Here is a 215,232-nt window from a genome sequence, read left to right on the forward strand (position 1 = left end):
TCTGAATGTTTAAGGCAGAACAGCCAAAGTAAAGACCATTTACTTTTAGCCACAGTCAGCACTCAGCCGTGTGTGCAATACATGGGTCTGAGCTTGATTAATGGTAGGAAATTGCATTTATTTACACTGTAAATCCATGCGGCCCAACTGAAATAGGATGTGAAACATGTATGTAATTTAAAATCTTCCAATTTTAGAAAGTGAAAAGAAACCAGTGATATTTATTTTAATAGTATTTTATGTAACATAATATATCCAACATATTGTCATTTCCACAATCAATATAAAAATATGAGATATTTTATATTCTTTTGTTCGCATTGTGAATTTTACATTTAAAGCACATCTCAATTCCTACTAGTGATATTTCAAGTGCTCTGTAAGCACATGCAGCAAGTGACTTCTTATTGTTGACAGCACAGCCAATAAACCCTGGAATCAAAAATACCACTTTTAACGACTTATATTAAATAGCAAACGTTGTTTCACTATATATTCTTTGCAACTGCGAAGCTTGTTATGAATTATGTTAATATCAGTTGAAGGGCATGTATTTCAATATATATGGTATACAAACATATATATTCATACATAGTATTATATACATTGTATGTATATGGTTATTTTATGTTCATGTTTTTAATGTAGAATAATGACTTAATCTAAATTTCATATTTATATCAAGTATATCATTGGCTTAGCTATGTAAGAAAGCAAATGAGAATTAATTTAAGAAATATTATGGGGGCGCCTGGGTGGCTCAGTTGGTTGGATGACTGCCTTCAGCTCAGGTCATGATCCTGGAGTCCCTGGATCGGGTCCTGCATCGGGCTCCCAGCTCTGTGGTGAGTCTGCTTCTCCCTCTGACCTTCTCCTCGCTCATGCTCTCTCTCACTGTCTCTCTATCAAATAAATAAATAAAATCTTAAAAAAAAAAAGAAATATTATGATTATCCACTAGAACTAACCATAATCAAAGCAAGCAGTTAAAGTTAATACCAGAAGCATACCTATAGTAATACATGAGTTTATTAAAACCATGTTTTTGTTTAGAATAAATTTCTTTACACATTGTTAGACATAATGAGTAATAGAATAATCTAGCCAGATGACTGAATGGAATAAAAATGGGGACTTTCTCCCAAACCTCTTATTTATATTTTGATTTTAATTAATTCTCTTGCATCCAAGGCAGCTTCTACTAGTGTCAATTAGGTAAGTCTGAAGCTATATAAGGGCCCACCCCTACTTCAATCTACTTCCTTTAATTAACCACTTTTATTTAATATTAATCTTTACTTCTTTGCCACTTGGTACAAACATGCTTCTTTCCCCATCACGTTTTTTTGCCTGTAGGTTTACCCTTCCTCTTAATTCCTTTTTTCTCTCCATAGTCTACTGTCTTGCTGGTTACAACTGTAGAATATTTTCACCTCACTTTTTTGAATAAGGGCAAAAATACTGCCTTCCCTGTTCTTATCCAGGATCTCAATCATCTCTCCCTAAGGTGTGGATACTACATTAATTCTACCTATGTATGTATATTTAACAAGTATCTTCTTTATAAGCTCATGTCATTTCTACCCATTATAGAGGAGAGACTTTTCAAATAGGCTCAAACTAGGTGTGATTTCTTGTATAAAATGCACCTAATAAACCTTTAATTACTTGATGGTGCCTTTTTAAAATTTATTACCGGTGCACTTACAGATATAATTGCTTTAGACCTGGTTAGGGAAGGGCATCAGAAAGATGTTGTGAAAACATTTTGAGAATTTTAAGGTTCACAAAGCATAGAAATGATCACCTCTTTCAGTTCATTTTACAAAAGAAGCTGAGATCCGAATAGCTAAATGACTTGTCCAAGACTACATAAAAAGGGAGAAATTTTACGTGAATCTCAACATCTTCCAATTAATTTAGAAAGTAATTTCAGTGGGATTCACTCCATCTCAAAAACATGTTTGAACCTCTTTTTAAAATGTAAGCCACAAGCAAATGCTATGAATTTATGGAAATACTGATTGACTTGTGAAAAGATAAGACAAGTGGAATCTTAAGTGTAGTGCATGTTTGCTTCAATATGTTCTTTTGAATTTATTATATACGTGGATGTATTGTGTTATATAATATACAAAAATAATGTTATATATATATATATATATATATATATATATATAACCTTTTTATGTGGTTTAAAAAAACATAAAATTTACCTCTTAACCACTTTTAAGGGCACTGTGTGATAATGTTAAGTATTATTTACATTGTGTGAAACATATTTCTAGAACTTTTTCGTTTTTCAAAACTTAGACTCTATACCCATCAAATAACATCACCCTTCTTCCCCTTTGCCCCAGTTCCTCATAACCACCATTCTATTTTCTGTTTCTATAGATTTGACTACTTTAAATACCTCATATAAGTGGAATCGTATAGCATCCATCTTTTCATGACTAGCTTATTTTACTTAACAGAATGATAAATCTTACTTTTTAAAAGTTCAAAGTTGGATAACTGAGAGATTTCTATACAAAACATCTTACCTCTCACTACCATCTAAAAAGAAATTTTTATTTAGGAAATCATTTATCATCAATCCAATTTCAGGAGATAATAAAGAGATATGGAACCAAGAGCAATTTCACTTGAAAAGTAATGAATATGACACAGGAGAGTTTAGACTGCAGCTCTGATTATTTGGGCAAAGGCAGATGAATTCGTACAGTATATTTCATATACATATATCTTCAATATCTAATCAGTGTTTTTATCTCACACAATCATCGAAATCAGCATTCCAGTGTGAGATAGCTAAAAGACTAAACCAATTTTTCAATGTCATGTTTCCGTTATAGGCAAACAGGTCTGTGTTTGTGTCTGAGGTAAAAGCCCATTCTACAGCTACCCAAGTTTATATCACTTTTCATTGCAGATAAATTAACTTGACTTCTGATACTTACTCTTCAAAGATATGTGAGAAGCATCCTAATGTATTTCTTCAGGTTGTAGTAAATATAAATACGGTATTTGAAAATTAACTTTATTCAGTGACCAGCAGATGGAGCTGTTGAAAAATGTTGACGTTACTTTAAAGTTTTTGTTTTGTTTTGTTTTTTTAGTTTGCTGAAATAAAACCAGTTTCAGTATATTCTCTTCTTTATATATGTAAATATGGTGCTTATTATAGAGAAATCTGGAAATGCAGGTAAGGTTAAAAGGGAAAGGGGCGTCTGGGCAACTCACTAGGTTGAGCACCCCACTCTTGGTTTCGGCTCAGGTCATCATCTCATGGGTCCTTGGATCTAGCCCCACATAGGTCTCCTATTTCAGCCGAGAGTCTGCTTCAAGATTCTTTCCCTCTGCCCTTCCTCCTGTATGTGCATGTGCACATACACTCTCTCTCTTTCTCAGATAAACATAAATATGTTTTTTTAAAAAGGAAAAATACCCATCATAATCATGCCACTATAGAAAGTTACTTTTAATGCTTTGTTGTATGTCAGTCCAGAATATACCTTATCCATATGTTTACATTTTATAAAAATGTAATGTTTTATGATATTAATAGACTATATATTAAATACATATTTATAATGTTTTATAATGTGCCTTATCTTCTTAAAAATGTAAGATGTATTTGCTTGTATGGATCTCTCCAGGGAGAATATTTTAAAAATTTGCAACTGTACAGAATAGACAGGGACAAATCAGAATGGGTATTGGATATAGCTTACGCAGGATGCTGAATGTTGCCTGGGTGTGCCAGGCATTCATCCTTTAGTTGATGGGTGGTGAGCACCGTCTAGGGGGTGAAAGAAAGAGATTGGAGTGCCCAAGGAGAAAGGAGAGTACTCAAGAGGTGAGGGAAGCAACTATGTAACAGCCTTATGGAATTCCTTCATTATTTTAGCAACTAATACAGTCACACCAATGCACAGCAGTTGAACTATCAGCTCTAAACCATCTGAAAGTATATGTAAGGATACACAAACTCAATGTACTCCTAGGAGGGGACCTGGGTAGCTTGGGAACCATTGTAGAAGAGAAAACTTTCACCCTTGGCACCATGATTATGTATTTAGCATCAAAAATAATTTTTGAATATCCCAAATAACTTTCAGGTGAATAAATATGCGCTTATATGATTATTTTTAGCAACTATATGCTACCAATCTATCATGTCTATGTATCATAATTTATTTAACAAACCCTCATTGTTTAAGTTCAGTAATGAATTGTAAAATAAAATGTTTAAATCCTTAAGTTCATGAAATATCTTTTAAATAAAAGCACTTAGCCACTGTAGGAGATTGCTAATGAACCAACTCATTATTTTGAAATCTGGCAAATAAAGGGAAATAACACATCATTTATCCTACCTGTCTATACAAACTGTGCCAATGGATAATCATATAGTTTTCCTTGAACAGAAGAAATCTAGCTAATAAAGAAGGAAGGGTAGAATTAGAATATCATCATTTTTTTAAAAAACTTGGATAAAAATAACAGATGGAGACACTGTGCATAAAAACCTGCTGACATCACACAGAAGAACAAACGTTGGACGCTCTCTGATGGAAGAACCTAGCAGCACCCATGGCAGTAATAGTGCCATAATGGTCTAGACTAAACCTGATCAGGCCTCTTGATGCAAGTACCAAGTTTCAAAAAATATAGAAAAACATATCCTGGTTTCTAAATTAAATTCCAAAGCTTGACACCAAAAGCAAAAGAAACAAAAACAAAAATAAGTGGGACTACATCAAACTAAAAAACTTCTGCACAGCAAAGGAACTGATCAATAAAATGAAAAGGCAACCTACTCAATGGGAAAGATATTTGCAAATCATATCTCTGATAAGGAGTTAATATCTGAAAGAAGCTTACAACCCAATAGCAAACAAATAAACAATCTGATTTTTTAAATGGGCAAAGGAGGGGTGCCTGTGTTCCTCAGTTGGTTAAGTGACAACCTGAAATAAATGATAAAGAAGCCTAATTAAAAATGAGTTAACTCCTCAAAATCAAACCTACCTAAAGTGTATAAGTACACACACAACACATCTGCACAGAGAGACATCATAAGACTGTGTAAAGAGAGTAGATTTTGCTTTCCAATGAAACTAAGTTAGATCCCAACCCCACATTGTGAATTTTGGGCAATGATACTAAACTTTTCAAATACTCAATTAAATGATTTGGAAAATCTAAATAATAATACCAGCCACCTTTCAGAGATGTTGTGATAATTGAAAATATTGTATATGAAGCTGCAAATACAATTCTTGGGATATTGTATTTACTTAATAAGTAGAAATTATTATTAAATTCTACAGGTAAGTAATTCTATGTTTTATAAGAAAACTCTTAAATTAAAATGGGCATATTGCTATCATTTTTTTGCATATTTTATAAACATGATAAATAACAAGACTTGGTAACCTTTCAAAGATGGTGTGGCAAATCTTCACCATTCAGTTCCTTGGCAGGGAAATTGAAGTTCTTTTTTATGACTTGGGAGCATCACCAGGCTGCTGAAGTCACTGCTAGCATTTCAAAGGTATCTCCTTTAAAAACACAAAGCTTGCAGTAGAGGGGATGCTGGGGATGAGGAGGCCAGGTCTAAGTCAGCAGATAGCTTGTCAGTTGCTGGGGAGAAAAAAAAAAAAAAAAAGAGGGATGAATTGACTGTCAGTGGAAAGGAGAGATAACTGAATCAGAGGCTAGGCACCAGGGAGAAAGTCAAATACACAATCTACTTTACATAAGACCCCTAGTTCTATGGCTTTACCTCATCAAGGCAATAGTCCCCTCTTCCTAATCCTGTCCTCTTCATAACCAAACCCTCACAGATTTCTACAAAGCAATTCTAATCTTGCCATTTCTCTGATTCCTTTCCTTATAATCATAGCCCAAAATCCTTTGTATGTTTTACACAGTTCTTTGCAACCCTTCCTCTGGCTTATCTTCCTAATACATTACACAGTATATGCTCTGGCTGTACACAATTATTTGAAAGGTTCTCCGTCTTGCCTCCTTGACTTTGAATATTTTGTGCCTTTTTTCCCCCCCAGAAAAGTCCCTAGACACTCTTCCAGACTCGACTCAACTTCGCCCACCCTGAGAAGCCCATCATAATACCCAGGTAGATTTGGGCAGTCCTTTATCCATCTTATTCATGATCCCTGCCTAGTATAACTTTATTCTTGCTCTAATTACTTTGTAATTTTGTTGCTTATATATCTAAATCCCCACGAAACCATGAGCTCCTTGGAGATAACCATAATTTATATTTGTTTTCTCAACTGTTAAGCCAGAGAGGCCTTCCTGTATGTTGCATGAACTAATGTTAATGGCTATAGAATATTAAAGAAGACCATGGTGATATTTGTGTGCTGGAGGAACAGTCAGAGGCAGAACAACAGAAGCTAGATAAAACTGAGTTAGCAATTGGACTCCAGATTTAGTAGCTATCTATATGATCTTGGGAGATATCCTTAACCTTTTTGAACCTTACATTTCCTCACTTGTAAAATGTTTTACAGCCCTCCACTACAGACCTCTATCATTTCTCTCTACACTGAGTGCATTCTAAAATGGAAATCGGACTAAGTCACTTCCTGGATGTAATGGCATCCAATGCCCTCATGATGAAGACCCACTTAGAATCACTACAAGATCCTTAACCATCTAGCTTCTGCTAAGTGGCCCAGCCTCGTATTTCTCCCTAAGCCCGGATGGGGCTTCAAGTCCTTTGAAAGGCCAGGACACTTGACAGTCACTGTCAACTAGTTCCAATGGTTTCTTTGAGATGAAATCTTCTCACCAGCCTGGATTGAGATGTTGCCTTCTCTGATCCATCAAGACTGAGTTAGGTTCCCCTCACACAGGTTTCCATAATTCATGGTCAGATTTACTTTTTAGAAAAATCTTGTCAAAAGAATCGAAATCTTGCCATTTGCAATGACATGGATGGAACTTGATGGTATTACACTGAGCAAAGTAAGTTGATCAGAGAAAGACAATTATCATATGATCTCTCTGATATGAGGAATTTGAGAGGCAGGGTGGAGGGTTGGGGGGGTAGGGAAGGAAAAAATGAAATAAGATGGGATCAGGAGGGAGACAAACCATAAGATACTCTTAATCTCATGAAACAAACTGAGGATTGCTGTGGGGAGGGGGGTTGGGAGAAGGGGGGTGGGGTTATGGACATTGGGGAAGGTATGTGCTATGGTGAGTGCTGTGAAGTGTGTAAGCCTGGTGATTCACAGACCTGTACCCCTGGGGCAAATAATACATTATATGTTAACTTTAAAAACTGGGGAAAAAAAAAAAAAGAAAAAAGAAAAAGAAGCCTGAAACAAAACAAATCCGGGGGGGGGGGACTTGCAAGAAGAATGAGCCTTGTAGTGGGGAATAGGTATCAATGAATTCAAACATGGCACTTTTGGTTTGCCTGGAAGATCTCCAAATGGTGGTATTGAATTGATACATTTGGCTGGATTCAGGAGTGAGGTTAGAGATGAAGATAAGGGGAATTTTCAATAAGCAAGAACTATTTGAAGTATTAGGACCTGGATGAACTCATTTAAAGAGAATATGTAGACTAATAGTGAAATAAAACTGTGAGGTCAAAATCTTCAAGATCACTGGTATTGGATAAGCAAGAAGGAAGAGGAGCCTGCAAAAGCAGAACAGAGAGCTAGGAAAAGAACGTATCAAAAAGAAAATCACAGTCGACAATGCCACAAGGAGAGAAGGGCAAAGAAGAATCCATGGATCCGGAAATTAGGATCCCACAGGAGATATTAATGCTGACAGTTTTCATGGCACAGTGGGAGATGGAAGTCAGGTTGCAGCAGGGCTGAATTGTGTATGGGAAGTGAGAATGCTTTCTTTCTTTCTTTTTTTTTTTTTTAAGATTTTATTTATTTATTTGAGAGAGAGAGAATGAGAGAGAGAGAGAACCAGCATGAGAGGAGAGAGGTCAGCGGAAGAAGCAGACTTCCTGCTTAGCAGGGAGCCCAATGTGGGACTCGATCCTGGGACTCCAGGATCATGACCTGTGTTGAAGTCAGTTGCCCAACCAAATGAGCTACCCAGGCACCCAAGAATGCTTTCTTTTTATAGCGTAGCTATGAGATTGTTGTGACAACTGTAATTTACTTTAAAATACTTCCCATAGACAATGTGAACAATGTGAGCACACATAAGTGTGTGTTCAAGCCACACTCAAGATGCAGCTAGCGTTCTAATTAGTCATTCATAAGGTAAGGGAAGTGAGTCAACTAGCCATGTCCCAGAGGGTGTTATCACCACCCTTCAGCTGGTCATATCTCCATCAACACCACTTTGCTTACTAAAGTCAGAAATGAATTTTCACAATTAATGGACTTATAAATATTGTGAAGGATATTAAAAATGGATTTTCACTAGTTGAGATTTAAAGTATTCAAACTAAAATATTCTGGGGATCCTGTCCACCTGTACAGAAACAAGTGATAAGCATAGACCCCTATTGTCTCTGGTATCTCTGGTGTATGGTTGAATACCTTTGAGGTGGTATTCAACCATAAGTCAGTAGGGTTTCTAGTTCACCAATGCCAACTACAAAGAGTAAAAGAATTTTTCTTTGGAATACTATTCCACCTGCCTCAAAAGAAGCTTTCATGCAAGGTGGTGGTCGGAGCACCAAAGGAACAAAGAACAAGCTACAGTAAAGGCTCTATGAACTCTTTTGTGTTCACGTTTAAACACAAATGTTTGCACGTAAATGTCTGTTAGGTGAAAAAGAAACTTGCTTTCAAGGTGATGGGGCAAGGGAGCAGGAAGTAATCCTTACTCAGTTCTAGCTATTGAAGGCAATTATTACCTATCAAAAAAGAAGCTAAGAGCTGGTTATTACTAAATGGGCTGAGCTCAGCTCAAAACAGAAATGAAAAAAGAAAGATAGGGACCCCCCAAAAGAGGAATGGAGAGCACGGAGAATTTTATTTTCTCTGTCCATGGTACCAGCTGTTTTGCTTCATCAAAGCTGTAGTGGCTTTGGAGCATCTGGGTGGCTCAGTTGGTTGAGCATCAAATTCTTGGTTTTAGCTCAGGTCATAATCTCAGGGCCATGATCTCAAGACTGTGAGAGTGAGCCCCATGAACTCCAGGTTCAGTGAGGAGTCCGCTTCTCTCCTTCTCCCTTACCCTCTGCCTTCTGCACCATGGCCCACGCACCCCCACCCTGGCTCATGCACACCTGCCCTTTCTCTCTTATAAAAACAAAACAAAACAGTAGTGTCTTCACCATTCTCAAAGGCATAACCTTTATTACATGAGACAGATGATTGATTTTATCATTGCTTAGATGGCAGACTTAATTAAAATTCTGTCACTTAGTCCTCCAAGGAAGAGATCCCAAGAGTTAAAAAGTGAGAGTGATAGCTGCTTTTTATACCTATGAATAGTTTAAATGATCAATAATATAATTTTATTTTGCCATAATGAAAATCATGATAGTGACAGGGAGACTGAGTAGTAGAAAGAATAGAGGTTTTCAGGTTCCTGGATAGAAAAAAACTATTCTTCGTAAAAAATAAAATGCAAAAATGGGATTAAACTATTCTTACTTAAAAGTACCAGAAAAATATAGCTGCAGAGACAATAGACAACTTTTTTGGTGACATTTTGTCCTGTTCCTCCATTAACTTTTCCAAATAAGAGAATACAGCTGCGAGATCTAGGAAATCTTGGAATTTCACTGTTTTTGAGGCAATGGAGTTATACCATTTTGAGATCTCCCTTCTGATGTTTCACTGCACTTGATGTTCCCAGGATGTAATCCCTTCTGATAGCAGCGAATAAGACATAACGCTTTCAGAGGGGAGCTTTGCCTTGATGCATGAATTACACTGAAGAATAAAAATTTCACACTTTCCCTTAAATGGCAATAGAATGAAAAATTTTAAAAATCAGCTTTCTGTAAAAAATCAAAAGGAAGTATTTATCATTTGACCAAAAGGCAAGCTCCTGAAAGTTTCCTTCCACCCCACTATTGGATACCACAAGCAGGGTACTGGCTGCATGGACATGATACCTGGGCAGTGGAACAGGGGATAACACTCAGAAGGGCCAGAATTTGATTTAATGCTCTGCCATCACTATCCTGAATAATTAATAATTCTTTAACAAAAGATCCCTCAATGTATGAGCATCCTATAGTTAAATCTCTGACCAATTGGCTGTCCTTTGGCTATCCTAGGCTCCATTTGGGGCCTGCCACGGACTGATTAATGTCAGCCAGTGTCAACTGACCCAATCTATCCCTCTGCATCAGAATGAGGAACTCCCCAGCTACCCCTATCTCCCAGGAAAATACAGAAATGCGTTTTGTTTTCTGGATTTTCCTATTAACAATTGTAAGGAGAACACAATTACCAAAGGAATGATTCCAAAGTCTTCACAGTAACACGGTGTCACAGTGTTCGGTTACAGTATCCCTTCTACCATGGCTACAGGATCATCTCAGGCTTGTTAGAATTCCACTCACAGACCCAGGCTGTTAGATGGGCAGGACTCTTTTTTCTCCAAAGGTCCTTCTGCCCAACACAGTTATCAGAAGAGAGAATTTCCACAGAGTAATGGGGTATGATATCAAAGTGAAATGTTTCCCAGCAAAGGACTGGAAAAAAGCAAGTTGTAAGAACAGGTGGAGAGAACAAACTCAGAAAGAAGAGAAAGAAGCAAGGAGAAAACCCGATATATGCATGCATATATTTGTATAAACATGGAGAATGATGTTGAAGGAGACATGCCATGATGTTAATACTGGGTACCTCAGAGGAGTTGGGTGGAGTGAGGGCTGGTGGGGAGATGAGTATCTTTTCCTTTACATACATGTCTTTTCTACTTGTTATAATGAGTATGTATTATGTACATTTTTATAAGTTCAATGACATTTTATAACACTCTTTTCTAGATCAAACTTAGAAGTTTTATAATAATTTTAACAGGAACACATTCAAATTCTCCTAAAGTTAAATTTATTTTCCACAAGACATAATTTCTACTTTAAGTTTAAAGTAGATAGAGTTATGGCTAAGAGTGTGGACCCAGGAGGTAGATTACAGAGTTTCAAATTCTGGTTCTGCCTCTTACCAGCTCTGTGACCTTAAGCAAGTTCCAGTTACAAAACCCTTCTGAGCCTGTTTCTTGGTTTGTAAAATACAGATCATAATAGTGTCTACTTCATAGGACTATTCAGAGATTCAATGATTCAAATATGTAATGCATTTAGAAAAATGTCTGGCACTATTTGTTACTTACTTTAAAGCTCTCTGGATTGAGAACCCATCATTTATGAATATAGATTATAGAAGCTGAAGCTTTTGAAATAAAGTAGTTTTTATTGCCACAGTACTAGTAATGTATTTGGGCAAATGCAAGTAAAACTGCTGTGTACTATGAATTTTAGGTAATATGCTATCTATAAAAATTACACTAAGATGTTCTATTTACTAGGATGTTTAAATTAGAATGAAAGAAGTTGCTCAGGTTAAACTACATGAGTAATAAACATTGAGTAAAGGAGGAAGCAAGAACACTTTCACATGAAAATCCAATCTATTACAAGAAAACATCAATGGGTGTTTAAGGATTGAAAAATGACCCAGTACTGTGGGCTGAGCTGTGGGAGGACCTTAGCTAGCGCTGAGCTATGGATGTACTTACTGAGGATGCAGTAGTAGGTAGGGTTAGTACTACCTTGTGGAACACTTCACCAGAACAACAAAAACTGTGGAAACAGGCCTTGTACACAACCAGGCAAGAGACATTGCCTGTAGACTGAATTTCCTCCATAAGTAAATAAGTCTTCTCCATTTTAGATGATGTCCTAAAGAACATGATCTTTCTCTTCTTTACCCCTTGCCTCCTCCCCATGACCTTCTCTCCATCTGCCCCACGCCTGACTCTATAGGGCATTCATCTTTCCCAACAACAGTGTCAGATTCAGTTATCCACCTCCCTAATGCTCCCTTCTGGGGCACTTCAGTACTCTTTTCGCTCTATTCCTTACACAATGCAGTCGCTCTTTAGATCCTAAATCTCTGAACAGAGGCACTCAGAAGCTCAAACTTTTCTTTCAAAAAAGTTGATTTATTTAATAGTAAAATAAATGCACATTCACATCTTTTAAAATTCAAAGTTACAAAAGGGTATTCTGTGAAATAACCCTTCTCATCCCCCAACCCCTCTCCAAAAGCAACCAACGTGCTTCATGTGTTCCTTCCACAGACATTTTATACACACACGTGTGTGGCCATATTTTCATATTTTTATACATAGTATGATATAGTACATGCTCTTAAGCATTTTGCTTTCCTCAAATAACAATTTAACTCAAAGATCATTCTATATAAATACAGAAAGAACTTTCTCATCTTTTCTGCTACATAGCATTCCATTGTAAGAAAGTACCATAATTGTTTAATTAATCCTCTATTGATGGACATTAAGCTGTTTCCAATCTTTTCTTCTTCTTTTTTTTAAAGATTTTATTTATTTATCTGACAGACAGAGATCACAAGCAGGCAGAGAGGCAGGCAGAGAGAGAGAGAGAGAGAGGAGGAAGCAGGCTCGCCGCTGAGCAGAGGGCCAGACGTGGTGCTCGATCCCAGGACCCTGGGACCATGACCTGAGCCGAAGGCAGAGGCTTTAACTCACTGAGCCACCCAGGCGCCCCATTCAATCTTTTCTTCTTAATGTCAAGATCCAGTTCTGAACTTCTTGTTTTCTAATTCTATATTTTTTTCCCCTGAAGCATCGCATTCAGTTATGGCTTTACTGATTATTAAGCACTAGGCAGCTGACAACCAAGTTTTTTCCTACTCTGGTTTGGGGGTGTTGTTATTGTTGTTGTTGTTGTTGTTCTAGTGAAATTAAGTCACACATTCCCAACTGCCTACTAGGAATCTTTAGAAGGATCTACTCTCTCAAACTAAGCATATCTAAAATAGAGAATAATCTCCTCTTCCCACCCATTCTGCTGGGTTAATTTTATCTGAGATGCATGACATTTATTCCCAATTCCACTCACTTACCCCACACATCCATGCTGCTGTCACTCAGTGCACAACCAACTGCCATCACAGAGACGGAAAAACCAGAGTTGTATGGTTGCATAGCTAGATGGAGATATCCAAGAGACTGTCAGATTGAATGTGTGAGTACCTGATCTTGAAATGACATTGGAGCTATACCCCCATCTCATCATTGAAAACCTTCAGGAAGTGTTGTTTCATTTCAGTAAGTTTGTCTTTCATCTCCTTTAGTTTTAGAGACCTTTTAGCCAATCTGAGGGGAATCAAAGTCAATTGGTAACAAAGGGTGGGGTTTCTGAAACTGAAACAGCTTGCTCATATAAGGTAGTGCCAGCTTATGAGAACAACAGGAGGAAGCCTCCTTGTCTTTAGGTCTAAGGCGTGACACCTGTGATGTGTAGTGGCACAGCTCTCTACCTCCTCCCTCCACCCCTGTGAAATGAAGAGAACGCCTGTTCAGGGAAAAGATGGCAGTCACTCCAATGGCATATTATGAGAAAGTAAACCAGTGCAAGAACCCTACAGTACAATGAAGCAGAGGCACTGGTAGCATCTTACCAAGGGAAACATCAAAGCAGCATAGAAACACTTCCCAAAGTAAACAGGGAAGGTAACCATAGATGTAGGAGTCACATGAGAGCCTCAAGATGTGGGACAGGAGAGAGTACTGGGAGCCTAATGCTCTTTAAGTTTTATATCATAGACACACCTACATTTATAAGTGGGTATCTAATTTTCTATCTCTTACCTTTTCATCATTTGTTTAAGATTTTAGTTTCTGAAGAGAATCCTGTAATGGAATGTCTATGGCTTAGTTGAATAATATACCAGAGCCTATCTGGTTTAAAATGTTTCCAGTTTAAAATAGAAGCTATGAAGAATGCCACAAATAAACCAGACATTTTAAGGAATTTTTTGGAAGATATAATGTTGATAACATTGACTAAATAGAGTTTAAAAAAACCTATACAGTAAAATGCATATATTTGAAGTGCACAATTTTGGTGTTTTGACATATTCACCCATGAAAACAACAACACAATCAAATTAAAGAACATATCCACTACTCCTGAAAGTTTTTGTCCCCTTTTGAATTCCTTCCCTTCTACTTTTTTTTTTTAAGATTTTATTTATTTATTTGACAGAGAGATCACAAGTAAGCAGAGAGACAGGCAGTGAGAGAGGAGGAAGCAGGCTCCCTGCTGAGCAGAGAGCCCAATGTGGGGCTCGATCCCAGGACCCTGGGATTATGACCTGAGGCTTTAACCCACTGAGCCACCCAGGCACCCCCCCCTTCTACCTTTTGACTCCTAACCATCTCACCCTCCCCTCATCCCTATGTTAATTTGCTTTTTGTCACTATATATTAGTTTACATTTTCTAGAACTTTAAATTAAGGGAATCATACTATAACTGCACTCTTTTTTGCCTGGCTTCTTTCATTCAACAATATAATTTTGAGAGTCAGCCATGTTTTGTATACCAACAGTCCTTTTTTTGCTGAGAAGTCTTCCATTGTATGGCATGCCAATTTACTTATCCATATTGACGTATAATGGTCATTGGATATGAATATTTTCCAATATTCATTGTTTCCAATCATGGACTATTAGAGTTGTTATAAACATTTTTTCATGTGTGTACAAATATTCATTGGGATATATGTTTTCATTTCTCCTGGGTAAATGCCTAATATTGGGATGGCTAGATCATATGGTGGTGGATATTAAACTTTGAAGGAACTACAAAAATATTTTCTAAGTGGTGGTACCATTTTACACCACTAGCAATGTATGAGAATTCCATAGGTTACACATCCTTGTCAATATTGTTATGGTTGTTTTTAAATTTTGGACATTTTTAATAGCTGTGTACACACACACACACACACACACACACACAAAAATATATATAATTGACTTAATTTTCACTTTTCTCTTGACTGATGATGTTGAGCATCTTTTCATGTACTTATCTTCTTTGGTGGCGTGTCTATTCAAATTTTTAAATATAAAAAATTTGGGTTTTATTATTTTTGGGTTTAGAGAATTACTTATATTCAGGATATACATCCCTTAGCAGATATGTGATTGCAAATATTTTGTGCCAGTCTATGGCTTGTCTTTTTATTCTGTTAATAGTGCCTTTCAAAGAACATGAGCTCTTAATTTTCTTGGAATTATAATTTGTCAACCACTTCTATTGTTTTCTTTTATGGATCATGCTTTTGATGTTGAATCTAAGAAATCTACTTAAACAAAGGCAAAAAATAAGTTCTCCTAACTTTTCATTGAGAAATTTTTAGAGATATTTTAAAGGCCTTTATAGATTTTGTGCTATTTTTGTATCTGATACAAATCAGGGATCTTAGTTCTTTTTCTTTTTAAAAAATATGGATACCCAATTGCTTCAGCTGATATATTTGATATATCAAATATATTGAACTGATATATTTATTCAGTATTTATATAACTGAACTTATTTTTGATATATAGTTTCACTGGGTATAGAACTCTAAATTGGCCACTTTTTCTTTCATTATTTTAAAGACATTGCTCCATGGGTGTCTGGCTAGCTCCGTCAGTAAAGCATAAGACTCTTTCTCTCGGGTTTGGGAATTCAAGTCACACATCAAGAAAAGCTTACTTAAAAAAAAAATTGTTGCTTCACTACATTTCACTTTCATTTCTTATTTTATGCTAATTTTCCCTTCTTTCTGACCAGATTAGAAGACCCTAGAATGAAATACCACATGACCTCATGATTTAAACAGAGCAGACCTTGGGCGCCTGGATGGCTCAGTGGTTTAAGCCTCTACCTTCAGCTCAGGTCATGATCTCAGGGTCCTGGGATCGAGCCCCACATCGGCCTCTCTGCTCAGCAGGGAGCCTGCTTCCCCCTCTCTCTCTGCCTGCCTTCTGCCTACTTGTGATCTCTCTCTGTCTATCAAATAAATAAATAAAAATCTTTAAAAAAAATAAATAAACAGAGCAGAGCTTTTAAAAATGTTTGCTGATTTGCCTTGCACACTATTTCACATAACCAGGTCTATCTTCTTTCAATCCTCTGGTCACCTGGTCTTTCTTAAGTCTTAGTGTTTCTTGTAACTTCCCCAGTCATTTTTTCCTCTTCCTCTCAACTTCCTCGTTAAGTGATAAAATAATGACCTATCTTTCATTCACTCAACAAACATTAATTGAACACCTATTATGTTCCAGGAAATATGCCAGTTGCTAGAGATGAAGCAACAAATAAGACCGACCAGCCATTTTCCTCATGGGGACTAAAATTCATAGGGGGAAAGAGACAATGACTAAGTAAACAAATAAATAATTACATATTGTAATTTGTACAATTAAAAAAACTAGAGGCCATTCTATGATAGAGAATAACAAAGAAATATAGTATAAATAAAAAGGTCAGGAAAGTCTCTATGACAAGGCAACAATTTCAGCATAGACTGGATGATGAATGCTGATGAATAAATTGCATATTTGGGGATGTGGGAGGAGTCAGAGAAATCTGGAAAGTCTGGTTCCAATTCAGGCTTAAGTATTAGGAATTTGGTCAGGACTGGCTAATAATTTCAGGTCTCTGTGTAAAATGAAAATGCCAATCCCTTGTTCAAAATGCAGAAAAAATGCAACATTAAAGGTACAAAGATAGATAACTTTTTCTTGTCTTGGTGATTTTTATTTGCCATTTAATGTCATGTGCTCTTGGATGTGGGGATACTCACAAAATAAGTGTAGACCCTCACAGGTACCAGATACACTTCCCCTTGACTTGATATGTCTGTGCATTCATGCTGGGTTCCTTCTCCTACCAGCCTCAGAAGGAAGCTTTGTATCCCAGCTCAGGATCAGGAAGTCAGTCTCCCTTTCCCAAGGGCTCATCTCCCCATCCTGCCACAGATAGGCAACCTTCAAAGGATTTTCATTTTCTGTGCTCATTTGTATACCTGGATTAAGGACAGGCAAGAGGCTCCTTCCTGTTGAGTTGCCGGCCAAACATCCTGTGGTGCTACCAACCCAGGATGGAGACAGCTGCCAACATGCCCCATCCAGAGATAACACTGGAGGGGCACGAAGGCCCGTCTCCCAACTTTCCTATAACCTCATCCAGGACTCCTCTGGAGTCAGAGGGTATCAGTGGAATGCAGACCTTCCCACTTCAGTGTGACTGGGTCACCACCCCAGGTAGACAGTATTTGTGGTCATAGTGAGATGGGGGGTTGCTACAGGTGCAGGTCCTAAGATGGAAGTAAGCAGCCAAGAACTCATCCTACAGAGGTGGGGAGTTGACAGGATGCTCCAACTTTCTGAAGCATGTTCCATATCCCATTTGCCTTATAAAACACAAATACAAAGATTTAATTATTAAGAATTTTAAGATGGCAACCACAGAATACTAATCCTATGAGGGGTGCCATTCTGATCACAGGCCCGGTGCAACCACATTGATTGCACAGTCATGCACTGAATGTCTCTGTCCCCCTAGAATTCATATGTGGAAATCCTAACCCCTAATGTGATCATATTAGGTGGTTGGGCCTCATGAATTAGGCTCCATGAGTATGGAGCCCTCAAGAATGAAATTAGTGCCTTTATAGGAAGGAATATCAGAGAGATTTCTCTCTCTGTCATGTGAGCACACAATGAAAGAACAGGGTCTGCAAGCCAGAGACCAGGTCCTCATCAGATGCTGGATTTTCCAGTGCCCTGACTTTGGACTTCCCAGCCTCTAGAACCATGAGATATAAATGTTTAAACAATCCAATCTCTAGTACTTTGTTAGAACATCCTGAATGGACTAAGACACATTCCCATGAAGCTGTCCCTGAATATGGTTCATCAGTCAATAGATAATGAGATTGAAATATTTGGTCTATAATTCTTGTTTTATAGAATTATCTTACCCTCAGAAATAATCTCAATTTCCAACAGTAGGGAAATATTTAAGTACACTACAACATGTGTGTTTTGGATAATTATTTGACCATTACCAATGGCTATAAGCATTTTAATCATGGAAAAAGTGCCTATGCTCTGTAGGTAATTAAAAGAAATAGGATATTTGAAAATTATATTCTGATTCTGTGAGCCAAATTATGTAAAGAGAAGAAAAATGCATTAAAAAAGCCTGAAGGGAGAGAGATACCAAAATGTTAAGTTTTCTCTGGATTGCAAGCTTATGTGTAATACTTTTTAACATTTCTCTAGGGGATTTTTGTCTTTTTTTTTTTGGTTATGTAGTACCCAATCCCAGCCTTTCCAATGTATTAGCCAGCCACCTGGCAGAGAATACCACATTGTATATAGTCTTGGTGACAGGCAGAGACGCAAGGAGAGTTGAACTGGCCAGGCTTACCATTTCCCCTCTTCTGGTATAGTCAGTATATAGGCACATGACCTAGGATTTGAATAAATGTTTCTCCTGGGATTTTGAATCTTAAACTAATGTTAAAACTGTATGGAGGGACACATGGGTTGCTCAGTTGGTTAAGCATCTGACTCTTGATTTTGGTTCAGATCATGACACTGGGGTCCCGGGATTGAGCCTGATGTTGGGGTGGGGGGGGGCAGTCCGTTCTCAGTGTGGAGTCTGCTTGAGATTCTCACCCTCTCTCTCTGCTCCGCCACCCACTCCCGGCTCAGGTGCGCATGCTCTCTCTCTCAAATACATAAATATTTTTTTAAAAATTTATTTAAAGATTTATTTTTATTTATGTGACAGACAGAAATCACAAGTAGGCAGAGAGGCAGGCAGAGAGAAAGGGGGGAAGCAGGTTCCCCACCGAGCAGAGAACCTGATGCGGGGCTTGATCCCAAGACCCCAAGATCATGACCCGAGCCAAAGGCAGAGGCATCAACCCACTGAGCCACCCAGGCGCCCCTCAAATACATAAATCTTAATAAAAAAAAAAAGAAAAAGGAGTATGGAGATGGCCAAAGGTTGATGACAAGCAACGTTCACTGTAGTGCTGACAAGACTTTTCTGCAGATATACTTACTGCTTACACAGTTCTTCTAGTGAGCCATTCCTGAAAACCCTTGCACCTGTTCGTTCATTCATTTCCATGCTGGGTTCCCAGCTGATCCTGAGCTTTTTATCCTCTGATCTCTTTCCCCTAAATTCCCTTCTGCTTAATCTAGTCAGAGTTGGTATCTATGACTAGTACCACATAATAGAACTTCTTTATCCTTTCAGTATTTCCACATTTTCTATGACAACAATCCATCACTTTAATAGAATAGAGGGAAAATTTTTAAATAGGAAAAACATCACTAACCCATCCCCCAATCACTCTCCTCTCAGCAGTCTTAAACAATGATTGAGTTAAAAAATAAATTTGGGGGTACCTGGGTGGCTCAGTGGATTAAAGCCTCTGTCTTTGGCTCAGGTCATGCTTCCAGGGTCCTGGGATTGAGCCCCACATCAGGCTCTCTGCTCAGTGGGGAGCCTGCTTCCCTTCCTCTCTCTCTCTGCCTGCCTCTCTGCCTACTTGTGATCTCTGTCAAATAAATAAATAAAATCTTAATAAATAAATAAATAAATAACATGAAAAATTTGGCTTTTGCATCTGTAGGTTCTAAAAATAATATCATCCTTATGTAACGAAATGTCAGTATTTTTAAAAATAAATTTTACTGCAGGTAACTACAAATATTTATAATGGAAAAATCAATAAATCATACCACTGATGGTAAATAAGTGAAGCCCTGGAAGTCATATATGAGGTTTTATTGAAGCTACATATTTTTTTAAAAAGCAAATATATTGACTAGTTGCTCTGAAAAATTGCCTATAAGGTATACTTTCCAATGACCTTAGCACTAAAGAGCCAGGAAAGATGTTATTTCTGCAACTCCTGATTAGAAACATAAATGGTTTCATGTCCAGATCCATAAAAATTTGTGGGAATTAATTATATTCCATGAAATAAAACTATAAAATATTTTACTGCATACATTTTTTTTACCCTCAACCCCCTGAAATATCCTGTTGAAGATATAGAAACTGTCAAATGTAGATTTTCTTTATGAATAGGATAAAAATTTATGTAGTTTCATTGAAAGATAGTTTTAAGAAGAGCTTCCTTAGAGATCATTTGAAAATGATTGCTTATTTCTTCTTCCATTTCTTTGTATCATCCTATTTGTGTGAAGTCTGGTATAGCATATCCTTTATAAAGTTTGGTTTTTCTGTAAGGACAGACCTGAAAGATGAGTGGGGGTAATAATGCCCATCACTAGAGAACATACTTGTTAGAAGACTAAATGGTGGGCATTGTAAGGCCCAGACCAACTGGAGAAGCTAGCTGGCCCCTGCTTTGGCCTCATTACACTTGTGTTGTTACCACCTTCCTTGCTATCACCACTGCCAGGAAAAAAAATGCTCTCTCTTGCTTCTCTGTTTAGGATTTACTGACCCTGTCACTTTCCGGGACAAGTGCACCAAGCACAGTAAGTAAATAAATGTATTGTTTTCTTATTTACAAAATACCTCCTAGTGTCATTTTGGGAGTAGGGCAATACATGTGAGGCAGGTAGAACAAATGAACTGGGACTTGGCTTGTGACCTGTTGTAAGCTGTCTATAGTTTAAGCGTAAATAATGTGGCTACATGCAAAAGTTCAAAGATGGTGCACACCAAGGGTAGTCCTCACTCATAAAAATATTAATGGGAAAGTTGAGGCCCACAAGAACCAAAAAATATGGACAACAAAATATGGCTTATTAAAGTACATTCAGAGAAAGAAGATCAAAGGAGACTAGAAAAGTAGAACTCTCAACTATTTTGTCTATTTTATTTCTAATTTCTCCATCAGTGACTAGTCTTTGATACCTAAACCTGATTATGATATGGCTAAAAAAAATCACAAACCAAAATCACTTATAAATACCAATGCAAAAATCCTATCGTGAACAACCTCCAGTAATACATTAAGAAAATAATATATTATGACCAAGTGGGACTTATATCAAGTATGAAAGTATGGTTTAATATTAGGAAATATTAATATAATTCACCATATTAATATGTCCAGTTGCTGAAAAACACTAACAAAATTCAACACTTACTCCTAATTTAAAATTCCTGAGAAAATAGGAACAGATGGATACTTTCTTCTTTTTTTTTTTCTTTAAGATTTTACTTATTTATTTGAGAGAGAGAGAGAGAGCACAAGCAGGGGGAGTGGCAGAGGATGAGGAAGAAACAGACTCCCCATTGACTGGGAAGCCTGATGCGGAGCTTGATTTCAGGACCCTGAGATCACAACCTGAGCCGAAGGCAGACACTTAATGGACTGAGCCACCCAGGCACTCCTGGATGGATACTTTCTAATATGAAAAAAATATATATATATGTATATATATGCGTGTCTTATTTAATGGCGGAAAATTAAAGACATTTCCGCTAAAGTCAGGAATAAGGCAAAGATGATTACTATCTTCATTACTATATTGTGCTAGAAGTATTAGTCAATGTAATTAGATAAGAGAAATTGATTAGATGCATAAAAATTGTAAAATAAGGAGGAAAAAACTACCTCTGTTTACAGATAACATGATATCATACCTGTTAAATCCTAGGAATCAGTACTAAACTATCCCAAATAACAAAATAATTCAGTAAGGTAGCAGGATACAAAATTAATATGAAAAATAACAGCCTTAACTTCCACAAATAATAACCAGTCAGAAGAAAAAAAAAAGAATGTATCATTTACAATAGTAACTAAAAAGATAAAACACTTGGGAATTAACTTAATAAATGTTCAAAACCTGTGTGAAGGAAACTATAAATTCCTGACACAAAAATTGAGTTGAAAACATAGAGAGATAGCTGTTCTCAGGTTGTGTCAGTATTATCCATGTATTAGTTCTTCATTAAGCTAATTTATGAATAGAGTGCAATCCCAACTTAAAAAATACCAACAGACTTTTTCTTAGAGCTAGTTAAGTTGATACTATTAGCTTACATGGAAAAATAAACACTTAAGAATAGCTAGGAAATTACTAGAAAGAGTTACTGGGGAGTGCGGTGGATAAACCCAACTATATACAATTAAAAGCAGAGTACTGGTACATGAATAGACTGAAAGGCTAACTGAATAAAACAGAAAATTCATGCTTATGTGGACATTTAATATATGATAAAAGTGGTATCTCAAACCACTGAAACAAAGATTAACTATTTAATAAATCATGTTAGGGAAAAATTAGAAATTCATTTCCTATACCATATATAACTATAAACTCCAAATGGATTGAGATCTAGCAAAAGGCATAAGTAAATTCGTCTTAACCTGCATGTCTATAGGTTTTCTGGCTATGACTTAAAGTCCAGATGTAATAAAGGCATGATGAGTTCTGCAAAAAAAAAAAAAAAAAAAAAAAAAAAAAAAAAAAAAATTACATGGAGGGGGGAACCCAAGCACACATGAACACACACAGAAATGAGGAGAAATTATTGTGAGTAATATGCCAGATAAAGGGCTAATATCGCTAATATGTAAAGACATTTTGAAATTGAGTGAAAAAAGACTAAAAAATACAATAAAACATGAACCAAAGCCAATTGTCCATAGAAAAGACACAAAAATCTCCCCAACTTATAATAAGAAAAATGTAAATTAAAACTACACTGACATACCATTTCTCACTCATTATGTTGTCAAAAGTTCAGGTAAACTGGCATATTCATAAATTGTTGATGGGCATGGAAAATGATATAATCTCTATGTAAGAAAACTTGACAATATGTAGTATATTTTGATTTACCTTTTGATCTAACAATCCCACTTTTGGGAGTTTACTCTAAAGATAGTTCTCTCTTAAAATATAAATACACAGGCTTACTTATTGTAGCATTATTTATATTTGCAAAATGTTGGATACTACCTAAATATTCTAAGCATCAGATTTTAAGTAAATAAGTATAGCACATCTACATAATGGAGTGCTACATACTGTTTAAAAAAAAAAAAAGAATGAAGATTATCTCTATAAATTGATGCAAAGCAATCTCCAGAAGATACTGTTAATTGAAAAAAGCAAAATGCAAAACAGCATATATGGTAACCCTTTGGAGTAAGAAACAAAAAAGAAGAAAACATACATTTATCCACCTTATTTTTACAAAAAGAAACACAGGAAGGATACATCAAAAATCAATAAAATTGCATACATATAAAAGATGGTAGCAAGAAGGGTTCAAGAGATACAGGAGAGTGTGGTATTTCTCTGATTATACTTTTTTGTATGATTTAAATTTTTTAGAAGCACATAATCCTACATATTCCAATAGTAAAATGAAATTATCAATAATGGAATGAAAAATAAACTAAAACTAGAAATAGAAACAAGTGAATTCATGTGTATTCGAAATGACTAACAGAAACCCACTGAAGTAGGATAGTGTAGGGTGAAAGAACTAATTCAAGTTATTTTTGCACATAGTATCTTGACTTTCAACCCCCAATCTAGGGGGAAGAAACTACAAACAAGGCTTGAACCCCTTCTAGTAGTTGATTTTGTAATAATATGAATGTAACAATTCTGAAACTATTTTATGTGCAATGTAGGATTAGGCAAATAAGTAAACATTGCTGTTAGGAAACAAGGATCTCACTGTTAACGAAGGTAAATACAAATATGAAATTGGGGAGACAACAGAATAGTGATTCTAAGTATCAATATTCATGATTTCTTAAGTGGAAATTATATATATATGTATTTAAATACATAAATACATATATATAAATTTTATATATAAAATACATATATATTTATATATAAAATAAATATATTATATATTTTATATATTATGTATTTATTTTATATATAAATAATATATATACAATAAAAAGGTGAGGGAAAAGGAATATATATATATATATATACAATAAAATATATACAATTTAAAAAGGTGAGGGAAAAGGAATATATTATATACATTCCTTTTCCCTCACCTTTTTAAATTTAAATTCCTTTATATATATAATATATTCCTTTTCCCTCACCTTTTTAAATTGTATATATTTTATTGTATATATATATATACAGCTATATACCTATATACTATATATATAGCATATATATATATTGAATATATTGGTATATATATATACAATATATATTGTATATATACATATATATACAATAAAATATATATAAAAATATATATATATTCCTTTTCCCTCATCCTTTTTAATTGTGAGGGCCTAAAAGAAGTATCAATAAGTACATTTAGTTTTAAGGTCTTAGCTTCTAAATACCATTCTCCAGTAAAAAACAAAAGAAACCAAGGCTTTTGGAGAAACTGTTGACTCCAGGATAGGAGTAACAAATGTACAAGATAAGCCTGAAAAATTATTGTGCCACAAAGGTAAGAAAGTGTTCAACATGCAGGTCAAAGGGAACCAAACTAAAGCCAGCCAAATCTGATGATTTGAGCAACAAAATAAAAATGGGGAAGAAGAGAACAATATCCCATGTGGAAGAATTCCAAATAAATTATATAAATACTCTAAGGGAGAGAGAGAGATTAACAACAAGAAATGTGCACTGTGCACAGTGACTTCCTTCCAAGGGGTACAGTATGGAAAGGGGGAAAAAAGAGTCACTTTACAATGGAGAAATCTGAAAAACTGCTTTATCCAGGTGATCAAGTTTAACATAAACAATCATAAATTGGGTTGATAGTATGTACTCCTGCTACTATGTGATGAAAGTGACACTTTACCTCTGTGGTCTTCCCCTCAAAAACATAACCCCAGTCTAATCATGGGAAAATATCAGATAAATGAATTACAGTAAAAGGGCAGCCTACAAGATATCCACCAGTTCTCCCAAAATTGTTGAGGTCCTCAAAAACAGAGTCTGAAGAACTGTCAGAGCCAAGAAGAGCCTAAAGAGAAATGCCAACTCATGTAATATGTTATCCTGGAAGGGATACTGGAACAGAAAGGAGACTGGGTAAAAATTAAAGAAATCTAAATAACTATGGACTGTAATTTATGTGAATGCATTAATATTTGGTTCACTAATTGTAACAATGTATCATAATAAAGAGGTTAATAATAGGGGAAATAGGGGTAGGTGTGGTAAATGGGAACTGTGTACTACATCTACTCAGTTTTTCCGTGAATCTAAAACTATTCTCAAAATAGTCTAATATAACTAAATAAATAAATAATAAGACAGTAAAGGATTTTTTGATGGACATCTTGAACAAAAAGGAAAACATAAATTCATGCTGATAGTAAATAAGGATAGCTCTTCTTTATAGTAGCATTACCACTAATAAATGTGGAGGGCTTGAAGGAAATGGGAGGGGAAAAGCTAGCTTGTAACTCTCATTGTAAAGCTCGGTTGCAGCAAGGATCATCCAATGGAGATTGAACTACAAAGTAGAGTTTGATCAGGAGCAAGGTATTTGCTTGGTTTCAAAGTAGCTCTTCATAGATTGTGATTGTGAGTTGCACGGGATAAAATAAACAGTGGAGAAACTGGAAAGCACCTTGATAAAGTGATAAAGATTAATATCACCTTATAGTGGATTATAGTGGACAGACATCCTGAACCTCCAAATATAGATACCCTGAGAAAGACACAACTTCACTCACACGGTTGTTTCCACCGAGGAAGCATAACTTGGATCTAAGTACGAGGAAACATCAGAAAAGGTTGATGTGGGAATTTGTATTTGAGGAAGAGTCCTTCTTTATAAGAGGATGCATTGCTTTGGTCATAAGCCTAAAACCCTCTTGGTCACAAAGCTGTTCAATAATCAAATGCAAATATTCCAGACAGTTATTTTAACTGTTAAATTTATAACTGTTAAATTTATAACTGTTAAATTTATAACCTCAACAGAAAGATTCATTCCAATACCAAGACGTTAGCCGTTTACTTGTAGTGGCAAGAAAGAATGCAGAGGAGGGAGCGGACTTAGTACGGGGAGGTGGTGGAGGGATGGGACTCTGAGGTGAGGACCGTCGAGTTGTTTTTTTGGTTTTGCTTTGTTTTGTTTTAATCAGCTGCTGTTCTAAGTGCTTGTCATAAATTGACTCTTTAAGTGGGAAAGTTCAGTAGCTGGTCCTTGTTTCTCAAAACAAAACAACACAAATACGATAAGAAATAACTTTCTCTTAGTACCTAAGGCTCTGCTGCAGTGATTGCTTCCATGGACAGAAGAGACTGGAATTACTTAGTGGTTTTTTTGGAGAAACGCCAGCAACCCTACGTGGCGATACCAAATGCCGAGACCCCGTTGAAAAGCACGATTCTTTGTATCCTAGAAAGTCTTAAAAGCATGCACCGACAGCGGCTTATGTCTTTAGGGTGCCAGGCACTCACGTTCTCTTTCCTTTACGGATGAATCCCAGAGCAGGTCGCTGCCTTTTTTAGCCAAAGTTAACAGTTCTAAATAACTTCCCAGCTCCAAATCTAGGAACTAGTTAGGGTATACGTTGGTTAACGCTGCTGCGTCTTTCACGAAATGGATTCTGGGAGACCCAGTCTCCGAGCGCGGAGATTACCAGGCCCAGCGTGAACGCGGGACTTCAGTTCCCACAATGCCGAGCGCAAATCTGTAATTCCTGCCGGGGTAGCCGCGAGGTGGCAGCCATCTTGCGTACGGCGGTGCTGTTTCCCAGATGCCGAGGGTTTTGGTTTTTAGTTCCTCTGTGCTTTGGGGTGGTGTTTGTGCGTTGCTTTCACCTTTTCAGATGTTCGTGTCTTTCTAGACCACGATTTTATTGGGAGGTAGAAGCGAATGTAGTGTAAGGTGAGTACAGCTCCCATTTTAAGTAAGGGTGGGGTAGTGGTGGTGACGTTTTTCGGCTTCTCGTCTGTTCTTGGCTGGACCCTTTTGATGAGCCGTAAACGTGGAAGGCTGGAGTGAACCTTTGAGTCTAGGATATCTCTTGAATTCCTACACAGAACCTGAACGTGTCTCCGTTGGGAGAAAGGAGCTGGGTGACGCACTTTTGCCCGGGCCACCTTTGGAGGTCAGGAAGCCAGGGAACTAAGGCTGTGTATAGGCCACGCTCTGTTAATGCAGCCGTCTTGCGGTTCCTTGAGACTTTAATCGTATTCCGAATGAGGAAATGAGGAACCGAGAGGTGGTCGGAGGCGGGGTGGGGCGTTTCCGATAGGGCGGTGTTCTTTACAGTTGTGTTCCCCTCCCTCCAGTTTCTGTGGGCCTACCTGTATCATTGTCGGCTTCGTCTTTTTTGCCCTTTCCTTGTTCTGTCCTGTTGGAGGAGTTCCAGAGAGCGGGCAAAATGAAGTATTGAGTAAAACCGCATTTGGGATTGCACTTTTGAGGGCCCCTAAGAAATTTCAAGGGAAGCAGAATTTGTCTTTGAGATTGGCCAAGCATGTGGAAAAGATGAACGCGTTGATTTGGGGAGGTGTCAGATTTCTAAACATAATAGGACATATTTGAGTCATTCTTAGTGCAACTGAAGTTATTTTTTTCCTTTTAAATGAACGCAGTACACCCATTTGGAAACCACTTTTACTCTATTCACAGGAGTGGGGTCTGTAAAGTTTGGCATTTCAGTATCTAACGTTTGATTGGTAAGGAGATGCTGAGATTGGGAGCTGGGTGCATTTACTCGAAGGATATAGTGGTTTTAAACAAGAGTTTATGAAGACATTTATCACAACCAGTTTGGATAAGTGTCAGTTTGGCTGGCAGGTTTACTCTCCATATTAGTATAAAGTTGTGTATCTGTATCGTCAGAGTATATATTATTGATTCAATTTCCCAAGCTTAACTTAAATTCTTCAAGTTTCAGAAATGCGTCAGTCATTCAGGGATGCCTGGATGGCTTAGTTGGTTAAGCATCTGCCTTTGTTGGAGGTCTTGATCAGATCCTGGGTTGGAGTCCAGCATGGGCTCCTTGCTCAGAAGGAACCCTGCTTCTTCCTCTGCCTGCCACTCCCCCTGCTTGTGGTCTCTCTGACAAAAAAAATCTATTAAAAAATGCATCATTTGGAATAAATGTGAGATACATCTTTTTTTTTTTAAAGTGAGGTCCCACCCTTGAATCATCATAATAATACTTAAATAGTAAGTGGTTATAATAATTTTTGTATTTTGGGAAAATTTGCCATTTAAATGTCTTTTCTGTTTTCTTGTTTCTGAAAAACTTTTGTTTAGATTTTTAAAGTATTAGCTATTAATTACATGATTTATTTGGTCCTCAGATGCCTTATGGTGAAATTGAAGCGAAATCCTTGGATCATTGTGAAGAACTAACAGGTGAACCATGCTATAAAAAATTGAAGTCAGCTGAAGAGGCTTATGTTTTTTCTCATCATGGTACTGCTGATTTTCACAGAATCCAAGAGAAAGCTGGGAATGATTGGGTCCCTGTGACCATTGTTGATGTCAACGAACACAGTTATCTTCAGGAGGACAAAACCAAAATTACAAACTCGGTGAAACCTGTGCATGATGAGATGCCTGGCAATAATAGATCAGATGTTATTGAATCCATTGATACACAAATTTTACAGGATGCCAGTCCTGCATTGGTATCCAAAGATGATGAGATATATAGCACAAGTAAAGCATTTATAGGACCGATTTACAATCCCCCTGAGAAGAAGAAATACAGTGAAAGGAGAAATCATTCAGAAGCAGTCAGTGGTATAGATGGCAAAGGAGGACGAGAACAGAAACAGAACTTCAACTCTAAAAAATCAAAGCTTGACAACGAATTATTCCAGTTTTACAAGGAAATTGAAGAGCTTGAAAATGAAAAAGATGATCTGGAAGGCAGTTGTGAAGAACCTGAGCTCTCTGAAGAAAAACTTACTGTGTATTATCAGGACCATAATAATGAGCTGTTAAAATCTGAAGAAGTAAAGGAAGGAGATATTAGTAATGTTTTTCAGTCGCATTGTAGTTACCGACAGCATGGGGAGAACGAGCCAGGCAAATATCCTTGTAATGGACAAGTAATACCTGCATTTTGTGATGATTCCTTAACTTCCTTCAGGCCTGAATGGCAATCAGTGCATTCTTTTATAGTACCCCAAGGTCCTCCTCCTCCCAGTTTTAACTATCATTTAAATCTGCAAAGATTCAGTGCTTCACCAAATCCACCATCAAATATTTTCCATGTTCCAGATGGGTCTCAGCATCAAAATGGGTATTATGTAAATAGTTGTCACATTAACTGGGATTGTTTGACTTTTGATCAGAACAATGACTATATTGACTATAGTGAGAATACCAGTAGAGATCATTCCTTTTTTAATGGCTACATTGTGCAAGATGGATATGTGAGTAATGGTTTCTGTGAAACCAGGGAAGGATGCTGGGAAGATCCTTCTATGGACAAGCATAATGGAATAGACAGGCTTAAGAACCAGCAGTTTCAAGAGGAAAAGTTAAATAAATTGCAGAAGTTACTTATTCTTTTAAGAGGTTTGCCTGGTTCTGGGAAAACAACGTTGTCTCGGTGAGTCTTTAAAGGATACCAAGTTAATGCTTGGTAGTTCATTACTTAAAAATCATAGATGATAGTAGTTATCAGTGACAAATGCTTTCATGTTTCTAGTAGAAAATCTTTAATTTGTTACACTTGAGAATGATATCCGACAGTAAATACTTAAAAAGATATTTTCTTAAGAGAATAAGCTCAGGTTAAAAAGACTTGGGAGAAGTTAAAGGAGAATTGGCATATAAAGATTCTGCTAAGGGTTTTAAAAATAGATACACTAGGTATAATTATGACAGTGATGTTAGTAAATGCTATTTGAGGACTGTACTGGCCTTCCCTTTTTAAGTCAGCTGTCCAAGAAGAGCTGACTCAGGGTTGGAAGATGTGGGCTTTTGACCCAGTTATTTCAAACTTTATGGCCTTGGACAAGTTTTGCTGTCTGTTACTGTAAAGAGTAATACTTCTTTTTCTGGAATAATTAAGAGAAACAAGTGAGATATACCACGGAAAAGGGGTGTCAGTTTGTTTTCAGCACTGTGGCGTGTTCATACCTTTGATTGGCAGAGGAAGCTTTTTTTATTTCTTTAAGGAGTCTGAAGTGAGCAGTACCTGAGTTATTAAATGGAGTTTGAACTGGTTATGTTTTATTGCATGACAAAATGTTTAAAATTCCTGTTGTAGTTTGCACTTTTTAAAAAAGAATATTGATGCCCTTGAATTCATTTGTGCAGATGTGTAAAAGAGTACAAAGAAAATACAGATTCTTTGCAGTTTTTGTAGGATGGCTCAAGATTAATGCCAGATCAGGAGAAAAAGAAAATTGTTTGATGTCTTCCAGTGAGAATAAAAAAGTCCAAAGAACTGTTACAGTCTAAACAGGTTTCTCTAGAAGCAAAACAGTCTAAACAGGTTTCTCCAGAAAGCAGTAAGATTAAAGAAAGATTAAATTTATGATACATTTCAAGCTAGATTGTAAGCTGTGATCTCTGTAAATGAATTTAAATTTAGGTCTTTGCATTTTTATTCTTATTATTTTTTTAGAGATTTTTTTTTCTTTTTTATTTGGGACACCTGGGTGGCTCGGTTTGTTAAGCATCTGCCTTCTGCTCGGGTCATGATCCCAGAGTTGTGGGATCGAGTCCCACTTTGGGCTCCTTGCTCAACAGGGAGCCTGCTATTCCCTCTGCCTGCTGCTCCCCGTGCCTGTGTGTGTGCTCGCGCTCTCTTTCTGACAAATAAAATCTTACAAAATATTTTTTGTTTGTTTAGTTAGAGAGTGCGCTACCGACCAAGCACGAGCACGGGTAGGGAGAAGCAGATTCCCTGCTGAGCAGAGGGCCTGACAAGGTGGGATGGGGGACAGGCTTATCATGACCCGAGTTAAAAGCCAGCTGATTAACCAACCAAGCTGCCCAGGTGTCCCATTCTTATTTTAATGAAGATTTTGTAGAGAGGTGAAATTGCAACTCTTCAGAAGGGATGGAAATCAAGAGTGAAGTCGCACATACAGGGGCAGTCTCCTAGATTTAGAATATAATATCAGAGAAAAGAAATAGTTGAAATTTGGAAATTGTGTGAAGGAAATCTCCTAGCTAGGATCATCTGACTATGCATGGATTTAGAAAAATGTAAGAAAGAAAGATTAGATTTGGAGCAACATTGAGGTATGTTGAAATTGAAGATGAATAAAGTAGTGGTATTGCAATAGAATTTCAGGGAGGCCTAATTGTAGTGGGAGATGACAGAGGTGATTATATATAGTACATATGTTTGAGGAATCAGATATTTAAGAAGCTATAGTAATAACTATATTACTATACAGAAGCTATATACTGTATATAGCTATATACTGTATATACTATACAGAACCTATAGTGATAACTATATTACTATACAGATGGTAGTAATAACTACCATTTGTATCATGATTTCAGTTTACAGAGTACTTTCATATATAAAAATCCTATAAGATGGGTTGTGTTATTTTCATTTCATAGAAGGAGCAGGGGCATAAGAGAATAAGCTCAGGTTAAAGGACTTGGGAGAAGTTAGAAGAACTGGTAGGAGGTCAAACTGGAGATAGATCTGATAGCGTGTTTCTACCCTGCTCCTTCATTTTAATATCTATCACATGTATGGCCCTATACCTGTCTCCGAACTTTCAGGAGCTTGTTTAAAGAAGCAGGAATATCTCTTTAAGTCACCACATTTTGAATGAAGTAAGATTGGTCGGTTGAGACTGGATAGAAAGCCAGACATTCTGTGGTGGGGAATGGTTTTATATAGGAGTTAGCTTTCAAAATGAGCTGAGCTTTGAAGAAAGAAAGGAGTAAAGATTTGGTAGATCAAAGTTGGGCTGATTTGGGGCACTAAATTAAAAGTTAGCATTGTTTAGTATTGCTGGGTGTAATGAGCACAGGAGGTTATAAAGTTCGAATTCTTTGGGGGTAATATTCAAGTCCTCTTCTTCCTTAGTTTAGTCCTTACCCCCCCTCTTTGTCTTCGTGTTCTTCTGCGGTTGGACTAGCACCTATCCTCCCCTGCAGGAGACATTAATACTTGTTCATTCATTGTTCTCAGGACTTTACTTATTCAGAGGTTCTCTCAAATGCCTCTGCTTTTTGAGGTTTTGGTTTATCATCTCAGTCCTCCGTAATCCTTCTCAACTCGTATAGTACTTGTCATTACTAAGTTTTTACTTAACTGTTTACCCACAAATTTGCTTACAGATTTTAATGAGAAAAGTTTTAGGTTAAATTCTAATACAAGTACAGACTTGAAATATTTATGAGTAAACTAAGGCAAAACAGTTTCATACACCTTTGTAGGTATGTGAAAGTGCTAGCTCTTTGTCCTTTTAGACAAACCGACAGCACTTTGATGAAAAGGTTCATTTCAGGCAGAATTCAACAATGTCTAGCTGCGGAATTTTGTTACCATTTGTTATTGGTGTTAGATAAACAGAATCCTCTGAGTCTGTGATTGGTCACAGGACCAAACAGGGATCAAGCCTGGGGTGTCATTCCTGGGGGGTCTGGACTATGGATTTTGCTAGATTCATACACCCTGTTCATATGAGGAGAACGGGTGAACCTAAAATATTTTAGTTAATATGCATTTCTTCTACTGTATTGATTTCATCAATAAATGAATGTATTTTCAGAAACAGGCCATTAATTTCATTATATTAGCAAAATGTTGAGAGTTGATCAAGAAGCACTTTTGGAGAGGAGAGAAGATAGAACATGTGTACATTGCTGGTTCTGAAAATGGAAGAAGGGCCCATGAGCCCAGATACACAGGTGGCTTTTAGAAGCTGGAAAATTTGGCAAGGAATCAGATTCTCCTTTGGAGCTTCCAGAAGGAATGCCAGCCTACCCATACCTTGATTTTAGTGCAGTGGAACTGATTTCAGACTTCTGACCTTCAGAACTATAATACAATAAATGCATGTTGTTTGTTTTTAAGATCTTATTTATTTATTTATTTGACAGACGTAGATCACAAGTAGGCAGAGAGGCAGGCGGGGGTGGGGGTGGGGGAGGGAAGCAGGCTCCCCCCTGAGCAGAGAGCCTAATGTGGGGCTCCATGCCTGGACCCTGAGATCATGACCTGAGCTGAAGGTAGAGGCCTTAACCCGCTGGTCCACCCAAGCGCTCCTAAATGCATGTTGTTTTAAGCCACCAAATTTGTGGTAATTTGTTACAGCAACTGTAAGAAATTACAGTTTAAAGAGAGATGGAGAGATTTTTTTTCCCCTCCTGCTTTTGGAGAATATCTCACTTTAAACTCCAGAGGAAAGATTGACCTTTCCTTATGGAGATCTCTGTTCTTAATTAAAGGAATGTTTAGAGAGTGAACTGTCCCAGTAAAGGTGGTTTTGGGTTGGGGTATTCAGGGCCACTCAGTAAATAAGGAGGTAAATAAAGGTTCATGAAGTGTTGGTTCCTGTCAGATTGTTTTGGGAAAATCACTTCTCTTTAATACGTGGATGTATTAAAATAACGTACAGTTCCTAGAAATTGTAAAAGTATGAAAAAATAAAAATAAATCGTGCAAATTAAGTCATAATAGGCCATTTGGGGAAATAGGGTTCTCAAAACAGGGTTAAGGAACAGGATTCACTTGTTTCTTCAGTGAAGAATTATAAGCTCAGACTCCATTAGTTATCTGGCTGTGTAACAAATTACTTTATTAAAAACTGGGTTAAAGCAACAAACATTTATCATCTCACAGTTTCTGAAGGACAGATGTCTCTATGCAGTTATCTGGCTGCCTCTGGGTTAAGGTCTTTAACAATGATGTGATTAAGGTGTTGGCTAAGGCTATGCTCTCTGGTCTGAAGGTTTGTTTTGGGGTGGATCTCTTGACGTTGTCAACAAAACTTAGTTCTTTGTGTAGTCACTACTCCTACCCACACTCAAGGGGAAGGGATTATTTAAGGGTGTGAATACCGGGAGGCAGGGATCATTTAAGTCATTGGTTTTGGCTCTCCCACGCAGCTATATAACTCTGGTGGCCTGATTTCTGAAATCATTTTCTTTTTTTTGGATTTGTAAATATCAAATTAGCAGGGTTGCTACGAATATTAAATGGGGTCATAGATATATATATAGAAAGTGCTTGTCATATAGTAAGTTTCCAAAAAGGTAGACATTCTGAAAAAATACAAATCAGGTATCGAGTGGGCCCATATCTGATTTTTTTTATTAGATATTTCATTTTTCAGAGTTAAAAGTTTTGATATTTGGAGAATTCAACCTAATACCTTAATTAATTTTTGAGAGTTTCAATAGAATCTGACTACATGATTTTGAAAATACTGATACTCCTAAGTAATTTATCTTTGATTCAGATGGTTGGTATGGCATCAGATATCCAAATTGATTGTAAGTATTTTTTTAATATAAGTCTCCAAAATAAAGCTTTATAGTTTGAGATAATTCAGGGAATTTAAAAAGCTGCATGAACAGCCTGGAAGGAGAAAGTCTCTCTCCAAGCTAAAATTATTTGCTGTAATTATGATATATATGTATTTAATATTTAAGGTGTTCTTCATAGAGGTTTATTCATGTTTGATGTTTACTTGGTTTGATGATGTAAATTGATGGGCTTCCTCCCCTCTTGCTCCATGCCTCCTCCATCCCTACCTTTTTTGAGGTTAAAGCATTCCTTGGATGCAAAAGCTCTACTCTTGTAGTATATTACTATCATCTGAAAAATCATGGCTAATAAAGTAATAGAATGGAAAAAATGAAACAAGGTATCTAAGAAGATGTTGTCAGTGTTCTGGTACTGTTAGATATAATTAGGTATCATAAGGTTGATTATGATCAGAATCATTTTAGGTGATTGAACTTTGGTCTGGAATGCTAATACTGTAGCATTTTTTTTTCCAGTGCATGGCTTGAACTCACAACCCTGAGATCAAGCCTGAGCTGAGATCAAGACTCAAATGCTTAACTGGCTGACCCATCCAGGTGCCTCATGTTGTAGCAGTTTTATATTCTAGGTTATCTGTGTAAACAAAATATGGTGCCAAATATGTTAGGTGGCATATTTTTGAAAAATTATGTCGGCTTAAGGAAGAAATCCAGCTCTAGCCTCGCAAACAAATAACCATTTAATTTCATTTGCTTTGCTTGAAATAATTGGAACTATACTTCTGTAAATGGAATTGCATGTTTAAATCTTTTTTTATTTTTTTGCAATTTTATTTTTATTATAAAATATATGGGCATAACTTTTTTAATTGCACTTCATAGATACTGAACATTTTACAGATTGAAGGTTTGTGGTATCCCTGTGTCGAGCAAGTTTTCGGCTCCTTTCTTCCAATAACATTTGCTCACTTAGTGTCCTTATGTCACTTGGTTATTCTCACAATATTTCAGACAATTTTATTAGTATATTTGTTATGGTGATCCATGATCAGTCATCTTTCATGTTACTTTTGTAGTCATTCTGGGGTGCCATAAACTACGCCCATATAATGAGGTGGCAAACTTAATTGATAAGCATTAGGTATATTCTGATTGCCCCACAAACCTCCTATTCTACCATCTCTCCTTGTTTTCAGGCCTACCTATTCCTTGAGACACAACAGTATTGAAATTAGACCAATAAATAACCCTGCAGTGGCCTCAAAGTGTTCAAGTGGAAGGGAGATTTGCACATCTCTCACTTTAAATCACAGGCTGGAAGTGATTAAACTTAGTGAGGAAGGCATGGCAAAGTCAGGATGGGCTTCTTAAGCCAAGCAGGCAGCCCAGTTGTGAGTGCAAGGAAAGGTTCTTGAAGGAGATAAGAAGTGCTACTCCTAGTGAACACACAGATGATAGGAAAGCAAAACAGCCTTGCTAGTATAGAGAAAGTTGTAATAGTCTGGATTGTAGATCAAATCAGCTACAGCATTCCCTTAAACCAAAGCCCAACCCAGAGTCCTAATTCTGCAGTTCTCTGAAGACTGAGAGGTGAGGAAGCAACCGAAGAAAAGTTTGAAGCTGGCAGAAATTTGTTCATGAGGTTTAAGGGAAGAAGCTGTTTCCATAACATAGAAGTACAAGGAAAAGCAGCAAGTGCTGATGTAGAAACTGCAGCAAGATCTAGCTGAAATAATAAATAGAAGATCAAGCTGAGATCATCAACAAAAGTACCTACACTAAGTGATAGATTTGCAATGTGGACAAATGGCCTTCTGGAATAAGTTACTGTGTAGGATTTTCATAGCTAGAGAGGAGAAGTCAGTGCTTTAGCGTCAGTAGAGGCTGACTCTTCTCAGGGGCTGATGCAGCTGTTGACTAAGTTGAAGCCTGTGCTCATTTACCATTCTGAAAACCCTAGGGCTCTTAAGAATTATGCTAAATGTACTCTGCCTGTGTTCTATAAATGGGACAAAAAGGCCCAAATGACAGATATTTATTTACAGCATGGTACACTGAATATTGGAAGCCCACTGTTGAGACCTGTGGCTTAGAAAAAAGATTCTTTTCAAAATATTACTGCTCACTGACAATGCACCTGATCACCCAAAAGCTCTGGTGGGGATGTAGAACAAGATTAATGTTTTCATGCCTGCTACCACAACATTCATTCTTCAGCCCATGTTTCAAGGAGTAATTTTGAATTTCAGGTCTTATTACTAAGAAATATACTTTGTGGGGCACCTGGGTGGCTCAGTGGGTTAAAGCCTCTGCCTACAGCTCAGGTCATGATCCCAGGATGCTGGGATCGAGCCCCACATCTGGCTCTCTGCTCGGCAGGGAGCCTGCTCGCTCTGTCTGCCTCTCTGCCTACTTGTGATCTATGTCTGTCAAATCAATAAAATCTTAAAAAAAAAAAATGCACTTTGTAAGGCTATAAATACATAGTGATTCTTTGATGTATCTGGGCAAAATAAATTGAAAACTTTCTGGAAAGGATTCACCATTCTAGATGCCCTTAAGAATATTCATGGATTTGGGCGCCTGGGTGGCTCAGTGGGTTAAAGCCTCTGCCTTCGGCTCAGGTCATGATCCCAGGGTCCTGGGATCGAGCTCCGCATCAGGCTCTCTGCTCGGCAGGGAGCCTGCTTCCTCCTCTCTCTCTGCCTGTCTCTCTGCCTCCTTGTGATCTCTGTCTGTCAAATAAATAAATAAAATCTTTAAAAAAAAAAAAGAATATTCATGGATTCATAGGATGAGGGCAAAATACTAATACGAAGAGGAGTTTGGAGATTGATGCCAGCCTCATGGATGACTTTGAAGGGTTCAAGACTTCAGTGGAGGAGACAACTGCAGATGTGATGGAAACAGCAAGGAAACTAAAATTATAAGGGGAGCCTGAAGGTGGGACTGCATTACTGTAATCTCATGATCAGACTCGGACAGGTGAAGAGTTGATAATGGATAGCAAAGAAAGTGGTTTCTTGAGATGAAGTCCACTAGTGAAGATGCTGTAAAGACTGTTGAAATGACAACAAAAGATTAAGAATATTCCATAAACTTAGTTGTTAAAGCAGTGGCAGGGTTTGAGAAGATAAACTCTGATTTTCAAAGAAATTCTCTGAGTAAAATGCTTTCAAACAGTATTACATGTTACAGAGAAATTGTTTAGGAAAGGAAGAGTCAGTGGATGGGGTAAACTTCATTGTCCTACTATTTTAGGGAATTACCACAACCACCGCAGCCTCCAGCAACCACCACCCTGATCAGTCAGCCTTCATCAACACGGCAGCAAGACCCTCCACCAGCAAAAAGATTACAACTCATTGAAAGCTCAGATGATAGTTAGCATTTCTTAGCAATAAAATATTTTTGAATTAAGGTGTATACTTTTTAGTAATAACTTTTATGCACTGGGAAAACAAAAAATTAATTTTGACTTCTTTTATTGTGCTTTGCCGCCTTCTGACGGCGCAGGGAAGAAGAATGAGGCACAAACAAGTCAGCTGCAAGAGAAGGGGAGCAGGGGGCAACAGTTGAAAAGACTGTCACCCCAAACAACTTCACAGTCTCATATTTATTAGAAAGTGAGTAACCAACAAAGAAGCCAGAGTAGATTACACATTGACCATGAGTCTTGTAGATACGTAAGAAGAAAAGCAAAATATATCTGGTCACATAGTACGTGACCTATAGTCAAATGAAAGGATTGTCTCACTGACTGTTGATGCTCTGTGGGGAAGGGGAGATAACGGAAAAAAGAAGCAGGCAGTGTTCTGCCCTGAGCAAGCCCTGAGCGAGCCGGGCATCTCCAGCTGCTGGGCTTCAAGGACGCATATCGTCCTTTCCCCCAGAGGCCTGTTGCCAGTACATGTTTTTCTTAAGGCTATATCTAAGCATGCTTGATGACTAGTGTAATTTCTCATAGGTTATATTTTAAGTATTATGTTCTGAGGGACAGTTACAGTGCTGCTTTGTTGTGGTGGTCTGAAACTGAACCTGCAATATCTCTGAGCTATGCCTGTATACAATTTTATAATAAGCTGAGGAAAGGAGAGCTATGTTTATTTAATAGTCGAAGTCCTTCTTACTCCTTTGATTTAGGAGCTATGTATTCTTGAATCATTCCATGACGGTACTCTTGGATTCACAGTCCCTTCTACCACTTTCTGTTCCCTTCCCCTCTTCAAAAATTATAGAATGATATCCAGTTGCCTAATAGCTGAGGAGGGAGGAGAGAAACAACAAAATATTTCTGTTATTGTTAGATACAGATTATTTTACTGTGTTTTACCTTATACCCCAGCCTCATTCATGAGTCACTGGTTTGGGAAATTCTCTGACAATCTGAACACTAGTTAATCTTTGCTTAGAAATTCTTTAAATATGTCATGGCCATTTCTCCATGACATAAAGGTTTGTTGTGGTTTTTTGTTTTTGTTTTTGTTTTTTTTTTATTTGACAGACACTGAGAGAGAGGGAACACAGGCAGGGGGAGTGGGAGAGGAAGAAGTAGGCTCCCCACTGGGCAGGGAGCTGGATACAGGGCTTGATTCCAGAACCTTGGGATCATGACCTGAGCTGAAGGCAGATGCTTAATAACTGAGTCACTTAGGCATCCCCATGCTTAGAAATTTAAGGTGGTATTATATTGTGAGAATGAAGTTTGATTATCATTGACTTATGGTGAAGAGTGTGTTCTTTATTAAGTGTTTAACAATTTACTTCATTTAGTAATTTAATCTCTTAGTTTTAAAGTTTGATTATACTTTGAAGGATCACAGGTTATTTCAAAACTTTAAGTCTCAAGCTATTTGTGACTTCCACTTTTAGGTCATGTAGGTTTGTGCTTTGTGGAAATGGGTTTAGTAAAGCTATCTTAGGTCAAATAGAGTTTTCCCCCTCTGAATTGCTTGGTTAGGCTTATTCATTTGCCTTTTAGGTTACTTATTGCACTAAATTTATTATTATTTGTTATTTATAAAGATTTTATTTATTTATTTGAAAGAGTTGAGACAGTGAGAGAGAGCATGAAAGGGGAGAAGATCATAGGGAGATCCCTGTGGAGCTGGGAGCCCAATGCGGGACTTGATCTTGGGACTCTGGAATCATGACCTGAGCTGAAGGCAGTTGCTTAACCAACTGAGCCACCCAGGTGCCCAATTTAGGGAATTTTAGATACCACATACAAATTCACTAAAGTTAAACATGGATAATAGTTGACATGATTTTGGGATTGGTTGAAGAATGTTTTTAAAAGTGGCAGTACAAATGCCAGTTAGTACAATTGCCACCTAAAAATCTTTTTTTACTGATTGTAATTCTATAGATTTAAGTGTGAAGTGGTATTTGAAATCTGAAAACTTTTTAAGTTTCTGCTCCTGTTCTGTTTTGTTTGCAATATATTTACAGGTAAGTACCAGAGATTCATTTAATAACCTTTCCTGTGTGGCTTATCTTTGATGGTTATAGATTTTATAAATGGCACCTTATGATTTCTTTCATTAACAGAATTCTGCTTGGTCAAAGTCGGGATGGCATTGTGTTCAGCACTGATGACTATTTTCACCATCAAGATGGGTACAGGTATAATGTTAATCAACTTGGTGATGCTCATGACTGGAACCAGAACAGAGGTTTGTTTTGGGCCAAGTCTTTGGGATGGAATATTTGGCTAGGAGTTAGTTTTTATTCTCAACTTGACTTTTACCAGCGGAGTGATTTGGGCAAGCTATTTAAATAGCTTTGAGAGTAGCTTGTTCATCTGTTAGAAGCCATGATATTTATACTTGCCTTACTTGATCAAGGTTGTTGTTAAATTAGAGGATTTAGATAGGTATATTTTATAAATTGTAAATAGTATACCGATATGAGCTGGTAAAATAGAGATGTGGGATATTTTGATAGCCTTTATTTTATACCTCATAAATAAATTCAAAGAACTCTTCATACTGTTGTATATTCTCAAAAGTTATTTCCTTGAGAGTAATGCTAATGTTTTCTAAGGCTTAATATAATGCCTGTGAATATTAAACTTTTTCCTGTTGACATTACTCTACAAAAGTCTACTTTAAATACATTTTTTAGAAGCATATCACTGAGTTTTTTTCCCATTCTGGGATAGACTGCACATTTGAGTCACCTGGGGGCCTTTTAAAAAAACTTACGCCTGAATCTTAGCCCCAGAGATTCTCATTTAGTTGGTCTGGAGTGGATCTAAACAACAGTATTTTTTGTGAAAGTTACCCAGATATTCTAATGTTGCAGTCAGGATTGAAAATTTTTGATCTAGAACTAAGTAGGTAACTTGGTTTCTTTTTTAAAAGATGAAGAATATATTAATGATTAAACAAATTTTTTTTCTTATGAAAAATTTAAATCTAACTTAGGTTACAGTGACTATCATACCTCCCATCACTCAGAATTATTATCATTTATCAAGATTTTGCCTTATTGGCTTTATCTTTTTTGTTTGAATCCCCCCCTTTTTTAATTGCTAGGGTACTTAAAGCAGATTTTAGACATCAGGCATCTTGCATTTAAATTTTTCTTACTTAATGGCATTTTATTTAATTGCAGTACCATCATCACACCTTTAAAAAAAAAAAAATCCTTAACATCATAGAATACCCAGCCTGTAATGAAATTTCTCCTTGTCTTAAATATTTCTTTATAGTTGTTCTCTTTGAATCAGGATACATGCCAGGTCCTGGTAGTACATTTAGTTTGTTACCTTTAAGTTTATTAATCTCTTTCCTCTTTTTATCCCCCTTTTGCCTTTTTAACATTAATTTGTTGCAGAAGTTGGTTGTCTATAGAATGTTCCATATTTTGTAGTTTTCTCTTTGCTTCCTTGTAACTATTTATCTTGTTCTTCTCCTGTATTTCCTTAAATAGAAATTAGTTCTAGACAGGAGGATTTATTAGGTTCAGCTTTTTTTTTTGGTAAGCATAATTCTGGTTGTCCCAGTTCTAGTGATACTAAGATAGATTAATAACTTCAAAGAAACAGCTTACTCTTTCCATTATCAAATTCCTGATCAACCTTACGTCTGATGGTTTTATCCAACAGTGAATTGTTAACTGAATGAGAGTGTTCATTAGAGGTAGCTAAATGGTGATTTTCTAGATCTAACATTCCTTCCATTGCTAGAATTCTTCTGTAATGAAGAACTTTTCACCTAGAAATAGCAACTAGGTTTGTCCTAAAGTACAGTATTTACAGGAAAAACAGAATGAATGTTTTTTTTTTAATTGTCAGTTTTCACAGTAAGAAATTTCAGTGAGGATATTTTTGAGTAAAAAATTTAATGTGAAATAAGTTTGATTATAAGATTGTTTCTTAGTATTGGTTCTGTAACACTGTGGGATTCTCCACAGAACATTATGCCACAGAACATTACTGCGTAAATCAAGTAATGATGGTATTGCAATTCCAAAAAATTTGGGGGGTTACTGGACTGAGGTTAAAGAGAATAGTAGTAGGTGATGAATGGAATGAATAAAGGCAGTGGGCAGAGATAGTGTATCTTTAGTGGACTGTGAAATTTGTTTGTATGGGACTTTTTTTCTCTTTGTAATACCAGTCTGAATAGTACATTAAAATGTTTATGCTACACTTTCTGAATAAAAAGCTACACTTTTTATTTGAGTTACACTTTCTGAATAAAAAGCTGTTTAGATACACTACTAGTTTTACTATCAGTATAGCCTAAATTTTTTCAAGGGAATGGTAACTAGCAATCATTGGACATTTTGAAAATTATAAGCATGACTTACTTAAGACTAAATTTCTTTTAAAAGATGTTTATTGAACACTTTCAAATGCCAGTTACCATTCTGGGAATCTCTCTCTGCTTCATGTATATTATTAGAAGAATCTAAATTCATCTTAGACCACCTGTAAATTAAAAAGCTCCCCAAGTTGTCATTTTGTTTCTTAAGAGCATGGTAGTAATTTTAAGAAATGACTCTTGTTATCAGGGTATTCAAACATTATTTACTTAGGAACCCTTCCCTCCTGGAATATATTAGAATGTGGTATTGCATGATGATTTTTCATGGAAAGAGGATAATCTCCCCATTCCTGCAGATCAGATATTTAATTTGATTATTAAGCTTCTCTTCTAGAATATAACTTCTTGGAGGTGCCAGCCTAACTATTAGACATTAAGAGGTTTAGCTTAGTAAGTTTTTTTTTTTTAAATGGAAGATTGGTTTACCATTTGATTGGGGATAGAACAATGTAAGATGATGGCATCTTGATATCCTATGTGTGACCCAAATTCTAAAATTCTGTTGGTATTTAGAGACATCTTCTTCCAAATATGTATTCTACCATAGTCATTATTACTTAACTAACCATTAGAATTCTGTCTGCCCTTAGACATCTGTGTGTTTTCATTATGTAAAATTTAGTGTTTTGAATTCTAAGTCCCAACAATACTTCCATATCATTGCCTTTTGCCTCAGCCTTTTAAATTTTATTGTAGGTTCTTAATTATGTTTCTTGTCTATTTCCATTTAGGGGTACACACACTCCTGTTGTTAACAGTGGCTCACTGTGGCAGTGATTCTTACCTCATGGGGGAAGAGATGGCAAAGGGATAGGAAGATGTAGGTTAGAAAATTTCCATGTGATCCCAGCTCCTACTTTGAGAATTCTAGTCCTAAAAAATACTTACAAAGTCATTTGAACTGTGTTACTTAGTTTACTTAAGTTTCTTATTTCAGAAGCATTATTTATAATTGTAGAATATTGGCAAATACAGATAAGCATAGATGGCTGATATTCCTGTTACCTTCAGATGACCACTTTTGATATTTAGTAACTCTTCCCAGATCTCTGTATTTTGACCAAAGTAAGGTCATACTTAGTATACTGCGGTATAATTTTCCGTTTTCAGGTAACAGTCTTCATCTTTCCATGTCAATAAATGCTCACCTCTTTTCATACTCAGACTGTATTCAGAGTAACTTGATCTTGTATTTCCTGTAATTCAAAGTTAGCTGTATTCTGAAGGCTTCCTTAGTTTGAATTCAAGAAAATATTTTTCCCCAAATGTCATTATCAAAACCAGCATCTGATCCAGAGAATACACATTGCCTGTGATTATGTTTCTTAATTCCCTTTTACTCTAGTGAGGTCCTTTTTCTTCCCACCCCACTAACTCAAGTGATTGCATAGTTCTAGTTTTAAGTACAGATGTAGAAAATTTCATAATAATGAATGTTTAAATTTTATTTTTTATATTTTAATCTAATAGTTCTCTGGTTTTTGTTTTTGTTTTTTAAATATATTTTTTATTTCAGCAAAACAAGCTATCAATCAGGGGAGATCTCCAGTTATAATAGACAACACTAATACACAAGCTTGGGAAATGAAACCATATGTGGAAATGGTAAATATGTGATATGAGAAAGTTTTTTAATATTTTATTCTTACCAGTTTTTTCATACTCTGAAATTTTGGTTACTTTGATCTTCATTACATAAACATTTGTCCCTGTTTTCTAAAGAGGTGTGTTCATTAACTTAGTTTCTAAAAAACTGGGAATGATATTTACTAAGAAATATGCTCATCTTGTTAGTTTTGCCTGGACTTGAAGACAGTAATTCAAAATTGTCCAGTTATGTGGTCTTAATATTTTTGTGAACAATATTATTTAAAAGTAAAATGTTTCTTGGTCGAACAAATTTAGATGTATTGTCTAAATGGAACTTCTATTTATCTGCCTTCTTTTTTACTTTAAGAAGTATTCTCTGGGTTTTTGTTTTCTTCCTTTCCTTTGTGTAGGCCATAGGAAAAGGATACAGAGTAGAGTTTCATGAACCTGAAACTTGGTGGAAATTTGATCCTGAAGAATTAGAAAAGTAAGGCACTCAAATTTTTTTGAATCCTTATCTTTGAAAAGTTTTTTTGAGTCTTCATCTTTTTTTTCTTTTCTCCTTTACACGATCAGTTTCTTTACTATATACTAGCTTTTGCTTGTTGAATGTTTGCTCTTTGTGAATGGGGACTCTACTTACTTTCTGTCAAGAGGAACATTGACTTAAATTCAGAGTTTCTTGGGGCACATTCCCATGGTCAGTTTTATTAAATTTTCCTTGTTAAGTGTGTGTGTTACTTTTTCCTCTTGTTAATTCCTACATTGTTTCATAGTTTATTGAACGCTAGTGGAGATCCAGAACACTTTGAGGGAAAAGTTAGAACTTTTCCTTCTGGTTTTAAGTAGCCCACTTACCTGCATTGCCCTTCAAACTTTTCTTCCCATTTTAGGTCTCATCACCTGTTTTCCTGGGGCTTTCATCTTCTTTCTCTTTTCCATCTTTACTACTACAGATTCATAGTCCAAGACCCTTGTAATCAGTGTGTTTTAGAATTCAGGGTTTGTTTTTGTTTGTTTGTTTTCTAAATAGAAAGGTAATATAGTACATACACATAATCATAATACCCCTAATAAAGCTTGGGGTAGCATGCCATAATCACACACATCTTATTTTTCCTGTAGCAAGTCACTACTAATCCTCTGATTAGATAAGAAAGATTCTGCATAATCTAATGTTTGTTCTGAGTAGATTGTGCTGCCAAAAGAGTACAGATTTGGTTAGATTTTGTGCCGTATGAGTCAACAAAATCTGAAAACAATTTTCAGACCATTTTAGATTTCAAACTTAGTGGTGAGCGGTTGAGGACTTCTATTACTTTCAGTCCTGGCTTTCTATTTGTTTTCACCTTTATCCCTTTCCCCTCATGCACTGGGTTTCCTATGACTTTTTTTCTTTCTTTGTTTTTATTCTCCCTCTCTTCTTTTCTGTAACAACTTTGAAATGTAATTCACATACCTTACATTTTATACATTAAAAGTGTACAATTATGATTTTCGGTGCAGTCGGCTCTTGAGCAGTGTAGGGGTTAGGAGTGCTGACTTTTGGGACAGTCAAAAATCCACAGATAATGGATTTTTGAGTCTGTTTTTGATGATGACTTTTGATTTCCCCCAAATCTTGACTACTAATAGCCTACTGTTGACCAGAAGCCTTACTGAAAACATAAACAGTTGATTAACACCTGTTTCACATGTTACCTGTATTATATACTGTATTCTTACAGTAAAGTAAGCTAAAGAAAAGAAAATGTTATTAGGAAAATCATAAGGAAGAGAAAGTACATTTATAGTACTATACTATGTTTACTTCTTATTTTTTATTTAAATTCAGTCCAATAAATACAGTATTTTATTAGTTTCAGAGGCAGAGTTTAGTGATTCATCAGTTACATATAATACCCAGTGCTCATTATATCACGTGCCCTCCTAGGTCCACTTACATATGGCTTTTTTACTGTGCTGTATTTATTGAAAAAAGCCACATGTAAGTGGACCTGCCACTGTTCAAACCTTTGTTGTTCAACGGTCAACCATATATGCACAGAGTTGTGCAGCCATCACTTCCTTTTTTTAAAGACCAGTTTTTTCCTTCACCTCAGCTTGCCCTCTTTCATCTTAAATGTTATTCTGTGTGTGATGTTCAACTAATTTCTTTTTCCCCCACCTTTTATTCATTTTGTTACCCTTTTTTCCCTTTCTGATTTGCACACCATGTGTTCATATTGAGTAAAACAGATAGATTTATGAGTGACTAGTATTACTCATCTGCTTCTGTGTGTATAATACACCTCAGTTAGAAGAGATGGAAGTTTAAAAACTAAAGCTGTTTGAGTTATGCAGAATAAATGAATTGATGAAATACAGTTAGGCTTCATTAACATTTGAGGGACTGTTGAAGTTTATTAGAATTCTTTAATATAATTGACTTTACAAAATAAAGTCAGTTTAACTGATAATGCAGAATAGTTTGACAGATTATTTTTTTGGTAAATTGATGGAATTTACCAATTTTGACATCTTGTGGATTTAGTCATATCTTGTCAATTTCAACTTCAGATCCCTCTTTTTCTTTTTTTTATCTTCTAGTCCTTTTTGCTTTTTCTTCTTATTTTGAACATAAACAAAAACAGTTTAAAAAGTAAACATTTTCTTTGTCTCTCTTTTCTGGGAAAAATTAATTAGCATTAGTAAATCTAGAACTATAATATTAAATGTAAAATATGTTGCTATGTGTTTTGCCATGTCCAAGTCAAGTTATAGAAAATTACAAGGGTAAAATAAATTGAAAAATGTTTTTGAGGGTCAAAAATAATTTTAAACCACTTTTTGTTGTTACAATTAAACTCACAGAAAATGACATAAAATATAAATACACAGCTTAACAAATTTCTTGTAAAGGCAGATACTCACTTAACCATTATATAGGAATGTTACCAACACCTCAGAAGTTATATGAATTCCTTTTCCCAGTAATAATTCCCTGGTAATTACTTCCTTCTCTTTAATGTACATTTTTTCTTTATATGTTTTAAATGTCTTTTTTTCTAAAACATGTTTTGCCTAACACCATAGGTTTTTTTTCAAACTTCATATAAGTAAAATACAGTATGTGTTCACTGTGCCTAGTTTCTGTCACTCAACATTATGTTTGTGAAATATGTCCAAGTTGTTATATTTCTAATAATCATTTGGTATTGGTAATAAATTTTAAAAATGCAAAAGGAAGTGTCCTAACATAACTTTGAAAAGTAATAAATATTTCATACTGATTTTTGTAATCTTAGAAGTTCACTCACGTCCTCTATAATTCCCAGTACACTGTCTCATAGTCTTTGATTTTGTTATTAAAAGAGGGGGAAGATTAACTCTGTGGTTCAGTGAATTGGTAGTTAGTTTTATGTGACAAAGATATTACCAGTTAACATTTTGCTGTGATTTGTGGTATCTTTAAATCTTTAAAAAATATTATATTGTTCAAATTTTTGAGAGCCAGTGTAAATTTTTTTTTGTTTAAAATGTGGGTGAATGAGTTGTATCTTTTAGTATTTATTTGTAAATACAATTTAGAATCTGTACTCTAAAACAGCTTAGTCTCTAAACCTAGACATTCTAAAGAATTAAAATCCTTTTCTTTTTTGGTAGGAGGAATAAACATGGTGTATCTCGAAAGAAGATTGCTCAGATGTTGGATCGTTATGAATATGAAATGTCCATCTCTATTGTAATGAATTCAGTGGAACCGCCACACAAAAGCACACAAAGACCTCCTCCTTCACAGGGGACACAGAGGTGGGGAGGCTCTCTAGGCTCACATAATCAAGTCTCTGTTACAAATAATCATTAAACTGGCTATTTTCAGCTAACACATTTGTTGCTTGCCCTTGAAAAAAATTAGTGAGCCTGTCTTGGAGTTTAAATAGTTTAAACTTAAAAAAAAAAAAAAAAAAAAAGACTATGTTGCCTCACAAAGGATGTTCCCCACAAGTTGTTTAAATCCTAAAGTGTAAATAAAAATTATATAAAATTGTTTTTTAAATGCTTTTATAATTTCTTGTTGTAATTCCCTTGGGTTATTATGAGAACACCTTAGTGGAGTGGGTAGGACCTAGAATAGTTTTTCTACAACCGAGTTTTTAAACTAATTGTATCTATTTTGTAAATAATGTTGAGTAGTTTTACAGCTCTTACCTAAATCTAACTTTTCATAAAATATTAGTATTTTTTCTTAACTACCTTAAATATATAAGAAATACTTGATGTAGGCACCTCAGTTGATTCATTATACCGGTAAAAGTATGTTTGTGCAAATTCATCTGTATGACAGAAATATTTCTAAGTTATAATTAGCATATCACTTAATTAAATTCTCCATCAAATGCTATACAGCAGTAGGTGTGTCAACCACCTGGGTGGTTTTCTCCATAATATACATATTCATAATATATATACCTATATTCATCACCCTTCTCAAACCATCCCCCTATCCCTCCACACCCCCCAAATCTGGAATGGATAAATAGGGAAATCACTGTATACTTAGAAAAAGCTTTTCAGGTTATTCTGATAACACTTTTCTCTATTTAACAGTATATAATACTAATATAAAAACTATTTTGGACACATTCTTAGCATTAATGGTAAGATTTGTCTTGTAGGATATTTTATTTCTCCTCATTTCAGTTTTTTTGTTGACGAGCTATATGTCTTATTGAATAGTTTATTAGATTGTGTTTTGTCACTTAAAATTTAAAAGCTGAAATGGAATTCATTTCTGAGACTTTATAATTCATGCTCATCTTTGATTTGGTCTTTTTAAGGAAAAAGCCCCAACTGGTTACATGCTATTAAAAAAAAAAGTTACGATCCTTCAGATGTTTTACATGATAATATTTCATGGCCCATTAACTTTCTCCTAACCCAGCACATCCTAAATCGAGTAATCTTTCTTCTGTTGTTTAAACCTTTTGCTGTTCTTTTCAACCTTACTTTAAATATTCTCCCACATTTATATATTACTTTTTAAGTAATTCTAAGTGCAAGTCTCAAAACTAAATACAATACTATCAACAAGGTCTGTATTACATTGCCTTTAGGGAGATAAGAATATGATTTCTATTTACTGCTGTTTACATTTGAATGGATATTAGTTTGCTTTATTTTGTTTAACACATGTTTGTATGTATTCATCTTAATATATAGTAAATATGCTAATTCATGTTTTGTGTGTAAATGTATATATATTTATACATCTACACATTTTCTTCATCTGCTATTTTCATGTATTTTGTTTCAGAGTAATACTTCTTGGTATTTAGGCTTGTGTTTTCCAGTATTTTACTGTGTACATTAGCACAAATTGAAAATAGTACAGACGGATTTAATTTGGGGACAGGTGAAACAACTGTTAGATATTATATACTGTGTGTTCCTTTCCCTCTGTCTTTATAAAACTATTGGGAGTAATAGTGCTATGAATCTATAGTTTATGATTAATAGATGCAAAATTAGCACAATTTATTTTAAGGAAGTAGAGAATTGCCTTTGAAAGTTACAAATTACAAAGAAATATGTTCATGTTAGACAGTAGGTCTGAAATAAATTTCCAGATTTTATTATGGGTCAACTTCATCTTTTAGTACTTCTGAGTACTTAAATAATCATGTAGAGATTATTAATCATTGCTGATTTATTTTAGTGTAAATCCATATTGAGGCAGAGAAATTAACATTCTGAAAAACTTCGAAGATTTTTTTTAAGCACTGAAAATTAGTAGTTCCTCTAAATATATTAAATTAATAGTTCCCCAGTTATCATTCTGGTTAATTTTATTTTTATTTTTTGAATGATAATCATGAGTATGCAATAAAATATACCAAAATCACTGTCATAAGTCATTGCTTTAAGTCTATAAAAATCTTTAAAAATCAAAGGAATTTACTGATTAAAGATATTTCATCAGAATTTTTCTTGTATTCAGATATTCTTGGGTGTTTTCTCCCCCAGTTATATTCTTAATGGAATAGCCCCCAATTGCTATGCCTCATTCTAAGTTGGTCTCCATCCCAGAGAATAAATGCAGCATTAGTCATCATATTTAACTAAGATAAAATACTTTCGTTAAGCAGAATGCAGCTTAAACTAAGTTGTTTTTTTATAGGCTTAGTATAAAAATCTCTTCCTTTTTGATAAGCAAATTTATAGTTTTCTATATGTCATAGTCCTGCTAGCAAAAATACTTCATGTGGTCGTTAAGTTGAACTGTTGGTACTGCTTTTTAAATAGGTAACCTTTATTTTCCGTATTCACCTTTTCAAAAGAAAATTTTAACTTTTTAATATTTTATGTCTGTTTTAAAGTAAGATTGTTTATAAAAGATTGGGTTGTATTTTGTTGTTGGAGCACTAGGGTGGATTTAAGTATTTGAAGTTCGGTTACTTCTTACCTAATTAATATAGATTGTGGAATTTTCTAGTTTTATGTATAGGTAACTTCTAGAAGAGTTCATGATTTCAGAGGATGTGAAATACTTACTTTGACCACATGTGAGTTTTTGTTGCAGAAATGTCTGATTTTCTGAGCCTGGTTTTTAAAGTATTTATGAAGAAATTGGTGGTGTTCTCTTTGTAAATGCGAAGAATGTGGTTGTTTATATATTAGTGCCTTGATCAGATAGGTTTGCTAGTCTTCATTGAAGTTTTATTTAGTATTCTAACATAAATGCAGTAACTGAGAGTTTGTTATTAGGGCTGAAGATTGTGTGTGTGTGTGTGTGTGTGTGTGTGATTCTAACATTTGCAACCCATTAGAGTAACACCTTAGTCTAGAATCATAACAATATTGTTTAGTTTTGTTACAGTAACCATTCAGAATATTTAGTAGTAGCAGAAAAAGAAGATTGAGTTAATGGTTTTTTTTTTTTTTTTAAAGATTTTATTTATTTATTTGACAGAGAGAGATCACAAGTAGGCAGAGAGGTAGGCAGAGAGAGAGGGGGAAGCAGGCTCCCTGCTGAGCAGAGAGTCCGATGCGGGACTCGATCCCAGGACCCGGAGATCATGACCTGAGCCGAAGGCAGCGGCTTAACCCACTGAGCCACCCAGGTGCCCCTGAGTTAATGGTTTTAAAGTTAAATTTTATAGGTTATAATTTATAAATAAAAAATTTTTCCCATTAAAATTGTTAGATGTAATTTTTGTGAATTTACAGAGGAAGTAGTGATTTTGTAAGAGATAAATGAACATCTCCTTTGTGATGGTTTTCTTTCTCTTTACTAATTAAGATTGGCATACCAATTTATATTTTATTTTTAAGATTAAGGTATTATTAAAATAACTTGTTTCCCTATATGTATATCAGATTTCTTCTTAAAATCCTTGCGATGGTAAAAGATACTGTTTAATTTGTTCAATGAAATAAGTTCTGAAAGAGGAGTAGTTAGTGATTTTCTCTTGTGTCTTTCTGATTCCTTTTTTATATTTAAAACAACATTTAAATTAATTCAATTCATTTGATTCAAATTGCTAAGTATCTTAAGTCCAAAAAGTTTTCACTTTTTGCATGGTTTGTAAATTGTAGAGCAGACTTTGAAAAATTTATAATTATGATGTTTGCAGCCAGGTTCAGAAAACTTGTAATAGACTTATTATCATTTATATTCAGTTTCTTTATTTAGAGTAGATTAAGAGGCATAGGTTTTATAATAGAATACATTTGTAAGCTTAATTTTTAATATATCTTCTGTGAAAATTTTAAACACATTGTCACTGTCAAATTATGCACAGAAACAAGGGGAAGGAATAGCACAAATAACTTTTTGAAAAGAGAGCCTCGAGCTAATAAGGCTGTGTCTGTTGGAAAATTTGACTTTAGGGTGCATTTAATAGAACTTTATTTTAGTAATTTAGATTAGAAATAATCTCTTCTTTCTCCTTTTCCCTAACAAATTTTATTCTCTAAATGATAACCCTGTTGTGTTCCAGGTGTGATAATTGTGGTAATCACATATTATAATACATTTCCCAGTGTAGGACCCATTAATTTCAGTAACTGTCTTAAATTTAAGTATGAATAAGATAATTTTATTTTATTTAGCATAGACACAGTTACATTTTGTCTCCTAATTGTAGAACAAGACACATCACATTAACAAGCATTACCCCTACCTTGGTGAGTAACTGAATACTTCATTTGGGAATGTCTTCCAGTTGTAAATATTGCAGTAGGTTTTTTTTTTAATTAAACTTTTTGTAAATTAGTGGGAAGACTGAGAGATTTTTAAGATGACCTAGGGGCTTTTTTGCCATTCAAATTATTAGTAACTAAAGGGAAATAATAATAATAGGGAAATAATGTGTTCATTCATGTTTAAAATTGTGTTCAAGTTCAGTAGAGTCCTTTGAAATACACTTTATATATATTACTTTTTTGTTTTGCAGTTTTAACTGCATTCCTGATCAAAGTTTTGCCCTTGGGGTTAGTTCATCTACAGCTGTCAGTTACAGTTGTACAACTCCGTAGTGTCTATTCAATTATAATCCTGAACTCTTTAAGTTTTTTTAGTATTACAAAATGAAATTTGATTTTGGGAGGGGATTGTGGGTTTTTCCTCTGCCTTTATTATTCTTTCTTTCTGTTTTTTGTCTTTAATAGTATTAGGAATTGTGTTTCTTCTTTCATAGTCTTTCCTGTACACATTTTCTTTTTCTTCTGTCCATTTTCTGCTCAGCCATCCTTGTGTAACTGCATAACATTTTTAATGAAGATGGTGGGATGGTAAGTGGCTGACAAAAATGGCAGTAAATTCTCCCCTCCTATGTTTCAGTGAACTCACTGTTCCTTAGGAAACTTAATTTAATTAACCATGTTAAATTTATAGACCAGCAGCTTTGTAGTTGGTTTCCTGACCCTGCTATTTAGTTAGAACATAGATATGAAAATACTTGGAAAGATTTATAAAAGTCTAAGAATCCCATAAGCATGGCATAGTTCTTGGATCTTAATTCAAGAAAAATTTATTTTATAATGCTTAAGCGTAATGATGATAGTCTTGTTGGTAAGTAGTAGTTGGGAATTCAGTATTGTAGAAATCAGTGATACATCATGATTCTTTAGACCACTCTTATTAAAGAATGGAGTGATTTTGAAGGAAAGCTGATAGCTTGTTTTGAGTTCAACCTCTACAAGTGCTTTATATTGTGGAATGCTGCTACAGTGAGCAATAAGAATTTAATAGCAACAAGCCTTAATATAATATTCATTTAAGTAGCTGCCATTTATTTGATGTCTGTCAGTGCCAGGCTGTGTTGTAATTGTGATTGTTAACATGTTCAGAGTTTTCATAGCAGTCCTACAAGGGTTTTCTGAAGAGGAAACAGTAACTTAGCAGAGGTTAAGCAAAGTTCTCCAACATAAATTTCTCTGGGGAAGATATGTAACTGGGATCCAACTCTAGGTCAGACATATTCCTCACGATAGCCCATTTTATCTTTTTTTTTTCATTTTTAAATTTTTTTTTTAATTAACATATAGGGATGCCTGGGTGGCTCAGTTGGTTAAGCTGCTGCCTTCGGCTCAGGTCATGATCCCAGCATCCTGGGATCGAGTCCCACATCGGGCTCCTTGCTTGGCAGGGAGCTTGCTTCTCCCTCTGCCTCTGCCTACCACTCTGCCTGTGCTCGTGCGCGCGCGTTCTCTCTCTCACAAATAAAATCTTTTAAAAATTAATTAATTAATTAATTAACATATAATGTTTTATTGCCCCAGAAGTACAGGTCTGTGAATCATTAGGCTTACACACTTCACAGCACTCACCATAGCACATACCCTCCCCAATGTCCATAACCCAACCACCCTCTCCATACCTCTTCTCCCCCCTGCAACCGCCAGGTTGTTTTGTGAGATTTAGAGTCTCTCATCATTGGTCTCCCTCCCAATCCCATCTTGTTTCATTTTTTTCCTTGCCAATGCCCCAAACACTCCACTTTGCCTCTCAAATTCCTCATATCAGGGAAATCATATGATAATTGTCTTTCTCTGATTGACTTATTTTGTTTAGCATAATACCCTCTAGTTCCATCCACATGTTGCAAATGGCAAGATTTCATTTCTTTTGATGGCTGCATAGTATTCTATTGTATATATATATACCACATCTTTATCCATTCATCTGTTGATGGACATCTGGGTTCTTTCCATAGTTTGGCTATTGTGAACCTTACTGCTATAAACATTCAGGTGCACATGCCCCTTTGGATCACTGCATTTGTATCTTTATGGTAAATACCCAGTAGTGCAATTGCTGGGTCATAGGGTAACTCTTATTTTCAACTTTTTGAGGAACCTCCATGCTGTTTTCCAGAGTTAGCCCATTTTATCTTTTAAACATAGTCATCTTTTCAAAAATTATTACCAGTATAGCCTTTTTTTTAAGGTAGAAAAGAAATTCCAGTGACGATTTGAGTGCATCTTTAATGTACCTTTTTTAAAATTTAAATTTGATTAATTAACATATAATGTATTATTGGCTTCTGAAGTAGAGGTCAGTGATTCATTAGTCTTTTTTTTTTTAAAAGGTTCTATTTATTTATTTGACAGAGAGAGATCACAAGTAGGCAGAGAGGCAGGCAAAGAGGAAGGGAAGCAGGCCCCCTGCTGAGCAGAGAGCCCAATGTGGGACTCAGTCCCAGGACCCTGACATGACCTGAGCTGAAAGCAGCAGCTCAGCCCACTGAGCCACCCAGGCTCCCAGTGATTCATTAGTCTTAGTGGTACCTTTGGATTTAGAGGGTTGAAGGTATGTTAATTTAGTAACAAAATTGAATATAGAAACCTTTAAATGACCATTTAGAGTCCTGTTTTTAAGATGACTGAAAGTAGAAATACCATTGAGTATTTAATGTTTTCTACAAAATATACATTGATGTAATTGATAATCATATTTCAGCAGTATCTTTTCTATTGAATTTTTACACATGCAGTTGTGCTCTAATGTTTAAAATTTATTTTAATTTTTTTATTTTAATTAGCTTTTGAAATGTGTAGTATTCAATAAACGGATTAAGTTACATAAGCTGTTTGTTTTGCTGATTTTGAGGCAATATTTCTCAGACTAGATCAGCACTGTAAGTGGTCTTTATTTTTCTTTTAATGTTCACATATTCCTTAAGTCTGCTCTAGTAGTAGATGTTATGGAAATTACATCAGTTTTCTGAATTTCTGAAGAATTACGCATTTCTTTCTTTTATAATAGCATCTTTTTCTTCCGTATTGTTTAACTTTCCAAAATTAAAGAACAATAAAAGAGCCAGTTAATTAAGTTTAATATATAAATAATAAATTGAGTTAATTAGATTCTACAAGGAAAACCTCTAAATACAAAATGAAGAATTCTTATTGTTGAGTATTGGCCTTATTTTGTTTTAGTTAACCTAAAAAAATAGAAGGACTGGATGTTGTTTGGATTTTCTTAATCCATAGAGTAGATTGTGGTTTTTTTTTTTTATTGTTTCTGAATGTGAAATCAGAAGTAGAATTTTTGTTGGAAGAGAAAAGACGTCTTGAAAAAAGAAATGGCATTAGTTTCATCAGTAGATTAGTTTTCAGTTCAGGACCTAGAAAGCAGCACAATCGATTTGAGGTTATTGGAATATAGTACAATGTAACACTGGCAAAGATGTGATTAAAACATTTAAATTCAAATATAAGTAAATTGAAGTATGTACAAGAAATGTATTAGGAGGCCTGGCCTGGGCCAGACAATTTGAATTAATGTAAAATTAATGAGAAGAAAAAAAACCCATTTTTATTTATTTTTATTTATTTTTTTAAAAAAGTTTTTGTTTATTTATCTGAGCAGGAGATCACAAGTAGAGAGCCTGATGCAGGGCTCCATCCCAGGACCCTGAGACTGTGTCCTGAGCTGAAGGCAGAGGCTTAACCTACTGAACCACCCAGGTGCCCCCAAAAAACCATTTTTAAAAATATTTGGGAATAATAGGGAATTGATTGTTAAGGTTAGTAGGACAGTGGTCAAAAGTGGTATTTCTCCTTCTCTATCTCACCTTTGTTTTTCAAAAACCAGTAGAGCCCAAGTTACTAAAAAAGATTGATTACCTTATATTCTGAGTGCCATAAAAGGGTCTTCCTTGTCACCTGTGGTTACTACTACAAAGAACTTTGGATCTTTGTGCCTTTAAAAAGAGTCAATAAAATATTTGTTGAATGGTAGACGTAGTCTTCTCCCTAAAACAATCAACAACCTTTTGATAGTAAGGACACAATTGATCTAAGTAGAGCAACTAATGTTCTTAATCTTAGCTTTCCCCATGAAATTTCATCATTTCTCACTTGGGCATGGTAGTCTCCCCACTTTTCTTTGTCAATATATAATTTTATTCACAGAGCAACTAATGTATAATTAAAAAAAAATTTTTTTTAATGTAAATGATATCACTCCTCATTTAAACTCTGCTTCTTCCCTGACCCTGACTTGCACAACTCTCCCTTTCCCTTACTACATTCCATCTATACTGGTCTTTTTGTCTGTTCTTCAGACATGCTAAGGTTTATTTTGCCTTAAGCACTGGCTCTTTTCCTAAAATGCTGTCCTTCTGCTCTTCTCCTGAGCGTTTCAACATTCAGGTCTCACCTCAAATGTTACCTTTGCAAAGAGGCCTTCCCTGATAATTTCAATCTTAAGTAAAATAGACCTATCTCTATCACTCTTAATACATTGCTACATTTTGTTTTTATCATAGTACTTAGTAGTAGTTGAAGTTACCTTATTTAATACTGATTTGTTGGGGGTGTGCCTGAACAAGAATATATGTCCCATGAGAATTTATTTGTTTTAGGTGTATCCACAGAATCTAAACTGTAATATCGTAGGAGCTCATTAAATATTGGCTGAAGGATTTGGTACTTACTGCTTCTGTTATTGATAGTATTGATCCTCAAATGTATTTTCTGCTTAAACCTGGTGTTTGAGCTTCAGCCTTTTTACTTATCTGCCTACCTAATATTTTTATTTTTAATACTTTTAAGACTGGAAAATTGAACAGTGACCTTCTCTACCATCTCTGGATTTCTATGATCTCCTTATATAAAATGGCTCTACCATCCATTTCTACAAGCCAGAAACTTGGGAGTTGTCTTTGATGCCCTCTAGATCCCCCTTCATACTCAATCCACTAACTAGGGCCTATGAATTTTGCCCCTCAAATATCTCTTGAATCTATCCATTTTTGACTGTCATATCTCTAGTTTGCTCTTAGATGAGTCCCCACATCAGTTCTAACCCTTTGCACAGCCTAACCAGACTGAAGTATAATGGACATGTGAAAAAGTGCTTAAATTTTAATTGTATAGCTCACATTTTCACAAAGTGATCATCATATCCATGTAACCAGAACTCTGCTCAAGAAACAGAACATTACCAGCACCCTCCTTGCCAGAGTGATCTTTATAAAATGAAAATATAATCACATGTAAAACTTTCTAGGTGTTTCCCATTGTTTTTAGGCTAAAGACCAAAAACCATACAGTGACATTTAAGACCCTGGTTGATGTGACCTCTACCTTCCTATCCAATCTCATGTTTTATTACTCTTCTTACTTTCTGTATTCCAGCCCCACTGGCCACTTCTCAGTTTTTTGACTGTGCTGTTTGGTTTCCCTTCCTGGGAAATTCTGTGTGTATACACCCCTTCCATACTCATCCTTCCAGATTTGAGCTCTTCAAAGAAGCCTTTTGAACATAGCAGGCTTGACAAGGTCCAAAATACCTGGTATAAGTTCTCATATACTTTTTATTTGTTAATTTGTATGATTATATGATTGTTTTCCCTCGTTATTTTTAAGTCAGATTTTGAGTCAGACATTGTATCTTTTGTTCACCATTGCATCATGGTCATCAGCTAGCACAGTGGTTAGGAAAGAGTGATACGTAGTATTTATCACAAGAAGTGAATGTGAGTATTTTCAGTCTGTTGTGGGCTGAATTTTGTCACCTCAAAGTTCATGTGTTGAAGTCCAGTACCTCGAATGTGGCTATTTTGGGATATAGGGCCTTTCCATGTAATTAAGATAAAAAGAGATCATGTGGTTAGGCCCAAATCAAGTATGACTGGTGTCCTTCTAAGAAGTGATTAGGATAGACACACGTAAATGGGAGGCCTTGTGAAGACACTGGAGAAAGACTGCTATCTGAAAGCCAAGGAGAGAGACCTTTGAAGAAATCAATTCTGCTGACACCTTGATCTTGGACTTCTGACCCCCATAATTGTGAGAAAATTAATTTCTGTTGCTTAAGCCAACCAGTCTGTGGTACTTTGTAAATTTGGCAAACTAACATAGATTTTGGTACTGGGAAGTGGGGTGCTGCTATAATTAATACCTAGAAATATTGAAGTGACTCTGGGACCGGGTATGGTGGAGGTTTGAAGAATTTTGAGGTGCATGTTAGAAAAAAAACAGTGTTACCTCTGGAAATCTGTCAGTAGGTATGTATGTGGATGTTAAAGGTGATTCTGATAAGGGCTATGAAAGGAAAGAAATGGTTTCTGTTGTCTTGGAGAGAGATACATGATCACAAGAGTCTTGGTAGAAATAACAAAGATGCTTTGGTGAAGCCTCAGATGGAAATGTTACTGAAGAATGAAGAAAAGGCGATCTTGTTAGAATGTGAGAAAGAACTGGCTAAATTGTATACCAGTGTTTTGTGGAAAATAGAGCTTAATATAATGAACATGATTATTTAGCTGAGAGTTCAAAGTGTTAAGATACACAGCTTCATTTCTTCTTGCTTATAGGAAAATGCAAGAGGAGAAAGAAATTGAGGAAAGAATTGTTAAGCAAAAAGGAACCAAATTTGAAGATGTGGAAAATTCTCAGCCTATGCTTATTTTGAAAAATTAGAAAGTATGTGTTCTGGAGATAACACGAACATTGTTGCTAGAAAATGGTTTGCTAAAGAGATTATGGGCAAGTAATTTAAGCATCTAGTAAGCTGCCTCAGCAGAAATAGAGATGGGATTATGCTAGGAGAAACCCTAACAGCTTGGACTGAAAGGGACAAAACAGGATGAAATGAAGGGAGGCCCCTTATTGCTGGGATTCCATAAGACAGGCCCTACTGACCTGTCTTATGATCTGTCTGTGATCATGTGCTGTCCTTAAGGAACAGAACAAAACCTGAAGAAAGTTCAGAAGCTGGCAGGATGGCCATGGCCACCATGGGATCAGAGCCCCAAGCCTGAGGGATTGGGGCTACCACACTGGTGAGCGTGGAAGGCAGGGCCTCCACCTAGAGGACAGAGCATGGAGCCAAAGAGGGATTATTCTTTAGCCTTAAAATCTAGTGCACTTTGCCTTGTTTGTTTTTGAATTGTTTGTGATCCATTACCCCTCTCTTCTTTGTGATTTTTCCCTTTTGGAATGAGAATGTCTATTCTATGCCTGTCCCACTATTGTATTTAGAAAGAGGTAACTTACCTAGATTCATAGTTAAAGTTGAAGAGGAATTTTGCCTCAGGATGAATCCTAACTGAAGTTCACCCATATCTGATTTAAATGATATTTAGATGAGGTATTGAACTTAGAGTTGATGCTGGGATGAGTTAAGACTTTAGGAGTTGTTGGAATGCAGTGAATTTATTTTGCTTGTGAGAAGGACATGAGTTGTGGGGATGAGAAAGTAGAGTGTCACAGACTGAATTATGTTACCTTAAAATTTATATGCTGAAGTCCTAACCCCCAGTGCCCCAGAATGTAACTGTTTTGGAAGATAGAGAATAAGGTCATAATGATGGGCTCTTAATTTAATATGACTGGTATCCTTATAAAAAGAAGATATTAGGACACAGACACATACAAAAGGAAGACCATACGAAGACATTGGAAGAAGACAGCCATCTATCAGCTAAGGAGAGTGGCCTTAGAAGAAACCAACCCTGCTGACATTTCAGTCTCAGACTCGAAACCTCCAAAATTCTGAGAAAATAAATTTCTGTTGATTAAGCCACCCACCCAGTCTGTGGTACTTTGTCACAGCCTTACAAAACTAATACACAACTACTGCTAGCTAGTTGAGAGACATTTGTGAGACATTTCCTTCTCTCTTCTGCAGCTCCTTCATGTGTAAAATAAGTATATTTGACTGAATCAGTTCTTAATTTTTAACTCAAAGCTTTCCAAAAATGTCAGGTGTTTCATTCAGAAGTATACAGTGGGTTGCCTGACATTAGAGATAATTCACAGTATAATTGAGTTCTGTGTTTCAGACTGTTCCTTCAAGGCCCCTTCGGGATTGTGAAGAACAGAAACCTCCACTTAACAGTGGAACACAGAATTCGAAATTGCATCATTAGAAGATAACAGTAGCAGTTCTGACTACAGCTTGGGCAAGCCACTTAACTTTCTGAAACTTGCCCTCATAAGTAAGAATAATACTTTCTCACTCTATAACATAAGGTTATCGGATCGATGAAACGAGATGAGTGTGTTAGAGTTTCACCTGAAATAGCTGTTCTTGTGTTAGCCCTGAAATTCTGTGATTTTGTTTTGCTTTTTGGTGATTTTACCTCTTTTGATATATACTAGTGAACGGGCAGAGAAGGAAACAAACCAATTAATTTTTATACTAGTTAGAAATGCCAGATATATCTGGGAGGATAAAGTTTGGTGTTTTATTTTTGGTTATTTAATTTGTCAAAGATCTTCATAGTCCTTCCTCATCATCAAAGGTACTTGAGTTCAAGCTGTAGAACAGCCCAAAACAATTTATGATAATGTACATACCCTTCTAGCATACATATCAGCTTTATTCATCTGTGTTGTATGATCTTGGTATGAGTCAATCGACGTGATACTCCCATTTTTACTGACAAATTTGATATGATTAGTTTCACAGAGCAGTGTATTGGCAAGACCACACAAACACATTTCTTCAAAAGAAGAAAGAAGTATATTTGTTTTTTTTTTTAAGATTTTATTTATTTATTTGACAGAGATCACAAGTAGGCAGAGAGAAAGGGGAAAGCAGGCTCCCTGCTGAGCAGAGAGCCCGATGTGGGGCTCGATTCCAGGGCCCTAAGATCATGACCTGAGCTGAAGGCAGAGGCTTTAACCCGCTGAGCCACACAGGCACTCCTGTTTTGTTTTGTTTTAATGCCAAGCATGATGAGACTCCCCCCCCCCCCCCGCCCATCTTCTTGGAGATAATTTTTCCTTTGTTTTGCATATATGACATTTTATGTAAAGTTTATGTCTTGGTGTGATGGAAGAGTTAATTACAGCCTGGGCTTCTATGAAATGAGTTATTCAAAATGGGAACATCAGTTTGAGTGTGTCAGTTTTCTATTTTTGTAATACAGTTAGAAAAGTGGTAAGAGTTGTCACAAGAGTCATTAGACAAAGGGTGAAAGGTAAAAGGCAATTTGTAACTTTGAGATACAATTAGTAGTACCTCATTTTTTTCTATGTTTAAAAATTTATTTATTTGAGAGAGAGAAAGTATGTGTGCGCACGTGTGAGAGTGGAGGCGGGGAGAGGAAAAGAATCTCAAGCAGACTCCCTGCTGAGCATGGAGCCCCACACAGGGTTCATTTCATGACCTGAGCCAAAATCAAAAGTCGATGCTTAATTGACTGAACCACCCAGGTGCCTCTCATTTTTTTAAATGATAGCATTCTAAGTCTTTTATGACCTAACAATCTTCTTGACTCATTATTTTGTACTCTATTACAGTGAAGTAGGTGAATTACTATATTTAGAAACAATTTGTTTATAGAAAAATGAGGTTATCTGTAGGCAGAATAAATAACATTCAATGGAGAAGGGAAATCAGAAGGAAAAGCAGTTTCTAATCAGTTAAATAGGGGCACGTGGATGGCTCAATTGGTTTAGCATCATGGGATCAAGCCCCAGGTTGGGCTCTTTGCTCAGCGGGGATCCTGCTTCTCCCTCTGCCTGATCCTGCTTCTCCCTCTGCCTGCTGCTCCTCCTGCTTGTGTGCTCTCTCACTGTCAAATAAATAAAATCTTTTTTTTTTTAATTAATCTTGAGACTTCCCAAGTAAGATATCAGTAGATTGCTATGTTATGGAAATGATGTGGAATGTTTGGATGTGTGTGTTTGGTTATATGAATTCTCCCTTTATAGGAGCTGGGTTAGATTTGCTGAGGGTACAGAGCAATCGTAGGTCTCCAGACCTGAAACTCAGGAGCATCTTGCTCACTGCAGGAAAAAGAGCCACAATGGGTCTTAACAATAAGTCTGAGAAAATGTGAAGATTATGCTGAGGAAATATAAGTTCAGTCAACAAATATGAAACAAAGCTGTGGTTAACTGGAAGTCAAGAAGTCAGGAGCCAGAAACCAAAATAAAACTCAAGTAAGGTCGGCTGCATGCAACGGTGTCATGAGTTGTGTTGAAATGCTGGAGGCACGCTTTATTGCTAGCTGTATCATTTCTTGGTGGGAAATGGGCTGAATTACAGAATTCTGAGTTACAGAATTGGACTAGGAAAACAAGGCTTCCTTGAATTGCTTTTCCTAGTGCATATCAGAATGCTTTATGTTTTTCGTAAGTACATCAAGTACTCTTGGGACAATCTTTGCAGATATGTAATAGAAGTACTCAGTGCAGTAGGGAAATAGGTGGAAGCAGTAGCTACTGGGAATGGAATGGTGTTTTCTAAATGGGGGAATGTGTTTGGGAAATACGAGCCAGTAATGAGAAGAGGCAGTAAAATGTTTTCTGCTTTTACACTGTTCACTTAATGAGTTGGTTGTGAATGAAAGGTGGACGACTAAGCGTGGGGAAGTCTTCCTGGAGGTGTTAACAAGAGAAGAAGTATGGAAAAAGGGCCTAGAGGCAATATCCACTGAGTGATCAAGGGCTCAGAGGCAGGAAGCAGTAATACATTTATTCATGCATGTATTTACTCAACAGTATTTCATGAGTGCCCTACTATATGCCAGGCATTTTTCTAGATGATAGAGATACAGTCCTCTGCTGTCCTAGAGTCAGTGTAGGGAAGCAGACCCTACCCCAATAAATAAATGATAAATGCTATGGGAAACACTGGAAGCAGCATAAATGGGACAGGGAGGATGGGGCTTAGGGGTATCAGTGCTACTTTACCTGGAGTCATCATAAAGGCCTAACTGAAGAGATAACTTTTGAGCAGAGACTTGAAGAGAGTGAATTAGCAAGGACAGCAATGTAGGAAGAGCATTCCAGACAATGGATCCTGCAAGTAGGGGCCAAGATGAGGTGGGACTGTGCTTGGTGTGGTTAAGAACTAGCAGGAGATCCATTTTCCTGGAACCCAGTGATCACAGGGCAAAATAGTAGAAGACAGAGAGGAAGAAGCAACCAAATACCCGAGTCTTGTGAATTCTTGAAGGAGCATAGGCCTTTACTTCCCCTGAGACGGGAAACTGTTCCAGAGTTCTGAGTTATACTCAGAATTTTATACGTGTTCAAGTTACACACATCACTTCTGGCTGCTCTCTTAATAATCTGTTTTAGGCAAGAGCCGAAGCAGGGCTCTTGTCATAATCCAAGTGAGAGATGACTATGACTTTAACCACGGGGTAAAGGTGTTGGTGAGAGTTGTTGATGCTGAGTTGTCAGGATTTGCTGAAAAATCAAATAATGTGCACGAGAGAGAAAAAGTTTACTGGGAAATAATGTACGAGAAGCACATTTGGAAAGGAAAAGAGATGCTCACTTGTGGACATGGTACGTTTGAAATGCCGCCTAAGAAATACATCTGTATGGAGATGTAGAATAGGTAGTATGTTCAGGTGAGAGGTCTGTGTTAGCAACAAATTTGGGCATGGATTGGAAAGCAGGATTTTCATTGTTGTTGGAAAGTAGGATTTTCATTGTTGTTGGAGCATAACATTTGGTATATAATATAGTAGGATATAATTTCAGGCATCAGTTCTCAGTCTTTTTCTCATTATGACACAGAAAACAAAATTTGTAGGATTTGCTGGAATAAGTGGTCTAGGCTACTCTTCCCAAGACTACTGGCCCTAGGGCTTGAAAATTCCACATTGCACGAGCCACTTTCAGTGGTCTTACCTTTCACCTGTTTGAGGCATTGCCAAGCACACTCTTGGGAAGTTCTGTTCTCAAGAGGTAGTCTGATCAAAGGGTCAGATCATGGAGAACCTGACAGTGTTAATGAACTAATACTTTGTGATGCAGATAATGGGTATCACTAAAGAGATTTCAGAAATATGACATAGTTGCATTTGTTTTAGATAAGCTCCTTTCAAACTGGTGAAAAGTTAGTTTTTAAAAATTTATAATATATCACAGCCTGATACCTCGGTAAACTAAATTACTAGAAAAAAATTTAAATATAAGTATTAAATTCAACAGATATAAAAATCCAGGTTGTTATAAAAGTTTTTAAAAACTTATTTGCAATTTCTGTAGTTGTGGACTAGTAGCAAACTGCTTATGGATTGGCATCAATGTGGATAATACTTTTGAGTAGGTCTGTTTGGAATGGATTATACTTGACAGAGTAATAGAAAGTATTTGTGGACTACTTGCCAGTTAGTTGAAAGCTACCAAACACTTTGTCACGTTTGTTGAATATGTGGAGTGGCCTGAGGGAGCTTCTCAAGGCATTGGTTTGACAGAGGCGTACAACTTGTGGTGGGATTTACACCACTGAGTGTATGGTGTGGCCATTCTGATAGTGTGTGTGGTCTCCTCTGTTTTCCTCAGCATTCTGCTGTTGGGGAGCCACTTCAGGGTACCCCTGAACTTGGTCAAGCATAGTTTATGTTTAACCATCTTTTGGTTGTTAAAATTTGATTATTTGTTCTGGTTTCATTGGTCACCAGAGGGTTACAAAGGATTTGGGTGGAACATGGTCGAATGACCTTTGTTGTTGTTTGGTTGTCCAGCTCATGTGACAGAAAATCACCTGGGCTATTTTAGCTGTCCAATATATAGGTTATAAAAAACTGAAAATTTTGGGTCTCTCTGAATTGACTAAAATTAAAGATGAGTGGAATGGTGAGGCTTTCTGCATAGTTAATGCATGAAGGCTACCCTTGTCCTGGTAGAGCCAGTGTTCCTTGTTTTTTTGTTTTTGTTCTTGTTCCCCTACTAAAAGCACCAGCATTTAACAGAGGAAGATGGGATCCTCCCGAACCCATGTTATGTTTCTCTCTTTGTATTCTGAACTTCTCTCTGGAAATAAATATAACCATCTGACAGAGATGTGGGATTACCAAGTATGTTATTTAATCAAATTTCTTTTTTTCATTTGTTTGATAAAGGCCTGTTTGTCTGTGATAAGCACAAGTTCACTTCCATTTTTATGGACTCCTCACTTCACCCCTACCTAAACCTACCCACCCTGACTTGGGCTGACCCGTCAAGTCTTAGGCAGGAATAGTGAGAAGGTGCTAGGTCAGAACCCAAATTCTTAAGGTAGCTGGTAGATTTGAGAGTTCCTATTGATGGGAATACACTGAGTGAGGGGGTCATTGCAAGGTGGCTCTTGAGTATGCAGTCAGAATTTGGAATCTGGTGGCATTTCAGCTAACTGACCCATCCCTTAGCACAGTTGGTAAGTGTCTTTGTCTTCCTCACTGGAGGTGAGTCTCAGATATGTCAAAAGGGTGGTCAAAACCCAGAGGTAGCTTGATTGCATATGTGTTCTTGCAGAGGTCATGTTCAAATCATTTAATGGTGTGGTCAGCCAGTTGGCCAGCTTGCACATCTGCTCTTTTTCTTGCTGTCTCAGTCAGAATCCTGGGGAAGCTGCAGTTCCTCTAACCACATAAAGGCAACTCAATGGTGAGTAGTAAGCCTTTTGGTCAGGGGGCCAAAAGGGTCTGCTGGGGTGCCAGTGGTCCTACCACTGGGATCTCATCTCCTACTGTCTTCCAGGCCAGCTCTAGCAGAGGGGACATGAAAGAACAGGATCTAGCTGGCTGATTGCTAGTGCCAGGTCTGTTCCTGGTCAGGTCCCACTTGAGTTTCTCCAGGAATGGGCAGGAAAGGCAGGTGAAACACAGGCTTACCCTTGCAGGTCTGTCCCTGAAGGGAGCCAATAGCAATGTCTAGGAGGCAAGATTTGGGGGGATTGACTGCATGGGCATTAGCTGATCATAATTGAGGCTGGTTACTGTGTTAGAGAGGAAACGTATGGGTCCTTTGTGATGCCAGTCACTAACCTGTTAGTGGGCCAGTAAGAGACTTAGAGAAGGGACTGGGCTGCAAATTAGGAGCCCAAGATAATTATATACTAAATGGTACAAAAGAATTTAAGTATTTTAACAAGTATGTTGGCCACATTATTGTAGCCCTTTAAGGTCTGAGAGTTGTGGACTCTTGGATATTCATGGCAGGTTTTTTTTTTTGTTTGTTTGTTTCTTTAAAGATTTTATTTATTTGACAGAGAGAGACAGTGAAAGAGGGAATACAAGGAGGAGGAGTGGGAGAGGGAGAAGCAGGCTTCCCACGGAGCAGGGAGCCTAATGTGGGACTCGATCCCAGAACCCTGGAATCATGACCTCGGCTGAAGGCAGACTTAACAACTGGGCCAGCCGGGTGCTTTCAATGGCAGTTTTTATTTGCATAAAAAAATTGTATAGTTTCTCTATAGTTTTCTTCTAATTTTTTTCTAGGGTAGGTGGTGTCCTAGAGAGACTCTGAGATGAGAGTGCTTGAATTTAGGTGAATAATACCTCCTTCATCTCTCTTACTGGCCAAAAAATTGATCGGAAGTTAGAATTGGCCTCCTTCCCTCCCTTTCCTGGATCCATGGAGTAGAGTGTGCCTCTCACTTGTACATGTTGAATTAACAATGTTTCTGTATTTGCTAGTTTTATGACAAGTCTGAAAACTTGTGTAGGGAGCTGAGAGCAGATGGACTTGATTGTGGTTCTGGTCAGACAAGGTGGGCAAAAGAGCTTACATCCGGAGACCTCAGCTAGGTAGGGATGTTTTGCTCAGGGAAGCTGGGAGTGATGCAGAAGGGATGTTTAAGCCAAATCTTTGGAAAACTAATTTCATAAATTAATTTCAAGGACCAAGAACTTGGAAGTCCTAGAAGGGAATATGAGAAAGGCCACTGAAAGAGGAAGGTCCCAAACCATTGAAGCAAATAGTACAAAACATCTCCGGTGTCCTTTTCAACCATGATGATACTGAGAATGTATTGGGTCTGTATAAAGGTATAAGCTCCAACCAGATACTGGTGAATGTAGAGACGGTAGTGACAGATCTTTCTGTATATGGCTGAAATTTATTAAAAAATTAATAGAAATTTTGTAGAAAATGAGACAAATAATGCACCAAGAATTCTAAGGCATGGCTGTAGGAAACAGGAAAGTATCATTGGTAATTATTCCAGTGAAAGAGTTTGAAGGGGAAAGAAAATGCTATGGAGATTTCAAGCAGTAAAGAATTGAGCAGGGTAGTTTTGAGAACATTAGAGAGCAGATTGGCTGATTGAGTGTGAGAAGGGTTAAAACATACAGCTTTCTAAGTGTAACAAAATAGCAACAAAGATAGTATAGTGAGTAGAAGATTACAATCAGGAAATGAGAATCACTGTTCTCAATATACTATAGTTTTGTGACCTTTTACAAATTACTATCCTAGTTCATGAATCAAATATTGCATATAAAGATAATAACCTTTTTTGGGGCACTGGGTGACAGAGTTGGTTGAGCATCTGACTCTTGATTTTGGCTCAGGTCTTGATCTTGGTTGTGTGATTGAGCCCAGTGTCAGGCTCCACACTCAGCATGGAGTCTGCTTGAGATTCTCTCTCCCTCTGCGCCTCCCAGTCATGCTCTCTTCTCTCTCTAAAATAAATAAATCTTTAAAAAAAAGAGATAATACCTTTTTGTTTTTCTATAAATACTGTGGATATTAATGAGGTGCTATTTATGGTATACTCAAGATTCTGCAAAAAAATACTAAATATATTGATATTTTGTATTTAGCAGAGCATTTTGACATGTTAAAATATAGTATATTAGGGCCAAAAGGGATTTTAGGACATCTAGCTAAAAACTCACATTTTGTAGATGAGGAAATTGAGGTCCAAAGAGATGAAATTAGCATCCAGGATTCCTGGCTTTCAGTCATTTCTTTCCTTTACCAAAAATCTCAGTCTTTATACTGAGTAATATCAGCTTATAGTGTTTTAATAGTTTATCATTAATCTGAGTCTTGGTGTTTGTTGAGTTGGCTACCTAGAGAAGTTCATGAAGATTTTTAAGGCACTTCAAGTTGATTTCCTTCTTAATTTATATGTTAAAAACAGCATAAAACATGATTGAAACTAAGCTGTTTAAGTCACGTCTCTAATAAGTACATTTAACATTTTAATAAGAAATGTTGACAGGAGACTAGGGGTAGGGTGGGAACGTTTATCCAGTTCAGCAATGGTCAGCATCCTGAGTTCTTCACATAGTCATAAAGAAACCAGAAGTTATGTGACACGTTATAAACTATTTTGTTGAGTGATTGTGGTTAAAATAGCTGATGAGAAAAACCTAAGGTAGAACAAGGTTGTTTACCAATTTAAACATGAAGGTACTATACATAGGTAAGGTTTTCATTACTTTTAGACAAGTTAAAGTTCTACAGGCCACAAAGTCACAATTCTGTGTGTGCAGCAGGATGCATGGAATAGAGAAGTGAAAACTGAGTCCAAGAAGTCAGCCTGTCTGCTGCCTGGAAGAAAGCTAGAAAATGTGTTGTGAACTAACTCTTAAGAAATAGCCAGAGATCAGGGATATGGTGGCTGGATTACAGACATTGGGACGGGTGTGTGCTGTGATGAGTGCTGTGAATTGTGTAAGACTGATGATTCCCAGACCTGTACCCTTGAAGCAAATAATACATTATATGTTAAGGAAAAAAAAAAAAAAAAACCTTAAAAAAATAAAGAAAAAAAAAAGAAAAGAAAGAAATAGCCAGAGATCTATAGAAGAATGGCATTGTCTGAACTTTATGTCCATAGACTTAGACAGCCTAAGATCAAACTTTTTAGATAGTTTTTTCCTTTGGAACATGGAGGGAAAAATCAAGTCACTGGTGAGATCCAGGAATGTAGCCAGCCCATTACGAAGATTATATAGTCTGGTACTATATGTGTTAGGATCCACTTACATATTATGTCATGAACCAAAAAGAGAACAACTGCAAACGGGAAAGTAAAAAAAGAATTCTACCAGAGTACTCTAAAGCATAATTGAAAACCGCACTACCTAACTGTGAAAAAGCATTTGTTAGCATTGGTTAGCATGCCATACAGCTTTCAGTGGGAGATGCTCCATGTGAACATTTCTTGTGGTAAGAAGAGAGAACTCCAAGTGTAACTGGCAGGTACACAGTGAGGACAGTCATCCCAAGGACTTAGTGTGGAAATGATCTGTTGTGCTTGAATTGTCTTGGGAAACAAACCAGGATATAAATTATACATATAGATAATTCAAGCATGACCTAAAACCACTGACACATAAGGAGATGAAGCAGAAGTAACAGTCCTTTTTATCCCTAATCCCCTTCACATTCTACTTCCTAAACAGAGTTAACAATTTGGTGTGCATCCTTCAGGCCCTTTTTGTGTCTGTTAAACACACACACACACACACACACACACACACACAGGCGATATGTCCATACATGAATTGAGGACCTATTGTGTTCCAGATCTTGTTCTAGATGTTCTTTCACTCCAAACACAAATCACAAATACAAGAACAATTCACTTATTCAGTAGTCATTTCCTTAAAGCTTTGGAACATGTCTAAAATCTCAAAAGTAAGAAAAGAGTTCTGATTTGTTAAGGCAGACAGCACATGGTCTGTATACCCAGATCCCTATTTTTTTATTTTTGAGGTTTTATTTATTTATTTGACAGAAGTCACAAGTATTCAGAGAGGCAGGCAGAGAGAGAGGGAACAAGGCTCCCCGCTGAGCAGAGAGCCCGATGCGGGACTCGATCCCAGGACCCTGAGACTATGACCTGAGCCGAAGGCAGCAGCTTAACCCACTGAGCCACCCAGGCGCCCCCCAGATCCCTATTTTAAAGGCTCTCTCTCTGAGACAATTTACATTTTTTTGTACAAAATTCCAATAAGGTTATTTTAATGGTTTCGCTACCACAAATCTTTTAGCAGTGGCAGGTTGTGTTAGTCTGGGCAGTCCCAGAGAGAATAAGAAATTAGATTTGATAGCCTAAAAACATTTGATGATACAAAAATACTATAAAATGCAGATAGAAGAATTCCAAAAGGTTAACTATGTGGAGCTGTTTGTAAGAGAGCCAGTAAGTAGTTCTAATACATATGAAATCATTTAAGGTATAACTACAGCCCAGTACAGTAATGGTAACTAATTTGCAGTGACAACACATGGAAGGCATTCATTGACATAAACATTTGTTCAAAAACATCTAGGGGCATCAGCCATTTTCCAGTGAATAGAATTATTGATATCTGTCAGTTGACCAAGTTGTATGATTTTTTTTCATATGTTGAAAAATCAGGGCTTCAAATACACATATTTTTGCTGATCAGTTCTTTCTATTTACATAAATGATGGACTTAAAAATAACCCCCCAATTTTAAGTATATAAAACTTTAAATTTGTGCTTATGAGGCTATCCAGTTTTGGAAATTGTTTATTCTTAGAGGGGATGATACTTTCTTCTTAATTTCATGTTTGGAAAGATTTAGATGTGTAGTTACTATATTTATTTTAAAACACCAGCTGTGACTTTCAAATGTGTCAAACATGTTAGGAACTTGAAACGTTGTAGCAAATCAGGGCTATCTTAAGACTGCTTGCTACTAATAGGATTTACCAAGCAGGAGTAAGTTTGCAATTTGAAAGGGTATTAATCTCCTGTTCAAGCATAGTAAATTAATGTATTCTCACTTTAATCATATTAATTTCTGACTGGAAAACATGTTGAGCCTAAAAATAACCTGTAAGATACATGTAGGGAAAAGAAAAAGGTTTTTAAAATTTTATCTTCACCTTTAGGATGTTTAAAATAAGCATCATTTGGGGCACCTGTGTGGCTCAGTCAGTTAGGCATGCTGTCGACCCTGGCCCAGGTCACAATCCGTTCTGAGTCTGGCTCTGGGAGCCTGCTTCTCCCTCTCCATCTGCTGTTTCTACTGCTTGTGTTCTCTGGCATGCTTTCTGTCAAATAAATAAAAACTTAAAAAAAAAAGTTAAAATAAGCATCATTAGAAAGTGCTAAATCCGGGCGCCTGGGTGGCTCAGTGGGTTAAGCCGCTGCCTTCGTCTCCGGTCATGATCTCAGGGTCCTGGGATCGAGGCCCCTGTCGGGCTGTCTGCTCAGCAGGGAGCCTGCTTCCTCCTCTCTCTCTCTGCCTGCCTCTCTGCCTGCTTGTGATCTCTCTCTGTCAAGTAAATAAAAAAAATCTTTAAAAAAAAAAAAAAGGTGCTAAATCCAAAGGCAGTGGGGATGATGTGCTTATGAGATCATGCATGGATATCACATTTCTCATTTCAGGCTTAGGATAAGAGATAAACAAGCTTCATAATATATTTTTCTTTCCCTGTAGTTTTCAGAAAGCCATTTAGCTTTAGTATTTAATTTGTTGCCTTATCAGAGTTAGGCCTTTGGGAGAATATGTAAAAAAGGTTTTTTTTTGCAAAGTAGTATCTATTTTTTCCATATATGCAAATTCTATGATAAATGACCATTTCAATTAGGAAGAACTTCTGGTAAGTAAGTAACTACAGTCTTTTTTGTTGTTGTTGATAAATTGTTGTGAACTACTACTGGGTGTTTTTGTTTGTTTTATTTATTTCTCTTTTGATTATTGGCTTAATCACTTTGTAGCCTAAAGTTTCTTTGGTATGACTAGTCAAAAGATACTGTTAGTAATTTTCAATTACTAGAACTTTTTACCAAAAACATCTACAGAAATTCCCTCTCTTTTTTGTATTTGGTCTCTGCATTGTATAACATGAGTAGAGTTAGTCAGGTAATAATACTGATATTGGAATCTGAACTCTTGGAATTCATCATGACCATATAATTTGTCATGATGAATTGGGAAGCAGTATTACATTGTATTTAAGAATGCAAACTTTAAATGCCAGACATCTCTACCACCTATCAGATGTTTGGGGAAATTACTTAAATTTCAATGTCTTCTGTTTGTAAAGTGGGTTTGTTAATAGTATCTGCCTCATAGGGTTGTTGTGAAGATTAAGATAATACAAGTTAAGTGTATATAGTAAGTACAGTGAGAAAGAATATTGATATGATTAGTAAGTAAGAAGAGTCACGTGAGTCCCAAAGAATATAAAAAAGGAAAAGCAGCCTCCTGTTCCCTTTTCCTGCAAAATCCCTTACCTGTGAGTTTTCTCGGCTTGGGTTTGTTTTGTATTTTCAGTTTCTGAGCCACTGTCCTAGGGATATAAGCTTCTCTTCAGCTGTGAATGCTTTGGTAAACCTCAGTTAAGGCTATAGGAGAAAGTGTTTTCCTGCTTGTTTATAAACAGGTGAAAGAGATGCCTGGGTGGCTCAGTCAGTTAAGCATCTACCTTTAACTCAGGTCATGATTCGGGGGTTCTAGGATAGAGTCCTGCATCAGGCTCCTTGCTCAGCTGGGAGCCTGCTTCTCCCTCTGCCTGCCATTCCTCTTGCTTGTGTTCTCTCTCTCTCTGACAAATAAAATCTTTAAAAAAAATAAAACAAAAAGAAATAGATGGTGAAAAATGAGGATTAACCCTAATTGGAAAATTAAACATTGCATTTCCCACATATTTGTATAAATACGCTCAAACAAGAGCAATAACTCCCACTTTTAACCCAGTACTAAAATGAACATCACCTTTGATGTTACAGGCACTATTCCAGGAACTAGGGGTCAGGTGGGAGCAAAATACATAAAACTTCATAAGAACTTAAGACAAATCAATCATATTGTATGTTAAAAGGTGGTAAGTGCTAAGGAGAAAAAGGAGAAAGAGGATAAAGAGTGTCTGGCTCGGGGTAAGACGACGTGTGTTGGGAGTAGAGGAGGGAGGGAGTGGTTACAATTTTAAATTCAGGGACAGGACAGGCTTTCCCTGAGAAAGTACCGTAGTTCTCCTAATCTTGGCGTAAACAGTTACTAAGCTGATTTTTTTTTTTAACACATTAAGTCCAAGCCAAGCTTTTAAAATTTGTTTTATGACCATATCACAGAATAAATTATAATTAGCTGTACATGTTTCTTAGTGAATAGGGGCTATCTGTGAAGCAATACTGTCAGTGTAAATTATTTGTTAGCAGTGAAAATGAACTGCAAGCATCATTTAAAAAGAATTAGAACTGTCCAAATCTTGGCAATTAAACTAGATTTGTAATAGAAGATGGGAAATGTAATTGATAAGACTGGAGCTAATATGTTGGAATATTGAACTCATTTACCTTGTTAATCATGAATTTTATGCATGCAGCAGTGTGATCTTGTCAAGGGAAAGTAAAAAGGCTTTTCTGTATTTGAGGCAATCCCACTGCAGTAATGAGAATTTATTTGAAAAAGTATTAAAAGATTTAGAAATTAACTAGTTCCCTTGGGGAATTTAACTTTCAGGAAAATGGTGACTTTTATCCAATATATTTTAAAATACATGCTGCTTTGACTCTTAATAAATTTTTAAACAATTTGACTGAGGATGGATGTAATGAAATCAGTATAGTTCAGAAGGAGCTAGATGTTATCTTTGAGGACCTGTGGTTTGTCATCATGCTGGCAACGATAGCATTTAAAGCAAAGTGAAATCTTCAGAGCTCCCATGATACAAACAAGGAAAACTGATTCAAAACACTGTGCTACAGTTCTAATTGGAATTACTCTTGTTCAAGACTGATGAGGATAGAGAGATGTCAGAAAGTAATAAAGAGCTTTTTTTAGAAGATGGGTGTTAACAATAATTTTGGGGTTATTATTAGCTAGAACTGAATTTGCATGCAGGCTATTTTTTAAATGTGGGATAAATTTATGTTCAGTCAATGCATAAGTACATTTATTATTCTAGGGTGAAGCTTAAATGTTGAGAAAACTTTAAACACATACATTTTTTTTTCTTTGCTTTGCCTGATTTATTTACTGAAGATCTCAGGCATGCATTTATGTGTTTTTTTTCTGTTACAAAAGCAGGACATGCTCAAGGTAGAGAGTTCTGGAAACAGAAAATCACAAAGAAATAAACCCCATAATTCACCACCACTGACATTTTGCATATTCCCCTGTTTTTAAATATATGTACATATTTTAAAATATGTAAATATATAAATACATACATATCTTCATTATAATTTGGAATATATAATTTTGGCAGCTATATAGCATAATGATTGAGAACATAGACCTTGGAATTAGACGAGTTTAAGTCTAACTCCACATGTTTAGTAATTGTGTGACCTGGGTAAGTTTCTGAGTCTCAGTATCTTTATGTGTTAAATGAGGAAGACGATGGGTATACTACTTTCCTCACAGGTTGTTGGTAGGTAGGGTTAAATGAAATTCTATGTAAATAACAAATATCTGCCCCATAGTCAGTGTATAGGAACTGTGAGCCATTATTGCTGTTTTACAGTAAATTTTTTTTTACTTCAGTATGTTGTATGCAATCTTACAAGCTCAATATTTTTCTGAATATTTCCTATTATATTAACTGAAATTTATTACCTGAATATTTTTTACTTTTAAAGTTTTAATTAAAATAATGACTTATAGCAACTTTAATTATAACTGTAATAATTACCGGTTTCCTGTAAAAAAAGACTTATGTGACATTTTGTCACTGCAGACAAGGCATATAATTCAGCAAAGAGTACATAATTCAGGCATTTTTCTGAATTCCAGTTTCTCCACATCTTCACCCATTCTTGTTATTGTTGATCTTTTTTATTATAGCCATTCTAGTGGGTTTGAAATGGTATTTCATTGTGGCTTTGATGGCTAATGAGGTTGAGCATCTTTCCATGTGCCTATTGGCCATTTGTATATCTTCTTTGGAGAATGGTCTGTTTTGATCTTTGTTCACTTTTAAATTGGGTTTGTCTTTTTATTATTGAATTGTAAGAATTCTTTATGTACTCTGAGTACAGATTTCTTATCAGATATATAATCTACAAATATTTTCTCCCATTCTGTGGATTTCTTCTCACCCTCTTGAGATCCTTTGAAAAACAGGCTTTATTTTAAATTTTGATGAAATCCGGTTTATCTGTTTTTTTATTTGGTTGTGTGTATTTTTGTTGTTATCTCAAAAACCACTGTCTAATTCAAGGTGGAGATTTACACCTATCTTTTCTAATAAGAGTTTTGTGTTTTAACTCTTGTATCTAAGTCTTTTGTTTTTTTTAAAGATTTTATTTATTTATTTGACAGAGACAGAGAGATCACAAGTAGGCAGAGAGGCAGGCATAGAGGAGGAAGCAGCCTCCCTGCTGAGCAGAGAGCCCGATAAGGGGCTCGATCCCAGGACCCTGAGATAATGACCTGAGCCGAAGGCAGAGGCTTTAACCCACTGAGCCACCCAGGCACCCCTATAAGTCTTTATTTTGAATTAAATTTTGTATATGGTTCGAGGTGGGCTTCAACTTTATTCCTTTGCATTTGGATATCCATTTGTCCAACATTTATTTAAAAGACTGGTCTTTCTCCTTTGAATTATTTAGCAAAAATCAATTGGCCATAAATATAAGAGTTTATATTTTAACTTAAGTTCTCTTCCATTGCTAAGTTTATCCTTATACTAGTACCACACAGCCTGGACTACTACAGCTTTATGGCAGGTTTTGAAATTGGGAAATATGAGTCGTCCAGTTTTATTCTTTTTAGAGATTATTATGGCCATCCAGGAACTTTGAATCTTTATATGAATTTTAGAATCAGTTTGCCAGTATCTGCAAAAAAGGCAGGTGGGATTTTTCTTTTTCTTTTTTTTTTTTTAAGATTTTATTTATTTATTTGACAGACAGAGATCACAAGTAGGCAGAGAGGAAGGCAGAGAGAGAGGAAGGGAAGCAGGCTCCCTGCTGAGTAGAGAGCCTGACCCCAGGACCCTGGGATCATGACCTGAGCTAAAGTCAGAGGCTTTAACCTACTGAGCCACCCAGGCACCCCCAGGTGGGATTTCTGATAGGAATTGCTTTGAATCTGTAGATCAATTTGGGGAGCATTGCCATCTTAACAGTACTGTATCTTCTGGTTCATGAGCGTGAAATGCCTTTCATATGCTTAGATCTTCTTTTAATCTCTTTCAACAATGTTTTGTAGTTGCTTTTGTTAAATTTCTTCCTAAATGTTTTATTCTTTTTGATGATGTTATAAAAGGAATTTTGGTAATTTTCAGATTGTACATTGCTAATATATAGAAATACTGTTGATTTTTGTTTATTAATCTCATACCCTGAAACTTCCCTGAGCTAGTTGATTAGTTTTTTAATAGTTTTTGGTACATTTATAAAGATTTTCTTTTTTGATTTATAAAGATTTTATTCATTTGAGAGAGAGAGAGCAAGAGCACTAGCTGGGGCGGGGGCAGAGGGAGAGGGAGAAGCAGACTCCCTGCTGAATAGGGGAGTCCCTACTCAGTCCCTGCCTGACGTGGGACTTGATCCCAGGACCCTGAGATCATGACCTGAGCTGAAGGCAGATGCTAACTGACTGAGCCACCCAGGTACCCAAGATCTTCTCTATATAAAATCATGTCATCTGTGACCAGTGACTAGAGATAATTTTACTTCTTTCTTTACAATCTGGGAGATTTTTAATCTCTTTTTCTTTCCCATTTGCTCTGACTAGAACTTCTAGTACAATGCCAAATAGGAATGGTGAGAACAGACACCATTGTCTGTCTGTCTTTCTTTCTCCCTCTCCTCTCTCTCTCTCTTTTTTTTTTTTTTTAATTTTTTATTTGACAGACAGAGATCACAAGTAGGCAGAGAGGTAGGCAGAGGTGGGGGGAAGCAGGCTCCCCACTGAGCAGAGAGCCCAATGCGGGGCTCGATCCCAGGACCCTGGGATCATGACTTGAGCCAAAGGCAGAGGCTTAACCCACTGAGCCACCCAGGCACCCCTCCTCCCTCTCTCTCTCTCTCTCTCTTTTTTTAAATTAAGTGGGCTCCATACCCAGCATGGGGCTTGAACTCACAACCCTGAGATCAAGAGTCACATGTTCTACTGACTGAGCCAGCCAGGTGCCCATCCTTGTCTCTCTTTGATTTTAGTGGGAAAACATTTAGTCTTTCACCATTAACTATGTTAGCTGTGGTTTTTTTTTCGTAGAAGTCTAATATCAAGTTCACGATGTTTCCATCTGTTTCTATTTTTTAAAGAATTTCTGTCTTGAAAGAATGTTGGATTTTGTAAAGCTTTTATTTGCATCTATTGAAATGATCATGGGGGTTTTTGTACTTTGTTCTGTCGATATAGGGTATTATTCTAATTGATTTTTGGATGTTAAACCAACCCTGCATTCCTGGGATACATCCCACTTGATCATGCTCTATGATTCTTTTTATGTGTTGCTGGATTCAGTTTGCTAGTTTTTGTTTGTTTGTTGCTTCTTTTTTAAAGTTTTTGCAAATATATCCATAAGAGATATTGGTCTGTAGTTTCCTTGGGATGTGTTTGTTTGGTTTTGGTATAAAAATGGTTCTGTCTTCATAGCATAAATAGTGGTATGTTTCTTCTTATTTTTTTGGAAGAGTTTATGAAAAGTTGATATATTCTTCTTTAAATACTTGATGGAATTCATCTGTGAGGCCATCTGGGCCTGAGCTTTTCTTTGTGGGAAGTTCTGAACATCTTTTAAAATGTAGTTTGCTTTCCTTTCCATCTGTTTTTAATTTACTTCAGGAACTCTTTTTCATTCCTTCTTGTGTGGGTAAAAAAGTATGACCCTAATCTTATTTGAGAAGAAGAATAATTATATTATGCCACTTTCAAAACCAACCAAACAAAACAAAAACAAAAAGGAACAAAGGAAGGTAGGAACAAAGGAAGTAAAACAAATTTTCAATGAAATGTTTTAATGGTTGGCCTGTGACTATAATAATGTCTCTTTATATCATGGTATCAATTTTGCTTTAAAGTAAAAAAACAGCCATTTAGAAAATAGTCATTTTGGGGGCGCCTGGGTGGCTCAGTGGGTTAAGCCTCTGCCTTCGGTTCAGGTCATGGTCTCAGGGTCCTGGGATTGAGCCCTGCATTAGGCTCTCTGCTCAGTGGGGAGCCTGCTTCCCCCTCTCTCTCTGCCTGCCTCTCTGCCTACTTGTGATCTCTCTCTCTCTGTCAAATAAATAAATAAAACCTTAAAAAAAAAAAGAAAATAGTCATTTTGTAAGTTGAAAATTCCTTGCATTTTAAGTATTCTCAGTAATTGTTATATTCTGTTTCTAAAGTTTCAATTTTATAGTTAAAGTCTGTTTTACATTATGGAAATAATTTATTATGAGGTTATCTATGTAAAAATGATCGAACATAGTTTAATAGTGTTTCACATACTTTAAAATAGTATTACATTTTCTAGCTACTTTTAGTAATTACTGTCTTAGATCATGATCATCAAAAATAACATTAAGAAAAAATTACTAAGAATGGAAAACCTTTGGCTAGATGTTTTTAAATGATATGTATGAAGTTAAATGCAACTGCTAGCATTTCAGATTGATTTAACTTAGACCAGGACTTACACAGCTTCTAGTAGTGAGCCTGACAGTTTCAATCCCATCTTGTAAATGTGTTATGTAAATGCTAAGGGATGTTAGTAAGAAAAGCTGTAGCATAAAATTACTAGATTATAAATTAAGTTTTAAAAAGTAATATAAACAAAATAAAAATAAATAAACAATAATCATGCACTACCATTACCCACTTCTGCTCTACCCCCATTAAGAATAAGCGAGGGTAGGGATGCCTGGGTGGCTCAGTTGGTTGGACGACTGCCTTCGGCTCAGGTCATGATCCCGGAGTCCCGGGATCAAGTCCCGCATCGGACTCCCAGCTCTATGGGGAGTCTGCTTCTCCCTCTGACCTTCTCCTCGTTCATGCTCTCTCTCACTGTCTCTCTCTCAAGTAAATAAATAAAATCTTAAAAAAAAAAAAAAAAGAATAAGCGAGGGTAAAAAAAAAAATAATAAGCGAAGGTACTTGGCATGTTCTTGTCTTTAACCATGTTGTCAGTGTAGATACAAGATGTGTCTGAAATTTAGTGATGGGCAGCCTACAAAAATATATTTTATTATTCACTAATTAGTCTTGCTAATAAGTACTTATAAGCATAAGTTTTACTAAAATTTTAATAAGAATATAGATTGTCTGGGTTAAAATAAGCTGAAGAGAAATAATCTAGTCATCAAATGCCAATATTGTTCTTCCTTTGACTTTGTTCTTTCAAAAACAAGATGGCACCTCTTCTCATCAGAAGCGTATGAACTTGACTTAATTTTCTAGTATCTTGATGGATTTGCTTTGCTCATTCCATGCTCTCACAAACTTATCATGAGATACACACATTTGTGAAAATGCTAGTTGTGAAAGTCTCTATACATGTGTATATAGTCATGCAAAACTTGAAACTTGATTTTGCTCATAAGCCTTAGTGCTGGGCTGTAAATGATCTAGAAAACCTAAAATAATGGCTGGTGTTTCCAACATCAATGTTTAGGTTTATCACCTTAGTGAAATAATTAGAAAAAAATTCATGGAAGTTGAAAAAGTAATCAAATCTAAGAATATACTGATATAAGCATAAAAGTCTGAATACATGTTTGTTTGCCAAACAAACCAGCAGTATAGAGAACCAAATAACAAAATTCAACACAAAGGGTAATATTGTTAAATGCAATTAGTGTAAGAGAAATTTAAATTTTGTATCCAAAACAAAATGAAACCTCTAACTGCTCTTTAAAGGACAGATAAAATAACATGAAAATTTATGTAAACTATGTTTAGTTTTATAATCTCTCCTTCTGTTCTCTGGGACTCAGGGTAGAAGAGGTCTTTTTTTTAACCTACCTACTGAGAGGGAAACTATATGAAATATGATTTAAAGAGTCCAGTTATAGGCAATCTATTTGTAATCACACTAGACATATAAAGTCTGTCTCTAACTGTAATGACAATCTGATATAACAACTAAACCCACTGTGAGTATGAGTTCACTTATTCAACCTAAATTATGCTCACGACCCATTATGAATCAAGCACTGTCTATATTCTAAGATATTGGAGAGTATTGTTTGGTTAAGTTTTGTATGACGTTCATTGACATTTTAGTGCAATATTTAAGAAATAAAAAAAGATAAAAGTAAGCCAACAGGATCTATTCATAGCCAGCCAATATTGCTGTAGGTCTCTATATACGTACTCTTTTCCCCAGAAGACACAAGCAACAGAGCAGATGAGGGTTTAAATTATATCTATTTGCATTGACATATATACAGACACATTTAAGTTTTGAACTTTGAAGTTACACACACATATTTAAGTTTTGAACTTTAAAGTTATACTATGAAGTTCATTACACAAAACAAAGTATGGTCCAAATTTGGTTTTAGCTCCAGAGGCTGTACTAAGACCGGGTCACCATCTGCATTGAGTTATAAAGTTCCAGAGACTGGGCTAGATTTTTTTAAGATTTATTTATTGGGATTCTGGATACCTCAGTGGGTTTAGTGTCTGCCTTTGGCTCACGTCATGATCCCAAGGTACTGGGATCAAGCCCTACATTGGGCTCCTTGCTAAGGGGGGATCCTGTTTCCCTCTGCCTGCTTCTCCCACTGCTTAGGCTCGCTCTTGCTCTCTCTCTGACAAATACATAAATAAAATCTTTTTTTAAAAAATAAAGATTTATTTACTGCAGAGGGGAGGGTGGGGCAGAGGGAGAGGGAGAAGGTGGAACCAGATTCCCTGTTGAGCACAGAGCCCAAAGCAGGGCTCAATCTCATGACACTGAAATCATGACCTGAGCTGAAATCAGGAGTTGGAAGCTTAACCAACTGAGCCACCCAGGTTCCCCTGAGTGATGTGTATTTACAGAAGAAATTGAATAATGGTCAGGGAGGAAAGCAAAGGAAAAAACAGGAAAATTGGTCTTGAGTATGAGTTGAGGTATGAATTAAAGCCGTTAAACCAGATGAACCAGAAACCAGATGAACCAGAAACAGGGCATCAACCTTTTTTGGCTAGCAGACCACTTTCAGAATTCAATGAAAGCTCATAGTCCCTCTTCCTATAAAAATTACACACATGTACATATTTACACTTTACTCCAATTTCAGGGAATTTACAAATCCTTTGAAGTCTTGGATACCTGTAAATGAATCTTGGCATAAGTTTAGGGTGGAGAGAATGCAAAATGGATTAGAGGAAGTGATTTGGGTCGGAGTGTGAACAAGCCTGAGGCTTCTTCATAAAATGAGAGAAGGCTGATGGCCTCAAAAGTGGCAGGCTTCACATGTTCCACAGACTTTTCTCTCTTTCTTTTTCTTTTCTTTCTTTTTAAATCAGAGAGAGAGAGGGAGAGTGAGCACAAGCAAGGGGAGTGGTGGGCAGAGGGAGAAGCAGGCTCTCCCCTCAGCAAGGAGCCAGATGCAGGACTTGATCCCAGGACCTTAGGATCATGACTTGGGCCGAAGGCAGCCACTTTTAACCAGCTGAGCCACCCAGGCATCCCAAGACTTTCATATTCATTCATACCTTAATAAAGCTGGTGGGGCAGGGGAGGGAGGAGTTTGTCACTGCTACAGTTACGTAGTAGAAATCTGGGTAATTGGGGGTTTTGGCTACACTCTTCTATCAGATCAATTTATTCCACTTTTATCTGTTTATTTGGATTCTATTTAAAATATTAATAGATGGGTTCTACTTCTTGTTAAAATATTCATGTATCTCTTTAAGACACTGCTTTTAATTATTTGGGGTACATACCCAGAAGTGGAATTGTTGGACCATATGGTATTTTGATTTTTTAATTTTTGAGGAATGGCCATGCTATTTTTATAGAGATTGCACCATTTTACATTCCCACCAACAATAATGGATAGGGGTTCGAATTTTTCCACATCCCCGCCAACACTTGTTTCTCTCTCTCTTTTTTTAAAATTAATGATCATCCTAATGGCTGTGAGGTAGTATCTCATTGTAGTTTGATTTGCATTTCCCCAATAATTAATGATATTGCTAATATTTTCATTTATTTACCGGCTGTTTGTATATCTTCTATGGAGAAATGTCTTTGCAAGTCCTTTTTTCATTTTTGAAGCAAGTTTGTTTTGTTTTTGAGTTTTAGAAGTTCTTTATATGTTCTGTACATTAATCCCTTATCAGATATATGATTTGCAAATATTTTCTACTCTTCTCTTCTACTCTTCTAAGTTTGTATAGTCTTTTGATGCGTAAAATGTTTTAATTTTCACCAAGTCCAATCTTTCTATTTTTACTTTTGTTGCCTATATCGCTGATGTCATAATCAAGAAATCATTGCCAAATCCAATGTTGTGAAGTTTTTTCCCAATTTTATTATAAGACTTAAATAGTTTTGGATTTTACATTTAAGTATTTGATCCATTTTGAGTTAATTTTAGATATAGTGTTCAGTAAGGGTCGAAGTTCATTCTTTTGCATGTAGATGTCATTTTCTCAGTATTATTTGTTGAAAAGACTATCCTCTCTCCATCAATCATCTTAGCACTCTTATCAAAAATCATTTGAGGGGTGCCTGGGTGGCTCAGTGGGTTAAGTCGCTGCCTTCGGCTCAGGTCATGCTCTCAGGGTCCTGGGATCGAGTCCTGCATCAGGCTCTCTGCTCAGCCTCTCCGTCTACTTGTGATTTCTCCTCCTGCTAGTTTTGGATTTAGTTTGTTTTTCTTTTTCTAGTTCCTTAAGTTTTAAAGTTAAGTTGTTGATTTGGAATCTTTGGGATTTTTTAAAATGTGTTTATAACTTTAAATTTCCCCTTTCTCTCTGCTTTCACTGTGTGCCATACATTTTAGTGTGTTGTGATATTATTTTCATTCATTCAATGTACTTTCTAATTTCCTTTGTGATTTTTCTTGATTTACTAGTTACTTAACAGTATGTTTTTTAATTTCTACAAATTAGTGAGTATTCCATTTTTACTTCTTTTATTGATTTCTAACTTGAACCCATTGTGGTAGGAGAAGATAATTTGTATGTTATCTATCTGTTAAATTCTATTGAGGCTTAATTTATGGCATAATTTATAATTTGTTCTGGAAAATGTCCCATGTGTGCTTGAGAAGAATGTTTGTGCTATTGTTGTTAGAATCAGTGTTCTGTATATGTCTGTTAGATCCAGTTGATTTACTATGTTAAATCCTCTATTTTCTTACTTATCTTCTGTCTGGTTGTTCTACCCATTACTGTAAGTGGGATATTGAAGTCTCCAAAATTATTGTACAACTGTTCATTTCTCCTTTCATTGTTGTCAATTTTTGCTTCAGATACTTTGATGGTCAGATAGTATGTGCATGTTTATAATTATTATATATTCTTGTTATCTTGAACCTTTTATTAATATATAATGTTATTTTTCTCTTGTAATCTTTTTTGATTTAAAGTCTATTTTGTCTGATATTAGTATAGGCACCCTTTCTCTCTTTTGGTTACTATTTGTGTGGAATATTTTTCATCTTTTCACTTTTACTCTTTGTATTTTTGGAGCTAATGTGAATATTTTTGTAGATAGCATGTAGTTGAATCATATGTTTTTTTTCCATTCTATCAATCTCTATCTTTAACTGGAAAGTTCAACGGATTTACATTTAAAATAACTACTGATAAGGAGGGACTTCTGTCATTTTGCTATTTGTTTTCTGTATGCCTTATATCTTTTTAACCTTATTTTTCTGCATTACTGCCTTCTTTCGTGTTGATTTTTTGCACTGAAATGTTTATGTTCCTTTCTCATTTCCTTTTATGTTTATTCTATAGATATTTCTTTGATATGTTTATTCTATAGATATTTATTATATATTATATATATTATGTTTATTATTATGTTTATTCTATAGATATTTCTTTGATATGTTTATTCTATAGATATTTATTATGTGGATTTTAACCTCAAAAGTTATAACACTCTAATTTCAATTTATGCCAGCTTAGCCTCAATAATACACAAGAACTCTCCTCCTTTATATTTCTATCCCTAATCCTTTTTAGTTGTTAATGTATCAAAATTACATCTTTATACATTGTGTGCCCCAAGACATAAAGTAACAATGCTTTTAAATGTATTAGTCTCATGTAGAGAACAAAAACATAGCATAGCTATTATCTTTTAAACAAATAATTATTTTTTAATGTATTAGTCTCTTAAATCATGTAGAAAACAAAAAGTTGAGTTACATACCATTGTTATTACAATGATAATAATAGATTTTATAATTGCCCATGTATTTACCTTCATTGAGATCTTTATTTCTCCATTTAGCCTCACGTTATTATCTAGTGTCCTTTCATTTCACTTTGTAGAACTCCCTTGAGCATTTCTTACTAGACAACTATACTGATAACAGACTCCTCATCTTTTGTTTATCTGGGAATGCCTTATTTCTCCCTCACTTTTGAAGGATAATTTATCCTATATAGAATTCTAGGTCAACAACACCTCAACAATTTTTTTTTTTTAATTAGCACTTTGAATGTATCATCTCTCTTCCTCCTGGTCTGTTAAATTTCTTTTCTTTTCTTTCTTTCTTTTTTTTTTTTTTTTAAGATTTTTATTTATTTATTTGACAGAGATCACAAGTAGGCAGAGAGGCAGGCAGAGAGAGGGGTGGGGGATGCAGGCTTCCTGCTGAGCAGAGAGCTCGATTTGAGGCTCAATCCCAGGACCCTGGGATCACGACCTGAGCTGAAGGCAGAGGCTTAACCCATTGAGCCACTCAGGTGCCCAGTCTGTTAAGTTTCTGATGAGAAATCTGCTTATATTCTTATTGAGGATCCCTGTGTGTGACAAGTTGCTTTTCTGTTGTCCTTTTCAAGCTTCTCTTTTTGTTTTTGGCTTTTGAAAGTTTGACTCTGTGGCTTTTTGTTGTTCTCTTTGAGTTTGTCTTACTTGGAGTTTATCAAGCTTCTTGGATGTTTATATTCATGTTTTTCATCAAAGTTGGAAAGTTTTCTGCCATTATTTCTTCAGATATTCTCTTTGCCTCCCCCTCCTTTTGTGGGACTTCCACACTGTGAATATTTATCCAGCTGATGGTATCCAACAAGTACCTTAGGCTCTGCCACTTTTCTCCAATATTTTTTCTTTCTATTTCTCAGACTTGATAATTTCCATTGTCCTATCCTCAAGTTTGCTTATTCTGCCTTCTGCCTACTCAAATCTGCCTTTGAAGCCCTCTAGTGGAAATTTCTTTACAGTTTTTGTACTTTTTGGCTCAGAATTTTTTTTTCAGGGTTTTTATCTCTTTATTTATATTTCTATCTTGTTCATACAAAGTTTTCTTGGTATTCTCCACATCTTTAGTTCTTTGATCATTTTTTTTTTTAAAGATTTTTATTTATTTATTTGACAGAGAGAAATCACAAGTAGACGGAGAGGCAGGCAGAGAGAGAGAGGGAAGCAGGCTCCCTGCTGAGCAGAGAGCCCGATGCGGGACTCGATCCCAGGACCCTGAGATCATGACCTGAGCTGAAGGCAGCGGCTTAACCCACTGAGCCACCCAGGCGCCCTCTTTGATCATTTTTTTAAGAGATTTTATTTATTTGAGAGAGATCGAGAGCAAGAAAGGGGCGAGGGGCAGAGGGAGAAGCCGGCTCCCTGATGAGCAGAGGGCCTGATGTGGGACTTGATCCTGGGACTCCAGGATCATGACCTGAGCCGAAGGCAGTTGCTTAACCAACTGAGCCACCCAGGTGCCCCTCTTTGATCATTTTTTTTTTTTTAAAGATTTTTATTTATTTATCAGAGAGAGAGGGAGAAAGCGAGCACAGGCAGACAGAATGGCAGGCAGAGGCAGAGGGAGAAGCAGGCTCCCTGCTGAGCAAGGAGCCCGATGTGGGACTCGATCCCAGGACGCTGGGATCATGACCTGAGCCGAAGGCAGCTGCTTAACCAACTGAGCCACCCAGGCATCCCCTTTGATCATTTTTAAAGTCGTTTTAAAGATTGTCTAGTTGATCTGCCAATCAGTTATTTTTTCAGGGACAGTTTCTGTACATTTTTTTCTTTGAAATTGGCCATACCTTTCTGTTTCTTTGTATGTCTTATGATTCTTTTTGCTTGAAAACTGGGCATTTGAATAAAATAGTTTGGAACTCTGAAAATCAGATTTTCCACCTTCACCACGGTTTGCTGCATTTTTTGGTGTGTGTAGGTTTTCTTGTTTGTTTTGTTTTACTTTGTTTTTGTTTTTGTTTTTTAGTGTTGTTGTAGGTTTTCTCTGTGCTATGGATCAACCTATGATGTAAACTGTAAACTTAAGGTCCTCTCAAGCCTTTTTTTTCTTTTTAAAAAAAATTTTTAAAATTTATTCATTTGAAAGAGAGAGCAAGAGCACAAGCAGGTGGGGAGGGTCAGAGGGAAAAGAAGAAGCAGACTCTACATTGAGCAGGGAACTCGACTTGGGTCTCCAACCCAGGATCCCGGGATCATGACCTGAGCTAAAGGCAGATGCTTAACTGACAGAGCCCTGCAGGAGCCCTCTCAATTCTTTTCTGAGTCTGTGCCTTTCCCTATTGCAGTCATTTCCTAATTTTCCCCATATATGAAGTTGCTTTTGAATGTCCTAGTCTTTAATGTCTGGCTCCCAAAAAGAGAGAAAAAGAAAAATGAAAGTGGGGGATAAATGGTGTCAGCCCTTTAAATCTACTGGAAGGCACTTCAGCTAGAGAAATGGCTTGCTACAATGGCGCAGGGGAGTTGTGCAAAACAATGGCTACATTCTTCTTTGTCTGCACTTTAGTGCTTAGAAGCAGCAATCAATGATCAGAGCACAGATTCCTATCATTGGAGAAAAGATCTTTTTTGCTCACTCTGGCTTCTACAAACTATGTGCGAGCTGTTTCAGGAACACAGGCAGAGCTGCCTGTCATGGGACTTTTTGTTCTCCTTCACCCATTTTGTCTGTCTTCTACCTTATCCCTCTGCTAAACACCAATATGTTCCCCATATCTATGAGCTCTTTTTAGATTTCACATATGAGTGAGATTTTACAGTATTTATCTTTCTCTGTCTGACTTATTTCACTTAGTATAATACACTTAAGGTCTATCCATGGTGTCACAAATGGCAAGATTTTCTTCTTCTTCTTCTTCTTTCTCTTTTCTTTTTTTTAAAAAAGATTTTATTTATTTATTTGACAGACAGAGATCACAAGTAGGCAGAGAAGCAGGCAGAAAGAGAGGAGGAAGCAGGCTCCCTGCTGAGCAGAGAGCCCGATGTGGGGCTTGATCCCAGAACCCTGGGATCATGACCTGAGCCGAAGGCAGAGGCTTTAACCCACTGAGCCACCCAGGCGCCCCCTTCTTCTTTTTTCTTTAAAGATTTCATTTATTTATTTGGCAGACAGAGATCACAAGCAGGCAGAGAGGCAGGCAGAGAGAGAGAAGAGGAAGCAGGCTACCCACCAAGCAGAGATCCCAATACAGGGCTCGATCCCAGGACCCCAGGATCATAACCCAAGCTGAAGGCAGAGGCTTTAACCCACTGAGCCACCCAGGCGCCCCTAGATTTTCTTCTTTTTAATGGCTGGGTAATATTCTGTTGTATATATATATATATACACACACAGCAGTTTTCTTTACCCATTTATTCAATGTTTTGAATTTTAAGATCTCTCCTGGAACTGCATTTGTGCTTCCTTTTCTTTTTTATTTAATTTTTTTTTTAGAGAGTGAAACAGAGAGAGAGAAGGAGAGAACAAGCAGAGGTGTAGGGGAGGGAGAGAGAGAATTCCAAACAGGCTCCATATCCAGCATAAGTGTGGATGCAGGGCAGGGCTCAATCTCACGACCCTGAGATCATGACTGAGGTAAAATCAATAGTGGGTTGCTTAAGTGACAGCCACCCAGGTGCTACTTGTGTCTGCTTTTTCATCCCTTAGACTAAATTGCTTCTTTCCCCCTTAAATTAATCTTACCAGGGAATTATGAATTTTATTAATCTTTTCAAATAACCAACTTCTGGATTTTTTGGTCCTGACTCTAGTGTGTTTATTTTATGTTACTTTTTGATTCTTTTTGATTCCTTCCCTTCTACGTTTGGGAGTTTTTTCTGCTCTTCTTTTTCTAACTTCTTCAATTGTGTGGTTAACTCTTAAATTTTATACTTTTGCTTTTTTTTTTTTAAAGATTTTATTTATTTATTTGACAGACAGAGATTACAAGTAGGCATAGAAGCAGGCAGAGAGAGAGGAAGGGAAGCAGGCTCTCTGCTGAGCGGAGAGCCCGATGCGGGGCTTGATCCCAGGACCCTGGGATCATGACCTGAGCCGAAGGCCACCCAGGCGCCCCTGTGCTTAATTTTTTAATGTAGTGCTCCATATGATCATTATATTGAGCATTATTAATTGTGCTATTTATAACTTTTATATCCTTTTGTTTTGTCTGCTTGTTCTATCAAGTACTGAGAAAAATATTTTAATCTCTGATAAAGATTGTGGGTTTTTCAGTTTGTCTATATTTGGACACTTGAAAAATCTTACTCTACTTCTGATAGTATATCAGAATAATGTGCCATTATATTAAATAAATCACATTTTGAGGACTTTCCAGCTCTTCTATCTCAACTGTTCTTTTTTGTATAAATCATACTAGCCACTGTCACATTCTAATCTTGAATAGTATCCTGAGAGTCTTAGTGACTATATAAGATTATTTCGTTGTTGATATGTGGTAAAAATAAACTGCCATTTACAAAATATTCACCAGGTCCCAGAGGTTGTGCTAAGTGTTTTACTTACAATAAAAGTAATTTTATCTAAGATAATTGGGACAAGCAGGTGGTTTGTTCATTGAAAAAGTTGATTAAGTGAGGAATCATTAAGAAATAATACATATTTTAAACTTTTTATTTGAACATAAAATGCATGCTTACATACACATCCATTCACTAATATTTTTGTATGATTCTCTTTAGTGTATGATTCTGGTTATTTTATTTTTTTTATGTATAAGCCATACCTGTAATGCATTGCCAAGAATTTCTTGTTTCTATTGATGTCAGTTGGAGGGAGAACCCAAAGAAATCTTCAAAGCTATACGAGTGCAGAGTTACAGGATTTTACGATTTTGAACCAAACTTCATTGTCATCCTGCCCATTCTTCATTTGGTAACAACTGTTTAATGCCTCATCTTAATAGATTCAGTTACTTCAATTTAATTTTTTATAGAAACTTTCTTGTATTCCTATTCCACTCATTGATGTAATGTTCACATAGTGTTTAATCAGACCACGTAGGTATAGTAACAGTTATGATTAGTATAAACAGACTTGGGAAAAACTCATCTGTCTCTTTGTAAATAAATACACAGCCTTAAACAATGGGAGCAGAAAGGTGTGGTTGTACTAGAAAGCTGCCAGTAGGCTGGGAACATTTTTTGTACCATTGGAATCAGTCATTATATTGTTCAGAGGCAATGGAGAGAAGTATTAAATCTGTTGTGTCAGTTAAGTATAGGTCATTTAGGACCATCTATATTAGTAACATTTACAACTCTGTAAGGAGGTAATGTTATTCCCATTTTAGAAGGGAAATCTGATTTGCCCAAGATCTCACTACTAGCTTTTTATTGAACCAGGACCAAGATCTACACCTGGATTTGTTCAACTGCAGTCATTCCAGAAAGCTGTTAGACCTCTCTTTTACAATCTGTGTGTGTTTTAATTGAATTTTACTTCATGTATTGCTCATGCTTAGTATATAGACCTCTCCGGTTGAAAATACTGGTTTAGGGGCGCCCGGGTGGCTCAGTGGGTTAAAGCCTCTGCCTTCAGCTCAGGTCATGATCCCAGGGTCCTGGGATCGAGCCCTGCATTGGGCTCTCTGCTCCGCAGGGAGCCTGCTTCCTCCTCTCTCTCTGCTTGCCTCTCTGCCTACTTGTGATCTCTGTCAAATCAATAAATAAAATCTTAAAAAAGAAAATACTGGTTTAGGGGTGCCTGGGTGGTTCAGTTGGTTAAACGTTTGCCTTTGGCTCAGGTCATGATCCTGGAGTCCTGAGATGGAGCCCCTCCTCAGGCTTCCTGCTCACTGGGGAGTCTGCTTCTCCCTCTCCCTCTACTCCTCCCATGCTTGTGCTCTCTGTCTCTCTGTCTCCCTCTTGCTCTCTCTCTCTCTCAAATAAACAAAATCTTAAAAAAAGAAAAAAGGTTAATACTGGTTTCAGCCTCTTACTTTAGGCACTTATCATACCTTTTTTTTTTTGTCCCCAGTAGTTAGTTTTGGTTTTATCTGGATGTTCTTTCACTTCTGTCTTGAAGTTACAGCTCACTTGCTTAGGTTAGCTTGCCTCTGAGCAAACGCTCCTTCTATTCTTAAGAAGTACACTCATTCCTACCCAGGAGCTTGGATTCTCAGCCACCATCTAGAAAACAAAATATTATTAATCAGAGATGTGATACTATTTGTTCATTTCCTACTCCTTTCTTTTCTGAAGCTACAGCCTGTGCCTCCAACTCTCCTGATTTCTTCTCCGTGACTAACTTCTTTGTAGTGATGTTTCTTTTCTTTTAATGGTGCCATTCATCCCTAAATGAATCAGCACAAATGAGATCAAGCTTAATGAGCCTTGGCACAGATTTGATGAACCTCCCACACTTTATAAATATATCTACTGATTAGCCACCTCCCATACATACACATTGTAATGGAAGTTATCACCAACACCATCCCTTCTCTTCTCTCCCAAGTGCTTCACAAGTCAGTTACTGGTTTGTGTTTTCTTTCTAGAGGGTCTGGTCCAAGTGCTGTATCAGGTATGGTAGCTATAGAGAGCTTCATGGTACAGAACTAGTACAGGGTGCAGGCACACTTCCTGTGAAGTCAGTCTTCTGATTTTCATTCTTCTTGGCATTGTGTTGTATTTTCAATTGAAATTCCAATCCTTAGTGTCTCCTTTGACCGACTCTTAACAAACTACCTTAATAAGTTCCCTGATCGCCTAGACTTTGATAGTTTATTTTTTAAGACATCTCATTCTTTCATGACCCATGTTAACTTCTCTGCAGGCATCATGAATTTTCATTATTAGCAGTTTTCTACTGCCCTTTCTCTAAGTAGCTCTCAGGTTGTAATCCATTCAAAAAACAAAAGAACCCTTGAGGAATATTGGCAAAGCCCTCATCTTCTCCCCTTTCTAACCTCTGCTATAAGGACAGATTAGTGTATTCGTTCAAACTCTGAACTGAACTTTGAGGCAACTGATTTGGCAACTCTGTCTCTAAACCATACCTTTCATAGGCTTCTTTCTATGTCTCAGTAAATGGCCACTTCATCCCCTCAATTGTTCAGACCCAAATCCTTTCACTCATACTTGATCTTTTTCTTATACTCCATATCTAATTTATTTTCAAGTCTTGCTTGTTTTTAAAATACATCCAAAAGGTGATCATTTCTCACTATTTCCACCCTGTGACAAATGAATAAATTGCAGAAGAAGACCCTTATGCCCATTTGCCAATCCAAATGTTAGGCCATCTACCTATTGCTCATATGGAGCCTTGGCAGAGAGGCTGATTAGGGAGATGGATTCTGCTCCGCACCACCTCTTGTCACTCTGCTATTGTTTAGTGTTTGCTTTGATTCAGAAAGAGAGAGGACAACAGAAAGCTCTCAAGTCACTACTAGTTGATAGTAGAAGTCAAGGCCCAACTGCTCTTTCCATGGGAAGGACTTAGCTCTTACCAGCTGAATATCTCTGTGTTTATGTATATGTGATAGTTTGAATATGAAAGGGAGGAGAGAAGAAAGTGACAGAAGGGAAGTATTTTCATAAAATTCTCTTTTTAAATTAAGAAACTATTTTGCAGGATTGTTAAAGAGTATGAACTCTTAAGAGACAGCCAGCTTTGGTCTGAATCCTGCCAGTAGTCATGTAACATTGGCAAATTCTTTTTTCCTTTTCCAGTGCTATTGAGAAATAATTGGCATCTATCACCATATACATTTAAGGTGGATTGCATGATGGTTTAATTTATTTGTGTTGTTAAATGGTTACAATAGGTTCTGTTAACATTTATCATGTCATGTAGATGCAATTTTTAAAAATAAAGAAAATCCTCTGTGATGAGAACTCTTGGGATCTCTTGTCTTCACAACTTCTCTGTATACCACACAGCAGTGTTAGTAATAGTCATCATGTGGTACATTACATCCCTAGGACTTATTTACCTTATAACTGGAAGTTTGTGCCTTTTGACCACCTTCTTCTAATTCCTCCTCCACTGAGCCCCCACATGAGGTTACCACAGCTCTGATTTTCTTTTCTATGAGTTTGGTTCTTGTTTTTTTGTTGTTTCTAAGATTCCACATGTAAGTGAGGTCATACAGTATTTGTCTTTCTCTCTCACTTATTTCTCTTGTCACAATGCCTTCAAGGTCCATCCATGTTGTCGCAAATGATAGGAATTCCTTGTTTTTAATGGCCAAACAATATTCCGTTGTATACATATACCACTGCTTCTTGATCTCTTTGTCTCTCAAAGGACTCTGGTTGTTTCTGTCTTGGCTATTGTAAATAATGCTGCTATGAACATGGGAGTGCAGATAACTTTTTGAGTTAGTGTTTCTGTATCTTTTGGGTATATTCTCAGTATTCTCACAGTGGAATTACTGGATCGTATGGTAGTTCTGTCTTTAATTTTTTGAGGAACCTCCATAATGTTTTCCACAGAGGCTGTAGCTAGGCTAATTCTTTAATTTCTCTTTTCTCAATTGCCTTTCTGAGATGGGGATAAGACTAGCATTTGCCTTACTGCATATCATTGTTGTGAAGATTAGGTGAGTTAGTACGTATAAAGCAACTAGTCTTAATACATAGCAAGTGTGCAATGAATAGTTTGTTTTTTTTTTAAGTCAGTTTTCAAAGTCACATTGTGGACATTAGAACTCCTGATAGTATAGGGAGTTATAACCCGTTTTGTGTTAAACCATACATATCTAGTAACCCCATTTCCACTGATTAGGGGTCTCTTTCCTTGTTCTGTGGAGATCTGTTTCAAGCTATACATTAAGCGATTTCATCTCCACAGAATCCCCAGTCCTGGCACGAGTTTTAGGTCCCCAGTATATTGCCATTTACTGCAGTAAATAAGGCAACAACAAGCTCTACCTATTCCTTTCCTCCTTTCCCTGTAATGGGATGGTTCATGTTTGGGCAAAGAGAGTGCAGTTTGTTTTTAGAGTAACATTCTAGTCTGTAGTATGAGCACCTTAGGCTTCCACTAAAGCTTTCACTGGAATCCACTAGACCTGACTATGAGGAGTTACTGCCAGAGATGGCATTCTTTACTTGACATTCTTTTTATAGAAGTCCCATCACAACTGCTTCTGAGTAATTTAGCATTTCCTAATGTTCTTTCTACACTAACATCCAGGAATGTGTAAACAAGGACAGCAGCAATTAGGGGACAAAGAACAAGGTGTTCAGGGCTCCTGTGTATTGAAAATTGTCTGACAGCATGGGATGGAATAAAGCAGGCCAGGGACCAGGGGTAGATTTGACAAGTTCCTTTGTCTAACACCCAGCCAATCAACTAAGATTTTTCTTCATTATCTCTTTTGGCTTCCATGTTTGTTTGCTTGTTTAATTGTTTATTTGTTTTTCTGTTCTCTTTCCTAGATTTTTTTTCCCTCAGCTGTGTCTGCTGTCCTTCCCCCCACTGCATTTTACTATGTCTCTATCTGTATCTTATAGAAGATAACCTGACCTTTATATTCTATATTAGAAAGTGTTCTCTACCCTCTTTTTTCTGTTAGTATCAAAAGATTACCTTCAATTAAGGACAACTTTTAGTGTGCTCAGTGGGAACACGGTTGTTCTTTAAGATGGGATAATTTTTTACTGTGGAATGGTCTCTGGCATTGCAGGGTGGTAAACATGCCTGGCCTCAGTACCAAGTGCAAGTGACACATTTCCAGTCATTGTGACCACCAAAAATGCCTTCACACATTTACAAACACCTCACAAAGTAGTGGTGGAACCTCACCTTTGGAACCACTGCCAGGTAGGCAATTAGAAACATATCACAAATGCTGAACTTTGCTGCTTGTCATCAAATATTCTTTGCAATTTGAAGGAGCGACTCAATTGCCACACTTTTCATGTCTAGTGAAAACCTAGCTATTAAAGCTACTACAGTTGTCTCATTCTGTGACTATGCCAGCTACACTTTTCAAAATTCAAGATTTAGGAAAACCAAGATATTTGTTAGGAGGCTATTATATAATATTTTGCATGTATAAATAATATATTCCTAAGAAAAATATTGGGTTTTCATAAAGTTATTGGTTTATGAAATAAGTATGTGAAAATGACTTGTAACTTTCTTAAAGCGTACTCATTTTTAACTGAGAGAATTAAAGTTTCCCTCTTTTTCAAAGTAATTTAAAATTACACTACGAAGTACACAATGCCTTAGAATCTCTTGTACTAATGATTTGTAACTTTGCACAATAAGAGTATGTTTTAGTTTGCTAGTGTTATACAAATAATTAAGTTATAAATGTTCTTAATTCTTTTATATTTCAGAGAAAGAGATTTGAAGAAAACTGGGCACAGGCTCAGCAAAACCAAACAGAAGAGAAGCAGAAAAAGAAATAAAAAGCAGAACAGTCATAGTAAAATCATGGAGGAAAACTCATTTGAAACCGTAAGTTACCACACGCTAGGAGATCAGGACCCATCTCAGAGTGAAGAGGAAGACATTGAAGACACCAAAAGAGAATCAGTGTGCACTTTCACTGGTGCACTGGGAAATAAACGAGGAGAATTAGTGAACAGCCACAAAGATGAAGTATGGAAAAGCATAAATCCTGAAGATAGTTTTCCAAATGCTGTATCTGCAGTTGAGCTGGACAATACATTAAAAAATGATCTCCCTAGAGAAAACAATGATTTATTTCTAAATGTGTCACTGATGCCAAATGAAAACTCTGTGACTTGCCTGACAATGACTCAGAATCTTTCCTGCGTAACAAGTGATGACTGCTCTGGCACAAAGGTAGGAAAGCATCCTGGAAATAGGCATCCCACGGCATCAGGCATCCAGAGCGGATCTGCTGACTTCCCCAGCTCATTTATGCAAAAGAGAGAGAAGGTAGATAAAAGACTCCAAAATGAAACAATCCCTTGCCATCAGTATGCGTCCAGAACCTCAGATAAAGGTTTAAGAACGGAACGAGGAGTAAGAGCAACTAAGAGCAGTTTTTGGCCTCTTTTTCCAAACAATCTATCTGATGAAGAATTACAGCCAGGCTCTGAGAGACAATCCTGTTTGGGGAGCTGGCCTGAGGGACCTCATAAGTTTATATGTGAACAAAGACCAAAGAAAGATAGATGGCAAAAATTGGCCTCTCCAGACAGCAGGGGACAATTGATTACATTGATCTCCACTTCCGAAGAAACTTCAGTACCAGGAAGCAGTCCAGAAACACTGGTAGAGGAGAAGCTTTTGATAGAAAATGAGGATTTGTCACCTTCAACTGAGAATACAGATTCAATCATAGCAACAGAAACAAGTATCTTTAGAAGCTGCTTGCCTAACCTGGATATCCCAAAGAGTGACTTACACTCAACAAAGAATAAGAAAAGGAGAGAGAAACGGCTTTTCAATTTGGCACCAAACTTTAACTTACTGGCACAGAGCTATATCGATGTAAAAGAAAGAGGTGAATGTGGCTTGTTAACAGAAAGCCATGGACTAAAAATTATTTTGGAAGAAGAAAAAGACAGAATTTCAGAAATACGTAATAAAGAGGAGACCACACAAAAACTCATGACCTTTAATCATCACCCATCATGGTTTTACTTCGATATTATCGAAGATCCTCCTCTAAATGTTGGTAGACGATCTTATTCTCATTACCTGCCATTTAATAGACACTCTGTATATTTTTACAAAAACCCTATTCCTTCTCTTGTGCTACAATATACATCTAGCTTTCAGATGGTATCCTTTACAAGCAAGAAATCATTTTTGACTTCCAAATCTCAAACAAGAGTAGATAACCAACCACGTGACATAGGGTTTGTTTCTTCAGGAGTTTTAAGTAGCCAGCATGATCCTTTGTACTCTTTTAGGGTCACTTCTGATCTTCACTTTTTAAATGAAAGTTTTGATGAGAAGCTGGAGACATGGGAAGAACCCAAGCCGTTACAGTTCTTGCAAACTGAAGATAACCAAGATTTTACAAGCCCTGGCATTGAGTCCCTTGAGCTGCAATTATCACAAGGGTTTGCCTTTCAACTAGTAAAGCTTTTTGGATCACCTGGAGTTCCAATGGGTAAACTATGTTTATTCACTCCAAACAAAAATTCTAGTTTAACATATAGGAGTAGTTTTTTTGAAGTGTTTCTACCTTGTGTTAGTGACTTCGTGCAGTTAATTGATCTTGTGATGCTTTTTGGTAGTGGAAGTAGAGGACCTGTGGCAAATTGTGCACGGTCTTCAGAGTCATGCCTCCACCTTGAGGACTAGCAGTCTTAAATGTCTTTGAACACTTAGAATCCTTGGACTCTCTGTATAAATAGACACTGACAAGAACAAAGGATGAGGCAGGCAAACAGTAATTATGTAACAAATAGAGAGGAGTTACCCAGTTACCCCCTTTTTTTTTAAACAATCTTTCTATTTTATACATTTCCCTTATTTGGCACATGACCCTTCTCTTTCTCATTCACAGTATGACTTGTAGATACGAGCATAGTAAAGAGGGAAGAAGAGTGAAGATTAAATGATGAAAAATTCTGAAATAAGTTTAAGTTTTTCAACTATCTGAGAAGAATATTAAAAAGAAGATTAAGAAGGAGTCTGACAGGTTGACTTGAAAGGTTCCTTCTTGCTATTGTTGTTTTTGGAAATGAAAAACCCACCTGTGATTAAAACATATGAGAATGTTTTTTGTAACATGCTGAGTAAAATTCTAAATAAATTTCTTTAGTATTTAACTAAACACATTTAAGATTCTACGTGTCTTACACAGGAAATGGAGCACATATCCCCATTTTTGCTTATCTGTAAATCAGTGGCAGTGGTAGTGATCTCCTGGAGTAGAATGTGTCCCCTTCCTTGGGGACAGAACTGGAAGAGCCAGGAAGTCAAACTCCAATCTCCATACTTCTGTATCTTCCTGATATTCTTTCTTTTCTGCACCAGCTGGGTCCCTGGGCCCTGCTCTTATCTCACAGCTTATCTTCCAGAGCCTTACTTTGCTCCTAAATTTCTGCTGTTCTGCACGGAATTGGTCCTCAGAACTCAGACCCGAGATTGGCTAAATCTCAGGTCGAGAGATCACAATTATCAATGGGCTCTCGCATTTCTAGCATTATGTTTATCATTTTTGTAAGCTTTGCCTAGAATCACATCTTAAACAGTTTGCTGCAATTTGCTATCTTTCTAGATGCACTGAAGAAATACGCCAATTAAAAAGAAAAATCGAACTGCATTTGCTATAGGGAATTTTAAATGATAAGTGAAGTTATTTTAGGCCAGTGGTCTTAGTCCCAGGTCCATATTTTAAAGCTATATGCAAAATTTTTTGTGTCATTCTGGACCATTTTTCTGAGACATTTCGTAGATTTTATCAGCTTCTGGGATGGGGCGAGGGGTCGGCAGTTCATGGTTCGAAGAGATTAACAAGCACTGCCTTAGATCAGCACCAGAAAACATGAAGGCACTGATGTGAAAAGATTCTAAACTTCCTCCTCCCTTGAATGCACAATAACATCATAATCAGCAATAATGATCAGGCATCCATTAATTAAGCTTTGGAACGCTTTCTAGAGGAAATAGACCTCATTCATCAAATAGCTTACTTTCTAAATGGGGAGACAAGACTAACACCAAACAAAATTATTGTACATAGAAATTATAAATGACAAGCTTATGAATATTTTATGAGCGAGGTTAGCAGTGCTTAAGGGATGGTTGAGAAGAATATGTGGTTATGGTTTTGGGGGGACGGCTTCAATGTGGAGGTGAATTATAAGCAGTGCTTATACAAATGTTGCTGAAAAGAAAGACATGGGGAGAGAATTCCATGTTTGGATATGGCATGTGCTTATAAAAGGAGAGAGAAAACTGTAAGTGGAAACTGTGTGCTGATTTGTTTGGCCAGGTTGGATAAGTGAAGCTCTGATGTATCTGTGGCCAGTGGCCTTGTGTAGGAGGCAGGGAACTCAAACAAATGTGTCCTAGTAGTAGGACGCATTATATGGTAAAGCCACATACAGGCCTGAAGAAACGAAACTACCTATGTTGCCAGGGATATGTGAGGATAGGTAAACATTTTGTGTGGTTTGGTAAGGCTGATATGTGCATATCAGTGTTTGAACTTATTTATGACCATCCTAATTGTCTGTGAGGGTTTTCCCCCAGACACTCTTATGTGGAAGGACCAGTTTGTGCAAAGACTAAACTGGCTACCATTGCACTGTTTATACGTATCACAGGAAAAGAGGAAATAGAGGAAATCCTATGTGCTGTGACAGTAACACCTAATATAATATATAATATGTAATATGTGTGTTATTATATAAGATGTATATATTATTGATATATATATATACACATATATATTTGTACTTAATGAGAATATTAGCTATGATACATGTCATTTTACATGTATACATATGCATTTTCATTGAGTCAAAATAGTGTTTACCAGTAAAGCCCTGAGACAGACTAACTCCTGTTTTAGCTGTCAGTGAAGTGTCTTCCAAACCAGGCTTTTACCATTGTCAATCTATATATCACGTTTGTATATCTTCACATTTAGGGTCAATATCTGCATGACATTAAAGATGACATTTGTTCCCTTTTATTTCCACAGAATCTTTGTTGCCTGATGACTGTGTGGTTTCCCTTGACTGGAAGACACTGAAGATGATCTATTTACAATGGAAGACATCAGTTGAGGTATATTTTTATGGTTTTCAAAGAAGACCTTCTCTAACTGATTTCCTTAAAACACACCCACACACACCACACACACGCCCACCCCACCCCCCACACAATTGGAGAAAATCTGATCGCTGAATGTGATATGAAGGCTACATCCCTTATATTAAATTAGAGAAGGATTGTATGTGGACGGGTGGATAGTACATGCTCCTTCACTTCGTCTCTAAGAGCGAGTTGTGTTTAATTCCTCAATTCTGCTGTAGTGAGGCTGGCATAAGGGCCTACTGTGGATGATTGAGGTGCCCAGTTTGGGAGAGCCCTTTCTTCCTTACCTCTTTCCCCCTGTCCAGCCCACAGTCTTATCCTGTTATGACAGAGTAACAGTGACACATTAGATTCATACTTACTTGACTTAGAAGCACCACATTATTGGTATTTTCTTTTGGTCCATAGTGAGAGACATGACTGTTCTGACAGGCTATTCATTTTTCAGGTAGGTGGAGGAAGACTAGTGGGGCAGGCTGAAAGGTAATAGAAATTCTGGAAAAGGCAGTGCACTGTGTAATGTAGGTGGGAAGAGAGTTGGCATTAGTTAATAGTGATTTAAATGTTCCCAGAGGCGGGGTGGGGGGGGCGCTCTCTGCTCAGCGGGGAGCCTGCTTCCTCCTCTCTCTCTGCCTGCCTCTCTGCCTACTTGTGATCTCTGTCTGTCAAATAAATAAATAAAATCTTAAAAAAAAAATGTTCCCAGAGGCAATGCTAGGGGTACATTATGAGGTAAGTGGTAAAAACAAGATTTAGTGAAACATAAAATTATATAGTTCAGGCTAGTAGGTATTTCTTAACTGTTCATCTAAGTAAGCACAGCTGTGGGAAAGATATCTTTTTGTGCCCAGTTAGTAAAACCAAATACATTTTTCTAAACTTATTTCTTTTCATTCCACATCGAGAACTTATTGCTGCCCAAACACACACACACACACACACACACACACACACACACACATTCTCACTCTCTCTCTCTTTTCTTTCTCTCTCTCTCTCTTATATAATCCCACTATTTTAAATGTTTAAATGGACATTTGTGGTTATTAGGTTTCTTTTGCCATTTTGAGAATGTTCCTACATAAATAAAATGATACAGACTTAACCCCAATGCCAAATATTAATCATCATTATATGTATTTTAATTATAATTTCTAGAAAAGAAAAAAGAAGATTGGTTAAAAATAAGAGTTTCCAGAACTGTAAGTACAACTTATCCCAGAGACCTCTGTATGATTAGAAGGAAGTGGATGTTGACATTATTTGGTTGTAATAGCTCTATGTACCACAATTGAAGAGTAAATATAAAAAATGTAGTCTGTTACCATAGCAACCCTGTGTGCCATTGCCCATGTGATTTTCCATTTCCTTTAAATGCAGATCTTTTTGTGAAATACAACAAAGCTTAGATTGTCGTTACCAAATTTATTTTCCAACTTTCTTGGTTAGAACACATTTTAGAGTACTCTGTCAACACAGTTTATGAGGGATTACCACCTTTCCCCTCTGCCCCAGATTGTTGTGTGATGAGAGCTGGGTATTAGGAATATAGGTTATATTTAAATATTAAGAAACTCTTTAGGAAAGGAGGTAAAACATGTAGACAGACTCACGTTATATTTTAAACTTGACATCGAGCTGACTTTAAAATAAACACTTTGCACTTTTTTCAAATGCCTAAATTATGAAATAAACACAGCTGCTATGATTTTAGTGTACATGTGTCTGCATTCGATAAGAATTGAATGCACTCTGCATTTACCATATGTTTTCTTTCTTCCTTTTAATCTTATTTCTAAGAGTTTTTTGGGTTTCCATTTCTCAGCTAGAAATACACATATACCCAGTAAAAATGTTTTTATTTCTTTTAAAACTGGTTCTGCTGCAAAAAGGAGAAGGATGAAAGGTTTGGGAAAAGAGCCTGAAATTCGGACGGACCCTTAGAAAATGTGGGATAAATATAGTCTGAGAAGGGATAAGAGGCCCTGAGCAATTCCAGAGAAAGCGGGTGAAGGAATTCGTTTATTTGTTCAACAAATATTTCTTGAGTTGCTTCTATACCTGGAGGCTCTAGCCATGAAAATAGTCCTGCCCTCATGGAGTTTATGCTGGGGCTGAAGTTGCGAAGGGAGTGTTTCCCCTCCCGCCTCCGTGAGGCGGCCCCACAGGGACACCAGTACGGGATGCACGCAGCCAGCATGGACAGATTTGGCTGTGGCCAATTCGGGAGTCTTTTCCGTCTGCTAAATTTGGATGTTTTGTGTCAAGGACACTTTCTGGATACTACTTTTGATTTTTATATTCATCTTCCACATTCGTGCTAGACTGCCTTCTGGTCTTCTCCTACAAAGCAGTCACCCCTAATTATTAGTCTTTTCTTGTGTGGGGGAGTTTCTTTATCAGCACTGGGGCTATGTACAGGATTTTTTATAATTAACAATGAGAACATGCCTCCCTGTTTTGTGTCTGGCATAATGTGCTGATTAGTGGGCCTCAAGGGGTAGATAGAAATGCATAGAGGGAAATAGCAGGAGTATGTGGTTGGCTCTAGGACCCTGAAGTCCCTACCTATTTCGAAATCCTCTTCCTGTGGTCACCAGGGTGTTTTCTTGGGGAAGGAGGTGGGGCAGAGGTCTAGGAGGAGGATGGGTTCCCAGCTTGAAGCTCTTGCTGGCTGGCTGTCTGACCTTAAACAAGCCAACCTCTCGGAGCCTCAATTTCTTCACCTGTAAGAAAATAGATTTATAATAGCAACCTGTCCTGGAATATTACATGAGGATTAGCAAAACAACTTGTGCAAAGTACTTAACATAGTGCCTGAAAAATAATGGGCTCTTAGAAGGGTTAATTCCCTTTCTTTAAATACCTCCTTGAGTTAAAGCATTGTCTTTGAAATGTCCCAGGCATTTCAAAGAACAGAACAGAACAGAAATTGTGTTATGGAAGAGAGAGTCACACATTGACTCCATAAACTTGGTTTATGAGTTGCATGATTTAGTGTATTTAGCTGGATCCTCAGGGAATGGGACAGAGAAGGCGTTTGGATTTGGAGCCGGGGGTGGGGCAGTGTGAGGGAGACTGACCCTTGGGATGAGGCAGGACCAGGCAGGATGTGGGACTGTGGGGACAGAGTAAAGACTTAGATGCCAGGGGAGTGGCGTAAATAGGGAAATAGCCTGATAAACTGGCAGCAGATCCATGTAGGTCACTGTTTTCTTTGGACTTGTTTGGCCTGTGTTTTGTTTGTAGTTGAATTCTTCAGTCTTCCTGGTGCTGTTGAAGATCCTACCCACCAAGAAAGAGTGCTCAGTGCCCACCCAAAGGATTATTTTCGGCAATATACTCGTGGGATACCAAAATTGGCTTGGATAACCTGTTCAACTGTTCTTGATTAGTTATCTGAACAATAAAAAACTCAACAAAAGAGGTAACAACTTGAACATTTTATTATCTAAATTTGAAGATATTTGCCCTACTTTAATTTGTTTTATGGAAGAAAATAAGACACAGAAAAGTTTAGTAGTTTATTTTAAAAATCGCATCGGGATGGAAGGGTAGGTCTTATATCTAAGTATGGGTCTGTGATTCCATTTCTAAAATTCCGAAATCCAAAAAGCTCTGAATCAAAAGTTGTTTTTGTTTTGTTTTGTTTCTTAAGTGTTTGGTATTAAAACTAAATTGGGAGCAAAACTTGACGCTTTAACAGGTTAGTGTTACTCCTTATTTCTCCTACCTAGTGCGACCATTCATACATTTCATTGCAGAAATATTAATGTGTTTAATTACCATGGGCTGCCCAGCCCCCACTCAGAATATAAGGTTATATATACACATACACATGTCCTGTATACAGACAAACAAACAAACGCACACTTTCTGAATTCTGAAACAAATCTGAGCTCAAGGATATTGATTAGGGATTGTGGGACTTGTGCCATACGAGGGGTAGCTATCTTTTAAAACTGCTTTAGTTTAAAAACTGTTCAGTTTAGTTTAGTTTAACAAACTCCAAAAATGAAAATTCATATTTGAAAAAGAGAAACAAGGAGTGATTTTACTGTCCAACATATAGGCATTTTCTTACTCCCTCTGTTTTCAGAAAGGGAGCCCCAACTGTCTTATCTTACCTCCTACTTCATCCTATCCTGTCTGATCTCCAGGAAATAAACCTCCAGGCTTCTCTAGGAGGTGCTCAACTGCCTGACTCTGGATGTTTGTTTCTTAAACAGAATTCCAACTGACCTTCCTGTTTAGAGCCTTGTCTTCAACCCCAAATCTTCTAGTTCCTGAAATTTTAGGGGTTATGCAGAGTAAATTGTGTTGACTCACGACTTTCTATAATTCAGGGTTTTTTGTTTAGTTGTTTGTTTTTGCCAAATTTACACGTGGCCTTTGCTCTGCAGTTTTCAGAATTTTGTTGCTGTAGTCTTCTCTCTTTTTTCTTATAGTTTATACTTAAATATAATAACAAAACAACCTCCCCGGCATTTTAGTGGGGTTTCAAGGAGAGAGTGGCAATTAAATATTTGTGTTCCATCTGCCATCTTTATTGGGAATTAAGGGCTTTATTTAAAATAGCTTTATTTTTTCCCTTATGCTCATTTCGTACAGCTTTAGTTCATCTTTCTACCAGATGGTGGGTCTGTTCCAGATGGAGACCAGGGTCTTTGGGGTTTGCTTGAACTCCTTGAGAGTCTTGCTCTCTCTGTAGGCTTCTAGAGCCATTGTGAACCTGGACTTGCTTTTGGCCTGGGTGGGATGATTTCAGGGGAGACGACTGGTATTAGTGTAGAGGCATAAACATTGGCAGAGGGGACTCAGGTATCTGGCAAAGCCTTGCTTTCTTAGGGGCCTTCACTGGCAATATTTATTTGGATTTCTAACGAATACATTAGAATCCACACTGCCGTGCCTTACCCAAGGGTAATATTATAAATATTTAACAATGACTATGTCATGAGTAGTGACCAGTTCTGAAACACCTTTCTGCTGTGCTGATGCAAACCAGCTGACCATCTATCCAGGCTTGTGCCAGGTTCCAGAATGTCCCCAGCTTTCTCCAGCCCCTGTCTTTATTATCTTGCCCTAATTTCCAGAATGGAACTTTGGAAAAATGGGCTGAGCCTACTTTCTCTTGCTCCCAGGCTTTAAAGATCATAGTCCTTAAGTACTCATGTGCACAGTGGCAAATATGTGCTGTGGGAGAGAAGATATGGTCCTCACCTTGGGGAAGGAGTATGGCACTAAAAAGAATAAGGGATGGATTGTGGGAGGCAGAGGCAGTGGAGTACAGTGAGCAAAATCAGGTTTATCCAGAGGACATTCTGCATGGCAGACCACTCCCAGGCCACCAGAGCCCTGTGCATTTCCCCTGTCAGTTCAGCCAAGTAGACATAGATATGCTGCATCACTTCTCTTCCCTTGTCTCTCTTTCCCTAACGTCTTCTAGCTTCCGGCAGCCTCCACCTGGCTTCTAGGGGAAGGAGGAGGGAAGAGCCAGGAGGGAACAGTGTTGGTAGAGAGGAGGACAGGGTCCTGTCTCTGACTGGTCAGATTGGGCAGAAAGCCGCAGCGGGTGCAAGTGGAGCTGCTGGGCAATCAGAAGTCTACACGCACGCCCAGCTAGACGTCCTTCCGGTCCTTTCCATTTATACCACTTACATTTGACAAGAGAAATATGGGTGTGGATAAGTCTAGTTTATGTTGTTGAGGAAAAAAATTTGGAAAAATTTTGGCAGGGGAAGAAAAGACACAGGATTGGAAAGCATTGGGAAAACTGCGCCTACATGTTTGCACTGGTTCTACACGTTCCGGGGTCTTTGGTTAGACTACTTCGAAAGCTCCGTCTTGATCTCAGACTTTCTGCCATCGTGTCATCTCTGGGGTAGAAACCTGGGGCTGATTTATAATTAGGCCTTCCAAATCCTGGGTTATTTGGAGCTGTAGGTTTGAGGGTTAAGTTCCTGGTTTTCACTAGTTCTTCTTATGTACCTCATTTTTCCATGTCTTTTAAACAGTAATACTTAGAGAAACATTTGAATGTTTCATTTGCCGAAAATGATTTATAATTTTGTTTCCATCTGTCATGGTAATGGTTTCAAGTGCAGCAAAGTAAGATAGTGCTGGTCATCCTATAAGCGAGAAATGGAACAGAACTTTTTTTTTTTTTTTTCAACAGAGTTGAAAAGTTGGTTGGTTGAAATGAGGGCACTAAGGAGTGTTTTCACAGGGATCCTTGGACTCGGGTTAGCCCAGATCTCTGGAGGCTGCCACCTAGAGAGAACCAGCAAAGATGTGATTGCAGCTCCTAGCAAGCTGGATCTCAGATCCATCAATACGTTTACTGTTTACTCCTTCACTGACATTACCATGATCTTGCTTTTCTCTTAATATTTAGTAAATCCCAAGATCACACTTATCTATTGAGAAAGTAGTTCTGGTCCACATATAATTACTGAGCACCTCCTGAATGTCAGGCTGTGTTGTTAGATCTTGGGGGGACAAGGGTGATACTGTTTCTACTTATAGTCTAGTGGGGGGAAACACATACACAGATAACTTTAAACAGTGTCGTTTAGAGGAATAAATCAGAAAAAAAAGCTAGAGCTTGTTGACTAGTTAAATGTGGGGATTGAAAAAAAGGAAAAGTGTCCAGGTTCACTTCCAGGTACTGCTGTCCATAAAAAGGAAAAGTGTCCAGGTTCACTTCCAGGTACTGCCGTCCATTTTCTCCTCCTTGAAGCTCTTCTTCCCTGGGCCTTCATACATCTCTAGTTTAGAGTTCTGTCTGCTTTGCTGATCATTCTCCCATACTCTCCTTTGGCAGATCCACTTCAAAGGCATAGTACTTACATGCTGGTGTCCCCAGGGCCCCCTCTTCAGCTGTCTGCTCTATTTGTCTAACTTTTTCTCATAGGGCAAAACTTTCCAAAGCTCTGTCTGTAGCTCAGACCTTTCTTCTGAGCAACACACTCTTATTCCTCAGCCTCTACTCAGTCATTCCATCTGCCAGACACTGCAGACTCCATATACCACAACCTCTAGACTCCAAAGCTGTGTGTCTTCCTGTACCCTATCCCACATCGCCTGGGACCCCCTCTGTAGAAGAAAATAGAAGTGGATGCGAGGTCTCATGCAGCACTAATAGAAATATACTAGCTACATGTCTAATTTAAACTTTTCTTGTATCTGTATTAAAAAGGCAAAAAGAAACAAGTGATACTAATTTTAATTATATATTAACCTAACATACCAACATATTATTTCAACACATAATCAGTATAAAAATTACTGAGATTTTTACATTTTTTTCCCATACTGAACCTTCAAAATTCAGTGTGCATTTTAATCACAATTTGCACTAGCCACATTTCAAGTGCTCAATAGCCCTATGTAACTAGTGGCTCCTCTATTGTACGGTGCAAGTCTAGAATGAAAAAGGTAGTATTTGAGGCTGGGCAAAAACTCTTCTTATTAGAAGTATGACAGAATATAGAAATAGAGGATACCTACATTTAAGCATCACTATTTTTATGAGTCATGTGTGTTCTCTGTTCCTTATGGTTTTCCCCTAATATTTAGAGAAGCTTTTGAAATTCTAGTTTTCTCAGCAGTGCCAAGATCCTTCCTCTGATTCTGGGAAGGGAATTCCAAGGGGTGAGCAGCCCATCTCCCCACCGCCACCACTCCAGGGGAATCCCAAGGGGAATGTGTGATTCTCAGCACAGAGCCCCTCCCTACTTAGGTCCTTGTTTCAAAAGTTTATTATGAAATCTCTGGATTTCGTTTCAGAAGGAAATTGCTTTTCTTCACAATTCCTTTCCAAAATGTTCATACCTTAGCTGCCAGAAACAAAATGCATTTGCTTTACTGTAATTATTACAGCCAAAGCCACCATATATCGTGGATTTTTCCAACATGGTACTTTCAATATTGTCTCTTTCAGTCCATGCATCTTGAATTTTGGTTCAAAAAATAGGATCAGTCTATCACACTCTTGAGTGTGAAATACTGGGGAGTGCCATGGTGATCAAGCGACTGGCACTCACCAGCTCCTGGAGCTTAGAACGTAATTCTGGATACTTAGCTATAAATGATTTCCAGAGACTGCTCCTTTCCCTGGGGAGCTGAAATTTTTCCAGAGAGGCCACGTCTTCTCAGGTGGCAGCCAAGCAAGTACCTGGGCAGTGCAGGTCTTCTCATGAGACCTTGTTTATGCTACTGTCCATACATCAATTTGAGTTTTAAGGGGTGCTTTTTCTGATGAGATTTAAAGTTATGTAGAAGCAACAAAGCTTTCTAAGAATATTTTTGGCAGGCTAAAGAAGGATCAAAAAAAAAAGAAGAAGAAGAAGAAGAAGAAGGAGAAAGAAATGACACAGGCCGTGGGACAGCGGTATGAGCCGCTGGGACACTAGCCAGATATCGGTGCTCCCAAACTGGGGAAGACAATGGACTTTACTGTTACTATTCAAAATGCTGTTCACGTTCTTTAATCGTTGACTAAAATTATTTCACTTTCAAGGTCTAGGCCAGTCGGGGTTGGGTGGTGGGTGGAGGAGGGTTGTTGCAGAGGGCCTGACTTCCGTGGCGGGTGGCTGGGGGAGTATCTGTGTTTCAACCCGCAGGCCCTTTCCCCTCAGGGCAAAGGGCACCGAGAGGCAAGGGAGGGGGTCGGCGAGCGGGCTGGGGGTCAGAGGGTAGGGAGCATCACCCAGGGTCTCCTGGCTGCCAGTCTCCCAGAGTCCCCAGCTTTCCAGGTAGGGACGCCCCCTCCCACGCAGCGCGGCTCGCTCGGGTGGGAAGGAGGGGCTGGGCTCCGAGCGCCCGCCCCTCCATCTATCACATGGCCGGAGAGCCACAAAAACAACAGCTTTGGCCAAGACGGTGACTTCAGGAAAGGGAACCCAGGGCTCTCGCAGCCAGCCCCCACCCCATGGAGGAGAGTTTTCTTGAATCCTTTGGGAGGCTGAGCCTCCAGCAGCAGCAGCAGCAGCAGAAACCTCGGCCGCCGGCCCCGCCACCCCCGCGTGGGACACCTCCGCGCCGTCCCAGCTTTAGGAAACACCTCTACCTCCTGCGAGGCCTCCCGGGCTCGGGGAAAACTACACTGGCCAGGTAATGACAACGGCCTGGGCGCCGGCGCGCGGACCCCGAGCGAGCGAGCCCCTGCCCTGGGCCGCTCCGCCCCGCGCCCCCCGCGCCCCCGCCGCCGCGCCCGCCTGGGTCCTGGCCCCGGCCCGAGCCTGGCTGCGGGGAAGCCCGCGCTGTCCCCGGTGCCCGCTCAGCCGCGGGCGGAGAGAGGGCGGCCCGTCCTGTTTGTTTCCATGCTGCGCTTTCCCGGGAGGACTGATTTCGGCACTGCGCCTTGCGCAAGCCCCAGATGGCACCGGCCCCTGCCCGGCCGCCGTGCCAGGCCCCGGGCCAGCCCGGCCGAGGGAGCCTTGGCCGCCCCCGGCCTCCCCAGCCCGGGGTCGGGAGGCCCGCAGGGATTCTTCTTCAGGAACCCCGGTGACAACTGCAGAGAAAACCGCGGGGCCGCCCGCCAGCGCGCAGGCACCCGCCACAGTGCGTCAACAGGCGTTTTAAACCAGAGCGGAGAAACGAGCGGGCCAGGGGGGCGGGGGGCTAGAGGCAGCCGTGGCCTTGGCCGTGGCCGGGGTGGGGGCGGCGTGCGGCCCGCGTTGAAAATCTAGCGGATTGAGGCAGCCCTGCGTTTGCTTTGGCCGCTGCGAAGGCGCACAGGTGCACGGGGGAGGGGGCAGGCGCGGCGGTCATTGAGAGAGCCTCGCAATGGGCGCCCAAATTCGTTTACTCGCGAATTGCGTAAGCTGCTCTCCCGGTACAGGTCAGCGCGAATTACGCGCGCTTGTTGCCTGTTGCCTCCTTGCTGGGCCCACCGCTACAGCCTCAATTCTCACCACTCCCCGCCTTGCACTTGATGCTACGGCAGCGTTGAACTGTTTCTCTCCTTGCTTGTGCTGACGCTGGCCCGCCTGCCTGGCTTTGCCTTCCGCCTACCTTTGCCCGACTGATCCCACTAGCCCTTTAAGACTCGGATCTGTTCCCTTACCCAGCAGCTGCCCTCCTCCCCAGCAGTAGACGCACGTCTTCTGCGCTCCTTGGCTTCCTGTTTACACCTCTGTGACCGCGCTTGTGTTTACACATGGTTTGGTTTATCCTTCTTCAAGTTTCTTGAAGCTAGGGGCGGTGGAAGTAGCTTCTTGCCCTCAAAGAGCTTTCCATCTCATTAGAGAAGTAAGGCTAGCCGTAGAACCATGGAACTGCTGCAGAGTCAGGGTTAGCTGGCGTTGAGGAGCTGATTTGGGGGGGGGGGGGCGGGTATACAAAGATGGTGGGAGCAGGGTCTGAGTCCATTGGGGTCAGCGAACTTTGACAGCTCTGGGGATGTGCTGCCAGTTTTAATTCGGATTCCTGGCTTATTTGTGGAGTAAAAGCCTTTAGCGAAACAGTATTGCTACATTTTCGCAGATTAAAGGGATGGTGACTTCCAAAGGGTCATAGGTACCCTTTCCTGGGACGCAGGGATTTCAGTAGGCCTTCTCTCTGGTTGGGGGGTGGAGGGCGGAGAGTGGGGGAGCCTGCTTAGAACCCAGCAGAACTCGGATATTTTGTAGTAACAGTCATGGTAGGTACATCTGTGGCAAATGAAGTATCTTCTGCGTTCAAGTCCTGTTTAGTTTCACTCTGATTTTGCCTGTGGAACCCTGAGTGTCAAAGAAGGAAGTAAAATCTTTGGCCAGATTTTGTTTTTAACTACTCAGAAGGGAAGTGATAGGTTGAGTGGAAGGGAAGTGCATAGAACTGAACATCAAAAGCCATGGGATTTGGACCTTAGATTCCTCATCTGTGAAGTGAATGGGTTGCCTGGGGTGGTCTTCAAGGTCCCTTCTGGCTCTAACATTCTACACTTTTAGGATTTTAATTCCTGGTTGACATTTGGCTAACCAGAAGACTCCGGATGAGAGACCAGCTTATTAAAGAACATCTCTCTAGGGACGACTGGCGTGAGCACTGGCCTGGGAGTCTGAAGATTGGGCCTTTAGATCCTCTTCATCATGAAAGCTGGTGACTTTCGGCAATCACCTAGCTTCTCTGGGACTTCTTTTCCTTACATGTGACTACTAAGAAGGGATTAGATTAGGGGATTTATTGAAGATCCTTCTGGCTCTTAATTTCTAGTTGTCAGTCTGAAGAATGGTTAACAATGGCTAGGCAACGAGCTCTGACCTTGGAGTCAATTTATGGCTTCAAATCCAAGCTCTGCCGTGCACTATCTATGACCTTTACTCAGCTCCTCTGCACCTTGGTTTCCTTTTCTGATACACAGGGATATCTGCTTTGTCCATTTCAGAAGACTCTCGCAGATGTTAAAATGTGAGAGAACTTGCTAAACTTTAAAGTGCTGTATACATCTTATAAGGTGTTAGTTGCCGCTTCAGATGTTGATCAGCTGAGATAAATCTTCAAGGTGTTACCGGGGAGAAACCTGGCTCTGAAATGCCGCAGGCAGCTGGAAGTTGACTTTGTTGTTCTCTGGTTCTCCGGTTCGGAGTTCTGGAGGCAGAGGATCATTGACCCTGCTGTGGGAGGGCAGAGGGGTGGCTTTTGCTTTTGTGTAGCAGTCTGGGAAGTAAGAAGGCAAACAGGCCACAGCTCAGCAAGGAGGAAGCCTTCGGTGAGGATGAAATGGTGTGGCGAACCTCAAGGACCTGCCTTCCCCTCCTTTCTGGTGGGTCCGGTGGGGGAGAGAAGGAGAATGGCAAATTGTTTAAAAAATGCGCATGTAGAGAAAGTAGTGAAACTGGAAGGCTATCATCTCTTGTATTGTTGGATTCTGGGAAATTCGTGTTTTCTTTATTCTCTGTATTTTCCAAATTTTCTATAACGAATATGTAATTTTTTAAATCAGAAAAATAAAAACAAGTTTTTAAAAATTGGAGAAGATTGTTTTTACAAATGTGGGTTCCTCTTTTTTCCCTGCTTTTCTCATCTGATTAAAGAAATAATAAAAGTGTTGTTGAAATTAGGATATGTCTTGTCTTCCAAATCAATGTTAGATTTCTGTGCTTGTCATCTATACATTTATATAGTTTGAAGGGGCTGAGATATTGAAACCATCTGTTTAAATTCTTCGGACATTTAAAAAACAGTTTTATCTGGTTAAAAAAAATTTTGAGTACGACAGAGTACTGGAAACTTAGCATGAACCTAAATCTGTTTTATCACCTCTAATTCATAAAAAAAAATTTTTTTCAAAAATAGTTTCTTATCAATGACCTGTAAGTCCTACTTCCAGGAATTCATCCTAAGGCAATAGTTGGACAAGCGCATGAAGATGGAGATTTGTTCATCACAGAGCTTTTTTATATGCTAGAAAAAATAGGAGCCAATGGAAACATACAAAAATAGAGGATTAGCTTATAAGTCATGCAGTCATAAATGGGAACATAGGTGTATTTGACATGCAAATATATTCATTCCCCCATTAAGTTAAAAATCCTATTAGTGAAGCTATCTATCTCTCTATCTCTACAAAAATTCCATTTTCTATTCAAAGAAAGGGGGGTCTACATATAATCATAGACAGTGTGTGAAAAGATATGTTACTAGTTGTTGACTTTAGATAGTGGGATTATAGACTTTCTTCCCTGCCTTATTTTCTTATTTTTCTATAACAAATATGTATTAATTGTTAACTTTTTAAAGTTGAAAATAGTGGTTCCTGAGTGGCTCAGTCGGTTAAGCATCCATCTTTAGCTCAGGTCATGATTCCAGAGTTCTGGGTTCAAGCCCCACATCGAGCCCTACCCTGGGCTTTCTGCTCAGCGGGGAGTCTGCTTCTCCCTCTGGTTCTCTCCCTGCTCATGCTCTTTCTCTCTCTCAAGTAAATAAATAAAATCTTCAAAAAAAAAAAAAAAAGGTTGAAAATAGTTTTGGAAAATAACTTGGCTAAATAGACTCAGGTTGTGTGACCAAACATTTATTAAATAACAAAATAAATGTGTCATTTTCTATATAAAAAGTCTTTTTCCTAGGTTTATTCTCAGTTGGACATATATTAGGAAATGTTTTAATACACAAGATTGATTTTAATTATTTTATTATTAAATATATTAATTATTTATTAATTAGCATACACGCTTGCATGGACCTCTTGATTCTTCGACACCTCGGTTCTTTTTCATTAAAATGGAGCTAACATTTCACTAATAAGTTTGTTGTGGGGATTTAGGAGACTGGTAAACAATGACTCCATAACTGTATGTGTGAAATCACTGTGGAATGCGTGGGCTCCATAAATACCAACTATTGTTAATTATTATTCGCTAATCAACAATAATAGTATTTGCTGGGTACTTAAAAGACCATTAATAATTGCTTGGCAAATAAGATTAAGGGAGTACTACAAAAGACTAGCAAATGGGAAACAATAATCCATACCCTGCTGTGGGTAAGTAAGCTATAATGGGGAAGAGCATTTTATATGCTATTGGTGTTCAAGGCCAGAGAAGTCACTTAGGATGATTAGTAAGATAGGAAAACTATGGATGAGAGATAGTCTCTTCCGTGTGAAAATGGTTCCTGAGCTGACCTTGAAGACAGGGAGGATGTGGCTGAGCAAAGGAAAGAGTTAGCAGCATGAATAGGGAGATGGAGATGGGAGACAGCTGGATGGTCTCCTCAGCTAGTGAAGAGAATGGCTTAACCAAGTGAATGGTTCGAATTAGTGAATGTGTTGGTTAGGTAAACTCAGAGCCAGATCATGGGGAACACCGAAACCTGCACAAAGAAGTACCGAGTTGATCGAAGAAGTAGGATTCCAATCCCAAGACTTTCACTCTCAGCAGATGATCCAAAAGTACCTGTTTCTACAGCTAAACTGACAAACTCACCTGGATCTGGATCTGTCCTTTCTTCTAACATCAGTGAAAGCTTCTGTGGACCGTCTGTTTACCTCTGTGCTTTGCATTTGTGTGTGTGTGTGAAAATGTCCCTTTTGGGGGCCATTTTTTGAGTATACAATTCAGTGGCATTAATTAAATGATGTGCAGCCATCACCAGTATATAGTTCAAGAAACTCTACCCGTGAAGCAATAATTCCCCATCCTCCCTTCTCCTCAACCCCTGGTAACCTCTGATCCACTTTCCATCATCATGTATTTTACTACGCTAGATACCGCACATAAGTGGAATCATACAATATTTGTCTTCTTGTGCCTGATATATCTGATACATACATATATATATATATATATAAAACCTCATTACTTTTTGCAGCTGAATAATATATTCCATGACATGGCTATACCATGATATTGTCCGTTTGAAATGAAATGAAATGGCAATAGAAAGAGGGTAGTTTTTCCTTTTGTTTTTAAGGCCATATATGAAAAATGTTGTCAACTTTATGTCAGTTCCCTGGAATTTCTTTGAATCTTTACATATCAGTCAAAGCAAAGTTTGAGACCCACGCCCTAGTAGCACATGTTGCATCCTTTCCAATGTTCCAGTCAGTTCCTTTTGGCACCATCGCAAATGGTTTGTAACATGGATTCCATTAGACTCAAAGGATGCTTGCTGACAGTTGTCTTTTCTTTTGTTCATGTCTCCACATAACATGAACTTTTCCTTCAAGAGAAGTACCTTTCCATCTAGAAGCACTAGAGCTTTCCAAGGAAGTGACAGGATGCTTTCCTGATGTGATGGTCAGAAAAGGTGAGGATGAAGGTATACTTTACAAGCAAACACAGTGAAATGTGGGAAACAATTGAGAAGAAGGGATCAGTTAGGTTAGCTAAGTAGTGAGTAGTTAGACCCCAAAGCGTCCTGGGCTCCACAGCACCCCTAGCCAGCAGGCCTGGACCATGGTGTTTTTATTGATGAGCCCAGGGCTCTTGTACATAAAAGCAAGGTCAAAATAGAAAATTTGCAGTATTCCAAGTCTGTGTATATAAAAATAAATTATCATCTGACATATCAGATCTTCATTCACTTACGTCTACTTGGAGAAACTACTAGCCTTTTATATTTTCAGTGATTTTCCCAAGGTGGATTTTAAATCTCTCTCCATTGCTGAGAGTCCTTACAATACCTCTTCCCAGAGGTTGGGATGAATAAGGACTATAAATGCAATAAATGCTTCACGGAGAGTAAGAAGACACAGTGCAGCGTGTCTTTGTAATTACTTGCTGGAAACTCTGCCCAACTATACAAGGGATTCACCACCGCCATGGTTCTGGAGCCAGTGGGATAGCGGGAGAGAACCCTGCTGGGTTGGAGCAATATCATATAGCAGATGTGGTTTATGATTAGAAAAGGAGTAGAAATAGAGGAAGTAACGAAAGGGGAAAAATATTTTCATAGGAAAATCTCAGAACATGTGCAAGAATTTTCCAGAGAGTCAATCTAGTCCAAGCCCAGGACACTGAGCTCTGAGAAGTGAGACATCTTGATCAAGGTCATAGGGATGACTTCGTATTTCTAGTCCAGAGAATTTACTTCTACACCAAAGGAAGAGGCTACTGGGAGTGACTTCGTGAAAAAATAATAGAAGTTGGTTTTGATCTGTTGTTTAAAAACAACAACAACAACAACAAACCCAACCACTTACATGGCCCATTAAAAGGGCGAAGTTTACCTGGATTTCAACTGTTAGGGTAAGAAAGCCATATTTTATTATTTGTTAGTATTCACGATATATTTCTTCTGCTATAAAAAAAATACCAGGGAATTTATTTTCTTTATGAATTTGGTACCACTGGGGACAATGGGAGGTAATGATTTAGATTTTTTAGTAAGTATTCATATTTATCCTATGTTGTGTTCAAGAGAGATGTTGTCAACACCCAGCTCTGGAGGGTCTCACGCTGCTTCCTCAACTACTCACATGATAGGATATTTGTAATTCAATCTAGTGCCTTTGTTCCCTAGTGGCATTTCAATGATCTCTTTTCTATATGATGGCACCGTTCTAGGCCCATTCAGACTCTAGAGGAACCCAAAAAGAAATTGTTTGTTTTCACTCCAAATTATCTAAAGACATCTAGGCTCCATGGATTGAGGAAATAGTATGATAAAGAAAAACTGATCTAATTTCTAATTTTTCCTTCATAAGGCTCTCTGTTGCCTCATGTGTATGGCTTGGGGAGAAGGCTATTTTATCAACGTTTTTTATCAAAGTAAGAGCCTGAGAAAGGGGAAGGGAGAAAAGAAAGAAAGCCACATTTATTAAGTGCTAACTGTATGCCTGGCACTTTGTATATGCTGGCTTATTGGAACTTTACAATAGCCCTACGATTTCATTTTATAAGTGAGGACATTAGGATCAGAGAATCACACATTTGATTCTGAGGGTCCAGATTTCATAATACACAAAGTGGTCTTACCTTACTAGGGATGTTCATGAACAAACACACCTACACCCACTTTTCACAGTTACTAGGGAATCTTGTTGAGTATGAGTGTATAACTAGGATATTTCAATGTTCTTTTTCCACACTTTCTAAGGATGTGATGAAGAAGAGAGTCTGAGAGGGGCTTTCTCTGCTCCCTAAAGTAGCATCTCTCCAACACTCTTTGCCCTGTACTTTGACTTTCTTTTCTCCCACATTATCACCATCTGACATATGTTTACTTATTTATTATCTATTTCTTTCACAGGGAGGTGAAAGCTTTGTGAGATGAGATGTGTTGTAAGCTCCATGAGATCAGGAAATATTTTCTCTTCAGCTTCTGAGAGAAGGTCTGGCACCTCTTAGGCCTAAATCACTAAATATTTGATGGATCTGTTAATTCCAGAGGCTTCCTAAGAGCTGTCAGCTCAGTTATCAACATGGGTCTTGAGTAAAGCACAAAATTGAAAAGGATGCTATTCATATAACGTGAGTTGTGAAAGAATGAATGGGCTGTGGAAAACAGACGAGAGAAAAAAAGGGGTCCAGCCATTCCCTCCAAAGTCCTCTAACATCTGTGCACAAGAGAACCATTTCCGTGTTTTACACATGAAGATATTGGATGTGCCATCTCCACCATCAGCAGTTACACTAAAAAGAGGTTAAAAAATTAGAATCAAAGATGCAGCTGCTTTCACATAGAAGCAGCAGTCAAGAAAGAGCCTCAAGTGACAGTTTTCCTGTTCAACTACTGTCCCCTTGTCTGTAACTGATTTATAACATTTTGGGAAGACACAGCTAAAAACAAGTTAATCCTCCAGTAGGTGCACTTCTGATGCCTTCTTTCCTGAGCATGGCTGAATTCACCTGCAATAGAAACATGGGGGAAACCAGCACCCTTGCTAGATTCTACGGAAGGGAGCTATTCACATGCAAGAGAAAGGAAGTTGCTCTAGATAGAGTGGAGTGGGACCACACGACTAGGGGGCTCTCTGAGAGTCTAGTTTTGGATCTCATAAACATGCCCTACTTCAGAGGCACAGAGGGTAAGGGCAAGAGTGAGCAGTAGGACAGACTGGAGTCTCCTTAGCCACTGTGGCTTGGTAGTGTCCATGGGGCTGACAGTGGTTGAGCTTCACCTCCTTAAAGGCAGGGCTCAGTCTCGGCATGGTGTTTGGCAGTACCAAGAAGGCCAAACCACACCAGGACTCAGGGGAGACTGTCCCACATCGTTTACAGCTGTGGCTCCCACCTCATTCTCTTCAAGCTGTTGAGTCGTAGCACTTGTTCCTAACCCCCCAGTTTAAAGTCCTTGAGGAGAATACCAATAATATACCAATACCATAACCTCCAAGAAGAATCCTCTCTTCCAGTGCCTTTTGGGGGGTAAATCCAAGGCTTGGGTAAAATTCTCAATGTACAAAGATGAGTAACTAGAAATTCTCCTTACACAGTTTGGGGTTGTATAAAAAGTGTTTGCATAATTAAGGCAACAGAGCCTAATATTCAAGAACCATTCATATTTTCTGCAGGTACTTACTGAGTATCTCTCATGTGCTTGACATTCTTCTGTTTGCCTAGAAAAGAGCTGTGAACAAAACAGACAAAATACCCTGCCTTCATGGAACATAAATTCTATCAGACAAAAAAATTTTCTGAAGGGAAGAAGAAAATTTTAAATAACATCTGCGTAGCTCTGTACTTTCAAAAAACAAACAGAAAAGGACTCATTCCATGGCTATTCTGCATGATGTATATACCTTCAGGAACTGTTCCACATATGCAAAGGCAGATAGGCACAGGGACGTTCACATCACTGTGCCTATCTGTGATGTTCACTGAAACTTGTTCATGGTAGGGAAAATTGCAAACTAAATGTCACTAAAGAGAAGGATAAATAAATGTGGTTTGTTTATTTTATAGTGTGCAGCTCTGGGACCGGAAGTCTAGGATTTAATCCAGCTGTACCACTCATGGGTCTTTGTTTTTTTCCAGCTTTAATGAGATGTCATTGGCATATAACATTTGTTTTGTTTTTAGGTTCCATGTATAAGTGAAATCATATTGTGTTTGTCTTCCCCTGTCTGACATAACTCACTTGGCATAATACCCTCCAGTCCACCCATGTTGTCACAAATGGCAAGATTTTATTCTTTTTATGGCCAAGTCATATTTCATATATGCACCACATCTGCATTATCCATTCATCTATGGAGGGGCATTTAGGTTGCTTTTATACCTGGGCTATTGTAAATAATGCTGCAGAGAACATGGGGGTGCACAGAGCTCTTCAAATTGGTGTTTTGTTTTCTTCAGATAAATACTCAGATGTGGAATGCCTGGGTCATATGGTGGTTCCATTTTTAATATTTTTTGAGGAACTTCCACACATTTTTTCATAGTGGCTATACCCATTTCCATTCCCACCAGCAGTGTATGAGCGTCCTTTTATCCACATCCTTACCAACTCTTGTTATTTCTTATCTTTTTGATAATGGCCAATCTGCCTGGTGTGAGGTGATATCTCATTGTGGTTTTGATTTGCATGTCCCTGATGATTAGTGACTGAGCATCTTTTCATGTGACTGTTGGCCATCTGCATGTCTTCTTTGGAGAAATGTCTTTTCGTGTCTTCTGCCCATTTTAATTTTTAATTTTTTGGTATTTATTTATTTAACCTATAATGTATTATATGCTTCAGGGGTATAGGTCTGTGAATCATCAGTCTTACACAATTCACAGCACTCACCATAACACATACGCTCCCCAATGTCCATAACCCAGCCACCCTATCCTTCCCCTCCCACCACCCAGCCACCTTCAGTTTGTTTCCTGAGATTAAGAGTCTCTTATGGTTTGTCTCCCTCCCTGTTCCCATCTTGTTTCATATTTTCCCTCCCTACCCCCCACAACCAGCCGCCCTGCCTCTCAAATTCTTCATATCAGAGAGATCATATGATAATTGTCTTTCTCTGATTGACTTATTATTTTTTTTTAAGATTTTATTTATTTAACAGACAGAGATCACAAGTAGGCAGAGAGGCAGACAGAGAGGAGGAAGCAGGTTCCCTGCTGAGCAGAGAGCCCTATGTGGGGCTCGATCCCAGGGCCCTGGGATCATGACCTGAGCCGAAGGCAGAGGCTTTAACCCACTGAGCCACCCAGGCGCCCCAGATTGACTTATTTTGCTTAGCATAATACCCTCTAGTTCCACCCATGTCATTGCAAATGGCAAGATTTTGTGGTTTTTTGATGGTTGTGTGGTATTGCATTATATATATATATATATACACACACATCTTTTTTATCCATTCATCTGTTGATGGACATCTAGGTTCTTTCCACAGGTTAGCTGTTGTGGACATTGCTGCTATAAACATTCAGCACACGTGCCCCTTTGGATCACTACATTTGTATCTTTAGGGTAAATTCCCAGTAGTGCAATTGCAATTACCCTTTTGATAGGGTAGCTCTATTTTAAACTTTTTGAGGAAGTTTCATGCTGTTTTCTAGAGTAGCTGCACCAGCTTGCATTCCCACCAAGAGTGTAGGAGGGTTCCCCTTTCCCCACATCTTTTCCAACACCTGTCATTTCCTGACTTGTTAATTTTAGCCATTCTGACTGGTGTGAGGTGGTATCTCACTGTGGTTTTGATTTGTATTTCCTTGATGCTGATTAATGTTGAGCACTTTTTCATATGTCTGTTGGCCATTTGGATGTCTTCTTTGCAGAAATGTCTGTTCATGTCTTCTGCCAATTTCTTGATTGGTTTATTTGTTCTTTGGGTGTTGAGTTTGATTTCTTTATAGATTTTGGATACTAGCCCTTTATCTGATATGTCATTTACAAATATCTTCTCCCATTCTGTTGGTTGTCTTTTGGTTTTGTTGACTGTTTCCTTTGCTGTGCAAAAACTTTTGATCTTGATGGAGTCCCAATAGTTCATTTTTGCCCTTATTTCCCTTGCCTTTGGCTATGTTTCTAGGAAGAAGTTGCTGTGGCTGAGGTTGAAGAGGTTACTGCTTGTGTTCTCCTCAAGGATGTTGACGGATTCCTGTTTCATCCATTTTGAGTCTATTTTTGTGTGTGGTGTAAGGAAATGGTCCAGTTTCGGTCTTCTGCATGTGCCTGTCCAATTTTCCCAACACCATTTGTTGAAGAGACCTTTTTCCATTGGACATTCCTTCCTGCTTTGTGGATGATTAGTTGACCATAGAGTTGAGGGTCCATTTCTGGGCTTTCTATTCTGTTCCACTGATCTATGGGTCTGTTTTTTGTGCCAGTACCATACTGTCTTGATGATTACGACATCTCTGCCATGTTCCTGACCTTAGAGGAAAAGCTCTCAGTTTTTCCCCATTGAGAATGATATTTGTTGTGGGTTTTTCATAGATGGCTTTTATGATATTGAGGTATGTACCCTCTGTCTTTACACTGTGAAGAGTTTTGATCAAGAAACGATGCTGTAATTTGTCAAATGCATTTTCAGCATCTATTGAGAGTATCATATGATTCTTGTTCTTTCTTTTAATGGTAAATTGTTTTCCACCCCCTCACTTTAAGTCTGGAGGTGTCTTTGTGTCTCAAATGAGTCTCTTGCAGACAGCATATTGATGGGTCTTGTTTTTTTTAATCCAATCTGATACCCTATGTTTATGATGGGGGCATTTAGCCCATCTACATTCAGTGTGGCTATTGAAAGATATGAATTTAGTGCTACTGTATTGCCTGTAAGGTGACTGTTACTGTATATTGTCTCTGTTCCTTCCTGGTCCATGTTATTTTTAGGCTCTCTCTTTGCTTAGAGGATCCCTTTCAATATTTCCTATAGGTCTGGTTTGGCATTTGCAAATTCTTTTAGATTTTGTTTGTCCTGGAAGCTCTTTATCTCTCCTTCTATTTTCAATGACAGCCTAGCTGGATATGGTATTCTTGGCTGCACATTTTTCTTATTTAGTGCTCTGAATATATCATGCCAGTCCTTTCTGGCCTGCCAGGTCTCTGTGGATAGGTCTGCTACCAATCTAATGTTTCTACCTTAGAACAGGTTCCTAAGGTAGAAACCTACCTTGTCATTTTATCCAGATAAGAATAGATGAATGAGAGAACAAAATACTAAAAGGATAGCAACGACCCCAGGAAAACATACACTCACCAAACTGGAGGAGACCTGAAACCAGGGAGGAAAGGAGGGGAAAAAATTATATATATTAGACTGGTGAATATAATGGGTCACACACTTTCTAAGGTAGAATCTAATGTTTCTACCTTAGAACAGGTTACAAGAGGATAGGTCCTGAGCAGTTTTCAGGATTTTGTCCTGAGCTGCTTTCAGGATTTTGTCTTTGTCACTGAGACTTGGAAGTTTTACTATTAGATGGTGGTGGTCCTATTTTTATTGATTTTGACCGGGGTGGGGGGTTCTCTGTGCCTCCTGGATTTTGATGCTTGCTTCCTTCTCCAAATTAGGGAAATTCTCTGCTATAATTTTCTCCAATATACCTTCTGCTCCTCTCTCTCTTTCTTCTTCTGGGATCCCAAATTATTCTAATATTGTTTCATTTTATGGTATCACTTATCTCTCAAATTCTCCCCTTGTGGTCCAGGAGTTGTTTGTCTCTCTTTTTCTCAGCTTCTTTATTCTCCATCATTTGGTCTTCTATATCACTAATTCTCTCTTCTGCCTCATTTATCCTAGCAGTAAGAGCCTCCACTTTTTATTGCACTTCATTAAGCTTTTTTTATGCCAACTTGGTTAGTTTTAGTTCTTTTATTTCTCCAGAAAGGGATTTTATTTCTCCAGAAAGTGATTCTCTAGTATCCTACATGCTTTTTTGGAGCCCAGCTAGCACCTTGATAATCATCATTCTGAACTCTAGTTCTGACATCATACTAATGTCCATATTAGTTAGGTCCCTAGACATTGGTACTGCTGCTTACTCTTTTTTTTTTTTAAATTGAGGTGAGTTTTTCCACCTTGTCATTTTATCCAGATAAGAATAGATGAATGAGAGAACAAAATACTAAAAGGATAGCAAAGACCCCAGGAAAACATACACTAACCAAACTGGAGGAGACCTGAAACTAGGGAAGAAAGGAGGGGAAAAAACTATATATATTAGACTGGTGAATATAATGGGTCACACACTTGGTTTTGGGTGTATTTTGGTCTTTTAGAAGAAACTGCCTTCCAAAATTTTAAAGAAAGAAAAACACATGTATACAAAATAAGGGTAAACAAGATGAAGGGATGGAATATGATTGTAAAGATGAAAATTTTAAAAGATTCTAAAAAAGGAAGTGATAAGTTGCTAAAAAAAAAAAAAGGGAAGTATGTGATAAGGCTGGAGACTAGCACAAAGTCATGTGCTAGGTTTAGGGTATATTTTGATCTGTTAGAAGAAACTGTATCCCAAAATTTTAAAGAAAGAAAATCTAGTATGTATACAAAAAATAAATACAATGAAGGGATAGAATATGACTATAACAATAAAAAGGAAAAAAGATCTTTAAAAAGGTACTGATAAGGGCGCCTGGGTGGCTCAGTGGGTTAAGCCGCTGCCTTCGGCTCAGGTCATGATCTCAGGGTCCTGGGATCGAGTCCCGCATCGGGCTCTCTGCTCAGGAGGGAGCCTGCTTCCCTCTGTCTCTGTCTGCCTCTCCGTCTACTTGTGATTTCTCTCTGTCAAATAAATAAATAAAATCTTAAAAAAAAAAAAAGGTACTGATAAGTTAAAATAGTTAAAAAAAATTAAAATAGGAAAGAAGAAAAATTTAAAAATAGATTAAAAAATAAAATTAAAAAAATTTAACTTTGAAAGACTAAAGAATCATGGGGAAAAAGCCACAAATTCTATGTGCTGTATTCTTGTAGCTCTGAGGTTTTGCAGTTCTCACTGATTGGTGAACTTGGTCTTGGTTGGATATTCTTGCTGATCTTCTGGGGGAGGGACCCATTGCAGTGATTCTCAAATGTCTTTGCCTGGGGGAGAACTGCACCACCCTTGCCAGGGGCCAGGCTAAGTAATCTGCTCGGGTTCATGTTTGATAGCTTTTGTTACCTGAAGCTTTCCATACTGCTTTGAAGGACGAGAATGAAAATGGCAGCCTCCCAGTCTCTGGCCCCAGAGGAGCTGAGAGCTCAGGACCCCACTACTCAGTGTGCCCTCAGAGAAAAGCAGTGAATCTCTCCCATCTCCCTGGTCTCTGGCAGTGCTCTGAGCTCACCCAGCCTGTGATGGAGCATTTCTATCTCTGTCAAGTGGCCCCATTTGGAGTCTCCAAACCCAGCAGATTCCTGCAGCATGCTGTCATCCTGCTTCTTCTGGAGGATGAAGGAGGGAGTTTCCCTGGATCTGCCACTTGTGAGGTCCCTGCTTGAAGAGCAGTGGTCTGACTGTGCCTCGGATCACGGTTTAAGGTAACCCCAAGCTGAGAGCCTACTGGGCTCAGTCTCTGCTGCCAACTTCCCTGCTCTGATACCTAGCAGCTCTGCCACACTCAGGCACCCCAGGTCTTTATGTGACCCCATGGGTCCTGAGACCACATTGTCCCCATGAGGGTTCTGCCACCCACTTAGCCTCTGGAGCAACATCCCTCATTGAAACAGACTTCTAAAAGTTCCTATTTTGTGCTCCGTGGCTTTACTGCTTGCTGGGAGCTGGCCCCTCCCCCCACAGTCTCTCTTCCCATATATTGCCTTGGATTCACTTCTCTCACGTCCTACCTTCCAGAAAGTGGTCACTTTTCCGTTCCTAGAGTTGCTGCTCTTCTTCTCTTTGATCTCCTGTTGAGTTTGAAGGTGTTCAGAATGGTTTGATAACTATCTAGCTGAACTCCTGGGACTTGATGATACTTAAGTCTCCTACTCCTCTGCCATCTTGCTCCTTCCCTCTTCTGCCTATTTTTAAATTGGATTTTTTATATTAAATTAAATTTATATTACATACTTTGAATATTAATCCTTTACTGGATGTATGGCTTGCAAATAACCTCTCATTCAGTAGGTTGCCTTCTTATTTTGTTTATGGTTTCCTTCATTGTGCAAAAGCTTTTTAGTTTGATGTCATTCCATTTGTTTGTTCTAGCTTTTGTTGCTCTTGTGTAAAGAGACTGTTCCAAAAAAATATTACTAGGAGTGATATCAAAGAGCTCACTACCTATTATTTTCTTTTAGGAGTTTTATTGTTTCAGTGTTACAATCAGGTCTTTAATCTATTTTGAGTTCATTTTGTGTATGGTGTAAGAAAATGGCCCAGTCCGATGTTCCCACTCTGCTTTACCTGTCTATTGGCGTCTTCTGCCCTGGTAAAGATCCAGAAGTGTATAATCCTACCTCTCGGGCTGATTCCATGGGTGTTCAGAGTGTTCTGGGAAGATAATCAGCTCACTTTAGGGGACAGTTAGAATGGCCAAAATTAACAATGTTAGAATGGCCAAAACAATATGTGTTGGAGAGGATGTGGAGAAAGGGGAACCCTCTTACACTGCTGGTGGGAATGCAAGTTGGTGCAGCTACTTTGGAAAACAGAGTGGAGATTCCTTAAGAAATTAAAAATAGAAATTTAAAATAGAGCTTCCCTGTGACTCTGCAATTGCATTACTGGGTACTTACCCCAAAGATACAGATGTAGTAAAAAGAAGGGCCATCTGTACCCCAATGTTCATAGCAGCAATGGCCACAGTCGTCAAACTGTGGAAAGAACCAAGATGCCCTTTAGTGGACAAATGGATAAGGAGGATATGGTCCACATATACTATGGAGTATTATGCCTCCGTCAGAAAGGATGAATACCTAACTTTTCTATCAACATGGATGGGACTGGAAGAGATTATGCTGAGTGAAATAAGTCAAGCAGAGAGAGTCAATTATCATATGGTTTTACTTACTTGGGGAGCATAAGGAATAACATGGAGGATGTGAGGAGATGGAGAGAGTGAGTTGGGGGAAATTGGAGGGGGGGATGAACCATGGGAGATTGTGGATTCTGAGAAACAAACTGGGGGTTTTGGAGGGGAGGGAGGTGGGAGGTTGGGTGAGCTTGGTGGTGGGTATTTCGGAGGGTATATATTGCAGGAGCACTGGGTGTGGTGCATAAACAATGAATTCTGGAACACAAAAGAAATTTAAAAAATAAATAAAAATTAAAAATTTAAAATATGCATTATATCAGTTTAAAAAAAAAAGTGGCCCAGTTTCATTCTTTTACATATGGCTTTCCAGTTTTCCCAGCACCATTTATTGAAAAGACTCTCTTTTCCCCATTGTTTATCTAGACTCCTTTGTCTAGATTGACCATATAAATGCAGAGTTATTTCTGGGCTCTTTATTCTGTTTCATTGATGTGTCTGTTTTGTGCTACGACTATACTATCTTGACAGCCACAGCTTTGTAGTGTAGTTTGAAATCCAAGAGCATATTACCTCCAGGATTGTTTTTCTTTCTGAAGATTGCTTTGGCTATTTGGGGTGTTTTGTTGTTCCATAGAAATTTTGGTATTATTTGTTCTAAATACTGTTGGTATTTTGATGAGGATTGCATTGACTCTGAAGATTGCTTTGGGTAATATAGACATTTTGATAATATTAATTCTTCCAATCCATGATCATGTTATATCTGTCAATTTATTTTTGTCATCCTCAATTGCTTTTTTCAATAAAATCTTCTTGCAGTTTTCACAGCAGGTCTTTACCCTACTGTTAAATTTATCCCTAGGTCTTGTCTTGTCTTGTCTTTTCTCTTATTTTATTTTGATGCAGTTTAAATAAGATTGTTTTTTTCATTTCTCTTTCTGATCATTTTTAGTATATGGAAATGCAACCAATTTCTGTATGTTACTTTTGTATTCTGGAACTTTATTGAATTCATTTATTAGTTCTAATAGTTTTTTTGATGGTCTTTAGGGTTTTGTGTATATAGCATCAAGTCATCTGCAAATAGTGATAATTTTACTTCTTCCTTACCAGTTTGAATCAATTTGAACCAATTTCTTTTTCTTATCGGATTACTATAGCTAGGGGTTCCAGTACTATGTTGCATAAACATGGCAAGAGTGGGCATCCTTATCTTGTACCTCATCCTAGAGGAAAAGCTTTTAGTTTTACACCATTGAGCATGATGTTAGCTGTGGATTTGTCATATGTGGCTTTAGCATGTTGAGGTACATTCCTTCCAAAACCAGGGAGTTTTGATGGGAGTATTTAATTATAAATTGATGTTGAAAGAATGACCCAGGACAATCACTGGAGTGAGCACTGGAGTGAGATAAGGGCCACCACTCCTGCTGCAGGCTCTCCCTGCCACCTCCCCCAACCCCACCTTGGGCCTGGATAGTCCCACAGCATGATCTCCCTTCAGGGCCCACATACCAGGTTTATACTTCCAGCTGAGTTCTTGGCTTCATGGCTAGGACTCCAAGGAGGGCTGCTCAGACAAATACCTAAAGGACCTCGATTGGTCCACACAGGCTACCTATCATGGTGTCTAGTGGCCAGGAGGATAAAAATGGATTGTTGATTTTTGCCAAGTGCTTTTTCTGCAACCATTTAGACATTCATATGATTTTTTTGTTATGTTCAGTTAGCCACTGTATAGTACATAATTAGTTTTTTCTTTTTTTTTTAAAGATTTTATTTATTTATTTGTCAGAGAGAGTGAGAGCGAGAGTGAGCACAGGCAGACAGAGTGGCAGGCAGAGTCAGAGGGAGAAGCAGGCTCCCTGCGGAGCAAGGAGCCCGATGTGGGACTCGATCCCAGGACACTGGGGTCATGACCTGAGCCGAAGGCAGCTGCTTAACCAACTGAGCCACCCAGGCATCCCCATAATTAGTTTTTGATGTAGTGTTCAATGATTCATTAGTTAAGTATAACACCCAGTGCTCGAGACAGAATGTTCATTTGATTTTTATCCGTTGTCTTGTTAATGTGGTGAATCACATTGATTGATTTGCAGATGGTGTACCATCCTTGCATCCCTGGAATATATCCCATTTGAACATGGTATATGATCCCTTTAATGTAGTGGTGAATTTGGTTTGCTAACATTTTTTGAGGATCTTTGCATCTATGTTCATCAAGGATATTGGCCCACAATCATCTTTCTTTTGTGGTGTCTTTGTCTGATTTTAGTATCAGGGTAATGCTGGCCTCATAAAATGAGTTTGGAATTGTTACTTCCTCTTCAATTTTTTGGAATAGTTTGAGAAGGATAGCGGTGAACTCTAAATGGTTAGTAAAATTCACCTGTGAAGCTCTCTAGTCCTGGACTTTTGTTTTTTGGGAGTTTTAAAATTACTGATTCAGTTTCATTACTTGCAGTTGGTCTATTTTGAGTTTCTATTTTTTCATGATTCAGTCTTGGAAGGTTGTGTGTTTCTAGGAATTTGTCCATTTCTCCTAGGTTTTCCAAATTGTTGGTATATAATTGTTTGTGGTAGTCTCTTATAATTCTTTGTATTTATGTGATGTCAGTTGCAACTTCTCTTTAGTTTCTTATTTTATTTATTTGGGTCCTCTTTTTTCCTTGTTAAGTCTTTTTCTCTTCATGAAGTTTACTGATTTTTATCTATCTCTAAAAAGAAGACCTAGCTATTGTTTCATTGATCTTTTCTTTTGTCCTTTTTTAAGTCTCTATTTCATTTATTTCTGCTCTGATCTTTATTATTTCCTTCCTTCTACTACTTTTGCCCCCCCCTTTTTTCTTTTTTAGTTCTTAAAAAAAGAAAAAAGAAAACGGAATGTTTCTATCTCTTAAAAAAAAAAAAAAAAAAGAACTAGGGACGCCTGGGTGGCTCAGTAGGTTAAGCAGCTGCCTTCGGCTCAGGTCATGATCCCAGCGTCCTGGGATTGAGTCCCACATCGGGCTCCTTGCTCAGCAGGGAGCCTGCTTCTCCCTCTGCCTCTGCCTGCCATTCTGTCTGCCTGTGCTCGCTCTCTCCCCCTCTCTCTCTGATAAATAAATAAAATCTTAAAAAAAAAAAGAACTAAAAAGTTAGATTGTTTATCTTCTGATATCAGTCCGACATTCCCACTCCACTTTACCTGCCCACTGGCGTCTTCTGTCCCCGTAGAGATCCAGATGTGTATAATTCTAATCTCAGGCTGACTTCATGGGTGATCAGAGTTCTTTGGTAGGTAATCAGCTCACTTTAGGGTACAGGTTGAAACGGCGCCTCCTCCTACTTCCCTGCCATCTTGTCTCCTCTAAAAGTTAGATGGTTATTTGGGATTTTCTTATCTCTTGAAGTAGGTGTGTATCACTATGAACATCCCTCTTAGAACAGCTATTGCTATACTCCATAGATTTGGAAAGCTGTATTTCTGTTTTAATTTGTCTCAAAGTATTGTTTTATTTTCTTTTTGATGTGTTCACTGACACAATGGTTGTTTAGTAGCTTGTTGTTTAGTTTCAAATGTTGGCATTTTTTTCAGTTTTCTTCTCTTAATTGATTTCTAGCTTCATACCATTGTTATCAGAAAAGATGCTTGATATGGCTTAAGTCTTCTTGAATTTATTGAGACTTGTTTTATGGCCTAATATATAATTTATGGGTAATAGTGTTCCATGTGCACTTTAAGAGAATGTATATTCTGCAGTTTTTGGATGAAACGTTCTGTATATTAAGCCCATTAGGTCTAATGTGTTGTTTAAAGTCACTGTTTCCTTATTGATTTTCTGCAAAAAGATCTATTCATTGATGAAAGTGGCACATTAAAGTCCCCAGTATTATTGTATTACTGCCAATTTCCCCCTTTTTGTCTATAAATATTTGCTTCATCTGTTTAGGTGCTCCTATGTTGATTGCATAAATATTTATGAATGTTCTATCCTCTTCTTGCATTGACCCCTTTATCAGTATATAGTGTCTTTGTCTTTTGTTATAGTATTTGTTTGTTTAACGATTTTATTTATTTATTTAAGAGAGAGAACAAGCACGAGTGGGGGTAGGGGAGAAGCAGAGGAAGAGGGACAAGCAGACTCTGTGCTGAGCGCAGAGCCCAACATGGGGTTTGATCCCACGAACCTGAGATCATGACCTGAGCTGAAATCAAAGTAGGATGCTCAACAGACTGAGCCACCCATGTGTCCCCAGGCTTTCTTTTAAAGTTGTTTTTGTCAGATATGAGTATTGCTATTCCAACTTTCTTTTCCATTGGCATGGAATATCTTTTTCTATCTCTTCACTTTCGGTCTGTGTGTCATTAGAGCTGATGTGAGTCTTAATTTCTTCATCTGTATCACAGAGGCTACTAACAGTACTTATCTCATAGGTCTATTTGAGTATTGTATGAAAAATGGAAGGCCATTAGGATAGTGCTGGAACATAGTAAGCACTTAATAAATATTAGCTATATTTGCTGATAATGGAGTACTACATGTAGCGATTAAAAGGAATGGACTAAGTCTATATATAAACATGGATTTATAGAAAAATATACTTTTCCTTCATTTATTCATTTAATAAATATTTACTGAGTGTCTACTATATCCCAGGCAGTCTTCTAGGTATTTGAGAATAGTAAGTGAACAAAACAAAGATCCTGCCCTCATGGATCTCGTATGCCAGAGGTAGGGAAGCAGATGTAAAGTACAAAGAAATTATATGTTAGAAGGGATAAGTGCTCTGGAAAAGGGAAAAGAGAAGTATAGTAAAGGTGGTGGGAATGCCAGAGTTAAGGGCAGGGTGTTAGTTGAATGTTAAGTCAACAAAACAAATATGAGAAAATGTTAACAATTATAGCTCCAGATGGTAGGTATACAGATATTTGTTATATTATTTTTCCTTTTCTGTGTATTTAAAGTTTTTTTCTTGAAAATTCCTCTCCGTGCTATGAGATAAAAATAATAATAATAATAAGGAGTCTTAAATATGAGGGGAGTTGGCTAAGAAGCAGAAAGGATTTGAAAAGGAGCTAAATAAGATCTATTTTTAAAAAGAATCCAAAGAAAGTATTGGACTTTAAAAATCCAATAGAAATAGAGAAGAATAGAATCACAATACAGAAAATCAGAGAGTAATGTAGATGACAAATGTGATAATAAATATAATCAAATAAAACCGTAGTAAATATAACCAAAGCAATGATTATAAATAGAATAGCCCATATTTCTGAGTTGAAGACCTAAACAAAAGTGATTAAAAAAGATAAACTCAGTACTTAGACATATACTGGTAAGACTGCTGCAAAACCATTAACTACCCCAGCTTCCTTCATTCCTTTTTGTTAGGTGTGGCAACGTGCCAACTAGAAAACTACATTTTCAAGGCTCTCTTGCCTCTTTCCACCATGCAGAATATGGATGTGAAAGCTGGAGTTGCAGTGGCATTCTGTACCCACTAGAAGGCACTGAATGGAGGCAGGAAGGAATGGAAGCCTTGTGCTAAGAAAGGTGGTAGATACCTGGGTCCATTGTTGACCTGGGTCCATACAATATCTCTATTTTTTATATGTAATATATACATTTTTAAAAGCCACGGTTACCTGATTTTTTTGCTAAATGCAACCAAACCCATGTCTAACTGGAACATATATGAATTATAAACATCTGTGGGAAAGGACTGTAATCCACTTGTTCTCATTCAACCAAACTGTTAACGTGTGAAGACAATTTAAGGTCTTTCTCAGACACACAAGAGCTCTCAAAGTATATAACACCCATGTATCCTGATTCTGTGTAGATCTGAGGTAAAATTCAGGCAGCACAGCATCCAATCTGTGTAAACCTGGGCCAGTTATTTAAGCACATGAAGGTTCAGTTTCTTTAAGAACTAGAGAAAATATTTACTTCATAAGATTGTTATAAAGATTAAGGAGAGATATTATATGCAAAATCCCTTGTGTAGTGCTTAGCAGTATTGAAAAGAAAATTTATTACAACAATCAAATTTAGCCCACCAGAAGAAGAATCAAAGACATCTAGAAAAGGATATCCTTGGGGCACCTGGCTGACCTAGTCCATAGAGCATGTGACTCTTGATGTCAGGGTCGTGAGTTCAAGCCTCATCTTGAGCATAGACCCTACTTAAATCATTTTACATGGTATCGGTCAGAAATGTCTCTTCAGCAAGATAAGAAAATAAAAGTATAAATTATATAAAGGAAAGGTTCATAACTACTGGATATAATTTAAAAAATGAGAAAATATGGGAAAAGAAGATAATGAAGAATTTACACATCAAGCTTAGTGGAACAAAACAGAAAGTCCAATAACCGACCTAGTTATTTGTTGTCATTTAGTACATTAAAAAAAAAAAGTGTTTTAAAGCAATGGGGAATTGACAAAGTATTCTGTTAATAGGCTTGGGATAACCAGGTTTCCATGTGGAAGAAAAATCCAGTTAGATCCTTAGCCAGTACAGCATACCAAAATAAAATTTTAGATGGATTGGGGAGTACAATGTAATAGAACAAAGATGAATATTTACATAAACCTGGGGTGGGAAAGACTTGTAAATGAATCATCAGAGGAAGAAAATAGAAAATAAAAGATGGATACATGTAACTAGAAAAATTTCTGAAAGTTTAGACTTTTATGTTAGAGTTTATCATAAGCAAAATTAAAAAGAAATCTATGTATTCAGTAAGAAGGAGGTAACATTTACTAACAAAGGATATGAAAATGCAGTCCATAAAAGAGTATCTCTAAATGATCAGTACATGTAAAATAATCTTGCTGATAATCAAAAAAGTTGGTACAAAGCAAATACTTAACTACAGGGCATTGGAAAAGTAAATTATGATACATCCAAGTGAGTATTTATGTCATACTCATTAAAAATAATGTCATAGCAAGATATTTCATGAGGTAGGAGAAAATTGCTTTGGAAATAAATTTGATGAAAACTTGGTATACTTTATATTATGCTTCTGTTTTTATGTAACAAAACCTCAGATAAAAAAGAAATTCTATCTACCTACCTACCTACCTACCTATCTACTCAACTACCTATCTTTCTATTTCCTGGAAATATCAAAGTGATAATAATTATTTTTAGATGGGGGAATATGGGAACCTCCCGTTTTTGTAGTTTTCTATTTAAAAATATTCTGCAGTGAATATATATTTCTTTGCTAATTAGAAAGGAAAATGTTTGTGTAGACAAAGACACAGGAGCCAGCTTGAAGGGATACCTATTGGTCAAATATGGGACAACCTGAACATCATAAAGAATAAGGATGTTAAAGATTATTAAAAGGGAAGGGGAAAGAAAGCTCCTCTTCACAAGACAATGCCATGAAGTAAATATAGAAGAAATTACATAATGAAGAAAATCAATATTCTGCAGTTCTTAATGTAATAGTCAATTCAGGTAATGGTTGGCAATGAGAGTAAAGATCATTGAGGGGAAGTTTGGTGGACAACAGGATCATTACATGGGGTTTCACAGTGTCACCACCCACCCCCCATCCCAGCCCTCCTGCCCTGATGTCACCTAATATTACAAGGGAAGCAATGTTCCCTTACAGAGGAGAGAGTTGGTCGATACCACCTTTTAGCCAAGTGGCCACACTGAACATGACAGCACAAACTGTTATGATGTGCAAATGGAAGTATACAAACATTACCTCTGTACTTTTCTTCCAAAAATGTATCTAGTCCTGAGGAAACCATCAGAAAAACTCAGAATGGAGGGTATTCTAAAGCCAACTGACTGGAACTCTTCAAAAAGGGAAACCAAAGAGGGCAAGAGGACAGTTGTAGATTAAAAGACACCGAAGAGGGGTGTCTGGGTGGCTCAGTCAGTTAAGCATCTGCCTTCGGCTCAGGTCATGATCTCACAGTTCTGGAATGGAGTCCCACATCTGGCTCCTTGCTCAGTGGAGAGCCTGCTTCTCCCGCAGTCTGCCACTCCCTCTGTTTGTGCTCTCTCTCTGACAAATAAATAAATCTTAAAAAAATAAATAAAAGACACCAAAGAGATATAAAACCAGATGCAGTATTGAACCTATGAAAGGCACTATTGGGACCATCAGGGAAATTTAAAAATTTTAAGTTAAAAAAATTCTATTAACATCAGCTATGATAAATTCGTGTTCACTCGTGTTATTGCAGTTATGCAGGAGAATGTCTTTGTTCATAGGAGATACTTGACAAGGAGTTTAGCAGCAAAGTGTCACAATGTCTGCAAGTTAATTTTTTAATGATTCATCAACAGTTCGCATATGAAAGAGAAAATAATTGAGGCCAACTGTTGACAAATGGTGCCTGCAAGCAATGTTGATTGAATTATTCTTTTGACTATTTCTAAGGGTTTGAACACCTAAATAGGAAAGTTTACAGGGGGAAAGTTCAGGTGGAAATAAAAAGGATAAAGAAAAGTAGAATACATGAGACATAAGGGATATGGCATCCAGGTACAATGTGTGGATTTTGTTGGCTCTTGCTTCCAAAAATCAACCCTAGGGACATATTTATGAGAGAATCAGGGAAATCTGAACACTGATGGGATATTTGGTGAAATGAAGTATGAAGCAGGTGAAATGAGGTTGGCTGTGATAATTGTGTGGTTTTTTGGTTTGTTTTTTTGAGAGAGTGAGCACATGTGCAGGAGGGAGGGGCAGAAGCAGAGGGAGAGAGACAATCTTAAGTAGGCTCTACCCCTAGCTCAGAGCTGTCTGTGGATCTCGATCTCACAACCCTGAGGTCATGACCTGAGCCAAAATCAAGAGTCAGATGCTTTACCGACTGAGCCACCCAGGTGCCCTTGCTGTGATGACTGTTGAACCTGGGTCACATGTCCACAGGAAGTGATTGTATTAGTCTGTCTGATTGTATTACCCTGTCTACTTTTGCATGTTGGGAGACTTCCATAGAAAAGTTGAGGGTGCAACTCACAATTACATAGTAACGTTGGACTTTGTCAGCGAGTGAGTGACCAATAGATAGCTAAATACGTTCTCATGGGTATTTGTTATTAAATAAAAAATTACACAGAAGAGTGAAAAGTTTGAAATCAAGATTAGTACCCGAATTTCCCTCATAGCAGTGATTTTCAGTGAGTTGCAGGGGAAGTTGTGGAAGTGAAAGTTATGTGGAAGTAATTGGCTTTCCATTTTTTCCTTTTCTCTTATTTTCATCCTCTTCATTTACTCAATGCATGAGGCTTCTGACCATAAAGAAAGCTAGAGCTGATGCATTGTACTCATCACTTCTGAAGCCAATGGAATGGTATTTATTGCTTCCACCTATGTTTCAGAAATTCAAGATTTGTCTGTTTCATCAGTTCTTTATGTAGCTAGGAGAGCTTTTATTGTCCTGAAGATTCCAGATGCCACTGTACCTGCCAGTGCTAATTTGCATTCAGCTGAAGGTAAAAACAAGGTTTTTACCTGAATGCTCATTCAGGAAGCTCACACAGACAAATCTCCCACTGGCCCCCAGCCTCCCCGGGTTCTGTGAGAGCTGTAAAGGTGAAAACGCTCATATTTTTGCCTGCCTGTTGGTTAGGAGGATCAGTGAGGCTATATAGTCAGACATCTCTCAGGAAATGATGAGCAGTGGTCTAGCCCCATGGAGGCCCTGAACAATGTAACTTTTACTCTAGGGCAGAATTTTACAACGGAGGGCAGTAGTTTCTTTGTCTTGTCTGTGTGTGTGTGTGTGTGTGTGTGTGTGTGTGTGTGTGTGTTTTGTTTTCTGAAATAGGATTGAAATAAAATGTGAATTGGACATTCATGTCTTAAAGCTTTTTTAAAGGAAACATTAGAGAGTGAGAATCTTAACTTCCAATAGATAATATAAGCCTTAAAGAGAAAAACAAAAGTGGACAAGGCTATGTACACTATTGCCCTCGACCCGCAAGGACGACAAGAAGCCCCAGTTCAGATGTATCTTCTCTCTCCTTATTTCCGCAAGTCTACACACTTATATACGCTTACATGACCAATCAGTGAGCAGGGTACAGGAGGGAGCGAATCAGGCTGTGCACCTAAACGAATAACTTCGCTAGCAACCAATGCTGTTTACTTCCTCTTTGGGCGTTCCGTTTAGTCTCACAAGGCAATCCTAACCTGGCAACTAGCCAGGCGCCATCTTTTAATGGCGGAGGCCGCCCTAGCCAGGGGCCTGCCTCCGACAGTACACCAGAAGAAAAATTCAACTCTGAAAATGGTAAAAGACCACAATGAAACCTATGAATGGCATACTTAATAAGAAAACAAACGAAACCAGATTTAGAAGGCTGGCAAATCTGGAACCAAAAAGAAAAACAAAACAAAACTCTTGGAACCAATATCCATAACTTTGCTTAACTTACTATATATACAAAGATAAGGAAAATAAGTTATGCACTATTATTGAACTTCTGAATGCAGCTTTCATTATTTAGACTAGATAACATTATTGAAAATAATTTAGGAACTGTAAAATAGCCACAAATATAAAATACACACGGACTTAGGGCTGCTTTTAAAGATTTATTTATTTGAGAGAGAGAGAGAGTGTGTGTATGTGTGTGTGCAGACAGGGAGAGAGACTCAAGCCAGCTCAGCACTGAGCCCAGTCTCATGACCCTGACTCCATGACCTGAGCTGAAATCAGGAGTCAGTTGCTTAATCCGCGGCGCCACCCAGGCTCCTCTTAGTGCGGCCTTTAGATTTTTTCCTAAGGTGTTGTCATAATCACTGTTTGCCTTGGAGGTTAAAATTTGGACTTAAAATTTGGGCTTTTCGGCTTGAGTGTCTTTAAAGTCAAATAAAAGACGTACATGCAAATGAGGAAAACTGGTTTCATTAAACCTCCTTCATACTTTTCTTTTGTGTCACTCTCTGCATCCGTGGTAGAGTTGAAGTGGCCGCCTTTCCTTGTCACCTCTCCCGTGGTTTAGTTCCCTCCCCTTTCACTGGGGGCCCCCACAGCACCTTGCTTTGAGCAGCAGAACGTGGCTGAAGCCTAACTGCTTGCACTCCTGCCCTCTGAATGACTGGGGTGTGTGAAGAGGCCTGGGTTAGCCTCCCTGAGGTCAGGAGACCACACGGGTCGAAAGGCAGCCACACGTGAACGGATGAGGCCCACGGAGAAGACTCAGCATGTCCCTTGTCAGATGACTGTGGCTGTGTGAATGGTCCCAGGCAAGACAGGCAGAAATGCCCCCATGAGCCCAACCCAAACTGGGGATCCATGAACTCAGGTCATTACCTTTCCACGCAACAGGCTTCTTGAGCTGGGAGCCCTATCAGGAGTCACTCTGATCACCCGTTCCCACTTTAAGCATCCCACAGCCCTTTGATGATCTCTTCTCATCTGACGTGGTTTCCATGGTTTTCAGACCTTACACTGACCTGGTCCCTCTTTGCTGGACCTAGTCCAGCTTAGCAAATCTCTCTTATATTGTGTAGCACTCCGAATGGAAAACCGCTGCAAATATGATTTGCCCCTTTTAACTTGCTCTTATTTTTCCCCTAGAGCTCCGTTCTGGTAACAGGCCCTGAAGCCTGAACTTTACTGTTTGTGGTTTTAAACCCCTTCTCCAGCGGCGGAATTTTCCCTTGTCTCAGGATCCAAGTCCGGTGGGGTCGCCTTTTAATGTTTCGCTGTCTGAACTTGTTCCCGACCCCAAGTTCTCGTGTCCTTCATCTGTACAGCTCTTTACACTGTGAGGTCGTCTGTGTCTGGCTCCTTGGCTATGCTGTGAATTCCTTGAAAGCAGCTATTTTATTTTTTTTTGGTACCTTAACGCTTCACCCTGTACTTGGCATATATTAAATGCTCAGTAAATGTTTAATGAGTTGGATAATTATCTAATATTCTCTGGTTATTAAAATACATCATCTTCTTGTCTACATTTTTCCACAAGGCCATGAGAGACACCATCAGATTCCTGTTTAAATCAGGATATGAGATTATACACATTGAATGTTTCCATTTACCAACTCAGCCCATCAGCTATGCTGTGTTCTTTTTAAATGCTATCAAGCCTGCTGAAGCATTTTGACAGAGATGTTTGTTTTCTGTTTCTGGAATGTGTTCACTCATTCTTGAACACTGAGGTTTTTGCTTTATTTTGGTTTTTCATATCTTTCACTCACTGCCATACGAATTCCCTTGCAGTAATTTCAAGATTACATACACCCTGCAGCGTACTTGACTATGTGGCACATCTACCCCTGGGGTTGATAAATTTGATAAATTTGATCATGTGCATTATAACTATAACTATTATAACTATAACTATTATAACTATTAATACAATAATAGTACTTCACACTGTCAAGGTGCCTCACCATTTGCAAAACGTTTTCTCAGATCTGCTCTCATCTGAGCCTCACTTGAAGCTCCATTTCATAGGTGGTGACGCTTATCTGTGGTTTTTGGTCAGGGAAACGCTTAGAGAGAGGTCACCTGACTGGATAGAGAAGAGTCTAAAATTCAACCCAAGCCTTTCAGAGCAATTTAGGAGCTTATGTAAGATTGGGGCTCTGGTGCCTTACACGTACCCTGCTCCATCCTGATCAAGGAGAGCTCTTCCTCGCAGAGAAGGACAAACATACAACAGTTGAGCAGCTCTGCTTTCTCCTTGCATTTCCTCTCCTTGTCATTCTCCAACCTTTTTCCTTTTTATTCCCTGCCCCCCCCTTTAAAAGATATTTATTTATTTATTTATTTGACAGAGAGATGAAGTAGAACACAAGTAGGCAGAGCGGCAGGCAGAGAGAGAGAGAGAAGGAGGGAGAAGCAGACTCACCGCTGAGCAGAGAGCCTGACGTGGGGCTCCATCCCAGGACCCTGGGATCACGATCTGAGCCGAAGGCAGCCACTTAAACGACTGAGCCACCCAGGCACCCCTGTTCTGAGCATATCCATTTGGTCCTATGCTCTGTTTGCTTGCTGAAGTTTTGTTGGTGCCACAGGGATGAAGGAAAGAAACGGACACTCATTGCGTTGGGCACTGCACCCGTGACTCCCCATGTTATCAAATCAGTGTGGTAATCTAGCAGGATGGGGGAATCATCCTTCATTTCTAAAGATGATGAGATGAGGCTCAGAGATTTACCCACTTACTACCTACCATCATATCCACCTTCTCCCCAAATTGTCTGAATAAGGATTTTATTTTTTTAAAGTATTTTATTTATTTGACACAGAGAGAGAGAAATCACAAGTAGGCAAAGAGGCAGGCAGAGAGGGAGGGGGAAGCAGGCTCCCTGCTGAGCAGAGAGCCTGATTCGGGGCTCAATCCCAGGACCCTGAGACCATGACCTGAGCTAAAGGCAGAGGCTTAACCCACTGAGCCACCCATGTGCCCCTGAATAAGGATTTTAAGTGGAAATCTCTTCTCTTGGAAGTGATTTTGTGCGGAATTTAATAGCTTTTTTATTGTTTTCCTTTGTTTTAAAGGGGACACTCCTTTTCCTTTTTTTCGGTGACATTTTCATATTTCGAGAGTGTGAGAGAGTAGTTTAAGGCGGCCTGGGGAAGGCTGGCTCTACCTCCTGCCTTCCAGTGTGCTTATTCTCACTTGGTGTAGGTCACTGATAAGATGTAAACTGTTACCTGGAGAGGGGTTGTACACACACGCAGCCCTTTTCTCCGCCTCTCATACATCAGCAAGAACTAGTGTCTCAGGTGGGTCGTTACAGAGACCAGAGCTCCAAGGAGCTGGGATTTACGGGACCGGTGAGAGATGGGGGGAAGGGCAGGGCTGCCTCGTGTGAAGGACTGGTACCTTCTAGAAATGATAAACATCTCTCTCCTTAAATTGAGTTTCAACAACATACAATCTGGTGGCCTCATAATTACAAGCTGCTGAATGTTGGCGATGGAAGGAAATAATCTCTATAATGGCTGTTTATAATCATAAAGCAATCTCTTATTTCCCCACTTTCTAGACAATTGCAACACGACTTTCCCAGGGCCCTGATTTTCAGCACGGATGACTATTTCTTCAGGGAAGACGGTGCCTATGAGTTCAATCCCGACTTCCTGGAGGAAGCACATGAGTGGAACCAGAAAAGAGGTGACAAATTCCTTTCCAAATTCCCCGGGAAATCCTATTGTGCACATAGATCATAGCTGCTGCAGAATGAATACGTTTTCGAGAAGGAGCGTAATCAAAAGTTCTGCCATTTTCCCCTGCGCTCCCAAACAGAATGTCAGAGCATAAACTCCCTAGATTCCAGGAAAAGAAAACAATTGGTAATGGGTTCTGAAATACGTGGCACTAAAGTTGTGTAATGAGGACACCTGTGATAAGAAAATAACAAAATATGGAGTACGCTCACCCTTCTGATTGTTGCATGTTGTTCACTGTTATGTAACATTGTGTTGCAGCCAGAAAAGCAATGAGGAATGGCATATCCCCCATTATTATTGATAATACCAACCTCCACGCCTGGGAAATGAAGCCCTATGCAGTCATGGTAGGAAGAAGCATCATTCTGAATTTTCAGTTATGGACATTTTGTGAGAAAGTTGCAACATTTGTTCTTTCCTCTTCTTCTGATCTGCCATGATCTCATCTTTATTAATTGTAGCTCTCTCAGGGTGCAGGTAAAGAGGTTTTCTTTTAGTGTTTCTCTGTTGTTCGATGGCTGAAATTCGCTGAGATGCTAATATCACCTCAGGGTACGTTTTTAAATCCTCCTTGGTCCCAATTCTTGTGAATTCTTCTGTCTTGATTGTTTTCCCAAGGGGAGACATACATGCACAGTAGTGCCCTCTGAGACTTGCAGAGAAACTGGATGGACTATGCTAGCCGAGTGGTGGATGATAATAAGACACTTTTCCGTCTTTGGCAAGACAGGGATTTCAGTGCTGGGTGGTGTTGCTGTGGGAGAGTCTGGGCCACTTTTTATTTGTTTATTTATTTTGGGGGGTTTAAGAACAGATTGAGGGTTAGCACTGTAAAGGATATTAGAATATAAATATACAAAGATAACAACTCAGCTCTCTATTGTCAGAATAGGAAAGAACAGTAAGATGAATAAAACATTGTGCGTATTTTTAATTTTGAAATATATCTGATTTTTTTTTCAGACGTATTTCACCTCTTATGGTAATAAGTTTCACTTCCTATGGGGTATATACACCGGATAAAAGACCCTGAGACACACAGGGCAGGAAGAAGACAGCTGAGTAGTGTCATTTTGTCACATACAGTCCCCACTTGGCTAACTGTAAAGGGAATATCTCTGAAACGGGGCTTGTGGCCCATCTATTTGTGGCTTCTTTTTAATTTGGGGGCAAACTAGCTTCTATACAGGTGCGCTTTTCTCGAATTGTACGTCCATCAGGGTAACTTGGGCCCAGCCTGTGGGACCTTGGGTGGATGTAGGAAGGAAGGAACATCAGCTTTGTGGTCACTTCAGTTCGTGGACCAAGAGTCTACTTGGTAGAGAAATGAACAGGAACACGAATAGTCTAATTAAGGCATGACTCAAAACCAAAAGTTAGTGGAGAGTGGCTTGAGGGAGGACATTTTCCTTTCTTATTTTGTATTATCTGGAATATACAATCTTTTTCAGCCATCCACAGCTATTAGACACAGAAATTAGATATTTTCCATGTATGATATTTGAATCCTTCTCTAACTAGAGGAGTCCATCTCAAGAATGAAGAGGAAATCTTTACTTTGCTCTTTTCATTCTGTGTTTTAGAACACAATAAACAATAATGAAGTTCAATTCTGAGATTAAAAAAAAAGTAGTAGTCAATTTATGAAAGCAAAGAATAATTGGATGTTTATATGGAAACTGTAATCATTTTTTAAACTCAAGAAAAATGGGGCACAAGTACACTGAGCCAAACTGTGTTGCATAGAGGGGAAAGTTCCTTTTGGCGGGAAGAGTTTGTAAAAAGTACGGGAAAATCACTTTTCTTTCATAAGCTCTGTTCCTGTGGGACCCTCACTTTCTAATCAAGGTGTGAGGGAAGGGACAGAGCATTTGACAGAAGAAACTCTATGAAAATCATATTAGGGACTTTGAGAAGCCACTGAATGCATTTCTCATACCTATGACTAGGATTTTACAATGAGTTCAGCTATCTAATTTTTTTTAAATGTCCAAAACAAAGAACCATTATACTTTTCCTACATAGTAGATAAAATGGACTAAAATTTATCACTGGAACCATAATAAAATCTGAGAGTGGCTAAGTATGGAAATGAACCAACTGTACTTGTTAAGATAAACTCAGGCCTTGGATTTCTGGTAAAAACAGAGGAATTGTAGAAAGGATTTGTAGTAAATGTGAAATGGCAGCATAAACATTCCCAAACATACATACCATGTCTTCAATGTTTTATGTACTTTTGAAAAATCAGGCACTTGAAAATAACTATGAAGTTATATTCCGAGAACCTGACACTCGCTGGAAATTCAACGTTCAAGAGTTAGCAAGGTACTTCTTTGTTTTTCTAGTTCCTCATTATGTATCCTGCTATTTTCAGGTATTTCAGACCGAACAAAAGAATCTTTTCAGGCTGGAAATGGACATGGTAGTTTTCAGGCCAGAAATGGTAATTCTTGGAAATTGATAACTTTGGCATTATTAATGTGAAGACTTTAGTTTTGGGTCAGTTTTCTAATATAATGCTAAATGCTAAACCATGGCTTAGACTTAGTCCTTTTAAAGGACACATTTAACTTTCTGCTGAAATGCTTCTTCATTAATGAGCGTTTGAAAGCACTTTTCTCTGCATGGGACTGCACATGTCAGTGGTGTTTCTGCGTTTAGGCTAAATAAAGATCTTTAGTTGTTCAACAGTCTGTGGTTCATTTACGGTTTAGATGCTGCTTCTAATTTATAAAGCAATACGTGTCCAAGTAATACTAACTTGACTGAGTGCATGAGTTCTGATGTTCACTATCTGTGTTACGAGATAATGCCAGTGATTTAAAGTGATCAGTGAGATCAGAATTTACTTTTTAGGAATAAGGCTAGTTCATTCTATGGTTACAAGCAGTTAGTGTTTCCAGAGTGGGCCGGTGGCCCACCCCCATCAGGACTGCTTGAGGGGGTTGTTGAAATCCTAGTTCACTGCCTGGCCTTCTTCAGAGAATCTCTGGTGATTGCATTTCGAGCTATATCCCCAGTGGATTCTCATGCCCACTTGAATGTAAGATTATTTTAATTAGCATCTAGTAGTGTCTAGGACTGACTGACACGAATTAATTATAGAGATATGCATGATTAACCAAAAAATATATAATAAAAAGGGCTCCCAGTGTTCTTTTATGTCTTGAGGCACCAAATTGAGATTTCGAGAAATAAGCCTTGGTGAAGCTCTTACTCTTTGCTAGCCTCAGGGCGGAATGCAAAACAGCAGTGGAGCCTGAAAGATAACTCCTTAAGGAGACTTTAGGCTTCTGTGAGAGTTAAATCCAGAGAGGAGGGAGTGCATCTCTATGTAAAATACAAGTAACTCCTTTGGATAATATGCTGCCTTAAGTAAATGTTTGCATTTGTTCTCACGTAGAAGAAACATTCATGGAGTCCCCAGAGAAAAAATACACCGAATGAAGGAGCGGTATGAACACGATGTTACCTTTCACAGCGTGCTTCATGCAGAAAAGCCCGGCAGAATGAACAGAAACCAGGACAGGAATAACGCCTCACCTTCCAACGGCGCACGATACTGGAATCCGTACGCTGAGTTTCCCAACCGGAGGGCTCATGGGGGCTTCACAAATGAGGGCTCCTTTAACAGAAGAGGTGGCTGTCACCATGGATATTAGAGGCCTATCTTACATGCAATCGAAATTTTCCTAAATCAGTTTTTACTGCAAATTTTGGTATTTATTCTTTGTTCGGTTTTCCTCAGAGCTCTAATTCCAGTGTAAATAGTCGGACCTGAAAGTTTTTGAGCAGAAGTCATTATACTCATCTTCAACAAGCATTTGTTACAGTGATCCTATATGCATGGTCTGATGCTGGGAATTCTGCTGACTTGATTAAACAAAGTCCCTTTCCCTAGGGAGACCAGAAATTGGAAACAGAAACCTGAGAACGGGCCCATGCACATACGCAGTCACCTAAGTTCGATATACAGAAGCTTTAGTACCACTTTCTCTGAAGTAATCTACTTTTCCAGGAAATTCATCTTCATCAGGAAAGTTGGAAAGGTGGGGGAGAAGTGGGAGGCAGGAAAAATATTAGTGCCATTGCTACTTTGATAATCTATGTATCCCAAAATGTGAGATGTGTGGCTGTCATGATGATACTGATTTTCCCTTAAAATGCACATGCCAGAGAGCATACATCTAAGGGAATACTGTCCTTCAAAGTAGATACTTGGGGAAATTATTCCTTTATTCTAGTGATGTGTCATTGTTAAAAATATTGGATCCTTCTTCTAAAATTTTTTTTTTTTAGAGACAGAGAGTGAGAGAGCAGGGGAGGGGCAGAGGAAGAGGGAGAGAGTGTCTTAACATGCTCCTTGCTCAGTATGGAGCCCACCGTTGGGCTCAAGCTCATGACCCTGAGATATGACCTGAGCTGAAATCAAGAGTTGGGTGCGCTACCGACTGAACCACCCAGGAGCCCCTGTCAGATCCTTAACAGCTGTACAAGGTGAGGAAAATCAGTGTCATTATTTAAAGTCACATCTTGGTTTTAACTACCACTTTACTGAATAAGAGTAAAACTGATTAACTTTTGGCTGTTGTGCTAACCATGTAAATAAAAGAAGCCTGACTTTATAAAACATTAATTTTTAAGAGGAAAAGTTAAGAGTTTTTAAAATTATGCCTAATAATAAACGTGTGTGATCAGATGGCTGCCCAAATGTTTGGGAGTGCAAATAATTAAACATCCCAAGACAGAAATCATACAAGGGTATGTCAAAGCCATGCGCATTGGAAAATGACCAGTCTTGGTGTTTTATGTAGCATTAAGACAATAAAGTTCTGCCACAACTCTGGAATGTCCCTCTTATACCAATTCTGAATTTATGATTCCAAGTTAAATCTCAACAGGTTAGAATCAGATTAATTTGGTGTGAGACCATGATAAGTAAGACCATATAGGATGTATGCTTTATTTCTTGTTGGCCAACAGCTTCTTTCTAATGTCCTGTGAACTATTATTTTAAGTGTCCTATATAATGGTGCTTTTATGGTTATTAAAAATTATATATGGTATTGCTTTCTATGGATTTGTCATTGAATCTACACTTTTTCTGGTTCAACGATATAAAAAATTAATTACCTAAATACCCTAGAATTCTACCATATTAAGAACCAGTTTTCTATATCCTAAACTTGTTTGCCCATCTCCTTTAATAAATAGGAGACATAAAGGTAAAGAGCAACCTTGTATTTCATATGCTCAAATTATTTGATCTGTGCACATTAGAAAGGCTATTACTTTAACATTCAATACCTGACATGACTGAAGTCTTACTGCTATGCAACCATTATGAAGTGGCCCCAGGTTTAGATCCAGAGCTTTTAAAGGGCTCTGAAGAGTAGTTTCCCTATTTGTCTTTTTTTCCCCCCCCATATGACTCCTGAAATACTTGCTTTGGAAACATTAAAAGGATTAAATGCTGCCAGCTTTATCCTAGCTAGAGGGGATCTATTTGTTCTCTCAAGTTTCCTAATTCATATATAATTTTTTGAACACTCAACTTTAGCCTGTAGTGTTTTGTATTATGAATATTTGCATCGTTCATATAGCTGGCAGAGGGCTTTATGTACAAGATAGGCTCTCATTAAGTGATTGTTGAATAACACAAGTTGCTTTTACATTTTATCCCTTATCAGACAGTGTATACTCTTGACTTTGTAATCATTGTCTCTTCTTAGGGAGTAATATCCACATATACTTAAGCCTCATAGTTTGCTCATGCAGCTTTATTACTTACAATGTATAAAAATATTACTATATTACTTACAACATATAAAAATGGAGTGCGTGCATGAGATCTCTCTACGATCGAAATGGTAATGAAGAATGGAGGAAGTTCTAGTAATTCAGGTTTTCTAGGAATGAAAAGAAAGATAAAATTCTTATAATTCAGGTAAAATTCTTATAGTTCTTTTTGTTCACCTGAGATTCAAGTTTTATTCCCTGTTCTACAGTGGATCGCTTGGAAAATGATTGGGATGTGAGGACCAAATTGGTTTTTTTTTTTTTAAAGATTTTTAAAAATTTATTCATTTGACAGAGATCACAAGTAAGAGAGGCAGGCAGAGAGAGAGAGAGAGAGGAGGAAGCAGACTTCCCACTTAGCAGAGAGCCCCATGTGGGGCTCGATCCCAGGACCCCAGGATCATGACTTGAGCCAAAGGCAGAGGCTTTAACCCACTGAGTCACCCAGGTGGAATTGGTCTAAATTGTTTTATGTTTTTTGTTTCATGAACAAAACTTAAATCACATACTAATAAGACTGGCAGAACACCTCAGTTAAAAACTGCAGAATGGACTGTTTATTATGTTAATTTTTAGAGGGGAGAAAAATCATGGATCACAGTTATAAAAGAAAAAACCTGCTTAAAAGATTTATTCTTGGGTTTAAAATGTGTTTATAATTAGATTCAAAAACATGGTATTTTATATAAATTTAAGACATATTAAAAGACCTGATTAAAGAGCTTCTCCATACTACTAGCTCCTATTAGAAATGCATTCTCTTTTCTCTATTAAGCATAGGAAGGTAACAGATGAGAATGTCCTCTTATATTGATCCATTACTGTCTGCCTTGGTGGTTACAGAAAACCAGGTATGAAGGAAGTACTTGCTGAGTCCTATGATAGGGCTAAAAATAAAGCAGGTAGAAGTGTTGCCAATTTGAAAGATTTTCTAAGTTGCAGGTGATCATTTTGTTAAAAAAAAAAATGAACACTATGAAATCTGATTTAAAGCATTTGAATTTTTAATTACAATAATTCAGTGATCCCACTGGACTCATAAAAAGGAATGATGTTGAAGATTCTGTTTTTCTTGCAGTTATGTTGACTTAAAGTTGAAGAATTGGTCTAAAGAAAACACCACTGTTGTTTCTTACTCCTGACTTTTGGTTAGGATAGAACCATAAGAGAACCATTTGTTAAGGAAAAGTGGTTTGCAGTGTGTTACCTCTGAAAAACAAAACAAAACTACCTAAAATAGGAACGAAACTAAAAGGAATTACAGGAGTCAGAATAACTACTTAGAAACCTTAGTTTCATTTAATTAGGGACACAATTTAAAGAAAAAGTTATGTTTACTTTGGAAAATATACCTGATCAAATCCAGTGATCAAATCCTGTCATATTTTTTTCTTGATTAGTTAATAAATAAATACACAGTCAACTTTCAGACATATAACTGAAATTAGAGTATATCATTACAGAGACAGGCCAGGGGCATTCCTGAGATAGACAAAGCACAGGTGTCCTTTTTCTTCTCAATATGCAAATCCTGAGAGGTTGAAGCCATATTTTCTACAAGTTGGAAAGGCTGAATCAGTAACTGATTTATTGTCATTTTTGTTTTTGTCGCCTTTGCAGTCTCACAGATGCCCTTTTCACAGAACTTGCGTCTTGCACATTGGTCTCCCGCTCTTTGGTGTGGGCTTGGGGGCTCCAGCATCCTGTTGCCCCAGATGCCAGAGAATGCCTTTTTGGCCTGACATAATCTTTTAAGTTCTCAGGAGCAGTCTTAGTGGAGTCACTGAGAGACATAAGTTGATTTTCTCCTGCCGAACCCGACAAAAGGGCTTGAGTGTTGATCAGTGCGAGTTCTTCATCTGCTATTGAATCACTTTCTAAAAGGGAAAGGTCATTAAATTTGAGTGGAGTCATCTGAGGAGAATTCAACTCTTTCTTCCTTATAGGTGTTTCATATTTGGTGCCACAAGCCCGTGGTGGCTGAAATGCCTTCTGTGCAGCTGGAGAAACAAATGTACAGATGGGACTGACAGGTGGAGGTAAAGGCAGTCTACTCAAAAAATCTAAGGCTTTTCTCTTCTTGCAATTTTTTGGGTCGTCCATCTCTTTCTCCCCTTTATGATAAGACTTTGAAGTCATTTGGGCTGATCCAGGTGTGGGAACAGACTTCTCTTTCGGCTTAGAAAGCGATAAAGGACTCTGGTAATTCATCTCACCACTGGGAGAAGACATCTAATAAAAAGACAAAAAGCAGCCTAGATAATTATGCACTAATATATAGAACATCATCAAATTAGCTTCTCATTAGAATTTTTAAAAAAGATTCATTTATTTATTTGAGAGAGAGAGAGAGCGGGGGGAGGGCCAGACAGAAAGGGAGAGAGAGTCTCAAGCAGACTCCCACTAAGTGTGAAGCCCGATGCAGTGCTCAATCCCAACTCTGAGATCCTGACCCGAGCTGAAACCAGTCAGACACTTAACTGACTGAGCCAATCATACACCCCTCACTAGAGATATTTAAGCACACAAATACCACAAACTTTGTCACTCCCCTCATGACTCACAGGTCAGATGAACCCAAGAGACATTTATATGGTTGTGCTCATTCCAGAAGGAAACAGTTTTGCATAAAAGGATATAAAAATGACACGAAAAGAAAGAAGAATGAAGACTAATCATACTAAAAGACAAAAAAGGGGGTAGGGGAACATATGCACTAATCTTTTCTTTTTTTTAACAGTTTATTTACTTATTTATTTAAATATTTTATTTATTTATTTGACAGAAACATAGCGAGAGAGGGAACATAGGCAGGGAGAGTTGAAGAGGGAGAAGCAGGTTCCCCGCTGAGCAGGGAGTCCCGCTATGAGGCTTGATCCCAGGACTCCTGAGCTGAAGGCAGTTGCTTAATGATTAAACCACCCAGATGCCCCTCTTTATTAACAACTGATTAACAATTTAAATAAAGATAAGCATTCTTAAACCATTTTAAGAGCACAGACTGACTGGGTTCCCATACGTATACTTTTCTAGTTTTGTGACTTTAGGCAATTGTTCAACCTCTCTAGGCCATAGTTCCCTCATTTGTAAAATGGAGATAATTTCCATCCCATGGATTGCTGTGAAGATTAAGTGAGTTAATATATATACACTTAGCAACTGTTAGCTACTTACTCATCAACCAGTATTCAGACCTTACGGCTTGATATGCATGTACTGTGATTTAAAGAGTTAAATCAAACTGAGTTTAGAAACAACCCTAACTGTATAGAACAGTGCTTCGAGCAAAAGGACACAAGCAAAGTATTTTCCATCACATGTACTTGGAAAGCAAAACATGAAAGCACCTGTTTGTAAAATTTGGCCCCAAAGAATGTTACATTCTGGCTTTGATAAGACAGAATTTCTAGATAACCTAGATTTACAGGAGTCAGGTAACAATCGACTATACTTTCTAGGTAAGTTTAATTACATTTTACCATGTTTACTAGGTATACACCAAAACATATTATTGCCTTCATTTATAATACTTACAAAATTCCTTAAATCTGCATTAACTTACCAGAAATTTATTTCCCATGCCAAGGACTGTTTGAGCAGTGTATGGCTCCGAAGCATAGTCTTTAGTCGGGGTGGACAACATGGGACCGTTTGCATCAAGTATATGCATAAGTTTGTTTTCTGCATCATTGCAAAACATACCAATATTCTAAGAAAATAAATGGGAAAAGAACTGTTTTGTAAAATGAAAATGTACATATTCATGTTTTCAGAAAATGTTACTTTTAAAACCAGAAATAAAAGGTTCAGATGATAAGAAAAAGGATGACACACCCCAAATTTGACCGCAATTGTCAAACAATCTACCACTGTAAAATGCAAAGCCAACATGGTTGGTGGAGAGAGAGACAGGGAGTCTGTATGTCAGGGAAGGAAAGAGATAGGAGAGGTCTTTCCAGTCATCCAGTTTAATAAGCAAGGTTTCACATGATACTGGATTTGGAGCTAGAAGATGGTCTCAAGGTCCAGTTCTATTTCTTACCTGATAGCTGTAAATCATCTAACATCTAAAGAGTAGGCCTTAGGTTAGTAGTAAAATGAAAGAATCACCTCATGTCTGTTTTAATAATTAACTGAAACAAAATGTAGGTTAAACCACATAAAACTGTTGTTTTTACAATTGGTCAAATACCAGCAATTTTATAGGATTTAACCTAGTTCATGAAATTATTTTATAAAACTTGAAAATGCTATGTCAATGAGAGTCAATTGTCTCTGAACTGCCCTTGAACAGTCTCAGAAAATCTGGATGTACTCTGTATGGGAGCCAAATAATGACAACCCCCCACTCCACCTTCCAATTTAGAAGCCAGATAAATCAGGGTGTTATTCTTCACTATGTGTATTGAGTCTTTAGGTAAAATATCACACCAACTTCCTTCACATAGCTAGCTACTCTAATGTTTTTTATAACATAATTTTATTTACATATATTTTGAGTAACACATTTCAAATATTAAAGAGGCTTATCTCGAAGATTCTTTACTAGTTAGCAATTTATAAAATCCAAAATTTTTTGGAAGGCAGCACTGCAAAGTAGTTAATAGTTTGGGCTACACATTCAGATGGCTTAAGTATGAATCCTGCTTCTAACAACTTGGCTGTGTGACTTAATCTCTCTGTTTTTCATCAATAAAATAGAAAAAAGCTCCATACCTCATAGGGTTGGTGACAGAAGTAAATGTGACAGGCTTGGAACAAGGCCTGACACACAATAAGCACTCTAAACTTTAGCTAATATTATTATTACTTGCTGTCTATATAAACTTAAGCACAAAGTGCATACATTATCCAGGGAAAATAATTTCAGTGTTCTCCTATTTGGGAGTATTTCAAATCAAAGACAGATACAAACTATAAAATACTAGATATGGAATTTAAAATGTAAATTTGGAATCTGCATGTTATTAACTAACTACTACCAACTGCTCTGAACCATGTAGCTCTGAATGTCCTCCTCACAATTTCCCCTCACTCGGTCCCCTCCAAATCATCTTCTCCCAGCTATTGTCCTCCTATCTCCTCAGGTTCGTCAGCAATTTACACAGGATGAAACCTCATTACATCGTATCTCAACTATCCAATTTTCATAGAAGCCACCATTTCCTTAATATTTGACCATCAATAGGAAAATACTAAAATGCGTGGTAATGCACAAAGTAATTTTACCTCAATGGTATTTTTCATTTTGTGGAATATCTCTTGAAAATGGCCCTCCTTTGGACTGGCAGAAAACCTGGAAAAATCTCCAGCAAATAAAGTAGGAATTCTTGATTTGGCTTCTGGTCGCCACTGGAGGTTGCTTGCAGCAATTAAGGTGTGAGGTTTAATAATGTCCTCATTAAGATCGATCCAAAACTTTATTGCCAATAAATTATGGCATTCATCTGACAAATAGACCAAAGGAGCAAGACCTAAAGAAACAAAACACCCACTTCATTATATATGTTAGATAAATTTAAAAAATGCAAGGAACTTCTAATATGCCCATTTGTTTTGGTATACTAATGGTAAAAAGAAATCAAAATAACTAAATTTAGAGAAAGCTTAGGATTTCCAAAACAACCTGTTGGTTATTATGCTAAATTTTAATGCCAATATGACAACATATTCTATTAATGAGGCCACGGGGAAGCAGGTATGCACTGCTGGTGGGAACACAAATTTGTGCAATCTTCTGGAGAAAAAAAATTGGTAGAACCCAGCAAAGTGATGCACTCTTACCACCCAGCAACCCCACTTCTAGTACTCTATTCTGAAGATGTATTTTCAATAATAGTGAGATATGTACAAACAAGAATCATGTAAATATGCTGTATGAGCTTATTCACTGAAGCACCATTTGTAGGTAATTATAAACGATTTAAAGTAGCCTATATTACTGGAGAGTAGTATGGCATATTCAGGCAATGCTGTACTATGCAGCTGTACAAAAGAATGAGGAAATGCTCTGAAAACACAACGGTTCTAAAATCTTTGGGATGAAGCAAAGCTGTTCTAAAGAGGGAAGTTTATAGCAATACAGGCCTACTTCTAGAAACAGGAAAAATTCCTAATAACCTAAAGGAAATAGAAAAAGAACAAAACTCGAAGCCAGTAGTACAAAAGAAATTATCTAGATTAAGCAGAAATAAATGAGAAAAAAAATTCAATGAAACCAGAAGCTAATTCTTTGAAAAGATAAAATTGATAAACCAGGATGAAGCCAGACTCATCAAAAAAAAAAAAAAAAAAAGATGCAAACAAAATCACAAATGAAGGAGAATAATAACTGACACCAAAAAAATACAAAGGATTATTAAGACAACAAAGAAGAATTATATGCCAACATATTAGACAACCTAGAAGAAATGCATATACATTCTCAGAAACATGTAACTTTCCTTTTTTTTTTTTTTTTAAGTTTTTATTTATTTGAGAGAAAGAGAGAAAGAGGGAGAGAGCACGAGCAGCAGGGAAAGGGAGAAGCAGGCTCCCCACTGAGCAGGGAGCCCAATGTGGGACTTGATTCCAGGACCCCAGGATCATGACCTGAGATGAAGGCAGACACTTAACTGACTGAGCCACCAAGATGCCCCTGAAACTGAATCAGGAAGAGACAGAAAATTTGAACAGACTAATTAACAGCAATGAAACTGAAAAAGTAATAAAAAAATTCCCAATAATCAAAAGTCTATGATCAAATGGCTTCACAGGTGAGTTCTACCAAACATTTAAATAGGAAAAACTACCTCTTTTTCTTAAACTCTTCCAAAAAAATAGGAGAGAGGAGGACTTTGAAATTTATTCCCTGATGAACATGGATGTAAAAATACTCAGCAAAATATTAGGAAACTGAATCCAACAATTCATTTTTAAAAATTCACTACAACGAACTGGGATTTATTTCTGGGAATAAAGGGTGCTTCAGTATTCACAGATCAATCATCATGATATATCACATCAGTAAGAGAAAGGCTAACAACCATATGACACCTCAACAGATGCAGAAAAAGGATCTGAAAAAGTACAATATACATTCATGATAAAAATCTTCAACAAAGTAGGGTTAGAGGGAACATACTCCAACATAATAAAGGCCATATATGAAAAACAAATAGCTAGCATTATATTCACTAGTGAGAGAGAGGTTTTCTCCTAAGGTCAGGAATAAGACAAGGATGCCCACATTCTCTACTTTTATTCAACACAGTACTAGAAGTCCTAGCTGCAGCAATCAGACCAAAAAAAAAAAAAAAAAAAAGAGAGAGAGAGAGAGAGAGATAAAGAAAAGACATCATCTAAGCTGGTCAGGAAGAAGTAAAACTGACTATTTGCAGATGACCTGATCCTATGTAAAAAACTAAGAGGCCCAACAAGCAGCAGATCTGGGGAGACTCCTCCTTCCTCTTCCAGGAGGAGAGCAGCACAGAAGCCCACCACAGTAATCTGCTGGGTTTGGAGCTCCAAACAGGGTCGTGCACCAGAGATAGAAATGCTCAGTCATAGGCTGGGTGAACACAGAGTGTGGCCAGAGACCAGGGAAACAGGAGAGACTGACTGCTTTTCTCTGAGGACACACTGAGGAGGTGCCTGCCCCAGCTCTCAGCTCCTCTAAGGACAGAGATTGGGAGGCTGCCATTTTCTTTCCAGTCCTCTAAATCTGTAAGGAACTCTTTTAGGGAACAAAAGCTACAGAAAACAAACCCAAACAGATTACTTAGCTTGGCCCCTGGCAAGGGTGGTGCAATTTTGCCTAGGGCAAAGACATTTGAGAATGACTGTAAGAGGCCCCTCCCTTAGAATATCAGCAAGAACATACAGCCAAGACCAAGTTTACTGATCAAGGAGAACCACAAAGTTCCAGCGCTAGGGGAATACAGCACATAGAATTCATGGCTTTCCCCCCATGATTCTTTAGTCATTCAAAGTAAATTTTTAAATTCTTTTCTTTCTCTATTTCTTTTTTTATTTTTCTTTCCTTTTTCAACCAACTTATAATTCTTTTTCAAAAATCTTTAATTTTGATTTTTATAGTCCTATTCTATCGCTTCATTTTATTTAACCTTATTTTATGTATGTATGTATGTGTGTGTATATATATATACACACACACACACACACACACACACACACACATACATTTTTCTTTCTTTAAAATTTTGGGATGCAGATTCTTCTAACAGACCAAAATATACCTTAAATCTAGTGTTAGGCTTTGTTCTATTCACCTGCCTGATCATATTCTCTTTTTTAAAAAAATTTTATTTTTTCAACCAACTTCTTATCAATTTCTTTTTAAAAATCTTTTTGAATTTTCATTTTTACAGGCATATTCCATCCCTTCATTGTATTTACTCTTATTTGTGTGTGTGTGTGTGTGTGTGTGTGTGTGTGTATTTATGTTTTTCTTTCTGTTATATTTTGGGTGGCAGTTTCTTCTAACAGACCAAAATACACCCCAAATCCAGTGTGGGCTCTGTTCTATTCATCAGCATGATTATATTCTTTTTTTTCCCCCTTTCTCCCCTCCCTGCCCCAATTCAAGTCTCTTCTGATTTATTTACTATATATTTTTCAGAGGTCGCTGTTACCCTTTTAACATTTTGTTCTCTCATTCATCTATTCTTCTCCTGAAAAAATGACAAAACAGAAAAAAACTCACCTCAAAAAAAAGAAAAAAGGCAATACCAACTGCCAGGGAGCTAATCAACATGGACATTAGTAAGATGTTGGAACTAGAATTCCGACTGACAATTATAAAGACACTAGCTGGGCTTGAAAAAACGCAAAAAAGATACTAGAGAATCCCTTTCTGGAGAGAGAGAATATAACCAAGTCAGAATCAAAAAGGCTATCAATGAGGTATAATAAAAAAATGGAGACTCTAACTGCTAGGACAAATGAGGCAGAAGAGAGAGTTAGTGATACAGAAGACCAAATGATGGAGAATAAAGAAGTTGAGAAAAAGAGAGATGAACAACTATTGGATCATGAGGGGAGAATTTGAGAGATAAGTGATACCATAAAAAAAAAAAAAAGAATAATTGGGATCCTAGAAGAAGAGAGAGGCAGAAGGTATATTAGAGCAAATTATAGTGGCTAACTTAACCTAATTTGGGGAAGGAAACAGGCGTCAAAATCCAGGAGGCCCAGAGAATCCCCTCAAAATCAATATCTAACAGTTAAACTTATAAATCTCAGAGACAAAGAGAAAATCCTGAAAGCAGCTCAGGATAAGAGGTCTGTAACCTACAAAGGTAGAAATATTAGATTGGTAGCTGGCCTATCCACAGAGACCTGGCAGGCTGGAAAGGACTGGCATGTTATATTCAGGGTACGAAACGAGAAAAATATGCAGCCAAGAATACTATATCCAGCTAGGCTGTCATTGAAAATTGAAGGAGAGATAAAAAGCTTCCAGGTGATGGGCATTAGGGAGGGCACGTATTGCATGGAGCACTAGGTGTGGTGGAAAAAACAATGAATACTATTACACTGAAAAGAAATTAAAAAAAAAAAAAAAAAAAAAGCTTCCAGGACAAACAGACTAAAAGAATCTGCAATCACCAAACCAGCCTACAACAAATATTGAAAGGGATCCTCTAAGCAAAGAGAGAGCCTTAAAGTAACATGGACCAGGAAGGACCAGAGACAATATACAGTAACAGTCACCTTACAGGCAATACAATGGCACCAAATTCATATCTTTCAATAGTTAACTCCAAATGAAGATGGACTAAATGTCCCAATCAAAAGACACAGGGTATTAACCTGGATAAAAAAATAAGACCCATCGATATGCTGTTTGCAAGAGACTCCTTTGAGACCCAAAGAAACCTCCAGATTTAAAGTGAGGGGGTGGAAAACAATTTACCAAGCTAATGCACATCAAAAGAAAGCTGGGGTGGAGATCCTTATATCAGACAAATTAGATTTTAAGCCAAAGACTATGAGAGATGACAAAGAACACTATTATCATACTTAAAGGGTCTATCCAACAAGATCTAACAATTGTAAATATTTATGCCCTTAACATGGGAGCAGCCAATTATATAAGCCAATTAATAACAAAATCAAAGAAACACATCAATAACAATGCAGTAATAGTAGGGTACTCTAATATCCCCCTCACTGCAATGCATAGGTCATCTAAGCAAAAGGTCCACAAGCAAATAAGGGATTTAAATGACACACTGGACCAGATGGACTTCAAAGATACATTCAGAACATTCCATCCCAAAGCAACCGAATACACATTCTTCTCTAGTGCACATGCATCATTCTCCAGAAGAGATCATATCCTGGGTCAAAATCAGGTCTTATCTGGTACCAGAAGACTGGTCATTCTCTGCATATTTTCAGACCACAATGCTTTGAAACTAGAACTCAATCACAAGGCAAAAGTTGGAAAGAACTCAAATACATGGGGGCTAAAGAGTATCCTCTTAAAGAATGAATGGGTCAGGGGCACCTGGGTGGCTCAGTGGGTTAAAGCCTCTGCCTTCAGCTCAGGTCATGATCCCAGGGTCCCGGGACTGAGCTCCGCATTGGGCTCTCTGCTCAGCAGGGAGCCTGCTTCCTCCTCTTTCTCTCTCTGCCTACTTGTGATCTCTATCTGTCAAATAAATAAATAAAATCTTAAAAAAAAAAAAAAAAAAGAATGGGTCAGCCAGAAAATTAAAGAAGAATTTTAAAAATTCCATAGAAAATCAAAATAAAAACACACCTGGCTCAAAATCTTTGGGATGCAGCAAAGATGGTCCTAAAAGAGAAATATATAGCAATACATGCCTTTCTTAAGAAACAAAAAAAGTTTCAAATACAGAACCTAATCCTATACCTAAAGGAGCTGGAGAAAGGACAGCGAATAAAGCCTAAACCCAGCAGGTGAAGAGAAACAGTAAAGATAAGAGCACAAATGAATGAAACAGAAATCAAAAGAACAGTGGTACCGATCAATGAAACTAGGAGCTGGTTCTTTGAAAGAATAAGATTGATAAGCTCCTGATCAGACTTATTAAAAAGAAAAGAGAAAGGGCCCAAATTAATAAAATCATGAATGAAAGAGAAGAGATCACAACCACCACCAAAGAAATACAAATAATTATAAGAACATATTATAAGCAACTATATGCCAAAAAATTTTAGACAATCTGGAAAAAATGGATGCATTCCTAGAGATATATAAACTACCAAAAGTGAACCAGGAAGAAATAGAAAACCTGAACAAACCCATAACCAGCAAGGACAGTGAAGCAGTAATCAAAAATCTCCCAACAAACAAGAGCCCAGGGCCAGATGGTTTCCCAGTGGAATTCTACCAAACATTTAAAGAAAAATACCTATTCTTCTGAAACTCTTCCAAAAAATAGAAACAGAAGGAAAACTTCCAAAATCATTTTATGAAGCCAGCATTACCTTGATAACCAAACCAAAGACCCCACCAAAAAGGAGAATTACAGACCAATATCCCTGATGAACACAGATGCAAAAATTCTCATCGAAATACTAGCCAATAGGTTCCAACAATACATTAAAAGGATTATTCACCACGACCAAGTGGGATTTATTCCTGGGCTGCAAGGTTGGTTCAACATCTGCAAATCAATCAGTGTGATACAATACATTAATAAAAGAAAGAACAAGAACCATATGATACTCTCAATAGATGTAGAAAAAGCATTCAACAAAGTACAGCATCCTTTCTTGATTCAAACTCTTCAGTGTAGGGATAGAGGGTAAATACCTCAATATCATCAAAGTCATCTATGAAAAACCCACAGTGAGTATCATTCTCAATGGGGAAAAACTGAGAGCTTTTCCCCTAAGTTCAGAAAGATGGCGGGGATGTTCACTATCACCACTACTATTCAGCATAGTACTGGAAGTCCTAGCCTCAGCAATCAGACAACAAAAAGAAACAAAAGGCATCCAGATTGGCAAAGAAGTCAAACTCACTCTTTGCAGATGACGTGACACTTTATGTGGAAAACCCAAAGACTCCACTCCAAAACTTCTAGAACTCATACAAGAATTCAGTAAAGTGTCAGGATATAAAATCAATCCACAGAAATCAGTTGCATTTCTATATACCAACAAGACAGAAGAAAGAGAAATTGAGTGGATCCCATTTACAATTGTACTCCAAACCATCAGATACCTAGGAATAAACCTAACCAAAGAGGCAAAGAATTTGTACTCAGAAAACTAAAAATTATTCATGAATGAAATTGAGGAAGACACAAAGAAATGGAAAAACGTTCCATGCTCATGGATTGGAAGTATAAATACTGTGAAAATGTCTATGCTACCTAAAGCAATCTACACATTTAATGCAATCCCAATCAAAATACTACCAATTTGTTTTCAAAGAAATGGAACAAATAATCCTAAAATTTATGTGGAACCAGGAAAGACCCCAAATAGCCAGAGGAATGTTGAAAAAGAAAAGCAAAGTTGGCAGTATTACAATTCCAGACTTCAAGCTCTATTACAAAGCTGTAATCATCAAAACAGTATGGTATTGGCACAAAAAACAGACCCATAGATCAGTGGAACAGAATAGAGAGCCCAGAGATGGACCCTCAACTCCATGGTCAACTAATCTTCAACAATGCAGAAAGGAATATCCAATGGAAAAAAGACAGTCTCTTCAACAAATGGTGTTGGGAAAATTGGACAGCCACATGCAGAAGAATGAAATTGGATCATTTTCTTACACCACACACAAAAATAGACTCAAAATGGATGAAAGACCTCAGTGTGAAACAGGAATCCATCAAAATCCCTGAGGAGAACACAGGCAGCAACCTCTTCAACATCAGCCGCAGCAAATTCTTCCTAGAAACATCACCAAAGGCAAGGGAACCAAGGGTAAAAATGAACTATTGGGACTTCATCAGAATAAAAAACTTTTGCACAGCAAAGGAAATAATCAACAAAACCAAAAGAAAACCGACAGAATGGGAGAAGATATTTGCAAATGACACAATAGATAAAGGGCTAGTCAAGGAGAAATCTTTGTTTCGATTAAGTGCCTAAAACTTAACTGACCAAACTGAGCTCCTGACCGTCAACACATACCTGTTTTTCTTGCCCTCTTCCCCTCTCAGTAAATGGCAATTCTTTTCCCAGGCACTCAAACCAAACACCCTGGCATTGACTTCTTGAGTCCTCTCTTTACACTACCTATACTGTACACCTCCATCAAAGTACAATCAGAATCTTGCTTACACGTGGAATCTAAACAAGAACAACAGCAATGAAAATAAACAAAAAAACCAAACTCAGAAAAAGGGATCAGATTTCCTGGTTGAGAAACAAATCTGCCCTCTATGTAGGAGGCAGAAAAGATTTCTGTCCTTCCAAGATTTTCTGCTATACAAGCATTCTTAAAGTGAGAGTCTGAAACAATGGCTGCTATAAAATGTGCATAAACATCGCAGAGAATAGCCTACCAATACAAGGAACCTAATAGGACAATGGGAAAACAGCTAGCAAGGTGGTAGATTTTAACCCAACCCTATCAATTACTACGTTAAAGCTGATCAGATTAAACAAACTAGTTAAAAGACAGGCAGGCCCTCAGACTGATAAGAAAACAAGATCCAACCATGCTGTCAGAGGCCCAATTTAAATACAAAGATACTGGTGGGTTAAAAATAAGAGTGGGGAAAAGAAGTACCATATAAATAAGAAATAACAATAAACAAGTAGGAGGAGCCACACTAAACAAAGTAGGTTTTATAACAAAAGGCTTTAGTCCCTATGATGAGAGATACTGCAGAGAAGCTGGAGGTAGAGGCTTGAAAGCTCAAGAAACTGCCGAGGGAGATCATAATTATTTGTCTAGTTATCATTCAAATGCTACAAAACATTTCTAGCAATTTCTTTAAAATTAAGTAGCACTGAATTGGGATATAAGTTCTTTCCCTGTTGTAATGCAGAACTGCTTTTCATTAAGAATTAAGGTTAAAACAGGCCTACTTTCAAATCATTAGTCACCAAATTTGCTGATTTGTAACTCCAATTAATCATAAGGAAGACAAATTTTAAAAACTATTATTTTTCAAAAGCATCCATAAGAAGCTATTATTAAAAACACATTCTCTATTACCTATTTTTTTCACAACAGAAATTACAAATCCTACTAGGTCCACCTCAGAACAAGGTGGTTGGAAGTCTGGACTCAATAGTTTGTTGAAGTAAAGGGGCTCCCTTGGCTGATAAATTTGGCATAGGATTTCATCTGAAGCCTACAAGGAAAAAAAAAAAAAATCAATGTGTATATATATATTCTATAAATTAATATGCCATATAAACTAATATAAACTAATATAATCTATATTAATATAAACTAATATTATAAGCTAATAATTCATCAAAATTAAAAAACTATAATGAAAAGTTTGTACCTGTAGCTGTTGATACTGGGTTTTCTTTGTAGCTGTTAGTTGTATGTTAACTTTTTCAGATTTACTTTTAGATTGTGATGTTGCAAGATGATAGATTCTATATCTCTTTCCTTCTGTTAACAGGGAATATAAATCTGATGACGGACGCCAGATACTCAATGTAACTAGATAAAGAGGAAAAAGACATAATGGAAGAACGGATAAGCATTACAATTCTTGTAAAACAAATACCATAACAACAAAGATCCAAGGATTATACCATTGTTTTGTGGGTAGTGGTAGCCCATTTTTGCTCTTCTGATACACATTAACTTTATACTTTATGTACCATTTGAACTCATTTTATTAATTAGTACTCTAACTTAAAAAATTTATATACTGACCTGAATCTTTTTCTTTCTTCCCATAGCTTATGATACGCAACTTCCATACAGTTGTAACATTCCTTGATAAAATTTGCTCTCCTTGCTCAGTAGATTCCATAGCCTTCCTGAATTCCAACTGGATCTGTGCTTGCTTCTTATCATTCAACATCTGTCTGTGATTATTCAAGGCTCTTAACTGCTCTTCACTAAAGTAACCCTAGGATCATTTAATATATTAAGGCAAGTGATATTAGAATAAAAAGCAAACAAAAAACTTCACCCACTGTAAATGAAACTGTCTAAATGGGTATAAAATACAATAGAATTCTAATTCACTTTAACAATGTGACAATGTAAAAATTGAGACTAGTATACTCAGCTCATCACATAACAAATATTTTCAGGTGCCTTAAATTTGTCACTTATTTTGTGACAAATTTCCTGAGGGCCAAGACAACCCCCTACTTAAAAGTATACTCTAATAATCATAACCACCATCAACATTATAAATAGCTGACATTTAAGTGCTCCCTGTATCTGAGGAATGGATCTGTGCGTGGTAAATATAATAATTTATTTAGGCCTTACAGTAATCAATGAGGTGGGCCCTAGTACTGTTTGCATGTTATAGAAGATGAAGCTGAGGTACAGAAAGAATAAATAACTTGCAGGGGTGTACGGGTAGAGGTAGTTCAAGAGCTCTCATTCTTATCCCACGGTAGTATAATTTTATTAACTCTCTGGAACAGTGGATACTGTTGAAAACAGACACGCCCAATAAGCACTTATTTGTGCCTCCAACTTCTCTCCTGGTCATTTTGGCAAAGTGCTGTCTGTATCTCTTGGGACTCTACACCCAGTACAACAAAAATGAATGAGTAAACAAAAAATAAAAATAAAATCAAAGAGGAAATGGAATCCTGACACACAACACACTAGACTGCAGTTGCCTCACACATCTTAATAGCCTAATTCATATTGGGAAGGGACACTATGGGATCTTGGTACCCTGAACAGGTTTTTCTTTTTTTTTTTTTTTATGGATTTTATTTATTTGACAGACAGAGATCCCAAGTAGGCAGAGAGGTGGTGAGGGGGCAGGGAGAAGGCTCCCTGCTGAGCAGAGAGATGTGCGGCTCCATCCCAGGACTCTGCAATAATGACCTGAGCCAAAGGCAGAAGCTTTAACCCACTGAGCCACCCAGGCACCCCATGAACAGGTCTTCCTAAATATGCAGACAATGTTTAATTGAAACATAAAGTCCCCCAACATTCAACATGGTCACTGAAAACAAACTCTTTGTCAGGGCAGGGTCTTTAAGAAATGGATGGCTACTTTTCCCTCCAAGAATTGCAAAGAAAATCGTATCTAAGTGAAATCTCCAGAATCATGTACTCTCAGGACCTAGTGAAAAGCCCCTCACAGGCTTTCCCTTGACAGAGGTGGTGGGGAGGCCCAAGAGAGAAATCACCTGTCCAGCTGCAGATTAGCAGGACGGGGTCTACAACTTAGTCTTCTTCTTCTTCTTCTTCTTTTTTTTTTTTAAAGATTTTATTTATTTGACAGAGAGAGATCACAAGTGGACAGAGAGGCAGGCAGAGAGAGAGAGAGGGAAGCAGGCTCCCTGCTGAGCAGAGAGCCCGATGTGGGATTCGATCCCAGAACCCTGAGATCATGACCCGAGCCGAAGGCAGCAGCTTAACCCACTGAGCCACCCAGGCACCCCTACAACTTAGTCTTCTAACTCTTATTCTGCCCCCTTATTTCCTCCTTCAAATAAATTCCATAAAAATAAAATAATATACAGTATTTAATTTGATCCTTAAACAACTGATTTTATGCCCATTTTATAGCTATTTTGTGCCCTGTTGGCTAATAAATGGCACAGCTATAATTCTAACACAGGTTAATGCTTCGGACACTTTTCCACCAACACACTCTTAAGGTAGAAGACTAGGAGATAAACTTCAGATAGTATCTGAGAAAGAAGTGAGCATATGGAAACTGAGACAATGCTTTGAAGATACTTATTTTACCTTAAATGTAAACAAGTTTTGCCTGTATTTTAAACCACATTTATTTAACATATAAAATTACTTAATCCTTCTACCTTCCATTTTTATAGAATCGCAAATGTACTGCACTGGTCTGGCACATCACAAGGACCCCAGAAATGTACACACCCTCTTTGAGAAACACACTATTTCAACACAGCACTTGCCCTGATGGCCAGAAGACCAACCAGAGCTTCCCACTGTAAAAGAGGAAGATTAAGCCTCCCAGGATGCCCTCTTACTCTCCCACCTCCAGATAAGCTGGGTCTGGTGCATTCGCCACTGCTTCATAAAGCTCTGCACCATCTTGCAGAGCACAGACTTGCTGTCTTGTTAATGCACATGATGGTCTACATTGTTTTGTTATATTTTCTAGGAAAAAAAGCATCATTAATAAGCCATAACACAAATTTAAGAACCTTGAAAGCTAGAGAAACAAGCAAAAAGTAGCCAAAGAAGGGAGGCTAAAAAGCAAAACACAATTTATCTGCTAAAAGTTTTCTAGGAAAATTTCAAACTAGTGCACTCACTCCTGGTTTAAAAAATTGTCACACAGAGAGTTTAGAGTAATTTGTAAATTAAGTAAATGATTTCATGATTTATTTCATCATGAAAACAGCATAAGCTGGTGAATCGAACATTGAGAGTCTAATTTTCCTACAGATTTATATAGAACAGGAAGTTGAAAATCATGAAGAAATGCAGAACACAAAAATTTCAGCAAAAAACAAACATCAATTTCATGTCCTTTATGCTAAAAATACTATAATTTTTTTATTATTAAAATTGCTGCCACCAGGAAAACAAGATCTGGCTCTAGGTGTGATAATACATAAACCAACAACTACAACAATGAAAATATAAAAGTTATATAAAAAGTAGATAAGGGTACTGAAGAAAATGATATATGGCTTGGGAAAATTTTTTTTGAGAGTTTATCCTTCCTTTTTATTGAATATATTTGACATATAACATTGTATAAATTTAAGGTGGCCAATGTGTTACTTTGATTCATTTATATACTTAATATGATTGCCATTGTATTAATATTCATCATATCACATTAGTACAATATCGTCTATATTCATTATACTGTGCACTGGCTCACTATAGCTTATTTGTTCATTGTTGTTTTACCTTTAAACACCATCAATTTTATCCTACCACCTCTCATCTGCTGATAACCACCATTTTACTTTATTTGTGAGTTTACTTTAGTTACATTCTGTCCTAGGTGACATCATACTGTACTTGTCTAGGGGAAAATAATTTGGCAGCTTTTTCCCCTTGCTACTATTCTTTCTCTAATACCAAAAATGATACTATACATACTTTAATATTGAAGCTTAAGAGGAAGTTTACATAAGACTTCTGAGATGTGTTGTGGTTATGTAATGTTTTATTGTCTAAGATAATTACAAGTATCTAAAAGGTCAATGTGTTGAATAAAAAGGTGATAATTTGGGGGTCACTTCTATGCTTATTTGTATGTCTTTGTAATAATATTTTAAAAAAATTTAAAAAATTCAGATACAGGATTAAGAAAGAAGTCTATTATTCAAATTAAAAAAATTCACTCAATTTACAGAGGTTAAATCAGAAGCCTCTAAAAAGCCTTATAAAAAACCTTATTCTCATATGAAAAAGAACTTGTAATATACAATTCATTTTACCATCATGCTTTTCAAATTCCCCTTGAATTTTATTGAATAAAACTTCTAGTTTCTTTTGTTGGGCTTCTGCATATTTCGTTGCCTCCTTTTCTTCCTCTCGTTCATTCCGAAATATGCATAATCCAGATGGGGTCCTCTCCATCCACTGTAATGACATGTCAAACAAAGATACATGTTAGGGAGGGATCATTCAAATTAACTGTCCCAAAAGAAAGAAATAAAAAGTTTCAAGAATGTTATCATACCTGTATTGGATATGCTCTTTGAACAACTACATCAATACAACCAACATTTCCTCCATCACTGAAAAGTGATGACAAGGAGAGAGGGAAAGGTCTAGGATCAGGAGAGAATCCAAGTTTGGCATACCAGCGAGCGCGACGAGTACTGTTAGCAGCAATCTGGACAAATTAATGAACAAATCGATTTATAAGTTTATATATTCAATACTATTTCAGATGGCATAACATTTCCATTCATTTCTTCCATTCATTCAAATATACTCATTTTCAAAAGCCTCATGAAAATAAGAATGTAGAAAACCTGTACAAAAGTGAAAACACTTTCAAAATACAGTCTCTCAAAAAATTGTTTATGCTGTTGTAGAGTCTTAATGTAAATATTATTTTTAGAAAATTAATAAGAGACTTCAATTTAAATATGATGGATTAAAATATACTTATTTATTTAGTTTCCCTCAAAAGACCTAAAGGACAAAGAACTGGGAGAGGAGGACAGTGAATAAGACATTAGCAAAATCTTGGAAGCTAAAAATTTATTGGACAACTGGTAAATAATGAAGCAGCCTCAGAATGATTACAGTTAAAAAATAACACAGGGTGCCTGGGTGGCTCAGTGGGTTAAAGCCTCTGCCTTCGGCTCGGGTCATGATCTCAGGGTCCTGGGATTGAGCTCCACATTGGGCTCTCTGCTCGGCAGGGAGCCTGCTTCCCCTCTCTGTCTCGGCCTGCCTCTCTGCCTACTTGTGACCTCTATTTGTCAAATAAATAAATAAAAAATCTTAAAACAACAACAACAACAAACATTTCTAAAGCACTTATTATGGTGCCTGGATTGTGTTAAGTGCTTTACATCTACTAACATTTAATCTTTACAACAATCCGAAGACGACTCATTCCCATTTTACAAATGACGAAACTCAAGTATAACCTGCCCAACATTACTCAGCTGGCAAAGTTGTATGGCATCACTAGGAATCAAAATTTAAGGAAATCACTCAGAATTTGGAGGCAACAGGTACCTCTGAAGGAAGGGGTATGAGTTGTAGCTGAAAATGGAAGGAAAGATAATTAAGACCTCAGATTTCATTTCCTATCCCAAGGAGGCCTTCCCTTACACCAACCAGGTCTTCCCTTACACCAAGAAGAACCCAAGACAATTTACTTTCTGGAACGGCTGAACCAGACATATCCTGGACTCTGGAACACAAGGCAGAGGCATCTGGCGGTGGGGAGGGTGGGGGTGTAGGGGATGAGAAGCTATACTGAAAAAAAATGCAATAAAAATCCTTATGAGTCACCTTATTACTTTTCTTACTCTGCTCAGCTCTCAGTCACTGATATTTGAGGGTCTCCTAACAAAAGCTAGTCCCCGTCTTATCACTCTACAAGTTGACAAACGCCCACCTCACGGAGAGCTTCTGATCAGGTTATTAGTGCCCCAGTCTGGAAGAGGAAAGAACAGCTAACAATCAGCTAACAATCAGTTGAAGGAGATTATTATAGAGGGGAAAAATTCAGCAAGCAGAAAAAAACAAAATAAAGCAAAATATTAATCTTTAGAAAGATGATAAGATGTCGCATCTATGAAACAAGAAAAGGATGTAATAAAAAAAGGAAACATTTAGGGAGTAATAAGGGCCTCAGAGAATGGAAAATTATGTCAATAGGCATATTTCACTTTAGGAACTACAAAATTAGAACTAAAAAGTAGGGGGAGCAAAGACAACAAAATGGAAAATAGGAGAAAAGATGAGAAAATTAGAAGACCACTCAGAGTGGTCTGCCAAAATATCAGAGTTCAAGGAAACTGAAAAGGGAAAAATGGAGGGGGACAAAATTATCAAAGAACTACTTCAAGAAAATTTTCTAGAGAACTCAGTGAAGGACATATGTTTATAGACTGTTTGCCATGGTGTACGCAGGGCGACCATTTTACAAGATAGGCCAACTCCAAAGTAACTTGCTGTGAAATTTCCGAACACTGCAGATAAATGATCTTCAAAACTTTCCAGAAACAGTTCATATAGTGAAGGACTGGGAATAAGAATAGCACTGAATGTAGCAGAAGATATACCAGGAGTAAAAAGGTAGTACAGAAAATATCTTCAAAATTCTGAAGATTATTTCCTTCTCAACTTCCATATTCAACCACCTAACCAAAAGCTCAAGAAAAAGCTACAAACTCCTTCTCTTAAGAAGCATCTGGGGGGTTGCTTGTATGCCCTTAGAGCGAGGAAGTAAATCCATAGAGATATAAATCCAGAAAATAGAGTTTCCAACACAGAAGGAGGAGAAAATAATTTCTAGAAATGTAACTGTGCTGCATACATGGAAGGTAACCACTTCAGAATGGAGCAGGAGTATGGAAAGGTCCAAGAGACTGCTAAGAAAAGAAACAGAATCAATAAAGGCATTATAACATGTTGGGATGATCTTTATATATCTCTTGTGTGGGAAGGAGTTGGTGATAAGGGTACAGAAAATTAAAAAAAAACAAACAAAAAGCAAGACAGGTGTTCACTCCAGGGAAAGCAGTTAAGTTATAAAGAAAATGTAATTGGTATATTATATGCTGTGTTGTGAAAAATATTTCTCAATCATTATAATGTAAACAGTGAATACAGACTTCACTCCTCAACTTTCATAGCAGGAAGCTAACAGTTAATGTCTAAACAAAAGGAGAAAAGATAACATAGCAGTATAAGCAAAAGAAACTACCGGAGATTCCAAGTGGTTGCCTTTGGGGAGCACAAACAGAGTTTAGGTAAGATGGCTTCAGTGACTGCTTTTCTGCTGGGGGGGTGGGGGTGGGAGTGGTGGTCATAAGGCTATATTGCATGAGTTTTGAAATTATGCACACGCACTGATTTGATAAAATCAAAACAAAAGATTGAATCGGGAGACAGAAAAACCATAAGAGACTCTTAATCATAAAACAAACTGAGGATTGCAGAGGGGGAGGGGAGTAGGGAGAGGGTGGTTGAGTTACAGACATTGGGGAGGGTATGTGCTATGGTGAATGCTATGAAGTGTGTAAGCCTGACGATTCACAGACTTGTACCCCTGGGGCTAATAATATATTATATGTTAATAAAAAATAGAAAATTAAAAAAAAAAAACAAAAAAATCCCCAAAGATTGAAAGCTACCCTAACTTTGATTTTTAAGCAACATAAAGCTTGTTTCAGCTTGACTAAAAGCAACAATGTGGAGTTAATGACAAAGTATCTCTTTACCTTAAAAATGTTTAACTTATTAAACACCTTCCTGAAATAGAGTGATCCAGAATATGACAGAAGTAAACTATTTCATCTCATAAATCTGACTTACATATTAGTAATTTCTCATATCAATATTGTAGACTATTCAATATGACAAAATCCTATTTCTAAGTTTAAGTCTACATAGAGATGAAAGATACATTTTATTATTATTATTTAACAATCACTGAAACCTAATTTTCTAATCATACTGAAATAAAGATCTAATAATCAGGTAATCCGGATGGAAGCAGAGCAATACTATGAGAACAATACGGCACCAAGGGCTATAGGCACCCATAGCCCCAAATCAAATCCAGTGCAAATTTGCTCCTGCATTGTTTTAGCTCAATATACACTTCTCAGTTTCCTAAAAGTAGCACAAAAAAATTTGACAGTCTGAGAATTTTGCCACTTACACCCCAACTATTAGTATGTTTTCAAGGAATGGAGCATCTTTCATAGAACTAAGTTTAAAATTTAAAATATGGGGGCGCCTGGGTGGCTCAGTTGGTTAAGCAACTGCCTTCAGCTCAGGTCATGGTCCCGGAGTCCCGGGATCGAGTCCCGCATCAGGCTCCCAACTCCATGGGAAGTCTGCTTCTCTCTCTGACCTTCTCGCCTCTCATGCTCTCTCTCACTGTCTCTCTCTCAAATAAATAAATAAAAATCTTTAAAAAAAAAAAATTTTTTTTAAAAATTTTAAATATGAAACCTCCCTAGAACTTAACTAAATCAGTGACTGATTTTTACCTAGAGTATGCATTAATTTAATTTACCTTTAACATAAGAGATTCTGGGGCTTCGAGTGGTGTGCAGGCATCAGGAGAGCCAACCAGTTCTGCTCCATGAATAATGATCTTCTGACCCACATTCAGTTTACCATTCTTTACAAGAGCTGAGAGGGGAGGATCTAACTGGGCCTTAACAGCATACCATCCATCTGTGAGCTCAATAATGCCCACTTTTTTGGTACCCATACTATTAGTTTTACTGCTGGAAGTTTCAGATATATCTACGCTTGATGAAATTATTTCAGAAATACAGAGAACAAGAGTTTTTGCAGCTGTGTCATCCCTTTCCATGATCTTTTTTAAGGCTGATCTTCTGCTTCTATCAATTTCCACATCATATCTAAAAATAAAAAGAAAAACGCATATTTTAGGAATTGTGAGTCTAGAATTTCATTGTGAAAAGGTCGCCAAATAATTGAGAATAAAAATTAAATACCTTTACTGAAGAACTACTGAGACAGAAAGAGAATTTAAAATTTGGTAGCTACCAGTATAGTAAGTTTATTTTATTTTATTTTATTTTTAGATTTTATTTATTTATTTGACAGAGAGAGATGACAAGCAGGCAGAGATGTTGGGCCCCAAGAGGCTAAGATGGCGCCGGGTGGCCTTCTCTTCTGGACCGGGAACCCACATGGCTGACCACAAAGGCGCCAAAGTGGCGGTTTCGGTTTCCCATCAGTTTCGTTTCCCGCGAGTCTCCACCCCCTGCAGGGCGTGTCTTTCCCAACTCCCGCCGACACGGCACATCCCCATTGGCCCCCACTTTGCTGACCTCACTTCCCTTCCCTCACCCCATATAAGCCGCTGCCCTGCTCAATAAAGCGAGATCCTGCTTCGACAGACCTCCCGAGCCCGGTGTCTTCTGTGGGTGCGTTCCGGGTTCGCAACACTCGCCATCCCGCTCAGCCCCAAGGAGAGGCCTCCGGCTGGCCCGGGCGCCTCCTCCCCTCGGCGGGGAGCCCAACAGGCAGAGAGGCAGGCAGAGAGAGAGGAGGAAGCAGGCTCCCTGCTGAGCAGAGAGCCCGATGCGGGGCTCGATCCCAGTACCCTGAGATCATGACCTGAGCCGAAGGCAGCGGCTTAACCCACTGAGCCACCCAGGTGCCCCAGTATAGTAAGTTTATTAAAATATGAACTAAATATTAAAACTCCCATGCAAACATGGTTTATCAGCAAGACCCGAAGAGTGGATCAAATTAGTAATTCATTTTCTTCTCACAGGCCAAGAGGTTAAGGAGGGTTGGGGAGGAGGGAAGCAAGAGGTGTAGGAATGTGTAATTTCTCTTAAGGGGGCTGGAAGACGACAAGAGAACTACTGTGCACAACTGAACAGCAGGGTGGGATGGCAACAGCCACTGACAACTGACTTGTGTACATCTACAATGGGGAAGTCACAGCCTGCGCAGAAGTCTGACCCTTAACACAAATATGTGATTACATAATATAATGCATTGAACTTGCCTGTATTTTAGTTGAAGAAGCACTCTTTCTGGGCTTAGGCACCTATTAGCAAATTCCTTAGGAAAGGCAAATTCCATAGCTGCCAGTTTCCATATAATCCATCTGTAGTGATTATACACCCAAACTCTAGAAATAAGATTTGGATCCACACCTGGGGTGTCACACAGAGCCCTGAACAAATTAAGATACAACAATATTAAAAAAAAACAAAACACGTAAGATGATACTGAATTCAATAACCATGACCACTATTTGCACAAACACTGCATCATACAAGATCATTTAGTAAGTTTTTATGAGTTAGACAATAAGTTATAGGACTTAGAAAACAATTTGACATGTATCAAAATATACTAAGAAAACACTAGTCAAAACAATTATTTCAACTGGAAAATGAGATCCTTAATTTAAAATAATTGTATTTTAGATTATCTTTCTTAAAAGAGATTATTTTCTAAAAATTATCTAAAAACATCCTTCTCTTGTCTTGGTACTTTTTAAAGATCTTTCTCTCTTTGTTCAAATCTCTAACTCTTCTTCCTTTCCCATTCTCACTTTGAGTACTAGGAAAACAAATAATCAAGAGGACTTCCAGAAGCTTCCACCCTCACATTCACCAACCCACCAGCATCTGGACCCTTACACTTTGCCTTTCCTGCCACACTATTTCCCACCCTTTCTTGCCTAGTTAAGGACCCTGATCTAGGAAATGCCTCCTCTCTCCTCATCATCAACTTCTTTCTCTTCTACTGAACAATTTCCATTCAGTATAAAAATAAGTTTTTTTCTTCCTTCAAAACAACAAAACTTAAACCCTTTACTCTCAGTTCCTTCTCTAGATACTGCCACTTTCTCACCCCATCAATTTAGTAACTTATTTTCATTAAGACTAATAATGACCTCTACATTGGTCATTAAATCCATGGTCAATTCTCTGTCCTCACTTAACCTGCAACATACCACACTCTTTGGTATTAATTTCTAGCTTTCAGGTTGCTCTTTCTCAGTCTCTCTTTTATAGCTTTAATTTATATGCTAATAACTATAAAATTAATTTCTTTGGCCCATACTTCATTTATAAACTCCAGACTTGCATATCCAACTGCCTACTGAACATATCCACTTGGGTGTCTACTAATATCTTAAGCTTCAAATGTCCCATGTGGGGTACCTGGGTGGCTCAGTTGGTTAAGCGTCTGACTCTTGATCTCAGCTCAGGTCTTGATCTCAGAGTCATGAGTTCAGCCTACTTAAAAAAAAAATGTCCCAATTGGACATTCCATTTCTCTTCCATCTTTGATCTTTGCAATTCTCCATACACGGAAATCCATGTATGGAATTCCAGCCACTAATGCCAAAATCTTTGGAGCTCTTCTTATTCTCCTTTTCTCTCACACTCCTCATTCAATCCTTGATCATATCCCAATGGCGCCACCTTCAAAATATCCCAGAATCCAACTGCTTTTCACCAACTCCTCTGCTACCTTCTCTGTCTGAGCAGCCACATCTCACTTGGATGACCTCAACAGTTTCCTAAGTGGTCTCTCTCCTTCCATCATTTTCCCTCCTGACAGTCTAATCTCAATAACAGCCAGAGTTATTCTTTCAAAAACAAGGCAGATCATGTCATTCCTCTCCTTTAAACATTCTTACTTAGGCCAAAAAATGTTACTCAGAGTTATAGGTCTTCTTATAGGTCTATACGGCTCTATCTTTCTGACTTCATCTGCTACTACTTCTCTCTTGCCCATTCTACTGCAGCTACACTCACTTTCCTCCTGTTCCCCAAATAAGCATGCTTCCTGCTTACAATCAATGCTTCCCACACAGGGTCCTACGCTTACTCCCTTGCCCTTTTTCAGGACATTGACCAACTGTCAGGGCCTCAGTGAAGGCTCCTGACTACTGAGCCTATTTTAAATTGCACTTATCCTCACCCGAGCTATGCTCTTTCCAGTTTTATCTTCATAGTATTCATCACCTTCTAATATACTACACAACTTATTTCTTTTTAAAATTTTCCTTCTCCACCCCAAACCCCTCTACTATAATGTATGACTTATTAAAGCAAAGATTTCTGTTTTCTTTTGTTATCCTGAGTATCCAGAAGACTTATCTGGCACAAGTAGGTCCTCAATAAATATTTGTTGAATGTTCAAAAAAACAGCTTAAGCTTCAACAAAGTTATGAATCATGCTCACCTGATTATAGGATAATTACTCTTAACTTTTATACTCTGCAGGTATAATACATACTTAATACAAGAAAACAATGTAACTGTTTAGTATACTTTTCCATCTAGAATTAATAGCAGATATTTATGGAAGACAAGTTCAAGATGTAAATCATATTCCTGTCTTAAAGTATTCCAAAAACATAACAGAAGTTTCAGGTAAAATGTTTTACCAATTTCCCCAAACTATAAATTTTGAAAAGACATACACAGATTTTAAAAAATAAGCACATTAGAAAAAAGTTTCTCCTCTCTTGCCCTTAGCATGCTAATTTCATCATTGATAGCAAAAATTTTAAATCACCTTTATAAAAACATTAGAACTATAAAGAGGTTATATAGTTTTTAAACTGTTGATGTTTTAGGGCAGTAAATTTACTAGTTATTTGGTATTACTGACACTTGAGTATTTCTGCTTAGCTTCTGGTATTTATATACATTATAATGAAAGGGAATAGGATATAAGTGCATGTGTGTCTGTGTGTGTATCTACAGTAAGGTCACTCAAACTTATCTTTTCTTACCAGTATTCTATAAACGCATATGAAAAATGTCTCAATTTAAGAAAAACCAATTCATTAAATTCTAGGACAAACTATAATTCACTTTTAAAAGATTACAAAAGAATGCCAGTTGAACCACAATGTACTTAAAATTAGTCACTAGATAAAAATTTGATTTCTAGCCAACTTACTAAGTTTTAAAGAGATATGTGACAAAGAGATGGTAGAATACAGAAAAGTTAACACAATCTCTTTTTGCAGGGAATACCTATAAAATTCTTCTTTTCCAGCCTTTCCATCATTGGAGGGTATGAGCCATCCACCGTCAGCCAACTGTATTCCCTCTCCAGACCATAGTCCTTCCTTACCAAAATAATCCTCAGTGTGAAACTGAAAAGACTCTGCATTTTTGCTGTTAATTTTTACACAATGTTCGGAAACGCCATACATGTAGAGCTGCATAAAATAAATGATAGAAAAATTTAATAATGAATGAAAACAAAATCAAACAAAAGAGTATGTTTCTTAGAATAAAAATAATTATAATAAATCAAAACTGAATTTACAAAATTTCTCATTTAAATATTAAAATATTCACCATCAAAATCTTTAACTTACTTACTTACTAGAAGCTAAACATTTTAATATAATATAAATGACTCCTACATTCAATAGCCTTTTCATTCCCCTTGTGCGTATGCCTCCTGCTACAGCTGCCATAGGAAGTCACTTTGGGGATAAAAAAGTTATTTAATATTTTACAAAATCTTAAAAAAAATTCAGAAAGGAAAGAACAGTGAAAAGCGTAAGTATTTTAGGGGATCTGACATCAGGAGCTCAGATGTGTACACAGGCCTAGCCTACTTCCACCCCAGCATGCTTCATCTAAAATATCTTTCCCTTTGTTTAGATATGACTCTGGAGTCACACTCTTTGCTTTGGAACTGCGTCCAACAGAGGAAAACTTACTAGCTAAGTGACATTGGGGTAGTTACTTAACCCACTCTGTGCTTCAGTTCTCTCATTTGCACACAGTGAACAAAATGATGTGCCTTTCCTTTAGATGCTGGTGAAGATTGAGTGAGAAGGAACCAGCACAGGCACAGTACTTAGAAGGGTGATGAGCGCACAAAAACTACTCAATAAATGTTACCTAATAATATTATCATATTATGTTCACCTTTCCATTGCCTAAAGTTCTAACTAGACAGAACTGGCTTAATAAGAATGCTTTTTTAAAAATGGCAATAGCTCTTAATGGATTCAGGGCCATGAGTTATTCACACTTCAAATTCAAGTAGACTACTTTCTTCTAACACCTCAGAGCACTATAGTAATAAAATGAGTACGTTTCGGGACGCCTGGGTACCTCAGCTGGTTAAGCGGCTGCCTTCGGCTCAGGTCATGATCCCAGTGTCCTGGGATCCCAGCGTCCTGGGATCGAGCAGGGAGCCTGCTTCTCCTTCTGCCTCTGCCTACCACTCTGCCTGCTTGTGCTCACTCTCGCTCCTCTCTCTCTCTGACAAATAAATAAATAAATAAAATCTTTTTTTTTAAAAAAATGAGTATGTTTTGAAGGGGGAAGAGAAACGTGAATTCTGGAGCACAGATCACTTTAGCGGGATAAGGCAGCAGAGAAGGAGGCTGCCACTGTTGGTTGATTAGGAAACAAAATGATTTTATTCATCCACTCGCACTTTCATTTGTTCTTTCTTTGAACAAAACAATGAGGAGCTACTAGTTAATAAAATGAAATTATACTTGACTATAGAAGTTAGCAGCATTGTGGGCAAAAGCGTACCTGTTTATGAGAACACGGAGAGGGGACTCGGCCTTCCACTGCTCCTCTCAGAGAGATTCTAGGCACAGTGGAGGTTTTTGCAAGGTACAGACTACCTGGCTGTGGAAAAATGTGCTGCCTTTGTTTCTTTTTAATCCGCATATCCTGTATATCTCTGGCATTCTGAAGATTTGTAATTAAATCTATTAAAGAATAAGTTAGCAAAAAATAAACTTGTACGAACATTTAAAAAGCACAACCTTTGTTTTATAAAGTCGTATATGAATTTGCTCTAATTTTCAGGGTTAATTTGGCCTAAATCTTCAGGGGTAAGCAAATTTCAACTTGTAAACAATAAATCTATTATTTTTATTTTAAATTTGGAAAAAAAAGCCAGTAGACTGTTAAATATATATTCCAGTAAGAGCAGTCTTAGATTGTTCAATTTTTTTTTTTTTTTAAAGTAAGAAAGGCCACAGTAGTTACCTTTGAAAGAAACATTAGATTACTTTAAATCTAGTATTTGGACTTAGGAAAAATCTAAAAGCATTAAAAAAGGTTCTGAAATTATTAATCATCACAAAAGCGGTAAAATCCTCAAGGCATTATTTAAATATGAGAAACATCTAACTGGAAGGCAAAAACGTATCAACACAAATTTTCACACAATACCTAAAGGTTCTTTTTCACACTTTGTGAATATTATAGTTGCTGCTTGACTGGAGTTATTTTTCTTAAGCTGATGAATTCCACCATCATTAATATTTGTTTCACTCTCACCAGGGCCATGTTCATCGATGTTTTCTGGGTTTTGTTTGTTTTCTTCCAAATTAGTATTCTTGCTAATACACTGTTCATCTCTGTGAAAATGTGATTTAGTTTTAAAAGGTGGGACAAAGACTTTCACTGGTTTGCCTGGAGTGTTCAAGTGTCTCCTTTTTTCATTTCTTGTGGCAGGAACTGTACAAAATGGCTGCCCTGAAACTGATAAATTGCTTGAAGATTTTTCCAAAGCCAGGTGTTCATAAAAACGAGATTTAGACAAAAATTCCTGACCAGATACGGTGAAATTTGGATTCTGCATTTCGTGCCGTTCCTTAGTTGTGCTACAACGAGGAGAAAATATTTAAGTTTGATTATTTACCAATAAAGGGACATATATGTAAATGTTTTGGAATATACTTTATTCCCCCTCCCCCACCCCAACCTCAACTGCCACAAGGCAATCATACTCCAGCAACTGTTTTGCATTTCATTACGGTTGCCATCCAAGACAATACCACAATTTTCAAGTCTAACTATTTCTCACACACTGATGTCCAGCCTCTACTACTTACTTCACATAATGTCAAACATGGATCTTGTTGGTCTCCTCTAGTTCTATCACAGTACTCCTTACTTACATCCTTTACCAGAGAAGTTTCCATCTATTCGTCCTCTTCCCTCACCTATACTCTTGACACCTAATTTAATAATTCAGTCTCCTCAGGAAACATACTTCTTGAATTATTATTCTACCTCTCTTTTCTCTTTCTACCACCTGTCTATACCTTTATTTTTTAGTGCTTTCATTTAGCTAGAAAGCCATGTGCATCATTGAAACACTTTTTTCTTAGCCTTACCTCCCCTTTGAGCTAATACTCATTGTGACCTACCCTTCATGGCCAATCTTCCTGAATAGGTAATCTGAACTAGCTATTTTCACTTCCTCAATTTCCACTCATTGAATTCTCATTTCTCCCACTGTTCTATAGAAATTTTTCTCAATAAAGTTGCTAAAGACCTCCCAAGTGCCTATACACATACAGCTTTGTGTGTAAACTACTCATTCTACCTGGCCTCTGAAAACTGACTTCTTTCTTTCCCTTTTTTTTTTTTTTTTAAGATTTTTAAAATTTCTTTATTTGACAGAGAGAGATCACAAGCAGGCAGAGAGGCAGGCAGAGAGAGAGGAGGAAGCAGGGACCCCGTTGAGCAGAGAGCCTGATATGGGGCTTGATCCTAGGACCCTGGGATCATGACCTGACCTAAAGGCAGAGGCTTTAACCCACTGAGCCACCCAGGTGCCCTGACTTCTTGCCTTCTTAAAGTTCTCTCCACTAATATCTATACCACAATTGTCCCTCTGTTTCTTCTTCTTCTTCTTCCCTTTTTTTTTTTTTTTTCCTGCTGGTTTTTCCTCTTTCTGACTCTTAAAAACATTCCCATCTCTAAACTTGGATTTCTTCCCTAGATATTCTCCCTGGGTAATGTGAGTCATTTCAAATGCTTAAATTATCATATAACAAAAGTATTAATCTGTATCTTCATGCCCAACTTTGCCCCAGGTGTTACTCTTGCACGTTGAACTTCGGATAGCACCATATACCTCTGCCTTGATGTTCCACACTCATCTCAAACTCAACATTAAATTAATCACCTTCCCTAGCATACATGTTCTTCCTCATATTTGATATTTTTTGAAAATCCCATACTTCCTTTTAATCAAACCTGAATCCCTGGAACTCAAAGTTACCCTAGAACTCATTTATTTAGTCATCTAGTCATCAAATATTTTATTTTTATTTATTTTTAAAGCAGACTCTACATTCAGTGTGGAGCCCAAATGAGGCTTGAACTCATGACCCTGAGATTAAGATCTGAGCTAAGATCAAAAGTTAGATGCTTAATGGACTGAGCCATCCAGAAGCCCCTAGCTATTAAATATTTCATGTTCCTACTATGTGTGCTAGACACTGTTTTGGTTGGAAGATATAATTGGAACAAAATAAAATCACAGGGTTTATACTCTGGTGGAGGGAAACAGACAAACAAATATTCATATTCAATGCTATAGAGAAAAATAAAGCATGGTAAGGAGGACAGGGAGTGTCCAACAGAAATAAATAAGTAATATTTTATACAGGCTGGTAAGGAAAACATTATTGGTAAGGTGACATCTGTACACTATAAATAAGATCTTTAGGAATTTATGCATGCTTACTTAAATGCACAAGACGATTTTCTCATTATATGTATAAATTAAGGTAATATGCAGATAAATAAGTATTTACTTTAAATATTACAACCTGCTTTTGAAAATGAAAACAAACAAACAAAAAAATCACCTGGGTTTCTACATTCAAAACATGTATATTAGTAGCCTGCTGGAAAATATATCCCAGAAGTGCAGATCAATGATTATTTTCAACAAGGCCACAAACAATTGTTTTTGAAAAGGTAACATTAAACATAATTTAAACCATAGCCCTGGGCTAAAAAATTTACCAGCTAGAAAAGGTTTCACAACTTTCTACAATTTTAGATGCTTCTATGATACTCAAATACATTATCCCTAAACGGCATCTCTGTAACTACTTCTTGAAGAGCCACTTGGAAAGTGATGATTTAGCTCTTTGTTAATATTTCTCCTTTACTAAACACCCTTTCTTTCTTTCCTTTCCTCCTTCCCTCACTCCCCCCTTTTCCCTTTCTTTTCTTTCTCTCTTCCTCCCTCCATCCCTCCTTCCTCTCTTCCTTGCCTCCCCAGCTTCCCAAGTTATGTATTTGATTGCCAATATTTAATTATGTACCCTCCATGGAGAATTAACCCTAGTCTTCTGTTAGAGTGCACAAGAGGTAGTTGTCTAGCTTCACAGAGTGGAGGAGGGGATGTATTTTCAACCTGTACCCTTGTTCTGGCTCCTTCCTTCTTCATCATCAATTCTCAAGTTTCATGAATTTCTCAGTTTTTGAGGCTTCTCCAAGTGTAACATGGTTGGCTCTTTCCTCTCCCCATTATGATTTTGAATCTTTTCTCTCCCATATGCTTTGAAAAACAGCCACTGTGGTCTCCCTGTCTTGGGTGTGTGTAAGATACAACTTTTGGTACTCTGTATCTGAAAAATGTCTACCTCAAAACTTATTTGATATCTTGGTCAGTGATAGGATTCTAGGCTGGAAATCATTTTCTCTCAGAATTTTAAAGGCACTGATCTGTAGTATACATTATAGAATCCATAATCTTCTAGCCTTTGTTGTTAACAGCAAAGAGAATTTATACCATTAAGACCCTTGCAACTTTGTTGAAAATGTGATTTTTTTGCCTGCTAGAAAATTTAAGGTTTCCTTTTGCCCTTAGCATTTTGCTAAGCATTTTCCTTTTGCCCTATAATTTCACAAGGATGCACCTTAATGTGAGTCATTTTCATTCAAGTGCTGATTCAGAGGGCCCTTTTAATCAAAGAAACTCTTGTCCTTCAGTACGAATAAAGTATCTTAAATTATCCCTTTTCCTTCTTTCTCAAACTCCAAATTTTCAGATGTTCGGCCTATAGGACTGACTTCTCTAATTGTTTTTCTTCTTTCATCTTTTCTTTTTATTCTGTAGTTTTGGAGGTTTCATAACTTTTATCTTCTATTACTTCTACTGAGTTAATTTGTCATCATAGTTTTATAAGAACTCTTTTTATAGCAAATTCTTATTTTAAGGATGCCATATGTTCTCTATCCTGAAAATATTAGTAAGTTTTTTGCAATTTCATTCACTTCTTTGCATGATCTATTTCCTCTAAGTTCCGTTCTTTTTTGTTTGTTTTTGTACTGTGGATAATATCTTTCAGAGAGCCTTTCTTCTAGTAACTAGTGATCCTTGATTCTATCTTCTTATTTAAGAGTGAAGTGTGTGCTGGTGGGGCTCTTCAGCTATTGGCATTACAGCCTGGTGCTCTGGCTATGTGGTTTCATTGGAGTACCTGCAACTGTCAATATTTATAATCTTTTGTACTGAGCTAGTCATGTTCCCCAGAAAAAAAATCTTTCAATCTTCCACCTAGAGTCTTATTGCCAGTATTTGGGAGCCAAGTGTGGGAAGGAGGCTGGGGAGTCTCACTACTCAATAAACAGATTTTTTACTTAATCTCAGTTTTCAGTGCCTCCCAAATGTGCCTGCTGTGTCTCCACCCTCCCAACTCAGAATCCCTCCTCAGAATCCCTCCAACTCATCTTTTCCAGATAATAACCTTCTGGTCTTCTGACACAAAAGGGATAACTGGCTGCCTGCAGTGGGGGAGGGGATATAGATGTTTTTTAAACAGATTTTGAATTGATCTATTTTCTACCTCACCTTCAGAAGAACATGCTGCTGCCAATTTGAGTCTTTCTTGGGTTCTTTGGGGGGAACTGGGTAGCTTCTCTGCTTGCTCCAGTGTGAGGTTTTAGCTTTCTATGGGCTTACTAAGTCTTTCATGCTTCTGGGTTCCAAAATTTGTTTTTTTCTCTCATAATTGTCCTTGTAGATTTGTAAGTTAAAAAAATCCTCTTTGTAATTTGGGTGGAGGCTTTGAGAGGGTGGAGAGGCAAGAGATATTTTCAATACATGCCATCTTTTTAGATATATTTGAAATTGATTTTATTTATTGATTTATTCCCTTAATCTCTCTTATCCATAAAGTTGAAATAAAATCTGTCTACTTTCCAAAGATGTTAAGAAACTGAAAAATAAGATAATAATAGCACTATAAAATACTACCAAATAGCACTATAAAGTACTACCAAAGTACACTTACTTAATCTTGTAGGTTATTTCAAAAAGGGAAGTGTTAACTTCTTTTTGCATATTAGTGGCATTATTATTTTTAGAAATATTTATTTTCAAAAACTGTACCTTTCCTACACTCTATTAGAATTAAAAAAACAAAACAAACAAAACAAAGTATGTCTTACCGAAGGGGTCCACTGGTAATTGGCTCTAAAGAAATATGATGCATAAACAAGCTTCTGTCTTTTAGGATGCCTAGAAAAATATTTCACATTATGTATTAATGGAAATGTATTTTACATTATGTATTAATGAAAATCTAATGGGAGATTTTATTTTGTATGCTTGTTTTTACACAGTATTGTAAATATTTACATAAAATTTTGATATTATAAATGAAATATTGACTCAAAAATTGATGACTATATACCAAATAGCTCAGAGTAAATATATAAAGTCAGTATAAATTTAATCAGCTGACATTAATCATAACTCAAATGTGTTTGCTAACTGCCATGCAAATATCGAATTTAAAATTTAGTCTTATGATTGCAAGCTAAACTTTAGATATTAATCTCAGTATGTAATTTGTACTATTTTTTAAAAAAAAAGATTTATTTATTCTAGAGAGCAATAGAGAAAGAGCATGAGAATTAGTAGGGGGAGGGGCAGAGGAAGAGTGAGAGAGAGAACCTCAAGCAGACTCCCCACTGAGCACAGGGCTTGACACAGGGCTTAACATCATGACCCTTGAGATCACTACGTGAGCACCATGAGTTGGGACACTTAACCAACTAAGACAACCAGGTGGCCCACAACTTGTACTTCTTAAACCTTCAACTAGTTCATTAGTAGGGGATTGGCTGAATAAACTAGAATACATTGATATAGCCAATCGATCAAGTGCTATGCAACCATAAACAAGAATGAGAAAGATCTCTACATAGTCATAAAAGATTTATTGTGGGATTTATTCCATGTGTTTCAGAACTAAGCCTCTATAGTCTAAATCATTTATTCCTCACTACCTGACTTCTTCCAAACCCAGGAACTAGGTATATAGTGAGCAATAGTTACAGGTTTTATTTGTTTTTAAGTATTCCATGGTAATGAGATAGGAAGCCATGGAGAGTTTTAAGTAATCAAGGAGCATGATCTGACTTTTCTGTTACCAGGATGATGCTGGCTGCTGTGTTGAGAACCTGGAGGAGGGGCAGAGGCAGAAACAGAGAGATGAGTTAGAAGGTATGACCATGGCTTAGATGAAGTTGGCATGGGCAGAGGTGAGAAGAAATGATCAGATTCTTTTTATATTTCAAAGGAGAACCTATATCACTTGATGGGCTGCATGTGGAGTATGAGGAAACAAAATAGTAAATGAGGACACTAAGGTTCTGATGTGTCAATTGGCAGAATGACAGTGAGAAAGGAAAGAACAGGAAGAGTGGGTTTGGTAGAGAGATGGAATCAGGAGTTCAGGACTGGCTGTGGTGACTTGGAAATGCCTATTTGCAATATAAGTACAAAAGTATCAAGGGCAAAAAAATAAATAAGTCTGGAGGTCCAAGACAGGTTAAGCCTGCAGATACAATTTTGATAGTCACTGAAGCTTAGGCAGAGAAATGCTCTGAGGACAGGGCCCTGGGGCACTCCTATGTTTAGAGAAAGGAACAAATAAGAAAAAGCCAGCAAAGACAATGGAGAAGTGGCTATACAGGAGGAGAACCAAGAGGATGTGGTAGTCTCAGAAGAGTGAACAACTGTCTAATGTGGCTGAAAGATGGACCCAAATGACATAGAAATGGCTACTGGATTTGCCAACATGGAGATCACCATATCACTTAAGAAAGAGTGATTTTGGTGGAATGGTGAAGATCAGTCAAAAACATGACTAGATTACAGAACCTAAGCTTTAAATTATTGTACTAAATTTTTATACTATATTATTTTTATACTAAATTATTATACTAAATTTTATCTTACTAAATTTTTACAGCTTTTTTTTAAATTTAAAAAGCCATTATTTTATAATTACTTTATGCTTCCCAATTATAGAGAACTTCCACATCATACCAGGTGTTATGAAGGAAGAGCTCACATAACAAAGCAAAATGTAACTTTAGCAAAGCACACTGTAAAGTCTTATCCAATTATCTATATACCCAAGAAAGCTTAGAAAAAGAACTTAAAAATACTGTGTGTAGTACCTACAAAGAGGGAAAAGATATGAATGCAAAGCAAATTTTACCATCTGGAGTGCTCTTCGAAGCTTTTAAAGATTTTTCTTGATTTTTTATTATCCTGTCGAATTCATTTAACAGGTTTCTTTTAATTGGGGGTTCTCCTAAAAAAAAATTTCCATACATGTTTTTAAAAGAACTGACTCTTACAATTTATTAGGCAAAAAAATACATAATAATAATTTAAATAGCAACTATTCTATTTTGAAAGAGACAATTCATTTATCAATGTCAATTTTTTGGAATTGTTTTAAACACCACTATCTAATAGGGTCTAGGGATAAAAACACGTTACCAGTTACTGAAGATACACTACTTTTTAATAAAATATACTGGCACTGAATGTAATTGTAGGTTTACTGGAAATATGGACAAACAAAATTTCTTCAAATAAACTCTGCATTAAACTTGAGAAGAAATTTATTGTGTAGGTCCTTAAATTAGAATGAGTAGAAGAAAAGACTTTGTAAAATTACCAAAATTACAAGAATATATAATTAAAAGTATTACAGTATTACTTATTTAAAAATTCTACAAAGGCTGAGAATAAAATTAAATCATAATTCAAGTTATGCATATTCATGTCATACTAAGATAATACGTGATAATAGGTACTTTGCTTTCTGATGCTTTATTAAAGGGAATAAATTTATAAATTTAATAAGAAGTAAAATTATCCATATAAGCTTTTATCAAGTGTTAGATTATGAAGTGATTTAATTATTTAACAAGGGCCGGTACTATTCAAGGAGCCAGAAGGTGGTTAACCTATATATTTATATATAATAGAGGTGAGGGAAATTAAACAGTGATGCTATTGAGAACATTTATTAGAAGTCTGAGTTGGTTTTTTTTTTCCCCCTAAGCAGGCCAACCCATTTGTGAATATGCATGAACAAAATGGGTTCCTATAAATAAAGCCATTATTTTCCATAAAAGAGTTATGAATCTCTTAAAGCATGCACACTTCAGAATTTTTACTGGAGCCCAGCAAAAGTTTAAAGTAAGTATCATAAACTTACTACTATTCCCATAACATAAACTTGGTATATAATGTGACCTGGATAACACTTAAGCAAATCTGTACCCAGCAAGGTTACTGAAGGCACCAAGTGAAAAAGTGAACTGATTGGCTTCCTTGTTTTTCCCTGTCATCTGAAGAGACTGGACAAGACCTGTGGTAACTCAAGTCTATGAGTTGATAAGTTTTTTAAAAGGAGCTAGTTATTTAAGATCATCCACTTAAAAGCAGGAAAGTTAGTTATGGCATTTACTTTAATTGTATTTGATCAACAGATTCAATTATTTAAGATCATTCCTAGTCAGAAATACTAAGAGAAAAAAAAAACACACCTCCAATTAACCTAATTGAACTAAGTTGTTACATATACATTTAAAAAGAGAAGTTACACTATAGTCCAAATAGCATTAAGACCAGAATGCTATCTGCTAAAAATAATGGATTTTAGAATACTTCCTAGATTTAAAAAAAAAAAAAAAAAAAAGGAGGCAAACCAGCACCATAGCTGTAACCTACTTTTAAAATTCGTTAAGAGCCAGAGTTGTGGAACCTCTGGGTGCTCTCTCTATATACACATTCATACTTACTTGAAAACAGCAGGTTGTATTATATAGGCTGTTATAAGGATAGAAGTTTCCGATTTTCTAAGGAAACAAATTTTTACAGTAATTTCTCAATTATAACTATACTAATAATCTCTAAAAATACATTAAAGAACATAAAACATGTTTCTTAGTATAGACTCAGATCAAGAGTGAAATCCCATTCCCCTAAACTATACATAAAAGTCTATAAAAATACAGGTTATAATACCTGAACTGCTTTAAGCTAACATTCCATGATTTTTAAACACTTAATTTTAAGTGACTGGCAACCTAAAAGGAAAAAATAGACACTTACCAACTGAGACAAGTGCATCTCCTCTTCTTTTTCCAATTCTTGAATTTAACAAAACCATTTCCTCAGTGCTTTGGCATGTAAAAAGAGAGTGTTTGGCATGACTTAGCAGTTCAGAATCTGTCAGCTCACCATCTTCCATAAAAGCTTTGGCAATCTCTACTGTTTCTGTTTCCAAATAGTTTTCTGGATCCCTGGAATAAGTAGAACAAATTTCTATATTTGTTTTCACAGGAAGATTAGGGAAAGTTTCAGTTTTCCCAATTTCTGTCTTTATATTTTTAGGTAAATCTTGTTCTTTTCCCAAAAGATGAATGTTCTCAACAAGAGATACTCTGCTTCCCAATAGCAACTGCTGTTTGTCTTGCTTCAGCTGAGATTGACATGGAGAAACTTTAATGGAGTGATGATTTTCTGAAGACTCCCTCTCAATGTTACAGTGACTTGATAATTTAAATTCTTTATTGTAGGCCTTTTCCAATTTGGAGTTGCCACATTGTTCTGGGGTTCTCTTATCAATACAAGAGGGAGGAGGTATTTTTGATACATCTTGTCTAGATGTAGATGAATGCTGAAGACCACATTCAGTTCTGATCAGATCGAATTCTTCTAACATTCCCTTAACTTTGCATAAAGCACTTTCAGAAACTGGAACTTGTTTCCCACTTGCTGTGCTAAATCCGGAGAAAGTAGATGAGAGTAAATTTTGGGAGGTTTGTAGCACAGCATTTTCTTCATTTGTGAACTTGTCTGAATGTTCACTATTTTTAAATACTTTGGGAAAGAGTTGCTTGGCACTATCTTCTATCTTAGAAAACACCTGCCTTGCCTTTTGTAATGCAGCATCTGATACTTGTACAGATTTTCCACTCGCTGTACTAAAAATCCCGTAAGCATTCGTACAAGAGACTGACTTTGGAAGCTTTCCTGTATTAAGTTTACATGTATCAGAAGTTTTTGAATTATTCTGACAAGTTGGTATTTCAGAAACTTTCTCCAATCCAGATATACTTTGGTTAAGTTGTAAAGTGTGTTCACTTTGAATGCCAGCAAGAACCTTACGTGAAGACGATTGATGTTCTGCATCATCCAGAGAGTCAGGAAAAATAATATCCTCCGAATCATCCAGTGTGTTAGGATAACCTGCCACAATTCTCATGTGGCAAGGGTCTGATTTACTCTTGGGGTTTTGCTTAATTATCATACTGCAGTTGTTTGTAAATCCCTCTGTCGCTTTTGTCTGGTGTGCAACAAAGACTCTTTTACTACTTGCTGTACTGTATGCAGGTATAGCATTATTTGAATCAGAATTCAATTTCTGAATTGAATTAAAATTATTTGAGTCATATATGGCCACTTTAATGGCTGTATTTTCATTTTTGCACAAGGAGTTAGTCACAAGTTTCTGAGCACAAATATCTTCATTTATAATTTGTGGGTCTGTGTCTGCTTCTCTTACAGTGGATGTTATTTCAGAAAAAACAGTGTTTTCTCTAACATTCTTCACTACTGGTTCAGTACCAGAATTATCACCTTTGTTTTTTGAAAGATAATCTGATTTTTTATATACCTCACTGGAATGACAAAAATCCAAATGGTATGAATACCTGTTAGACACGGTACTATTACTTAAATAGGTCAAGCCTTGTTTTTCAGAGGGAGGATTTTTGTCATTTTCAGATATGGTACTACTTGAACTATTTCCACATGAAGGATTTTCTACACAATCATCAGGATATTCTTTTAAACAGATAACCGTGGCAGTATTTATTTTTTCTGGTTTATCATCCAATTCTCCTTCTCTAAGCCGTTTTTTTGCTTCAAATAGTGAAGTCTCACTCACAGAAATTTTTCTACCATGTCCCGTGTAAAATGCTAAAGGTGAATTTTCAATAGCTGAATAAGTGAATTGATTTGTATAAGTCATATGCTTTTTCGCTGTTTCTTTTTCTGTATTTTCATGTACTTTAACTTTCAGAGAGTCTTGATCTGATATTTTAAGATTTTCAGTTTGTTTGTACAAATTACCACTTAAGAGCCTGGGTGCCACCACAATCTCACTAGAAACAAGTTTTTTTTCCTTTAGAGAATTCTGCATTTCTTCATACTTTGGTGCAGTTAATTCAATGGTCTCACATGCTAATTCAAGCCCATCTTCACATTTCTCTCTGTCCTTGGACATCTTTGCCCCTTGATGGCTAAAATTAGTGACTCCACTATCACCTTGCTCTTTTTCATCAAAAAGATTTTTCACTTTGTCCAAAGATTCCTTTGCAATTTCTATTTTTTTCCCACTAGCTGTATGAAAACCCAACATGGTAGGTTCTTTGATCTTTTTGATTTCACTTTCTGGTCTTTGTTGGAGGGTCAGTAATTTATTTTCAGTACCAATTAGGTCACTTTCTTTCATTATTTTGTTTTTTCTTTCACTGTTTTCTGTTTTCTCATAACTTGAGATGTCTATTTTGTTGATATCTACACCAGAAAGTAATTCAGAATTCAAGGAATCTGAAAAGTTATTCAATTCCTCTTCTGTCCATTTTTGATCAAAGAGATTTATAACTTTATTTAATGACTCTTTGGAGACCCTTATATTTTTCCCGCTTGCTGTCCGAAAGGATAAATCAAAAATGTCAAAATCTTTTATGTTTTGTCCCATTGTATTAGCTGTGAACTGTTGCTTATTTGACGTATTAACACGAAATGTTTCTTCAGCTTTTGCAACTTCCAAACAGATTAAATCTGACAAACATTCTTTAATATGAGTGTTTCCCTCCTTCATCAGCTGATCGATGTTGTGCTGATCAATACATGGCAAGCTGTTTTCTTCATGAATATAAACTATATCATTTTTATTTGAATCACTGCTAACAGATTCCAAGTTATGAGTATATCCACTGGCATCAGTACGCTGGTTATCTTCATTTTCTGTATTTCCCTTGTAACCTTCAGTATTTTCTTCAACAAAAATGCCAGCAGTCATTTCAATATTATTTTGTAGTATTAGTTGGTTTTTATTATTTTTCTCATTAAAATTTTTATCATTGTTACAATCTTCTATCTGAATCATTGAAACAGCAGAATCATTACATTTACCTGAGGAGAAACTTCTTGTATCTACTTCTACAGAAGGTTCCTCAATGATATTCTCAAGGTCCCTGAACAGCTGCTTAGCTTTTTGCAGTGCTTCACTACCAACATTCAGTTTTGTGCCACGAGCAGAATAAAAGCCTCTAAACTTCACTTCATTTTTATCTGCTAAAGAGCCACAAGCACTTCTGTTACAGTTGGTTCTTGATAAGCAAGCAGACCTCTGGTTACCTCCAAGTATACCTTCAAATTTCTTACTGCTGTCTACCTGAATGATAGATGGGGCATTAATTGTGAGATGAAGATCAGTATTTCTGCATTCTTCAGAAGTTCTATTCAAGATAGTCAGCTGGTTTTCAGGCATTTCAAATGGATTTTTCTCTATTATGTAGCTTGGTTTTCTAAACTGTGTAAATTCAAACTGACTTCCTGATTCTTCCAAAATAGTAGAAAGTTCTGTTATTTCTGCCTTTTGGCTAGGTGTTAAATTATGATTTGAATTAAAATCTTGCTTTAAAGATGAAGTTGGAGGGGCTATATGACCACTTTCACTATCAGAAACATAAGCACTACTCTGCACAAACACCGACACACTATTAATTGACTGTGGATCAAGTGTGAGAGGTTTGCTTAGTTTCTTTTGACTTTCTAATGATGAGGTATTAACAATTCCAATACATGCTAAGTTAGTAGGATAATGTTCTTCAATATCTTTGAAGAGCATTTTACTTTTCTTAATGTTGTGTTCAGAGAGTTTTATCTCTTTATTAGAAGCTGTTCTGAAGCCATTTCCAAAACTGTGATTTGAAACTGGATCTGACAGTCTTGCCCAATTATTCATGTAGTCATTATTTCCATTTGATTTCCTAACTACATCCAAGGTGATGTCTGATTTTGAATCTTGATCTAGAGTCATTTTTAGTTGCTGCTTTATGCTATTTCCGTTCTTTTCTGTAAGATCATCTATGTTTGATGAATCAAAATCCTTCATAATCGACAGTTCGGCTGCTTGTTTGTCATCCATGTCTGTATATACCATCATGGTAGAGTTTTTTAGAACAGGTTCTCTTACACAACAGAGGTCTGCATCATGAAGTTCCTTAATATTTCCTAAAACAGGAATATTACTTTCATTAGTTATCTCTAAGACGAAATTATTCTCATCATTTGGGAAAAGTTCTTCAGAGTTTGGATTGACAGCTATTTTTGAAATTAAAGTAGTTTCTTTTTGGTCTTTTTGGATTGTGGTGAGATTTGTATTTTGGTTGAATTGTACCTTCATAGAAGGTGACGCTACTATTACATATTTTTCAGTTGACAACACCTCAGTATTTTTAGAATTTGCATTTAAAACATGCATTTCTTGATTCTTTTCCATGGGAATATTTTTGATTAATTCAAAACCACCTTCATGATTCTTACATTTTAGTTTCTCTGACATTTTATATGATTCTTTTCCTCTACAAGTCATGACTGGGTTTGATGGAGGATCTCTGGAGCTAGGAGTTAGACTAGTATTATCATGCTCAGATGAAAAGCTTTCTGGAGATTGAAAGTGAATACCACAACCTTCTACTTCTGAATGTGGCACAGGAGGGTAACTTACAGCAGTCAAGACCTTTTCTTTTGTATCTGAAACTCTCTGACTTTTTGCATCATCTTCACAATGTTTTTCCTGCAAGGATGATAGACAATCAGTTTCTGTGGTTATAAATGACTGCAGCTTTTCCTTAGTAATTTTTGCTTCTTTATAATCAAGATCCTGAGGTACTGTTTTATTATTAACAGAATTGGTTCCATTATTGGAAACTTTTCTCAGAATTGTCCCAAAAGAGCTGATTAAAGACAAGGCTGGTTCTTCGGAATCATTCTGTGAACAGTTTTTTTTGACAGAAGAAGAATGTAATAAACCTAAGCATGAAGACACAAAGTGACAAAATTAAATTGAAGTGCCATCAATTACATTCATCAAGTATTTTCCACCAAGTAAAAAAAGTAGTATGTAAAACATTTTACATGAAAAGTAAGAAGTGAATGTCAGGCTTAAAACAAAGAATTCTAAATATACTCTATTTCAAGTTATTACATTTTCCAACTAAAGATAAATAGGACTTAATATTTTTTTCTAACATTTATCAGTTCAATCAAAATTAGTATGTAGTTCAAGAAAGCATCTAGCTACCATAAGTAAGATTCAGAAGTATTTCACTGGAAAATAAAATTGGGAAAAATTCATTGTTAATATTGACATAATAGCAGGTAAAAAAGTAAAGCAAAGGAAAGGAACTAGAAAAGTAATCACTCCTTTAGATAATTCAGTCTTTGGTATTGAAAAAAATCAACTTTTATTTTTTAAAAACTTTGAGAGCAAGAGCTAAAGAGAGTCAGAGAGAATGCATGTGCATGCATGAATGAGGGGAGGGGCAGTGGGAGAGGTAGAAGCAGACTCCCGCTGAGTGGGGAACCTGACACAGGGCTTGATCCCAGGACCTAAAGATCATGACCTGAGCTGAAGTCGGATGCTTAACCAACTGTATGCCCCCAGGTATGCCTCCCCCAAAACCAATCTTTAAAAACAGGTTCTAGGGGCACCTGGGTGGCTCAGTGGGTTAAAGCCTCTGCCTACAGCTCAGGTCATGATCTCAGGGTCCTGGGATTGAGCCCCGCATCGGGCTCTCTGCTCAGCAGTGAGCCTGCTTCCCCCTCCCTCTCTCTCTCTGTCTACTTGTAATCTCTGTCTGTCAAATAAATAAATAAAATCTTAAAAAAATAAATAAAAACAGGTTCTACAGATGAAATGCCTGAAGTATGACCTAATCTCAATTATAAAGGCAAATGAGTTAAAGTGCTCTAATTTTTTCAATCCTCTGAATACCCTATTAGCAAATCAAAATTATTAATCTCATTTTATTTAATCAGTGACCACCACTACATATTAGCTCTTTCATTGATTTTAATTCTGACATACACAGTATCAGACATTTTTCTCTGGAAATTAACCCAACTCTCAAACAGTTCCTCTGTAGTCCAGTTCCACCAAACCCAATATTCACAGAGATATTCCACCCACTAAAATCTTCTCAAAGAAAGATGAAATTATCTTTTTAACATGCAATTTAGCTACTGATAAAGGAATCATTGCTCAAATAAAAACTGAGTTTCATTGTGCATACTCTGACACCCAGAGATACAATAATAACTCTAAATAATCTCTACATATTTAAAAAAGTATGTAACAAAAATAACAAAAATCACTTTTATTTTAGAACTGGCTTACATTAAACTTAGCTAGCAATTAGCTTTTTTTCTTATCTTTTTTACCTTAGAGAATATAAAGTAAACAGCACAAAATATTTACAGAATTGTCTACTTTGTATACAAAATCAAAGCAGAAGTAGTCAAATTCTTGATTCTTATGTATCACATGCTCTGTCTCAAGAGTGATGATTGTGTATTTACTACGCAAACTCATTCAGCAAGAGTGAATAAAATGATTCTGAACATTGGTAATCAAAGGCCTAAAAATAGACATTGCCTCACATTGAATAGAAGACAGATTTTTAAAAAACCAAAGAACTACAGAAGGAAAACCAAAAAAGAAACAAAAGAAAGAAAGCAGGCAGTATATTTTTTAGAAAGATTAAAGAGAGACACATATTCAAATAAGACAACTTGTTACCATCCATAAAACTACTTGCACCATTCTCTCTCACTCACACAGATACACACACCCAAAGGTACCTGAATCAGCATTTGTAAATGTCAGTGGTGCTTCAAAAGCATTTGCTTCAGATTGGTCTGAATGGTTAGTTAGTCCCAATTCCTGGTCTTTCTGTGTTTTCAGTCCTTGATAAGATGTTTCATCATTTATAACATAAATAAACTTCTTTGTTTTCTTTTTCAAAGTGGATATTAAACCTGAAGTCTTCAAAGCTCCAGAAGTACGTCTGATAGTGGCTGGCCAGCTTCCATTATCAATTGAACCTAAAGAATCCTCTTTCTGTGAGCAAATAGTATATTTTTCCAGTGTACTTTCAGGGGTGTCAATTTCTCCTTTAGAGTTTAGATCAGTCATATGATTTGAGAACATTGCACTGGACATCTCTTCAGGTGATTCTCTTATTCTGAATATAGACTTTCTGATACCATGAAGTGGAGAATGTATTATAGTAGTTTCAGATATTGTTTGCTTTCCTGAAAGAACAGAATCTTCATGAGATCCAAGACACTGCTCTTCAACTATCTTATTTACCACTGTCTCCTTATTTAATGTCATCTCTGAATACTTTGGTACACTTGAAATCTGTGGCGAAGAATTTCCCGAAGTTATAAAGTTGGTGCTTTCTTTCTCTGTAATTGTGAAGTCTTTTTCTGAATTACTTTGGTCACAAGAAGAACTATGCAGTAAAGGTGTTTTCTCCATCTGGGTTCCACTTAGACCCGAGAGAGTTAGGTGGGACCATTCAGAGGCGGAAGATGGTATAAATTCCTTGGAGATTTTCTCATTTCCATTCCCAAAGGGCTTCGGATTTGTTACGCTCCAATCTAATGGATCACTGTCATTCGGTTCCATTTCAGATAAAAATGAATGTTTATTTTCTTTCATTTGCTTTTTAGTTTCTTCACATTCATTGGTCTTTGTTTCACTGAAAATATTTTTCCTAGTCTTGCTAGTTTTTATTTTTGGTAGATTTCTTGTTTTATATTTAGGAACACATAATGAAAAACTATCTTCTTCAGAAACATCTGCAACTGTTTCACGTACTTCATCTTCTAGGACATTTGGTGTTGACTTTCCAAAATGGTCTTTGCAGCTATTTACTTTACTAAATGAATTCCCTAACATTTTCCCCAAACCTGTTTAAATTTAAAACAGAAGTATATTAATAACATTTCAAAATATAGTCATATGATTTACACTATTCTTGCAACCTTTCTCATAGAAATAGTACACACTAAATAACACAAAAAGTAGTATTTAAAGGGTTAACCTGAGTGCTAGCTTTTTGGGGGGTGGGGAGAGGAAGGGAGTGCCACCCTTCTACCATTCTTCTTGTAAGGATTGATTCCAATGTCCCCAAATCCTTTTATTCATACTCCAGGTCCCAATAACCTTTCTTTATCAGCTCTGTACACTTAAAACTCACTTAATCTTACTATATATATATGCAATTTAACATTCTAGGTTTTATCAAACCAGATGATCCAAATTAATTTTGTGGCCTAGGGCACCTGGATGGTAAAGTTGGTTAAGCATTCAGCTTTTGGTTTGTGGCCCTACAATAACTGAGAGTAAAATAGGATTTTATACACATACACATATACACGGTTATCCAATCCTACATATTTATACACACACAGATACTAAGAAAATGCAATATTCCTTTTTTTTAAAGATTTATTTGACATAGAGAGGGAGAGCATGAGCAAGTGCCATAGAGAGAGCACAAATGGGGCAAAGGGCAGAGGGAGAGGGAGAGGGAGAGAGAGAAGCAGGCTCTCCACTGAGCAGGGAGCCCGATGTGATGCTCCATCCCAAGACCCTGGGATCATGACATCAGCTGAAGGTAGATGCTTAACCAGCTGAGCCATCCAAGTGCCCCCAAGAATGAAATATTCCAATAATCTGATTAGGTAACTTTTGGTACCCCTGATGCCCTAATTACCTTGTAATTAGAAAATAAGACCTTCGTATTTGTTGATTATTAGTTTTATTCTTCTCTCTGTAAGGTCTGAGTTACAGGTTTTGTTTTGTTTTTGTGTCACAATAGCATCTTTTCTTCTTTTCTTTTTTTTTTAAAGATTTAATTATTTGAGATAAAGAGTGCACACGAACTGGGGTAGGGGCAGGGAAAAAGGAAGAGCAGCAGATTCCCGGCTGAGTCCACCAAAGGACTGGATCCCAGGACCCTGAGATCATGACCTGAGCCGAAACCAAGCATCGGACGCTTAACTGACCAAGACACCCAGATGCCCCTACAATAGCATCTTGAATGGTATTATCTTACCATGATTAAACATTTTCATTTAAATCAAGTTAGTTTCAGGGCAGCTTGGGTGACTCAGCTGAGGGTCTGATTTCATCTCAGTCATGATCTCAGGGTCCTGGGATCCAGCCCTACTTTGGGCTTTCCGCTTAGCAGGGAGTAGGCTTGCTCCTCTTCCTTTGCCCCTCCCCCTGCTCGTGCTCTCTTGCTCCCTCCCTCTCTAATAAATAAATATTTAAAAAAATAAATCAAGTTACCTTCAATGCACAGTATGTTCAGTAACCAAGAATGAAAGGAAAAACAAACAATGTATTTTATCTTTAAGAAAGGAAGAGCAATACTTCAATGATGTCAGTTAAAAATAGCATTTCAATTAAACAGAAGGACTTACCTTGACTTTTAGCTTCTCTTTGATTTGTGTTTTCTTTGTCTGGCCCAGAAGGGATACACCTATCATTTTTCTTCAGACTTTCATCATGTTTGGGAAAACAGCTTTTAAAAATCTGCAAAAGTTACATTTTAAAGTCACTAGTATAAAAACTCTCACTATGCATTTATATTCAACCTCAGAGACAGAATTACTTCATATGAAGTCAAGAAAATCACATATAGGATCAGACTTAGAGACTTTCTAAAGGCTTAAATAAATCATAAATTAAGGAATGAAAAAATGCAAGATAAGTAATTTTTCAAGAATTCTAAAATTGTAAGCCACTGCAACAGCATAATCAAGTTGTTATATTTACTTACAGCAGTAGTGTCATTAGGAAATACAGCTGCAGATGCTTCCTCATCCCTGACTGTAAAAAAAAAATTCAATTTATCTATAATGTATTATACACCATACCCTAAAGTTAATGTGAAAACTTCAGTATTTTTTGGTCAGACAAGACACACTACTGAAGTAAACGGTGCATTTGAAACCAAACAAATTGACTCAAGTATGGTAATTAGAAAGGTCAATCAACATAAGCTACATTCAATTCCTTAGTATCACTCATAAGGTGCTTCTAAGACACTGGTTTGATGACCCTGACTTTAGGTGCTCCTATCCATGAAGACTTAGGGAATCAGAGCTATGGAATCATGACTTAAAAGACAAAGCTTATAGACTTAAGCATTTATTTAGATAATATTACTATCGTAAAGTATACTTTATGTTAAATACTTCGTACTTTTTAACATGCTTTTACCTCTGTTATCTCATCTAAGCAACAACAAAAACCAGTTAAATTCTGAGTTAAAGAGAAATCAAAATTGAATGTATTTTTGTTAAAATAATAATTTAAAAAATCCTTGCTTGCCCATAAATGAATTTCTATAGAATAATACTCCTAGAACACCACTTTAGGTGTGATTTGTTCCAATCTACACTAAGTAGAATCATTCTGAACTACTAACACAATTCTCAAAGATAGTATTATCTAATTACTACTTATCTTTTCATATATACTTTTTGTCAGAAGGCTTAGAGATGACACTATACCAACATCATCTACTATCTTACACAATACTTAATCGCTAGTATTACCTATTAGCACAGTAGAACTAAGGGTTGGTGGTGTGGCTAAAGAACTTGACCAAGACATATCAGGATCCACCTCAGCTCCTAGACTTTCAGAAATACGTTTTGGTGTCTGACCCTGGAAATAAAGAAAATATTTATTTCACAGAAATGCACTGATGATTATTTTTTTCATTTATCATTTACTGAATGCCTATGTGAGATTGTAGATACATATTTGTGAATCTCAGGGCAAATGTAAGACTCTGTTGTCAAATTCTCAATTACTACAGAATAAAAAACCAGGCAGAATATTTACCTTCATAAGCTTCGGTGTATGAAATAAGCTTCCACATACCACTGGGGGTAAAATGAGGGGAAAATTACTAAATTTTATATTTATTAAAATTTAAGAGTCTTCTAGAAATAAAAAGCCTTGTTTTTAATCATACCTGACTTCTCTCTTTGTGGTGTTACATGTGTACATCGTAGAAAAGGACTAAAATGAAAAAAAAAATCACATAAACCCTTCAGATTATCCAAAGATAAATGGCAAGAAGAAACAAAACATTAATCTTATTGAAAAAAAGGATTCTCAGTCACAATTATTAGACTTACACTACTTTCTAATATTTTGTTACTTTTTAAAAAGCAAACATCTCATGATGTTTGCTTTTTAAGTAACAAAGTAACTACTTTGTAAGTAACTACTAAATTATACTTAAAATGTCTACTTTGTAAGTAACTACCAAATTATACTTAAAATGTCCACTAAAAGTAATATATAAAATTTCACAAATTTCAGCTCCTAGGAATTGTATGTTTTGAATTTAAAAATTATGTAACATGAATCTATAAAAACATCATATTCTCTTAAAAGATTCCAAGTGCACAAATAATTTATTTATATTAAGCTGCTATTTCAAGGTCATTGCTTTTCATCATTATTTTTGTAACTAAAAAAGTCATTGAATAGATACAAAAAGCAATGAATTCAACATTATAAGGAAAATAAAGTAAATGTCTCTAATGTAAAAATTATTGTATTAAAGGATTCAACCTAGAAGATTATTTAAAAATAGAAAATCCTCTTTCAGGCTCTCAGTCAAAATATTAGCATGAAAATTAGATGCATTTCTATAAAACAAATAGCATATGAGAAAAATGTTGCATTTAAATATTTTAATATAACACAACATACCTTTCACTAAGACAAGAATTTAGGGGTGGGCTGGTAACATCATTTGTTTGATCCATTTTAGACTTCATTGTGCAACAACTTTTATGTTTACTATTGGTAATATCCTTTCCTGAAACAGTACAATAATTCAGTGAGGATGTATATGCCCTGGATTGTGAATTTTCATTTTCTGAAAGTATTTATTTTTATTTTTATAAAGATTTTATTATTTGAGAGAAAGAGAGCGAGAGCACAAGCAGGGGGAGTGGCAGAGGGAGAGGGAGGAGAAGCAGACTCCCTGCTGAGCACAGAGCTTAATATGGGGCTTATTCCCTCTCAGGACCCCAGAGATCATGACCTGAGCCAAAGTCAGACGCTTAATTGAGCCATGCAGAAGCCCCATCCCTACAAGTATTTAAAAACAAAAAGTCTCATCTATACTGGGAGGGAGAATATATGTAAAGTTTAGCCTGAAATGGTTTCTCAGTTTGTTGATTCCTCCCAAAAGGGGATGTCTCAAAGGATGTCTGCCCCCATTCAACAAATATATAATATACATAAGACACTTTGGGAAATGCAATTCAAGACAGCTTTAACTTCAAAGAGTTTATAATATAGCAGGAGGAATTTTTTGAAATTCCACACAAGTGGAATACAGAACAGAACGTTATATGTTCTAATGATTAAGTCACATGCACTATGGTATCATAGAGGCAAAGAATAATGCAAAAGACATTTACCAAAACACCACGGAACCAAATTTGATCTGCTGAAAACCTTCAAGATCTTGTTCTCAAGATTGGCTTAAACTCTCCAAAACAAAACAAAACAAAACAAAACAGCCCCAAAACTCCCAAGTAACAAGGACTTTCATGATCTGGCTTCTTAATTTCTAGGACATTCTTTCACATTCTACTTTTCAGCCATACCCAACCACTTGCATATCCCGTAAGAACGCACTCTTTTACTCTAGGCCTTTGTACAAACTGTTTCTCTTTCTTTATTTCTCTTGATCTCAAATATCCTCTTTAAGACTTCCATTTTGAAACTCCCTCCCCTGGAAAAATTTAGTGGTCCCTAACATGAGATTAAGTGATTGTTGCTACCATATGTTCCAGCAGAGTTTATCATACACCATTCCTATTTCCCCTACTAGAATCTGAGCTCCTTGAGGTAGAAAGCTTGTCTTTAGCAACTACAATCAATGTCTGATATTATAGTCACACCACAATTCCTGGCTGAATGAATTAGCAATGATTAGGAAATACTTCTGTTGTTGAACACATCTACTTTCTAAGCAATAATGCTCAGATAGGGTTTCTAAAGCTATATGTAGCTCTATCAAATCCCATTTATAGTTTTTAAAAATTCCTATTTTGTTTCACAAATATGGCATTCAGTTACTTATTATTCTTGTAAAAACTGATTTAAAACAATAGGTTCTTTAACTGATCCTATAATCTTCAACTGAGAAAAGTTTTGGGAAAAATAAGTCATATCAATGTTAATGAGGTAAAGACCAAACTCAGAACTCTTTGCAGAAGCACAAACAAAACACTTCTTTATATTTTCATTTCTCAAGTAACAGGAAATAGTTATAATCACTAAAAAGCCAAATAAACATGTAAGTTAAAAACCCCACCTGCACAAAATACCCAACCTCTTTCTCTAATAAGACTTTTAGTTAAAGATACTAAAAATTACCTAAATGTATTTTTTTAAAAGAATTTACTTATTTATTTGACAGAGAGAGATCACAAGTAGGCAGAGAGGCAGGCAGAGAGAGAGAGGAGGAAGCAGGCTCCCTGCTGAGCAGAGAGCCTGATGTGGGACTCGATCCCAGGACCCTGGGATCATGACCTGAGCCGAAGGCAGTGGCTTAACCCACTGATCCACCCAGGTGTCCCCCTAAATGTATTTTTAAAAATTTCACCTTTTCCCTGTTCACTTTAACAAAGATCTTAATCAGGAAAAAACAAAAACAAAAACAAAACCCCCAAAACCCCGCAGTTAAATAAACCAAACAATGAGCTACTACTACACACACTTATAATAGGATGGCTCAAGTCCAAAATAAAGATGAGGTCTTGGAACAAGAAAAACTCTCATTCACTATTGATGGAAAAGCAAAATGATGCGGCCACTTTGGAATTCAGTTTGCAGTTTCTTACAAAACTAAACATATTCCTACCATAAAAGCCAGCAATCATATTCTTTGGTATTTTCCTAAATGAGTTGAAAATTTAGATCTACACAAAAACCTGCACATGATACAGTAACTTTATTCATAACTGCCAAAACCTGGAAGCAACCAAGATGTTCTTCAGTAGTTGAACAGATAAACAAAGTGGTATATGCATATACAGCATTATTCAGTGATAAAAAAGAAAAGAGCTATGGAGTGCCTGGGTGTCTCAGTTAGATGTCTGACTGATTTTGGCTCAGGTCATGATGTCTGGTGTCCTGGGTGGGGTCAAGCCCTGCTTCCAGCTTCACACTCAGTAGGGAGTCTGCTTTTCCCTCTCCCTCTGCCTCTCCCCAAACTTGCACTCTTTCTCTCAAATAAATAAAATCTTTAAAACCAGACAAACAAACAAAAAAATGAGGTATCAAGCCATGAAATGATGTAGAGGAAACTTACATTGCTAAGTGAAAGAAACTAGCCTGAAAAGGCTATATACTGTATGATTCCAGCTATATGACATTTTGAAAAAGACCACAGACAAAAGATCAGTGGTTGCCAGGGTTGGGTGAGGGATGCTATGAAACACAAGGGATTTTCAGGGCAGTGAAACTATTCTGTAGGATACTGTAATGGTGTATACATGACATTATATAATTGTCAAAATCCATAGACCGATACAGAAAATGAACTCTAATATAAACAAACAACTTCAGTTAATAATAAAGTATCAGTATTGGCTTAGCAATGAAAAACCCAAATGTAAAAAAATGTAAAAAAATGAACCAGGCAAAAATAAGTTCATACCCAAATAAACATTTCCCAAGTAACCTGAGAATCTCATAAATAGGCTGAATAATGGTGAGATAAACTTGATGATTTTATGCAAAAGTAAGGAGAGAAGTTGAGAAGCAGAAATAGCACACTTCCTCATGAAACTTTAGGGATAGTTCTTTTTAAAAGTAGATGTTAGAACTAAACAAGAATGTTAAAAAAACGGCTTAAGCCTTATATTTTAATTCTGAATATAAACTAAACAAAAACAAAAGGTACCAGGAAACTATAGTCAGAATTACTTATGCACTATGACCTTAAAAAATTTAACATTTTTTGCAGCAAGCCCAGAGTAGCCTTATTAACTCATTCCTATCCTTCCCTAATTATAGATAGACCAATTCCAACAGGTTAAGTTAGAGAATAAACCAGTGACTATAGGTAGGTCTTCCAAGATTCAGTAGATTCGGCATTAAACGGTTTACGGTGCTTTTCCTGAGCACATTAAAAAAGATGGCCGTCCCTTTTACTATGCCCACAACATAGCACTTTGTATATGTTCCTATTATAGCATATACTACACCAGTGTATTTATTGTACTATACAAGACTGAGTTCCTGAAAGTCAAAAGTCATCTATCTATTCATCTAGTCATCAGTTTGTATCCTGAAAGCCTAGCAAGTTGCCAGGCACAAAGTAAGCATGGAATATTGAATGAATGATTCCCTCTTCTGTGTTCTGCATTTCATCTGCTAAATATTCCTTAAGGCTCTGTCCTAGGCCTCATTATAATCAATTTCCTTACATGTGATGACTTTATCACTTTCCAAATAGATAGTTGGTTCCTATTGCTTTCTTTTTTGCCTGTATTCGTTTAGTTTCAGTCTCATATTTCCCAAAGCCTTTGGGACATCACCTTAACAACGTTTTACTGTCCCAAATTGCAGTGCAAAACTCAAACTGTTTTTTTTTATTTGATCCTTTCAAGCATTTTCACTTTTTTTTAAGATTTTATTTATTTTTTCATGAAGACCAGGGAGTGGGGTGGGCTGCAAAGGCAGATGGAGAAGCAGGGTCCCTACTGAGCAGGGAGCCTGATGTGGAACTTGATCCCAGAACCCTGGGATCATGACCTGAGCCAAAGGCAGATGCTTAACTGACTGAGCCACCCACGTGCCCTGAAGCCTCTTCCCTCTTAAACCTGTTTTACTGCCAGTGCTTATAATGTCTATGAATGTCACCATTATATTTAGTTATACTCTAAACCTGTGATTTGATCCTTTCTTTGAAATCTCCAGGTCTAGACTACTGTGGGGGTCTTACAGTTTCTATCTCCCATATCCACTTTCACTACCATTTCTCTAATTCAGGCACTTGGCCCCCTACCACCTGGACCATTATAGGTCTAACTGATCCCCTTGCCTTCAGTCTTTGTTTCCACGACAATCACCTGATTAGTTTAAAATGTACACCTATGAGTTTTATTTCTAGAGATTCTAATTTAGTAGATTCAAAGTATCTTCTCTTTCATTTAGCACTATAGGAGATTCTCATTATCCAGGCATCACATTTTGAAAACACATCTCCAAAGACTGCTGCCAGTTATTAAGCTTGCTTTCTTTCTTTGTTTCTCTCTTTCTTTTTCAAGATTTTTTTTTATATTTTAGAGACAAGGAGAAAGAGAGAGAGCGAGCAAGTGCCTGTAAGCCGGGGGAGGGGCAGAGAGAGAGAGAGAGAATCCTCAAGCAGACTCCCTGCTGAGCACAGAGCCTGATGCAGGGATTGATCCCAGCACCCTGACATCATGACATGAGCTGAAATCAAGAGTCTGATTAATGATGCTTAACTGACAGAGCCACCCAGGCGCCCCAGTTATTAGGCTTTCTAAAGCAAAACAAATACTTATTCTATAAAATTTTCAGAGTAGTCACTCTGTATGCCACTTGGTATCCAACAACATACAAGAAAACCTTTGCCCATACCTAAATCCTCTTTGTATATATATTTTCTAGAACCATGAATTTCCTTTTTCCTAGCATTTGTTCCACTTTCCATTGCTCATGTAAGTCTCCTCCATTAGAAGCTAAATGAGTATGACAGGGAAAACGACCTAAAAGATGAGCATGAGTTAGCTAGATAAAACGAAAGGAAGTAACTAACTCCTGGGTAGAGGTAACAATGCATAAAGAGCCACAGAGCAAGGTAGTTTCAAAAAGAAATTCAGAAATTGAGGATGGGTGAGAGGGGGATTATGGCAGCATGAGGCATGAGTTAATGCGAGGCCAGATTATAAAGAATCTTGTAAATCATATTAAGGAGTTAAGATATTATCATGAAGGCAATAGGAGGCAATCAAAGATTTGAGGCAGGAAGTAGCATGATCAAATTTACATGGGATTTTTCTGCTCAACAACCTTTCAAATGGATTCAGTTTTTTAAGTCTGGCAATCAATACCTGGCTCTATGTGCTCTTTTTAGCCTTAGGTTAAGTTTATTGGCTCCTTTTTGACATGCAACACTCCAAACAATCTGAAGTACTTAACATTCTCTTAACAACCTACATCATCTGCCTCATGTACATTATTACTCTATGCCATCTTCAAATTTTTGAATCTTACCTATCCTGCAAGGTTTAATTCAAATGAATCACTCCCTAACTCCTCCCAAACCTATTTACAATCTTTCTGTTCAACTCTCATTGTAGTTTTTGTACTTCGCTTTTCACACGTACCAAATTCAATTTTAGACTGTTCTTGGTCTACTGTTAATTCCCCTTATTTGAGAGTCATACTCCAAAGAAAGGGAGAATATGTCACTTCAATACGTAATAAACATTTGATGACTGACTATTATCTTATTACATGATTGATTGGAATATCTGGCATGTATGCCAAGGAAACAGCTCCCAAGTCAAGACTTTTAAAGAAAATTGATAAAAATAATCTTCCCTGTCCTCTGTGATAACCTACAGGAATAGAATTTAATTAACATCAAAACAAGTCCTACTTTTTTTTGGTAAAGGAAAGACATAATTTAACAAATCTCACTAAACAGGATATATAATGAAAGGAGGGAGGAAAAGCAGCACTTACTAAGTACCCACGTTATTTTACTTAATTAGATATTATGTTCACAATCTCTATTTTCCAGGTGGGGAAAGTGAGCAAAAGATGTTGATTTGACCAACATGACACAATTAACAATAGAGCTAGAAGTTTTAACATAGGTTTGTCTGAATTTTTGGCTCATGTTTTTCCCTAGTTTACTGCACCACATTACTTACCTGAGTCTAATCTGTATCTACCTAATTCTTTTAAAGGAGATTGTTGGTACATTGGCACAATTAGACCTTGCTCTTGGAATATTATTGGAGTTGAAGCCAACTGATGATAAGGTTTCCTTTGTGGTGTTTTAAATAGGTTTGGTTCATAACTGATTTTATATCCAGATTCTTCTGTGGGTTCAGAATTATAGGATGGCGCTTCTAAAGAAAGTTCTTCAAACCAATTAAGACTTATAGGTCCTAAATCTGTAAGAAAAATACAAATTCCATCTTGGTTGTAATCAGTGACAAGTAAGCTCATGGACTGTAAAAATCATAATAAAGAAAAGGATGCTTGAGATTTTCACTGTAGATTACTTTCGTTAAAGCGTATTTATTAAACAAGTCATTAACCTGTTATCCTTTCAGTCTGTAGCAAGATATAACAAGGTTTACAGAAGTTACAAGGTGATTGCTCCTAGCTATATTAGCTAGCTTTTCTAAAGTTTTCTTTCTCTTATATTGATGATTCAGAGACAAAAGTCATTCATAATTCAATAATCAGAATGTATTCCACAGATACAATTTAATTACAATGACAATATAAATGGATGTGATAAATCTACAGGTACAGGAACATGTAGACTCAGAAATAAAATGAAATAAAAAGAGTCCTTGTTAAAGAGAAATGACAAAAACTATATCATGATCTAACCACCGTTAAAGTACTATTTCAATGCGTGGTCTGTGGACTATGGCAGGAGATAGGGAGGGGGGTGTGGAGAGATCCCCAAGACAATTTCAGGAGGTCCATGATGTAAAACTATTTTGATAATAATACTAAGGCATTGTTTCTCTTTTTCACAATGCTGACATTTGCGCCACTGCTGAGTAAAACTGATGACATCTTTGCATGAGTCAAGGCAGTGGCAATAAACTGCTATTAATTGTATGCACATCACACACTTGTCAAAAACAAAACCGAAAAGCCAGTCCAACTTAAAATATCATTAATCACGCAGTAAAAATTAGTTTTAGAAAGCCCAACTCTTGAGCACATCTTCTAATATTCTCTGTGATAAAATGGAAAGTATGCATAAAGCATTTTTTGCATATTTAAGTATGACAGATATCTAAAAAGGCACTTGTGATGAGTTAGGAGCTGAATTAGCACTTTTTTCTATGGAAAGCCATTTTTAGTAGAAAGAACAACTAATAAGTCATTTTGAGTTGGGTGATTTGGTAGACATTTTCTTAAAAATGAAGTAAGTCTGTCACCCAGAAAAGAGTTTGCTGTCAATGATAAAATGGAAGCTTTTATGTTTTTATTTTTTAAAAAATTTTAAAAGTAGTCTCCATGCCCAGTGCAGAGTCCAATGTGGGGCTTGAACTCATGACTCCGGTATTAAGGCCTGAGCTGAAATCAAGAGGTGGACGCTTAACTGAGCCCCCTAGATGCCCCCAAATAGGAGCTTTTAAAAGGGAATTAGAATTTTGTTAAAACTTTATGAGCCTCTGTAAACTTGGCATCTTCCTAATATTGAAAGACTTTTCTGGTGAGATTTTCTTAAAAAGTACCAAATGTACTTTTTATAGCTTAATACAATGTGTCAATACATGGAATATCAGTGTAATTCGGAACACTGACCTTTTCCCAATGATCAGTGCCTGATGTTACAGCATGGATAAACAATTTGTTCAAAGTGCAAGAAAGACTAATAGAATTAAATGTAACAAAGGGAAGGAAAAGATCATGATACCATTTCCAAATCCATACTGCAACTCTTAAAACTAACACTTGTCTAGTTCTGGTATATTATCAAAGATACCCACAGTTAACTGAAGACTATTAAAATACTCCTTTTTTTCAACTACATTGTTGTGGAGGGCTGGCTTTTCTTTATATACTTCTACCAAAACACTATACTGCAACAGATGAAATGCAGAAATTGGTATGAGGATTCAGCTATCTTCTACTAAGCCAGATATTACAGAGAACTGCAAAACTGTAAAACAGAGCCACTCTTTTTGGGAGAAAAGGTATTTTTCATAAAAATGTTCATTTGTGTTAATATGCAATGGATTTTTTATTTTTTAAGTGAATTAACACACATCTTTAAAAATTCTAAGTTTTAATTTCTATTTGGTAGCCTACATAAAACCTCTTTGGGGTCCTCAGTCATTTTCAAGAGTGTAAAGAGACTAAAGTTTGACAACTTCTAATATAAAGTAACATTACCAATTGCTAAAAGTTCTGTGCTTTAAAAACAGTACATTCTCCTGCTATCAAGAGGCCAGTACCTTCTTTATCCCCAGAGTTCTATAGTTATCATTTCGTTAACTGTAAATGATCACTTTCTTAACTGGATTTATGACCTCATACGAAACAGTTTACAGGAAAACAAAACGTTAGGTATTGGATTCCTCTAAGCAAGCAAGCACAGTTACATAGTTTTCTGAAAACATGTTCGCAACATAAATGATCCATGTATATAAACTTTGTAATACCTGCTTCATTGCACCGCGTCTTAAAAATTTCAAAAAAAGTCGGCCTCTCTTTGCATCCAATAGGCATTTTTATCTACAGAATTACTCCAACGCTAGGTAAATAACTCTGCAAAAGACAACACCAAAATACACTTCACAGTGATGCAGTCCTTGTTAACCGACTCTGAAGTAAAAATCAAAAGGTAAACTTGCCTGAAGTTATATTGTTTATTGACTTCAGTCCCATCTTTCCGGACAATAATCAAACTTATTGCGATGATGGGAGCATTCTATATTTGTGCTGTGCAATACAGTGACCACTATCCCCATTAAGCATTTGAAATGCGGCAAGTAGGACTCAGAACAGAATTCTAAATATTTAATTTTAATTAACTAGTCACGTGTGGCTAGAGGGTGCACAGCCAACGAGGGGTCCTATTAAGAGATAAATATCTTTAGACAATGTCACATCAGTAAATTTTCATAATACAACAATTCCCTGGGGGTTAAGTAAGGCCGATACAGTGTGTCAGGCGCTGTGAAACATCTTCTAAAATTACAATATTCCGTTAAAGTCACTTCATCGTATTTCCAACTAAGGAGATTTCAGAGTGGGACATCTAGGGCAGCTCAGGGGCAAACCCTGGGCGGCGGGCGGGGTGCAAAGTTGGGAAGCGGAATTCCAGGGAAGGGGCGGAGCTCGCGGCTGGCAGAGACCGCCAGCGGCAGGAGACCGTCAGCGTCTGGAGGCCGCGGCTCCCACCCAGGGAAGGGGAGGCGGTCCCCCACAGCCCCACACCGCGGGCGACAGGCCTGTCGGTCTCCACCCGGCCGACACTAACCGCCTCCGGAGGTGCCGCTCTTTTTGGCCGGAGAAGGCTGACAAAAACCGCGCCGGCACTTCGATCAGAAAGCTGACCCGCTGGCTCCTTTCTGCGACGATCCACGGCTGCGCCGAGCCCCAGCAGCTCCGCCTCCGCCGATCTTATTTCAGACTCTCGCGCCAAAAGCCCGCTCTCCCGACACGTCGCGCGGTGACGCCGTGACGTAACACGCAGCGTGCGTGCGACCCGGAAGTCAGGTTCCGGGAGCGCGGCTGGCGCATCTGTGTGGCGGAAGCCAAGTCGTTGTTGGACCGCTGGGCAGTCGGCCCGGAACCGCGTGAAGAGAGAGCTGGGTTGTTTGTTCTGTTTCCCCGGAGCCTTCGGTGTACAAGGCGTCGCTCCTGCCCGTGACCGCCCATTGTGTATACTCCTCGACTCCTCCCCCTTCTCTCTGCTCCACCTCACGTTTGGGTGGCAGCCAGGGGACGGCCTGGGGTCTTTGAAAGACCTTTGTTTGCCCTTAGAGAGGACGGTCCCCCAAAGTGGTCCGTGGTTGTAGCTGACTGACTGCCCTGCTGCGTGCTCTCTACAGAGTGGAAAGGGATGAGATTTGAAGCCAGAGGACTTAAGTTCTAGCCCGCGTGTTGCTCCTAGGTAGCAAGTTTTCAAGCCCTCCAAGCCTGTTTGCCCGCCCCCTTTATAAAAATTGTGAAACCACGTTCACTCTCTACTCTAACACTCACAACCCTCTGCAGGCTTCCGTAGCATCCTTTACATTCTCGGGGTGGCAATCATCTCGTTCTGTGCCTGTCTTCTCTCCAAGTCGCCCTGGGAAAAGGGCACCTGTCCTCATTCACAGGGTCCGTGACCTGCGCAGCAAGAGCCGTAATTCAGATTTGTTGTATAACCGAGAAAGCTTTCAACTGGTGTGGAGAGAGCTGCTCATAGACCTTGCTGCTTCCAGAAAGCTCTTGAGCAAGTAAACAGCGAAACAACCTTGGATTAGTAAAAGGGTGGGCTCTACGTGGTTATATAGGAGTCATTTTAGTTTGATCATAGTCTTGAGCTTTAAGCAGGAAGCCTTACCAATACAGATACTAAAGCTTGTGATAGTTAACACTTACTGAACACTTAAATCTTACAATCATGTATATTAGTACTGTCAGCTGGGGAAACCAAATCACCTGGTTAAGTAACTTGTCTGGTAACAAGGCCATGGTGTCAATTCAAGTCCCTTTGATTTCAGACACTAAACCCATGGTTAAGTTTCTGTTTACCCTCTAGATCAAAATAATTGGCTTTTTTCACCTTTTTGGGGAGAGGGATCCTCCTCACTAGGAGTGAATTAATGAGATCTGTTGGCACGCCCTACAACCCTCTGAAATACATTTTCTCATAATATATATAACACCCCCCCAATGCTCCTTGCTTCTGTGGTTCTGGGATCTTTACATTAATTAGCTCTGCCTCAGTATACTTACGTCCTTATATTCTTCTAGTTTGCTGCTCAGATAAATTATTATTTGTATTTGATTTAGTATATGCTTTAAAACAGGATCTCTAAAATAGTTACTATAGGATACATGAGTGACTTGCTAACGAAAGCATGTGTATGAATAAGAAGTCAGAAATGAAAAACAGCTTTGAAGAAGATTCAGGAACAGTGAATTGAAGAGATAGGGAAGAGCAATTAGGAATCAGGTGGAAATTAGACCTCTGTAGACAGGTAGATTGCCTGTCCTTTAATTAGGATAATAGGCAGCAGCTTCCATCAGGATTTGAAATAAAGGGAGAAACTTGGAATGAACCAACACTAACTTGATCAGGGGAAAAAGAAAGGGGGGTGGATGAAGGTGGAAGGCAAAACAAGGAGACAAACAAACCCTCTTCAGGGATATTGTGCTGTGCCTGGCCACCAGGCGGATGGAGCGCTTTGTCCGTGTTCCGTATGGCTTGTACCAGGGCTATGGGAATCCAATGCCTTTGGGCCATCCCGGACTCTCTGAACACAAACAGCCTGATTGGAGGCCAAACACCGGTCCCCCCACTTTCCTGGCCAGGCCTAGGTTGCTGGTGCCTGCAAATGCTTCCGACTGCTGCATGGACCCTTACAAGAGGGCGCAGCTCAAGGCTGTTCTCTCCCAGATGAACCCCAGCCTAAGCCTGCGGCTTTACAAGGCCCACACCAGGGAGGTGGGCGTGCAGGTGAGCCCGCGGGTGGACAAGTCAGTGCAGTGCTCACTGGGGCCTCGCACCTTGCGCAGCCGCTCCCCTTGGGGCAGCAGAGGCCACAAGGCACCCCTGTCAGCCTGGGGAGTCTACTCACCAGTGATAGGTCGCAGGGGCTTGATTCAGCTGCAGACGGAGGGGGAAGACCAGGAGAGGAAGGCACTTCTGGGTCCTGCTGAGGCCAGCCAGCAGCAGCAGCCACCACCAACGCCAAGGTCGGAAGAGGATGAACAGGAGGAACTTCACCAGAACAATGAGTTGGAGGAGAAAGATGCCTCAAGTCCTCGGGAAAGGAAGAGCAAGCAGGCACAGGGAGTTGGTGGGGAAGATCTGCTCAGGAAACCCAATTTCCAGGTGAATTTTCTCCTCCCTGTCCTCAGTTCTCAGCCAGCCTCATCCTCTCTTCATTCCCATTTCTGGGGCAATATAGCAAGATCTTTCACTTTCTTCCTTTACTTGACGAAGGAGAGGTTATTCTGAAAACGTGCGTTTTACATGTCCTACAGGTTTTGTAAGTTTTTGGTGAAATTTCACCAAAAATAACTTCTTGGTGGAACTTTTTGCCAACTTTAAGCATGTGAAAACCCAAAGTCTGGAAGCCACTGGTCTTGGGAAAGAGATAAAATGGAGTTTCAAGTCTGTCAAATATATGATCAGTTTCTCGTTTAGGGGAGAATGTGCTGGTGGCATTGTTAAAAGAACATTAGAAAAGTACAGGAGATGGGAACAATAAGGATCCCAGAGTAATCCTTGAGAGATGAGATGCTAAATTAGCCTGGTAGCCTTGAGAACAGCTATGAATGAGGTTAGGAGGCTTTTTGTTTTGTTTTTTATTTCTTTTTTTTTCGGCTTTTCGTTTTTTTATACGAAGCCATGATGGAAGAGGACCTGGATTCACTGCCCCCACTACCCAAGATTGTAAAAGACTTTTCTTCCTTATCTGCAGTTTTTGGAACCAAAATATGGCTATTTTCACTGTAAAGATTGTAAGACCAGATGGGAGAGTGCTTACGTGTGGTGCATTTCTGGAACTAATAAGGTAAGTAAAAGTGACCGTGATGTGGGAGGAGGATGGCGGAGACACAGATGTTATATCGAGGGAGAGTGTTTCCTGATGGAGCCTGACCATAACGCTGTCTCATTTATTTGGCAGCCTTAGTGTGGGGCCCTTAATAGGTACTCCGTTAATATTTAAACTGAACTGAATTGGACTGTCCACATGAACTACTGAGGCTCTTAAAGCTGGTGTTACATTTGGTTTGGTAGTTCTGTTGAACAAAATTTCAGGTTATTTAAGTGAACTCTTGTCCTTATGTATGGTGAAACTGTCTGTAGTCTTAAAATTGGTATATTTTGAACCTGTTTGGGCCTTAGCTCCTGGAAATTTCCATGGTCTGGCCACAAGGTGGGGCAATACGAGAAATAATCTATTGTGACAGTTAACTTTGGAGAGACTTCTTTAGGCTAAGCAGTTTTTCCCCCTTAATTTGAATTACTTGTCAACATATTAAGACTGGTGGGGTGCCTGGGTGGCTCAGGTGTTCGGTGTGTGCCTTCGGCTCAGGTCATCATCCTAGAGTCCTAGGATCAAGCCCTGCACTGGGCTCCCTGCCTGGCGGGAAGCCTGCTTCTCTCTCTCCCACTCCACCTGCTTGTATTCCCATTTTCTCTGTCAAACAAATAAATAAAATATTTTAAAAAAACAAAAAAGAAAGCATATTGAGGTTGGGAAAGATTTCACAATCTGCATTTCCAGATTTCCCTGATAGACTCTGGTCACTATAGACTCTCATTTCAGTGTGACGACAGTAGGCTGGGGCTCAGCAGCTTAGGCTCCTTTCAGTGGGTATGCACACTTCATTTTGCAACAGTCCACATCTGGCCTATTTCAGTAACTTGGGTGAGCAGAGCATTTGAGTTTGAGTTCCCTGTGCTTTCACATTTTAGATACTTCTTTTCTGGCTCAAGGTCTGTAGGAGGAGAGGGCAAGAAAGCGTGCGAAAGCCTGAGTGAAAACTTGACTGAGTGAAAACTAGCCGTTTACTAGACCCTGAAGGCAAATGGCTTTTTAAAGACTTTATTCATTTATTTGTCAGAGAGAGCTCAAGCACATGCTCCCTCATGCAGGAGGGAGAAGCAGGCTCTCTGTTGAGCAAGGGCCCAAGTGTGGAACTTGAGCCCAGGACCCTGGGATCATGACCTGAGCCAAAGGCAGAGGCTTTAACCCACTGAGCCACCCGGTGCCCCCCTAGAACTCATTCTTAAGAAATTTATTCTCCTAGGAGTGACACAGATAAAATGCAATTTGGTGGTAGACACAGTGGCCCCAGTGGCATGGAGGTGTTGCAGAAGTAACACAGGAGGGGCATGGTTACCATTTTGGAAGGAAGGCATCATGATGGCCATGCAGGATTTCAGAGGATAAATAGGAGTTCAGCAAGTAAGGCAGGGAGAAAATGTGCACAAGAAAATGCACAGAGTTGAGAAACAGTAAGTATGGGTGGGTAGCTACAAATAATTTGAAGTTCAGGTGGGAAAATATGAGAAAATGAAATACACTACTCATACACTAGGTCAGAAGGAGAAGGTCAAGGATTCAGCCCACACAATGAATAAAATTATAATAGCTACTTCCCATTGAAGATTTTTACTGTGGTACTTCATGTATATTATTAGGTAGTTGCCAATTATAGAAAATAAGTGGTAGTATCTTGATTCTACAGGTAAGGAAACTGAGGTGCAAAGAGTGAGGAAAAAGTGGCTCATAGCACCAGAAGAGCTTCAGACCTCAGGGCAGAGGGGCAAAAGCTAGGCACAAACTGGGGGAATGGAGTACTTAAATTAAAAACTCAGAGCCTAAGGTACATATAATCTTGTATTTAAAAAATAGACTTGTTTCTCTTTAGGTTTATTTCAAACAACTATGTTGCAAATGCCTAAAGAGTTTTAACCCTTATCGAGTAGAAGCAATCCAATGTCAGGTAAGCATGTAGAGCACTTTCATTGTGTCTCTAATGTTGCCATTTTTAAGTAGAAGTTTCTGGGGCAAAATGTTGTGATTTGATAGAATTGTATATTTGCATCAAAGTGTTAAGTTTTCTATACCTTGAATTTTTATATTTTAGATAAAAGATAAATTCTAGATTTGGGGGGGCTGTAGGGAGGGGAGTAAGACTTACTTTTTAAAGTTGCTTTATATGGTGTGTTTTATGTATGGGCTATGTGTTTCTCAAACACCCTGTGTGTAGTTTGGATGTAGCAACTTTTTAAAAGTTTATTTTTGTTCTAGTTAGTTAACATACAGTGTTATATTGGTTTCAGGTGCACAATATAAGGTTTCGACAATCCTATAGGGATGTAGTAACTTAACAGGTTACCAGTGTTAAGCTTTACTACGTACCAAACTTTGGGCTAAGTGTTTTATGTGCATTATCTCCTGTAATCTAAACTTTGAGGTAAGTGTTATCCCCATGTTACAGACCAGAAAGCTAAAGTCCAATAAGAAAATAACTTGCTCAAGTTTACACAAATAATAGAAATTAGAACTATGATCAAGTTTTATGGTTTCTCCAGTGTCTAGGAAGTCATAGAATTAGATGAGAGCTTGCAGGAAACCTCTTTTTTAAACTTTTCAGGGAAGTATGATGTAGTTGGTTTTTTGTAATCAAGCGTTTTTTAAAAAAATCTAAATCCTTCATTTAGTGAAAAACATTTTTGTACTACTTTGAAATATCCGAAAGTAGTCTAGTAGTTTATAAATTATTTACCTTTAGATTTTTAGTCTGTTTTTAAATATAAGTCAGGTTTAAATATATTTTTATTATACTACTTTTTTTTCTTGTGTTCAGTTGAATTGACTTTTTTTTAAAAAAATAAAAAATTCCCCATCTCTATTACCTTGGTAGTTTTCATTGTTTATTATTCTTCTGGTGGTTACCTTAGACAATACAACATGATTCTTTGAGCTATCAATGTCTACATAAATTGTGAATTTTAGATCTCCTTGACAATGCAATGAACTTAGAACACTCTAACTCCTTATTGCCTCATACTAGATTTTATACTGTCGTTGTATATTTTAATTCTAAACTCTATAAGACATTATTTTATAGTCATTCATCAGCTTTAGCTACATATGTTTCTCTTCTGTTGTTTAGGGCCACTTTCCTTTTACCTGAAGACTACATTTTAATATATTTTTTAAAGATTTATTTTAGAGACAGAGTAGTGGGAAGGGCAAAGGGAGAGAATATTTAACCACAGAGCCCAACACGAGGCTTCATCTCAAGATCCTGAGATCATGACCTGAGCCAAAACCAAGAGTCAGATGTTTAACTGAATGAGCCACCCAGGTGCCCCATGTTTTAATATTTACTAAGGTGCAGGTCTGAAGGTGGCATGTCCTCTTGGATTTTATTTTATTTTAAAGATTTTATTTATTTATTTGACAGATGGAGATCACAAGTAGGCAGAGAGGCAGGCAGAGAGAGAGAGGAGGAAGCAGGCTTCTTGCTGAGCATAGAGCCTGATGTGGGCCTTAATCCCAAGACCCTGGGATCATGACCTGAGCCAAAGGCAGAGGCTTTAACCCACTGAGCCACCAAGGTGCCCCTCCTTTTCGATTTTAAAGGATAATTTTGCTGGGTATAGAATTTATAGGTTGGCAGTAGTTTCCTTTTTGCCCTTTAAGGGTCTGACCTTCAATGCTTTTGTGAGGTTGGCTATTAGTATTTTGTAGCTCTTTTGAAGTAATATCTCCTGTTCTTTGTCTCCTTCTTAAATCTACTTAACTCTAAGATATTTCTCTCTGTTTTGGTTTTCAATTACAATTATATGCCTGGTGTTGGTTTCTTTGTATTTAACGTATTTGGGATTCATTGTATTTCTTGAATCTGTAGATTGAAGATTTTTATCTCTTTTGGAAAGTTATCAGCTATTATCTTTTCAATTATTACTTCTTCCCCCATTCTCTCTTCCAGTTACTCATATTAGACCTTTCGTCATCTCCCTTATGCCTTTAATGCTCTTTTCTATATTTCTTATGGTTTTGTCTCTCCTTGCTTCAGTTTGGATATCATCTACTAAACTATCCTTCATTTCTCTCTTTCTTCAGCTATTTCCAACCTGGTATTAAATCCATCTGTTGAGTTGATTTCAGTTATTCTGTCTCTGAGTGCTAAAATTTTTATGTGTTGAAAAAATGACTTCCAGATCTCTGCTGAAAATATCAGTCTTGTTTCTTTTGAATATATTAAGTGTAATTATCTTGAGATTTGTATTAGGTGACTCCATTAACTTAATGCCCTATGGTTCTGTTGCTATGCTTTTCATTTTCTGTGGTTCTGTCTCTTCATACACCTCATATGGTTATTTTTGATTGAGTGCTCTCTAATGAATATGAAGAATTATAGTGATAATTTGAAGCCCATGATAGTATCTTCCTCCACAAGAGATTTGTTTGCTTCTGGAGAAGATTAGAGACACCAACAATTTAGATTGCTGTTCTCTAAGCTGCTTTGAAGCTGGGCTTCAGCATCTGTGAAAACTGGATCGTTCTTGGTTCATCTTTATTCTTAGGTTGTAGCCTCTAGGGTCCCAACACAAAACCTGAACTGCATACCAGGTCTTTTCCATTTGGGCATGTTTAAAATTATCCCTCAGCTTTATCAACTTGTCAAATTTACCTTCAGCTTCCCACTTTCTTTCACCTCTTCCAGAATTGAAAGACCTTTAGAGAGGAAATAGTCCCAAATGTCAGGCTCATCTCCATTTCTGGGTTTCTTTCACTAATGATTCACTAATTCTCCAGTGCCTTCAAATAGTTCCTTTTAAAAGTTATTTTCTTTAGCTCAGCTTTTCTAGTTATCCTAAGTAGGAGGCTTGGTGGAAAAACTCCTAGTCCACCATTGCCAGAAACAAAAACCTACCTTAGAGTACATACTGATTTTTATTTATTTTTTTATTTGTATAGTAAACACCATGTTTTAGCTATTAGAATTTTCTTATAAGGATGCATTCTTGTCATTGGAAGAGTGGAAGATATAAATGTAGTACAACATTTCATAAATCACATTCAAGACTTTCATTTGCAAAATGAAAATCCTGTTTGCACAATATAAAATGTAAAACTTACTCATTTCTGCATATGACCATTTGCATAAAATAGAACATTGATGATCAATTTTAAAGATTAGTGGATTTGGGAGGGTGGGCAAGGGCAATATAGCGGTCTCCATAGGGTATTATTTTTATTTGTCAGTAGGCAGAATGGGGTAATGGTTAAGAATACTCTATATTATAGTAAAGATTAGGCATGTCTGGAGAGGAAAGAGAATTAACTTCCTCTAGAACCTCTTCCCCCTAGTTGCGACAACCAAAAGTATCTCCCGATATTGCCAGACGTCTTTTGGTTGGTAAAATACAGCTGGTTGAGAATCACTGCTCTGGTGTTTTCAAGTATTCCAGCCTAGCTAATCAAATCACTTATTACTCACTCACTGCCCCTCAGCCCCACCTGGCTACAGATGTAAAAACCCACTAGTGAGGACATTCTATAAACTCTCTTAAAACCTGTCTCTTACATTAGATCTTCTTACTTGGCTTAGCAGTATTCTCTTAAATACCATCTTTGCTCTTTCCTCTTGCAAAATGCATGCCATTTGACAGGATCTGAGTGGTTTTTACAACTTGGCCCTGGACTTCTCATAAGATTCAAAGGGGGATGAAGATGTGAGGGATATGGATGGTGGGGAGAAGTATTTTGATTTGATGATTACATCTGAAACACTAATTATTTAGTGTCCAAATTATTCCTTGTTTTCTAAAGACCTGTTCAAAGTCTCGTTGTTCCTGTTCTCAAAAGAAAAGGCACATTGATCTAAGGAGGCCTCATCGACAGGAACTGTGTGGTCGCTGCAAAGACAAGAGATTCTCCTGTGGCAATACTTACAGCTTTAAATACATCATTTGACAGGCAGTATGAATTGTGCCCACACAATTTACTTGTGATTTACTGTACTGTTCCTTTTTTGAAGCTTAGCTCTGAGCTGATACTGGAAAATGGATTAGGCTTTTGTACTTTTTGTAGGTTGTATAACAGTTGTACAATGTCAGTAGAATAAAATAAATGCATGTAAAATAGACCGTGAAGATACATTAATTGTGATCACGAGGTAAAAACCTCCATATGGCACTGGGAGATAGTTGACACTGTCACTTTTATAAAGAGAACAATGAAGAGGAACTGTAGTCATTGGGGGACATAGTCCCCCAGTGTAGTCATTGGGGACATAGAGATGATCACGGGCATGAATATTGCCTTCAGTAATTACAGCAAATGCTTAATCAGCACTTATTTGCTAGGGATTGCAGCTTACCACAGCAGTCATACTAAGCAGAAACTACTATACCCTTTCTTAACAGATGAGGAGAGGGAGACACAGATCATAGTATACAGCCAGTGTTTGAACCCACATGGACTCGAACTTCCTCCATGGCTTGAACTACTACATTTACATTTTTTTCCCCTCAGATTCAGATGTGGTAAGTGCTGTGAAGGAAACAGAGTGCTATCATAGAGTGAGCTTTTAGATAGTGTAGTTGGGATGAGGGAGCAGGATAATTGAGACATTGCAGGATGGAGGGAGCTTGGAGAAAAGATGGTTTTGATCCAAGAGAACAGCAAGAGCAAAGGCTCTGAGTGGGTGGGCTACATACTTGGCATGTCCCAGGAATAGGGACCCCTGACGCTAATGTGGGACAGAGGCTGGAGAGGACAGGGTTCAGGTCACAGAAAGTTCTTTTTGTCATGGTCAGGCATGCAGCAGCCCATAAAGGAGTTTCAAGACCGTGACATCAGAGACTTACTTTAAAAAAACACCCTCTGTTAGTCACCATACAGTACATTACTTTTTGATGTAGTGTTCCATGATTCATTGTTTGTGTATAACATGCAGTACTGCATGGTGACTTACAAAACAATAAAATAAAAAATAAATAAAATTCCAAAGCTTAACATAAATAAATAAATAAAAATAAAAATTAGGGCAGCAGGGAACTCCCTCTGTTGGGGGAAGACCAGAATGCACAGGCAAAATGATGTCTTAGACAAGGGTGATGGCCATGGAGATGGGGAGAAGTACATCAGTTCAAAATAATGTTGGAATTACAAAGGATTGGAAGTGGATTTTGCAGAAATAGATGAATTTTAGATTTCTACTTTGAACCATGGCACAAATGGAATTGAGAGGTATAATATTTAGGAGCATGTTCTAGTGTCAGATTACCTAACTTCAAATCCTGGATGCGCTACCTTATGTACGCTTATGGGCAAATTACAGGCATACCTTAAAGCTATTGCAGGTTCAGTTCCAGACCACTGCAGTAAAGTATCTCAATAAAGTGTCAAAAGATTTTTTTTGTTTTTAGCACAAATAAAAGTTATATTTACATATACTATAATCTATACTATTGTCTATTAAGTGTGCAATAGCATTATTACTAAAAATGTACATAACTCAAAAATACTTTATTGGTAAAAAAAAATAATCTGAGCTTTCAGCAAGTTGTAATTTTTGCTGGTGGAAGTTCTTGGCTTGATGTTGATGGCTGCTGACTGATCAGGGTGGTGCTTGCCTACTTACTGATTAGGGTGGTTGGGATGGCTGTGGCAATTTCTTATTTCTTGTTTTAAAACAACAAAGAAGTTTGTCTCATCCATTGACTCTTCCTTTCATGAATGATTTCTCTGTAGCATGTGATGCTGTTTGATAGCATTTTACCCACAGTAGAACTTCTTTCAAAATTGGGATCATTACTCTCAAACTATACAGGTCTTTTATCAACTAAGTGTAATATATTTTTAAGGTCTCATTTATCTCTCTATCTATCTATCTATCTATCTAGGGGAAGAGAGAGTGGGG

General features: G+C 37.4%; 4 protein-coding genes, 1 long non-coding RNA gene and 1 other non-coding gene across 13 annotated transcripts; 4 read left to right on the forward strand and 2 right to left on the reverse strand.

Annotated features, from left to right (window-relative positions):
* Positions 1-219: 219 nt before the first annotated feature.
* On the reverse strand, positions 220-26,615 carry LOC116574605. The gene is made up of 4 exons (XR_004279389.1): positions 26,462-26,615; positions 5,446-5,652; positions 2,964-3,067; positions 220-432 (listed from the first exon to the last, which is right to left on the reverse strand). It is a non-coding gene; the product is annotated as an uncharacterized LOC116574605 (long non-coding RNA).
* Positions 26,616-26,702: 87 nt separating this feature from the next.
* On the forward strand, positions 26,703-102,493 carry N4BP2L2 (NEDD4 binding protein 2 like 2). 3 transcript variants are annotated; one of them, XM_032315419.1, is made up of 10 exons: positions 26,703-26,891; positions 28,322-29,583; positions 39,999-40,123; positions 43,800-43,888; positions 44,284-44,360; positions 47,519-47,665; positions 94,646-96,399; positions 98,947-99,032; positions 100,221-100,264; positions 102,312-102,415. In XM_032315419.1, exons 2-9 carry the CDS (start codon positions 28,322-28,324, stop codon positions 100,242-100,244), a joined length of 3,564 nt encoding a protein of 1,187 aa, XP_032171310.1. In that variant the 5' UTR covers positions 26,703-26,891; the 3' UTR covers positions 100,245-100,264; positions 102,312-102,415. The 3 variants fall into 3 exon arrangements, with proteins under 3 accessions (XP_032171310.1, XP_032171309.1, XP_032171311.1); XM_032315418.1 differs by lacking the exon at positions 100,221-100,264 and having other exon boundaries at positions 102,312-102,493; XM_032315420.1 differs by lacking the exon at positions 26,703-26,891 and having other exon boundaries at positions 29,471-29,583; positions 39,999-40,073.
* A 35-nt stretch (positions 102,494-102,528) lies between these two features.
* Positions 102,529-159,392, forward strand: N4BP2L1 (NEDD4 binding protein 2 like 1). 4 transcript variants are annotated; one of them, XM_032315424.1, is made up of 9 exons: positions 102,538-105,717; positions 105,763-108,179; positions 138,307-138,434; positions 138,749-138,837; positions 140,742-140,818; positions 141,897-142,990; positions 146,239-146,331; positions 158,872-159,016; positions 159,225-159,392. In XM_032315424.1, exons 2-6 carry the CDS (start codon positions 107,998-108,000, stop codon positions 142,153-142,155), a joined length of 735 nt encoding a protein of 244 aa, XP_032171315.1. In that variant the 5' UTR covers positions 102,538-105,717; positions 105,763-107,997; the 3' UTR covers positions 142,156-142,990; positions 146,239-146,331; positions 158,872-159,016; positions 159,225-159,392. The 4 variants fall into 4 exon arrangements, with proteins under 4 accessions (XP_032171317.1, XP_032171316.1, XP_032171315.1 ...); XM_032315422.1 differs by having other exon boundaries at positions 158,872-159,392; XM_032315425.1 differs by lacking the exons at positions 140,742-140,818; positions 146,239-146,331; positions 158,872-159,016; positions 159,225-159,392 and adding an exon at positions 140,868-140,936 and having other exon boundaries at positions 102,533-105,717; positions 141,897-142,165.
* Positions 116,147-116,277, forward strand: LOC116574652. Its single transcript, XR_004279422.1, has one exon. It is a non-coding gene; the product is annotated as a small nucleolar RNA SNORA16B/SNORA16A family (small nucleolar RNA).
* Positions 144,705-204,294, reverse strand: BRCA2 (BRCA2 DNA repair associated). 3 transcript variants are annotated; one of them, XM_032315409.1, is made up of 28 exons: positions 204,101-204,294; positions 203,280-203,385; positions 200,793-201,038; positions 194,575-194,683; positions 193,826-193,872; positions 193,693-193,733; positions 193,401-193,512; positions 192,620-192,669; positions 192,261-192,372; positions 189,624-190,739; positions 182,796-187,793; positions 180,883-180,978; positions 178,820-178,889; positions 173,789-174,222; positions 173,138-173,319; positions 171,605-171,792; positions 168,601-168,771; positions 167,122-167,476; positions 163,087-163,242; positions 162,842-162,986; positions 161,419-161,540; positions 159,132-159,330; positions 158,749-158,912; positions 158,451-158,589; positions 155,061-155,096; positions 149,522-149,766; positions 147,855-148,001; positions 144,705-146,524 (listed from the first exon to the last, which is right to left on the reverse strand). In XM_032315409.1, the coding sequence occupies exons 2-28, from the start codon at positions 203,344-203,346 to the stop codon at positions 145,886-145,888; spliced, it is 10,386 nt and encodes a 3,461-aa protein (XP_032171300.1). In that variant the 5' UTR covers positions 203,347-203,385; positions 204,101-204,294; the 3' UTR covers positions 144,705-145,885. The 3 variants fall into 3 exon arrangements, with proteins under 3 accessions (XP_032171300.1, XP_032171301.1, XP_032171302.1); XM_032315410.1 differs by lacking the exon at positions 155,061-155,096; XM_032315411.1 differs by lacking the exons at positions 144,705-146,524; positions 147,855-148,001; positions 155,061-155,096; positions 158,451-158,589 and having other exon boundaries at positions 149,617-149,766.
* A 1,029-nt stretch (positions 204,295-205,323) lies between these two features.
* Positions 205,324-213,281, forward strand: ZAR1L (zygote arrest 1 like). Its single transcript, XM_032315421.1, has 4 exons — positions 205,324-206,665; positions 207,258-207,350; positions 209,218-209,292; positions 213,138-213,281. The coding sequence occupies exons 1-4, from the start codon at positions 206,006-206,008 to the stop codon at positions 213,279-213,281; spliced, it is 972 nt and encodes a 323-aa protein (XP_032171312.1). The 5' UTR covers positions 205,324-206,005.
* The last annotated feature ends 1,951 nt before the right edge of the window (positions 213,282-215,232 follow it).

Source organism: Mustela erminea, chromosome 15 (genome assembly GCF_009829155.1).
Source record: "Mustela erminea isolate mMusErm1 chromosome 15, mMusErm1.Pri, whole genome shotgun sequence".
Taxonomy (NCBI): Eukaryota; Metazoa; Chordata; class Mammalia; order Carnivora; family Mustelidae; genus Mustela; species Mustela erminea.

Excerpts from the sequence above, each read along its gene's own strand:
- N4BP2L2 (XM_032315418.1), top strand. The coding sequence starts at position 28,322 with ATGCCTTATGGTGAAATTGAAGCGAAATCCTTGGATCATTGTGAAGAA. Across the intron at positions 40,124-43,799 it reads TGACTGGAACCAGAACAGAG|CAAAACAAGCTATCAATCAG; the intron begins GTTTGTTTTGGG and ends TTTTTATTTCAG. Across the intron at positions 96,400-98,946 it reads ATCACCTGGAGTTCCAATGG|AATCTTTGTTGCCTGATGAC; the intron begins GTAAACTATGTT and ends TTATTTCCACAG.
- N4BP2L1 (XM_032315422.1), top strand. The coding sequence starts at position 107,998 with ATGGAGGAGAGTTTTCTTGAATCCTTTGGGAGGCTGAGCCTCCAGCAG. Across the intron at positions 108,180-138,306 it reads GGGAAAACTACACTGGCCAG|ACAATTGCAACACGACTTTC; the intron begins GTAATGACAACG and ends CCCACTTTCTAG. Across the intron at positions 140,819-141,896 it reads AACGTTCAAGAGTTAGCAAG|AAGAAACATTCATGGAGTCC; the intron begins GTACTTCTTTGT and ends GTTCTCACGTAG.
- BRCA2 (XM_032315409.1), bottom strand. The coding sequence starts at position 203,346 with ATGCCTATTGGATGCAAAGAGAGGCCGACTTTTTTTGAAATTTTTAAG. Across the intron at positions 201,039-203,279 it reads GACGCGGTGCAATGAAGCAG|ATTTAGGACCTATAAGTCTT; the intron begins GTATTACAAAGT and ends TTTTTCTTACAG. Across the intron at positions 174,223-178,819 it reads ATTACCAGTGGACCCCTTCG|CACAACTAAGGAACGGCACG; the intron begins GTAAGACATACT and ends TCCTCGTTGTAG.
- ZAR1L (XM_032315421.1), top strand. The coding sequence starts at position 206,006 with ATGGAGCGCTTTGTCCGTGTTCCGTATGGCTTGTACCAGGGCTATGGG. Across the intron at positions 207,351-209,217 it reads GCATTTCTGGAACTAATAAG|GTTTATTTCAAACAACTATG; the intron begins GTAAGTAAAAGT and ends GTTTCTCTTTAG. Across the intron at positions 209,293-213,137 it reads TAGAAGCAATCCAATGTCAG|ACCTGTTCAAAGTCTCGTTG; the intron begins GTAAGCATGTAG and ends TGTTTTCTAAAG.